The sequence below is a fragment of the Drosophila tropicalis genome, unplaced genomic scaffold (genome assembly GCF_018151085.1).
Source record: "Drosophila tropicalis isolate 14030-0801.00 unplaced genomic scaffold, ASM1815108v1 contig_158, whole genome shotgun sequence".
NCBI classification, from domain to species: Eukaryota; Metazoa; Arthropoda; class Insecta; order Diptera; family Drosophilidae; genus Drosophila; species Drosophila tropicalis.
Window position 1 is genome coordinate 5,480,334 of NW_027172602.1, and position 236,881 is coordinate 5,717,214.

Genomic DNA, 236,881 nt, shown 5'->3' on the forward strand with positions numbered 1-236,881 from the left:
TGTACATTTGCGTACATTTTAATTTGAATTAACCCTTGTGTTTTTATTTTTTATTTTTATTATTTAAACATAAATGTATGTATGTATGTATGTAGGTATATGCAATTTCAAATTGTAAACGTTTCAATACATAGAGAAAAATATACAAACACATTAATTGCCGGGCCAGACATCTACATACATATACATATACGAATATTTTTTGTCTTTTCGATTTAAATTTTGTATATTTTTTATTTTTTGTTTTGTTATTTATTCATTAGGAATCACAGTATTGTGCATACATATAACATTCTTCCTTCATTTGTTTGTTTGGGATTTTTCTTTTTGTTTTTGTTTTCTTCTTGTTTTTGAACTTATAGAAAAATCTTTCATAAATTAGCAAACCCGACAGGCAGTGCAGTTGTTGTATTTGTTGTTTTTTGTTTTAAACAACGAACGAAAAAGAAAACACAACAAAAAGTAGAGGAAATTTTTGAATACATTTTTAATTTTTGTCTGTTGGTTTTTTATTGACTATTTTGAGTGTGTTCTTTTTATTTAGGGAAAATCACAATATCTATGCAAAAATCTTATACATCTCTCTATATATCTATATATCGTTGTATACATGTAAATATATTGCCAATATATATATCCATATATAGCATATTTGTTATTTGTGTATGCGTGTGTTTTGTTGTTGTTGTTGTTGTATGTAAGTAATTTGTATTATGGGCCAACTTTTCTATCTCTTCATTCCTTTGAATAAGCTTATTTCAACTCAATTGGATCTTTTCATACTCCAACTAAACCAATCTGATTTATAAGGATTCACGAGATACTCATTGAACCGATCTTATGTTCAATCAGCTTCAAATCAGATCATTATCATGTTCTAGTTGGACCAATCGAAATCTTTATCCATTTTCAATCGTTGGGATATGCGTGTGCAGGTGTAATTATGGATTTCAATGTGGGTTTTCTTTCTTTTTCCTCTTGGTCTGTTTGTTTCACATATCGTTTAATTTTTGTTTTTTTTTTATTTAAATGAACTTCACAAGCGGGGACTTGGTGTGTATGTAATGCTCAAAAATTTTCCATATTCGTGGTGTATAAGCTAAATTGAAATAACAACAACAAAAAGCTGTGCACGAAAAATATCAATTTCTTTCGGTTAAGTTTTTTGGTTTTGTGTGTTTTAAAATCTAATTGCAAAAATTTTACTAAGCAACCCTGTATGATTAATTATTCAAAGTTTGAAAATATTAATTAAGTAAGCTTTTAGCCAATATAATTTAAATGTTGGTATATAATTGGTTTACATACATACATGATAATTATATTTAGCATAGCGAACCTAGACTCATATTGAATGTACATACATATACATATATAGATAATGACATTCGATCGATATTTAGCTTGTAAATTTGCCAATGAAATTCAACAGATTTATGCGTATAAAAATGGAAAGTTTTGAATTTCTCTTATCTCGATTCTGTTTATATGCCCTTCCCATCTTTGCTAGTTTTTGATTCAATTATTAGATATTAGTTGTAAAAAAGTTGTTTTTTTTTTTTTGTATTCTTCTTCTTGTATTTAGAGAGTCTTGATAACTGAAACTTGGCATTTAGATTTTGTGTTGTTGTTTTCTTTTCAATATTTATTCAATCAAATATACATTAAATTGTGTTTTATTGTGTATAGTCTAATGCCACTTTGTGTGTAATTTTCATTTATTAATATTACATTGAAAAACATAGAACATATTTAATTAGTTGGTACGAGAAGCTTTGACAAACAAAAAAAAAAAAAAAAAGACCATTAAAAAATGAAGTATTATTATAAGTTAGCAATTTTAATATCTTTTGTTAATCATAAATTCTCGAGCATATGGAATTCAGTGTGCTGTGTGTTCCTGAATCAAAATGGCAGTCAGTAAATAGGATTATTCATATATATAGTTATAGCGGTATCTTGATTTGGCATTTTAAATAAGTTTTCTACATTCGAATTCGCAATCAATATATCCTTCGCCATAACGCTATATATGAGCAGATTCTTTATTGTTATTCTTATAATTGTTGTTGCTGCTCTATTTGAATTAACTAATTGTTTTACTTATAACTTAATGGACACATGAATATAAATTAAATCAAAAAATTAAATATTTATACATTGTATAATGTATTTTGCTTTTGGTTTTTTCTTCATTGGGTAAAATTTAATTATACTATGGACGAAAAAGAACTTAGAGTAATAAATAAATATACATATTTATATATTGCATATATATATGTACATATATGTATATATATATATACCTAATAGATTGCCGCTGTGGAAAGTTTTGTATGAATCGAATATTGTTTTCAATTGCGAACAGTGAAAATTGAACACATTATTATGCATTTACATTTAGTTGTTGGCTGGCCTGACATAAATATCGTTTTGCAATTGATCAGATCTATAAATGTTCTTCAGTCATAAAGTATATAAGTATATTCTTTTGTTCTGCTTTGTAGTTTATCATTTTATGTTGTTTTTTTTTTATTAGTCAATATCCACATAGACAGATTTTTAACAAAAAGTAAAAGAAAAATAGGCATTCGTCGTTCGTTATCAATTAGTTACATTTTTGCACAATATTTTTTGTATTTTTTGTTTTTGTCTTATTCGAAATCCGATTAATACCAATCTCTGTGCTTATAAAGTTGCCAGTTATTTGGGAATTCTCTATATATTGATATTCTTAATTCTTAGAATAACAGAAAATGGAACATTAAAGTGAAAAGTGCGTGAAATAATTCAAATACATCAAAGGATACAAAAAGTTTTTATCTCTAAACAATCAATGAAAGTTTTACAGATGTTTTTTGGGTTTTGAAAATGAAGGCAAATCTCTGAGATTATTCACAATTGAGATTGGTATTTCTGATTTCCATTTTGCAACATATTTGTTTTTCTTTTTTTTTTTTCTTCTTTCTTTACATCGAGAAAAAGGCTGCTTTTCACTAAAAATCTATATAAGCAAGAAGAAGCAAATGAAATGCTTTAAATTCATGCGAGTTATCGGTTACACGTTACATTTTTTTTTTTTGGTTTTTTTGTTTTGTTTTGCGACATATAAAGCAATAGTTTCCCTTAACACACACACAGATATGGGCAAAAAATACAAAAAAAAAGGTATGTATATTATAAACCAAAAGGTAAGAGGAGGGGAGCTTTAGACATAAGTGGCTACAGCAGCTGTATTATTGGAACCAGAGGCAGCAGCTCCGGGAGATGAGCCAGATGATGATGCTGCAGCTGCTCCGCTAGTCTGTGGCGCCGCTGACCCCGCCGCCGACGTTGGGCCCTGATGATGGGCTGCTGCTGAATTGTTTAGAGGTTGTGGACTAACCGGAGGTTGTAGCTTTCCCGGTACATATTGCCCAATGAACGAACCATCTTCAGTGAATTGACCTGTGTGTGAATAAGAAAAAAAAACACAATGCCAGTTAATCTTTTGTGATTATTTTTGTTTCCTATAACTAGATATGCATAATTTGTCTGTATGTAGATGAGGAGTTAAAACCATTCCCAGGGATTGTGCAAAAGATTCGGTTAGACGCGTATTTTGATTTGTTTAGTTTAGTTGTTGTTATAGTTGTTAATCTTTGTTTAGTTTAAGTTAGATTTCCTTTTAGTTGCATGTGTTTGGGGTAGTTTATTTGTTGGTTTAGAAGGAATATTTGTTTTGTTTTTAGTTCTACTAAACTACATTTTGGATGGGGTAAGCAAACTCTACTGTATAATTGGTTGGTAAATAAAGAAATAAAAGTATAAACAACTTTACCTTTGATTAATTTGAATCTCTAAAACAATATAGAATTAAAATGATGCTTTCAACTAACATTTTGACTTACCAAAATTATGAGTTAAGACAAACAAATAATAGAATATATAACTAAATTCGATTGCCTATATGAAGATTTTAAAAATTTAGCTAATTTTAAGACTAATAAATGTTAAATCAACTTTGGTTTAAATTCTCGAATTGTTTAAATCAGAAATAATAAAAACAAAAGAATATATGTTTATTTTGTTGTATTTAGTTTATTTTCAGTTTTCATTTTAAAATTAATTAGCTCTACTATACGAGAAAAAACATGATTCCAGTTGAGTTTACCATCATAATTTGATTTTCAAATTATATTTAACTTTTTTTTATATGAATTGCTTTTCACACAATTTACAAGAGAAAACTAATTCAAGACAGAAAAAAAAATAATAATAAAGGTACAAAATTAAAATAAACAAAATGCAATACAAAATTTGTTTTGTTTTTTTCTTCTCTTACTTGTTTATAAAATTAAGAAACAAAAACTAAAAAAAAAAAAATGTGGTCAGGAAAGAAAATATACATATACAAGGTATACAAGAAAATTTGTTTTAAAGATTTTACATTTTACTTGGTAATACAAATTAAAAAAATTATCTTATAACTTATATAGATGAAACAGGGGAACGGCATAGAATTGGATTGCTGATGGGTGGATGGTAGGGTGGATAGCATGGTACAGAGTGAGATAGCATTAGAGAGAGAGAGAGAGAGAAAGAGATTACAATTGCCGATTGGAGAATACATAGAGATAGAGAGAGCATAAATTAAAAAACAAACGAAAAAATTAAACAAATATTTAGCATACAATAGCTGCACAATATCGAACGGGATATCGATAAATTTTTGTTGATAGACGCGATTAAATGGAATTTCGAGAAGATCTCTTCATCCACATCTCCACATCACATCGTAGCTAAATTTTGTGGGTTCTAGTTGTAGTTTTTACATTTTAGTTTTTGTTGTTGTTTGTTTGTTATTCAATTGAATTGTATCGATTTGATTTCTTTGTCGTCTTCTTCTTCGTGTTTCAGATCCTCTCATTTTATATAGCCTTTTTGCTGCTTCGTTGCCATATTGTTGTTGTTATCGTTTTGTTTTTGCTGATGTTGTTGTAGTTTTAGTTATTTTGGCAGTTTTGTTTGTTATTATCAATTTAGGTTTTTTTTTTGTTGTTGTTTTGTATATTTATTATAATGATTATTATTTAAATCCTTATCGTCATTTTAAGCACTAAGCAATTAGTTGATAAAACTTTGATTTCCATCATATATAGTAGGTATATATCTGCATATATATACATATATCTACATATGTATATTTAGAATTTTGGGCGCTGTAGTGTGTGCGTGGGTGTGTGTGTGTGTGTTTGTGTGTGTATGTGTGTGTGGGCTCGGTTCGGTTTCTCGCTGCTTACAAGTTACGCAAAAAAAAATTATATTAAATCAAAGTCCTTTGCGTCCATATTGACCAATAAAGGATCCATCTTCGTTCATGCCTGGTCAACATTGGAATTTCATTTTAACGGTTTATCGATTGGGGTTTTTGTTTTTTAGTCGATTTATTTCAATATTGGCGCGAGTGAGTTTTGTTTTTGTGGGTGGATGAATATCAAAAGTGTGTAGAAAATAAAAGAAAAAAATCATACAGAATATAATTGAATTAAATAATGTTTATAGTCTTGTATAATAGAATAGATAAAGTACAAGTCAAAACACATTCAAAAAGAAAACGAACACAAAATACACAGAGAAATCAACAAAAACAAATGATGAATACATTGTGATGGGGTCATCCTGTATGCTTGTATGTGTCTTTTGCTGATGATCGATAATAATATTAAGGCGGCTCAGCAGCTTAGCCCCGCCCGCATTGTAAGAGTTACATAGTTTAAATTAGCATCGATTGAACTAAATATTTAGTATGAGCAGCTCATGCATGGCTTAACAAATTTTGATAGAGGTTAGTTTGCTTGAAAATTCTACCTATTGAGCGAGCTTCTCTTAGATGGAAGTTATCGATCTGCACTCTAATGGATCGATAGATTTTCTAGTATCGAAAGCAAGTTAAAAAGGATCTCTTTAGCGAAACTATATTTGAAATATTTTAACAGTTTTGAAAGATTAATTGATTTAAAAGCCATCTTGGGTTGCTTAGATGCGTCTTTGGCACCGTTGTGTTAACTAAAGTTAGTCCTTAAATTTGAAATTGTCATGTAAAGAAGAACACGTGCAAAAGACAAGCCAGCTTAAATGCAGCCACGCGTAGAAATAAAAAACAAAAACTATATAAATATGGATAAAAGCCAAGGTTATACCTGGCTGAAGAAGCAGTCCCTCCTGTACGCCCCTCCTTGCCGACACAAACAAAATATAATAAAAAAAAAAAAAAAAAACACAAAACTTTTAATTCAAATCGAGACTTGAGAACACATTTCTATGTATTTCCCTAGCCTTGATGGCTACTGCTAGCGGCTTCTGCCATTGAGATATCGTAGGGTGGCGGCGGTGCTGATGGGGGAGGAGGAGGACTGATGCTGATGCCCCTTAATGCCCACTTTGCGTGCAGCGGCAGCGGCATGGGCGGCAGCGGTAGCCACAGCTGCAACACCACCGGCAACATCATCATCATCATCATCAAGATCAAAAACAAAATCGAAAGAATAAACAAATATGTTTATATTAACTAAAACATTGCGACAAAAAATTCAAAATTTTCGCATAAAGGTTTATAAAGGTCATCAATGAAGCACTAACTAAAGGAACTTTATTGGCTTTTAGTAACACTCTTTAAATGGATGAGACTGTTTTCGAAGGATCCCCAACATTAGACAATTTAATTAGCCATCTCGGGAACAGGGAAGAAGGCACAAGAAAGTGATTTTTAGTCTTGCCTTGGACATGGTGCGTCTAGAGATTAAAATCCAATAATCTTACCTGTATCGCCATCACCATACTCGGCCATTGAGTCGGTGTCGCTTTCCACACCGCCACCGCCGCCTGGTTTATTCGCTGAACTCACGGATTGGCGACCAGCGCTCTTGTTATCCAAACTGAAAATCAAAGAAGGAACACAGGTTACACATGTTTGGGTTTATTTGAATTCAATGGGCTATCTTACGGTTGCGAGTACTCATGGAAACCACCCTCATCGGGATAATCGCGCCTGCCGTTGGCCAGCTCACGATCATGTACATCATATTTGCCGCCGCGATTACGCCGCACAATGCAAATGATGATAAACAGAATGATGATGAAGGCCAAGGCCAACATCATGCCAATAAACCAGCCGGCATTCGCTAGATTCTCATTGGGAACCATTATGGGTCCCTCCACACTGTTCGTATCGATCTCTTGGGCAGCACTTTCCATCTCCTGTTTGCCATCAACGGACACGGCACGTATCTCATAGACTGTATCGGGACTGAGACCTTCAATTATTTGATACTCCTCACCGATTTCATCATTCATGCGCTTCCATTGCGAATCACCCTTGACTCTGTTTTGGTAAGATTATTTATGGTTTGGTCAGAGAATTGCGGGAGATTTTCATTCATTTATTATTTTTACCTGTACTTGGTGAAGAAATGCGTGCCCGGATGTCCCTCTGTATTGGGTTTCCAGTTAATGCGATATTTGGCCAAACCATTATCCGATGGCAATTGCTCCCAGGTAAACGTTGGTGGAGCTGGCAGCAAGTTGGCATCACTCAGTGTTCGCTTCTCAATATAGTTTCTGAAACAAATCTCATTTAGTATTCAATATCTGTATCTCAATTCGATGACACTTACATAGCACCTTCGCCCATTTTTGTGGTGGCCACAATGGTAATGCGATATTTGGTGTTCGGTTTAAAGCCAACGATTTTGGTTTGAGTGGTACGGGGATCATCGATCACTTTGCGATATTCCTGACGTTCGCTAACATAACTGCCCTTGACCTCCTCATGATAGATTTTATAGCCGGTCAGTTTGCCATTGGGCGAGAGAGGTTTCTTCCAGGTTAGGTAAAAGGCTGATGATCCCAAAGGATAGGCATCTAGGGATTGCACCGGTGATGGTACACCTTCGGGTGTATCAAAATCAATGACAGCGCTAGCTGGTCCATTGAAACGTCCATTGTAGGCCAGGACACGTGCAAAGTTCTTGGAATCGGCCTTAAATTGTGTGACTAGAGCTTCATTCGAATCGCCTTTAACATGGATTTCGCGAAGTCCCTCTTCGCCTTCCTTTTCGGTCCAGGTTTGGATCTTATAGCCCTTGAAATGGCCACGCACCGATTCGGGACTTACGGGATTCCAGCGCATATACGCTGTGGTCGCTGTTGTCACCTGGCGCATACTGAAGTTCGTGGGCGCCTCGAGCGGGCGATCTTCTCCAGAATAGCCGACAATTTCCTCGGGGGAGACATTCGATGCACCATTGCCATTAATGGCCGCCACCTTGATGTGATATTTCACAAACGTCGGCTGATCGGTAATCACAATATTGTTCTGACGCCAGTCATCGATTTCCTTCGATTGCCACGGTGCGGCGGCTATGTCACGTTTCCAGTAGACACGATAATGGAATTTCGGTCCATTGTGCTCAATTTCGGGCATCGGGGTCCATGAGATAACCAAATTGGTGGGCTCAGTGCCCTGACCGACAACATTATCGGGATTCTTGAAGGGCACAGCGGGCTGAGTGGTACACGCTTCGCTGTGTCCTGATGGCGGTGATGGACCAATCTTATTGAATGCAATCACACGGAATGTGTAATTGGCCCATGGTGACATTTGGACCACAAATGAGAAATCCGTACTGGGCACTTTCTCGTACGCTGTGTCCCAGGAGGCGGGAGTGAAGCTTGTATTGAATTGTATGGTATAATGGAGAATGGGTGAACGATTATCACCCTGGGGTTCCCAGCGGATTTCCGCCTTATCGGCCTGACACGAAATGCCAAGTAGTCTTGGTGCATTTGGCACATCCTGTACAATCAAATTGGCCTTGGCCGTTGCCTCATCGAGTTTGGTCCGTGCCACACATGTATATTCACCCGAATCCAATTCCATTGTCTTGGCAATGGTCAACGAATTGTCATTGGTCTTGACGAATCTTGCCTCGGCATCGAAATCAATAACCTGACCATCTTTCCACCATTCAATCTCTAACTCTAATGTGTCATCGTGCGCCTCGTTGCAACGGAAGGTGGCCGATTGTCCGGCCGCAACTTCATAGTTCTGTGGCTCCTGTGTGATTCTCGTATGCTCCTTTACCTCCAAAGTTCCTTCGGCTGACTTGTTGCCAAACTTATTGATCGCAAAGCAAGTGTATTTGCCAGCATCTTGGAAGTTCACAGCATCAATTGATAGATCACCATTGGACAGGACATTATAACGTCCACCAGTTAGCCAATTAATTCCATGCAACCATTTCACCTGTGGCTTGGGTGCACCAAAGACACGACAACGCAGCGTAATGTTGCGGCCATCGACAGTGGACTCATCGCGTGGTGCCTCGTGTATCTCTGGCGGCAGAGCCAACACATTCAGATAGACATCCTTGTAGACATATCCGAGCGAATTGGTGGCATTGCAACCATAATTACCCGTATCGGCCTTGGTCAGTTGGACAATTTTAATGAAACTATTGGTCACAGTGCGTCGGGGATTTGGTGGACTCTGGGCAATTGGTTTGCCATTGTGTATCCATTGAATTGTAGGCTCAGGGAAACCAGCTGCCTTGCAATTGAATGTAACCTCCTCATCTTCGGCGGCATTCTGGAAATCAGGCTCCTCGGTGAAATAGGGGATGGCATTGATTTTCAAATTAATCGAATAGGATTGGGCATTGCCCACACCATTGGATACATCGCATGTATAGGTGCCTTCATCGTCACGATTCGCTTGTCGTATGACCAAAGATTTGCCATAATGACCCTGAGTTATGCGATCACTCCATTGTATTGGATGGCCATCCTTACTCCACACTGTCTGCGGCAGCGGTGTGCCACCAAAGATACAGTACAGTTCCACACGTTTGCCCCGCAACGCCACCTCATTCTTGCGGGTCACATATTGCCGCTTGGGCTGATGTTTATTCTGTGATGCACTGACACCCATCTGTTTGACATCCAATAGCACCTTGTTACCAATTTTGTACTCATTACGAAAGACTGAAGTGGCCGAACAGGCATAATAGAAATCATCGCTAGCATCGTCACGTGTCAGATTCGAGAACCATAGTGTGCCCTCAGGATCGAGGGTCATGCGGGAGTTGTTAATCGATTTGATGCCACCATCGATGGACTGTTGGATAAGCCAGTTGACTGTCGGCTTGGGCCAACCATCGGGAGCTTCGCATTGCAATGAGAAGGGTTCACCCTCAACGGCTTCCACTGTCTTGGCTGCCTCATCCTTGAAGGCGTTCAGCTCGGCTTTGCGTACGAAAACGGAATTCGAGGTGGCAATACCAAATTCATTGGATGCAAAGCATTGATATTGACCCAGATCCTCATCCTTGGGTGATGTAATAACCAAAGTACCACGTCCAGGTTGACGTAACATACGATTATCGTATGCCTGCCAATCGAATTTTTTGCCGTTCTTTATCCAGCTATATCTGTAGTAGAAAAATGGGAAACAAAAATATCATCATCAGTAAGGCATAAGGCAAATGTCTAATTACTTGTGGCCCCCAAAGTTAGGCTACAGATACCTTAAAATTTATAATAAAACTTAGTTAACTTAAATAACAGTCACACCCCCTTCCTTCCTCTCTACATAGCTTACTAATTAGATAGTCATAAGTCGGCACTGTCTAATCACTTAATTTGCAAATACATTTAATTTGGTTTAATCAACCATTTCTTAGGCGGAATACAAATTATGACAACTTGCTTAATTTCCAATTGCAAAAAACAAAAAGAAAGCGTTTCAGGAAAGGGGGAACAATGGAGGAAGAGGAAGACTACACATTATTTGTTTCAAGTCTTAAGTAATTGCAATTAAGCCCCAAAAGGAAGTAACAGAGGGAGAGAGAGAAAAAAAATATGACGATGACTTTTTTTCAGTACATTTTTGTCAATTTCTCAAAATGATTTGCTGTCTCTGTTTTTGTGTGTGTGTGTGTGTGTAACGGGAACTATATAGATATATAAAAAGATATGTATATATACTATATATAACACTGAAAAGCCCAAGTCAATTATGTGGACAGCCACAGCCTCAGTCCGCTGCTTGAGCTTGTTAAGCATTGAATTCTTTTTTTTTTTTTTTTTTTTTTTGAGAAAGATAGAGTGAGAGACTTGAGTAGTTGTAATTCCCCTTGCCTCTTAACCTCCCTCCTTTGGGGTCTTGGACTTTCGACTACAGGTCATGCAATAGGTCAATCATTTGAATTGTTTTTAAGTGTTGAAAGTTGAGAAAAGAGCGAGCGAACCCAGACGAGACAGACGGCGGCGGCGTCGACATGGAGATGAGTGGGAGTGGGCAAAACCAAAGTAGAGAAAGGCCAGAGGACTAGTTTATTGAACTCACCTAATGAATAATGACATAACCTGCGAATAGAAAAGTTCTGATTGCAATTCATTTGCTATCCGGAAGCCACTTTCATATTAAAGCTGATTACGTTTTCAATTTTTGGTGTAGCATTGTGAAATGGTCAGTTTTACCTAACCCCTCTTAATTTTCTATAGTTTAGGGATAGGGAGGGTGAGTAGCAGTAGGAGAGCTAGTGCAGTGCAGTCAAGCAAGTCGGTGTTTTGCTATCATCCACAGGGCAACACCATCGCCATGCAGGCAGCCAAGCGGTCAGGTGATTTTGGCCAAAAACTTTATCAGACTGCAGCTGCTCTCCCTCACTTAGCCACCCCGCCGCATACGTACATATATCCCTATTTACCGACATAATAACATTAGCGAAATTGCTTGGAATGTAAAAGTTACACCCTTAATTGTTATAGGGTATTTGCAAAGTTTCAACTCAGCCTTAATGTGTTTTGTACTTTTTTTTTGCTTTTGCCACTTAACCCCATCGCTGATAGTTGAGTTCCTCTTTGGTTTTGTTTTATACCGATAGAAATCTCTATAGAAAAGTGCAAGTCGAAAAGACGTAAAAGGAAGTGTTAGCCACTGGATGGATGGATGGATGGATGACTCATGGCTGCCTGGCAGACAGAGGGCGGCGTTGGCGGTGATGTTAGCCAAGCTGAAGGGGGATTTTCAACAACAAGGGGAACTCATGTACATACTTTGCATTTATATACATATATAAAGGCTGACGATGTTCTTCCTTGTCGTCTACATCTCATTTGTATATGTGTATGTGTGTGTGTGTGTGTGTATTTTTTTGGGGTTGGTTGCAAAATCCAAATACAAAATGCCATAGCATACTTTTTGCGCGCCTTTTATGGGCTGGCGACCACGCCTATTTAGCTGCCGTCTGCCCTAACCCAGTTTATATATGTATGTATACACATACACCCCCCTGCTTGGTGTGCAGTGGCAGTTGCGTTTAGCCAAAAGGCAAAAAATTGTTAGAAGTAAGTAGGAAACAAAATATACAACAAACTTAGGGCTGATGACATTTAATATTTGAATTACACCGAATCGTTAATACACTACAAAGTTTTTTTTTTCCACTTACTAATTGTAAGTGTATCCCAGTCTATATATAGTTTTGGTTTTTGGAAGTAACAAAAAAACGGCCAACTTATGAAATCCCATTTCCAATTCGATTTCATATTTAATATACCCTTATGCACACCCTTACTATGTTCGCGATTATATCAATGTAAAGTGTGGTATGGCCGGTTTTCTTTCTCTTTCTTTAGCACAAGAGCCAGAGCGAGAAAGCAAATTACAACTAATTTTGTGATGTGAATGACGCAAAAACTTTAAATGGCCACCATTTCCCATCTCTCTCTCTCTCTTTCTGCATTCTCTTCAGCGGATTCTCTTACAGCGTCAGTCAACTGACTGCTCTTAGCCATATGGTAAGTGGCCCAAGGGTTGTTAGGGCCGAAACGATTTACATAGGACACCCAAACAGCAAAAGGCTTTCAAATACAGAAGTAGAGCATCAAACAAATGGACGTGAAATGACAAATGATGGTTCAAAAGTTGGCATAAGAGTCACTGTGGTTACACAATGCCATTAGACTGAATGAAATAGAAATAAGAATTCAGTTTGTTAATATGTGACCCACTGTACGGCACTTTGGCCCTTAGCCGGTTGACATTTTGTTCATGTCAAATGCGTGCAATGACACCAAATACGAAACCCAATCCCAATCCCAATACCAAGCCCAATACTAGAGAGGTGTTTTCTTTTTCGGTGGTAGGAGTTGGGGATGAAGTTAGCCTTAACAGGATTGGTGTGCGGCTAGTGAGTGAGTAAGTGCCATGGCGGAAGCGTCTCCAAGGTATCCAACATACTGTATATATACAAAACAACAAACAAAGGCATAAAAATAGGACAACATTCATTAATGGCTGGCAAACATGCAATCGAAACGGCTTTTTCCCAGTTCGCTGAAACATAGGCCAGCAAAGAAACACGCAGCCGATTCAGGGGCAGAGAACTAACGCCGCCTCCTGGCAACAGTTGAAGGAATTAGTTGCGCTTAGTCCATGGTAAACACCACAGCCTAATGACGACTATTCTCCCTTGAAAATCACTGCAATGAGAGATGTGTCACCTGTTCAAATGATTCACCAAAATATCTAGAGTTTTATACTAACCCAAATCACTTTGAGTTAGTCACTCAAAAAATTCTATAACTTAACACAAAGACTCATGCTAATTTTGAGTTAAAGAAAAAAAAGACAATAGCAAATTTTCAACTCTTTTATCGAAGTTTATACTTTCAATCATTCCAGACATCAATTACCTCGTTTAATTGATGACTGTCTGATGGAAGGGCAGCCATGTACCATTATATCAGTCCATGTGACGTAACAATTAAGTAAACACTTGACTTTGCTTTGCCCTCCATCCAGCACAGTCTCTACTAGCTCCTCCCTCCCCTCACATTCAGCCAGCCGTTACATTATAAATCGTCTGCCAAAAAAAAGAGCATACAAATTACTAACACGCACATCGGAACAATCATCTCATATACTATGGATATGTATGTAATTGAAGCTGTAACAAATTCTTGGCATCTTTGTATATTCATATGCCAGATTGCAATCGTAAATGCGGGTTGCTCAGGTTCAAGTGGTCCAAGTTAGAAACGAACCATAAAGAGTGTGACTGAATAGCGATGAGGGGAAAAAAGGGGGGTCGATCATTATGATTCACATAATTTCCATGATGTCAAATGTCATTTGTATGTTAACATGATTTTAATTACAATTATGCATCATTAAAAAGAGTTTTTCATTTCATTGAACTAACTTTAGAGAAATATGTACTTATATTTGTATATACAAAATGTACATGCTATACACTATATGTATATCGATTTACACACAAAAACAGAAACAGAAATATAAACAGAGACAGAGTGGGTGTGGGTGGGTGGGAGAGAGGCAAGGATTAAGCGGCGGCATGCTTTTTGCAAAGAAGCCCACAATGGCCGCCACGTGGCAATGGTTGGGTAGAGAAAGAGGATGATGACTCATCCAACCAAAAGGAGGCAAAAATCCAACTAGAATTGAATGGCGCGAGCCTTCGTGTATAAAGTTGTACTTAACATCTGACATCAGACCCAGCCCCCAAGCTAGCAAACTCCCAATCCCTGAACCCCAACAGAGCAGTCAGTCAACCCATCTCAGACCCCACTTAAACACACTCACAATGGGGTTACAACCAAGTTGGATATGAAACCTGCCTATTTGTATGCTATGGTTTTTGCAGCTTTTGAATTTCCAGTGTTGAAAAGGTTTAATGCAAAGAATCGAAATGTTTGATGACTCACTGAATCCAAAATTGTATACCAAACTCTCTATATGCTATAGATTTTGTCGAGTTTTAATTTCTAGTGTTAATATGGTCTTGGAGTGTTTTAGATCTTGAGAAATGCTTATAGTTGCTGAGTCATGATTACAATACGAGAAATACATTTATATGAGATAGAAACCCTCATTTTCCTTATATTTATTCGAAAATTATTATTATTTTTCCTTGCAAATTAAAAGACTAGTGTTGTTGAGTTGTTTTGACTTATATAATAGATTACACAACTCTTCTTTGTATGCTCTGTGTTTGACACACTGTACAGGCGCTGAGATGAAATGACATAAACTGGGATGGGAGTAGAGTCCTGTGCTTAAAAGGGGTTGCTACTCTCCTCTGCTGCCGCTTCTGCTGTTGTTGTTTCTTGTTGGCATTCCAATGCACACACAAACATAACGTGAATGAACATGAATGAATGAATCGAATGAATAGCCATGGTTCAGCCGAGACGAGACGAGACGATCCAAGTCGAGCTGAGCTGAGCTGAGTTAAGTGAAGTTGAGTTGCTCTGAATTCCATTGAAAGTGCACTGCTGGCTGTGGCATAGGATTCGAGGATAAATGTTGCACGTTGCACCCAAAGATGGAGAGAGAAGAGATGGAGATGAAAAATACATCAGATGAGGGTGTACGTCTAACGACATGCAAATATTGTCGTCTTCTGTGTATGCTTTGTGTGCATATTTAAAAAGCTCGGGTTGTGTTTTTTCTTTTTATTTTTTTTTTTTTTTGTGGATTCTATTCCCTACTTTTTATTCGTTTTCTTTGGTTTCATACAAGAGTATACAGTACTTATGGTCTTACGTTTGCATACATACTACATGTCCCTATAAGAAGTCAGTTAGTAAGGTTGAGAGTCCTTAAATTATCAAGATATTTTAGATTCAATTGGTAAACTAAAAAACCATGCCTAAATCTTCATGAATTTTGCGCATTATAGAAAAGAATCAATTCTCTACTTGATTGTTGACATTATTCGAATATTCTTGGGAGAAATTTGTTTTCCAAACTTTACAAAGAAAATAATGGCATAACTAATGTTGTCACCTTTTAAATCTTATAGTTTTAATAACTATGTATACACAAATGTCTATAATAAATCCTGTACTCTATAAACATAATTTAAAACATACTTTTTTTATAGGTAATAAAGCGTTTGTAAATACTAAATATACATGATAGAGACATAATCAAACAAATTAAGTTTATTGAAAGATTTTGTTCTTCTATTCTCCTTTTGAACTTGAAAAAACAGTTTTATATCTAATTCCATTATGATTGCATTGGTTATCTTTTAGATAAGTCAAAAAAGAACAACTGAAAACTCTTGACCAACGACTTTGCTTAGTTTCTTTCATTTTTTACATAAATCGATGACAACATTTTGTTGCCAAAAACGTAAAATGCTTAGCTCTTGGCTAAGAAGACCCAGACACCTGTAGGCAAAATGCACACAAACACACACATGCAGACACATACATACATGGGGGGCGGAAATTGTAAGCAGAATTTGGTCTGTCTTGGGGTAGGGGGTGTTGATTTTAATGTCGTAGACAAGAAACAAAAAGAAAAACTCGACGTTAGCTTCCAATTTTTTATGGTTGAGGTAAGACACTTGGATACACACACACACACACACACACATACATACATGTATAGTATTCCCACAATGCCGAAAATAAAATAAGAAAAGAAAACGTCATTAAAATGTCTCTCATAAAACAAGAAAGAGAACAAGAAAAGGAAAGAAATGGAGAAAAAAAAAGAAAATTAAAAAAATTACATACATGTAATTGTTGTAATGTTTGTCCCCCTTCAACTGTCCATCTCTTGCCAACATGCATAATGTTTTTTTAAACAGGTCAACACACACACACACACACAGACATATGGTAGAATGTGTAAGGGTTAAAGGGGGAAGCCGTTACTTGGACGTCGGCAAAATGAAACGCACAAAGAAAACTGAGCCACGGGCAGAAGGAAAAAAAGAAAAAAACGGAATAGAACTAAAAACTCTAAAACTACTTAAAATGCAATGCACAACAATGTGGGAAATTTTTGTTTGTGGTTTCAACTAATTTTGATGAAGTTGAATGACAAGACATTTCAACATTTTCGCTTTACGAGTCTCAAAAAGAATTGTCTAACAGCATTTCGTTAGATTTAATCATCCTTATTTAGTCATAGTCTCTAGTAAGTCACAATAGCCCGGCCATCAATAGTTTAATAGTCCATAAGTGACATTTCATAACATTAATAATCGATTTATTTATAATCATAAATGTTAAGAGGTGGGGTGGGGGGTAATTATTAGTCTTTACCCTCAACATTTTTCTTCAATTTGCAATTTCCTGTTTACAAGAAGAAGAAAAAGTAAATGAAGCCATATTATAATTTAATGATTACCTCTTTTGCCTTGTTTGTTTTACAACTTCGCAGTTCATCGATTTTCCTCTTTAATTTCATTGCATTAAATATGCCAAAACGTTAAGTTATCCATACATACAGTTGCCCATATATGTATGTAAACAACGCTGTGGAAAACACCCACCTAAAAGCCGAAAACGAAGCCGAACAAATGACACAAAACGACTTTGTCAGCAATAATGTCTGTACTTATATTCCAAATATATACATCCATACATATATACATACGCATCTATATGTATGCTATATGCCTTAAGTTTGATTGATACGCATGAATCATACAAAATGGTTAGATGCGCGGTGGAATTGATATGGGGGGAATGCGGGGAAACGGAAGTAGTTTGGCTCAGACTTTTTGGGGGTGGCTCCGGTCGTTTATTGGCAAAAATTAGACAGAAAATCGGCCAATAAAATATTATGAATGAAATTCTCTATCCAAAAATTCAACAACTAGCTAATCAGAGTAGCTTACTCTAACCCATACGTATCTGTATAGAGTATAAAAATTGCAATGATAAATTTGTTTTTAATCGTCCTTTTTTTTTGTTGGGGTTGAAATTTCTCTAAAACTTTTTTCTGCCATACTTTTTGGCGCCAAGTTGACGAGACTTGAGTTAACATTTTGTGGGGGTGCCAGCAAATGGAGCAACTTTTTGAGGGAAGGAGAGAGGGATGGTGACTTGGTGTATGTGAAAATAAACACATTCAAGGACATCATCAGCGAAAAGCCAACAACTTTAGCTTTAGCTTCAATCTAGTGTGAAAAATCAATGAAAATGTCCCCCAGCCAAACTGAAACCCAGCAGCCACCAGCTATGTATGTTTCTTGTACATTTGCTGCGTATGCGTAAATAATGCTATATATACATACGATTTTGTGTTTGTGTGTGTATGTGTATATATTATGTATATAGACGACCACAGGCAGTGGCAACACTTTGAGGCCAAAAACAAAGAGATCAAATGTGTAATCATGCTCAAGGGCATGCTAATAGAAACTAGTTTAACTCAATTAATCAACAACAACAGAAACAACCGAAAGAAAATGCAAACAATAAAAGAAGAAAATGAAATGAAATAGACACGAAACGTATATAGACAGATAGTTAGTTACCTGTAGGGCCAATTACACGAATGAGTTATCAAAAGTTGAGGGCTGATTTGTAGAAATCTAAACGATTTCCAAAGGGGACCCTTTCTTTATTTCAATTTATTAACAATTAATTAAAAGAAACAAACATGGAAACAAGTATTTCTAAATGAGTATTAATAATGACATACATGAATGCTAAAACTAGTTGGGAATCACAACAAGATTAAGTGAAAAAAGAATGCTACTAAAGAAACTACTATTCCATTATATGTATTTGTGATAGTTTTAGATTGTATTTTTGTATTGAATCATCAATAATGAAATGCAATTGTATTTGCATTATCAATTTAAATGACTAAGAGACCCAATGCAGATGTTATAACATTATATGTATATATAAGTTTTCATATTTTTCTTTATAATATACCTTGAATAACACCACTAAGATTACTCATGCCATTGCCTTCAATTCAGATCAAAAGAATTGTAATGAGTAAGTCATTGAATCGTCAATATATAGAACACGCTATGCCTATATACATAAGTCATGCAATTGTCTTCTATTCTCAAATTAGAGTTTTAAATCCATTTCCTCATATTGTTTTTTACTATTCAAATCCCTATTCAATATTTCATTGACAAATACAATGTATGTATGTATAGGATCTCCCCCTATGGTTAAAGGAAATGCTAAAAATAAAGTTTCACAACTTATGATTGGAATTAGTATTATTATTTTTAGATTCGATAAAACAATCTGTTTATATGAAAATGTTGCAACAGGTGGCTAAGAATTGAGTGCAAAGTCAATCTCATTCAGCTATTGTCAAATTGGCTACTAATAGACAAATTATGTGATAAGATCGGCCAGCAAGTGCCACCTGCAACAGTGGACTGGATAGAGCCACTTGCCACACAGACTACACATAAATCATCATTAACGGCAATGTGCTAAAAAAGAAGGGAAATACACACAAACATATGAGCAAACATATATACATACAATACTATCATCATCATCATCATCGTCAGTAGAGCGCTTTGGCTTCATCTATAAATAACTGTGCACGCATTACATTATGCAGTTTTTATACCATACACCCATAGGGTGAAATGGTATATTAAAGTCGCCAAAATGTATGTAACAGGCAGAAGGAAGCTTCTCCGACCCTATAAAGTATATATATTCTTGATCAGGATGAATAGCCGAGTCGATCTAGCCATGTCCGTCTGTCCGTCCGTCCGTCCGTCCGTCCGTCCGTCCGTCCGTCCGTCCGTCCGTCCGTCCGTCCGTCCGTCCGTCCGTCCGTCCGTCCGTCCGTATGAACACGCAGATCTCGGAGACTATAAGAGCTAGAGCCACCAAATTTGGTATGTATACTCGTGTAGTATGCACATGTTCAGAGTTAATTGGAATTTCGGCCACGCCCCCTTACGCCCCCAGGAATCACATAAAACTGTTTTTCTTAAAAAGTATAACAGCTAGAGACATCAAATTTGGTTTATATACTCGTTTAGTTGGCGCGCAGAAACTAATTGTTTAAACTTTTTGCCACGCCCCCTTCCGCCCCCGGAATTTACATAAAACTGATTTTCTTAAAAACTATGACAGCTACCGACATCAAATTTGGTGTGCAGACTAGTTTAATAGACGCGCAGAAACTGGCTATTTAAAAATTTTGCCACGCCCACTTCCGCCCCCGCAAATCAAACAAAACTGATTTTATCAAAAACAAACAAAGCTAAAGTCATCAAATTTAGTATGTATACTGGCTTAGTATTCGCGCAGAGTATATATATTTTCATATTTTGCCACGCCCACTTCCGCCTTCATAATTAAGAAAAAACCGATTTTCTCCTGTAGTTTTTTGACTATCGCATTCAAATTCGGCAGACTAATTAATCTTATTTATTTCTACAAAACTACCAAATTTTATTGAAATCGGACTAGAAACATGCAAAATATGCGTATGAACGTATTTTACTACGCGGTCCACAAGGCCAGAATTGGCCGTTGGCTAGTAGCGGCGCTAGAGTGCTCGTGTGTTCGTAGAGTGAGCGAGATAGCACATACTACGAAACATGTAAAAACAATTTAATAGACATACATATGTACATTTGGTTTTCGAAATTTAAAAAAATTTGTTTCACCTGGTGTATGGTATACCCGAGTCGACGAGTCGACTTACTTGCTTCATTTTTCATCTGTATTCTTCTATAGCCAACAACAACAATAAAAGTATGTCAAACTGAATCACAGAGCTACTATATAGTATACCATAAGTATAGAGATGACATAGAGAAGAGGAGAAAAAGAAAAAGAAGAAATGTGGAGGCTGGGATAATATATATATAGAAGAAATGCAAGCGACACAGAAAGAGTGGGAAATTTGGAACAAACGCACGATTAGATTTTACAACAGACAGACACACCCATTGGCTAGAAAATCCCTTAAATTGAATAAAAGTTAGATTGAGTTTTTAGAGGATATATGAAATATGTTTCCAAGCTTGTTAACCAACTGTAGGAAAAGGAAAATTTAGAGGTAACTCCCAACGATTTACAGAGTCTGTTTTGAAAGTAACTTTTCAATTATACGATCAATTTGCATTTGCATACATTTACATTCACTGGAAATTATATCTTTCACGTTTGCTATATAATGGCTTGAATGTTGTAAGAGAAATGGCAACACACATACATACACACAAGCATATGTATGTATATTTAATTTGTATTTGTAAATGATTTTAATCAAATTAAAACAAATTGACTAGCGTCGGCAGCAGCAGCAGCAGATGCCATTGCAATTTTTCTTCATTTATGTGGAAAATTGTGACTCAAAATGTTTCAGACACAGAGAGAAAGAGATAGAATCAGAGTGTATCGAGATCATCAGGCATTACGTAATGCAGAGCTCTGTAGAGAGTTCATAACTTTTTGTTATTGTGTTCTCTAAGCATGTTTGACCAACACACAAAAAGAAAAATAAAAAGCCATCATTATCATCATCATCATCATTATGATCATCATCCGGTCAAACTGGTTATTTTGTCTATGCCAGTATGTGTTAGTTCTATGCCTACCTGTCGAAATGCTAACCACTTGGTAACAAACCGAAAGAGAGATAGAGAGAGAAAAATGAAGAACTTCCACAGTTTTATGGCTCCGAATTTCGTTATACCCTAAAACTCTTTCTATATATCATTAAATATCATCTCAGTGCTATAAATATTACGAATTTTGGGAAGTTTATTCTAAAGTTCTGCAGAAAAACGAACTTTATCGTTCTCTTTATGATGTGATATAACCTTTTTTGGCTGAAAATGTTGCCTGATCTAATAAAGTTTGTAACAGATTAGACTAAGATAGATTTCAACAACTAGTCAAGCTTCAATTACGGCCAATAGAAATGTTTATAAAGTTATATACAATATGTACATATGTACTTATATACCCAACCGGAAGCTTATGGAATGGTATGAGCCAAGTTTAGGGTATGCAAAATTTAAAGAAAACTTCGAAGCGTACACATTTTCCACAATTAACCCATTTTTGATTCGAGAACAAGAAAATCAAATGAAAACAACGATGTGTGGTGTAAAAATATTCTCAACCATCTGGTTGAGTCCAAAAGGAAAACTATTTATAAGCTTTAAATAAAGAAATATATAAAAATACAAGAACTGACTGACGATGTCGGCGACTATTTCATATTTTCTTCAATAAACCTATAGATAGATAGATAGAGAGAGAGAGAGAGACGATGTCGGGGCTGCTGCCGCCCGCCGTCAATGCGTACGTTTTGGAATGTTTTTTTTTTTTTTTTTTTTTTGTTTTTTGGCCAACATATACAATCTAGAGTCTTAGAGTCTCGTAGTTTTCTAGTCTTATAGTCTTTGCTCTCATTTACTTGTTGTTGTTGATTTTGTGCGTATATATGTATGTATTTCAATTCACAATGAGGTCATCCATCCCGTTTACAAAAACCGACAAAAAAGAATAAAATTCAAATTCCGCATTTTGGATTATGAGTCAATGCACAAAATTACAGTCTGTCTGTCAGTCAGCCAGTCAGTCGGTATGCATAGGTATGGCATGGTTTTTGGTTTGCTTCGTTGATTGTTAGGTACCTTCTAATCAGAATTGAAGAGAATAAAATTGAAGTATTGAGGAAATGAAACGTGTTCATCTATAAAAACAGGTTCCAAATCGACCATTGAAAACGAGCTTTTTTTTTTTTTTTGTTTTGTGTTTGAGTTTGTAGTCTTCTTCTATACTCATTACTCATTCGAAATTATTTTGAAAAAGTGTAAGAGACACGACTTTGACCACTTTATCAAATAACTAAACTAAAATATTGTGTGTGTGTGTGTGTTTATTAAAAACCTAAAAAACAATAAGAATGTTTTACATTCCGATTTTTATAATAATATTATTATTTATGGGGTTTTCCCTTTCCATTTGCTGCTGCCGCCTTTTTTAATCACTTGAAATTTATGTTTCAACGACAGTGAAAATATTTCAACATGATCCAAACAGGCGGCAACAAGGCCAAACAACAGAAAAAATATCTAAATTAAATATTTAGTCTGATGCCACACACACACAAACGATAGGTCTAAAAAACGATATTGAGATTTTCCAACTCTAAAGTATTTAGTTTACGCTTTGCTTTTCTTTTGTTCTGTTCAAAAATTGATCAATTTGAAATTATATATACTTATTTATACATAGTACTACTACTTACTCCGGTTCTGGCTGTCCATCAGCTTCACATTCAATAATGAATGGTTTGTCGCTTTCCTTATTCTGTTGCGCCACCTTAAACAGCAGCTCATCGGTGGGCGGCTGTTTGATAATACGAGGCGGTGAATTATCTAAAGAAGGGCCACAAGAAAGAAATATATATAGTATGTGTGTGTGTGTGTGTGTGTGGGTAAATATCTAGGACGAAGAGGGAAGGGGAGGCGATTGACACTCCCACTAATTGGTCACATAAATTTAATTCTAATTCTCTCTATTTCTTGTTTTTGGTTAGTTATTTTTAGTCTCCATCATTGGGGAATATGTTTATGAACATTTCAATTTAAAGAAAATTAGCATTTTAGTATCTACTATCTAAGCATATTAAAGTAATACTGACAACTTGCTTGATTTATATACAAATCATTTGTGTCTATTGTCTATAAAGAATAAGAAGGCTAGTGTTTAAGAATAAACATTGTGTTTGTGTCTGAAGCGACTTCACTAAAGAAAATAAAATACAACTGCACTTTTGTCACAAAGAACTAATCTAACATAGGACTAGAATTACAATCAGCCACACACATTGTGGAAAAACACTTGTAATTCTGAAATATTTCAAAAGATCACAACGGCAGTATGTCAAGTCTCCAAGTAAAATAATAAAACTTCAACCCCCGGGTTTGAGTCTCATTAGAATAAGATATTTTAAGAACAATTGTTTTCTCCCAGAGCCTAAGATTCCCTATCCATACTTTTGTTAGTAAAATCAGTTCATATTTTGAAGTCAACAAATAAAGATTGTGTTATTTTCCCTCTTCCCGGAATCCCTATTCAACTTAGATTACTTTTTTATCTTGTTTACAGGGTTTTTCTTCTTCTCAATCTTTGAATACAAATTTGTTGAATATAATTAACTAATTAGTAAATGTAATTAACTTACTCATTGCCGTTGCACTGCCAAAAATGGCAGCAATTAATATCGCGGCCAGCATTGTTGACTGCCGCCGCATTTTGTTTTTTGTTTTAAATTATTATTATAATTAATATTCTCTTCTTTTTTCAACTTTTTTGTCACTTTTATACTTTCTATTTAACTATGAGAAGAGAAATATATTGTTGTTAATTTCTATGTGTGTGTGTGTGTGGGTGTGTCTGTAATGTTGTTTTTTTTTTTCTTTGGTTTACACAATTTTCTTAGTAATGAAAATTGCATCCAAGTCGAGCTTGCATTTTCTTCACTTTGTGTGTGTCTTGTGCACTGTAAAATTGAGAATATTATGATGATGATGACGACGCTAGGAACTTGGCCCACACAGACAGGTCGGAGGTGTCATAAAAATTTAGCACGTCTAGTCTGATGGTCGACACTCTAGTAGTCTGAAAGAGAATGAAGAGAGAGAGAAAGAGTTGAAAAATTAATTACTTTAATTACTTAATACTTTTTTTTATAAGTATATAGTAAATGTTAAGCAGATGTTTTTAAAAACAAAATGCAGAAATTCCTCTGCTAACAGATGGATAGAATGAATATTTTCCCCACTCCTCTCGTATATATACTATTAATGGTAATTTTGTTAGGTTTATTTGTTTGTTTTTTTTTTTTTGTTTGCTCTCGAAAAAGTGCTAGAAACAATAGAAAATGGACACATGTTGTTGTTGTTGTTGTTATTATTTCCTATAAATAGTTGTTTTGTGCAATATTTAAATGCAGAAATCGAATGTACACATAAACAGTTTTCTTTCATATATTTAGAAGTAAGCAATAATTTCAAGTTTCCTATTCTAAGATATTTGCTCTGGAAATCAACTGTTTCGTTTTAATATATAATAAAGTTGGATCAAGTGATATGCATACATTGAGTACGGATCAAGCCAATATATACATATCTATCTATATACAATTGTGTTCAAATTGTGTTTGATCAATGTATGTTACTTTATATAAGGTAATCAATTGATTTGATTTATGTGCCACCAATTGACTATAGTCACAGTGTGGCTATATATACAATCAACCCAAATTCCTAGATTCTAATCAAAAGGGGCTTGTAATACGACTTCAACAATAACAACAACAACAACAACAACTATGACGACCATCAACCCGAGCTGAAAATCGATTATTGCAATTATTACTATTACAATTTGCCTTGAGAAGGGGAGGGAAAATGACAAAAACAAGACAACAAGAAACAGAGGAAATGGCCAAGAGAATTCATTTGAGAGACAGCGCAGAGACTAAGACAACAACATCAAAAACAACTGAAAAAAGTGTCAATGAATCAATTGTAGAAAAATAGAAGAAAAAAAAACAACTAAAAATAGTTGGGGACGAATGGATGTTTGGATCGTTGGCGTAGGCGTAGACGTCGTCATAGACCTGGTTGGAAAATGTGCCATGTGCAGTTAGCATTGGAATGAAGGGGAAAATACAGACAACAAGAACAACAACAACAAAAGAGGTAGAAAGCACAAAATAGAAGGGTTAAAGCCATCCAGCCGTTGAGCGTTAATTCAATTAGCTAGTTAGACACTTGGTTGTTATGCCAAGTCGCTGCTAGAACCCGAGCTCTGAGATCTGAGGTCTCAGGTAAGGTGACCGCCTGCATGTTGATTCAAATTGTTAAAAATGCTGAACTGCAACGGACGTTGTAAAATTGTTCGCATTTTGGATTACAATAAAACCAACAACGACTAGACCAAGAGTAGAACAATAACAATGAATACAAACTAAATTAAAGTTATAAAAACAAGGATCATGGATTTTCATAATTTATGTCAACGTTTCGATGTGGACAGTTTGAGAGGTAAGAGAAGGAGGAAAAGCGAATAACTTTCAGTACTTTTAATTTCTTTCTCTTCTTCGTTTTCTTTAGCCAAATTACCGGCATTGCCTCAAATAAAATTACCAAAATCATTACCCAAATTACGTGGTCGCAAAATCTTTCGTAGTTCTCGTGATAATGTCAACAACAACAAGGCGGGAACTGGCATGGCTGGTCTTGGTGGTGGGGCAGTGGGTGACACCACACATCATCATACATCATTATCGTCGTCATCCTTGCAACTGCCACAGCAGCAGCAATCGCAGCAGTTTATCAATCGAACACCACAACGCATTTCAACAATCAGCTCACTAATGCATGAACAACAAGAGAGAATGGGTCCAACGAGCACATATTGTAGTGCCGGCAGCTTGGATGATGATTACTATGCACCCGATCAGCATAATAACAATCGGGATGTCCATCGTCCCATAAGTCCCATTAAAATGCCAAGTAATCAAACCGAATCGGGCACAATTGAACGATCATCATTGACACAACGTTTGCAACGTGGCTACAAGAGTCTAAGTGAGCTGAGGCTCAAACATTTGTTTGCCAAACAAACGACAGTTCGACGTGATCAAATCGAAGTCGATCGCTATGTGCAACAATACGAGGCAGAGCTGAGGTCAGAGGCCAAGGCTCAGGCTAGACGAGATCGTGAGATAGCTGATAATTATGATATACGTATCAAGACATTGGCAACGCCGCACACATCCCGGCAGAATACCCTTGATGAGGGCAATGAAGCAGAAGTGGCAACGCCACCGCCCACAATTAAGCAACGTCGCAGTGTGGCTGAACATAGTGGCGATGAGAGTGGCATGGAGGAGGAGGCCACGCCACCAGCTGCTAGAAGGAAACCGATCGGCAGTGGCATAGCAGCCACACGTTTCGCCAAGGTGCGTCAACCGCCATTGCAAATGCCTGTTAATGAAGAGGCCAGCGCATCGACACCACCAGAACCACCACGTGCCCCCAGTGGTGGTGGTGCCTATAAGCAATTGCTTCAAAGACTACCAGCCAGTCTGACGAGCCTACCAACCCTTAGCCGTGGCAAGGATAAACGCGAGAGTACACCAGAGAATGGAGCGGAACCCTCGAAATTATCGACTTTACGTTTTCCAATGAAGAGTAAAACTAGTGTGGAAGATTCACCACCACCGCCAATGCCACCAGCAGATGGCGCTTCTTCGAAGGGTTTGGGTTTGCGTCATAATATCAAAAGATTGCGTAAATCGATTAAACGTCCTCTAAAAGCAACAGCAAGGAACACAACAACATCTCAGGAATCGGGCGATGAAGATCAAACGAATTCTAGACCCAACTCCTCGGTCACTCTAAGGAATCGCCTAAGTCGTTCCACTGATCAGTTGCAACAACGTTGGCGCAAGAGCTTTAAATTTAGCACAGAATCTGATCCATCCGATGCCAATGCAGATGCAGCAGGAGGAGCTTCAGCTGGAGCTGCCTACTTGGAGCGTACTTTTAATAAACTCAATGAAAAGATGCATCAGTTAAAGTTTTTTCAGCGCCAATCGTCAAATGTGGGCGTTGCCTCGCCACCATCACGCAAGGGCTCCAAACCCAATACCGTGGGCCATGAGCCCATCGAGATTGACGACGAGGAATTGGCGGCCACCTATCATCACAGCGACAGCGATGACGATGACAGCGGACAAGATGTCTGCGCTGAGGAGGCATTTGGACAAGTGGACGAGGATGCAGCTGCCGGGGGGAATAAACCAATACCAGCAAATACGTCCACCAACCCTAGGCGAGAGATGGCAAAGTTGGCTGAATTACAAGCGAAACGTTCATCCACCGCCTGGAGCAGTGAATCGCTCGAGGAGATACCCGATGAGGATTATCCGCGAGTCCTAATCCATCAAGAGCACACGGATGCCTTTGAATCGACATTGATTATAGCAGTGGCTACAGCACCACCGCCCATACCACCGCCACCAGTGGCTACGAACTGGTTGCCCAATGAGAAGATAATAGCCAGTTTCCAGGAGCAAGTGTGGCCGGCGCCGGCCTTGTATAAGCCAAAGAGTATTGATATATTTGAGGCATCATCTGTTGGCGGTGCCGCCGGTGCATTTGCCGATTTCGATGAGGTGTTGCGTAATGCTCCGGTCCTGAGAATTAGTGCTGATGTTGAAGAAGAAGACGAGGAAGAGGAGGACGATGATGAAGAGGAAGAAGATGACAGCAGCTCCCGAGTGACCAGAATACGTGTTCATTCTTCATCACCTCAGATTGGCAATAGTCGTGAGAGTCTTATGGAAGCCCAACAAGAGGACGACGAAGAGGAGGAGGAAGAGGAGGAGGACAAAGTCAGCGAAAACGACGACAAAAAGCAAACGGCGGCAAGGGACAAGTCATCACCAGAAGGAGAGCGACCGCCTTCCACGTCGCCACCACCACCACCGCTGCCACAACGTAGACCGAATCAAGTCCCTGTCGTGCCGCCCATACCAATCTATGATGCAGTCCCTCCGCCATTGCCAACTAGTAGGCCACCATTGCCATTGCCGATTGTTGGCCAGGCCATCGTGCCGCCCCAACGCAGCGCCTCCATGTCACGACCTAGCAAACCGCTCGTCAAGACCAGCTCTCTAAGGCTTACCTACAATGAACAAGTCCGTCCTGGGGATGTGGGTAAGGTTAATAAATTAATCTCCCGCTTTGAGGGTGGACGGCCACGGCTTTGTCCCCGTCGACTTCACAGCGAGGAGTACGAAACTAACTACAACAACAATAATGATGTTAATGATAATGATGCTGCAGCAGCTGAGGAGAAGACCCGAGTCGAGATCGAAGCCAAGGCCAAGACTATGGAGATAGATGTGACTAGGACACCCACAAATCGTACACCCATACCAGAAATTGTCACCAGCCAGCCAGTCAATGAGAATCGCCCGGAGGCAAAGGAGAAAATGACAATAACCACCACATCCACAGAGATACAATTGAATTTGGATCGTCAGAATTCCAATTGCAGTCGCTCTGAATATGGTTCACCTTTGGCCTATCCCAGCAGTCGACGTAGTTCAACACCAACGGTATCGAAATTACCGCCACCGCCACTGACATCATCATCATCACTATCAGCAGGTGCTGGTGGTCTTGTGGCTGCTCCATCTGCTCCGCTTGGTCATTCTCAAGCCCATCTAAGACAAGTGAACCGACGTAGCCGACGTTCCATGACCCGGGACGATGATAATTTTTATAGCTTCGATAGCGACGAAGGTGCGTACTACAAATCCAAATCTAATTGCATTCCATTTCTTTATATACTCTAATCGTATAATATTTCTACTTGCAGAGAATAGCTATTATTCCATTAGCCCATCAGGCAGCAGTCGCTATGTGGTGGAGATTTGATCAGTCAATCGATTTTGTCGTTTTATTATTTAAACTTTGTTTTTAAGCATAAAGTACAAGTTATAGATCAATAATCAATGCAATATATAGATACATACACACATAACATTAATACTTTTTAATGGGAGCGATGAATATATTGGCCCTAGTTCTTCGATAACAATGGCACTCATTTAGTTATTTTTTTGTCCTATATAAACTAAATTTTAATTAAGTTGACGATAAATGTTACGAGAGAGTTTGGATGGATTTTTCTAGAGTCTAGACTCAAAATCGAGGATGGCAACGCTGATGTTTCAGAATTCCTCTTAACGATGGCAACTCTATCCTACCGCATGGCAGATCTGCATACATATATTGACGGTGTTACCATCTCTAAAAGGAAACTATAGTTGTATAATGATTAGATCGGTGTTGCCTTGCTTAAGATTCTTATTTATGGTTTTCTTTTTAAGCATGGCAACTCTATTATGGCGGAGAACTATCGCCAAATACCATGATCGATCGTTAAGGGTGAACAAGGGTGGGTGCCAGTAGGGGTGGTTGTCACGTTCGTTACGGAGTGTTCAACACACACACAGAGATACAGACATCAGGAGCTGTGGCATTAGGCTACGCGCCAGCTGATACATTTGCCTTTTATGCGGTGGTTGGTTACACTAACATGACTGCGGGTTGCCTCGCCTCTCCTCTCCCCCTCACTATCTCCCACTCCCTATCTCCGCCTCTCTCTCCATATATCGTATCGTTGACTGGTCGCATTTTAATTGATAATTTATGCTAATTAATTAATCGAAAAATGCATTTTATTATTTTACTTTTTTTCCTAAGGGTGTCGCCATATGCCACACATATATTATGCAATAGGGGTTGGGGTGGGGAGAAGGAGGAGAACTTAAAATGTAGGACTGGTTTTTGGTTGAGATCGGTGAAATTGAATTTAGCATTACAATTTATTTTGCTTTTGCTTTAGTTTTGTTTGCTAGTTTTTTTTATCCCTACCGACTTATTGTTCCTTATTGCTACTTATTGAAATACTTTTTATTGATTACCCCAAAATGGACCTTCCTTTCCCAAACGGCTACCCTTCAATATGACTCATTATGTTTCTTCTTCTTTTCCATATTTCGTTTCGTATTACGATTTCTCTTTTGACTTTAGCATTGACTTTGATTTTGAGTTTTGTCCTTGGCCCTTTGGCCACAGTTACCGCATTGCAGTCATTCGTCATCGTCCTTCTCAACCACTTGATTTGGTTGGCTGGTTGGCTGGCTGTCTGGCTTAGTCATTTGTGGTTCATTAGAGACACAGTCTTATCATCATCGTTACTTTCATTTGTGGGCATTTGTTGTAATGAGAGTTAATTAATTCATTCACTGCATTGACTAATTTCGATCTGTTGGAAAATATTCATTTAGTTTTCTTCATACTTCATTTCATTTCATTTCCTTCCTTCACTCACTTTGGCCCCCATTTTAAGGGCATTAAAAGTCAATAAATTTCTGTAAATTAAATACGATGCCCGTATTTTCAGCACCAATTAAACCAATTCCACCATGATCATCATCATCGTCATCATTATTATGGTCGTCGTCATCAGTAAATAGTGCAAAATTCCCAAAAAACAAAAATGTTCGTTTGGCTCTAGGGTTACACAAAAATGGACAAAACGAAAGGACAGGACACAATGCAAACACACACACAGGATGCGATATGTGATGAATCAGCAGCAGCAGAAGCAGCAGCAACTTTTGTCAGTTTTGCCCATTTTCAACCCTCCACATGAAAAATAAATACGAAACCAGCTGCAAAGTTACTTGACACGCGACCAAACAATACAGTAGGGACAAACAGACATGCTTTATTCCTTTTCCCAGTCTTTCCCCTGTCTCTCAAACATCAAGTATATGTATGTATGTACAGCTGCGAACTTAAAAATAGCACCACTTGCTGAGGTAATGTATTCAAAGGATTCCCTAGGCTTATTTTAAGGTTCTAGGAACATGTGAATACGTTTTTGAACGTAAAATACTTTGTACTAATGGAAGCAGAAAAAAAAATTCTGTCAAAATCCAACGTTTTCAAAGATTTTTACAAAAAAACTTGATATACTCAAAAAATACCCGAAACTAAAAATAGCACCACTTGCAGTATTTCGCGAAATACCGTATTATTTACCAGGGTAGCATTGTAAAAAACACTTGTTCAATCGACCCTGGATCAAAGTCAATTTTAAAAGCACTTTTAGAAAAAAAAAAATCCAAAATATTTAAGAATAATGGGTCGCGGTAAACACTGTTCTGTTGAAAAGCGAAAACTTATCCAAACCCTGATTTTGGAGGGAAAATCTTATCGCGAAGTTGGAAATTTGGTCGGATGTTCCAACAAAATGATCCGTAATGCCATAAAGTTCAAACCCAAGCCCGAAACTCGCGGACGAAAGCCAAAACTGACTCAGCATGAAGTCCGTCGTTTAATCCGAGAGAGTAATAAGGATCCTTTTAAGGCTGCAACTGATTTGAAAAAGGACATCAATGTGTCAACCAGTGTCCAAACAGTTCGAAAATACCTTCGGAAGAACAATCTAAAAGCTTGCAGCCCCAGAAAGGTTCCACTTTTAAACGCCAGACACATTGCTAAACGTCTAAAGTTTGCGAAAGAGCATGAAAATTGGCCTTCCCAAAAGTGGAGAAACGTACTGTGGACTGACGAAAGTAAGGTTGTCATGTATGGTGGAAAAGGCTCTAGAGCATACGTCCGGCGTCCACCAAACTCGGAATTCAACTCCAAATACACCCTAAAGACTGTAAAACATGGCGGATCCAGTGTCATGGTATGGGGCTGTTTCTCCTATTATGGTGTCGGTCCAATATACTGGGTGAGAACGATTATGGATCAGCATGTTTATGTGAATATCTTGGAGACGGTGATGCTACCATACGCTGAGGACAATATGCCGCTAATATGGGTCTTTCAACAGGACAACGACCCTAAGCACACCAGTAAGAAAGCCAAGCAGTGGTTCTCAACGAATTCTGTTAATGTAATGGAGTGGCCGGCACAGTCACCAGACCTAAACCCCATTGAAAATCTGTGGTCTGACATCAAAAAGGCAGTTGCTGTTGCAAAACCAACCAACAATGAGGCGCTTTGGAAAGTAATCCAGGAGTCCTGGAGGAAAATTCCGGTCAAACGCTGTCAAGACCTGGTTGACTCAATGCCAAGACGTTGTGCAGCGGTTATTGCCAATAATGGCAATGCAACAAAGTATTAAGTTTATTATTTAATACTATTTTTAATATCTAATCATAACTTGTTCATGAATTTGGTTTTTTTCTGTTATTTTTTAATTTTGAGTAAATATTTGAAAAGTGGTGCTATTTTTAGTTTCGGGTATTTTTTGAGTATATCAAGGATTTTTGTAAAAATCTTTGAAAACGTTGGATTTTGATAGAATTTTTTTGGCATCTATTAGTAGGAAATATTCTACGTTCAAAAACATATTCACATGTTCCTTGAACCTTAAAATAAGTCTAGGAATCCTTTGAACACATTACCTCAGCAAGTGGTGCTATTATTAAGTTCGCAACTGTATGTATATCCCAAAGCTATGATCCCAGTCCGCCCCAAAAACGTTTCGGTTTTCAATTTACTACGTTGTGTGTGTGTGTGTGGTCAGTCAGACAGCAACATAGCAATAAATGAATGACTGAATAATGGCATGAGTAACCGAAAGAATCTTGCCTCATAATCCATATAAATAATTTAATAGTTTAAATATCTTCATTTTGGTCGATATAAAGGGCTTTGTCTAAACTAGAATTTTATAACAGATCAAACGTTCATTTACTTTTCCTGTCATCTCTGTCTAACCATATACTTGGGGCTGCTCCCCTTTACTGGCATTCTATATTTTGAATATACTACTTGAATACGTTTCAAAATATATTCTCTCTCTAGTAGTTTCACAATAATTTATTGTATACAAAAAAAAAAGATGTCGATTGCTCAAATAGCAAGTTCAAACGCGACTAATCCCTATTTCGTATATCTTGATACGGTTCGATCTCGTTTAAAATCGAGTACGACCGAAACTTTTGAATCTAGCGTTATCTGTAAAGTAGCAGGTGAAACTGGAGAGCGATGGATGATAAAAGGAGAAAAGGAGAACTACATTGTTGTAGCCGGAATGAATCGAGCCTTTAACAAGATCAAAAAGAGCAGCACACTGCTGGAGGCAATAAGGAAAGAAAGTGACAACAAAAAGAGTCACATTAAAGCTATCCAGAGTCCCTAAGACAAAAAGAATCACTAAAAAGACAAAAAATCACTAAGACAAAAAAAAAAAAAAATAAAAAGGCAACAAAAATCACTAAAAACAGTAACCAGCAACAAGAAAATTAGTTAACCGAACGACAAAGAGAAGAATCAGTAAGGGGGCGATCGTTGGAAAAAAATTATCAGTTTAAGTAATCAATATCGAGAAAACATGGAATCGGATCGAATCACATTCGAAAGGAATTAATATGAAGGAACAACAATTTTAGCATCGAGACGAATACATATCAAGAAAAGAGGTCAAAGGTTTACATCATGAACTCAAATGCAATTCAAGCTGACGACTACCAAACACCAAAATGTTGCTCAAACATCTAAATTTTAGTTATTAATGTTACGTTAATTATTTCAGAAATTAAATATTATAAAGTTTGTTTAAATGAATTCAGTAAATTCTGTTTTAATACCATTAGTCTATCTCCAAGGCACTTTATCTGAGTGCACGCACACACACACACACACACACACATTGCTCATTTCCCCAAAGAGCCTGTGAATGAACGTTTTTCCGGCCTAAATGCCACCCCCGTCATGTGTCTATAGGTTGGTCTAGGATGTGCCTAGTGTGTTTACTGTGAGTGTGTGTGTGTGTGTGTGTGTGGTATGGGGTTTGGGGTTTGATTCGGTTGGCAACCAGTTGTAGGTTTCCGTACCGCATTGAAAAAAACAAGTTCAATGCTCTGACTTCTTGTCTCGCTCGTCACTCTCCCTCTCTCTCCTTTCTGCGCCAGCAGCATAATGCAATTTATGAAATGACGCCAACAAACCAACAGTGAAGCAAAAAGCCAAGGCAACAAACTACTATATGAAAGACGCGGCAAAGAAATAAGAAAAAGAAAAAAGGAAAAGAAAACCGCGCAAAACGGAAGTTTGAGGTTTTCAACTAACGGCCAAGTTTGTCAGCGCTCCACTAAAACCGCTGTTCAATGCAAGAAAAATGCGGCAAGGCATAAGGGGGGCAAGTCACCCATCACGTATTCCAATCTTCTTATTTGCAATCAATGTGATACATCTGATCAAATCGATCTAAGTCACGACATATGCACTAATTTCCTTTTGGAAAACTAACTAGGAAAGCATTCAAAACAGCATTCACTCCCAAGTTGAATCAAATGATTGTGGCTAAAAGACTGAAACAAATAAGTTTTCAATGAATACTAGCACATTGAATGACTCAATAAGTGAAAAACGGTGAATACCCTGAATAATTTAATGAGCTCAGACATTCAATGACGCTTGAGTACTTAAAACACTATGAATGTTCAATTTTCGATTCATTCGTTCTTTCATTTATTCGGTTTCACATATTCATTCAATTTCGTACATTTAATGATTCATTCGGAAAAGTAAATATTTTTGTATTCAAATATGTTTATAGTCTGAAAGTTTTGAATGCATTCATGCTGTTCTCTAGTGCATATACATTTCAATTAGAGTCTTTAGCTCTTATTCATTCTTTGGTTGACTCCCTTTTTTAGTCGCAATATTTATAATGGAAAATTGTTAAATGAATGATGTGAAAATTAACCAAATTTTGTGTTGTTTGCCCAATGTATTCACATAGTTTTGAGGAACTTCTATAGCAAAGACTATAATAGTTAGCTTATATCTTCTGATGATCGCTAGATGGCGCCATTGTGCCTTCTTATTTAACCTATGATGAAAAGATCGTGAGATTAAGCCAAAGGTGTGATATTTGAGAGTGACTCAAAGCTAATTTTAAGCTTATTTATTTGTGGAACACACCCAAAATGTATTAACACACACATACGCACACGTACACACCTACACAAACACAACCGCTGAAATCTTCAGCGGCGCAGTAGAATAGGGTGGACCAAGAAAAAGAATAATTATGATTGGAATAATATCCTCTCTCTTGACTGATATTAAAAATTTAATGACAGAGTATGTCAAAATCGTTGCTCTAACTAAACTAAAAAAATGCATTTGTTTTTTTCTTATTTTTGCTTACACTCTTAGCCAAAATGAATGTTTGTGTGTGTGTGTGCGTGTGTGTGAGGTGGCCAAGTGGCCCCATTGGGCATAAAACAAATAAACAGAAGAAGAAGAAGAGGCCAGCCACGACAAGAGGCAAGAGACAGTAGAACAGGGAGGAGAGGAAGTAGAAGAAGAAGATGGAATGCAAATTGCAATAGTCAACTTGGTGTGTTCCCTGCGTTTTGTGTCTGCATTAGTGTGCCACATGGGGTTCTCCCCACTGGGTTGACTCTTAGGTACAAAGTGGTGCGCGCTTCTTGTCTGTGCCACCAAAAAAAAAATGAAAAAAAAAACACTTAAAAGTGCAATGCACTCAACAAACGACTAGCTGCTACAGTATGGCATATCAAAACAGGGTGACGAGGCGGCGGGCGTGGCCTTAAAAGTAGTGTGTTGCGGTGAGCTAAGGCTAACCACATAAAGTGATAATAAAGTATGCAAAAATACCAAACAAACTAATATTTAATAGACAACAACTAGAATCGTTTACCGCAGACCTCAACGCATCCCAACTAAAGCGGTTCGGTCCACTAGGCAAAAGAAGAGAAACAACTGTTTTTGAATAAGAACAATAAAGCCTAATGCAACGACTTGTGCATGCTCTGCTAAAGATAAGATATAGTTGTTATATATCGACTTGATCACTAAGGCGGCTTTATGGGGTCCAAAAATCTTTCTTCTGTCTGCTTCATACATACAAGGCGCTAACTTTAATATTAAACATTTTGATCCACTCTATGCCATTTTTATTTTATTGAACCGGAAATACATATGTACAGGTAATTAATTTGTAACTTATGCCAATCTTAAACTATGTATGTATTTTTGTTTTTTATATCATAACTCAATTGATTAACAGAAAAAAACTATTCTCCCATTTAGCGTAAACTTCAATGAAAACTGAACTCAAGCCGGCACATTAAAATGTTTGATTAGGAGAAAAAAAAAAAAAAAACACACACACACACACATAGTAACAACTTTTATTAAGCTATATATAACAGATTCTTTAACATTTTGCTGAACTGTGGAATATTTTTGTATGAAATACGCTGTTTTTCATTCAGAAAAGGAAGTTTACATAAATGTGTGTATCAGTGTGTGTGCGTGTGGAAGTCGTATTCGTAAATTTGTTTATATTTTTCGCTGAAATTTCGCCGATTGCAACCTAAAACTTAAAATATACATTTTTTTGTTTTAATGTGAGAGACCCCAATGGGGTGAGAGACCCTGGAGTGGCGGAGAGGGGGCTAGCATAAGCAAAGGAAGTAAGCCAACGATTGCACGAAATTATTTCATTGCTTGTCTGCTTAATGATGATGTCATTTTATGTTCAGGTCGCTCTGTTATTTAGTAATACATATGTACATACATATATTTATTTAAAAGAAAGGGGAAGAAGTAGGTGGGGGAGGAGCAGTAAACGTTGTGTGGATTCCTTTCCTTTTATTTGACCTATTGATTTTTCTTGTATGTATGTCTTTCATTCTTGATGGGATAAATGAATTTTTTTTGGCAAATCAATGTGCCAACTGTTTTGACTGTATTTAAATGAAAACATTTCTTTTAAAGAGTATTAAAGTAAAAGTAAAAAAAGGGCTCTCTCTCTTTCTGAAATGACATCATCAGCAACAAAACGAAACGGAAATATTTCAAGGATTCCATTCCTTTTCCAGTTTACGTAAGATACAGATATGAACGATGGAAAAAGCAAATACGAGTGAGCAGAGGAGACTAAAGAAATGAGGCAATCATTAAATCAAATGCCAGCTGTTTGCCAAAGACAACGACGTCGAGAAGAATGTGCCCACAAAAAACGAAAAAAATCGATTCATATGGACACCGCAAATAGCAACGATTTCAGAAATACCCTTAAACTCATGGATTTATTTGTAAGGTTCATAAATCTGTTACCCATAGGGTTACAGTTACCTCAGTAAGCGTATCCATCGGTAAAGAAAATTAGATATTTTAGTCATCCAGTATGAAATGGTTGAATATTTTCTTGTGCTCTACAAACATCAAAGAGTAAGTGACGCTAATATACCCCACATCTCACACCATGCAAAAACAGGGTATATATATATAAAATAACATCCAAATGCTTCTCATTCTAACAATATCAATATCTATGTGTATGTCTGCTCTCATATGTATGTATGTATGTACATACATATAGTTTATATATTTACTCAATTTGAATACAAAAAAATGTTTGTTGCTATTTTTTTTTATGGTTTTTTTTTTTTTTGGGCGTTTTCATTTTAATTATAAGTCAATTGCATGAACAAGAACAGCAACAGCAGCAAAACAAAAAATATCGTCATAAATCTTAAATAAAAAAAAGATATGTACATATAAAAAGAGGGAGCTAAGGAATTAAGAAGAGGAAGGCCAGAGACGTTGATGATGACGATGATGATATCATGGCCAAAAATCATAACGTTTATATTTTGATCTTCAATTGATATTTCAGTTTCAGTTGTGTTTAAATTTTTAATCTTCTTTTGAAGATTGACCTCGAGCCGGCCTAAATGATAGGTTTGACTTAATGCTTATAACTTTATAAACCATGAAAATATTCTTGACAGTTTTCCTTCATAACGTTTTTTATCTGAGGTCACATATCATAGTTCATATATTTCATATCATGTTTTTATTTAAAAAAAGGGTCCGAAAAAAAGGAGTTCCAACCAAGAAGATCAAGAAGAAAGTAAATTAGCTCTATTCTCCTTTTTGAAAAGGTTTTATCTGCAAAATGTGGTAGAAACATTAACTCAAAATTGAAAATAATTTGAAAGCAACCAAAGGAAGATATCAATTTCAATTCCCAGAAATCAAAAATGAAAACAGACTTGTATTTCTTTTTAGTTAGTTTAAACTTATGGAATTACACTATTAATGAACTAATGAATAAAACAATCAAAATGAAGAAAGGAATCTAATATTCCAAGGCTCTTTTGTTGATAAAAAAAATATTACGTTTTACTATCATTTTACAATTTCAAGATCATTAGTTTGATAGAGTGAGAGGGAAATACATGTACATATATCGAAATGAACGAAGCATGACCACAAAAAGTCAAATATATGTACATACATATGTATGTACATAAGTATTTACAGACTTTTTCTCTATGTTGAGAGTGTCATGTTTTATGTTGCTTCGCTTACTTGTTGGTCATGTTATTTGGGTTCAAAAAAAAAAATAATTAACTGTTTTTAATTATGCCTGACATTCTTGTGTGTGAGTGTGAGTTTAATTGTATTCTAGAAGACTTAAGATAGACACATATGAAGTTTAAGATGCTAAGCAATGGCTTTGATATTGATAGACTAAAATAAATTACAAAATGTTTAAGATTTTTTACAGAGTCTGTAAATAATGATTACTTTTTGAGTAATAACTATAAATCTTAATTTGAAAATTGCAAGTTTTTCAATTAATTCACAATCTATGTATGTTTTAAATTTAAACACATGGAGTTCCAATTCATTTTGAAGGTTTTTTTTTGTTTTATGTGTTCTTTAATTGAAAAGTCTGTCATGGTATTGTGAATCAACCAAATATTTTTTGTTTTACTACAAATATGAATATGAAATTCCATTATTCATGATATCATCATCAACAATGGTCATCACATTTCCACATTTTATTATCATTATTATTATGAGACATTTATCATCAAGCTTTACCAACAAATAAAACAAAAAAAGGGTTTTTGAATGTTTCGATGGGTTTTTGGCAAATGTTTTGGATAAGATAAAATATGTAAATGATTTTTGTCCTCTAATTTTCTAATAAGACAAAGGGAGCGAGATAGAGATAGACAGGGTAGCAAAAAGTCGTCTAACCGATTCTGTGTGTTGAGCGGCAACACCAACACCAACAACAACAAGGGCAAGCTAATTTGTTTTTAGGTCGCTTTGGGGCGGAGGCGTCGCTGTCAACGTCAACGTCGACGTCGTCATCGCTGGGGCGTAACGGGCGGCAACAAAGTTACAACTTCCACAATGATGACGTCTCTTTTGGTTTTAATAAACGCACACACACACGAAATAAACAACAACAACAGCAACAACAAAAAAGCGGACAATGAGAGAAATCTATTTTGAATATTTTTAAATTTAGGTTTTCCACAATTTTATTTCGAAAAGTCGAAAAAAATGCATGGATTTCACAACACATGACCGACTATCACATACTCTATGAACGGGAGAGGGGGGTCACTGAAGGATTAAACCACAAACAAGAGCTTCAAAAGTGTTTCATTAGCCGGTTGGCTTTAAAATGACGTCATAGCCCCACAAAGAAACAACGGGAGTAGGTTAAAATGAAGCTTAAAACGTTTCATGGGAACTTCTTACTTGTTTCTTTTTTTTCGATCTGAAATGAACCCTTTTCCCCACTTGGATTTTACAGGGTATGTATTTATGTATGTCTGTACGATATTTAGAAGCAAAAGATGACGGCATAGCCCCACCTTACTTTAATTCGCGCTCAATTGCTTCTCTGCTGGCGCTGCCGCTGTTTCTTTTTCTTCTAGTAAAACCTGTTTTAATTTCTTGCTCTCTCTTTCTCTCACACCTACCATAACTCACACACGTACACTCTCACAAAAACCGAATGCATTTCAGTAGAAAAAAAAAAATAAAATAATTTAAATACATATGTCTAAAACTTGTCTATCAATATGAATATATTTTTGAAATTTTATTAAGTTACTGATTAAACTTACCTTTTGTTATTAGGAGGGAAAAATGCAGCCACTTTAGCAATTTATTGAACACACACACACAAATTCAAACAACAACAAAAGACGCTCAAAGAGTAGAGTCAAACTCATTAGCCATAGCCAGGTGAGAGTAAGAGGGAGACAAGAAGAAACAGAGAGTTGAATAGATAGAAAGAAAGAGAGAGAGAGAGAGAGTGAGAGAGAGACAGCTTAAAACTTGATTACGAAAAAAAGGAAAAGGCTAATACACAAAAAATATTAAGTGAAAAGGATAAAACAATTTATTGAAAATACAACAACAAGAAAATGAAAAGGACAACATTTGGTTTTAGCTTGGCTTATTGAGTGTTGACTGCTTTTTTTTTTCTCTTATACGTTTCTCTTTTTTCCCTCAATTTAATTGTGGGTGCTGCTGCTCTTCTTCTTCTTCGTCTTTTCAGCGTCCTTCCACCTCTTTTTGCTGTTTTTTCTTATTCACTTTTATTTCATTTTGTTTAAACTAAATAGAATTAATTTGTTGTGTATATTTTTTTTTGGGCGCGGCACCAGTAACATCATCATCATCACCAACAACAACTAGCTTTTTTCTCATTTTATTTGTTAGCCAAATTGTTGAATTTATGTACGTTTGTCTCGCGCCAATTTTCGAACACACACAGGCACACACTCGCCACACACACACACAAACGCCACAGGAAAAAAATCATTTGATACATATAAACACATAAATGTATATATATGTATACCGTAAGTAAATAAGATCAACTACAAAAAAAAGCTAAAATTGCACACGGCAACGGCACCGGCACCTACTTTGTTTTTACGAACCAGAAAAACAAAAGGCAAACGCGCGAACACACACCCGCTCAACTCGAAATCAAAAACAACATTGAAAAAAAAAACGGCCTCGACTCAGTGTTGCCGTTTGGTCTGATTTTCGGCCAGATCTGGCTTATTTTCCAGAGCGATAAAATTCGAAATATCGATTTTTCCTGTCGATAGTACAAGAACTGTCGTTATCGATATTGTCGGAGCAAAGTTATCGCCATCGACGTTATCGAACAATGCTATCGTAATCGACATTGTCGGAGCAAAGCTATCGATTTTTTAGCGCATCGTTAATTTAGCGCCATTTCCGGGAGGGGGAGGGTATTTAAAGGAATCACATTCAAAAGAAAATGCCACCGAAACGTGCAAAGAAGCCGGCTGTAAGATGATAATTTCATTAAAATATAAAACAGATTAAATAGACAAGTTATTATTGCAGCCTCGTAGCGGGTCCAAACCATCAAACGCAAATTCAATTCCACCGGCATCTACAAATGAGGGACTCGATCCAGGAAAGCCAGTTCTCTATATTGAACATTGCCGATCCTGTCATGTCTTTGGCAGACGTGCCACGGAGCTACATGCTACATTGCAAGAACGCGGATTGAAGCAACTTCAATTGCAGCTCAATGCCCTTGATCGTCCACCACGACGCGGAGCATTTGAGTTACATTTGGCCTTGCGCCCCACCGCAGAGGCTACCGAGCAGCAGGCGCTTTGGTCAGGTCTAAAGCGTACTCCGCGAGCTCAAAAATGGCCCGATATGGATGTTCTATATGAACAGATTGTGCAGGCCCTGAACAAGGACCAGAATCAGGATCAGAAAGAAGAGTCAAAGAAAAAGAAGGAAGCAAAAGCCACGGCTACGCCAAAGACTCCGAAAAAACGCAAAGCTGATGCCACCGACAACCTGGAACCACGCTCAACACGCTCTTCGTCGGCAAAGCGCTCAAAGAAGTCTTCACCTAAATATAAGTAATTTCAGTTGCAGGAATCCAAATCTTGCATCAGCTGGAGTAAGACTTGCAGTCATACGTAAAATTAAGTATATAGTAATATAATATTTTTTTTTCTTTTTGTTTTTCCTCACAATTTATTAGAATTTCTGTCTTTGATTTTTCAAAAAATTTACACTTTGTTGTTCAATTTTTTTTTTTTTTTTTTTTTTGGTTTTTGTTATTTTCATTTTGCTTCTTAAGAAATAGTACATATATAAATCCTAAAGAAAAATTTTGGTTTTCATTCTTACATGATGTATTTTTTTGTTGTTTTGTTTTTAAGAAGTCTGACTATACGCTAAAAGACCCTACCACTTGCCTAAAAATTTATTACAATTTGCATTTTCATTTTATTTTTGTTTGTTTCTTTTTTTTCTCAAGAATTTCAACTAAAAGTTGCATAAAACCAAATGCACAAAAAAAAAAGAAATGTGAAAAATAAAGAAAGAGTCGAAAATTTTCAAGAGATTGCAAGTTTATATATAGAGAGCCAGATCCTGATATTTGTTTTGTTCAGAATTCAGCCTTAAGTAAAATTGGTGTTTCATAATAATAGAATAGTATATATATATTATATATATACTAATGATATATCAACAATCAAATTGGCTATGGGAAAGTAATCTTTTCAAAAAAAAAAAAAAAAACAGATGTATTTATATAGATAGAGTGAAATTAGTTAAGTTTTCTTTTCCAATTATCTGAACTGAACCTTAAATAAATCGTGTGTATATTAATGTATTTTAAATGTATACAAGGAATATGGAAACCTTTTCTAATGTTTCAATGGACAGATCAAAAACTTATTGCACATCAAGTCAACTGTCTGTTAGGTTTGGCTTAAAAAGTCTTATTAAAAACCAATTTAATTTCATTTCCCCTTGGCTATTTGTAACCAAACTTAGCCAAGCGAGTTGTTTTTCGTGTGATGGTTTCCATTTACAACAATAATTTGTTTGTTCTTTGACTTGTTGCCATTTATAATGGTTGGTTCTGTTCGTTCAAGTTCAGTGAGATATAAAGGTTGATTCAGGTTAAAAGGGGCGTGAAAACAAAAAACTATAATCAGCTGATCTCACAAAAGGAAAAAAAATAAACTATGGACTTAAGGCTAACATTAAACTAAATATGTATATAAATTGGGAGATATTAGCAAGGCAAAAAAAAAAAAATTAAATTAAAAAGAGAAAAAACAAAAAACATGTAAAAATTAGAAAACGAATTGAACCAATTATTTAGAAAAGGGGAGCTTGAAGGAGGAGGAGGAGGAGGTGCATCCGGAGGAGAAACATAATTCCGCCATTAAGAAAGACCAAGGTTTCTAATGGGGGGGGGGATTGGTAGCAGGAGGAAGATTAATTATCAACTGCATCTGTTTCAATCCAACGCCTGGCGTTACAGATACTTTCGATAGTTCCTTAAATGGGCATTGCCATCCTCGACGACGCCGGCTACGCCCACGCCGACAGCTGCTGCGGCACTTTCAAAGGATGGCGGCTCGATCACCATACCAGGACTGGGCGGATCACATGAATTATGGCCGGCATTTGAGCTGCCACCACCACCTCCACTACCGCCGCTGCCTCCACCAGCCCCGCTGCCACCCTTGGCCCGTCTGCGGCCACGTGTACCAGCTCCCCGTGAACGCCTGCCTGCGGCACCGTTGCCCGAACCGGTGCCGCCTCCACCACTTGAGGTTGGTGTACCGAGACCACCAGCTCCGCCAGGGCCTCCTCCTCCAGCGCCACCTCCACTGACGCCCAAGCCAACTCCTGCTCCAGATCCGCTGCTTCCACCACCACCACCGCCAAGACCACTACTGGTCAATTCGCCTGCCTCGATCGCATCTAGGCTGGCATCAAGGGCAGCATCAGTGGTTGAGATGCGGGCACGGGACATGGCACTACGGCGTCGGGAACTGCTGCTGGCTGAATTGCTGTTGCCGCCGCCGCCGCTGCCATCGCCAATACCGCTGCCTGCATGGGATGAGGCACGTTTGCCTGGACGACGCTTGCGCCGCTTCTTATTGCCATAACGCGGATCGTAATCATATTCATCGTCAGCCGGCGATTTGGGATCCTCCAATGAGTCTACATCGTTCATGTCAATGTCATCGTAAAACCATTCCTTGGGCAATTGCTCTTCCTTTGATAAGGGCAGGGACTGTTGCTGCTGTTGTTGTTGCTGCTGCTGCTGTTGGCTATCCTTGCTATCGGAAGTATCGCCGCCAGCAGCGCCCAAAGAGCTGGACTCCTCCAGACTAAAGGCCCCATTGAAGTCATGGTGAGTGCTCTCTAGGATTGTAGGAGTGGGCCCTGGCCCACAACCACCACCGCCGCCACCAGATAGCATATTTAAACTGAGGGATGTGGATGTGGAACCTGAACTAGAGCCGCCTATATTGACATGGCCGCTGGCAACTAAAGCTTCATGCTCTTTGCGCAGAGCCTGGAATGGGCGTTCGGGAAACCTGCTATGTAGTCCAAACCCGTAACAGAGAGAGTGAGTTAGTCATTTGCATTATAATTTGGATTTTTTATTCAATATTTACCTGTACATCTTGGTCAAGTATTGACGCCGGCTTTTACGCCATCGAGCCGCCGGATACGTATAGATCTGACCCTGGCGAAATCCCGGCATCCGCTGTCGCTTATCCATAAATAATTGTGAATGATTCTGGGCTACGCCCGTTTGTGGATCCAGGAACGGGAGTCGCAATCGCCGCTCAATGCACAGGCGCGTATTGAAATTGGCGCTGTATTCGATTGTCTCGCGATAGCTAACATCCTTGAAGAAACTCTCAATCTTGGCCAGATTGGCCATGGACACGATTTGTACGTTAACGGACGCCGATGCCGAGGACATGATGATGTCGGCTTCCGTCTCACGCCTTGCCTTATTGGCGATGGACAACTGGACGAAATGGTACTAGCAACTAGGACTAATCCATGCCCAGATGCTGCTGACGACAACTCGAAACTCTTCTCTCTCTTCCTCTGCCGTGCCGCCTCTGCCTCTTTACCAATCTCGCCCTCACCCTCTCCTGCTCGTTGGGCGCTCGCGCTCTCTTTCTCTCTCTCTTGTATTTTGTTTCTTATCTCTGTTCTGGTTGTTTTTTCTGACACTTTGCTTTCACTGCTGTAGTTTATCTTTTACCCCTCGCCTTGCCAAGGTTTACATTTCATATACACCAAAACTTAATTCAGTTTTCTTCACGTTTATATTTTTGTTACAGATATATATATTTTTAATTTTAATTTGCTTCCAATTTGTTTCTTTTTCACATTGTTCCCCCTTTTCTCAGTTCGTTCCGCGTATGACGGACGTTTCGATTCTGCTGTTGCAAGCCTATCGGTTAATCGACATTCCGGAGCAAAATGTATCGATTAATCGACATTTCGTAGCAAAACCTATCGAAAATCGTCATTTCGGAGCAAAACTTATCGGTTGATCGACATTATCGGAGCAAAACCTATCGACTTGGCTTGGCGGGCAAATTTAAAAAAATGTACTCCTTGGATAAACAAATTTGCTGCCATTGTAATGATTTACTATTTTTTAATATTGCGATACTTGTCTAAAAAATTAAAGAAATGAGTTTTATTTTTTAATTCAAGAATAAAATCCTCAGAGTTATTTTTTTAACAGTAAGTTTTTATCCAATTTAAAGTTTCTTAGGAATTAAATAGTTTCCTCGTACACAAACAATTTATTAAAAAACACTCTATTAAATTTTTCGTTTGTTCAATTTAATTTTTTTGTTTTTCAGTACCAGCTTCTCCTTTTGTGTTACTTCCTTCCGATACGTTCCATGAAGTTTATCCAACCAGCCCATAACACCAAAGTTATAGTTGAATCTGACAAAATAAGGAACAAATATTAAGTTACTTTTATAATTGAATCGCGAAATATTCAGCTCATTACACTTACTTGGCATGATGATAATCATGGAAGCGCACTGAATCTGCTGACCAGGGAAAACTATAGCCTGTATGATCGCTCATTGAATTAAGTATAGCCAAGCCAAAGATAATCCAGGCCAAAGCCACATGAGTGCCCAACAGAGCTATGGATAAGCCAACTGGCATTAAATTGGCCAACACATGTTCCACAGGATGGGCATACAATGTAATTGCAGCTATTGGCGCCGTCCACTCGTGATGTTTCTTATGAACATATTTGTAGAATGCCTTATGATGGAGCAAACGATGGGCATAGTAGAACAAGATCTCCTCCAGCACCACAAACACGGCAATGTCTCGTATCGCTCGACCGAAAGTTGGCAATTCTCGTATGTCCTTGCTATTATGATGCTTATAGATCAACTCAAAGACCGTCCATGTTGTCAGCAAATTAACCAAAGTTAAATTAACAAAAACCACTTTAATGGCATTCCACAGTTTTTTCAAATCGACTGGCTCGTTTTTACCCGGTTGAATTTTGTATTTCCTTAAGAATTGCGGACGATTCGTAATATCCATAATGGTAAAGAGGGCCGAATAGACCCAATAGACGGTGAAAATCACAAGGCAGCTGCCAAAGACCCAAAGCCTCAAGGGATCATCGCCGGTAATGTCGAGTATACTAATCCATAGATCTTGTAAGCGATTTCCCGCATTTCGCCAACGAGTATATACAAGCGTTTTTAAGTCCATGGTGTTTATAGACGGGACCCCCCAATTGGAATGCCCTGACATTGCAAAACGTTGCTTCTTGTGGCTCAACAATGCGCTACATACAAATTGTTAGAGCATTTCAATCACACAGGGCTTTAATAAGTTTGCTCAACTTCATTTGCCCATTTTAACCATAAAAATCCAAAGATAAAGGGTTTTCAATGCACTTAACAAATGTGATCTACGGTAAATTTAATTTGTCACAAAGATCGTAGCAAATAGATGATGATTAGTCCTATATTTATATATATATGGTAAGTAGGTAATACCTGTAGCTAGTCTTATATAGTCTTTTGACGACTATCTCCGACCATAGCGATAGCATTGAATGATTAGCGTTTCAAGTTTAAAACCAGAAGCTTATCTCCGTCCCTCCCTTTATTCGCATTTTATTTATTATACCACGTATCAGATAGATTAATGGGGTATTTTAAATCGGCGTAAAAGTGTATGGTAGAACAAAAATAATCCTCAAGAATAGACATCTCCCCGGTGACTCATACTGAAATTCACCTTAAGGATTTGTGATAAATTAGATATTGACTAAGTGGAGCTAAAAGCTAAAGATGATTATTCCTTAGTTTTCTTTATTAACAACCTTGTCACATACACAAAATATAGATTATTTTCTATGTAGAATTTTCTTTTTGTAGTAAATAACTAAAGTTGAAATCGATTCGGTTATGTTTCGCGTTTTTCAAATGAATATTTCTACCCACATCTGACTTACAAGAGTAAGGCCAATGAAGGATATTGACTATTCGTTGCTTTGATTTGTTCTTTTTGTAGTGGATTATTGTTACTAGTGTCATCAAGATTAGGGAATTTATTTTTGGTATAAGTTAGGGAGCCGCCGCCTGTTGACAATAATAAATCTCAATCCCAACCAAAGTTCAATTAGTTGTTAAATTTTTACTTTTTCTTTTGTTTTCTAACGCTTCTTGTATGTGATTGTGTGTGTGTGTATGTTTATGCCACTGTGTGGATTCTATGTATATAGTATATATGTTTATAGTATTCATGTAGGTACTATATAGCATGCAGTACATACATACATATACATATATGTAAATCTACGTGCACATATTGAATATGTTTGTTTTTACACTTATAATTACCATTTACGTTGCGCCAAAAAAAAAGAACCATTCCATTTAAATGGATGTGGCTAGGAGATGAGATATATGTTTATATATATAAAATCCGCACCCGGTGGTTATATATATATATATATACATATATACATATATCACAATGAATTATTCATGTATGTAGGTATTCATATATGCAGACTTCTGCCTTAGCTCCGTTTGATCTCATTTCATTGTGGAATCTGGAAAAGCATCGCGCGGTGGCACAAAACTAAGCATCATAATATGACGGGCATAGGATTTGGTATTCCGAAACAAGGAATCAGTCCCATGTAAACGATCCAAGACACCCAAGACCCCAAAACAATTGTTGAATCTGTCAAAAAATGCAAATATGTGAATATTAAATTCAAGATCACAAAGGAGAAGTTGGATCAAACTTACTTTAAATGATGAAAATCATGGGCCTCCGGACTGGGAAAGAAGGGCAAATGATAACCGGAATGGGCATTCAATGTTGATAATATTGCCAAAGCAAACCATAGCCAAGCGGTAGCCACATGGCTCCCCATGAGGAAAACACCCAGAAACGGTGGCAACAAATTACTAAATATATGCTCAATTGGATGGCAATAGATAGCCGTCACCGATATCGGTGCTGTCCACTCGTGATGGCGTTTGTGTATAAACTTGTATATATGCTTGTGATGTAGCAATCGATGTGAATAATAGAAACCCAGCTCCTCCATCAATATGCAAACGGTTAGCTCAAAGCAAACCCAATGAAATGTCGGCAATTCGCGTATATCGCTCAGACCACGGATCATCATTAGTTTATAGCTGCCATAGGCCAATGGGATACCGACAAAAATTTGATTGCATATGACACTCCAAATGACCTGCAAGAAACCAAAACACAAACACACGCACACACAATTAAACATCAATTGATATTTGATTTCAAAGCCTATTGACCTTTAATAGACGTCCCGCCTCGACTGGCTCATTGGTGCCCGGTTGAATTTTATATTTACGAAGACAGGCTGGACGATTTGTTAGATCCATAAATGTATAAATTCCGCCCACAGACCAATATACAAACATTGTGAAAATTGTGGTACCAAAAACCCATAGTATCATCGGATCATCACCTGGAACAAACAGGAAGGAAGAATATTGAAGTTGATTTTTTATGAAACATGTAAAGGATCATTAAATCTTTAATCATGATCTTTAATCACTAGTAGAGAGAGCGGCCATTTTTTATTTTTTAATAAAATAAAAACGTCTTTTACTCATTGACATAATATTTCTTGACACCAATTAAAGTTGCATATGCGGAAGAAAAGACTTCAAAAATTACCCTACGAAATATATCTTTCAAGATATCTCTCAATTGAATAATATATATGGATATATACAGATTCATGATCATAGTTAGATATTTGTTATAATAGTGGCAGGTTAATAATTGCTTAACTTGGTTATGAATCTTCAGTTATAGGTAAATATTTACTAAAAGTTAAGTTCAATTAAATATGACCTTATAAAGATATTTTGGGTTCTTAAATGTTTTTGAATGATTTTGAATTTGTCGAGATTTATTTTTACATGTGTGTATGTGTGAGTGTATGTGTAAGTGCTTTGTCAATTAAATTGCTTAACTTTATTTTGCATATATAAACTGTGATAAATTCAATTTGTTGTTGAGCCAATGAGTAATCGGGTAAAGAATCATTTACAGTAGCCTCATATACAGTCAAGCCTAACTATAATAAATAGTAACTTATCCTTCAATTGACTTTTTTGTTTCTACATCATATCAATGTACATATATATCTGAAGATAACTTTGAGAATTCTAATTCTTACAAATGTAATCGGATCGTATGAATTGATAAGGGCAATGTAAAAAGGAAAGAGAGAGGGAGAGAACCAACCGAATAAAAAATTTACCGATATATGTACATATGTATAAGTAACTATATTCTATAGATATACGAATCTGAGCGAACTTTGAGGCTATTTACATGGCTTTTAGGTCTTTATCTTTGTTTGTATCTATGTGCATAGTGTGCGGGTGTCTGTCTGTGTGTGTGTGTATGCGGAAATTAGTAAACAAAATATTTACGATTTGTTATTGTGCAAAAATGCAACTACTCTGGGATCTGTCTCTCTCTTTCTCTGTCTGTCTTTCTCTTGCGCGTCGTTAGACTGTTCTTTTTTAGTTTTACTAAAACTTACCAAATTTGTCAATAAACTTGTCCCATTGTGATTGCCAAAAATCTCCAGAAGCTCCCCAAAAACTTTGCAAATGCCTGGCATAGATATAAGAGAACTCATTAAATTTTTCATCCATGGTTAAACCATTTAATTCTTTGCTCTCTCTCTTGTCCCAGTCTTTCTCTTTCACTTTGTGGGCTTTTTCAGAATGCGACGATCTTCAGCGTCAGTGGACGTGGAGGCTTCAAAAGTAACTGAACAAAAATTGTGGAGACAAGTGGGAATGGGTAAAGCTTGGCTCACAAAGCCCCGCTCACACAGATACAGGCACCCACACACACACACACACATACTTTCGTTCAATAAGATAGGAAGAGAAAGAGAGAGTGCGTGGAAAAGAGAGAGAGAGAGAGAGAGTAGCAATCAGCTGATAAGCCACTGACCAGGTAAGAACATTGCGGAATAGTATAAACACAGCCAAAGCACAGGTGATAATGAATATAACGCTATGAAGAGAGGATAACCATATATCAGCCCTGCGGGTGTCATCATCCGAATGAGTGTAGAAAGTGTTGTTGGAAGTGGAGCTAGATTGATCCTTGCCAATTTGCTAAAAGAAAGAAAAAAGGAAGATAGTGATGCAAAAAGGAAATATTTGTAAATGTATTTACAAAGTACATGAGACAAAACAAAAAACAAAGTCGAAGCCATTTTATAAAAATTGCGTTCTAACGGTTAATTTCGACTTTGTTGGCAAAAGATAAAATAAAGTACAGCCAGCAAAACAAAAGTACAGGAATAAAAAATTATTGTAAATAGGAATTGCGAAAATGATTTTATATACATTTATATGAATGTATCTACACTACTCGATATCCTGATCAAGAATCCGTATGTATGCACAATGCAAACGTGAGATGCAGCCATGAAGGTCAACTTAACTTACATCATTTAGATTGAGGTAAACCGGATGAATACCAATCTTGTCCTTGCCAATGCCACCGATTCCATTTGCGTCCATTGCTGGTCCTGTTGCTATGTTACTTGCTGTGCCACAGCAAGTCGAATTTGTAGCTGGAGGGACTGTCGCGCCGTCATCGTTGCCGAAAGGGACTGCTGTGGGCGATGTTGGACGTGCGGACGATATATTTGGCGGCCTTCCATAACCTGGATGGGACATTGCTGTGCACTTCACCGGCAGATGCAATACGATTGATGCAAATAAAACAACTTAGTTTTCTAATTTGTTGATAAATTTCTTTTTGTTGTGACTGCTTCTATCCGATATTTGTTGTTGCCGTGTCGTTGTCCTTGACATTTAAAGTTTTCCTTCTTCAGCTTAAACGTCTTAGAGAGCGAGACAGATAAAGCTGTGTGCAAGAGAGTCAAGTAAGAGAAAGAAGAGCAACGAAATTGAGTTGACAGACTCACTGTAAGCCTCATGTAAAATAACAGACTCGCGCAAGAGCAAATGTTTACTAACATATTTCAATTTGTGTATTTAGTCTGTCAATTGTTTTCATAATTCTTGCTTTATATGAGAGTGCTATAAAAGTATATTGATTTGGAGAACAATTTAGAACATAAATTTTCACTTAAACTTTTTGCAATGGCTTCATTGTATACTCTAAACGCACGTTTACAAAGAATCCCAAAGTCGAGATTTCAGTTTGCGGACACACATAACAGGGTCTGTTAAATTTGCGGGTGTCTTGCTGTTGTATTTTCCATCGGTAACAGACACACAAAAAATTTTCTTCTGGGGTATTTACTTCTGCCGAGATTTTATTTAAACGAAAAATAGTAAAATATAACAAAAAATAAGAAGCAATAAGCAATCGAACACAATTAAGACAATATTGCATATTGGATCTATAATATTGTACGCGTTTGCATTCACATATTCACATGTATACGCCCGTGTGTGTGTGATGTGCACATGATGATGACAAGTGCAGTTCGAACCTGTGAGTTTGCCTTTTAAATTAAATCAAATAAGAATAAGATAGATTTTTATCTGATACCTTTAGAATTTGGAAGCATATACGAGGGACAGCGATGGATGAGACATCGTCGCCATCCACATCGGCGGCGGTAGCTCCAGTAGCTGGCTCGCCGACAGCTGTTACCGCACGTGGACGAGGAAGACCATTGAAAAATCCGCCAAACACCGCTGCCGCTCCACCCCCCAGTTGAGGCAACCATTGAAGAATCAGATTCGCTCCAGTCCGTTGAAGGAGAAGCAGCATCGCCCACAAATTTAGGTGAATGTCGACGCAGTTCACGCAAAAAGATTATCAAATTCGATGTGCGAGATTTGCTAAACAAGAATCGGAAACAGCATAAAATTCAGATTGAGGCACGTATCGATTCGAATGCACCAATACCCGGCGGCCCATCTCCATTGCCAGATCACCCGGCTGTTGCTGCCGCAGGATTGGATAATCGTCGTGTATTAGTGGATATGCCAACAAAAGATATATTTGCTAAACCTAAGGCCACATCGGCTTTAATTGCGGCTCAGGTTAGTAGCGAACCTACAACTGGAGATGTAGCGAATGTACTTTCACCAGTGCTTCGCAAGCGTGGACGACCTCGCAAAGTTCAACCACCTGCCACAACTCTAGCTACTCAGATTGCACCTGCAATTGACGCGAGCGCAATTTCATCGGCTATATTTAATTACTCTGACTCGGATACCAATTCCACCAGCGGCACCATATCCACAGCATCCTGCAGTAGTGGTAGTAGTGGCGACAATGACACGGGTTCTGATATTCCCAAGAAAGGAAAATCAAAACTTCGTGTATCATTGAAGCGATTAAATATGCCCAAACGTAGGGAATCAATGGATTCTGGTGGCATTAGTGTGGTTGATGTCCTATCCAGTTCTTCAGAGGATACCATGCCGACTCCGCCATTGGAAACACTGCCACCACCAGATTTCATTCTATCGTCATCCCCCGCACAGCCAGTATTGACGCCTGTTTTGACAGAAGGAAATGTTCAAGAATCTGATGAGGATTCCGATTCACAAATTATATTTGTTGAAATTGAAACAGAAACTAAGCCGGAAATGTCAAATGATTCAAATGATCAGCATGATGGACAAAACCAGGAGAATACAGCCGAAAGATTAGGAACCGAACTGTCGGATCGTAAATTTAAAATCTTATTTCCGAAGACGCAGCAGCAGGAACAGCAACAAGAGGAGGCCGATGAGCCAGAGAGCCAGGAATTAATTGTCGAAGTTCTATGTGAACCACCTAGCTTATGGTCGTCAGCTGACGATGAAGCTGATGAAGATGGTGATGTTACGCCACGGCGTAGCAAACGTTCCATACCACGTTCTGGTGGCCATCAATCCAATGGCAAAACATTGGAAGAGACTTTTGCCGAAATTACGGCTGAATGTAGCAAACAGGTAGCTAATAGTAATAATCAAGGGGCCAAAGAGAAACAACAAAGTCGCCAAGAGAAGGAGCTAGAGACTGTAGTAGAAGAGGCTGAGGCAGACGAAGACCTCGATGGTCCGCACACTCTAATGGAAGTTATTGATGAAGTTGAAAGTCTGCCCGAATCCATGCCGCAACCCCCTGCAATATGTGAGGAAATAGTCATAGAGCCATTTACTACAGAACCTCAGCTATCGACAGAAGAGATAACAGATGTGGATGCGGCTACAATTCCAAATGACCAAATAGATCGAACACTGCCCACAGTATCAATAGAGACTGATAAACCGACTGATTTGCCGTCAGTAGATCCAATTCCAGAGGTGGTTGCTGATCCAACTGAAACCAAATTACCAATAACAAATATCGAATCGAATATACTCCGAATCTTTAGCACAGATAACTTACCGGAAGAATCCTCACCCATTTTCTCCGCCTGCTGCTCAGAAATTAAAGCACAATCATCAAATGAAGCTCCTCAAAAGACAATCATCAACAAAAAGGAACTGCCAGTCGAAATAGCTAAAGAGAAAACTGCGGAAAACGAATCGTCTTCCCCCAAGGATTCATCTGTTGACGAATCTTCAAGAACTCTGGCCTTAGTTGAAGAGACCAAAATTGAGGTGGAGAAACCTGCGTCTCCTGCTGCAACTGTAATTGAAAAACATACTGTTACTCCTCCCCCAAAATCTGCAATGATGGAGGTCGAGAAATCACCTCTTCCCCCTCCTCCATCATCTGCTGTCTCACCAGTTGTCGAGGAAAAGAAAATCGAGTCTACCAGCAAATCAAGTAAAGCCTCATCAGCTACGGGAATGGGATTTATTGAATGTGATGCCATGTTCAAGGCCATGGATAAAGCTAATGCTCAAATGCGTAATGAAGAGAAGCACAAAAAGAAACTTAAAGTAGCCAAATTGGGCAAGAAGCAGGATAGAGAGGAGTTGCAGGAACAACAGAGTTCATCTGCTACGGCTTCGCCGAAAAGTGCAACAATTCGTGAGCGTCGGAATACGATATCATCGGCCATAACAGCCATTGCTGAGGTCGAAGGCTTCTCTCCATTGTCCAAGCGACGATTCTCATTGCATCCCAAAGCATCGCCCAGTCCCGATCTCTCAGTTGGCCACACAGCCGCTCAAAGCAAGAAGAAGCAAAAAAAGAAGACTGGCAAAACGGCAGGATCACAATCAAGCACCACCAATCGAAGTCGACAAATTTCGGTAGACTCCAGTGGTTCCAGTGCATCACCATCTGGCACCATTATCGTTTCAACAACAAAACGCAAATCAAAGAAATCCACCGAAGCTCTTCAAGCTGCTCTAACAGAGACCGAATCTTCTGAATCTACATCATCTGGCAGTCGTATGCGTAATTGGAAAGGTGCCCAAACGCCATCGACAACATCATCAGCATCTCCAGAACTAGAGGCACCCGATCCGCTCAAAGACATTGCTAAATTCATTGAGGATGGGGTGAATCTACTTAAACGTGACTACAAACTGGATGACGAAGAGCAGCAGCAGCAACAGCAACAACAACAACAGCAGCCAGAAGCGGATGAGGATGAGTTTGCTGAACGTGTGGCCAATATGGAGACGCCAGCAGCCACACCGTCACCGTCACCTCAGCCAACTAGTCACAATTCGGAGCCGGAACAAAGTGGTGTACGCAGATCGCATCGCATTAAACAAAAGCCACAGGGCATGAGATCCAATCAGGGACGCACTGGACCCTCAACATTGGCAGTGGTGCCATCGATTAATATGGAGGATCAGCTAAGTGAATTGGCCCACATTGAGGCCATCAATGAGCAATTTCTACGTAACGAAGGTCTCAATACTTTTCACGCGCTGAAGGAGAACTACTACAGATGCGCCAGACAGGTAAGCAATAATTTGGCTACTATCCGATGGCCTCCACTTTATCTACCATTCTTTTATCATAGGTAAGCCAGGAGAATGCCGAAATGCAATGCGATTGCTTTCTCACCGGCGATGAGGAGGCCCAGGGACATCTTTGTTGTGGTGCCCGTTGCATTAATCGCATGCTAATGATTGAATGTGGTCCATTGTGCACCAATGGTGATCGTTGCACAAACAAACGCTTCCAACAGCACCAATGCTGGCCATGTCGTGTCTTTCGCACCGAGAAAAAGGGATGCGGCATCACAGCCGAATTACAAATCCCACCGGGTGAATTCATTATGGAATATGTGGGCGAAGTAATCGATGCCGAGGAATTCGAAAGACGTCAGCATCTGTATTCTAAGGATCGTAATCGTCATTACTATTTCATGGCGTTGCGTGGCGAGGCCATTATTGATGCCACTTCCAAGGGGAACATTTCACGTTATATCAATCACAGTTGTGACCCTAATGCCGAAACCCAGAAATGGACCGTCAATGGTGAGCTGCGCATTGGTTTCTTTAGTGTAAAAACCATTCTGCCGGGTGAGGAGATCACCTTTGATTATCAATATCAACGCTATGGTCGCGATGCCCAAAGATGCTATTGTGAGGCAATCAATTGCCGTGGCTGGATTGGTGGCGAACCAGATTCTGATGAGGGTGAACAATTGGATGAGCAATCCGATGCAAGCGACGCTGAAGACGACGAAGAGCAACAGGAGACGCAAGAGGAGCCCAAGACGGCTTCAGCTTTGAAAGCTACTGCGATTAAGGGCAAAAACAAGGCTAAGACAGGCAAATTGGCTCTAACCAAAGGCCAGAAGACCAAATCTAAAGATCAACCAAAGGCAAAAGACAAAGAATACAAAGCTGGACGTTGGCTACGGCCTAGTACTGGAGGTGGAAGCGGTGCTAGTATTGGACTTGCTGCTGCCTCTGGTACTGCAGCTGGAGCTGCTGCAGGCAAATCATCCCGCAAACCAAAGGTCAATAAATTCCACGCCATGCTCGAGGATCCAGATGTCTTGGAAGAGCTTACGCTGCTTAGTCGCAGTGGTCTCAAGAATCAATTGGACACTCTGCGTTTCTCTCGCTGCATGGTGCGAGCCAAACTAATAACCACTCGCTTGCAATTACTAGGCGTGCTGACACGTGGCGAAATGCCATGTCGTCGTCTCTTCCTGGACTATCATGGCCTGCGGCTATTGCATGCCTGGATTAGTGAGAGCGGCAACGATGATCAGTTGCGTTTAGCTTTACTCGATGCTCTCGAAGTCCTGCCCATACCAAATCGTACAATGCTCAATGACAGTCGCGTCTATCAGAGTGTTCAGCTGTGGGCAACTAATCTCGAACAGCATCAACAGCAGCATCCGGAACCAGATCAGGAGCAGAATCAGGAGGAGAAGACAGCACTTCGTGAGAGGATTATGGCTCTATTAAAGAAATGGAATGCATTGCCCGAAATCTTTCGCATACCGAAACGTGAACGCATTGAACAAATGAAGGAGCATGAGCGTGAGGCTGATCGTCATAGTACAGCTCTGGAGGATCGTTCAAGTAATACGGATCGTTTTCGTCAAGATCGCTTTAGGCGAGATACATTGAGTGCACGAAAGCCTTCAAGTAGAATGAGCGGCAATAATACCATATGCACCATAACCAGCAGCAGCAATGGCAACGGAGGGAATGGAGGCGGTGGTTCTGGTGGAAATGGGAACTCTAGTGGCTCCACCTCTGAAACGACACCACTAACTCGTGGTGGTGGCAGCGGCGGTGGTGGTGGGGGTAATGGGAGTGGCAATGGCAATGGAAATGGTAGCAATGATCCCAGGAGACGCTGTACTGATCAGCCGCAAGAGGCATATCATCATCAGTCCAAGCGATTTATGTCCAACATCTCGAAAGAGGCGCGCCGTTTGCTTTTTGAGCGACGTGTCGCCATGGATGAGGCCGAGAAGCGTGTATCTAGCGAGGATTGGCGTGAACATGAGACACGCTGTGAATACTTTGGTTTCGATCTCAATACTGCAACCAAAATGTTGCCCTTCTATCAGAACACCGAAACCGGTGAGTGGTTTAACAGTAAGGATATGAAAGTACCGGCACCACCGCGTGCCTTGGAACTGCTGGTCGATCAAAATGTTGTTGATATCCCAGCACCAGAGAGAGCGGATGTGGAATATAAGCTGCCGCCTAGTGTGGATCCTCTGCCACCAGCTTGGCATTGGCGGCTAACTCCCGACAATGGCGATATCTATTATTATAATTTACGTGATCGCATTTCCCAATGGGAGCCACCAAGCGCCGAACAACGACTGCAACCCCTGGTGCCAGAGGAGTTGCCACCATCTTCAGCGGCTCCGGCGATACCTCTACAAGATCTCGTTGATCCGGAAATTCTTGCCAGCGAACTCATTAATATCGATGTGGACTATGTCGGGGGCTTAAGTGTTAAATCCTTATCCCAGTATGTTGAGGCCAAAATCCGCGAACGTCGCGAATTACGACGCAGCCGCTTAGAGTCCATTTGTCTCATTAGTCCCCGGCGTGATGAGGATCGTTTGTACAATCAAATGGAATCGCGGAAATACAAAGAGAACAAAGAGAAGATACGACGGCGCAAGGAACTTTATCGCAGGAGGCGCCTGGAGTTGTTGCAACAACAGCCAGATGGTGAAACCAATGCTGATTCCATGACCACCAATACCTCTACCGCTGGCACCAGCACTGCCACCAGTGTCGGTGAATCATTACCGATTCAGGGTTATCTTTACTCTTCCGACGAGGATGCCCCCGTCGAGGATGTCGAATTGCCTTTAATCGATGGTATTGTTGCCGGACAGACGCAAGTCGATGAATTGGATGCCATCAATGTTGAGCCGAGTACAAGTAAGTCAGCTTTAGCTGCTCTCATCAAATCCGAATCAATGGAGCAAACAGTTGAACCACTGTCAAGTAGCAAACGAAAGTTACCAATGCCACCCACTTTGGTGGAGCAAAAGAAACATCGTCTAGAGCGGAGCAGCAAGAAGAGTAGCAAAGGGTAAGCAAACGAACTGAAAAGGTATAGCAAAGTAACTGATTTTTTTTTCGTCTCTTGCAGTTTTGTAAGCAGTTCAAGCAGTGGACGTGAGGCAACCGAAAAGTTTCGTTTTGCCATCAGTGGACATGTGGCAGATTTCTTGCGTCCCTATCGCAAAGATAATTGCCAATTCGGACGCATTACATGCGACGAAGATTATAGATTCCTGATCAAGCGGGTAAGATTATGTCCAACTACGTCATCGTTTCTTTGTTTTAAAATTTTGCTTCTACTCCTTTTAGCTGAGCCATCATATAACCACCAAAGAGATGCGTTATTGTGACTTGACTGGCAATCCTTTGGCCTGCACCGAGTCGGTAAAGCACAAATCCTACGATTTTGTCAATCAGTATATGCGAAAAAAAGGGTTGCGTCTACAAAAAGCCAGCAGATGAGCCATGCTTCTAATGATAATTTGACCAAGAGACACATGGTTTTTACACCTTATACCACGATCTACTACCACCAATCAATCAACCAGAGTTAGTTATCTAAGTTAGATATGAAAACAACAATAATATGTATATGTACCTCTATTCATGGGGTATTCATTAAGAGAGGAATATTGAATGTATTAAACAAAATGTGACATTTATTCAATGAATAATTTAATTCTTCTTTAAGCTGTTTCTGTCGTTATTATGGAAAGCATTTCTTTAAAAGAAGCCCTTCTCACTGTTGTTGTTGCTGATCAGTCGTCTCCGCCGCTGCTGTACGATTCTGCTCCTCTGGCTTCATGGCAGGGAAAAGAAGAACTTCCTGAAAATTATCACATGGACACAACAAATATTTAGTAGCTGGTCAACTATTATTAAAAGAATTAACATTACCTTAATATTGTTGGAGTCGGTGAGGAACATGGTCAATCGATCGATGCCCATGCCAAAGCCACCAGTAGGTGGCAGGCCATACTCCAAAGCAGTACAGAAGTTCTCATCGACCATTTGCGCTTCATCGTCCCCGGCTGCCTTATCACTGGCCTGTTGCTCGAAGCGTTCCCGCTGGACAACAGGATCGTTTAACTCGGTATAGGCATTGCAGATTTCTTTCTTTGCCACAAACAGTTCAAAGCGTTCGGTCAGACCTGGTGTACTGCGATGATACTTGGCCAGCGGTGACATAATTTGTGGATGCTCGCAAATAAATGTAGGATTAATGCAGAATTCTTCAATAAATTCACCGACCAGTTTGTCGAGCAGACGTGCCGTTGTCCTAGGTGCTGGACACTCCACCTGATGTTTGATACATTGCTGCGACAGGAACTGATTCGTCTCTGGTGTATTGAAAGTATCCGCTGATGGGAACTTGACCTGCAGTTTCTCCTCAAGCGTTTTGATCATCGAGACACGCTTGAAAGGCGGCGTGAAATCCAATTCCAGTGCTGGACCATCGGGGCCATCCGGATGGTATGTGATCTTATATGATCCACGAATGGCCTTCACCATACCGGATACCATCTGTTCGGTAATATCCATGACATCGGCGTAATCGGCATAGGCCATATAGAATTCACAAGTGGTAAACTCTGGATTGTGGGTTAGATCGATGCCCTCGTTACGGAATTGTCTACCAATTTCGTAAACACGATCTAGGCCACCAACAACCAGCATCTTGTGATATAATTCAGGGGCAATACGCATAAATAGATCCATTTTCAAATCATTGTGGTGGGTAATAAATGGTTTAGCTGTAGCACCGCCGGCAATCATATTCATCATGGGTGTTTCTATTTCTAAGAAGCCCAAACGATCCAGAAACTGACGCACATACGAAATGATCTGTGGAGAAAGGATTCAAACACATTGCAATACCTTTTGGTCCGAGTCGAGGATTTTGAACATACCTTGGCTCTTATCTGGAAGGTCTCGCGTACTTTATTATTGAGAATCAGATCCAAATAACGTTGACGAAAACGTGTCTCCTTGTCCTTGAGACCGAAATGCAAATGTGGCAGCATATGCAGACATGGCGATAGAAGCTTAATCTCCGTTGGCATTATGGACAATTCACCCTTCTTGGTTTTGCCAGGATGTCCCTGAACACCGATAATATCGCCACGTCTCAGTTTATCCGTATCCGAGACAAAGGCTTCTTCACTTTTGTAGGACTTGGCGCTGGCCATTACCTGCAGTTTGACTCCCTCACCGCGCAAATCGTAGAATATCAATTTAGCACCTGACTCTCGAATGGCATGGACACGGCCGGCTACACTGACATTAACATTCTCCAATGTTTCGCCGTCTTTTAGTTCCGAATATTGCGCTATGAAATTCTCCAAGGAAACGCTCACATGGAATTTGTGTGGATAGGGATCGGAGGCGGCAGATTGTTTCAATTCATGCACAGCGGCTGAACGCAACTTGAAATACTCATTGGGCGAGATCTCCTCTTCGGCAGCAGCAGAGGATTGCTTCTTCTTATCTGACCCTGCGGCAGGGGCCTCTGCTGCCTTGGTGGCCTCCTTTTCGGCCTTCTCTTTGGCCTTCTGTTCGGCTTTCAGGCGGCGTTTCAGCTCACTAAAATAGAAATAATATACGAAAGTAATTATTGGACAGTGTTTTAGAAAATATTAAATGCTCAATATCCACCACCCACAGTTTGGTGCGTTTACTCGGTGCCATCATCAGCATGCCGCTGCTCACATGGTAGCCTCGGAAATTGGAACGGGCACAGATGTTGGTGGACAGACTTTGCTGAAGCTGCCTAAGCACACAGCGGGCAAACATTTCCACAATTGTCTTATAAAATATAAACGTATAATATTTTTGTCCAATCTCCTTTTTTCGAGAAACCAATTTCAGCTTCAACTGATTGGAACGCAACGGCTTTTCAACTTAACCTCACTTAATTTCGTTTAGCCTTTAAATATTTGCATTGCTTTCGCATTGGGATAAAGGAAATGGGGTGATGTTAGTTAGTATGAATCATTTAATTACTTACTTCTTGGACAGCTCTCCACTTGCAGCAGCCATATCTGATTCTGTTCTATTTACTTTGCGAGAGAAAGACGATTAAGCGGCTGCGGCCAAAAACAAATCCAAATACAAATGTGCGCCTGCAGATGGACTAGTGTTAAGTAAATGTCCAAAAAAACATTTATGCCAGCTGGCCACCAGGGATGGAGCAAAACTGATCGAAAATCGACATTCCGGAGCAAAACCTATCGAAAATCGACAGGAGCAAAACCTATCGGTTAATCGATAGCATTTTCTAAAATGTTTGGTATTTTCTCGGTATTTAAGTGGTATTTATTTTGCGCACCAAAATATGCAACTGCAATCGCCATTTATCTATCGCCTGAAGGACCATCACTACTAAACTTTACCTCTGCACAAGATCTTCAACGTAAACGTTTTTTGGAATATTTAAATATAAAACAAAGCATATTGGAAATTAGTAAAAGAAATTAGTAGTAATTTTAAATGTTTTAAAAGTGAAAGACTCTGCCGAGAGCATCCGCGGTAGCAGTTATGGATGAAGGTGAAATTTAGTTGTAACAGCCGCATCATTATTCGTTTTCAATGCGAACCCCCACCCCTTATTCTTTATTGCTGGGCCTCTTTTTCTCTTGCAGGAGAGTATACGGCGTCATCTTCAGCCGGCGGTGGCGGCGCCAAAAAATCTGGCGTGGGTAAACAGCATAATACCTTGCCATTTTGGGGAAATGAGACATCAATGAATCTGAATCCCCTCATTTTGGCCAATATACAAAGTTCCAGCTATTTTAAAGGTAAATTATACTAAACGAACTAGTTCGAGTTCTGGGCATTAAAATAAGTATTATTATTATTTATTTTAACAGTGCACTTGTTTAAACTGAAAACCTATCATGAGGTTGTCGATGAGATCTATTATCAAGTCAAGCACATGGAGCCTTGGGAGCGAGGCTCACGCAAAACCTCCGGCCAGACCGGCATGTGCGGCGGTGTGAGTGATTTATGAAATGTAGCGCTAATCGGCCGCCACTTTTACTTGAAGTTGATCAAAAAAGTCATGCATACTTAATATGTATATCTTTTCCATATGTTCCAGGTGCGTGGCGTTGGGGCTGGCGGTATTGTTTCGACAGCTTATTGTCTGCTCTATAAGCTATATACTCTACGCTTGACCCGCAAACAAATAAATGGTTTGCTCAATCATACAGATTCGGCCTATATACGGGCACTAGGTAGGTAAGTTGGTAAGTCGCAAGCTTGCTTTACACAATTGATTTATTCTAGCTCTTAAATATTTTGAGGAGTGATGAAATAAATCAACAGAAATATATTTTAACTTATCACCTATCTCTTTTTTTAAGGCTTTATGTACTTACGCTATACCCAACCCCCGGGCGATCTTTATGAATGGTATAAGGACTATCTTCAGGATGAAGAGGAAATCGATGTCAAGGCAGGCGGCGGCCAGGTGAGTCAACTGTATGAGCACCAATCAATCTGCAATAAATTCACATTTGAATACCTTAAACTAATAATCGTATGACTGCATTGGAATTGAGATTTAAATTTTTGCATATATCTTTTAGGTTCTTACCATGGGTCAAATGGTTTATCAATTTATGACCAAATTGGATTGGTTCTCCACACTTTTTCCACGCATCCCGGTGCCCATTCAAAAGCAGATTGAAAAGAAAATTGAGCAATATTGTCGAGAGGAGGGCATAACGGTGAATCAGCTAAGCACGGGGCGTACTGCAACGGGAGGTACACCAGGAGGGGCTGTTAATGCGGGCGGTGGTGGTAATCCTGATGACAATGATTACCAGGAATGGAATGAGGGTGGCGGTGGTGGTGGTGGTGTTGGTCTAGGAACAGGTGGAGGTGCCACAGGTGGACGATCAGCATCTCGTCCAGCCAACTATCGCAATGATCACGATGATCGCGATCACAGAGGGCCCCCCATTCGTGGCTATGATTATGATGAATATCCACCTCCAATGACAGCCCAGCAGATGCTTCACCCCGGCGATCGGGTTAGGGAGCGGGATCGTGAAAGAGATCGCGATCGCGATCGAGATCGTGAGCGAGAGCGTCACCGTAGCAAACACAAGAAAAAGCATAAACATCGGCAACACTCCAGAAGTCGTAGCCGTAGCCGGAGCAGAAGCAGTAGGCATGAAAAGAAAATGCGAGATGGTAGCGAAAGAAGCAGCCGGCACAATCGCCACAATGATCACTACGATGATAGGGAGAGGAGATATAGGTGAAGAATGTGGACTTCTTCCTCAATTTCTTTACCACCTCCTCCACCTTGAAACAGTTGTTTTATATTATATATATATATATATTTTTGATTTCCTAGCCGATTCTTATACTTTCATGGTCAAAGAACCACACAATCAACATTTTAATTAAACATATGAATGAAGTCGCTTTTTTCGGCTTCCTACTCAGGTTACACGCACATCCACACACACACTCAAACACACACCCCCTCACAAACAAACAACTAGCATAAAGGCTAACAAATATTTTGTAATTTTTGCTGTTTAATTATAGATTTAAAGTTGTGTTTTTTAAAGTGCGCAGATATGAATAAAGTGAAAAGTAAATATTTGTTTTTAAAAAAAAAGAATAAATAAATAATAAAAATGTTATCCCTTTGTCGCCGAAGTTTATTTGAACTGAATACGATTCGCATGAGTCATTGTCTTCTTATCATTATATTGAAGAGATATCGTGTTGCTATGAAAAGATTAGCTTAATCTGAGGTAAAATTACAAAATGGCTTATGAATTTATACAAAATTGATGGGACTTTCAGATTAAAATATACATTTTCAAAAATTAACTTTGTCAGAGCCTTGCAAAGTTCTAAAATATCAAATATGCAATGAAAAATTTCTAAGCGGTCACAAAATTTAAGTTGACTTCAATTTGAGAGGTGCCCCCTAACTGATTCGGGTACGCTGATTCTGAATATAAACTCTGTTTTTTCTTATCACCTCCCGACATTATAAAATCAGGGGATCTGGTCTTGCAAATAGGCACTTAAAAGTATACTATAGAAAGTTAATGATTTTTTTTTTTTTTATAAAATAGAAATCAATCGCAATAATTGTATATTGAATTGAGCATTCTCGACATGTAAACATTTTTGTATCTGTTGCCATGGCAAGGTCCGATTCACCTTAGAGAAATTATTATTATTAAAGTATATTTTGTTTGTTTTGTTTTGAATCAAGGAAAAAGTTAGCTGCCCTGGCAAAGTTTATCAATATTAAGTTTCATCCACATATATATATATGTGTATATATATGCATATATAGTCAAGATGCCACACATTAGCGAAGACGAGTTGCTACTTCGAAGTAAACAATTGAACACTGAACATGAGAACGACCAAGAGAATGAAAACTATGACGATAAGAATGGGCAAATTGATGATGGCACTGGTGATGGATTACAAATAAATCGTGATAGTAATGGCACAATGAAACCAAAATCCTCAAAGATACGCAAACCGCGTCTATTTTTCAAGCAAGTAATGAACAAGGACGGTTCCGGGAGTAGTAGTAAATACGGATATGCTAAGCAACCAGCAAAAATAACAACCGGAGCCTCACTGATACCTGATCTCAATTTGATTATCAATCGGATGAGAGAAATGCCAGATGACTCATTTGTCTATATGAATTATATGCTACCCCATGATAGTGAATACTTTACGCCATATTCGTTGCGTGAGGTGGAGTATGAGAACCTGAATGTCCATGAACCGTTCTATACGGTAACCCGTCACGGGGTCACCTATTGGCATTGTTCGGAGAACTTCTTTACACCGCTAAATCAATGGCAACAGGAATTCCAGCAATTTTTAAGTATCATACAGATCCGTGCATTTTCCATATTTCGTCTCTGGAAGGGTTTCAAGGTGTGGGAGAAGACAGTGAAATGGCGTAAACTGAATGCGGCACGAGATTATTTACAAAACAATCTATTTATTGCGATACCCCAATTGGCCAAAGCCATATTACGTATGCGTTCCGATATTGTGCAAATGGAACGTTTGAATTTTGTTAATATAAGCAACATCGAGAATTGGCATCCATTCTATTTCCTTGAGATGCATATGCGTATCTATGAGGAATTGCATCGTGTGTTTCATGATTTTCGGGAATATGTTGGCAAGATTTTATGTGAGTATCAAACGAATCGACCCACTCTTTAACCCACTTAAACGATTGTATCCTAGATCGTGCTTGTACGGATGCTATACGTGCTCGTGGTTTCTTTCCCGAGGATGAAATCAATTATTATCCATCTTTAAAGAAAATGCGTGAATCTCATAGCTTCATGGATCGAGCACGTAAACGGGCCTTCTGCAAAACTCTTACCAAGTAATACCATTTAAAGACGGAGCCCTATATATGTAATTAAACAGGTTTCATTTCATAGCTTTCTCTCTTATTGTGATATGATGGTCTATCAGATGTTATATCGTGTGACCATCAAAGGTTTTGCCGACCTGGCCTTTGCCTTTGAGGAGCATGATGAATGTGGACCATCGGATCTTGAAATCACACGGCAAAATCGTGTGGATAGGGCCATTGAGCGTACCCGTCCGCCTGAAAAGCCACAAAGTCCATTCTTCTTGGCCATGTTGCGTCTATTGCCCGATCGTATTGATGTGGAGCCATCTGAAGATGTTATACGTCTTATATTTCAACGTATAACTAGCTTAATATTGGAAACAGTATTGGATATACATCCTTTGACCACAGATCCCACATTTTCTCAATATACGCAGTAAGTGCCAATATACTTAAGATTCATTTTTGTGAAAACTTTAGTTTAGTATTCATGAGAGCCCTTGTGAGCCCATAGGCCATCGATAATGGGACGTCAGGAGGAGGTACTCTATGATGGAGCACCGGACTTGCATTATCTATTACGTTCGGATAATCGATTTCAATACAATCGGTGGGTGAGATTAAATAACAAAATTTTAATTACTATAAAGAAATCGGAGTATGATTTATGGACCAATGTTTTGTCGATTTGATATAGGAAAAATTTGTTTTTATTACTGCGTAAGGCCTATGAGAAGGCTCGTCTCTATACATCGCGATTTCAGAATATACGTGAAAACTATGAGATTGATACGGGAACGGATCCTGCTGTCCTAAGCGCTGAACGCGGTAAACTGAAAAGAAATCACAATTTGTTAGTTTTTTGAAGAATTTTGCAACTTTTAATAGATCTGCAAGCCCTGCGAGACTATTGCGATCGTTATTGTAACAATGTACGCGCCCTTGATGGCATATTGGAGTGTATATATTTGGGTCTATTGAAATTAACGCAGACCAATTTCAAAGAGACTGTTACTCCGGTTTGTCAGCGATTGCAGAACGTTTTGGCCACTTATTTGCCCAAATTGGTGGAGGAGGAGACAACACGTCTGTACGAGGAGGCTCAGAACTTTTTCGGCCGCATCTGTTATGAGCCGCACGATACACTGGAATTGGTGGCTCATATACGTTTCTTGGATAATTGCGATGAGGAAATGAATGAGATATTTAGGGGCATTGATTATGTCCATGATTTATTGTTAATTATCAAAGATTTCAATATACCCATCGAAGATGACCGGAAAGAGGACTATATGGACACGGAGGATTATTTGAATCGTACGAAGGAAACGTTAAGAGAGATCCAAGAGAAGCGACAGGATTTCATTAGTCAATTGGATGAGGCCATGCAGGATGATATATTGACACTGAAAGAGGATATACATGAAGTGGCCATTGAGGCCTTGGAGCCATGGTTACTTAATGTGAGGTCTCTCTCTCTCCCAAAAGTATGCAATTCTTAATGGTTTGTTTCTTTAGGCTAAATCGGAACGAAAAGTTGTAACAAATAAATTAGAGTCCCTATTACATCGCCTCAATGCCTGTCGTATACGAGCCGAAGAATTTTTGGGCTATCAAAAGGAATTCCGCATCGATTTGACCATGTACGAGGAAATGGATCAAGGCTTCTATGATCTGCGTATGCGACAGAATCTCTACTCAACTCTCGTGGATTGGGAACAGGCCCTGAGTGAATGGCATGCGGCTGAGTTCAATACCTTAGTTGTGCCCGATTTGATAGAACTTAATGCCAAAACCATTAAGAATTGTCTGCAATTTCAAAAGTATTTACCCGAAAATAATATAGTCCCTGTATTACAAAAATCGGCCGAGGACTTTAGAGAGAAAATTCCTGTAATTGGTTATCTACGTAATCCTAATCTAAGAGCGGTATGTTGCAGGAACACGTTCATATGTACATATGTATATAACTCACGACTTTGTGATTCTTTCAGCGTCATTGGACTGAAATTGAGGATTTGTTGAATCGAAAATTCTTTCAAGAGAAGGACATCACAATTGCCTCGTACGATGAGGTCCATGCCTTCGATGATGAACGTAATGCTGAGGCTCTAATGCAAATCTCTTCACAAGCCACTGGTGAGATGCAATTGGAGAGTATGCTCAAGAATATCGAGGCCATATGGAAAGAGACAGAGTTGGCCATTGTATCGCATCATGATCAGAAGGATGTCTTCATATTGGCGGGAACCGAAGAATTGCAAACGGTATTAGATGATTCCAATGTGAATATAAATACAATAGCTGCCTCAAAATTTGTGGGACCCATAAAATCCAAGGTAGAAGAATGGATTGTGGCCATGGATCAGTTTGGCAAGACATTTGGTGGGTATAGCACTCCTACCTGCTCTTAAGATTGACTCACTTTAAACTCTATCCCATTTTCAGAAGCTTGGATGGATTGCCAAGGTGCCTGGATCTATTTGGAGGCAATTTTCGCCTCGGCTGATATACAACGTCAATTGCCAAATGAGGCGAAAATGTTTTTTCAAGTCGACAAAAGTTTCAAAGAGATTGTTAGACATGCCAAAAAGGTGGCTCTGGCCTTGCCCACCATGTCCAATGTGGAAGTTTATGACACTCTGGTGGAGAATAATCGTCTACTTGATTTGATAACACGCGGCTTAGAAGCCTATTTGGAGGTGAAACGTGTTGTCTTTCCCAGGTAAGTGATGGTAGTTGAATTCCATTTTGAATTCTTTTCTTCACCTGTTGGCAGATTTTATTTCCTGTCGAATGACGAGCTCTTGGAGATTTTGGCTCAAACGCGTATACCTCAGGCGGTTCAACCGCATTTACGTAAATGCTTTGATGCCATCTATCGCCTGGAATTCGGCCAAAAGGAGGGTGGTGATGGTAAAATAATTGCAACCAATGACATTATAGCCTATCTATCGCCAGAGGGTGAGAAACTGCAATTCGGCAAGGGGCTAAAGGCACGCGGAGCTGTCGAGGAATGGCTAAGCAAAGTTGAGGAGGCAATGTTTGTGTCCGTAAAGCGTTATATGCGCTTCGGCTATCAGTGCTATCCGGCCAAAGAGCGTGAGGATTGGTTTCAAGATCATCCAAATCAAGTGGTCTTAACCGTATCCCAAGTGCAATGGGCTGCCGACATCCATCGCATTTTCGAGGCCAAAGATAAAAATACAGCGAACATTATTGAGAAAATGTACAAATTTGAGGCGAAATGTCTTAAAGATTTGGGTGCTCTGGCCGCTTTAACCCGTAAAAGTATATCCGGTTTGTTGCGTAAAGTATTATGTGCCCTAATTACTATAGATGTACATGCCAAAGATTCGGTACGAATGTTGATTGAAAAGGAAGTCTGCAAACCGTAAGTAGCCCCAGAGATTCCCATGGTTGCTACGAGATTTTATCCGTGCTTGTACTTTTTTAGTAACGACTTCAATTGGCTGAAAATGCTGCGTTTCTATTGGGCCAACGAAACGGAAACAGTTTATTCTCGCATGGCAGCCGCCAATATACCCTATTATTATGAGTATCTTGGTGCTGGTGGCGTCTTGGTCTTAACCCCATTGACGGATCGTTGTTATCTCTGTCTAATGGGTGCCTTTCAAATGGATTTGGGTGGCGCTCCAGCTGGTCCCGCGGGCACTGGTAAAACCGAGACAACCAAGGATTTGGCCAAAGCATTGGCCAAACAATGTGTCGTCTTCAATTGTTCGGATGGCCTTGACTATAAAATGATGGGACGCTTCTTCTCGGGTCTGGCTCAGTGTGGTGCCTGGTGTTGTTTTGATGAATTCAATCGTATCGATATCGAAGTGTTGTCTGTTATAGCCCAACAATTGATTACCATAAGGACGGCTAAAGCAGCGAGGTTTAAGCGGTAGGTAATGACAATAATTGATGGGGTGTAAAAAGGTGACCAAAGATTGACCTATTGATCTCAATCTATTATTTTCCTTCTTTTTATCTGATTTCATTCCATTCTCTTACATGATCATGGATTCTATATCTATTTGAATAATCAGTTTTTCTTAATAATCAATCAAAGCTTCAGATCAATAGTGTACTAAATTCCTTAATCCTTTCTGTCCTATGTCCTTACAGTTTCATGTTCGAGGGTCGTGAGATTAAAATAAATCGTTCATGCTGCGTCTTTATTACCATGAATCCTGGATATGCGGGACGTACCGAATTGCCAGATAATCTGAAGGCACTTTTCCGCCCCATTTCGATGATGGTGCCCGATTATGCTCTCATTTCGGAGGTCATATTGTATTCGGAGGGCTTTGAGGATCCTAAGATATTGGCACGCAAAATGGTCCAAATGTACCAGTTGTGCAGTCAGCAATTGAGCCAACAGAACCATTACGATTTCGGTATGCGCGCCGTGAAATCGGTTCTAGTCATGGCCGGGGCATTGAAGAGAGCCTCGCCCGATCAGCGAGAGGATATCACACTGATTGCTGCACTGCGGGACTCGAATATACCGAAATTTTTGGCCGACGATGCGATACTGTTCCGTGGCATATTGAGCGATCTGTTTCCCGGTGTGGAATTGCCCGATTCCCAGCATCCCGATTTGGAGGGAAGTCTACGGCTTGGCTTGAGGCAAAAGAATCTACAACCCGTACCGACGACCATACGAAAATGTTTGCAGTTGTATGAGACGATGTGTGTGCGGTGGGGCGTTATGTTGGTGGGTCCCACAGGGGGTGGCAAATCAGTGGTGCTGCACGCCCTTGAATTTGCCCTGGCCCATCTCTTTGAGAATGAGGTGGTAGATCCGAATTTTCGTCCTGTTGTCATCCAGACAATGAATCCCAAAGCTGTCACAATGAATGAACTCTACGGTTATGTGGATCCCAAGACTCTCGAATGGCAGGATGGCTTACTGGGCATTGCCGTACGCACAGCGGTCAATGTGGAAGATGAAATCCATCAATGGATTATGTGTGATGGCCCAGTGGATGCTGTGTGGATTGAGAATCTGAATACCGTCCTCGATGACAACAAAATGTTATGTTTGGCAAATTCAGAGCGTATCAAACTCACCGCCTGGATACATATGCTGTTTGAGGTACAGGATCTATTACAAGCCTCGCCAGCTACCGTCTCCCGCTGCGGCATGGTCTATGTGGATCCAGCCGATCTCGGTTGGATACCCCTGATCGATACGTGGCGTGAAACTGATATGGGCAAGAGGTTACCCGCATCGTTGGCCGAATTTCTGTATCAACTGTTTGTCACCTACTTCGACAGAGCCCTCAAAATTGAACGGAAACGTGCCGCCTACACTATCCATCAAGTTTTGGGTTCCAAAGTGCGTCTATGCTGTGAACTAACCTCATCTCAGTTGAATGAGTTAAACTGGTCCATGATGGCGGAGGATGTGGCCAAGCCGTTGATAACTAAGATCTTTGCCTGGAGTGTTCTCTGGGCCATTGCCTCGAACCTAAAGGATCCAGAGAAAATCTCATTCGAAGAGCAATGGAGTCGTGCCATGGCTTTGCATCCCAATATGGAGTAAGTTGGCAAGTGATTTTCAAAGAGTAAATTGTAATACGAATCGATTTCAGATTACCGCATCATAGTATGTGGAACTATCGTGTGGACTTGCAGGCCAAGGATTGGGGTAAATGGATTGATATAATGGTGAAATTTACATACAATCCGGAGATATCCTATTATGATATGCAAGTGCCAACAGTGGATACCACAAAATATGGGTAAGTTGCAGGGAACGAGAGAGAGGGAGGGAGTGGGAAATTTGTATAAACTCGTTAATGGTCCTTTCCCTCTCAGCTACGTGGCTGATTTGCTTTTCAAGCGTGATTATCCTGTCATGGTTACCGGTGAGACGGGAGTGGGTAAAACAGTTTTAGCCGTTAGCTGCATGAAACGCCTCTCGGAGGGCAAAGTGCTACCCGTGGTCCTTAATTTCTCCGCCCAGACGAGCAGTGTTCGCACCCAGGAGATGATCGAGGGACCGCTCGAGAAGCGTAAACGCACACAACTGGGTGCTCCCATGGGCAAGACAGTCATCATATTTATTGATGATGTTAATATGCCCAAATTGGATACGTATGGCAGTCAACCGGCCATAGAACTTTTGCGACAATTCCTCGACTTTAAAGGCTTCTACGACCGGGAGAAGCTCTTCTGGAAGGACATACTGGATGTGGTATTGGGTTGTGCTTGTGCACCGCCCGGTGGTGGTCGTAATCCCCTAACACCACGTTTCATACGTCATTTTGCTCTATTCTCGCTGCCCAAACCCAATGAGGAGACCTTAACGCAAATTTTCAATGGCATTCTATTTGGTTTCCTGGAGACCTTCTCATCGGCCATACGATCGCTGTCCGAGAGCATGGTCCATGCCTGTGTCGATGTTTATATGCGAGTGGCAAATGTTATGTTGCCCACGCCGGATCGTTCGCATTATATATTCAACTTGCGTGATCTATCCAAGTGTATACAGGGGATATTGCAGGCAAATAATCTTTATTATAATGCCGAAAGTCAGATATTACGTCTCTTCTATCATGAGACGACACGAGTTTTTCACGATCGACTAATCAATGTGGGCGATAAGGATACATTCAAGAAACTAATGAATGACGTTTGCATGGATCATTTTGGACGCGAAGTGGTCCAGGCCGATGAACCGGCCATACTTTTCGGTGACTTTATGATATTTGGCAAACCCAAGAATGAACGTATCTACGAGGAGATCAAGGATCATGCCAAATTGGAGAGTGTCCTCAATGATTACATTGTCGATTTCAATACCATGTCTGCGGGTAAAAGTATGAAATTGATTTTGTTTCAAGATGCCATGGAGCATACGGTGCGATTGGCTCGCCTCTTGCGTAGTGATCGTGGCAATGGTCTATTGGTGGGTGTGGCTGGCATGGGCAAACAATCGTTAACCCGCTTGGCATCCCATGTCAATGAATACAATTGCTGGCAAATAGAGATGAGAAGGAATTATGATTTGAATGCATTTCATGAGGATTTGCGTGTCCTTTATCGCATAGCAGGCGTGAGTAAATATTTAAGCGACTCGTGGAGAGGAAACTTTGCGCTCTAAAGTATGCAATAAGCAATCGAAAAAACCCCAAACGGCAACTCTTCCAGTCTATTGTATACTTTATGGGGAAAAGTTTCCCCCTATTTACCTTCACGTTTTCAAAACGCACAAACTTTGCTATTACACAGATTGAAAATCGTCCAGTAACATTTTTGCTTATCGATAGCCAAATTGTTGAAGAGGAATTCCTGGAGGATATAAATAATATTTTAAATTCCGGTGAGGTTCCCAATCTCTTTGAAGGCGATGAGTATGAGAAAATTATTCTAGATGCTCGTGATGCATGTAATGAATCGAAAAAGGATCAGGTTAGTTGGCATCCATATAATCATCATCATCATCTGGGTTCTCCCAAATCCATCTTCTATCTAGGGCTGCATACGGGAGGAGATCTACAAATTCTTTATCAATCGTGTGCGCAATAATTTACATGTGGTCATGTCCATGAGTCCGGTGGGTGATGCCTTTCGACGACGTTGCCGCATGTTTCCATCTCTGGTGAATTGTACGACCATTGATTGGTTCACCAGCTGGCCCACTGAGGCTCTCTATTCGGTGGCTTTGGGTCTATTAACCAAAATAGCACCCAATATGGATGATCGTGTATCGCTGGCCAGCACCACAGTCTTCATGCATAAGGTAAATTAGCTAACTCATCGATCTTTTTACCCAGTCTAAGGCTTGGATTGAAATCTCATTGTAGACCGTTGAGGAGGCCTCAGTGCGTTTCTATAAGGAAATGAAACGGCATTATTATACCACACCCAGCAGTTACTTGGAGCTATTGAAACTCTATCAGAATCTCCTAAAAGTGAAGAATCAAGAAATCATTGCCAAACGGAAACGTATTGCCAGTGGCCTGAATAAACTACTGGAAACCAATGATGTGGTAAGTTGCTTTGGATATACTTAACTGGGGATTCTTCCTCATTGATCGGTTGTGTCGTTGCCTGCAGATAGCAGTTATGCAAAAGGAGCTGGAAGTTATGGTCCCACAACTGGATGAGAAATCCGCTCTAATGAAATCTCTACTCGATAATCTAACCAAGGAGACCAAGCAGGCCGATGCTGTTAAACAAGGTGTCATGGAGGATGAGGCCAATGCCAAGGAGAAGGCAGCTGTGGCCCAGGCCATATCGGAGGATGCTAGCAAGGACTTGGAAATCGCTATGCCAGCTCTACGTGAAGCTGAAGATGCCCTCAAGGGTCTAACCAAGGCCGATATTAATGAATTGAAATCGTTTACTACTCCACCAGCTTTGGTGCAGTTTTGCATGGAGGCTGTTTGCATTCTCCTGGGAGCCAAGTAAGTGCCTAAGGCAATGGAAAGATTTTCCGGAGATAAATGTTAACCTATATTTTTCCGTCTAAGACCCACTTGGGCATCCGCCAAGGCAATTATGGCGGATATTAATTTTATAAAACGTCTCTTTGAATACGACAAAGAACACATGAAGGATGATGTGATTAAAAAGATCAAAAAGTATATCGATCACAAGGATTTCGTGCCAGCTGTAAGTGAGTCCTTCTTAGCATTGCAATCAATCAAATTATTTGCTCTCTCTCTCTCTCTCTCGGTCCGTTTAGAAATTCGAAAAAGTCTCAAAGGTGGCCAAATCTGTAAGCATGTGGGTCATTGCTATGGATAAGTTCTCCAAGGTCTACAAAGTGGTAGAGCCAAAAATTAAGCGCAAAGAAGCCGCCGAAGCAGAGCTTAAGGATGTCATGACCATATTGAGGCAAAAGCAAAAGGAATTGGCTGCCGTTGAGGCCAAAATCCAGGGATTACGCGATAGCCTGGAAGAGAAACAACGGGAATTCCAAGTGATACAGGATAATGTAGATCTCACCTATGGACGTATTAATCGTGCTGGTCGTCTTACAGCCGCTCTGGCTGATGAGCAAATCCGTTGGCGTGAGACAGTCAAATCCCTGACTGCCGATCTGGCCTGTGTGCCGGGTGATGTCCTGGTTGCGGCCGCTTGTGTTGCCTATCTGGGTGCCTTCTCCAATGAGTATCGTCGTGATATGAGCACCCTGTGGGTAAGCAAATGCCGTGAATATAAAATCCCATCCAGCCAAGAGTTCAACCTGTTGAAAGTTCTCGGCGATGCGTATGAGATGCGTCAATGGAATGTTGATGGCTTACCCAAGGATAATATATCCGTTGAGAATGGCATCTATGCAACGAGAGCATTGAGATGGGCCCTTATGATTGATCCACAGGAGCAGGCGAATCGCTGGATACGCAACATGGAGAAGGACAATCATTTGCAAGTCATCAAAATGACCGATTCGTCTATGATGCGTGTCCTAGAGAACAGTGTTCGACAGGGTTATCCCGTATTGCTGGAGGAATTGGATGAGACTATAGATCCAGCACTGCGACCCATACTCCAGCGTGAGACATACAAATTTGAGGGACGTATATATCTAAAACTGGGCGATCAGGTTATCGATTATGATGACAATTTCAAGCTATATATGACCACCAAATTGCCCAATCCCCATTATTTGCCCGAAGTGTGCATTAATGTCACTCTCGTGAATTTCCTAGTAACCAAAAGTGGTCTTGAGGATCAACTACTGGCGTATGTAATGAAAATTGCTTTGATTTTCAACAAATTTCAAACATTTTCCATTTCCATTTTTAGAGATATTGTGGCCATTGAATTGCCAGCCATGGAGGTGCAACGGAATGATCTCGTGGTCAAAATCAATGCAGACAAGCAGCAATTGTTGTCTCTTGAGGATAAAGTGTTGAAGCTACTTTTCAATTCCGAGGGAAATATCCTTGACGATGAGGAGCTTGTGGAAACCCTTAACGATGCCAAAGTGAGTAATAATTTGAATTGTAAACGCTTAAAATTGATCAGAGTAGATCTGTCCGTCTGTCTGTTTCTATGCGAAGTATTCACTTAAATTAAAAACTATTTCCATGAAACTTTGTTTTCTAAGCTTGTTATTAATATAAACAAAACATTTGTCAAAATCGTCGGAATCGAGCAACTATAACTTTAGAAATTTGCAAAATTCAAAGGACATGTAACAGAAAACAGAAATCGTTTCTCTTTTTTATTGATTCGTAATCTCATTTTCTAGGAAACATCTCTGATTATTGCTGCCCGTCTTATCGATACAGAAGAAACGGAAAAAATTATAACTGCTTCACGTGAACGTTATCGTATTTTGGCCTCACGTGGTGCTATTCTATATTTTGTCGTTGCTGGCCTAGCCGAAATCGATCCCATGTATCAATATAGTTTGAAATATTTCACTCAAGTTTTCTGCAATGTCCTGCGCCTCGATCATCCACCAATGAACACAGAGCAACGTATTGCTGCCCTTATGACCGATGAACTGAAAGCCATCTATGATAACATATGTCGTGGTCTATTCGAGAATCATAAGATCATATTTAGTTTCCTGCTAGCCCTCTCTGTGGAACGTCAAGAGGGACGCGTTTCGGATGAAGAGTTCAATTTCCTGACCCGGGGCGCTGTGGGTAATATCCGAGTGAAAGCTCAGCCAACGACAACGAAACTAAGTCAGATGGAATGGGATGCTTGCATTTATTTGGAAGATAATTTCCCAGATACATTTGCCGGCTTCACCGATGATATAGCCCATCCATTCTATATCCAATTACAAGACAATAAAGAGATATTCGATTTTGCTCAGAAAAAATCAACGGAACCCAGTGATAAATGGAATAACCGTTTGCGGGTTTTTCACAAACTAATGTTTGTGGCCACATTCCGGAAGCCACGTTTTCTACTCAATGTGGTCAGTTATCTGCATGCCACAGTGGGTAAATATTTCACCGAGGTCTCCGCAGCGGGCACACAATTGAGCACGGTGTAAGTATAAACTGAGAGAAGGAGGAGAAGAAGGAAGAGGATTCAATCTTTTGTTGTTCTCCTCTCTCTAGCTTTCTGGATACTTCATGTGTAACACCTTTGATCTTTGTGCTATCCACTGGATCAGATCCCATGTCGGGTTTCCTTAAATTCACCATTGAAAAGCAATATACGGAGAAATATTATTCCATTTCATTGGGCCAGGGTCAAGGCCCAGTGGCTGAAAATCTAATTGATAAAAGTCTACGTATGGGTCATTGGGTTTTCTTGCAAAATTGTCATTTGGCCACCTCATGGATGCGTACACTGGAGACAATAGTGCGAAATCTAACATTGGGCATCACGAGGGCCCATCCCGATTTTCGTTTATTCCTCTCATCGATGCCAATCAAAGAATTTCCAATAAGTGTCTTGCAAAATTCGGTGAAGATAACCAATGAGCCACCGAAGGGCATCAAGGCAAATGTGATTGGTGCCTTGGCCGATTTGAAAAAGGATTTCTTTGAGCAGCATGTCCAGAATGCCAATTGGCGTGCCATTGTCTTTGGTCTCTGTATGTTTCATGCTGTTCTCCTGGAGCGACGAAAATTCGGTCCACTCGGCTGGAATATCATGTACGAGTTCAATGAGAGCGATCGGGAATGTGGCCTCAAGACTTTGGATTTCTTTATCAATCGTTCCGAACTGGAGGATATCCCATGGGAGGCAATTCTCTATATAAATGGTGAAATCACCTGGGGTGGTCGTGTCACAGACTATTGGGATCTACGTTGCCTGCGCACAATTCTGACAATATTCTCATCGCATCGTATAACACAGCCGGAATATAAATATTGTCGTGGTGACAGCTATTATCGTGATCCGCGTAAAGCCACACTGAAAGAGTATTCAGAATTTGTACAAGGTTTTCCTGTGCTCGAAGATCCAGAGATATTTGGCATGAATCAGAATGCAAACATTGTATTCCAGACCAAAGAGACGGATTTCTTTGTGTCCACTCTGCTGTTGGGACAGCCACGCTCTTCCGCGGATGAGGGTCAGGCTGCTGAGAATGATATCTGTATGCAAATGATTGGTAGAATACGAAAATCATTGGCCACTAAAATCAAACGTGAACCTTTACATGATACTTTATCTGTGGTAAGTAGTAGACAAATCCATTGATTTGCCTTCCCTTTCCTTCCCTTTCTTTTATCTATAACTATGTATATTTTGGTTTTGGTTCTTTTACAGTTGGATAACAAGGGTCAAGTGCCATCATTGACAACTGTTTTGGTACAGGAAATTGATAGATTTAATATAGCCCTAAATATCATACACGAGAGCCTTGGCAATTTGGATAAAGCCATTCGTGGTCTGGTTGTTATGTCCGAGGAATTGGAAAATATATTTAAAGCACTTTTGGCCAATTTAGTGCCAAATGCATGGGCTAAACGTAGTTTTCTATCGATAAAACCCTTACCCAATTATATTGTAGATTTTCAGCGACGCATCGACTTCATACAACATTGGGCCGAGAATGGTGCACCACGTTCATACTGGATAAGTGGTTTCTTCTTTCCCCAATCCTTTCTCACTGGCATCTTGCAGACATATGCCCGGCGACGCACCTTGCCAATTGATTCCTTGAAAATTGATTTCGAGGTGGTCGAAAAGGAGCTGATCCAACAGAATTTCTTTGAACTTCACAATGCTGGTAGTGGCAATGTAAGTTGGTTTTCAATTTCTAGTCTCTTAATATTAATTTTTTTTTACTTTTTGAACAGGATGCCAAACTCTATGGCAATTTGCCAGAATGTACTGATGCCATTATCCATGTCCATGGCATATTTATTGAGGCCGCTCGCTGGGATCTGGAACATGGTGGCCTATGTGATGCGAAATTCGGTGAACTTTATACACGTTTGCCTGTGGTTAAATTTATGCCATGCCTGGAAGTCTCCTCGCTGATACGCTATGAGGCTCCGCTCTATAAGACTCAACAGCGTTCGGGTGTCCTGTCGACCACAGGACATTCGACAAATTTTGTTCTATCTGTACTTCTGCGTAGCAAAAATGAACCAGAATTCTGGATAATGCGTGGCACTGCCTTGGTATCGGGTGTCGTTGAGAATGTGTCGTAAACTAAATCAAACGAAATCTGTCTCTGTATTTCGCTGCCATATATATAAATCTTTATTTCATTTCTCTTGTAGAGAAAAACTCATATATCGTATATTGTAAAAATGATGATAAAGATAAATTGTGTATATAAAGGTAAAACTTTCTATTACAAATCTTATAAATTCTATATATTCATATAACTAGAGTTCTGAAAGCAATTTTCCTCTTTTTGTTATACATTTTATTTTGTTTCCTTCTTTTTTTTTTTGTGCCTACAAAATTTGTTCTTAAGTTTCGATTAGAATATTAGGTCTATATGTATGTATGTATGTATATTTATTTTAAACGTTGCACGTTTCAAGTCTGTTTTTATTTTTAGTAATTCTTGCAAATTGGGAATTAAAACAAAACAAAAAAAAAAGACAAACTCCTACATATACATAAGTATATACGTAAAATATATACTTTCCTTCGTTTTATTACATTTCGCTCACAGTCTAATTCCTATATAGTATTAACAAAAAGAATTTTCAATAAGATAACAATTGGAAAAATTAAAGAAAGTAGGCGAAAAGAAAAAAAACAAATATTGCAATCAAGTGACACAAATGGAAATTCAAAATGATTTTCCATTTACACTTACTAAATCATAAAAGGAATGTTAATTTCTATATATAGCTACAATATAATGTTTTTCGTTACTCATTTTCACGTTTGCTTTTCGATTTGTTCGACTCTCGTGTTGTTGTTGTTGTTGTTGTTGCTGTGGGTTTCTTTTTAAGTACTAATACTGCCTTTCTACTGCTACGGGGCATGGGAATTACGGGATTGGTATCAGGGATTAGTTTCATAAATTGGAATGCTAATTGGATGAACTTAAAAGCCTAATACAAGAGACAAAAAAATTAAGTGGATTATTCAACTCCCCTAGTTAAGTACTTAGTAACTAAATTATAAGAAACAAACAAACAAAAAAAATAATTAGTGTATAAAGTGGAAAGGAAGGCTAATCAACATTGCATAAAGAAAAATCCGTTCATTTTGGGTGGAAGGCGCGTTGCAATTAAAAAATATGTATGTATATATGTATCTCTTGTCGCATTTAGAGCTTTTTACTACCATCAATATCAATGCTCAGATCCGGCAATGAGCCACGTGGCTGCAATAGGCTACGCTTTTCTGGATCCTTTATTTTCTTTGGTTTAGGACGATTCGTTTTTGTATAACGATTGATGACACCATCCGTTTCATCCATCATGCGTAATATAAGCGTCTGATCGGATGAATCCAATGGGGCTATAGATATATCTCGCACGGCACGGAACTTACCGCAATTGTTCAGATGCTCGTTCTCTAGACGGAAAAAGTTCCACACAAAGCGACTGAAAACAAAAAGAGAGATGAATGTAAAAACGAAATTTTTAACAATGGAATACAAAGTCTTACCGAAACACTTCCAATATGCCTGTTATAGAGGTCATAATATCACCCGTAACATATTTCATTTCTGTTAGATAAAATGAAAGAGCCCATATGAAACGCAAAGCCAAATCTTCCACTATGGCAAAGTAATAGAAACCCTAAAAAAAACAATAATTGTTTAAATTAATACCACAATTGGTTATTTTGGACCACTTACAGTTGAGGAGTAAACCACTTCTTCACGCAAAAATGTATTCTCGCCGGCATTCTTATCGAATAGACCCCAATCCATTTTGATGTCCCACGTATAGGCATAGCATGAGGATACAATTGAAGAGATTATCCACAGCCAAGTGTAAGGATTATCAAATGTTTTCTCATAATTACCTAGAGAAAAAGGAAAACGTTCGCATTATAATATTTTTATATGGATTATGGGATTTTCTATATGCAACCACTTACTGCTATTATAACTTTTAAGTGTGGCAAAAATGACGACGAGAAAAGTTGTTGAATATTTGCCAGCATTGACCAAATGTGGAAAGGCTTCGCGTGAGTCCCGATACCGACGCAAACATTGAGCGAAACGAAACCAGGCGGGTAAACAATTCACTATGGGACGTATTATGAAATCTTTTTCCATGCATATAGAAGCATCGCGTGCCTCCGACCAATTGCCATTAGTGAAATAGAAACAAATTAGATATTCGAAATCTAATATGGCTGTGGCCAATGAATTCAATTGATCGCCCAGCCAGAAATCTGCAAAGCCCACATGGAAAAACGGGGCCGATAGACAACGTCCTGTTATCCTTAGTAACCAGAAACGTGCATCATGATGGAGGACATGAAATGGATTTGCCAGAAATAGTACCATAATCAAAGTAAGCGTCAATGGATTGATAAACGCCGGTATAGACAAGCTAGCACTGTACAGGAAACTCAGCATGCTTAGTGTCCAAACGACACCAAAAATGGCCGCCAATTCCATTAGATGTTGCTCGGAAAGATGGTTACGTGGATCCAGTTCGAAAATAAGTACATGATTCACTCCAGATGAACGCCAACCATAGATATTGACACCAATTAAAAATATAAACTCGATTAGCAGGAGGGGACCGCGATATAGACGAAATGTGACTTTTAGATTCTCGCCGCTAATGTCATGGAATATAGCCGATAGGACAACCACAATGCCCAGCACTATGAAGCTTCCAGAGAAGAGACCCACCTTAAAGGTGGTCCATGGACTCTGCTGTTCACCCAACGGTGGGACACGTAACCGTTTCATTGCCCGTTGACGATCGCCACCCTCCAGTTCGCCGGTAACCGTTGTTTCGGTCTCATTGATTATATTATCGATATCCTTATTGGTAAAGAAATGTGAAGCCTCCACATACTCCTGACGCCATTTGGCTCCGCTGTCAACCCGTAGTAACTAAAATCGGGGGAGAATTGATATTAAATAATACCAAAAGAGGGTCAAACAAACAAAAAATAAAAGAATATAGCCGTACCTTATCATGTTTCTTTAGTATTTTCCGAAAACCGGTATGATTTAAATTCTGATAATTTTGCAAGAGTATCAAACTTAAATAGAATTCACTGAATGCTAATTTCAATTCGCGTGCTTTACGATCCGGCAATGCTGCATGCCTCTTCTGACCTTTGGACTTTTTTGCCGTACGCTCGGATTCCTCAATTGATGTCTTTAGCTCGGCATTTAATGTGGCAAACTTTCGCGTTGCCTCAGCCAACTTTTCCGAATAAAACGTATTGATCTTTTTCAATTCTTTGTCACAATAGTGAAAGAAATTCTCATCGAAATTGGCAAAATGTCGCTTTAGGACTTCATCTTCAACACTATCCACTGATGGTGCCTCCTCAACGGCCAAATAAAGCATGGCTTTCATTTCCTTTCAGATTAGATATTGTTTGTTATTTTTCTTTCTTCTTGTATTCAAGTAAACTTACCTCATAGTTAATATATTGTTTACGCCACTCGGGCGTTATATGCGCCGATAAATGTTCAGCAAACTTCATGGCGGCTATCGACCTGTAATGCCGTCAGACTATAGTTCTATGATTTAAGTACATATAATGTGGTAGTCTTGAGGTCCACTGAAGCGTGTCTCCTATTAGAATAAAACATAAAACTAATATTAATAATCAGTCGGGAAAGTCATGGTAGATAGTTTAAAATCCTATTAGTAGTATTTGAATGTTTCTTAAACGGATTTGAATATAATGATTATTTCTTCATAAATCTGAATTTGTTTGGGGATGAAATCTCTTGATTTCTTGAGGTTCTTTGAGGTGGACTTAGAACCTTTAAGGAGCCTAACAACGTACAAAATTATAAATTTAAATGCAGAAGTTTTTGTTAATCCCAACTCAAATAAATGTTGAAAAATAACCTAAAATTTTTAATAGAATTGAAAGCACTTTAAAGTGTGCAAATCGAATGAACATCCAAATCCAAGTAGATCGATCAGGATAAAATTTGTTTAATATACATAGATATTTATGGATGAATATTGTATATATTTTATCAACACTTTCAGTTTAGTTGGATTTTTTTGTTTTATTATACACTTCACTTTGTTGAGTGCTACCAATTTGCAGCTAACGGTAATTGAACAACTGTTGAGAGTTAAATCAATGCACTGACACAATGACTAAAGTGACTCTCACACGAGAGGGATGGGAAGACGGACAGTGGTAGGGCCGCTTCGACTGACAGTGGGAACAGTTATAATCTAATCAGCTGTTGCCTGCTGACTGCCAGACCATAAAACTGCAATCATAAATTTTACAAAAACACCAAACCAAAAAAAATTACTCTAAACACGTTTTAATCGGTGGCCATGTGGGCGTTGGACTGTTGTCTGATGATAATAACAAAAAAAAAAAAAAAAATAAACTGTCTCCAAAAGATATCCCCACCAATAAAAAAAAAAAAAAATCTCATTAGCAAGGCAAGCATAATAAGCTAAGCAAATTGGAAAATTTTTTTGTGTCGTTCGTTGCCGCGGAAAACAAGAAAGCAAACAGAACTGCAAATATAATGAATATTTGTTGTATTCCTCTATATTATTTTATTTCTCTTTTTAATCAATTGCACAAATATTTGCGGTGTCGCCACAAAACGGTAAGAGGGGGGCAGCATTTGGGGGGAGCAAACTAATTGCAAGAGAACTTCCGTTTACAAAGAGCCAGTGAAAGAAAAGGGGTTATAACTTTAAGCCAAACATAGGTAGGTAGGTGCAGGTGCTAATTGGATTGCTTAGGTAAGGTACGAGGAAGCCGGGGGCAAAGGCATTGATAAGCTTAATGCCTAATGTCTGTGTCTAAATATAGTTACACTTGTTGATTGATTAGAGCAATTCAAAACTATATATGTATACCTTTTAAATATAAATATTTGATGGATGGATGCGTTTCTTGTCTGTAACATGTTCATTAATTATGCTCAATTGACATGACAAATTTTAATACCCTACCAAGCAAAATGAGTATCTTAAAATACATATGTACATACATGTATATGTAAAAAAAAAAAAAAAAAAAAAAAAAAAATCCAAACAAACAAAAGAAATCACTGAATTTCTTTATGTTAAGATGATCTCTTTGTCACTTTTACAAGGATGTATGTACATATATTCGATTATTTTATTTGTTTAAGCATTTTGTTCTAATTTAATATGCCTCTTTGCAGTGTGCGTACAGTAAATAAAAATTAGATACATATGTATGTATGTATATTCAACAGTTGTTCTACTTACACAAAAAACAAAAAAGAAATGCACTATGTAGTATCATTTAAGTATAAATATATTGCTCTCTCGCTCTATCTCTCTACTCAGTGACTAACTTAACTCTCTTCATCTGTTCAGTGAGAACTGATAACGGCATGTGCTGTCAGCAGCAGCAACAGAAACAACAACAAAAGCACAAACAAACACAATACCAGACGAAAAGACATCGACGTAAGCAGCACCAGACGAAGAAGTACATATGTATGTAAATGATTATTTGATCAATAAAACAATTTGGGTACTTGAGCAATACAAATTGAGAAAAATAGAGGTTAGCATTTAGCATTTAATAACTACAAATATGTAATGCCACAATGTTGATAAAAAAATAAACACCAACAATAACAACAATAACAAATGAGAAGCAGCAGAGCGCCAGCGCGCAGTCTGTGTGTGTTTCGCGTCTTGTGATTCTGATTTTGTTGATTCTTAATTTGAGGGCCAATTGAAATGAGATGATGAATTGAAGATTAACAACAAGCAAAGAGTAACGTAGAGAGAAAATGGGGGGAAATTGGCCGTCAATTACATAAAATTACAATAACAATCTTGGTTGTTCTTCGTTTCCCTCTCTTTTCGTCGTCATCCTAGCATGCAGCAGTCCCGTTGCAGCTTTTTTTTTTTTGTTTTGTATCCCTTACGCGCCACCTTTCCTTCTCACCTAGTTAACAGTTTTATCCATTGCCACTATAATCTTAAATTAAGTACAAGTACACACTTGGTTTTATCACAGTATTTTTATTATTATTTAGCGCGTACGAATCAAATCAAACAACACAAAGCGGAGAACACAAGAAACAAGGTACGAAACAAAAACTAAAGACACCAACAACAACGTAAATGAAATGTTAATATTAACATTTTGTTCAGTGTTGGTAAGCGTAACACTTGACTAAGGATGAGGGAATATTAATATTAAACTCAATTTATTACACATTAAACAAATATGGATAAAAAAAATGAATATACTTTAATAACAAATAGCAACAATTAATGTGGCTATGTGCAAGTTTTGAATTGTTTAATTTTTAATGGATTCCTAACAGCGATAGTTTTTAGTCGCATCTCTAACTGTTAAGAGTTAAATGTGTCAGTGTTAACAGAGATCTTTGTGCATTGTTTCGACGCTAACAAAAACAATTCGGAGAAGTGTAACAAATTCAAGAAAAACAACAGAAAAAAGAGGACGACGAAGAGAGGACGATGAGTGCCAACATGAAGAATGTGAAACTAAGTCACTTTGCCGGCAACTCTGGCTCTGCAGGAGGATCTTTTAATATGTCTGGAGGTGGAGGTGGTGGGTTGGCTGGATCAGCTGGAGCTGGTGGCGGCAAATCTGGAGCTGCCTCACTGGGAGCAGGAGGCTCTGGCGCAGATAATGACAACTTTACGACACCCAGTGGCGTTACCATACCCTTTATACGCGCACGAGATGTACCAAAACAGTTGCCCACTCTAGCAGCTGCCCTCCAGCGCAGTTTGGATGAGCCTTTGGCTGCCGAAGATTTGGATGCGGTGCAATTAGAATTGGAACTCATGTTGTCCAATGTAGCCTTAAGGAGTCGCGTATTAAAGGCGGAATACGAGAATCTGGATAAGGATGAGAAGCGTAGAAAGTTGGAACGTTTACCGGGTGGTTCACCGCCTGGACTTAATGCTATTGGAGCAAGTGGTGCAAATTTAATCGGTAATGGCAATGTTAGCCATTCCACCGCCTCTTCCATAGGTGCAAAAAGAAAAAGGGAAGAGCCAACTGGAGTACGAAAAAAGCATTCATCAATGACAATTATAAACAAACAACAAGCAGCATCAGCAGCAGCGGTTGGCATCGTGAAGTTGTCGAAGAACAGTCCAATGTATGGACAAACAGATGATAGTTTGGATTATCCGCCACCTGCCACTTCAAGCAACAATTTGCCACCCAAAGTGGCCTTACCCAAAAATGATATGCCCAATAAATTTTGGCTATCAGTGGAACCATATTGTATGCCCTTGACTCATGAAGATTTGCGTTTAATTGATGATCTACTCGAGCAATATCGAGGACCATTAGTGCCTCCAATACCAACTTTGGGACCACACTATTCCACCCTTTGGTCACAGGAGGACATGAAGTCCTTGCAACCAGGTGGCAGTCGAATTAAAGGACAAGGTAACGCCGCAAATATGCTGAAAAAAGGTGAATCCCTTATGGAGGAGAGCATAACAGGACCGTTAACACAACGTCTAGTATCAGCTCTAATGGAAGAATCATTATTAACGCTTCCCAGCGAGCAGGCGGCAGTCGGAGATTACAGCAATGCCAGTTCAAATACAACCAGCACCACAGCAAGCACCACTAGCAACAGCAATGAGAATAATGCAGGAGGTGGTGTTGGTGGTGGTGTTGCTCCTAATGCAGGAAATTTCCGATCTCTAGCAATGCTCAAACATGGCCTGGGCATTGAACAGCGTTTGAAAAAGAGCTTATCAATACCGGTCTCATCGAATCTGCCGAACCAGATGACGTAGATGAGGTACTATTGGAAATCAAGCGTGTCACAGCGGAAATATCAACAATTTCCCATTTCAATAGCGAAGAACTGAAACGTCTACGTCAAGCAGCCAGCGAAGAGATTAAACGTATTGAATTGAAACGTAAATTGGATTTTGTCGATCAAGAAATTCTCGAGTGCTATAAACGTATGCTGCAATATCGTTCTAAACGCAAAGGACATTCGTTGGAGGAGAAACAGGAAATCTTACGCTTAACCAACGAACAGCGTCAATTGGCTGTGCAATTGGAGCAAATGCATCCAATAAATCCTAGCGGTTCCACAGTGGAATCCAAAATGTAGGACAGGAGCCTCGCCTGGTCATGGTTGCAGCTAATAACCATGCATCGGGCAGTGAAAAAACAAACAAAAATTGAATTGAAATGATTTAAATACTTTTGCTCCTTCTTCGTCATCACACACACACACACACTACAAAAAAAACTCAAAAAGTACATACAAATGTAATTAGTATAAAAACAAAAGAAAAAGAAAAAACAACAAATTAAAAAACCAACCTGCTTTTCTTGTCTTCAAACTCAACTTAACACCAAGAACGCTAACAACACTTTGATGTTCTTTGTAGACTACAACTTCTTAGCCGGAAACTCATTATGTATGTATGTATGTATATACCTATGTATACTTATATGTATATACATATTTGCTTTGCTCTACCGATAAGCGTCTCTTGGGCTTTAATTATATCCAAAGAAAACAAAAATTCCACTGACTTTCAATAACATTCTTTCGAATTTGTGAAAGAAAAACGTTGTGATTAAAAGAAAAGAAAGTACATTTAAAATACCTAGTTTCAGCATATAGAAATCCATTATTTACCATAATGAATCATGATTGGAAGAAACGACAAAATAAAACAAACAATTTTTTACTTATACATAGTTTAAAAATGTAGCTTCATTGCTTACAAAAATTAATTCATTGAACATTTCATGGTGATTTTTTTTTCTTTTTATGCTTTTATAGACATAAATGAATGTATAAATTGTAGTTTAATACAATGTTGAAAGACATATTGTACTTCATTTACTTAATATATAACCTATCACAGACATAGTGTAATTTCATTAATTTTTCATAAGCGGCTACGTGTCAAAAATATCGGGATATTCAGACATTAAATCTGATTTGCATGAGACCCGGATGGACGTGGCATTGGCCTTTAAACGCAAATTATTATCATTGGTGAGAAGCATAGAGTTTGGCACCTGCTCTTTAAGCTGAAGACAACAGTTTAAAATGCTATCGTCCGCCGTATCGACATCAATTAAATGATCTGCCTCATCTAAAGCCGATTGAGCTGCAATAGAATATTAAAAATTATCACTCGAATATGTTTTTTTCCCCGTGGGAAGCCAATTTTCTACCTTGTATATCCCGACTCTCATCGAATTTGGCGTTCAAAAAGTGAATGGCACGTATTGCGGCCACACGATTTATCTCGCTATCACTATGTTTGGCCTTGAGCCTATCTAATTCCTTGATGACTATATACGGTATAAAGATCATACTGCCAGCTAATCCATTCAGCACCAGTTTGGGTAAATCTTTGACAAAGGACAAATTATGTATAAGAACATTTGTGTCAAGAATGAAATACATATGATCTAAACGACGTGCGGGTAAATCTTGTTCACCCGGTTCACGTTGCAGTGATTGAAGTATGGCCATCGAAACGTCATCATCCTCCCAATCCATGGGTTCGGGTTCAACTTCAGGTTCAGTTCGGGCGGCATTTTGAGGTGACTTGTTTTTATTGTTGTTGGTCTCCCTGTTGAAGTGTTCTCCTTTCACTTCCTTCTGTTTCTGGTGCCCCTGCTGCTGGTGTTGTTGTTGCTGTTGCAATGCAAGTCTCAACTGACGCAAACGCTCATTGGCTAAAAGGCAAAAAGGAATGTGGCGAAAATGCTACAGAAGAGGAAACAAATTAGGCTCTGTCTTACCACTTGATGAAGAGGATGAAATACTGCTGCTAGATTTCTTTACGCGATTGCTGGCATCGATTAAGGCTTGAGGTTTCTCCCAGGCATTGCGAATGGAGGATCTAAGGTTTCTGGATGGCTTCGTATTGGCTAATCGGCTGGAAATTGAACTTCTTTGATGATGATGGTGACTTCGTGTTGATTTGTTATTTGCTGCTTCACTTTTTCCCCGTTCCTTTTCTTTTAAATGGCTTTGCAAACGTTTTAAACGATCCTGGGCCAAATTCTTGCTGCCGCTCACTGTGGGAAAAAAGACAAACTGGTAGGATTTCGTGCTGAAGATAAAGTAACGGGACTTACCACGGTCGCTAGACCTACACTGCCTTCTATAGTTGTTGCTGCTGCTGCTACTTGCCGTGACTATTGATTCGGACTGTTGTTTTTGTTGTTTCTCATCTTTGAATGCGTTTTTCTTAAATTTAAGCTTTTGTGGTGCAGTTAGTTGTGCGTAAGGGTCCTCATCTGATGACGAATCCATTGGAGCGCAGCATACTCTACAATTGTGACCTTTTGTTTTCCAAAAGTGTATGTAGTTTTAGTCTCGGAATAGCCTCGTATGCGAAGAACTAAAAAATAAACTAATAATTTCCAATGCTAAGGCAAATTCTTAGTTTAGTAGCTCAAACTAAATGGTAAATGTGCAACAATGTTGCAAGTGCTGGTAAACGAACCGCAAAAATGGGCAACCCTCTACCGCCGTTAAGTACTCCCAAGCAACATCTGGCAACTCTGTTCGGGTTAGCCATGGCAACTCTACAAAAAAAAAAATGTGATTATCAAACATGTTCAAATCCATTTCCACACGATGGACATGGACCTGCATCCAATATCACCGGCTGGCCATAGCCAACGCCACTTGCCCTCGAAGATTCCGCCTGCAGTCAAAAGCTGCAGGAGCATGGCCGAATCTGGCAGTTAGATGGGTTCCCGAACCTCGTGGTCTTTACCGGGCCAAGGCTTCTTCTTCTTCCAACTCGGCGGCCACAGAATCCGAGTTGGAGCCAACCAAATCACAGGATACCCTTTTGCGTGAGTTTGCTCAGATACCAGTGGAGCGGATACGCAATTTCAGCATAATCGCTCATGTGGATCATGGCAAGAGCACACTGGCTGACCGCATTCTTGAGCTAACAGGAGCCATAACCAAACAAGAGGGTCAACATCAAGTATTAGACAATTTGCAAGTGGAGCGAGAGCGTGGCATAACTGTAAAGGCACAGACAGCATCGATATTTTACAAATATAAAGATCAGGAGACATATTTACTCAACCTTATTGATACCCCAGGTCATGTGGACTTCTCGAATGAGGTAAATTGAATCTAAGCTCCTACAAAATCTCTTAAAATTAATTAGACGTACATATGTAATTCTTGTCAACTTTTTTTTAGGTTTCCCGCTCTCTGGCCGCCTGTGATGGTGTGATCCTTTTGGTCGATGCCTGTCATGGTGTTCAGGCCCAAACAGTGGCCAACTATCATTTGGCCAAGCAAAGGAATCTAATCGTTGTGCCGGTTCTCAACAAAATCGACATTAAACATGCCCAACCCGAAAAAGTCATTCAAGATCTGCAGTTCCTATTTCAAATAGATCCAAAAACAGTGCTTCAAGTTTCAGCCAAATTGGGTCTTGGCATAAAAGAAGTTCTAAATCGTGTGATTGAATCAATACCACCGCCACAGGTGCAACGTGAACAAGAATTTCGCGCTTTAATCTTTGATAGTTGGTTTGATAAATATCGCGGCGCCTTAAATTTAATATACATTCTTAATGGCCATCTAGAGCAGGGTCAAGAGATACAATCAATGGCCACGAAAAAAATATATCCCCTAAAAACTATATCCATTCTTAGGCCTAAGGAATGTGAGGTAAAAAAGTTTATCAGCGGGTCAAGTTGGTTTAATAGCCTGTAATATGCGTAATAGCAAAGAATCAATAATTGGCGATACTATTTATTTGAAAAATCAAATTGTTCAATCTGCGGGCAATTATACGCCACAAAAACCATTAGTTTTTGCTGGTATATTTCCTGTCGATCAATCAAAACATGTGGCCCTACGCAGTGCCATTGATAAAATGATTCTCAATGATTCGGCAGTAACGCTAATGGTCGACTCTAGCCCAGCACTGGGTCAGGGTTGGCGTCTGGGCTTCCTTGGCTTGCTGCACATGGAAGTATTTTGTCAACGACTCGAACAAGAGCACAATGCTGAGCCCATTATAACTGCTCCATCGGTTACTTATCGCATTGTACTTAATAATCCCCGTATGATTAAACAAATGGGCAAAAACACATTGGATATATCGAATGCTGCCCTGTTTCCAGAGCCCTCCAATATAAAGGAATACTATGAGCCCCTTGTAATTGGCACAATTATAACACCCTCCGAATATGTGGGTCAAATTATAGCCTTGTGTATTGATCGTCGTGGCGTACAGCAAAGTTCCATTAATATTGATGAGACGCGCATTTTAATGACATACGTCCTACCACTGAGTGAAATCATTTTAGATTTTCATGATCGTCTCAAATCGCTAAGCTCAGGATATGCTAGTTTTAGTTATGAAGATCATGGCTATCATTTAACAAATTTGGTACGCTTGGATATTCATCTAAATGGTCGCCCTGTTGAAGAGCTTTGCCGCATTGTTCATGCCACCAAGGCCACGGGCATTGCCCGACAAATGGTTCACAAATTGCAAGATTTAATACCCAGGCAAATGGTACAAATAGCCATTCAGGCCTGTGTGGGTAGTAAAGTACTGGCCCGTGAAACGATCAAGGCATATCGCAAAGATGTTACCGCCAAGCTCTATGGTGGCGATGTAACCCGTCGCATGAAACTTTTGCGTCAACAAGCGGAGGGCAAGAAAAAAATGCGAATGTTTGCCAACATACGAGTACCACATGAGACCTTCATCAATGTCCTAAAGCGTTAAGGAAACGGGAGGAGAGTTTGAGTTTATGTTTTGTAACTTCCAACCACAACCTTTATTAGGTGAGTAACAGTTAAAAAACCCTAAAAAATCAAAATGTATATTAAATTTACCATTTTCCATAATTTTTTCAAGTGCTAAACATAGAACCCCCAGCCATGAGAGTGAGGTTCTTGAAAGCGAAACAAACGCTTATTATAAGACTGAGATCGACTATATATAATTTTGGTAAGTCATGAAAGGCGTTAAAGATAAGGCCTCTATTGAAAGAAAGAAAGAATATTGCCTTATCATATTTCTTTTTTTTTTGGCTTGAAACGTCAATAGAAATTATCATTATAATAGTACATACAAATGTGTTGTGTGGGCGGAAATGGGCGTGTTCAATGGATAGCCCTTTTTATGTGTGTAAATAGAAATATGTATATGTATGTACTCTAAAACAGTTCATTAGCATGAAAAGAAACGAGTACCCGATTAGCTGAATTTGTGATACTCTATAATATAAATAGAGTCAAGGAATAAACCAATTGTGCAACTATAAACAAAGTGCACTATAATACTAGGAAATCGTCCAAGAACTCTGTTTGTGTGAATGATTTTTTGTTATTATCATTAGATATTAGACATAAAGTGGCAAATTATCTGAATAAGTATGTACATACATACATACATACATACATACATAACAAATTCGATTTGGTTTAATGACTTCCAGTATAATTTCTAACTAGTTTTGTTTGTGGTTCCCCGTTTATCACCGTCCTTCCCCCAAATACACAAACAGATGAGCGAGTCAGAAAAATCGAATTTCCCTGACCCTGAAAACTGTGACTGGGTCTCTGAAGAGAGGCGGTGGGTGAAAGAGAGAGAAGAATAGTGCCATAACGGGTATCCTCCCACTTCGAAACGTCTCCTCCACTTATATATATGTACGTATACATATATGTATGTATGTACATGTCTATGTATGTGTGTGTTTTGACGTGATAGCTCTAGTTCTTTTTTGGTTTAGCTTGTGTCTCGCTCCCGGCTAAATTTTTGTTGAGGAAGGGAGAGAATGAGTGAGAGAGTGATTGAGAGGGGAAATAAAGGGGAGTAAACGAACGAACGAACCACACATAACCTGTGCCAGAGTATTTGTGACCTTGAAAAACAATAACATTAAAAACAAAAATGCAAATGCAAACAATTCTTAAATCCGTTCATGCAAAACTGTTAAAAATGTTTTGCGTTATGCAATAATTAAACAAAAGAAGCCAAAATACAAAGAAACTTGTCAACTTGTTGCCCATTTCCCATTGATTCCTTAAAGAAAGGTAAAAACAAATCAGCTGCATTTTCTCCCTAACAACAAAAAACAGCTGAGTACGGGGGAGGGCGACTACCAGAGCGAGAGAGTAAAACAAAAAGTGATAGAAAAAAAGAGACTGAGAGAGTGTGGTTTGGTTGGTCAGGAACATAAAGCATATGAAAAAAAAAACAAATAGACTGCAAAAGCAGCAAAGCAAAATGAAAACGAAAATGCAAAAAAAGCAATAAAATAAAAAACATTTTTTTGTTGTTGCTGCTGCTGTGCGCAATTGAACTCACATACACGTACAGTGTAATCGCAATACAAAGTTTTAAATTTAAATTAAATAGAATCAGGTGCATTATCGTAAAACTGTGAAAGGTAATTCTTTACGTGTTTTTTTATTGGATAATAATCGCTTTTGCACAAATAGTATACAAAAATTATCAACAATTTCATCTTCCAAACTGAAACCCTTTAAATTAATTATATGCAAGCGATATATACATATGTATATTTAAAATACATATGTTATATGTATGTACATACATAGCATGCCTACTTATGTACATACATATGTACATAAGTATGTGGCAGGGTCAATAACCGAATTTTGCGAAAATAGAGCTGTTAACTCGATAACCGATTAAAGCTAATGGATTAGGAATCTGCATTATCCATTTTGTGTATATTTTTGGGATCTCCGGCGCTGTATTTCTTAAGCTTTTGTCCTAGTCCCACTGTGCGATGGCATCTCGTTTCTCGCTCAACGGTCGTTGGTCGTTGGTTCGTTGTCGTCGGTCGTCGTCGTTGCCCGCTGCCGCAGCAGCAGCAGTCAGTTTTCATTCTCATTTGACATCATCAACATTGAAATTAAATTAAAAAGCAAGGAAAGAAGGAAAAAACAGGAGCCACAGCGCCAGCAATTGATATACCTTAAATAATCAAAGTAAATTAATTGATTTAATCAATTTAATCGAAAGCTTTATTAATCAACGAATTAAAATTACAACTTTTCATTTAACAAAAAACGAAAATAATTCAGCGCGCAGAAAACAACAAACGTCATCAGCTGTTCCACTGTACCTACATACATAAATACTTATGTATAGTACGTGTGTTTGTGTGTGTTGCAGATAGAGCGAACGAATGGCAGTTCTCTCTGTTGGTTTTGTTTGTTTGTGTGTGCGTGTATAAAATTAATTAATTTTTTTTTACATTTATTTAAAATAGAAAATTTAACGGACATTGGTGTTATTCTATAGATTGTAATTTTGAAGGTTATGATGAGCCCCCCCCATCTTCCTTGGCACTGTCACCCTCTAATGTCTAATTTGGCCTTGACCGTGTCTGTGTGTAATCGTTTTGAGTGCGTGTGTGCAACGGTAACTAACAGCTGACAGCTGCTGCTAGATTGCAGTTTTCTGTTAAGCATTGTTTTTTTTGCACTAGGTGGCAACCCCATATCATCCCCAACCCGCAGATATATTTAAACAAAAGCAACAAAGTCACAATCAAGTTCAAAGCAATTGCAAAAAACAAGTGAGAAAACGCGTGAGAGAGAGAGAGACAGAGAAGGAGAACGGAGCCGCTCAGCTGTACACGTAGTCAGAGTTAGCAGCAAGTGAAGAAAATTTTCATAAATATTGTTTCTATATTTATTTTATTTCACATTTGTTTTGTTGTTAAATTGTGCAATCTCATAGAAAGGGAGACAAAATCAGTGATAAACAGAAATTATTATTATTATTAATTAACAGGTGAAATAGATAATAAATAACAGTTCTCTCTGATCGCGGTGCAGGGTTGCCAATTATTACAATAATAATTCAAATAAAAACGGGAACAACCACAAAATAACCATTGCAAACAATTTTACTTATTTTTTGCGTTTTATCGTATTCATAAATATATATAGTATATATGTATGTATATATATTGCTACGTATGTATGTATGTATGTGTACATATATCTTATTTACGTATTGTGTGAGAGCAAAAGTGAAGAAAGTGAGAGGCAAGCATAAGGTGTTTCATTTTAAATTGTTTCAGCAACAAAATGTTATAATAAAAAAATACACACAAATTTTTAATTTTCTTCGTGTATGTGTGTAATGTTGTTGACTGAGGGGGGCGACTGCGGGAGAGTTCAGTTGCCACCGCGTCACACACATACACTATATAGACGCACAAACACCCTCAGCTGATATGTGTGCGAATATCACCAGTGTTGCGTCTATCCGTTTATCAAGCTAATCTTAGCTTTTAATGGCCAGTAAAAATGCTTAAACATGATGTTTTATTAAGCTTTTTAATGAAAACTAAACTATAATCAAAAAAAACTAATAAATAAGATCCTTTTACAAATTAATAAAACATCAGTCTAAAAACATGTACGTAACAGTAGCTGCTGTAGATCGATCAGACAATTAATTAGCTTTTTACTTCTTTACGTTGACATCACTGTTGCCAATATCAATTTATTCACTCTCTCGCTCTTAGCTTGTCTCTCTTTCTTCCTTAGTCTCGTCTTGCTTGTCATTTTATTTTGTAAACAACTCTCGCACAAAAAAAAAAAACAAGAAAGAAGCAGTGTTGCCATTTAATTTATTTCACTTGCACTGGCAAGTCCGTATTAACAAAATTTTGTGAAATTCATAATATAGTTTTTTGTTTAATTGTTTCCCCCCCCCTTTTTTTTTTTTTTTGTTTTGCAGCCTACAATGTTTATTATTCTATGAGAGAAAAGGGAAAACGAAAATAACTTTAAAATGATTAACGGTTTTAGTGTAAGTGAGCAGGCAGCATTGCACTTTACCTATAATAACAACAACAATGGCGGCCTTAAAACAGAACACAACAACAATAATAATAACACTAATAATAATAATGGAATGCTGAAAATTCAAGCAGCAACAAATGGAGGTGGACAAGTGGAAATGGAATTGGAAGAGCACAACTTGAAATGGTTTAACTTATCAGCTGATGCCAAAGAGAGAAAGCAACAGCCCGAAGCAATATCTGAAAGTGCCTTTAAAAAAAACCAAATAACATCCAATTTAAAATCCATACAAACAATAGCAACCATTATAAAGTCCACACCAGAAATGCCCCAGCAACGTACTGAGGACCAAGAAAATGCCTTTCGTCGAATTGAGGATGTTCATAATTATGCCAAGCTGCAGGATTTTTGCAGCGACATAGATGATGATGAGGACGATGATGAGGATGTAGATGATGAGGATGTAGACGATGAGGGTGCGGAGACGGAAACTCATTTTAACAATTTAAAAATAACTCGCATTCAAAGGGAAGATACTGAGGATCCAGTTGATGTGGTTACAGTGCAACATCAGGAATGTGAACAGATTGAGGGAGAACAGGAATACACTCGATGCCGGGCACAACAACAAAAACAACAAGATCAATCATTGGCATTATCATCCACGAATGAACATGATAACACTTCCGATATTATTACGCCCGAGCATCATGCTCGTAGGCCAATGAATGCATTTCTTATATTTTGTAAACGGCACCGTGCCATTGTCAAAGAGCGTTACAAAACGCTCGAAAATAGGTAAGCATTTTCTCTTATCCATGACACGAAAGAGAGATTCATTCTTTCCCTTTCTTTTCTCCTTTTTATTTAACTCTTTGTTTTTAAAGAGCTATAACGAAGATACTCGGTGACTGGTGGGCAGCTCTAGATGATCAAGAGAAACAATGTTTTACTGATTTGGCACAACAGGTAAGCTCTACAGCTCTAAAAATAGACCAATTTTTTAATTCATTTTTAATGTTCTGCAGAACAAAGACGCTTTCTTTAATGCCAATCCAAATTTTAAGTGGTACAAACTGCCAGCACCGCCGTTACGAACACTTAACACACGGCCAAGTAATGCAATGTCCGTAAATTTTAAAGAACATGAAGGGGAGGATGTTGCGTCTGGAACTGCCTCATCTAGCAATTACTTTCAACTCGCCGATGAGAACCAAATGGGTGAATTGAGTTCTCTGCTCCAGGGGCAACAGGACAAAGAAGATGCCCTTCAGCAGGCATTGAGTGAAACCAGTCAATTTTTTAGTGCCCATATGCCGCCTAACACCAATCAAAATAGAAGAAAACGTACTTCCTTAAATCCTGAAACCTCACCTAGCAACTCCAGCGAAGAGGATACATTGGCACCTATTAAAAAGATGAAATCTACACGATCTTGCAAAGGTAAAATCTATCAGGAATTGATGAATTCTGGTCAAATCGCAGCCATAACCAAGAAAAATAAGAGAAACACTAGTGGTGGTGCACAAGCACCACATTTGGAAGATCACGAGAAGCCTTCGCAGCACTTGAGAAGTGCCTCGGAATCGAGTAGCAGCGGTTTTGATCTAGAGGAAAAGATCAAAGAGCTGCCAGCTCTCAGTTTGGATATATATTTACAGCGCAAACGTAGCACCAAAAAGAAGAAGAAATTTACTAGCACTAAAAAATCCAGGAATTCGCATAGTAGTAGTGGCAGTGGGGGAAATGAAGGAGGAATCCATCAGGCAAATGATGTAAATGAAAATGCAAGTGGTGGTGGTGCTGCTGGAGGAGTGCGTAGATTGACAGCACCAGCTGCTGCTGCGGCTGCCGCTGCTGTGGGTAGCCAAAAGCGAAAGGCACGTAAGGAGAGCATTACACGCCGAGATGTCAGTGCCATTGAACAGGAGGTGGCCTCAATTTTACCGTTAACCATAAATGGTTGCTATTATTTCAATCATACGGAGGCAGTCAAAACGCCACCGGCACTGGACAATTCATCATCATTTACGTCATCATCGCCGCTGTCTTCAGCCTCATCGTCATCCCAAGTGGGAGCTACTATGGGATCCAATGCCTATGATGTGACATCCTCTACCTCAGATTTACTCATCTTGGCCGAAGTGGCAGCCAATCGCACTGAACATCATCATCAGCAGGAAAGCAGCTTTGCCACAGGTCTCTAACTATGCTGTCCCTCATCCACTGCTGTCACTGTGTGATAGAGAAAGAGCCAATTCAGACATTCGTTGATCTTTAATTAAATTAGTCAATAGAATTATATAAGAAAGAAATGATGTATATTTTTGTTATGATATGAAAGAAGGTTCTATCAGTTTTCCCCCTCTTTATTTTTTATATACATATGAATATGTAGTTTCTTTTTTTTTATTCTTGGTTGTTAAGTTTATTTTGCTGTAGCGTTCGTAAATTATGAATTATCCATCAACCAAAACTGGACGCCTTATTATTAACTGTTAAATATTATTATTTTCTAATGTGTAGCATATAATTACATTACACATCGTATGCAAATGTGTCTAGTTTTTATAAACATATAAATTTTTTTTTTTTTTTTGTTAAAGATCCACAAACGAAACACGTTTTATGAGAGAAAAAAAAAAGGAAAAATACATGATTGAAAATCAACAGATATTTGGTTTGAAATTCATTGAATCCTTTGCCTAGGTTTAAACTGAAATAATATAGACATTCGGCGTATGTATGTATGTAAAACCCCCAATTGACACTCATCTATTAACTAAATGCTGTCAAATTGCATTCGTTGTTTATTTGAAATTAAAGTTACGGGAAATCCATTAATTACGTGAGACTGAGTTTGTTTCCACAACCCCTCCCCATAGGGGATATATAATGAGATGTTTTTGGACCCCTCCTTCCACCCACTCACCACAGACACACACACATTAAAAGTCAGTAGTGAATCTAAGTGTAGATATTGGGGGACGAAATTGTTGATTTAAGGGGGAGACATCGTTCTTGCATATGCAAGAGAGGAGCAGAAATCTCTCATTTCCTCACCTAAAGATCCGCCGCTGTTCAAATGTTCATTTATTTCATTAATGGATGTCCCCCTTTATTAAGGCGAAAATTAATCGATAAGTGGACGATAAGAAATATTGAAGCAACTCTAGAACTAGAATCGTCTTTCCCGGTAATTATGCTGGTCAATAGACGAGGGGAATTACTCGTTGGTAGAGAATGGGGGGAGGGCGAGGGCAAGATTGTGCCTGTGTGTGAGTGTCGGTGCAAGATGATAACGCTTCAATTGCTAACAACCAACCGGTAAATGTCTAGATAAGCCAAAGCATTTCAATTGGGGGGTAAAAAGACCCATTTGAACAAAATGGCGCATGATTAACGAAGTTGTTATTTTTTTTCTGCTCACGTGCAAAGCAAACACGAGCTGTGGAAACCGCTGCTAGAACAGCTGCCAGTCATCAGCGAGAGAACACTCTGTCCTCACCATCCCCCACCACACTCCCTTTGCCATTTTTAAGCATTGTCTGTCATACCTTGGGTTTTGACCATTTCTCACTTACAGTTTGGCAAAAAAGTGCTCAAACAGATTAAATTAAATGTCTTTCAAGTCAATTAAATTTTGGTAGTTTATACAAATAGGAAACGAACGATCGGCGAAGGGATCTCTGGAAGGCTATCTCCTTTGCAAGAAAGCCTTTTGAGGTTGCCCCTGAAAACCCGTTAACAAAACTAGCTAACATGTGCGTGTGTGTAAACACTTAATGGCCAAACTGTAGGTACGTACATAAGCTTTGGTGCTTTTCTTTTAAAGCTTTCGCCGGCATAGCCGCCGTTTCTGTCACGACAAAATTTTTCGTGTTGGCCTTAATTTCAGTTTGTTCGCGCATTCAGACCCTTACGGTTCGCTCTCGCACTTTCTCCGTTAGTCGACGCTCTCCTTGGTGTGCCTCTGTGTATTTCGTCGCATTTCTGTGTGTGTGTGTGTTGTCGCGTGTGTCTGTGTGTGCAACAAGAAGCAGAGCCCCCAGAGATACCGAAACCCCTCGGCAGCAGCAGCTACCCCCCTCCCAAACGAAAGTTATAACAAAATTTAACAGCGACCACAGTAAAAGAACAGAAAATCTAATAAATAAAATAATACTGCTTTTGAGGTATGGAAATATTTGTTACTCATTGTCATACTTGACAAAGCAGAGTATAATGAAAAAATTAATCAATTAGTTTAGCACAAAACGTATTTTTTATTCGTTAGTCGATTTGTTGTGATGTCTTAAGTCAAAAAATACGACTTTTTTTAAAAAAAGTTCAAAAAAAAAAAAAACAACGGTTAGTCAAGGAAACCAAATTGGAGTAGAAGAATCAGACGGAACAAAACGGAAAATAAAACGCCTAGTTATTTCAATTCCGAATCGTTTCCACGAAGAGTAGTGAAAAGGACCGTTTTTGTACAAGGAGCTTAGAGAGGGGATAGAAGTTATATAATACATAAAACGGCGTTGGCCCCCGCACCGCCGCCGCCCGTTCTTGCCGAAATAAAGAAAAGAAACGTGTGAGCTAGCAACAAAAAAAATGTTCTGATGAATTTGCATTTTTTTTAAGTAATTTTTTTTTTGAAATTTTTGCTCTACCGCTTTACACATACAAAGATATACAGTATACTATGTGTGTATGTGTGTGTATGCGCAATTGAAACCCGCCAAGTTTTTTTTTTCTTGATTTCATTTGATTTAATTGCGATTTGCTGTGGCTGCGGCTGCTGCTATTGCCGCTCCTGTGCGTGAGTTCGCCGTCTTCGTCTGGCTTTCATTTAGCATCCCGCTAATTAATTAACAAAAAAGGCAATCACATTTCCATTTGCATTTGCAATGATTGTACTTTCTATGCTATCTTTTTTTTTGTTGTCCCGTAATTAACACCAATTAAGTGTGTTTTTTTCTGCGCTTTTAATTATTTTTGCTCGGTGGCGCATTTTAATTAAGCGCGGGCATAGAATTGGAGAATAAATCAAATCAAGTGACTATATCTCTTAGTTTTTCCTTCTTGCCCCATGCTGTGTGTGTGCGTGCTTGCAATGCGTGGGGGCTCGACGTTACTTGTGACGTCACAAGCGAAAACTGTATTTGCGCAATTATTATGTAAGAAACGCAGACCCGACGACGCAAGCATTAGAGATGTGCATAAACTTTCGTACTAGCAAGCTCTTAGAAATCGTTCAAATTAAACGCATTAAACGTTAAACTATTATATGTACATGTATGTACATTAATACAAATAGAATGCAATAGCGCTAAATTTATTATTTCGCCTCGCTGGGATTCTTTATATGATTCATGAATTTTTTTAATAGCTTTTCAAAGCACAGCAAAAATCACATTTGCGTCGTGTCACAACTTTGCAGTCATATTTGCTCCTCACTAATCACGAAGGATTTGCTTGGTATTTTTTTTTTTTGGTCCGTACCGTCCGTGTGCGTCGTCACAGTTTGAATTAAACTTTTGCGGCAGCGAAACCTACACCAAAATAAGCGGAAGGAACAACAACAACGGCAACGCAACGCTAGACGAAGCAAAATAAAAGAAAACATAAATTAATTGTAAATGAAATTGTTCAATTATTTTAGTCTAATAAATGTACATATGTATATTTTTTTGTAAGGTGTGTGATTCAGTCAGTATGTGTGCGCGAAAGAAAGAGAGGGATCTAACGAGAGCGTAACAAAAACTTAGCACATGTGGACTCTCTGTCTTTCTCTCTTTATTTTTTTTAAGCGAATGTTGTATAACAGTAACTAGACAGCTTGTTTAAATGGGAGGAAAGAAGAAAAAAAGCTCTATAAATCATCAAAATCAGCTGTTAGAGAAAAAAAGAACACCAAAGTTGAGAAATCAAAAATAATAGTAGAACAGAATCAAAAAGAACAATGTTAATTTGTTGTTTCTTTTTTCTTTATTTGTTTTTTGCAGCTTCTCTTGGACCTTGTAATGGCTCTACTTCGTTCATTGAGCGCCCAACGTACAACAATTAATCTGGTCAAGAGCGGTAGTTGTTCCAGTCCAACGGCCGCTGCCGCCGTCGCCGCTCAGAGAACTCATCATCATCATCATCAGCGTAGAAATCTTCATGTGGCACCACCATCATCACTAAGCCCAAATTTGAAACATCATCTTCATCATCATTTACATTTAAATCGTCATCATCAGCTGATATGGAGCCTTCTCATTCAGCAACGCAGTTTGCACTCGCCATCTGGTCCCAATCAGCAAGTGGCTGATGTCTCCACCTTGGGCAGAAAGCAGTACCAGGCATCGTCGTCACCATCATCATCATCATCGTCGTCTAGTTCACCGCAACGCGATCCACTCGATGTTAGTTTCAATGATCCGATTGCCGCTTTTAAAAGTAAAACTACCTGGGAATTGGTACGGGCCTACTTGGTCTATATGATCTGTTCCAGCGAGAAACTGGTTGAGCATAATATGACGGTAAGATCGCAATACAAAAGAAAATAAAACCCCTTATACTATAATCTAAAGATCTGATCTGATTTCCTTCTATAATGCTAAAACGAATGTTAATGATGATTTATTCAACGATTCTGCTGTTTGTTTTGAGCTTTTCCCCCAAACTAAAATGTTATTCTTGGAAGGCAGTCGACCGGTATTATTATTATTCTTTAATAGTTTTCTGTTGTTATTATTTCAACTTTGTGTGTCAGTCTCAGTCTCAGTCCACACGATCTTTGTTTACTTGCGGTGTATGTTTCAATGAAATCGGTAAAAGATTCTGATTTCTGTGTATATGAAATTGAATCGTGCCCCAATAGGAAGTAAACAGGGTCAACATCCTATGCAATTCGTTATTAAAACGTTGCACAGTGGGCTTATACTTTATTTCCATGTTGAGTTTAGTATTTTGCCAATTGGAATGCATTTTGTGAACTAACGAATGTTGATATCGCTTTTATACACTGGCAATTTTGCACCACTGTGCATTATGACGGAATTGTTAAGCTTTAATGTATGTCAAGTGTGTGGTTGCATTTCTTTTGCTTACTTTTGTTCCGGTTTTCTTTTGCGCCGGCTCATGAATGGACACGACTGATTGACTACTTGATAGACTGACTGATTGTTGTGGCCCCGTGTCGTCTGTAAGATTTTGAAATAAAAAGCAATAAAAGTCCATGCAATTGCATATGCTGTTGGTCGGGTAGGAGGTGGAGGGAAAACTGATGACCTTGCCAGTCATCGTTGTTGTTGTTTGTGTGGCGTCACTCACACTGAGCGGCAAATGTGTGTGAGTAGTGTGTTTGTACATACATATGTACATACATATATGCAGATAATGCCAGGCCCCCAAAATTGAGCCAATCAAAACTTGGCTATAGTTTTTCTTCCCTTCTCCCTCTATCTGTCTCTCTTGTTTACTCATTTGGTGTAGTGTTTGCCTTTCTCTCCCTTTCTCTCTTTTGGTAAGGATTTATTGATTATATTTTTGCCAAGTTTGATCCATTTTTCCATTTTTTTTCTATTAAATATTGACAACGCCCTCTTAAAACATTTAATTTCAATCAACAAACCACGGCTACGCCCCCACACCATCCCCTCTTCCCTTACGTACCGTTACTTTTGCCTGTTTGTTCTATTTACAGTAGTTTTTTTTTTATTGTTGTTGCTTTTGCTTAGTCTCGTGATGGTGCGCCGAGTCCAAAGCTCAAAATTAAACACCTGTCCCAAAAAGTTGCAAAAAAAAAAAAAACAAAAAAGAAGAAAAAAAACTTAAAGTAAAAATAAATAAAATGAAAGAGTCGTCGCCGCAATGCATCAGGTTGGGTGGGGGTGGGAACCGACTTTCAGATACCCTGTGCAAAGCGATAAAGAGGAGGAGAGGCAAGAGAAAAGAAAGAGAACTACCTAATGTCTCCTATGACATTTTAGAATGAAAATTAATAGATAATAATGACGATAATGATAGTAGATTGCCAAGTGGACCCTGTAGATAATTCAATAACAATTAAGAGAGGTGTTAATTAATATTTATATTTAGCTCTACAGGGCGTGGCATTATCTAGTGTATTAACTAAATACACTTTTAGCACAGGGTACAAGATCACAAAAAATGAGACACACGAAATGGTTTGTTCTTTTTGTGTTTTATGTAGCCAGTTTTTTTGTGTTTTTGGTTTGCCAAAAAATTCATTACATTTCTTTGTATTTCTTTTTTTCATTTAATTTGTCGTCTCGACGACTGTGAAATAAGAGTTTTTTTTTTTGTTGTTGTTGGAATTTAGGAACCGGTTCGCATTTTCATGAGCATTATTATTAATCGAAAACAATTCTTAACTCGTGTATGTCTCCCCAGGAGGAGATTAATGACTTCTCATTCACTTGCTCTTTCTCTCCTCCTTCAACAAAAACGGAAATAAGGCAAAATTTATGTAACTTATTAAAATACATTTCCTTAATGTTGTTCAATGATTTTTGAGAGGTTTTTAAAGTCTTGTTTAAAAATATCCTTTCTCTAACCTTTCATCAAGATGACATCTGTTCAACTTAAAGCTTAGATCACTTTTTATAGCCTAATTAACTTTTCATTGGCTAATACTATCTAATTAATCTCATTTAGGAATTGTCGGGTTACTCCTAAGGCTAAAAAATTGTTGATATTTATTGTCGATATATATTTGGATCCATTTGGCATTGAAAGATATCGCTCGAGCTTATCTAATAGCCAAGAGTTGTATTTGGTAGGCGATTAGAGGGGGAGAGGATAACAGGAAAGAGGAGGAGTGTTCTTATCCATCTTTTGTTACCTCTTACCCTATTTGGACTTGGCCTGGGCTCCGCACTTTACTCTGTCTGACTGTGTGTGTGTGATTGCAAATTGTATTTAATGTTTGGTTTTCCTTCTTTTGCTTTTTGTCAATTTGTTGAAATTTGAAAAGATATTTTCTTTTCCCAAAGTAAATAATTGTGGACTTTGCTTTTTTTTTTTTTTTTTTTAATTTTTTCTTCTTTTTTGTCTTCTGTTCTCTCATGGCCATGACATGATGGGGCAAAAGCAAGACACATCACGGTTGGCTCTTCTCTAGTCTTCTTTGTTGGTCTTCATTTTTGTTTTTGGCTCAAATCCAAAATGATTTATTGCGGGGAACAACATGATGAACAGCAGCAGATCGGGAAATAAATGCTTATATAGCGAGAAAATGAGAAAATGTGCAAATATTGAAAAAAAAAAAATATGCGAGAGAGGAAAAAATTGCAAAATATATCGCAAAATTTGATTTTGAATATTATCTATTCCTATTCCTCCTCCACGCTCTTTTCTCTCTCTCTGTGTCTTTCTCTCTTTTCTCTTCTCTCTCTGTATTTGTTAAACAATTAAAAAAAAAAACCCATTTATAATCAAATGTATTCAATTGAATTTTAAAATACAAAATTGCAAAAATTTAAAAAAACGAAACACAAAAAAACCGCACACACAATTTCGCAGCTTATGAAATGGTCAAAGCAAATATTGGGTCAACGGTTATTTACAGCATTGATGAAGGCGACTTTCTATGGCCATTTTGTCGCTGGCGAGGATCAGATCAAGATTATACCCACTTTGGAAAGGTAATTTTCAAGACTTGTTTCAACAAAATTTACTTATATCATTTGTTTTTTCTTTCTTTTTTTCTCTCTTTATTTATTTTGATTATTCGTTTGGTTTTTAAATCTCCTATTTCAAAACGCTTTATGCCTTAAACAACCTGCCAACCAACCAAACATCTTCACACTCTATATATATATTCTACCGAAATTATTCGAACGTTCATCGAATCGGTAATAGCTTTTAAAATTAGCCCGCTCCTTATTGGGTGGCCGTCTCTTTGTGATGCTGATGAAATCAACTTTCTATGGACATTTTGTGGCCGGCGAGAATCGTCATACAATTGTGCCCACTTTAGAGAGGTGCTGCCAGCCAAAAATACAGAAACACCACACACACACATACACGTTATACTATATTAAGCTTTCTAACTAAATCACTTTAATACTAATTTAATTGAAAATGTGGCATGTGGCATGTGAATGGATCATTGAACGAATATCTGAAAACACATATCTGAAGTTATGTTTCCTTCTACCCCCTTCTACCACCACTACAAATACAAAGTAACGTCGCACCACCCACCCTCCCCCCTTCACCAGACAAAAATCAAAATTCCAGTACCAAAATTTTTGCATTTCTTTAATTTCATTTTCATATGTGTAAATATTTCTATGAGTAGAGAGATTTTTGATCGTAATTAACTTCTTGCCGATCTTCTTATCTATAGACTCCGTTCGTTTGGTGTCAAACCCATCTTGGATTATTCCGTTGAAGAGGATATCACCCAGGAAGAGGCCGAGAAACGTGAAGTTGAGTAAGTTGCACAGAATCCATTATTTATGATGGAAATTATTGAATCCTTGCATTCGATTTCTGCAGATCCTCCGTTTCGAGTGCTGGCGATAACAAAGAGGAGGGTGCCATGCCTCAATATCATGTGGATAAATCTTTTGCCGATCGTCGCTATAAGGTGAGCAGTGCTCGTACCTATTTCTACTTGAATGAGGCAACATGTGAGAGGAATATGGAGACATTCATTAAATGTTTGGAGGCTGTTTCGGGTAAGTCTAGCTCCGAATATCAAAAAAAAAAAAAAAAGATAACACTTTAAACCTATAAATACATATATAATTGTTTTGGCATGATACTGTGCTCATTCTAGTCTTTTAATTTACAATTAATAACAATTAATTAAAACAAAACAAGTTCAATTCGAATATACTATTTTTAAAATCAGTTATTAAGCACTTTAAAACAAATATTTAACCTTTAAATGCATCAAGTCAACGATTTTATAATAAGTATTAAATCTTTTTTAAAGTTTTCACTAAAAACCTTATCACGGAAAGTAAATAATTATTATATTTACTTTTTTTTGTATTGTATTTATAGAAAAATCAAGCAAAGTACAATAAAATATATGAAACATTTAAGGGTTAAAGATAACAAAAGGAAATACTCACACTTAAACACTTTAATTAATTAGTCACTCTCTTTACATAACAAAACTAAATTTGATTAAACAAAAATATTTAAAATCATTTTCTAACTTGTGATTGTTTTGCATTTTTTTCCTTTTTTCCGTTTTCGGTTTTTTTTTCCTTTTTATGTAAATTTTGTAAATTTTTTTGTGTGTGCATTCTGCTCTCTGGTCGATCGGTCAAAACTAACTGAACAAAAAAAAAACCCCCATTCAAAATCATAATATATTAAATGCAACAAAAATCCTATTCATGTAACTAATTATTGACATCAAATTAACAAAAACCAAAAGATGATGATGCCAAAGTGCCCCGTGCTGTGGCCACGGGTAAGCTAACAACTAAAAACTAAATTGAGAGAGAGAGAGGGAGATAAAAAATAAATTGCATTAGTTAATAAACATTGGCTTCCAAACAGAGAGTAAGAGAGTGTTAAAAAGAAATTAGCAAAAAGTTGGTGTCGCCTTTTAGTTTGTTGTCGCTTTTTGTGCAAGTCAATTAATCTATGTGTGTGTGTGTAGGTTAGTGTAGTTTTACAATAAATAATGCTCTTGAAGATTGTATATACAGTTTATCATAAATAGAATGATGATTTGATATAAAAAGTTAATACAAATCGATTAAAAATTAAATTAAACCAAGTCCTTAATCTGCAAGAGTATTTTTTATTGAAACTTCGGCTCGCCGGGGTTAAATTTTGTGGTAGATTGCGTGTTCATGTAGATAAATGTTTGTATACAGTATATATATTTCTATATACTCTATATAGACAATGTGTTGTACCCTCCGCCATCTCTTCATATTCACCATATTCATTGAATTCGTTTCTTTGCTTTTCTTTCAATGTGCATTTCCATTTCCAACAACAACGAAACCGAATCAAACCAATATAGGAGCCACCTTTGGTACTGGCATTACGGCCATCAAATTGACTGCCCTGGGCCGTCCACAGTTGCTGGTAAGTTGTATTAACAAAAATCATTGTGTTTGTGCGGGAAGTAGACGAAATTACATCTGATTATCCCTCATTCTTAGTCGAAATTCATGCAATGACAACAAATTGATATATCGTGTTTCGTTTTTGTAGTTGCAACTTTCCGAGGTAATCATGCGCACACGTAAATATATGGAAGACCTTGTGGGCGGGCAGGGTAATGTGTTGACCCATCACAAGACCATCAAGGATCTCGAGAAGTATTATGCCAGTGTTGGCGATAACAAGGATGTGCAAGAGTTCTTAAAGAATGTGACATCAGATAAAGAGGGGTAAGCAAATGCTGGCGCAATCACATGGATTTTTGAATTTATGGATCTCTGCTTTTTGTAGTATATTGCATCTCTTCCCCTGGTCGGGCATTGTTGATGAGAATTCGCAATTGAGTGACACATTTCGTGTGCCCGATCCACAGACTGGTCAAATGCGTCGACTGATCTCACAAATACCGCCCAAAGAAGAGGAAATGTTTAGAAACATGATTCGTCGTCTAAACACAATCGTAAAGGTAAACAAAAAATACTAAAAAAAATAATTGGAAAATATATAGAAAACAAGTGAAACGATTTTGCTCTTATTCTAGACTGCCGCTGAGCTGGATGTACGCATTATGATTGATGCCGAGCAAACATATTTCCAGCCAGCCATTTCGCGCATCACTTTGGAAATGATGCGCAAATACAATAAAGACAAGGCCATTGTATTCAATACCTATCAATGCTATTTGCGCGAATCTTTCCGAGAGGCAAGTCTCCAAATTGTGTTGTAAATCTATGACATTTGAAATAATCTTTGTAAAAATTCTTTTAGGTTGGCACTGACTTGGAGCAGGCAAAGCGTCAAAACTTTTATTTTGGTGCCAAACTGGTGCGAGGTGCCTATATGGAACAGGAGCGTGCTAGAGCTCAGGCACTGGGTTATCCGGATCCAGTTAATCCCGACTATGAGGCCACCACAGATATGTATCACAGGACCCTATCTGAATGTTTGCGACGCATTAAGGTTAATAATATTTGAATTTAAAATTAAAATTATCTCTAATGTGAGTGAGTGTGTGTGCGATTTTAGCTGATGAAAGATTGCGGAGATGATGCACGTAAAATTGGCATTATGGTGGCCTCTCACAATGAGGATACAGTCCGATTTGCCATACAACAGATGAAAGAGATTGGCATCTCTCCGGAGGATAAGGTCATATGTTTTGGTCAATTGTTGGGAATGTGTGATTATATCACATTTCCTTTGGGTAAGTCAAGCAAATTGCTACAAACTGCTGATTATATGTATCTACATATACTTTGGTTTCCTACTTTTAGGTCAAGCTGGTTACTCGGCCTATAAGTATATACCATATGGCCCAGTCGAAGAGGTCTTACCCTATTTGTCACGTCGTGCCCAAGAGAATAAGGGTGTTTTGAAGAAAATCCAAAAGGAGAAGCGTCTGCTAATGGCCGAAATAAGACGTCGTTTGATTCGCGGACAATTGTTCTATAAGCCCAAGGGCAACTATGTGCCGATTTAAAGTGGCTTATATACATTATTATTATTATATGATGTGTGTATGTGTGTGTGTACGTGTGTGGAAGAGAAGACTAGCATTGACAACGGAGGACGTATGGAGAAATCGGCAACATTAGCGGAGGGGAAACTACTGGACACTAATTGCGATTTGGAATATTCAGTTTTTGTTTACTTTTTAAGTGTTTATAATGGAGCAAGCTAACAATAATACCCAACCAACTTTACAATTTCTATGTGTCTTTAGTATATACATATATACATACATATATATATATATATACCTATTATGTATATATATAAGTATATGTAATTAAAAATTATTGTATATACTCTATATATACATATTTGTATGTATGGATCAAACATAATTCGGCGCTATTGTTGTCCGCGATTTACTATTCAAAAAAATGTGTAAACACTTAACAAAGTTTTGAATCTATTTAATTTTTGAATTAGAGAAATGATAATTCCGATTGATATGTGTCTATAATTTCAATGCTTGCAATTTAAGAACGAATCGAGAAATTGAAAAACGTTCTTAATAGTCAACAAAAAAAACTTGTCAGTAAAAATATATTTTCTATATATATGCATATATATTTGATTTGCATTTTTACAATTTACAATTTGTATTAAAAATTGTCAAACGAATCGAAATTTTAAAAAATTTCTGTATTTTATTTCAATTTTTAGTCTTTTGAAAACATCGAAGTCCGTTACATATATAGAAATCTATAGAAAATCCAATCCCTAAGCTCCCCCGCATGTTGTGAAACATTTTAAGCATTATTCAAATATATATATATATATGTAAATGTATATATAAAACTGGATTTGTTTTCAATTATTGTGTTATGTAATTCCGATAAATTTTTCAAGTTTCTCTCACATTTTGTAATTGTTAAAGACTTTCGTAAAAACAAAAACAAAAACTTGTTAGTAAAAATTTATATAATATATATACATGCATATATATAATCACTAAAATGTCTGTGTATGTTGTGTCTGTATGTCACCAAATTTAAACGGAATTGCAAATCGAAATTATTGAACAAAGCCCCGAAAAAATCATGTTTAGTCCTAGGCTGTTTTCCATTTCCATTTGATTGTGATTGAAATGATTGATTTATCCGAGATATTTTTTTTTTTTTTTAATTGATTTATTTGTCGTTGTATAACTTACGCCTAGTCGCGGCATTTTGTTCCTGTCATTCAAACTCGAATATGTAGAACCAATCCCAACCCAAACACCGCTCGAAACCTCCTTCCTATAACTATAATTATGTAAAACATTATGCAACAGATTTTTCTATATCCGAAAAGAATGAAAACACAAAAAAAAAAAAAAAAAAACGCAACGCCAAAAGAAAGTCAAGAAAAAAATATATATATATACATAGATTGAGTAAAGATTTCCTTTTTTTTTTTAAATATATATACATATAGATATATATAGCTTGTCCGGATGTCGAGAAAATTGTTGCATTATGTAATTTATCCAGGTTTAGTACCAAAACGTATAAAAGTTTTATTAGAATATAATATGTTTATTTATGTCAGGGACTGGATCCGAAATGAATTCTGTTTATATCGGTTCTATATGAAACTATATATCTACATATATTTTATTTCTTTAGTTTTTTTTTTCTTATTGTTTTCTCGATTCCTAAAACAAAATTGTAATGCAAGTAACGTAAAGTGTTATGATAACGAAAAATATAACAAAAAAAAAAAAAAAACAAAAAATATTACAAATAGTTTCACATGATTATGAGATGAATTATATAATGCCTCTCTTTTTCTTCACTCTTCCTTCCGCCCTTACCAAATGTGGGAGAGTTGGAACAGAGCAGGCAGGGTCAAGTATAATTAGAACTAATGCTAAAAGATTTCATCAACAACTTAACGTTTGCGTGTTGTTTTTGTTATTATTTTGTTTTCTTTTTAGTGTAATTGGTAATCGATCGATATATTTATTATGCAAAATGCTCTTCAAGCACATCACCCCTTTCCTAATCCCCACCCGACCCAAAAGAAAAAAAAAAAACAAAAGAAAATTTTAAATAAATGAAAAGCGAATCGAAAAGTAAAGAAACGTTTTAATTGCTATATTATTATGATTATTATTGAGATATTATTATTGATATTGATATTGTATTTGCATAAACGAAAAAACCCATTGCTATAAAAACAAAAAACATAACATAATAATATGATAATTGTATGAATGTTAACTATTTCAATGACAATAATAAAATGTTAAAAACAATTGAATTTCGAAATTTCAATGTCAAAAACAAAAAACAAAAAAACTGTTGCTCACATTACGTGATCATACAACAAAAATAACTTGAGAAAAATTGCTTCAACTGATTGCTTATTAACCTGAATGAGCTATTAGCCCCATCATTCTCGGATAGTTAATTCATTTTACTAGCAATTTTGTATAAAGTTTACAGCAATTGAATAAAATTGTGTGATTATTGAAACAAATGGCATTTTCAGGCTATTAATAGTTTGTATTTTGTGCTGAATGTGGTTTGGAAGTCAATTTATAATCAGGTCATATTTACATATAGTTTTTCTATAAATCTTAGCTATGCTGATCTGGTTTATAACAAAATTATCAACTCTCAATTATGTTAAGGAGCCAAATATTTGGATTATATAGCACAATTAAGGATTATGTTTCTAAGAGTACATTTTTTTTTAAATGTGCCCGCCCAGTAAAAATGACTCAACCTTAGGACTTCCGGCTCAGACCTTAGCACCTTACTCAGACTTAAGTCGTTGCACCAGTTCCAAAAAACATCAACTAATTTCAAACATGTTCAAGCCGTGAGTACAAATTGAACCTGGTTCGAAGTGATTCGTGGTTTGAAGCGAAGTCGTGAGGCGGTTTGAAGCGAATTTTCATGATGGCTGGGCGAATATTCAGTATGGATGAGCGAATTGGCGGCTGGCTGAGCGAATTAAACAAATTGAAATTAAAACTCGAAACTTGCGTGTGTGTGTTATTTACATATAATTTGTGAATGAATTGAAAGTAACATTAACATTCACAGCAAAATTGTTTGCGTAGTGTTAAGTGTAGTGTGTTGTGTTTAATAAGTTGGTGTTATTAGTTTGCAGTGCGTTTTGTTTTTGCTGTTGTTTGCTGGGGGTAAAAGTGGCAGTAGGTAAAGGCAAACAAAACTGCATTAACTGCATTTGTTTGCCATTGAAAACGGAAATTAAGTGAAATAATTGCAATCATTATGGTTCACATTTGAAGCAGAAAGTGTGTAAAAACTGGATGAATTAGAAGAGGAAGATAGAAATTGCGCCAATAAGCAAGAAGCGAAACAACAACAAGAACTAGCAACGTTTGTTTTATTGCATTCCTCGCACGCACACACACAAACCCACACACATACACTTACTATATATACGAGCGCGCGCTCGTTCACCTACATATGTGTGTGCGTGTGTGTGTGTATGGATGTACATGTACATACAGCAGCAGAGATTTATACAAAACGACAAACAACTGGAACAAAGGATTAGAAAATGCGTCCTGTTCGATTTAATGGTTAAATACAGGTGAGGATTATTCAAATGAAATATGTGAAACGCAACAAATCGCTTATCCCATAAAAGAGAAATTATTATCATTCAATTTTGCGAGTGTTTTGTGTGTGTGTTTGTGTATGTGTATCAGTGTTGCCAAATTCATGGTTTAAAAAAGAAAATACAGCTAACAAAATGTGCCGGAAAATGTTGTTGTGAAGTGAATCGAATTTGAAGTAAATTCTTATTCGGAATGCATTTAAATTGTGAAATAAACAAAAAGAAAACAAGATAACAAAAAAATCGTATACCACAATATTATCTATAAAAATAACTGACCGAATCAAAAAAATCAATCTGAGTTAGAAGCTAGTTTCAGCTGTAAATGGCTAGTAATGACAACTCTGGTAAATGGTGTTGTGTGTTTTCGTGCCATTGTGTGTATTCGCTCGCACTTGCGACTTACTTATGGGAAAAGCATTTGTTGTTGTGTTTTCATGTGAATTTCTATTAATTATGTTTTTATTTTTCATTTTATAGTAAAATCAAATTGCCCATAGAGTGCAACTAAACAAAAGCAATAACAGCAACAACAACAACAACATTGACGACGGCATCAACAACTGGAGATTCGCGTCAAGATGTCGCGCTGGGGCAAAAATATAGTTGTCCCCTTGGACTCGCTGTGCAAGGAAAAGGAGAACACAAATCGGCCGACTGTGGCCCGTTCAGTGGGCACGGTGGGCAAATGGGGAAAAATGGGTTTTACCTCAACCCGTACATATACACTATCCGCCCTGCATCCCATGGCTGCTGCTGCAGCAGCTGCCGCAGCTGCTGCCAGTCCTGCCCAGAGTCCAGCCTCTACTGGGGGCAGTGGACATGACCATCATGATCCAAATGATTTATCGATTTCGGTGCCAGAGCCACCGAAACCCAAAAAATTCTTCAAGTCGCGTAATGCTGCACCGGAGGTGATTGCCCAGATCATACAACAATTGCCACATTGTGGCACGGGAGCGGGCTCCTCGCCTATGCGAGGTGAACAAATGGCCACAACACCAACAAGGTCATCAGGGGCAGCAGCGACAAGGATATCTGGTGGCCAGGATCAGACGCCAAAATCGAAAGCGGCTAAAGGTGGTGCAGCAGCCCATTCCGCAGAGCGGAAACGCAAGTCGCCCAAAAGAAGATGAACCAAGGAGGACAAGCGACGACAAATGCCTCGACTACATTGCCAGGAGCATTGGGAGAAACAGACCAAGAGTCGGGTCGTCTGGATGAGCAGCAAGAGGTGGTTACCAGCTCCTCATCGAAGAAAACAAAAAAACCGAAAGAGGAGAAGAAACTCAAACCGGAGGCACCACCTTCACGTATATTGGGGCGTGCCCGCAAAGCGGTTAATTATTGTGAAGTGGAGGAGGATGAGCGTTATCCCACGCCCACTAAAGATCTGATCATTCCCAAGGCAGATGCAGGTCCTCACGAAGGATTGCCGCCACCTCCACCGCCGACCACATCATCGGTAGGCAGTTCCAGTGGCAATGGTGCAGCAGCAGCAGGTGGTGCCAGTGGTGGTGGTGCCTCGACACCAACTGGCATTGCCGGCTCATCGCGTACACCAGAACATCCGCCAATTGTTTTACGTATTTCCAAGGTGAGTTATAGTCTATCTTCTTGATCCGAGAGCATGGTTCTGTTTTATTTGTCAGCCAGCAATTGAGGCAATCGACTAAATATTTATTTGTATGTAATTTCTATTAATGTAAACGATCGATAACTAATCAAGAAAGGAAAATGATTAGAGAACTAGTTCTAGTAGTTTGCTCTTGCATTTTCTTCTATTCCATTTTTCCCTCTCACTCACACTCAAAACATGGTTAAAGCGAGAGGCAGGAAGAGAAGCGAGAGAGAGCGAGCCAAGATCTAAAATGTGCCACTGTATCGTATCTGTGTGTCAGTGTGAGTGTGAGTGAGCGTAAGAGAAAGCCGCTAACAGAAACAACAACAAACGCAGTGTTAAATTACGCGCGCTTTTACATGAAATGGAGTTGAGTGTTTTTTTTTCTTTCGTCTTTCTCTCTTCTTCTTCTGTCGTTCTTGTTCTTTTTCGTTATTTTTTTTCTTTTAAACAATAATTTTTGCTTTATTTGCTGTTAGTTGTGGATAGCTTCCAGTCTTGACTGGCTGAAACGCCAAGTGAGTTAAACGGTAATTTTTTTTTGTTTTTTAGAGCAGAGTAGAGTGGGGAATGGAAGAAAAGAGAGTGATGGAAGGGGAAGGCGGCGACAACTACTTTTGCAGCTGCTGGCAAAGAAATAAACAATAGTTTACAAAGAAAATTTATACATAGTATGATTGTATTTCATACATATTTTTTTCCACTTGTGAAAACGAAAACTGATTGTGATTTCCTCCAAACCCACAGGGAACATCGCGCTTAGTCAGTAGTGACAGTGACGAGGAGGAGGACGAGGAAGAGCACCATCAACACCATCAGGAAGAGGACGACGAGCAGCATCATCACCAGCAGCAACAGCAGCAAAGGAAAGCCTTGGAGGATAATGGTGATAGTGTTGTCAAAGCAGACGGAAAAGTTCCTTTAAATACGCCAAAAATCATAGTAAAACCTCTGAGACCGCCCACTGAAGCTGGAGAAGAAGCAACAGAGGCAAGCGAAGCAACATCAGCAGCTGCTTCTGGAGATTCACTAGACCATCAGTCGACGGCGGCGGCGGCAGCGACAGCAGCATCTGCAGCGGAAGCAATCGAAGATCAAAAGAAAAAGAACGACGAGGTAGCTGACGACGAGGAGGAAGACGAAGAGGAGGAGGAGGATGAAGAAGAACCACCAGAGATTAATTATTGTACAGTGAAAATCTCACCCGATAAACCGCCCAAAGAGCGATTAAAACTAATCATTAAAACGGATGTCATCCGCAATGCCATAGCCAAGGCTGCAGCAGCCAAAGCCAAAGCAGCAGGCGAGGATACGCCGCGCAGTGAAAAGAAATCCAAAAGTAAAAAGCACAAACATCTAAAGCACAATCTAGTAGTAGGCGGAGCAGGAGCTGTAGCTGCTGCTGTTTCAACAACAACAACAATTACAACCGAATCTTCACAAGCGGAATTTAAGACACCTTCACCGCACTTGGCATTAAGTGAACCAGCAGCTCCTCCACCACCACCAACTTCTTTATTGCCCTTACGTGGCTCAGTCATCTCACCGACAACACGTTCCGATCACGATTTTGATTCGCAATCTTCGGTCTTGGGTAGCATATCGTCCAAAGGGAATAGTACACCCCAGCCCTTGGCTCAGACTGTCCAGGAGGATAGGTGTGTGATTCGAAGTCGTGGTTCTAGTGTTATAACAAGTGATTTAGAGACTAGCCAGCATTCATCATTGGTGGCACCACCATCAGATATTGAATCGCGTCTGGAATCAATGATGGATGGCGCTGGTGGTATTGCCACGGGCACAGGAATGATGGCCGATGAGGCAGCAGTTCCATTGCAAGGCGATATATTGGCTGTGCTTAGAGGAGAAATAATGCCTCCAAAACTGAATGGTATAACTAACAAAGATATTGACAGGAAGACGGTGCAAGGGGAGGAGGGCGGTTCAACGGCGGTGCAAGAGGAGGAAGAGCAGCAGCCACCGAAAAGGTCCTTAAGAGGAAGGGGCAAAAAGGCAACCACAAATGCCGCGACGGCGCCTCCTGTAGCAGCTCCAGAAAGTCGTACACGGGGTAGAACCAAAGCAGCTGCTGCAGCTGCTACAACTACTACAGCAACCCCAACGCCGACATCTTCCTTACCTCCAGCACCAGCACCAGTAACCAATAAACGTTCCACACGTGGCCGAGTGGCCAAGAAACAACAGCAACAACAACAACAACAGCATCAAACTACGGAAATGGAAATTGATGAAATTCCCCCGATACCCACAGCAACAGAAATTGAAGAGCCTCCTCCCATTATTCGTGGACGTGGTCGACGAGCGAATAACAACAATTCGGCCAGCATTAATAATAATATCAACAAAATAGCAGCCAATTTATCGGCCAAGGCCGAGGCTAGTCGATTAACCGAAACGGAAACGAAAGGAAATGGCGACACAGTCGGCGGTGGAGCGGTCAATGCGAATAATTGTCCACAAACTAATCTGCGTAGCTATGGTGGAAGGAAACGTAAAAATCAGCAAGTAACTCAAGTGCTGCAACCTGAAGATGAACAACAGGACCAACAGCTGGAAGAGGAGGAGGCGCCGCCTCCAAGTAAAATATTGCATACGGATAATGATGTGGGCGGTGGTAAAGGACAAGAGATAACTACAGAAGCAGATGACGACGATGAAGAGGATGACGATCTATTGTCAAACAATTCCTCAATGCTGCAACATGATGAGGGCTCATCATCGTTACCAGCTACAAGGGATTATAAATTTAAGGATAAATTTAAGCGTACCTTAACCCTAGACACCCAAGTGGCTGGCGGCAATAAGCCACTAGACCAGCAGCAGCAACAACAACAACAAGATGATCAGCAGACTATAGCAACAGAGAATGAGCAGGAAGTCGAAACAACACCAACAATATCGGTGGCAGCGTCGGCGTCAGCTGCGGCGGTAGCACCTGATTCAACCGCCGAAACACGAGGATCTGTCAAACTGGTCATATCGAAGAAGAAGGGCAGCATCTTCAAGAGTCGAGCCCTGGGACCATCCGATCAAGAAGCTTCGGCTGCCTCAAAGCGTCACCTCTACAAGCATAGTTGGGATGCCGCTCTGGAGGCAAATGGTAGCGGTGGAACTGGCAGTGATGTCAGCAATACCTCGGCCTCCATTCATCATGTCAAGGGCGATAATCTACTGCACTTGGGCGGCGGCAGTAAATCCCTGGGTGAAGCCGATGATAGCTGCTCCTCTTCCATAAACAACAATAGCTCTACCAGTTCGGCGTTACGTGGTGGCGCTGATAGTCCAGCCTTAGCCTTAAGTAAACACAATTCACCTGCTGGCACAGCATCGGGTGTCGGTGGTACCGGGACCGGTGCAGCCAGTGCCACCAATGCCAGCTCTTCCTCATTGGCCAGGCAAATGAAACAGCAGTTAGCACCAAATGCCAATGCCAATGTTAACTCCATGGGTCAAACATTGGGCCAAAATCCATTTGATTTAGAACTTGAGTCCGGTGGCGGCGGCGGCACAAACTCCTCATCAATGGCCAATGAGGACTCCTCTAGTCGTGTCGATCGCAGCAAGTCGAAGGAATATTACACTGTGGTCCGCAATGTGAAGACTGCCCATCAGATTCAAGAGATTGGTGAATACCAAGAAATGGATGATGATGTGGAGTATATATTGGATGCCCTGCAACCACATAATCCTCCGCCCACACGTTGCCTTTCCGCATTGCAATTGGCCACCAAATGCATGACTCCCGCCTTTCGTATGCATGTCCGGGCCCATGGTGTGGTCACGAAATTCTTCAAGGCCTTGTCCGATGCCAATAAGGACTTAAGTCTAGGCCTCTGCACATCGGCCATTATGTATATATTATCGCAAGAGGGACTCAATATGGACTTAGATCGTGATTCATTGGAGTTAATGATCAATCTCCTCGAAGCCGAAGGTATTGGCGCTCCCTCAGAGCGTGCGAATTACGAACGCAATAAACAGAAAGTCCGTGAATTGTGCGAAGAGATTAAAGCCCAAGGCAAGGGCACGCATTTAAATGTTGAATCCATAACAGTGGGCACATTGGCAATGGAAACATTACTATCACTGACCTCCAAACGCGCCGGTGAATGGTTCAAAGAGGATCTACGCAAATTGGGTGGCCTCGAGCATATAATTAAGACAATCTCACATTTCTGCCAGCCCATCATTGGTGGTGATGTGATCGGTGAGGATATCACATGGAATTCCTCGCTGTTGGACAATATGCAAACGGTGGCCCGTTGTTTGCGTGTCCTGGAGAATGTTACCCAGCATAATGAGGCCAATCAACGTTATATGCTGACCTTTGACAAGGGTAAAGCCGTCAATACACTGTGTCAACTGTATAAACTCTGTGATGGTCAACTTATCTGTCATCCCTCGAATGGTAGCAATAGCAAAGATCATCCGGGTGTGGCCATGCGAGAGTTGCTTATACCAGTTATGAAGGTACTAATCAATTTGACGCACACCTTCAATGAGTCGCAACCATCGCTGGGCGCTGAATTGTTGGGACAACGTAGCGATGTGATTGAAACTAGCTTCCATTTGCTTCTACTGGCCTCCAATTATATACCCGATCGTTGCATTTTTGAGCTGAGCATTTTGGTAAGGACTATTTTGATTGTTAATTTAAGATAGAACTTGCTAACGCCTTTCGTCCTTTTTAGGTTTTAACTCTTCTGATCAATTTGTGCATGCACACACTGCCAAATCGGAGCATATTGATGCAGGCTCAGGCTCCTGTGGACTATGTAGCCGACAATCCTCCGGCAAGCAACAAGCCAGCGACTGCTCTACAGGCTCTTCTCGAGTATTTCTACAAATGCGAAGAGTTGGCCAGGTAAGTGCCTCGTTGTGAATGTGAATCAGAGCCATTTGGTATTCTAATCATGGGGGTTTCTTCTCTCTTTTAGGTTGGTGGAGAAAAATACAGATGCATTTCTGGAGAACAATGAGAAGAGCAAAAAGAAGCAAGAGGAGGTCGAAGAGACAGTTAACAATTGTAAGTTAAAACATAAGTTAAAACACAGACAAAGATTAATTACTATTACTTTATTTTTATTGTCCTTGCTTAGTACTCCAACGCGCTGGTCACCATATGGAGCACACACTAAAGGGCAGCTATGCGGCCATATTGATTGGCAATCTAATAGCTGACAATGAGCAGCACGAGGCAATAGTTCGGAGACAATTGCGGGGTAATAGTTTCAAGGAGATTGTCAATGTGCTCGAAAAATATCATACCTTTATGAATCTAACATCGAGTGTAAGTAGACAAAGCCAATAACCTAATGTACGGAAAGAGAAAATACTAAATATTGATTTCAATTTAAACAGTTGGAGGCTGCCTTTGTGGCTCACATGAAATCGACGAAAAGGATTATTGATAATTTCAAAAAGCGTGACTATATATTCGAGCATTCCTCTGATGAGCATGCCTTGCCACTCAACCTGGAGACGACGACGACAACAACGACATCATCATCAATAACTTCAGCAACAGGATCAGCAGGCGGATCTGTTGGAGGAGTCAGTGTTGGATCGGAAAAGGATGGACATATCTCACCCACAGCCGCCTCAACAAAGCCACGTGTCTATAAGACCTACAGCAGTCATAGATAATTTCCAGAAAAAACAGGACAACAAGTCCTCTAACTAGGAGAGAGAGAGAGAGAGGAGCAAGTACAATGTACTAAATGTAGTTAGAATGAGGGAGACTAAGTGTAAGAAAGCGGATGAGAAAACAAAGAAGAAGAAAAAAATGAAAGAAGCCTGCCACCAAAATATTTGAATTCTGTTTTGTTGTTTTGTGATTATTATATAATTATAGAATTAGAATTTTGTTTATTTGTATAAATTGTATAATTAGTTCACACACTCACACACATACATATATGTAATATATGGCATATATGGAAACGAACCCAATATATTTTTGTGGTTTATTTTAACGCTGATTGGGCATTATCCAGCTTACGCTTCAGAGTCTTCAACAAAAACCAACAAAAAGTGATAGCAAATTTTTTTCTTGAGCATGGTCAGCGTTTTAACTACAAACACACACTCATATATAGCCTCACGGAAACACACACACACACACATGAACATGAATCCAAAATTACTACTGATATATATAGATATATGTATATTTATGTGTACGTTATATAGTCATAAGCAATATTAGCAATTATTCAAGCAACATTTAAGCAAAATGATTACTAACTTAACTGTATATATTGTTTATTGAAGCGATTTTATCGATTAGACATTATTTTTCCAACTTTTTTTCGTAATTTCTTTTTTTTCATCTTGATAATCCTTAGAAATGCTCTTCTATGTATATATATATATATATATAAATATATGTATATATTTGCCTGTATATGTCTGCGCATTGTTTTGAAAATTTAAAACAAATCTATAAAATATAAATTATATTTAGGCTTAAAATTGAAGAAAGAAACAAATTGAAACAAAATTAAGAAAGAGAGAGAAAAAAAAACACAATTTCGGGAACAAAATAAAATATAATATCTATATATTTATTTTGTGTTTACAAATTGTCGAGAAAAAAACAAAAACAAAAAATTATATATATATATATATATATATACATATATATATATATCTTAATTAAGATAACAAAGTGCATAATATATTGTTCTTGAAATAAAACAAATGGAAAATTTAAAGTTGCTCCCATTTAATTTCTATGGGGAAAACATTTCTACTCTGCCCTTGGAAGTATGCAATGCAATATTATTTAATAATATGCTAAAAAGCTGGTTATGATTATAATTGGATGCGGAAAATCATTAACTTTGCGAATCTGCAATTTTGATACATTTTAGCCGATTTTCGAAAGTGATATCTTGTTTTAATGCTTTTAATTTGAAATTTATATTAAAAAAATAATAGACTAAATGAAATCAAGTTGTCTTTTCAGCGAGAATAACAAATTCCAAAGCATTCTAATAAATCTTAATTTCATAAAGCTCTACTTTAGTCAATTTTTTGGAGTATTTAAAATCTTCCTGTCTTTATTCTCAAGTTAATGTCTTTTAATCTGCATCAAAGTCTCAAGAATTAAATTTTTGACAATTTTCTTCAAATTTTTACAAATTTTCAAATGTTTGATGTTATTTTAATATATGTATACTAAATTTCCATTTAATTGGAATACAAAAGGTTAAAATACAGTCGGAGGCAAATAGGTAGAATCACCCGAATTGCACCTTTCTTTAGTGCATACATTAGGGGGCAAATATTAGGTGAATTTCACTATTCAGCAAAGGAAACACAAATGGATGTCCAAACCCCATATAAAAAATATTAAAATTTGCAGAATTTTTAGTTAATTTTTTTAAATGAGTTAATAAAATAGAGAGAAATGAGTGAGAGTCAATTCAAAATGTTTTATTATTTTGGCCAGAGTTGCCACAGTTTTGGGTTGTATATAAAAATATAATACAAAAGGTGTAGACTTTTGATATACAGATTATATATATATGTATATATATATAGTGAGAACCAATATACACACACATTGGGATATAAATATGGTTAATGTTTTGTTTTGTTTTTACAATTTTGAGCATAAAAAGACAAAAAAGAAATGCTGATTATTTACAATATTTACAAGAGGATGAAGTAGCCTCTGTGTGTGGTTGGGGGGGGAGGGATATTTAGGCCCAGCCTCCAGATGGTTGCCAGCCACCGCCGCCACCATGACCACCGCCGCCGCCGCCGCCATGGCCACCACCTCCTCCGCCGCCGCCCAATTTGATAATTTTAATGATCTTGGTGCCACCGCCGCCGCCTCCACCATGTCCGCCGCCACCACCACCAGAACTCCAACCGCCGCCGCCTCCACCGCCCGAACTCCAACCGCCGCCGCCGCCTCCATGACCTCCTCCACCGCCGCCGCCAAGGCTAATGATTTTGACAAGTTTAACATCACCACCGCCTCCTCCTCCTCCACCGCCGGAGGACCAGCCTCCACCGCCGCCTCCGCCAGAAGACCAGCCTCCACCACCTCCACCGCCGCCCGACGACCAACCACCGCCTCCACCACCGCCGCCGCTCTCTGTGATTACTTTGATGATCTGAACATCACCACCTCCTCCGCCTCCGCCGCCACCAGACCAGCCACCACCCCCGCCTCCGCCGCCGCCACCAGACCAACCACCACCTCCACCGCCGCCGGATGACCAACCACCGCCTCCAGGCTTGGGCTTAGCTGTCACACTGGCTGCTCCAATCAGCAAGAGACATACAAAGGCCTGCAATTGAAATTATCAAATTATATACAAATCTCGGATAGCTTCTCCTTTCATCCAAAACGATCCTCACTCTCCAAAAGCGAAATAGAGAAAACTATGCTCCTCAAAGTATGCAATAGACATCAATTTTGATATTTTTGTTGAGATCATTTCAAAATCCCGTACAAAGCATAATTTTTCAGGTACAGGACATTCTGAAAAGTGAATTCTTCACATGGGCTATTGCATACTTTGCGGGGCCAAATTTAACCCATTTCACATTCACAGATCCGCCAAGAGCTTATAGTATATCCCAAATGATGATTTTGTTTTCTTGACACACCAAACAGTCAAAGGATGTCATTGACATTTTTTATTTTGCACTTTTCTTTTTGAATGAATGAAAACAAAACAAAAATTTGCACTAATTTGTCATTGTTTTTCTTTCAGCTTTCTGATGAAGATATTCCATGATAGAAAAAAAAAGATAACACGTACTTTCATGATTCTCAAATTCTTGTTTTCCTTCTGTGCTTTTTGATTTCTACCCGCGGCTTTGACTGCGACTTCACAACTGACTTGGCCAAAGACAATATCGGTGGCTTTTATACCGCCGAAGACAAAGTAAATTTTTGCCAGGCGGCACATTAACCGGAAAAATGGAAAAGCGAAATGCGAAAAAAGCAAAAACAACAACAAGCGTTTTTCCTTGTGGTGTGTGTGTGTGTGTGCGGTTGGAGATGCAGATGATTCGGAGAGGTTCACTTTGGTTTGGTCTTTTTCCCCGTTTTACACAATGTGGGCCAAATGCTGCTGCATCATCAGCATCATCATCATTATTATCATCAACACGATCCTCCTCACTCCCATTAGGCGAAAGTGATGGCAGACATACAACTCATAATTGTGACAAGACTCCTCTATGGTCTGTCCGTCTGTCCGCCTGTCCGCAAGTTACCCGCTTACTCTTCTCGGTGTCCCATCTGTTTGTTTGTTGGCGACCCATTCGTTCGTTCGTTCGTTCGTTGCACCTTTTCCCAATGTTGCATAATCTGCAACATACAAAATGAAGACGATGAAGCCCAACCAAGTTGCAGCTTGTAACCGTTTTTTGCCCTCCTCCCTCCCCAACCTCAAGGCACCCACCCTATCTGTCCCCTCGCCTAATCGATGACTCTCCGATCATTTTCAACAATTTGCAAAAACCATGATCTGGCCATTCACTATTTACAAAAGGAAAATCTGCAAATTGCATATATGCAAAAAGCTAAAAAACAAAAACCAAAAAAAGTAGCAAATTATATTAGTTTTTGGTTTTTCTTCTTTTTTTTCTGTTTTTACGATGCCATTTACTAATTCCTTTGACATTTCACTCCCACAGTTCAAAATATACATGGGATTATCCATGTTTATTCCAAATAAAAGTCTCAAAATTTCATGAAATTTTAAATCTGTAATCTTTTGTATTCCCAAGTTAATTATCTATTGTCCTTTTTTTAAAAGATTTCTTCATTAATCCCTTCAAGACTTAGGATAATCTTTTTAAAGACCATTTTCTAGGGGTTTTCCTAGAGTAATACACACTAAAGTTAAAAGAACTTACTAAACTTACTTAAAGAAAATATAAATTTAACATATTCACAACTTAATACAAAAAATTCTTAAGGAATGTCTAAAACAACAACAGCGAAATGGGTTACCCCGGTTCTCCTACTGATCCTGTCGGAAAAGTTTCGATCCCTAGCTAGATCCATCCCCGAAAAACCTTCTTTCAAACAATTGTTTTCCTTGAAACAGAAGCTTCATGACTTAGTGGTAAAAGTATTGAACTGAAAGTTGTATAAATTAAAATCATTAATCTTTGTTTTAAAATAAATATGTTAGCATTCTAATCCTACGAAAGACATTCATACAAATAGATATTCTTGGCCAAGAGAGTCCTTCAAGACATGTCGATCTCTGTCTAATAAAAAAGATCGTCAATATGTGTTAGTGTTGTAAAACGATATAACAGTGAGAAGTAGAATCATACGCCCTGTTGAACCGTTTAGCTATTCTAAAGACATTGAAATTGAAATCTCCATTGGCTTTCGTTTCCAAATAACTTTCTTTCAAATCATAAATCATCTTAAAATTAATTTAAATTCAGTTTCAAATTCAAAAACAAATCAAGAATCAAACTAGTTTATGCTCTGACTACTTAAAATTGCATATAATTTGAGGTGTCTAACAATAAGAAGAAGTCCTTAAACTACACTGAATTTGGTTCAATCATTCAATCCTTTTGTTAGGGTATATTTCCATCAATATATTTGGAGTTAAAGTGATAAAAAGGATATAATATTTATCTTTAGTTAACAACATCACAGAGTTTAAAGAATTTTTAAAAGATTTTGTAGTTCTCATATCAATCGAATATGGATCATCAGATATAATGAACAGCTTGAAATATAAAACACACAAATTTAAAGCTTAAATGTTGTTTTTTAAATACTTTAAATTATATTTGAAAATGTATTCCAGTAATCTGTGATACCATTGCTCTTGTTGCAAGCTTTCGCTATCATTCATTGTAATTCTCAATTGGTTTTAGCTATAGACTCTGGAATCCTGAGAAACGTTTGAAATGACTTTTGATCTAAATATTAACCCATTATGATTGGACTTCTTGGGAAAAAGACTATTGATGGCATATAGTGTAAAGCCTCAGTGATTGATGCATGGAAATTTGTTTCTTTTTGATGGATCATCAAATATATGTAATTATATATATGCCCATTAAATTACATGTCAGAGTTATGGCCTTTGGTATTGGCCATGGTTATTGAAATTTAGAAATTATATAGACATTAATTAAAGAGTGGGAAAACTCCTAGCCAGTTTAACTAACTGAGTAGTACTCCTCCCCCTCCACCCATCTCACCCTCTTTGGCTGTTCACTTTTTCATTGTGCCCCTTTCGTTTTTGGCTCTCACAACGTTTATTTCTTTTGGTGTAGTGGAGCAGGTGAAGAGGTCATTGGATTTTGTTTCTTTTCGAATTGGGTTTTCATTTTCGTTTTTCTCGCCTCTTTCGCTCTCTCTCTCTCTCTCTTTCTCTCTTTGTCTCTGTGTGTAAACTAGTTTTTTCAGTTTTTATTATTGTTGCCGCTTTGTTTTACATACATCCATCCATTTCGTTGCCCCTCACCATCTCATCAACTGACTGCCACCTTCCTTTTGGCGTTCCAAATCAAATCGAATTTATAATTTTGGGTCTCAGCATACTTGATCAAAACTTATGAGTTTTACACTCAATGTGTGTGTGTGTGTGTGAGTGTGTGTTTATGTTGGCATTTTCCCAGCATTTCCGCCTATTTCGTAATATTGCAATACTTCCTGCAAATAGAGATAGGCCCATCCTTAGGGGCATCAAGACGTTCACCTGGCGTCGACATCGGCATCGGCTTTGGCGGCAGCTCATCTTTAAAACTGAACCGACAAGTTTTTGTTTTTTTCTGTCTAGACTTTGGCCAAATGACCAATAAAGGTAGTTAACTAGCAACAACCAATTTTATGCACTCGAGGTGGGAAATTCAATCACAACTTTTCACATTTTCAGTTTCTTCTTTTCTTTTATTTTCATTTCAACTTTAAGAAAACAAACAAAATAATGACTGAAATTATTTATACAAATTTTTAAAAAAAACTTCAGGACTAAATTAAAATTAATCAACATTTGTTAACTTTGTTTCTACATATACCCCTGCGATTGATTTGTGTTAATTATTTGACTCAACAAAGTTTAAATCTTAAAAATTCATCAGACTGCCTTAAGATTTTGAAGATCGTTCATCAAGATTGTAGATTTCTTTCACATATTTGTTGTGCAGTGTAATTTCCATGACTTTGGCACATTGTTAGAGCAAAGGGTATAGAGAAAAACTTCGTCTGGGCCAAAGTTCTCTTTATAAATAAATTTATTGTTTTTCATTGTCTTTAAAATTTGTTTTACCTTTCAGGTACTTAAAAAGAAAACCAGAAATAACTTATTGCATTAACCAGGCCAATACTTCCCTTTATACATACACATACATACACACATAGTGGTGATATATATGACAACTAAATGGCTACTAATTGTAAGTGATAATGATTTAAATTTGTTTTTGTTGCGTTGCTTTGCTTATTGTTCCATTATGATCGTCTCATCGTCCTCCTGGTCTTTCAGTTGATGGCCTAAAAGTGTGCCATCCTTAAAACTTAATACTTGTACCAATTGCGGCTCCTGTCCGGGTTCACTTTGTATCATCATTTGATGCATTTGATCGGATGTGAGGGTTATTGTTTCCATTTGATCACCATTTTCAATCTACACAATGAAAGAAAGTAAAAGAAAGTAAATACAAAAATTAAATTCTATATGTATATATCTTCTTGTTCTGCATCCATACTCATTACAAACTTTTTCAACAACAAGTCCAACTAAATAAAAATTTACAAAAATAATCAAATAAAACAAAAATTATAAAATCACAACAACAAAAGATGTTTTTTTTTATTATTATTAAATAATATTTGTTAATTCGTTTGTTTTGTTTTGTTTGGTTTGCCTTTTTGGTTTTCTTTTCCACATGTCACATTCAATTCAATTCTCTATAAAACGAAACAACTAAATGATAAAACATTTAAACACAATAATCATAATAGTAATAGTAATAATAATAATAATAATAGATAATAATGATAATCAACATAAAAATAGTTCTTTAATTTGTTGGGGTCATACATAGATGGGCGGTTGATAATTCACTTAATTAAACTACATTTTCAATGCAAGAATTGGCTACTACTTGAGGAGGTTGACGATTGCAATGAGGGGGGATGGGGTGGAGGTGGAGATTGTGTGTGTTATGATGGTATTCAAATTGAAATTACATTTCCTTAGCAAATTAGATATATGTAGATATTGCGTAACATTTTCATTTGATTGCACATTCAAATAATAATAATAATAATAATAGAAGAAAAAAAAAACACATTTCAACTTAAAAATTATTGAATATTGCATAATTTTTGGTTTAAATTATATATATATATATATGTATATAGAAATTCCATTATATACATCATATTGTATTGTAGGAACTTGTAAGCTGATTTGCTGTTTGTTTTTGGTTTTTTTTGGTCTCCAATTTAAATTCAATTTGCCTGACTAACTTATAGCTAAAACTTTTCTAAAAATTGTTATTGTATGATTTTCTTTTGGTTGTAAAATGGCAAGTGTGTGTGCGTGTGTGTAAGGGGGGTGGGGGTGGGGAAGTGTAGGGTTTTGTATGTGTGTGTGCAAAGCCGCGTCTTGACTAGATTCGAGAAGTGCTTTTGTTTTTATAATGAAACTATTCCAAATGCTCTAATTTAATGGTTTTTGCTGTTTGCAAATTGGCACTATCCACACAGCGTATGGCAGTGGAGGAGGATGATCCTCCGCTAGAACTAGGACCAGCAGAAGTTCCAGCTTCAACTTCAGAAGCAGCACCAACAGCAGCACTCGTTCCCCTGCCCAATGCGGTAGCCGTTGACGTCTTTTGTCTACGTCGTTTCGTTCCAGTTGTGCGACGACGTAAATTTGCAGTTGCTCCCGTTGAATTGGCCAATACAATGGGCATTGGCATGGGCATCTTAATGGTGGCACTAGTTGCATTATTATTATTATTATTATTATTATTATTGGTGTTATGATTATTATTATTATTATTGTTGAGATTAAATGTGCCTGATCCCTGTCCCTGGCCATAATTCAAGCAATAAAATCGAGGAGTTGCCGCCACCGTGTTAGCAGCGGTTGTTGTTGGTGCTGGTGTTGTTGCCTGCAATGTAATAGCCGCCTGCTGTTGATGTGGTCGCCTGTTGATGGCTCCACTAGTAGCAGTTATCAATTGATAGCATTGCAAGGCTGGGGGAGCGTTTATAGTTCCTGTGCTGCTATTGCTGCCGCTGCTGGTGATAGTTGCTGCTGCTGCTGCTGTTGTATGGCTATTATTATTGATGTTGTTGCCGCTTGCGACTTGTACCTGCATGGGTGCTAGGCACACAGTTCCATCGCTGTTTGTTTGTAATTGCTGCATATTGGCCATAACGGTTTGATACATAGAAACCGGCACTGAGATCACATTGCTAACAGAAACGGGATAGTCTGCAATGAAAAATAAAGTAAATACAGTTAATAAAATTGTTTATCAAGTAATCAAATATGTATGTTTATAACACGGCTCTGATATTTACTTTTATCAGCCACCTACATATATGAGCCCAGGCTTCTCATGTGACCCTAGTCTTCTCTCTCAACGAGTCTTCTTCCCTAAGTACTAGCAAATTCTTCAATATTTAACAATGCAGAATAATTTTGATACAATTTTTGTCATATACATAGACATTCCTATGGACAAATCCAGGGGGTAGTCTGGGCGGGCCTGAACATTCACCAAAATGTCACTAAATGGAAGAATTTTGGCCCACTTTGATAAACGCTTAATCTAGTTTTGTAAGTGAAAATGTTTTCTAGTTCCTAAAAGAAATCCTTTATTGCTTACAGGGCCAATGCTTGAAGGAGAAAAACTGGCTAAATGATTGAAACTTCAACAATAATCGATTACCAATTGGTGGCATAGTAAACTAATACTATATACATATTCCAAAATTGATTCTTCTCTCGTTAAATCCTAATAAATACCTTGCCCATCTTCGGTGGTAAAATATATTTGTCCATCCTGAGCCTCGGTTAAGTCGACAGTCATATTCTCATGCCCATTGACATCGCTGAGACTTTGAACAGTTTGTATTGTTGTGGTGCCGCCTTCGCCTTGATGCAGCTAAAGGAGAAAAGGAAATCAAGAATTTGGTAAATTAACATAAACATATACATAATATTATCAACACTTACCGTTGCCACGCCCTGAACTTGTGCGGTGGTGCCATCGGGTAAAGTTATAATTGGATTATTTGGATCCACTTGTATTATGGAGACGGTACCATCTGGATTCTGTGATAATACAGTCTGTGTGGTTGTATACTGTTTAAAATTAAAGGAATATTTCAATTATAAGATCAGCCAAAAAAGAGAATAATCCACTAAAACTGAGATAGATATAGGGATTGAGAAGCGTATGTGTGTGTGCGTGTGTGTGTGTGTGCGAGAGAGAAATTAAAGCATTCCAGCAAAAATCAAATGAAATAAACTTATCAAGCAAATAAATCAAAAATTTCAAAGTATAATCAAATAAATTTAAATGAGATTAGATTGTTTTAAATGTGAAATTAGATGATGTTGAAATGATAAGCTGCAAAAAAGAAATTAAGGGAGAAAAAACAAATCATAATGAAAAAAAAAGTAGAAAGAAATCATAAAAAATTAAGTAAAAATATTACACAAGTTTTCATTATCAAGACAACGAGTAAAAACAACAGTTATATTGTATATGTATATATATATATGTAGGTATATATAAATAGGCACACGTATATTAGTTTGTATAAGTTTTAAACAAGGCAATTAACAATAAATTTGTAACAACAATCACAATAACACGACTTAAAGCCAATTTTCAATTAAGCAAGAAACAAAAATAAAAAATAAATTATAAATAACTAGAATAGTTGAATTGGTGATAAGACCTGGAGGCAAAACCTTTAGCCACTCAGTTTAGAGTAGAATTCTTAAGATTTTTAGCCAAGTTTATAATTAGTTGCTTGGCTTAAACAAGAATGAAGATAAAGCTTTCTTTTTTGTTTAAGAGAGGTTTAAGTTTGATTTACAAATTGAATGTATGCCAAGTCCAAGCCTAATTCCCAAATCTTATAACCATTTTGAGTAGGATTATATATATGTATATATAGTTTTACAACAACAACAACATGAACAATAACAATAATATTTGTCACTTGGATGCAGCTTCAGAGTGAGAGTGAGAGTGAGTTTAGTACGAACATCAACATCATCCACATCATCATCGACTTGATCAACAATATCATCTACAGCATCAACATCATCATGACAAGGATGTCGCAGCGTTAGGGGTTCAAGGCAAACGTGGGTATTGTGGGTAAGCTGTTGCTGTGGCTGTTGCTGCAACTGCTGCTGCTGGTGGTGGTGGTGGAGTTGCTGGTGGTTGTTGAGTGTTGCTGCTGTTGTTGTCGGTGTTTGGGTGCCAGCACTTACAGAGCCCGCCGTAATGGCCGCTGCTGTTGCTGTTGCCGTACCACTCGCTGTTGTCAATTGTATCGTCTGCGGTTGTCCTTGACCAATCCCTGTTGGCTGTATATGTATTGTAGTGGCTCCCGCTGACTGCTGATGGTGTTGATGTTGCTGCTGTGTTCCAGGAGCAGGAGCCTGACATATTTCTATTTTCGTTGATGCCGGCAAAGTGGCTGTGGTTGTGATATGCTGATTATTTGTGCTTTGAATTATTGTCGGAGCCGGAGCATTCGTCTGGGCATGATGGGTGGTGATTACAGTGCCAGCGCTATTAATTTTCACCACATTCACTTGTTGTTGTTGCTGCTGCTGCTGCTGCTATTTTGAGGATTTTGTTATGTGAATGTGGCGTGGTATGCGTAATATATTAGTAGATGATGATTATATGTGGATGGGATATATGAAATTTATATTTAGAAAAGTAAATTCAATGATTAGTTGCAATAAAGACAAAGAATCCATTACTCACAGTGTGCGATGATCCGCCGGTTGGCAATCTCGTTGAGACAATCTGCTGTTGCTGCTGTTCTGGGAGATCGTCCAGATCATTCTCATCGGCATCGTCATTGTCATCGTCGTCATCATCATCATGGTCACGATGGTTGTTTTGATTCACATTCGATGCAACAGCACCAACACCATCATTGATCTGTGCTATCAAAGCGGTTACCTTCTCATCCTCATCCGCAAAGGTGGGCAATAGATCATCACGTCCATGATATTTATAGCAGTTGATCACAATTTTACGCAGCGCATGTGTCCAGCTGATCTGTAAGATTGGCATTTCTATGAAATACTTATTCAAATGGGCATTGGGGACACTAAGTGAATTGAAAAACCTTCTGTTTGTCGTCCTCAGATCTGGCATCCATGCGTACATTGGCCCAGGGCAGTTCCTTGGGCCACCAGGGCGGACGTGTCGACTCTCTGCCCCAACCAGGTTTACCACGACCAGTCGAATATTTCAACATCAACGGGATGAAGGCCCTCAACTGGGCCTGGGTCATCTTCTCCACTGGCGTTGGTATACCATCGATAACCAGGCCAGGCAATTCGAAAAGCGTTGGATCCTCCTGCTGCGGTGGCGGTGCCTGCTGGGCCAATGCATTGTCCAATTCATCCATAACAATATTCTTCAAATTCCTTAGCACATCCTCCAGAGGTTTGGCACCAAAAACTTTGTAACTAGTGTTGGGTTTGCCTGGTGTGGCCACCAGGACCACAGCCTGTTTGCCCACTCGTCCCGTAAATTCGTATATAATGCCACGTAATTTGCGCAACAAACGATTCTGTTGACGCTTGCGGACCGAGGGATTCGTTTCGAACATGTGAGAGCGTTTACGTTTCTTTGAACTGGCAATGGCAGCTGCCGCCGCCACGCCCACTGGTCCGGCGGCAGCCAATTGCTGGGCCACTGCATCATCGTGGCCAGGTTGCAGGCCATCGGCAACTGTGGCAGCAGCTGCCTCATCCTCACCATAGAATGAACCATCGCTGCTCATTAAATCCTGATCATCATCCTCATCGTCATCATCATCATCGGTGGCAATACTTTGGATATCATTATCATTCTCCTCGAGCACTTCAACTTTATAGGTGGTTCCTCCAGTTGCACCACCACCATTCCCCTCCCCCACTGCAACGTTCTCTAATCCCTTGTGGTTGTTGGAGTTTGTTGTTGTGGTCGTGTTGGTGCTATTGGTGGTAGTAACTAACACCTGACCCACCGAACTGTGAGCTGTGCCAGTGGTTCTTTGGCTGCTGGCCGGGGCCACAACCAGACGATAACTTGTCGTGGCCAGCTTGCTGGCTAACAATCGCCACTCAGCTAAATTCTACGTCCTTCTTCCTACTTCTTCTGCTTCTTTTGGCTCTGGCAGCAGCCTTCCTATTCGCATGCGCAGTGTGATAATGTTCTACGAAAATTCAAAGGTAAAATAAGTTACAAATAAAACATATAAAGGTGATGTCATTTCAAATTTAGCGATAACCTAAGTTCGTAAAAGCCACGCAGACGCAACACTAATGAGTAAATAACTTTACATAAGTATATATAAATGTATGCATACATATATCATTCTATATACCTAACACCTATCAATGTTAAACTTGAAACTATTTATGCAGTGACATTACCTATTAGGATGAGGAGCTTCTACTTGATATCGTGTCTTAGTATTCAAGTGACATGAGACCCTCGAATAAGCTTATACTCAAGCAAATGAATAGATCAGGGCTTAATTTGAAGAGGGAATTTATTCTAGAAACAAAGGGTATAAAAGATGGTTTTATAAAGAAAGACTAATCCTAGCTAAAGTTTAGAATACAAGTCCTCAAATGTTAAAAATCTATGAGACATGGTAGGCTTACGAGATCACATCCTTGAAAAAAGAGTTCAAACGATAACTAAAGTGAAATAAAGTCTCATTTAGGCAACTTTTCCACCACAATGGTCACTCACTTCCTTCTTTAAAACGCCAGTTCTATTATTTTGTTCCTTTTGGTTGGACCTTTTTAGAATATGGCTCAAGGTTCAGATATACTTAGTAGAAAATAATTTGCACTCTTACATTGTTATCTCCCCTTTGCACTCACTCACTCTCTCTCTCTCTGTCTTTTTGTACTTGACTTGATTAGAGGTTGACATTAATTTTCCTACTCGAGTTATCTTCTTTAAAATTAGGTTGAGCACTAGTTTACGTTTAAAATTTTCATTTTCCTATATTTTTTTTCAACCTATTCATTTGTTGATTTCTGAGTGCCTCTGTGCATATCATTTAACTAAGTGGCCTCCCTCTCCTTATGACCCCCGCTGCGACGACAACTGCTGCACATGCGCACAAACAACAAAAAATAATAAGAAAAAAAAAACGTACAAAGTACATTTCCAATTCCCATTTCAATTTTGTACTATGTAAATTTCCATTTCAATTTGTAGCAAGCACTGCAGTATTTGTTCATATTTTTGCTTAACTCGACGATTTTTCGTTTTTGTTTATTGTATTTGTTGTAATTGTTGTTGTTGTTGGTTTTTGATACACATGTATGTAGTTACACTTTTGTTTGTTTTTTTTTTTTGTTTTCCGTTCGATTAAACGACACAACGACGCAAACGCAAACGCGTGGGGAAAATGTGGGAAATATGATGATGATGATAATGATCATCATCATCGAGACTAATTGTTGTTGTGGCTCCCGGGTCTGGTTGCCTCTGCTTTGTTGCTTTGCCCTACTCAAGTTCTATTTGCGTTTGCCTCTCAGTTGGAAAAACTGAGACAGAGATAGAGATAGTGAGAGTGAAACATTTCTTATATGAACCTGGCTAGACAGAGTGAGAGAAAAGGGGAGAATATACTTGTATGTACATATGCACACGACGATCGATTGACGACGACGACGGCTGCGGCGGAACAACGACCATTCGACCACACTGCCAAATCACCCCACGGATTGACTACGACGACGCAACAGTCTAGTCTATATATCTATATATATATATGGATATATGTAAAGCAAGAACAACAACAGTGCGCCGTTGCGCCGTCAGATTGTTGGCAAAAGTTCTAAAAGTCAAATATTCCATGTAACGACTTCTAGATACCTAGGAAACAAGTGCATTGCTAGGTTAAACTAAACTAGGCATCGATTTAGTTCATGAGGTAAAATAGACAAAAAACTTAGGCTAACAAATGTTCTCCGTTATTCTTATCCGGCTAAGTGGGATGATATGAGAATCTGTCTATTAAATTTTTATTAATTTGTAAGCCGCTTTAACATTTAGCCTTGAACTCTTTCAATTTCTAGCTAAAATCTCCGCCAACGTTTAGTATAGTTAATACCTACTATTAATGCCTTAATAATCATCATCATTTTTGTTATCTAATTGATGGATTCAATGTCAGTGAGTGTGAGAGAGGAAGAGATGTCACGCATAACTTAACCGCCCACTAGATTAGATTCAAACTGATTTCAGAGAGAGTCAAAATTATATTAGATGCCCTTTCTCTCATTGTTCACTGTTGGGGAACCTTCGTTTCGTTTGCGCTAAATAGCATGCTACAGAAATCGATTCTCATATCCAGCTGCTTTTGGCTTAAACGAATGACAAATGGAATGGCGTCAAAAGTTTATTAAATTTTAACTATCCCACTTATCTCTAAGATAAGACACAGAGACACTTGCTTATTGGAAATACGAAAAGGCCAATTGGAATATTATTTAAATAGAAGCTGTTCTAATTTGTATTGCAATTGTTTACAATTTCGATTTCTAATTCATTTTAGACCTGTTGGAAAGCGCAAAACTAGATTCCTTAACCAAATTCTAATTAGACACATCGTCACAGCTGTTAAAGCTCTTTGTTTTGATTAGACCGTTTGGATTGGATTTACATATGTATAATACATTTAATATTTTAGTATTAATTATAAATGTTTTCTTATTTAAACTAAGTTACTTATGGTTTAGCTTTTCTGATTTCAATTGGAATTTACATCTGTTTCTGATTCAAATTAGAGCTCAGTTAACTCAAATTTAAACATTTCTGTGAATTGAGATATTTGTGTGTCTGTACATTTGTATGTACATATATGTATACAAAAATAAAAATATGTTTATACACTTCGGTTTTTATCTCTAATGCTCTAACCATGCCCCTATTTTGCTTTGTTATTCTCTGTCTCTCTCTCTCTCTGTCTGCTCCACACTGTTTCGGTCTCTGCTCGCCCCCTCTGTTCTGTTCAAAAGGGAAATGGAACTACTGATAAGATGCTGACGTTACGCATGCGACGGAGGTGGAGGTGGTGCGGCGGCGCACACATCTAACAGAAAAACAACAGATCCGGCGCATGCCCCTCTCGATAATATATGTATATATTGTGTGTATATATATACAAAAATGTTTATAAACATGCATGTACCTCCTACAGACAGACATACACACACACATACATATATGTACTTGTATATATGTACATATAACAATAGCACAAAAAAATATTGAAAGAATGAGTCAAACAGAAACAAAAAAAAAAAAAAATAAAATAAAACAAGCAAAGAACTTTGAGACGTTGCCAAGTGCCGTTGTTCCAATTGGAACTGTACTTGCTGTTAAATATTTTTCAAATAGGAATTTATATTCGAACTGTTGAATTAACAGTTTCGTTCGTTAACTTGGCAGATGTAGTGGGTGGCATGGTGTCAACCCCCCATTTTGATATACAATCAAAACACACACACACTCACACGCACACCTACACAGGCTTGAGGGCAAACAATAAATAATATTATCTAATAGCTCCTAGGCAAAAGAAAAGCTTCTACATTTTCATTATTCTGTATTTGGATTTTGCGTGAAAAACGAAATGTTTACTGCGGCTGTCTACAGACTGTAAACTTTTTACAAACAGTCGACAGGTAGGAAATGAGAAACAGGGCGGTGGGAGGGTAGGGAGCATGAGAGAGAAGAGCAATATGGTGACTTTTGTAGATGCTGAGCACAGTGACTGGCGGCCAAGTCACTGCCTTGCTCATCTCTAATATGTAACTTGGTACTCACCTGCATATAAAAAATGTACCCGAGTCCTTGTACGCTCCTTTGCTCTGGGCAAACAAATTACTTGATGCTTTTAAATAATTCTATATACATATCTCAATATTTCTGAACTTTTCCCCCGCAGGGAGAAAACTCTCACACACACCCGCCCAATAACAAAACTCACACACATAGACACACAGATTCACTTTCAGCTAGATAGATGGACTTCACCACCCACTCAGTAGTTACATATATTAAAGATAGATAGAAACAGTAGAGATACACGCGCGCCGCCGCGTCGCTGCTGTTGCTTCTTTGGTTTGATTTGCTCGCTTTTTTTGTTTTTGGTTTTGTATATGTATGTTATTAATGTGTTTGTGTGTGTGTATGTGAGTATGTGTGTGTGTGTATTTTTATCACACTGCACATGCGAATATTTCAAAACATATTTTTACATTTGCGCACCCAAAATATAATACACGCCCACGCTCTTATATTAGCCCCGTTACAGTTGCGCATGAACTAACAAATAACAAAAACAAAAAAAAAGTTTTTGACTAAATTTCAACAACAAAACAGGCAACTCAGCGTTGCCACTATTAAAATGTCAAACTCTCTGGCAGCACTCAGTCATTGATAATATGGCCACTAATAATCGATAATTGATAAACAGCAATACATTTTACATGCCGACCATGTAGATGCGCATGTAGATAATATTCAAAACAATTAACCGTTTTATGTTCATTTTGAAATTAATAAAACTAAGCTTTTCTATATTTTATTTTTTTTGTTGTTCAACAATTACACGTAAGCACTTCACAAGGCAGCTAGCAATATGGTAAATAAATTTCTAGCTAAGCAAGCCCAGTGAAAGACTCACACACAATTTTTGTTCAAAAATATCGAAGCACATGTCCTTTTTTTTTGTGTTTGTTTTTAACTTTTCACTTAAGATTCATTGGTATTTTTATCGTTATTATTATATGACTTTAGTTTTATTTTAAGGAGTAGAAAAAAAAAACAGGACAAGCCTTCCCAGCGACTTTTAATATGCGACTAAAGTTGAATCGAATGAACCGTGGCTTTTAAGACCTTTTTCGAGTAACTCACCCATCACACTTATGTACATACACATATGTATATAATGTATAAATTTATGCATATGCATCATATTTGTAAGTATGTATGTATATACCAGATTAGGATATGGCTTGATAAAAAAGTAAAGTGGAATTAAATGAGAAATGAATGTAGCTGGACCATAAACCGCAAAAGAAAACAGTCAGACATAGTCGAGAAACAGCTCTGAATGCTTATCAAACAAATTGTGAATATATGTACATACATATATGGAATCCCATTCCCACTCCTCCACATGGATATGGATATGGGTATGTGGAAGAAGGAAATCATTGGTTTGTATTCTTTAGATTTGCTTATCACTTAAATTGTTCTAATGTATTTACAGTTTTCGACAGTTGTTTTGTTGTTGTTGGCTACTTACCCCTATCGAAAACCTCTATGAACCATCATCTATGCTACATTTGGACCCCAGTTACTCTGCTTTATATATCTCAGCTCAAACAGATCCTTTACATTTTTCAATTCGTCCAACTAAATACAAATATCCTTGTTTTTACTTTAATCTAGTTTAGTTTTAACTTTTCTTTAAAACTTTTTGTTTCCTTTGGTTTATGCTGAATGAAAACAAATACCCATTTGATGAATATATTCGTTAATGGCAAAGAAGAGTATTTACGAGTCGTTAAAACAAAAATTGACCTACAAAATTCCAAATAACCGCAATGACTCTTCAATTAAATGAAAACATGACAAATGGTTGGTTTTTTTTTAACTTTTATCAACAGATTTCGCATCTTGAATTTAAGAAAATAGAGGTCCTTAGAGAATGTTTTTGTGATAATTCTTCTAAAGATTCAATTTTTAATTCAAAAATATATGTACAAATGTATGATGGCAATTTATTTAAATTTTTAAACTTAAATTCATCATAATTGAGTCACTTAAATTTTGAATTTTCACAACTTGGAAACATGAGGCACAAAAAAATACAAAAAATACAAGAAATAATTTATCAGCAACTTCCTCTTTGTGTTGTTTTTTTACGATAGACTCTCTTAGCTCTACACGAGCCACAACCGGCATGTCTACGCACATACATATATATGATATATGTATATGTATGTATATATCAAGTTGGAAAACAAAAATGATTTACAATATGCTTGCAATAAATCAAAAGATTTTCAATTCTCTAGGGAGCACATCCAGCTTAAAGCATTTGGCACTTCATCAATTAAACAATTGTAGTGGATAAATAGTCGAAGGAGGCAACCAACCAACCACCCACCCACCCACTGCATGGCACAAGGTCACAAGCAAGTTGTACACAAAAGCACACACTCACACACACACAGAGAAGCTTTGCCGCTGCACCGCCAAAAATAATAAAGAAAAAAAAAAAACATCCACAAAAACAAACAAATAAATATTCATCTTGAGTGGACAATCCTGTAAATGTTTCTCACTAAAAATTTAGTTGTCATTTATTTCTATATATTTTACTTTGTTTATATTTTGTTTATTCTGACCACCAACGACCACAATGAAACGTTTGGATGACACTGACTCTGTCAGTGACTGGGGCATTGAGGCACACACACACACACAACGTAGTACTACGAAGCAACATATCTACCCGATATATATATACATACATATGTACTATATAGTATCTATAAGTGTATGCACTTATGTATACACTACACAATGTTGCGGGTCCTTATCTCTTGCAGTTGCATTTGTACTAGTTATAGTACTTCAGATTGCTAAACATTTAGTTACTTACAGAAATTATATACAAAAATATATTTTGAGTTTAAAGTCATTAATTGACAATGTTATTATTATATTATTTATAAGGAGTCGAAACTGATTAAAAAAACAACTTATTAAGCTTGGGCAAAATTTCGTTCTTGAGATTTGAATTCTTCTTCTAATAAGAAACAAAATTTGGGTTATTTATATCATCTTTCGTGATTCCACTTACTTTCCTCAGGCCAAAATAAACTGACAATTTGAAATGCTATTCTCATGAAATTTGATAGATCGAAAGCTATTGATGGCAAATATTAGTATAACAAATTTGATAAGGATACTTTAAATATTACAGGAGATAAACTGATTAAAAGAAGATGCAGAAGATTATATATAGTCCATGTTTTTGTTAGAGTATTACGGTAGTCGACTGCCAAAAAAGATTTCGTATCCTGTATCCTTTGCTTTACTTTACGCATATTTTTGTTGACCTTGTTTTTTGTCATAGATAGATACACACACATAGACACACAAAAATACTCATACACGTACATCGATTGCCGCCATTTGTGTGAGTGTGAACAATATTGATTATTTCCCCCCATTTTTGGTGGATGTGTGGGTGAGGTTGGGTGGCTGATTGAGGTGACACAGTGAGAGAGAGAGCGAGAGAGGGATTTCGTTTTCAATTTGCAGTTTCACTTGCATTCAGATCTATGTGAACATTTCTCTTATAGTTCTGAAATTCTAACGGTTTTTGGCTTAGTTAGCTTAAAGCTATAATTCCAAAGCTTTCAAGCTTAAACTAGGATTCATGTCAAGCTTTCATAACCGATATCGAAACCATAATTAGTTTCAAACGATTCCTCGATATCTGAAACGATCCAGAAATAATTCACTGAAAGTTTACAATGCTAGCCACTTGAATAAGACCACTTATTATTTGTCTTACTTAGCGAGGACTACAGTTTCAGATTTCTACTAGGGACCAAAAATCCAGCCCTGTATTAGAGATAAAACCATTTACCTCAATCGAAAATTTTCAATTGATTTCATTTTTGGTTTGATATTGCATTTATTTAAGTTTTTGAGAATGCTGTCATGTGGTTATCCTGTAAAATGTTATGTAGACATAAACACAAAGAGACGCACACACACACACACAAACATACATACACGCACATATATGTATGTTATATATTTATATATATTTTTTTTGGTTTGATTTTTTGTTTATTTTTAATACATAAATTCATGTTTCCTTTGTTTTTGGCTTTATTATTTTCTCAAATATATATTTTTCAATATATATATATTTTTTTTAAAATTTTTTTTTTTTTGTTCATACATTTACATATACACATACAATATAATAATTTTCAACACACATCGAGAGATATCGATAAATTTTTGTTTGGTATTCCTTATGATTTTGGATAGTATATATATTTGTATATATTTTTCTGTGTGTGAGTGTATACATATATATGTATATATAGTATAAATATAACACGATCTGTTCTATTGCTTGACTTGCTTCTTGGCTTTAATTCCTACATCCATAAGTATTTTGTCCTCAAAGGATCTTCATATTTTATTTTAATCATCATATCAAATATATTTATCATCATTTTTCCCTTTTTGGCTTGAATACTGCTTGAACTAACTGTATTATAGAAATAGAATTAGCATAATTATATATCAACTTTACCCATACAATATTTATATATAGATATATGTATATATTTTTCCAACGCTTTCCTTCTTTATCGTTTTTGGTTTGGTGTTTTCAAATTGCATTTCATTCGTTCAATTTAGATAAAAAAAAACAGAAAAATTTTTGGAAAAACTAAATGGAAAATTCGTCTAACATCAATTAGTTAATTTATCGTTTTATCCTAAGCATTTGCTCTCTTGTATTTTCATTGCTAAATTTTTTTTAATCTACCATACATATACATACTTATACACACACACACACACACACACACACACACACACACACACACGCACACACGTTAAACATTACTTTTAAAATCAAAATTGTAATTTCTAGATATTCAAAAAAAAAAAAAAAATAATACATGTTCCTCACTCTCTCTTTCTCTTTGTGTAACATTTTTGTTTTATCCTTTCACTTTATCCTTTACACTTTCAACAGAAATCATGTTAACTTGAATGGTTAAATTTTGCTTTTGGTCTTCTCTTTATAGGAATTCTTTTGGAAGGGATTCACATAAACAAAATATATATAGATGTCATGCGAGCTATATAGGCAATTTTGTTTTCAATTTGATCTTAACACAAATCACCTATATAAATGTATATACTATATGTATATATTTATATATACATTGTACATACATATAGAAGGAATGCAACCCCAAACTGAATATTTAAAAGAATTCAATACTCTGATTATTATTCCTAGTTGTCTAGTTGTCCTAGATTTAGTGGACAGGGTTTTAGATTAAAAGGTTGCCAAAAAATTACAGTCTTAAGACGGGAAGTCAGTATCAAAGAAAGAAATCCTGGTGTATGAATATCATATTAGGAAAAAGGAACCTTTTCAAGCTGTTTCCTTTTTTATGCTTCATACATTTGTAATTCCCAACTAGTTTTAGACTTCTGACAACTTTAGAGTAAATGTAAATGACTTGGATTATATAGAAAAGTTTAAGCAAATTTCAATCAAATGATAGCCAGGGTCCTTGCAAAGCCTTGAGGTGAAAAAGAAAAGAAATGTCCACAAAATTCTGAATTGTATCCTTCAATACGTTTTGGTTGCATTCGATCTAGAAATTATAAATGCATACACTCACACCCACACCCACACACACACACACACAGTAGTCTACTCTACTCTATTAGTTTCAGAATATTAGTATATTGAGTTTGGTTTCATCATATGTATGTATATGTACTCGTAGATATAGATATAGGAATTATTTGTATATTTTATATTTTGTATATATGTATATATATATTCTTTTGTTTGTTGTTTTTTTTTTTTGTGTTTTTGGTACCCCCTTTTTCTTTCTCCAAACTGCCTGAAGATATAAGTAGTAATCTATTATTGGATTAGTCACTTACAACTAGTTGTATATTGAGTTTTATCAGAAACCAGTGAGTTAAACAAATAAATAGATTGACAGATAGAGAGAGCGAGCGAGGGAGCAAGAGTTTTGAGATAGAAGTTGAGATTTATGTTACTTTTGTTATTTATTTTTTTTTTGGTTTTATCTTTTCTTTGTGAGTAGAGGTACTTTCTTAGCAAAAAGGTACAATAATACATTTGTTGAAAACCATTGTCGCTTTTGGTTCGGTTAAAGGTTTTACATAAGTCAAAAACAATAGTATGTATGTATGTAAGTAGTACCAGTAGTAGTAGTATTAGTATTAGTTTTAGTATTTGCATTTGTAGTAGTAGTTAGAGCCTTAAGATATAGTGCAAGAATTGCGTTTGGCACCCAAACTGCGTTCCTGTATACGTTGCAAATGCTGCAATTGGGCGGGTGTTGGGGCATGTGATGAGCCTGCGGGTCCACCGCCAATTCCAGATCCTATAGCTGCAGCCGAAGTGGAAGCAGCTCCGCCATGCTGTGGATGATGAGGATGATGCTGCTGCTGCTGCTGCGACTGCTGATGATGATGATGATGATGATGGTGATGCAAAGGTGTACCAGGTCCATTGCTACCAATCTGTTGGGGCAGCGACTGTCTTCGACGACGTAGAGCTGGACTTAGATTATAGGTGATTTTTGCCTGGGTAAGCAGCTCCTTGAAAACCTATAAGACCCAACAAAATGTCACATCAAGAGACATCAAGAGATTAAGAGATTTACTTACCTGTGTGATATTTTCATTGGTTGCCGCTGAGGCCTCAACAAAACCATTTTCCCAATCAACTGTCACCACCGATTCGGTTGTGGCATATTCCACCTGTAATTAGATAAATTTGTAATATATATATATATATTTTTTAGGAATATTTCAAGAAAATTGATATTAGAAAACACATAAGCAATCCATTTCTCTCTCTTACTTAAAGACTTCTAGCTAGCTGTCTATCTTTCTCTCTCTATTACGTATGGCTCTCTTTTGGCTTTTTGACTGACTTCTTTATAAGTTACACAGTAGATTCTGGTTATAACGACTCTGCTTATAACGTCCGTCCGGTTATTGGTTGGTCCCAATACAAACTTATATGAAAGGACCTCCGGTTAGCACGTCTTTCGGATAAGCGTCGCGACGTTATAACCGGATTCTACTGTCGTTTCGATTCTGATATATAAACTATCTATCACAACTAAAATCAGTCTTCTAATAGAAACAGAAGGATAATACCTTTTGCAAGGATATATAGAGTAAATATGTGTATATAAAAGGATAATAGTTTTTTTTTTTTTTTTGGTTTCTGCAACTTGGAACTCTTTGCGTATTAGGTTTATTTGTTATTAGCAGTTGTTAATTAGAGTAAATTTGTTGCAAATTTTAAAATATTTTTGTTGTTACATATTCATATAGACATATATATATATATATATCTAGGGATGTATGTAAAATGGAAACACTTCATTCAAAAATCCATTTCCAACGAATGAAGGCGTAAAATTCCCCTTATATTTTCGGGTACCTCTGTGCCATTATTCGAATTATTACACATTATCTGATTCTCATTGATTGTTTGATTTAAATTAGAATTTTGATTCGAACTATGTCCACTTGAGGTCGGTTCTATATAATTTGATTCCAGATTTGATTGAAAGTCACTATGATGGTTGTTGTTGTTGTTGTAGTTGTACATGTCACGATAATGCTGCTCCTGCTGTTGTTGTTGTTGGTATAGCTGCTGCTGCTGCTGCTGCTGGTGTCGATACTGTTGCATTTGAAGATAATGCCGATGTTGTATTTGTTGTTGTATCAGCTGCTGCTGTTGCTGCTGAAACATTTGTTGCTGCTGCAGATAATACTGATACTGCTGCTGCTGCTGTTGACCTTCCAACGGCGATCTATTGTAATTCCAATCGTTCAGACCCACACCGTAACCCTGATTCAGACCCGCACCCGGTACATCATAGTTGGCCATGCTTTTAAACAGTGCATTGCGCATGAACAGCAGGCCATTGCCGACTGACAAAGTGTTTGGCTTAACCGTGTTAATACCTGTACAAGTTGGAGGCTGTGCTCTGACCCCAGGTTGGGGTCTGGCCTCTGGCTGGTAATGCGGCAATGGAACATTCCAGATTTGATTTGTGTGACGATTTTTGGCCGCCACCGGAGCGACACGAATGCTGGGCCAATCTGTGGTGAAATGTCCGCTAGTCTGCTCCTCCAGATTGGTCTGCTCCAGATTGGACTGCCAAATTGGCTGCGGCTGCTGCTGCTGCTGATGATAATGATAGGGTATGTGATGTGATGAGTCTACGGTCGATGGAGTTGCTTGCTCCTGCATCACTGGGCTCGGCTGTGAGAAATATGATGACCATTGCCGTTGCTGCAGCGATATCTTCTGGAACTTAGTCTCCAAATACATTTGTAAAGTCTTCTCCGACTGCAGCTGCTCGGTTAGCATTTGTTGAGCGAATTCCTGACGTTGCCTCTTTGTGGGCAAGAGTTTATCAATTTTTGCGCCATTTTGCGTGTGTTTTCCTGGGCATTCATCAGTTGAACGAATACCGTTTGAACATCCCCACTTAGACTCAAGTTAGCGTCCTGACCACCTCTGGCGGCATTCAGATCATTCCCAGCCGTGGAGTGGGCAAAATTAGTATTCTATATTGAACATGAAGTTCGAGGAGATCAAGGATATTGCTCTGAAAAGGAAAACAATAACATCTCACCATTCTTAAACTGCCATGGATAAGACCAAAAGTCCTTTCATGTTCGGTTAAATTCAAATTCAAACTGTTTCGTGCAGCCAAACGTGCTGCACGCTCCGATCCAATTGGCGGCAATAGGCAAGGACGTGGTTCCGGGCCCAAAAGCGAACTCATTGCGAAGGACCTATGATCCTGTCTGTGATTGGAAAACTTACGCGACGGTACACTCGAAACGATGTGAATTTCAATTTAAACTTTTGAAGATTTTTGCTGTTTTATTTTTGTACTTTTTTCCTTTTAGTTTTTTTTTTTTTTTTTTTTTTTTTTTTTTTTTTATTTTGTGCGAGAGTATAAATTTAATCCAGAAATAAAATGAGAATAAATGTTGACTACACTGCCGGTTACTAGTATACGTTTCAGGGCCTACTTCACTATAACTATGATTTGTATTTGCCCCTCATGAGCCTCATGATTTTAGAGATTGACACTAAAGGCCCGAATTCCTTGATTCGTTCGAATTGAAACTACAAAATTTCGATGATATTTTTATACCCTTTCAAATAGGGTATATTCATTTTGGTCAGAAGTATGCAACGCATAGAAGGAAGCATTTCCGACCATATAAAGTATATATATTCGAGTTCATATAGCAATGTCCGTCCGTCCGTCTGTTTCAACGCAAACTCATCGTGGACCATAACAGCTACAGAGCTGAAATTTTGCATGTAGGCTTGTATATACTGCAGAGGTTGTATATCTCGGATTCAGCCGGATCGAATCACTATATCATATAGCTCCCATACAAACCCCAAAGTCACGAACAGTGACTTTTTTCAATAACTTCGTTATTTTCAGAGCTATTTTTGTGAAATTTAATAATAGTAAGCTTATTACACCTTTAAACGACTCTGCCGAATTCGATCAAGATCGGGTGACTATATAATATAGCTCCCATAGGAACGAAACAGTGACTTTTATCAATGACTTCGTTACTTCTGACGCGATTGCTTTCAAATTACAGATTTGTTAGTTTAATATATCTCTTAATGACTGTTCTGAATTTGATAAAGATCGGTTGACTATATCTTATAGCTCCCATAGGAACAATCGGTGGAAAACAGTGACTTTGTTCAATATCTTCGTTATTTCCTATGCTAACAAAGATTGTTCACAAACATAATCCTTTTTAGATACAACGTTCTTCCACATTGATGTCTAAAGGTAAGGAATGAGTTGGCAAAAAAATGAAATCTTTAACGCGGTCAAAGTTAGCCCTGGCCCTCTGGTTTTTGATTATTATCGACCTAATAAACCAAATTGATCAGCATCAACAGTCGAGTCCATCTAAATATGTTTATTTTATCAAATCAAATTCTTTGGCAGCAATATTTAAACTAAAGATTGTCAAGTTCTTAAAATCACAAAAAATTTTCATGAAAATCGCTTAGCCAAGTTAGAGGTGTTAAGTAAGAGTGAGCGAGATAGCCTTCGATCAAATGTACTTTATCTTTCTTATATACCTATATAAATTATTTATATTAAAAATCATTAGAGCAAACAAATTTTGTGAAACCTTCTATAATTAAACTTTATTTTTGGAAAATCAAAGAGGGAAAATATAATGACTAAATAAGTATAATCGATAAGCGTTTCTTCATTTGAATTTCAATTTTCTTCGACAATTTTCAAACAGTTTCCAAACTGTCATATTAGCATGCAAATCAGGGTTCATCAGGGGGTATAAAGGAAAGGAAAACGAAATTGGAAAAGAATTTCACTTTGTCATCGCAAATGCATATCCGGCGGCCTTGTCTGTGGGTGTGTGTGTGTGTGTGTGGGGAGTGTGTCAAATGTGATACTGCTCTTGACCCTCAAAGACAAGGGCTAATAATAGATCAATTGTCTCACGGACTTCCTGGTGACTTTTCTTGCAAAACAAACAAACTGCATAAAGTTCTATATGGCTAAAAATAGCTCAAATGTGGCTAAGACCACCTGGCGAAATCTCTGCTTACTGACAAAAGAGAAAACTTATGACACTTTAACATTCATTTCAGGATATGCAAGGAAAGTACTTTTAAAGTATATTTTGTAAATGAATATAATCCTTATTCCAATTCGCTGAAATCTCTCATTATGAAATCAGATTATGTTCGCTCTGGGAATGCAGCCTTCTGGGATAATTATGGGAATGCGTTCTTTTCTAATTTTTGGGTTTTTTTTCGCATGAGCGAACATTTCAATGGACACACACACACGTGTGTTAAGGTAAGTGGAAAGCCATTCATGTAATTAACACACAAACTTGGCAGCAGTGGCTAATTCACGCCTACACGAAAACCAAATGTCCACACAACTGCATTGGAAATTTGTAATTAGCTGAAAATAATATTTATTTCTGGCTGATAATTCGAATGAATGAATAGCAAAATGAATGCGTGAAACAAATGGCAAGGAGTATGGGATAAAAGCATTCAATAGAAATTTAAAGCAGATTTTTGTTAATATCAATTTGCAACATTTTCCCCTTTCTTTGTCCTGATCCGGGTATACAATTTGAGCCAATTTGTCAACATTTTTGTGAGCAACAGATTTGTAGTGACAACCAAGCAAAGTAAGTACTTAAGTACTCACAATACCTTGAGACTTAAATGGCTTGAATAGAAAATGTACACAAATCAAGTATTTAGACGTTCAAAACCTGTAACTGTAACGGACATAAAACACATAAACCCCCTCCCCCCCAAAAAAAAAAAAAGGAAAAAAAACTTGAAACCTCAATTCAATTCAACTCATATCACAGTGAATTGAATTCACTTCCAAATGAATGAACTTAGAGACAGTAGGCGATAACAAAAGCAGTTAAACTTAAGGTCTATAGAGTGAAATACACAGATACAGTGATAGAGACAGAAAGAGATGGAAAGAGATAGAAATTTTGTATATGAGTAGGTTTGCTGTTTGTCCCTTTTCCCTTTTTGATTTGCCATTGAACATTTGTCCAAGTTTTACATTTGACTTTAAAGCGCCATTGTCCTGTATATCCATTTTCTGTACTCTGTCTCTCCTTTCACTTTTATGTGAAATTTTTTTTTTTTGTGTTGTGTTGTGTGTTTCTGGTCTCGTGTCTCTTGTCTTGGTGTCTGTCCTTACCTAAATACATGGTAAATAACCAAAGGGCGTAAGCCAAGGCGAAAAGTTGGTTTCACATCGCTGAGCAACAACAACAACAAAGACAAGACATCAGCAAGAAGAAAAGTGAATGGAAAGCAAGAAAAAAAAAGTGAGGGAACCGTCTGGCAATTTACATTTTTTGATTATATGTATAAGATTTCGGTTCAAGTAAATATAAAACCGAAAGAAAAAACACAGCACCAGAAGCAGCAGCAGCAGCATCATCTTTGCCTTGCCAGCAGCCAGGAATTGATTATAAGAAAGACAAAACAAAAATAAAAAAGGGAAAAGGGACAACAGCAAAAGGACACAGCAGCGAATGAAATATCAAGTATGCGCTAAGTAAGCCAAAATAGCGGAAAAAAAAACACACACACACTCACACAGAGAGAAATAACCTAAATGAGTGTACATACAAATGAAAGGGATAAAAATCAAATGAAGAACCAATTTTCGTTGACTTCTTCTCTATATATGTGTGTGTGTGTGTGTGTGTGTGGAAATTTGTGACCTCACATGACCTCCGCACAATAATCGAGTGACCTTCGTTTGAAAGGGAAAGACGTTTTAATGGCAATTTCAAGGACTAACGATCTAGAGTTTCATATTTCGATCTTTTCGCAATAATACAAGAATTTTCCAGAAATCCAGACCAAAAATCATTCGGCAACACTTTCGTTTCGTAATGCATGTAAATTTGACCACTCGATTGGCCTTTAAGTCCTTTTAACCAGCATTCAACCAGTTTGAGTAGAAATTTAAAAGAACTTTGGACTCAAGCACAAAGATGGAAGCTCAGTTCTAGAAGGTTCAGATGTTTTTAAGCCAGAGAAGGAGATGTTTATTACAGTGAACCCTCGGTAATCTAACACACAATGTGTTCCAGCATCACACACCAGGTCCAGGTCACACTGGACAGCAACATAATGAGTATTCGGGTTTTCCCCTGTTTCGCTGCTAAACACAGACAGGAGTAAATGGCTCTCACTACAAGGGTATATGAAGTTCGTTGCAGCCAAAGTTGGTTTTTTTAATTTGTTTTTTTTTTTTCGTTTTCTATGCAAATGAAAAACTTTTCTTGAAAACTTGAAATGCTGTTGAAACAATTAAGCACAGATTTGGGATCTGTAATGGAAAGTAATTAATGTTTGAAAACGATTTGAAAATGAGAGCAGGTGTAACTAATTAACCAATTCTCTTAAAGTGTGTTCGCCTTGGCAAAGGATTGCCCAGATATTAAACTTAAAGGATATTTCGAGACAAACATTGAACAAAGTTAATAACTTTTACCTGCTATCAATTGGGATTAAACATTGTGATGTTACTCACCTCCCTTTCGCTTTCGCCATCGACAAGTAAATCAATTTTGTTACCCACAACAACAATGGGAACCGCTGTGGTGGCTTTCGTTTCATGGATCTGATCGCGTATGGCTCGAACTTCCTCGAATGTGGTGGCATCGGTGACATCATAGACCAAAATGAAAGCATCGGCCGATGAAATGGATAGAGCTCGCATGGCTGGAAACTACAATGAGATTGGGGAAGGAGTAACAAATAAAATTGATTAACGGGAGGTAGTCAGAAAGTGCAGGTAAGGTCTCGGTCTCGCTCTCGCCCCCGCCCTCTTTCGGTGTGTGTGTGTGTTGTATCTAGGTTTCCTTTTCTGTTTTGCGCTTCCTTTTTTCCATTTTCGTTATCCTCAACAGCAGCAACAGCAGCAGGTGAAACCACAGAAACCGCAACAGCAACCGCAACATTTTGGGGCAAGCAGCTCTCATCTCATCGGATGCTGGTGTCAGGTTTCGCGTTCATGGGGTTACCTAAGCCGCCGCCCATATTAAGTCCTTAACCACTCTCTAGTCTCCTATTTTTTGTTGTTGTTTTTGGGATTTTTTAAATCATGTACACACACACACACGCACTCTCAGAAGCATCGTGTAGTAGAGAAGCTTTTCCAGCGGAAACTTTTCTAAAACTGCAGTTTTAATCCTCATTTCTGTGCTGCCACTTGGAGCCATGTTAATAAAATCGCATCATTCGCAGCAGCAGCAGCAGGGACAGCAGCTGCAGCAGCCATTGAAATGTGCTTAAGGCTAGCTCGGGGATAGAGCAAGGCATTACCTCCATTCATGTGGCTACTAAAGTTCTCAAGCATAGTCATGGTGATTGCCAAAAGAAAATGCGAAGACCTTCTGTTATTCGAGAGAGGAAACTTTATTAGCAACCCATGCCAATGGGGGGTGATGCATGCAAATGGAATAAGACACCATCTGCAGCTCTTTATATATTCAACTCACTCTCTGGAGCTCTCTCTACCTAAATGGATTTGTGACCATTTTACTTAGTTTCTTTCAATTTGATGCAACTAACTTTTGAATGGACTCGAGAATACCCTTAACCTTACACTAATTGCAATCCTGTTGCTCTGGCAAGCTAAGCAATCTAAGCTTTTTATATATTAAAGTCACCAAACAAAAGGCAAAGAAGAACAGTTAAAGTGGTGACCCCGACGCGCTGCGTCAACGTCGCCCAAGAAAGAAAAACGAGAGAAAAGGAGCGGCGAGGACAATGACAAATAATGGCAACAGCTCATCACATCACATGCTCTCAGGCTCATCTCAGCTGAGCTTCCCCTACTCACACAGTTGTCATGAGGAGGCACTGACCTATTTTTTCTCCTGCCCTCCATCTCCGCATTTAATGTGTGTGTGTGTGTGTGTGTGTCTCTGTGTGTATCTTTGTCCTCCATCCATTGATGTGTGTTTGTGTGTGTCTGTGTGTGAATGGGCTGCGTATGTTTTTATGCTGCTCTTGGGCCTTTTGATTTCTCAATGGAATTCAAAAATCATTATCACCGGGAGATATTCTCCGGCCTCCTGATACTCCTTGCTTATCCTTTTCCTCTTCATACATACAAACATACACATATCCTTACAGGAGACTCGATATTTTCAAAGATCTGATATTTACTATTTTACCACTCTGGATATTTCGTCTTGCATCAAGGACTCACATATTTCTCGATTCACTTCACTTGCATTTGCACTTGGCACTTGGATGACTGACTCCATTTCAATCTTGATTCATTCATTCCGCATTTTTCCTATTCATTTGCCCGCCTGCTGTTGTATTGATGTACTCTTGATGTATTTATGTATGTGTGTGTGTGTGTGTGCCAAGAGTTTGTAAGCTGCAGCACAATTCAATTCGCGTTTGACGGAAGTGCCAGCAAAATTGAATCGCTGGCTGTAATTTCCGTTAAACACAAAAGCTAGCACACAGCTGGTAGCCATTTAAAAAAAAAAACTCATACATATAATACAGAAAAGTTTTCTTAAAAATGAGGTACAGTCACGCCCCCCCCCCCACACACACACACACACACATAAGAACAGGAATGAGGTTGAGATTCAGAGATGTGAGACAGAGAGAGACTGATATTCTTCTTACCTCATAAGAACCAGCCGTATCGAGTATATCCAGAGTTAAACTTACACCCGCAATTGAAAAATTTCCCTGATGCATTTCCTCAATGGTTCGTTTATATTTGGTTGTAAATGTATTATATAGAAATTGTGTTATAATCGAGGTTTTGCCCACTTTCGCCGAGCCCATAACAACAATTTTGTGTCGAGCATTGGCTGGTCCAATGGCATCATCCACCGCATTATTGCGACCCACTCTGAAAGAGGAAAAGAAAAAACCATTAAATTATTGTTAATGTTAAAACTCAGTACTGACAAATGGCTTAAAGACCCAAATTTAGTGTTGGAAAAGGCCGTTTTTTGTTGTAGTATTCTTAAAGTTTAAGTTTTAAATGCATACTTCAGTTATATAAGTAGAATTTAGTGTTGGAAAAGGACGTTTTTTGTTGTGGTATTCTTTAAATTTTAGTCTTAGATGCATACTTCAGTTAAAGAAGTAGAATTTAGTGTTGGAAAAGGCTGCTTTTCGTCGTAGTATTCTTCAAATTTTAGTTTTAGATGCATACTTCAGTTATAGAAGTAGAATTTAGTGTTGGAAAAGGCCGTTTTTTGTCGTAGTACTCTTAAAACGTTTGATTTTTTAATTCATATTGTTCCTCTAAGACTGCCTACATAATCAAATGTAGATAATAGAGACAAGGACTTAGCCAGGTCCCCATCCCAAGAGTTCTCAAATTTAATACCCTTTATTTTAGGGCTTTCTTTAATTTAAATTCATTTCACCATAAAGCTATATTTGACTTTCTCTCTATTAAAATTGAAATCAAAATGTATTACAATAAATAACTTAATGAATTTCCTGTCTCCCCCAACTTAAGATTTAAGTTATGCCCTTTAAAAGAGAGCTGATCGAATCTAGTACTAAATGAGTACTCATATTGTTAGTATTTCAACAAAAAGTACCTCATACATAAAAACAAGAAGAAGCACCAACGTTGTATCGAAACTATATGATCTAGAGATATTAGATGCAATACAGATGCATTCAAAATTTCAGCACTGAGTTTGCATTGTTCAAGACGAATGGAGTTGGTTAGGCTGATCAAGAATATATTCATATACTCTATGTGGACAAAGATGCTTGCTTTGAATACTATTCGAATAAGCGTCGTTTCGAAGATGTGAGTTCTTATTTAGAGATTTATATACAGTCATTTGACTATTTCAGTTCAGTTCAGTTTCAATCCCTACTCACTTATTCCATTCACTGTGTAGCTGAAGTTGATATATCAAAAATATCCGTTTGTGATTAAGTATAGACGGAAATAAGGAGTTCTAAAAGCATTTAAAAAGCTATTGGTATTAACTATTAAACCATTTACTAACTAATACTCCATTGAATCGGTTACTATGTATGACCACATCATGTCTATGTTTGGCCACTTGTCTGAGGTCTGCCGCCAAACCGCAGCTTACATTTGTGAATGTTTTGTCAATTAATTAATTAATTAATGATACAACATTGAAGTTTGTATGTACAATTTGGTTTACAAGGGTTTCTCTATAATATATTTCCAATTTAAATGTTGAATGAAAGTTTTAATTTTAAAAGGAACTTTCTGATTTTAATGTAAAAATAGCCTAAAAAAGAAAATTCTTTTAAAGTCTTAATTATATATAGAGTCTTTTGTCTGTCTATTTAAGAGTCATAGTTCCTCATTAAATTGGCCCTAAAGGGAAAAAGAAGGCCGAAAGCGTTTTCAGCTGTGACACACACACACACACACACACACACAGAGACAAAGTAATCCAATTTATTATGTATATGAAAAAGCCTTGACTTTATTGTTTAACCTAATTGGTTATCAGGGGAATTTTGCCCTTTGACACAGTTATTGGATTCAATATACATATACACATACATATAAAGGAGCAACTTTGTTTAAGTACACACACACACACACACACACACCCATTCACAGCCACAGCCACAACCAAAATCAATTTGTATACGAAATTAGTTTAAAACTTTTGCAATTTTTCTACACTTCGCGCTGGCCGCACGAACAGACCGAAACCGAAATCCTTTAGCTCTTTTAATAAATTAGTCGAATGCAAATCGGATTAATAAAGGACTAGAAAATGGTATTAGCAAAACTAAATGAAATGCCGGTCCGGCAAAGGGTCAAATTAAAGATCGATTTGATTTTGCATAAAATGGATCGGTAAAGTTTTCTGATTTGATTAAATGAAAAACGTTTAAACTCCCCCATTCCCCCTCCACCCCCATTCTTTGGAGCAGTTTTTGGCCAGCTGTATTTATCTTTGGCTTCATTTTTTTTTGGTTGTGTTTTGTTTTGAGCAAGTTATTTTCTTTTTCTTTTTCTCAGATTCGTGTGTTTTTGCTTTTTGTTTTGTTTTTGGTACTTTATGGGCTAAGATAAAAAGTAAAAAGTTTTTTTGAAACAACTATTTTGCAGAAAATTCTTTTGAATTTGAGTTGTGTGTGTGTGTGTGTGTGTTTGTGTGTGTGTCTCACTCATCCAATCGCCCAGTAAAATCCAAATCTGTCAGTGGCAGATGTGGGTCGAACAGAGATATATATTTGTCGGCTTTTCGGTTTGTTGATGTCAAATGATTTCGATTTGGATTTGGAACAGTTTATGTGTCCAATGGATACATATCCTTGAAACTTACTTGTCACGTTTGGGTTTCTCATCGGCACTGTCATCCTTCATGAACGACGGCTGCAAGCTGAAACGTCGACGTAAATGACGGCCACGCATTTTTCTATCTTAGTTTGAAGATCTTTGAGTTCTTGGTTTTGTTCTCTTTTGTTTGGTATTTTGAAATGAAAAGCTCGAAAATTATTTCACAATAGTCGCATTGGAGCTGGACGCGGTCTGAACCTGCAAGAAAATCGGAATGAAAATGGAAAAGTTTTTAAAGGGTGAAAAAGTGTTCTAGGCTAGGAAATATTTATTTTGGTTAAAGACAAACGTTTATGGCTAATCGAGCCATGTCCTTTGCTTCGTTCCAACTGAATTCTGCTATGAATCCTCTGGCAAAATGCTGGAAAGGACAACAGGAACAGGCATACACGAGAAGAAGAAAGTGAAGGGTAGCAACGCTATAAATTTCCCCAAGCTACATTTAATTTTCATTTAAATTTTTAAGTAGCTGCCAGCATCATTTAAATGCCAGTTTCACTACTCCCCCCCCTTGCCAGGTGTTTCCCCTCAGGTGTATACTCTACTCCTTCGCCTCCATCTCTCTCTCTTTCTCTCTCTTTCTCTGTGAGCTAAACTTTTGCCAGGTAATTAAAGGTAAAATTTATGTGTAAGCTGGCTTGCTTCATTTTCGTTTATGTTTGCACAAAAAAAAACACAACACAAAAAACTGATGATGAAAAAACAGGAAACCAAGTTGAATTATGCAAAGAGTGAGTGAGAGAGAGAGAGGCTAAGAAATAAAGACAGAGATGGATAGTTAGAGAGTAAAAGTGTACCAAATTGACTAACTGAAACTAAACTTAATTTTCGCCTTTTCACCTTTTTCGCTCAGCCTTTGTAAGTGTTCTCCGTGTGTGTGTGTGTGTGTGTGTTGTACATTACATTCCTCGGCTCAGTTTTTGTGAATTTTAGTTATTTGATGGTGTGACCCAATTAAAAGTCACTTAAAATGCAAATTGATTGTCGACACCTTCAACAATAAACAACATAAAACGGCAAAAAGACAACATTAAGTAGGCAAATGCCCCACCAAACCACCCACATTGAATAATAACAAATGAAAACGATGTCAAGGCATGCATCAATTCGCAAGCAAAGTAAAAACAGAAACTTTATCTACTTTTTGGACCGCAAAAAAAGTTCTGCCAAGTCTCTCAAGCACAAGTAGTTAATATTAGTGTTAATTCCAATGATGATATGTATGTATCTATGTCTGGGGCACATATTTTTTGCTTCTTCTTGGCGTGTCTGCTCTTAAGGTCAGAGCAAAGATAATGGCAAGAGGAATGAATCCTGAAAGCTATTCATTTTTCACTCTACTACGCGAACAATGGCCACACGGATTTAAGCTTCTGCAAAAGGCAAACTACGTCAACGGCTTCCAGCTATAAATTTAAGCTTTTTTTTTTCTTGCTCTTGTATTTTTTTGGTTTGGTTTTGTTTTGTTTGAGAATATGCGGGTAAACGCAGAAGTTGACAATACGACTTTTATAATTCATAGAATCGTTACCATTTCGGCTTTATGATATCAGGGATCAAGAAGTGAGTTTGGGGAGATGTTGTAGATAGGAACGTAACTTTAGAGAACTATCATGAACATAATATAAAATGAAGCAAGTAAGTCGACTCGTCGACTTGGGTATACCATACACCAGGCGAAACAAATATTTCAAATTTCGAAAACCAAATGTATGTCTATTAAATTGTTTTTACATGTTTCATAGTATGTGCTATCTCGCTCACTTTACGAACATACGAGCACTCTAGCGCCGCCACTAGCCAACGGCCAATTCTGGCCTTGTGGACTGCTTTGTAAAATACGTTCATACGCATATTTTGCATGTTTCTAGTCCGATTTCAATAAACTTCGGTAGTTTTGTAGAAATAGATAAGAATAATTAGTCTGCCGAATTTGAATGCGATAGTCAAAAATCTACAGGAGAAAATCGGTTTTTTCTTAAATATGGAGGCGGAAGTGGGCGTGGCAAAATATGAAAATAGATGTACCCTGCGCGCATACTAAGCCAGTGTACATACTAAATTTGGTGACTTTAGCTTTGTTAGTTTTTGAGAAAATCAGTTTTGTTTAATTTGCGGGGGCGGAAGTGGGCGTGGCAAAATTTTTAAATAGCTAATATCTGCGCGTCTATCAAGCTAATCTGCATACCAAATTTGATGTCTCTAGCTGTTATACTTTTTAAGAAAAACAGTTTTATGTGATTCCTGGGGGCGTAAGGGGGCGTGGCAAAAAGTTTGAACAATCAGTTTTTGCGCGCTAACTAAACGGGTATACAAAATAAATTTGATGTCTCTAGCTGTTATACTTTTTAAGAAAAATAGTTTTATGTGATTCCTGGGGGCGTAAGGGGGCGTGGCCGAAATTCCAATTAACTCTGTACGCGTGCATAATACACGAGTATACATACCAAATTTGGTGGCTCTAGCTCTTATAGTCTCCGAGATCTGCGTGTTCATACGGACGGACGGACGGACGGACGGACGGACGGACGGACGGACGGACGGACGGACGGACAGACGGACATGGCTAGATCGACTCGGCTGTTCATCCTGATCAAGAATATATATACTTTATAGGGTCGGAGAAGCTTCCTTCTGCCTGTTACATACATTTTGGCGACTTTAATATACCATTTCACCCTATGGGTGTATGGTATAAAAATAAAGAAACATTTCATTCACCATTTGAAATTTCTTTGGGTAGAAACTCTGACAATTACCCTCGCAGATTTATGTACCTTCACCTTCACCTGAGTTGGACATCTTAAATTAATTATAAATTACCATGAATTTCAAATACATAAACATCAAATGAAAATTAAAAGCAAATACTAATTACGAAAATTGCCTTGGCTATTTGGTTAAACCCCTTAAGATATAGTTTGATATTATGAAACATATTAGTCTAATACCATTGGCAGACTTGGCTCAATTTCGACCAATTTATGGCCATGGTTAAGGCCTTTAAATTTGCCAACGGGGCTTTGGACGACAGGACGCAACAGTTGGACAAGCCAAACAATAGAAATAAAAATAATCATTGGAATGGAAATGAAACACAAGAAAAAAACAGAGAACAACAGAAATCAACAGCAAGCGATGTCAAAAAACCGAGATGAAACGGCGATTGTTCTCCAACCCAAAAACAAAAGGAGACTCCAACTTACTTCCCCTCATCCTTGCCATTCCATCAAAAAGTTTGTGATGCGTCAAAAATGCTAATGAAACTTTTGCTTGGTCTGCAACATCTTAATAAGACTTACAAGAATCCAAATGTGGGCATTAAAATGGAAACGATGAGTTAGTTGAGACTCATTAACTATCATATTCGGAAAGGAAAAGGAATTGTAACGCTTTGAGTAGTATTTGTCGAAAGCGTTAGCTGTCTCTCTCGCACTCATAGCACTCAAATGCATTTGAACGATTTCTGTTTGGCTCAATTCAAGAGACTCAGGAGACTCTTTTGCAGAGAACAGACTGATCAAAATCGGCCATGATCCATAATAACAAAAACCTGAAAATTATTTCTTGCGAAAAGTCTCAATTTTGAAAACTTGGGGGAGGTTGGACCCACTGGACTTTAGCCTGGAACAGACAGACACGTCTAAGGTATAATGTATGAAATTCAAAGACGAAAGAAAAATCCTTTATGCTTGATTTGTTGTTGAGCTAATATAAAAATTTATAAATGAATAAATTGTTTTGTCCATGTTGAAGATTACAAATCAAGATTTAGCTTAGCACAAGTAAAGTTAGTTTGATTTGTTCGATTTGTTGATTATTGTTGTGCCAACTGTAGGCTAAACTGTTGCGCAATCAAAAACAAATTGATAACACTGAGAAATTTAGGGATTGAAGGGGGGAACCCACTTCAGTTTGTATTTATCATTTTCGTTTCCTTTCATTCTTTGCATAAATTTGCTTTAAAAGCAAGCAAACAGGCCCGGCCAAAAAGAAAAGGAAAACAACAACAAAAAGGACATTTTGAGAGAGAGAGAGAGAGAGAGAGAGAGAGTGGGTGAGGACTAAACGAACAAACGACAATGAACGCCCGTCCGCCCGCAGGCAAAAGGCATAACAAAAATTTTACACATACTCACATAAGTGTCAGCCTTGCCCTGCCACTCCCCTGCCCCCCGCGCTAAGCCACCCATTGAAATTGGTAACGCTTATCAGTGGGTAACAACAATCAGCCCCAGACCCAGAGAAGCAGTCAAGCTCAGGGCCCAGAGTCGCAGAGTTGGAGCCAGCGTCAAAGCCAACGAACCAAACCGAGTCGGCCAAACCAAATGACATACCAAAGCAAGCACACGCACACCACACACACATACACACGGACGGACAGAGAGACAGACACACAGAGACAAGTTGTTATCACTTATGGCCATGTGTAGGAGAAACTTTATGTTGGGTTCTTCGCCTGTTGCCTTTTAGGGGCACAGTGGGTCAACAATCATTTGCTACGAAATGAATGAACGAAAAGATGAAATTTGTAATAATTAATTAATCATTTATCATCATTTTGTATGTTTCATTAATGAGAGAGAATGAGTTGTCCTAGTCAGTGTGGATGATAAAGGAAAGTTTTGGCTATGAAGAGATGAGGTAAGAAAGAGAGAGTGAGAGAGAGACAGATAGGGAGAGAGAGAGAACTCAATGGACATTTCCATGATGTAAGGTGATCTGTATAAACTTTAATGTAAGAGATCCTTAACTCTTTAAAGTTAACTATCAAGTATTAGATATAGAACGATTACAGTAACTAAAATGTTGAATCTATCTATCTATAAAACAAAAAACAAAAACATTTCTTTAAGACAAGCTAACATAATGTTTGATTACATTGGGATACTCTTGGGTACAATTTGAGCGCATTTTGCCAAGGGCAACCACGGTAAATGCTTTTTCTTTCTTTGCTTGCACAGTTGTTTCCTCTCTTGGTTACAACTCGCTGGTTGGCTCTTAAATTCATTTTTTTTATGTTCAACAACATTTGTAAGAATTTCACTTTTATTGGCTCTATGAGTGTGGCAGTCATTGGGTAGTTGAAGGCGTGTGCCTGTGTCTTTGTGTATGTCTGCGTGTGTGCGTATTCCGTGTAGGGACTAATGAGACAATTTTCGCTAGTTTGATGTGTACGTGATGTGATGTGACTTACATCTCGGTTGTTATTCCCTAATGAACTGGCCGTCACCGTCACCGCTGCCACCGCCGCCACCGCCACCGCTAAGCTAACTTGACTTGTTGCTTTTCTAGGCAAAATCTACTTAAACTGCTAGCCCCTGATACCTCTCATATACTTCATCCATGTCATGTCCCTAAGGCACACTCCTCTTTTTCCACCCACCATCACATTATTCACATTGTGTGTGTGTGTGTTTGTGTGTGTCATTTCAATTAGTGTTTCAGGCTGGGATTTAACATTCTGACATTTTGAAATATATTTATTTACATATGTATACACAAAATAATGCATCCATTGACTTGATTCCTTTCCCATAATAATGACATTGATGAGTAATCATTATCAAATAGTTGAACTAAAAAACCAATTCGTCCATGACAATGACAAGGCAACTGGGTGAGGGAAGGGAGACACTGACCTCTCTCTCTCTCTCTCTATATATATCATTATCTATATCTTTATTATCGAAAATGAAATCGAATATATGAGTATTTTATCATATTATACCTAGATTGCGATTAACCTTACTCATTTCTCTTGGGCTTCAGTTCAGTTCAACTATATCAGTTAATAAATTAAAACTAATAGATAAGTTCCATCATGTACAACAACAACAACATAATCAACAATCAAATATAATATGCAAGTGGAAAATATCTCTATAAAAAATAGAAGCGGATAGATCTAAAAACTAGGACTTTAGTCGAGACTAGAGCTAAAGGGACATTAGCCTAATCTATCTAAACGCATTCTTGTCTGTCAGAATTGATGGCTAAAAGAATGCAGCAATATCTTTTAAATACCTTTTCCTGTTTTCATTTCAATTATTTATTGCCTCTTGATCTTTATCAATCCTTTGATTAGGATATTCTTCCAAAAATGTCAAATTTGAAATGAAATATAGACAATGATATTTGTAACTTTCAACATCTTAAGATGACTCTTTAAGCTTAGTAATAATCAAAATCTAAAAGTTTTCATAGAATAATAGAAGTAATGGCTTTTATTTTGAATTATTTTGTAATGAAATTTCGCATTTAGAAGTTGTTAAAAATTTTTCACAAATTTGTTCACTTTATAAGTAGAAAATATAAAAATACTTTGCATAGTACTGAAACAAAAATAATTAAAATTATTACAATTAAAATAAGTCGAAATATATATATTTTAATTTCGATTATTTTTCGTTCATAAATTTATATTTTATTTAATTGAGTGAAATTTAATTTTGTTAAGTTAAAAAGTTCATAAAGTTATGATGTTTTTTACCTGTTTTTAATTTCAGTTTTTAACAATTTAATTGTAAATTTTTGTTTTGATTTTTGGCTTTTGTTTATAGCTCGAGAGATATTTATGTATTTGCTCTCTAAAATATTGCCATTTTAATTGGCATAATTTACGCACGCACACACATACACTAACACACACTAACACACACTCAAGACACTGGCAAAAAAAAAGAAAATGAAATGTGAAAATGTGAAAATATTTTGAAAATTTGTCTGTGGTGGCACTTGCCGCGTTAACGGTTCTTAGTCTCTGTTAACAGGTTAACTGATTTCTTTGATTTGTTTGAATTTTCCCTTTCGTTCGTTGCGAAGCCGGCTCTGCTGTGTGCTGCTGCTACGAGTTCCCGGGAAAAACTGAAACTGAAAATGAAAACTGAACCAAATGTTACACTTGATGCATGCGAAGCGCAAAAAACAACAGCAACGACAACAAAAAGAAAGAAGGAAAAACACCAAAAAAAAAAAAAATAAATGTGACGAAGTATCATCGTTACGCATCCGCCACACGAGAGCCTAGTATACCGAATTGTGCCAAGGTGCGAGCGTGTATGTGTCTGTGTGTGTGTGTGTAGAGAGGGGCGAGAATCAGGCGCCACAAGTGCATGCCATTTTCGTCGTCGTCGTCGTCGTCGTAATCTTCGTCTTTTTAGTCGTCGTGGTGGTTCGAGTTGTCGTCGTGGAAGTACCGAAATTCAAATTATTTCGTCGGCTGCTTGCTGTCAGCCTCCAGCTGTGTGAGATACTTTCAAACAGGGGAAAGTACTTGCTTGCTCTTCGTTACTTTGTGTGTGTGTGTGTCTGTGTGTGTGTGCTGAATTACGTTACGCATCAAGTCAGCGCCTAACGGTATGCAAAGCTTTTTCGGCACAAGCTTTTCCAATCTGTGTGTACGTGTACGTATACGTATTCTGTGCAGATGTGCAACAGCTTCAAATTTCTTTATATTGTTTGTATAGAAATATATATATACACATACACACATATTCATACACATACATATATACAGTAGAATCTCGTTGCTTGTCTGGATATGCTTGAAAAAATATTTATTTTGAGCCAACTTTAACCAACAATTACAATTAGTCTGGATCTATTTCTAAAAACCAAAATTTCTATTCTTTTATGTGTATTTCTTTATAAAAGTTATAGATTGAAATGTTCATTTTATTCAATGAGCAATTGAGTAATTGATTTTCTTATTTTAAACAGCTAATCTGAAGAAGAGAAATGCAAGTTCAACTAAATATACTAAAGTAAATATAAGGACTTTGGCCATTTTCTATATCTTATGTGATTCAAATAAATAAGTCTAAATTTAGTTCCAATCAAATAATTTTAAGATGGACCTCCAACCAGGTCGATGTTTATTGACATTTGCCCCAAAATATTCATGTCACGTTCATTGAGATCTCACTGTACACAGTATATATACGTACTATATATGCATGTATGTGTGTGTGTATTTATGCTGTTCACATGTCCCATGTTTTCTCCAAATTGGCGTACGCCAAAAAACTAACGTGTGTACTACGTTCGCGAACAAACGCAAACGTTACATGGGTCGTTCATATATCTTCTCTACCACTATGATGCTGAAGAATATTTTGAGCGGTTTTTCCTCTACTTGGAACCTTTCGCTCTCTCTATCTCTCTCTCTTTCTCTCTCATGCTTTTAATGTCGAAAGAAGACACAGTTAATGTCATTCGTAAGACTACAGTTGGGTTTTTTTCCTTGCTGCTGGTCTTATTCTTTTCCCTTTCATCGAGCAATTAGTGGTTAGAGTAGATGATGCTTTTGCTACTGCTGCTGTTGCCATTGTTCTCTCAGTATCATTTTGCATAATTGCAGTACCATAAATCATTTTAATTATCTGATAAACAGGTTGTACACGCCTGCACGATATTAAATTACCCATTTGTTTTTACATCTTGACGTTTAAAGAACCGGATATACTTGTGATGTTCATCTTAAATGCAACTCTTTCACTTTCTCCGTTTATTTTCAATTCAAATTTAAAGTAAAATACAATTGGTCAACTGTTTCGCATTACGTCAAATCAAGTGCAACTGTTTAAGCCATAAAAGTTTCTAGCCTTAAAATGTCAACGATTTCAAATGTTATCATCAATAACATTGATAAAATTGATAAAATTAGAAACCAAAGAATATCCCAAAAGTTAAAAACTAAAGCAAAACTTTTGGAAAACTAGTAACTTTCATAAAATAAGTTAAATAAGTTAAAAATCTAATGATGAATTGGTTAAAACTGTCAAATTTGTCTAATTTATAAGACTTTTTTTTCATAAATCTCTGATATAGTCAGTTTCTATATAAGAATTTTGAATATGCTCTTGAAATATTTATAGTTTTCTTTCTAGGATTGTACTCGATTCATTATATACCTACAACGTTTTCGTTTGAATATGTCCTAGATTTACGCTTCAAAAAACTAAAGTTTAAGGTGTAAAATGAGACAATTTGAACTCTTTTTATGAAAATGCAATGCATATATATACGAATATGCCAACTGATTCGCTGTGAAAAGAAAAACATGTAAAATATTGAGCTTGTAACATCCAGGACACACTTAAAGTGTGCAATTCGATCGCAAACATAGCATACTTTGCGGCGTGGTAAACAAAAAAATCGTAAAAACTGACAAAATTTACCCTTAAAATGCATATAAAAAATTTTATTAAATGCCAAAAAAACAAAACCAACAAAACAAAAAAAAGGACAAAAAGATAGTGTCTCCGTTTTGCTCCGTTTTTATGGTACATGGTCGTGCACAGTTTATACGCTGCTCCTTCTCTAAGATTAATGTATTTTGCAACAATTCGTTGATATGGAAAACTTAAAGGAACATTCCATTTTAGCCATAATTATAGTCAGCCAGCATGTGTAGTAAGTACTTGAACGTAGGGGCTAAATTCATTGTGTCACATTCTAGAGTACGTACCCTTTTAGTTTTTTTTTGCACTTTCGAGGGTTTTCTCTCTATGTGTGTGTGTGTGTGTGCCACATATTAATTGAAATTTTAGTGGCAGGCCAAGATAAACAAACCAACGAGCACACTTACAAGCCACCCACACCAACACCAACACCAAGCTGGGCTGGGCTGGGCTAGGTTGTGCGTGTATAAGTTCATTTGCGGCTCTTTGCAGCAGCAACTTGTTGTACACTTTGTTTGGCTGGCGGCTTTTCGGTTTGTCGTGTATGTGTGACAATAACAAAAACAGCAACAACAACTCGATACCGAGAGTTGAAAACATTGTTGAAAACGTTGTTTTTGTGGTCGCACCTAAAATCGATACTTCATTTACCTATTTTGTTGGTTATTTGACAGCCTACCACGAAGCTTTTGTCTGCCATCGAGTCCCTTTACGTCTGTCTGTGTGTGTGTGTGTTTTTGTATGTATATTGGTGTGTGTGTGTGTGTTTTTTTTCTTGCAACAATGAGTGGCCATAGAGCCGTAGTCCAATGGTGCTCACACACACTCCTTTCGTCTTCCATCTTCCATTTTGCCATTCTGGGTCTTGGTCCCTTTTTATTACATATATGTAAGTATGAAAACCCGTTCTTTAATTCAATTGTGTTACCAAGTTGTTCTTGTTGTTGTTTTTGCTTTTTTATAGAGGTTTTTTTTTGAAGTGAAGTGATAACAAACGTTAACGCTTTATAATTGAAGTTAAAAGTTCACCTCAAGGTTGACTTTTAAATGAAATGAAAATGCAATATTAAAGTGAGTCTTCTGTAAATCCGTTCTTAAATACTTTATTGATGTAAAATCATTATTATTTAATAGTAAATTCAACGAAAATTTAATTTAAAGATGATTTGGCTGTAGTTTGATCCACTCAATCAATTATATGCTTATTCTGAGTAGTCCTCGGTAGATGATCGGGATTTGAATCCCAGGCTATGAAGGCAAGCCGAGGGTCTTAGTTCCCTGTGCTTGTAAAATATAGTTAGGTTGATAGTTTACAACTATATTCTATACTTATAATAATAATAATAATGCCTACTCTGAAATGATATTCAAAATTCAATTAGTTTAGCTGGCAGACCTTGCGTATACGCAACTTTCTTCTTTAATCATCTTCAGGGATCAACGTCTGCACTTTAAACTAAGTAAACTCTGATACATTTTAGCTTTAAACTTAATTATTTTCTTTTAGTACATATATTAACTAACTAATTAAGATTATCGAACTTCAATTGCAGTTCAAAGTTTATCCTAGAATGACAGATGAAGTCCTTTCATTTAGTTTAAAACTCAAGCAATTAACCAAGAAAACAAAAAATGATAAACCAAAGGAATATTAAATATCGGTTTATGGAATATTAAATGGAACATGCATACTACATATGTATGTAGGTAAATGGCAATGGGGCTTGATGTTTGATTTGGGTTTACATTTAACACAAATGAAGATGATCATCCTGAGGTGCCACTCCCATTTTATTTGTTTTACTCTCATCGCTTTAATGTTCACTTTGTGTAGAAAGGCAGCAACAGCAACAGCAACAGGAAAAAAATGACCAACGAGTGTTTGTTTTTTCATGTTTTGTTTTTTATTTTAACATTTTCTGTTGCTTTTTTTTCTTCCCTTCTCTTTTTTTGTTGTTGTGTGTAAGAATGCCTTAAGCATCCTTAAATGAAAATAACAAGAGCAACAACACAAACAGTGGAGAAGGAGTAGGAGCAACCCTTTTCGTCCTAGGTTACTGAAAAGCCGCAAAAAGGAAATGTTAACATGTTAGAGTTCAGCCAAGTATCCTTTCTATATATATATATAAATATATACTTACACACTTGTATAAACTTCATTCTTAGTCTGCGATTCTCTCTCATTCTGTGAGCATGAAATCAAATGGAAAATTTGAATTCTTTGGCAAAAAATTTTCTTGAAAAATTCATGGACTTTGGTTGTTTTTGTTGTTAGTTATTTTCTATCTGAACGTTAAAACAAAAGCCATTTTGCGCTTCATTGCCTTAGCTCAGTTTGCCTCATGCCTCATGCCTTCATGCCTCCTGCCTCTTTTGCCATCTCCTTTGTCTCTGGCATTTTGTGTGTTTTGTGTGTCTCATTTGAATTTTCATTTTCATCTTGGCCAAGTCAAGGCAAGGCAAGGCAAGACAAGGCTCTCTCCGCTCACTAATTAACTGCCTCAAGGAGATTTTATGGTAGAGAAGACACAAGACAAACACCAAAAACACATCAATCAATCATCGTCATTGTTATTATCATTAACATTAACATAGAGCAAAAGCGAGAGCAGAATAGAAAGAGACGACGACTACCACTAAGAAAGACGAAAGGACGAAAGGAGACCAAGAGGACGAGTGTACCAGTGTGAGTTTCTAGTGTGGGTCCTACTGTCAATAAGTCGACAATGTCCTTGTCTGGAACCCGCCATCATCAAATGTTCATTACCCAACAATAATAATATATTTACGCAAGTGAGACAGAGAGAGGGAGAGAGAGAGCGAGAGCAATAGGTCCAACAGAGCAACAGCATTTGACTCCTTCTCCTACGAATTGCTTTGCAAATTCAATTTGATCTGGGTTATAGCCGTATTCGTGGGTCGTAGGTACAGTCAGGCCCTTTTTGCTTTATTATTATTGATGTGACTGACGTGCATGTTTGTGCATGTCTGCCGCCTGCCGTCTACATCACATATGTATATGGACTTGATCCTTATATTGACTTGCTTTTCCCTCACACAAAATAAGAAACAAGACGGCATTAGAAGCTTATAAAAGTCATTACAGTTAGCTTCAAATTGATCGAATTTATGTATACCAAAGTCAATAAAGATTATACGATATTTTCATACTCTAATGCAAAGAACAGTAAATGCCCGAGCAAGAATTGTACAACTTAAGGACACATACTTTTGTGCAGAACTATCAACCATCGAATTTGGAGCATTAATGCTTAAACTAATTGTGAATTAGAACGAAGCATGAGGAAGGAGCAATTTGTAAGATAAATGGATCGCGGTTCTAACTTTGGGGTATCTAAATGCGTTTGCATTTCCTAAATTATATGGCAAAAAGATAAGCTGACAATTATCGATTGCAATTCCCAGAATATGGCGTTTAAATCACATATGTATACGAATGCGTTATCTAGCTAAAGCAAATTCTGGACACAGCAACGACATATACATAGATGAATTTATGTATGTGTAGTTGTGTAGAGATACATATACAGAGATACATACATGTATATAGATGGATAGCCCTGTGCGAATTATGATGGGTTACAGTCCACACATGTGTGAATAAATGTGTTTTGGGGCATGCAATACGAATTGAAGCATACAGAGTGAAGGTCTTATACAAGTGCAAGTTATATACCTTTTGCCCAGTTTATAACAAGATTTATGTTTGTCCATACATATATATATGTGTGTGTGTGTGTATGCTGTACATGTACATACATGAGAGAACCACAACAGAAATTTTGTTTCAAAGTTTATAACACAATTATCAAGAAACAGAAACTACAGTAAGTTGTCGATAGATAACCATAAGGCACTTCCCTTCCCTTCCCTTCCCTAAACCTCGACCATATACATATATCCACTATGTAATTTGTTAGGCGGCTAGCTCTTAATTAAACTTTAACAAAACTTTTCACCAAGTCTCTAGTATCTACTACAAATACAAATGTTTCCATTTACACATACATATATGTATTTTTATGTATGTATGTGTACATAAACTTACATATAGTCTACTGTATTATCCGCAAAACTGCAAATCAACTTTACTTTGTACATATTTTTTTTTACTTTTAATATGCAATTAGTAAGCCACTGACCAACCTTTTGCCATCCCTTTGCATTTGGTTTAGCTTTCACTCTCTGTTTCTCTCTCTCTCTCTCTCTCTCTCTGTCTCTGTCCTTTGCATGTTTCTGCATTTTTGCTTTTTCAGCTCGGCCTTGTCCTGTTTAGCGCTAGCAAAACTATTTTTGCTGCCTGGGAAATCTTTTACGCTATATGCGAGGTGAGTTCCATAAATTGATGGCATATACATTGGCATATTCTTAGAAGGGACAAAGTATGAGAAATTTTAAGGCATTTTGCAACACTATCTTACATTAGACTGGCATATTTTTTATTATTTTCAACGATTTTCTTTCATGCTCCAACTTTTTTTACTTGGAGAAGCGATCTTCTAACTTGGTTTATGACAAAGGAAACCTGCTACAGACACCGCGCTGGCTCAAAGACAGTGTCGTATCAGCTCGTATATAGTTTTACAACACTTTTTTTTTGTATTTAAGATCGAATAATGTTTACGACTACTTCAATTCATTAAAGGTCAACACTTTGGTATAACAAATTCGAGAACGAGAAACATTGCACGCCCACCCTTGGCTAATGTTTGGATGTAGTTCATTTTCTATGTACACTACTTAGTCGGGAATCGAGCTAAAGCTTTTAATAACTGGCTGCCGTTGCAATTTGTAATTTATTTATTTACATGCAGCTGTTGAGATCCTCTGCCAATAAGTTTATGGCGAATGGCAAATATTGTGTATGCCCGAATTTTTATCCATGCCAAGGATAATGATTGGGCTATTGCCCACCACAAGGAAGCTTCAATTTTCCCCACCTATCGGTTAGTCAGTCACTCAGTCTGTCAATATGTATGTATGTATCTGTGTATTCTGTTTGTGTATCTGTTCTGGTATCTGTAACTGTTTGCCAGCTAATAATTGAAATTTTAATTGAACGTTTGTCTGTGTGCATAAATAAACAAGCAACCTGACAAAAACGTTTCATATGTATATTAATGGGGGGCAAAAAGTAACTTGATTGGTTTCTCCATAAATCAACAATATTGTATGACAATATACATATATATATATTACATATATATAGGCATGGCCATGTGTTTGAAAATGATTTAAATAACAACAAAATTAAGAATTCTCATAGAGGCAGCTAAAAATGCTTTTGCAGTTATTTATGTTTAAGGAATTTAGATTGTTCAATTAGTTAGATTGCTTCAATCACTGATCGAATCTCCCCCCCCCCCATCCTTCCCACAGAGATACATACCGTCCACCCATGCACACAAAATGGATAAATTTCAAGCTGTAAAAGTTCATTAAAAAAAGAGAGAAAGAATGAAACAAATAATAATAATAATAATCATCGAAATCGAAATCAATTGAGTATAAAGTTTTTTTTCATACATTTTATACATTTTTTTTATTTGCATAAACACATAAAATGTATTCCTCTTTGTGCGAAAGTGCAAAATTTATAAGGAGGAGGCGGGCCAACGCCCACCAAAGGACCAGGACTCAAACACGGTCCCAACATCATCACCTCATCTCCCCACGGTCTTTGCTCCAATTAAATATTTATGGCGTCGTGGCCACACATAAAATTATTATTGTAAAACGTGAATAAATGCTGAATGTTATTATTAATAATTCAGCGTAAAATCCAATTTTTTTCCCTCTTCGTTTACTTTTTTTTTTTTTTTTTTTGGGGGAAATCAAAGTCAAAATTAATCATACGCAACGAAATGAAATTCACACAGTTAGGCGGTGAAGTGAGTGGAAATGACAAAGACAGAAAGGACAATTTAAGGAGACGGCATGAAAGCAAAAGCAACAGTCTTCTATCGATATGTAAGCCAAGTCACGTGGCCCAAGAATGTCCTGCCTAACATCCTTGAAAATCCAAATAAAATCGCTTAACAGTCTATTTAAATGTTTATAAAACAATTAATGTTTGAAATGGAAATTAGAATCAAATTCACAAGGCTTAAGTATTTATTTTTATCTAAAATTGCTTTAATTTCCTTTTTCTCTAAGATTTGTCATCAATTTTTATATAGTTTTTGTGGGTTTTTAAAGTATATTTTATTTTATGGATTAAATGAAATGTTATTTGATCGAAAGAGAGGGAGAGAGAGAGAGAGCGACATAATGTTGTTTCAATTTAAAAACTGAATTGAAAAATATTGATTAAACTGTTTTCGTTTGTCATGTGGCACACCAGCACGGCATTAAAATAATCCCGTCACACATGCTTACATACACCCAACATAAACACAGTACGGGGGCATCAGATATGTACACACACACAGAGAGAGAGATATACATACACACACATAAAGCTCAGAGGCAAAATGGAAGAGAGTTTTAAACAAAAATTTGCTTAAATTAAGCTGAAATATTTAAATCATTTAATGTTTATTAAGCACATTTCTTGATTATTTTAATGTTTATTAATTGAAACTATCACTTTATGTGATTTAATTGATATTAATTAATGCATGTATTTTAAGATATGTTGCCATTAAATTAAGCCAATCAAAGGAAAATGCCAATGAAAAGTCTGCCATTTAAGTCGGTGAGTTTTTCTATCACTAAAATCAAAATTGATTTACTTTTCTATTTTACTTTCCCATTTCCCATGGCGGCCAGTCTCACTTGCACACACACACTCTCTCTCTTTCTCTCTCTCTCTCACACTCTCTCTGAGGATCAATTTAGCGAATGGTTAGTTAAATTGGCACCTGGTGCTTTTCTATTTAGACCAGAAGACCCCCAGGAGGCCATGGGCCAGTTTACCAATGTGGAGCAAAGTTGTGAAGTGAATTGTAAAGTTGTTGTTGAGATGGGATAAGATTTTGTGGGATTTACTCAGAGATTGAAAGTCTGCCTCTAAAATGAAAAATTTTACATTAGCATTAACAAAATTCATTCTAATAAAATCTGTTGTAAGTAACGCAATTTCACTATTATTATAATTAAACAAATTTAAGTCAGGAAATATTACAAGTAGGAAGAATTCAGAAAAAAATACAAAAAATTAACGAAAAATTAAGAAATTTCTTTATTATCATATTTATTGTTATTTTTTTGTTAATTTTTTCCTAATTTTTGTTAAGTTTTTGTTAATTTTTTGTTAATATTTTCTAATTTTTGTTAATTTTTTCTATTATTTTAGTTATTTTTTTGTTAATTATTATAATTTTTTTTTAATTTATCATAATTTTGTTTTAATTTTTCATAATTTTTCTTAATTTTTTCAAATTTTGTTTTAATTTTCAAAATTTTTCTTAATTTTTTAAATTTTTCCAAAGTTTTACTAATTTTTGTGAATATTTTCTCCAATTTTGTATTAATTTTTCGTTAATTTTTTAATTATTCTTAATTTGTTCCTATTTATTCCAAAAATATTAATTTTCATTTTTGTTGATTAGGAAATTCTTAATTATAATTCTAATGAAATAGTGTAACGAATGCATTTTAAAAGTAATGCATTATGGGAAAATAAAAACATTAAATTACATATTGGAAAATGTTAATTAATATTATAAAGAAAATATATGCAATCACTTGAAAATTATAATTTACTCACCTGATGACCTCCAACAGTTCGCCCTCACTGAGCAATGCAACTCCAACTACTAATGCGTCCCCCCCTCAGCTGCAGCCTCTTTTATAGGCCCAGCGATGGTAAAGAGCGAGAGAAGTGCTCTCCCACTGAACTGCACTGTCACTGCACTCTCACTCGCACACTCAGTTGCTGATCTCGCTCAATTACGTATGGAGTGCATATGAGCGGGCGGTATGAATTGGTGTATATGTGTGTGTGTGAGTTCAGCTTCTTTCATACTCCCAACGAAAGCCAAGCTTTGAGAGAATCGATCACTTGCTGAGCACCTCTCGCGCTTTGTCACCACCCACACAATGCACTCACACATATACACCAACGCCGCTCACGCTTTGCCCGCTCAAATGCACGCACACTTAGCTAACGCCAGCGAGAGGGCGAGTGAGTGAGCGAGAAATGTTCTCCCGATCAGCAACTAAGTGTGGGAGTGACAGTGCAGTTTAGTGGGAGAGCACTTCTCTCGCGTTTGGCATCGCTGAGCCTATAAAAGAGGCTGCAACTGAGGGGGGACGCATCAGTAGTTGGAGTTGCATTGCTCAGTGAGGTCGAATTGTTGGAGGTCATCAGGTGAGTAAATTATAATTTTCAAGTGATTGCATATTCGAGAAAATATTCAAGAAATTAGTAAAAATTTGGACAAATTTTAAAAATTAAGAAAAATTTTGAAAAATGAACACAAAATTTGAAAAAATAAGAAAAATTTTGAAAAATTAAAGCAAAATTGGGAAAAATTAAGAAAAATTATGAAAAATTTAAACAAAATTAGGAAAAAATTAAAAAATTATAAAAATTAACAAAAATTATGAAAAAATTAGAAAAAATTAACAAAAATTTGTAAAATATTAAAAAAAATTGGCAAAAACTAGGAAAAAATTAGAAAAATTTGACAAAAAATTAACAAAAATTAGTAAAAATTAAATTAGTTTTACAAAAACTTTAAAAAATTAACAGAAAATTAAAAAAAATTAAGAAAAATTAAAACAATTAGAAAAAATTAACGAAGAACTAAGAATAATTTAAAAAAATTAAGAAAAATGGGTATAATTTAAAATAAATTCTAATTTTTAAAAAATTTTTATTAATATTTTGCTAATTTTTCTCATTTTTTTTATATTTTCCTACTTTTTTAAATTTTTTTGTTATTTTTTGTTATTTTTTTCTGAATTTTTTCTATGTAATGTAAATGCCTAACGGTACAACTCTGGTATATTCTTACATACATACATACATACAAATATATGTACATACATATATAGATATCACGTAGAAAGTCACGTTCTATATACACTTTTTCACTCAAATGCCGATGCCTAATGCCTGCTTCCGTTCAGAGATATTGTTGACATAGTCCAAAGCCACAGATGGTTTGGCCCTAACCCTTGTTGCGACACACACACACACACACACACACACACAGTGAGAGACAGAAAAAGAAAAGGAATAAGAGGAATAGATCCTGTTCGTGTTGGCATGTGCCAACTGAAAATTCCCAATGAGTGGCAAAGATTAAGATTATGCAAATCGAAGTACAAGCCAATGCAAAATGCAACCAAAGACACAGAAAGAGAGGGAGAGGGAGATACAAGTTATAGACCAAAAGAAGGACAAGGAAAATCGGTATAATGGCAAGTGTGAATATATAGTTGGCTCCTAATCCTAGTCTCTCTCCAACTACTACTGCCACTTCCACTGCTCTCCATCAGACTTAGATGCCAAGCAGACGTTAATAATGTCAGGACCCCCAGAACGTTGACGTGACGTTGACTAGGATGGCAAATAGCAGACAAAAAGAGACAAAAACCTGAAAACTGAATCTGAAATCCAAAAATATGTCAACATAATCAACATGCAAAGCATGCAATATCTAAGCATTGGATGTCTTCTTTAAAATTTGAGTTCCAAACTCTTCATTTCTCCCCAAAAATACTTCGAAATGACTTCAATGAGCAACGTTTCAAGGATTAAAAATTGGTAAACAAATTGACAACATGCCAGAAACAAACAAACAAACAAACAAAAAAAGGGCAACAATTTCTAGAATAAGCAAAACCAAAGACAACTAAAAACAAAACAAAAACAAAATCCTGAAATAAATTAAGGGATATTGCTTTATTTGATTCGATTTTATTAGCACGTAACCGCAAAAAAAAAAAAAAAAAAAAAGAACAAGAACCTATCAAACAACAACAGCTGCATGGCCAACCCAAAAATCGCTGTGAGAGTAAACTTTAAGACCCACAAAATGTTAAAGGCAGCATGAAACCCAATGAAACAGTGAAGCCAAAACCCTCCACCCATTCCCCCCCGTTCCCCAAAAAAAAGAAACCCAAGCCAGGCGAAGGCTGACAGATTGAGGAGAAGGTGGCAGAAGCGCCAGCTAGGAAGAAAGAATGCGAAAGCAAAAGCAAAATACAAATAATAATAAAAGAAGTTAATGAGATTGGAATACAATAAAACTTAAGCACAATTTGTATGTGTGTGTGTGTTTTCGTTGCTTTCTCTTCTTTTCTTTTCTTTACTTTTTTTTATTCTTTCTTTCTTTTTTTTAGGAACTTCAGTCTTACTTTGGAGAGACTTAAGCCCCAAAAGTAAAATCGATTGATGCGCTGTTACAGAGCCAAATAGACAGGAACAAATCACAAAAACACGACAATAAGTATATTGTTTAAGGGATTGATTGATAGCGGAACTAAATTGAAACCAATTGAACAACCGTTTGTACCTAAATACCAAATATTTTTATAGATAATTCAAAAACCTTTCACTTAAAGTATGTATCTCCAAACCAATACGTTATAATCATATGTTTATTAATAAATAACCTATATTAGTCTTAGCTGCTTATGTTGGCATTCCAACTTATTGAATTGCCTACATAACTGCAGAAAGGGAAAGTTTTTCGATTATTTATGAAGATTGTAAATCACTATACCATATTGCATCTGCTGATTTAAGGCATTACATTTCTTTTTTTTACTGAATTCAATTTCTTTCCTAAGATGGCCACCAACAACACTTGCAGTTGGCTTAGTTCAGCCTCTGTAGCTCTCAAAGTTTGTTTATATTAGAATATTGGTATAGACAGGGCGAAGCGGAGAGAAACGGAGATAGGAGCAGGAGTTAGAGGGCGTAAGTACATAACGCAGAATGTGGTCACAGCTTCGGAAGAGCAATAGCAACAGCAACAGGAAAAGGAAAAGGAAGCATCTCTCTCTCTCTTTCTCAGTCTCTCTTTCAGTTCATCGCCGACAAAGCAACAAAATGATGAATCATTGAGATGAAATTTTATTGGCAGCTATGCCTTCTCTTTCTCATCTTTCGCTTCCTTCGCTTACTCCTCCACTTGGTTGGCCTACAAATGCTTTGTCCGATATAGCATTCAAATCACATTGATTCCTTCTTTGCTTTCACTTCGTCCCGCCCCAGTCAATCTTAAACAATTTGCTTACTCATTCAAGTTTGGTCAAACAACCAAAGCGTTTGGCCAAGGAGCAAATGAGATTAGAATAAAGAAGAAAAATCATCATGAAAGTTACTTATGTAGTCGACCTATTGAGCACTCTTTTCCCAAGCGCTTTCTAAAAAAAGCCCTGAGAAGTAGGCAATAGTTTTAGTAACACGTCATTGTCTCTTGTCCATTGCCCGGATTTCGTGTTTCTTTTGACTGTTGATGGGTACCCCTCCCTGCCTCTCAACGGCCATCCTTCTCTGCTTCTGAATCAATATACCCCTTAGCCAATTACACAGTACACAAAGAAATACAGTGAAGAAAATGCATGGCATTGGGAATGGGTAGTTAAGAAAGAGGGTAAACGAAAGAATGCGATGGTGATGATGGTGATGGCGATGGCGATGGTAAAACCAAATTCATTGCAGATGCTGGAAATGCCTTAACATACACAAACTTGGTTATTGAGATTGACTCTGCTGTTTTTGAGGGCCAGTCTCTGGCAGTGGGCATGAAGTGATGGCATATCATGGCATAAATGAAATGTCAAAAGTATTGTAAAGAATTTCACTAGCTTCCTTCCTGATTTGTGTCTCTGGCTCTGCCTGCTTGAATGTCTCTGACTGGTTTCCCTTATCTGGTGACACTGTGTGTACACTGAATCACTATTACACCCCACACCATTTTATTTTTATCTTTCCTCTTTTCTTGTTCTCTAGTCTCTTCTTTGGCTTCGGGGTAATATTGGAATGGTATGTGTCATATGAGTGTCCCCTTAACTTCAATTCTTGGCATGCCGTTGATTGCCTCATCCATGTGGAGTATTTAATAATGGCCTAACATAAGATGCATACACTTTTCCACACAAAAGGAATGTGGTCTGTGATTTAAACATAAACAATTCAGCACACAAGATTGTTTCATGTAACTAAATACAAAAGATTCCCCCTTGGAGAAGGAGAATAGAATCTATATAAACAGCGTGAAGTTGCGGTTTAATGGTAATTAACTTACAGATAGAAAGGGATTGTTATGTTACTTAAGCCATAGATTTGTGTCTTATCCATTTCAGACATGTTCGATTGGCATGGTTTCATGATACGCCTAGTCAAATAATGTTCCGTTTTTGTATGAATATTTAAAACAATTTCATGGATATTAACCACAAAAATGTTGCTAATGTTTGTTTGTGTTGTTTGGTTAACCTGTTGACAAGCTTGTGGTAACGTTTAACGTTTAGTTGGTCACAGCTTTTAAAATTTTTGTCTAACATCATTTGTGGGATCTTTTGCTCTAATCATTTGCGGTTGTATTGGCCTCATAATTAGAGCTAAATAGAGCGTGGGCATAAACGTGGAAGAGTGGGCGAAACAGTGTGTGGAAGCGTGGAAGTGGGCGTGGATGGTTTTATGCCTGCGGTGTTTGGTTAAGCTGACAAAGCGGCTTAGTTGTGATTTGTTTTGTCTCTGTTTTTTGCTCTGAATGTCCTTCTGGCGAACTGTCTACCTGTCTCATTCCATCTCTCTCTCTCTCACTCTCTCTCTCTTGGTATGTCTTAGTTGCATTGTTTTCTATTCTCTTGTTAGTTTTCGTACCATTCCCCGCACTCATGATGAGAGGGGTTCTCTCGCCCTCCGCCAATCTCCTCATACCACCCCTTCAATTCACTCTCTTGGGTGCATTTTGTGCAATTTACTGAGCCATGACGTTTGCTTTGTTAGTTTTCAATCAAGAGTTTTGTTTATTATCAATGTTTTGCTGTTCTGCGCTCTATGTATCTCCCTCATTTTGCTTTCACCTCTCGCAGCCTCACCATGCAGCCACGCCTAGTTTTGGTAAAGCAAAAGCAAATGACTAATAACAAGCAAGCAAGGGGAATCTTCTCAATTCCCAATTTCTCCCTCCCTCCCCCCACCACTCTTGAACCCTATGAAAATGAAAAATACCAAAAGAATAGATACAATACTAATGCCGTGCCATGATGCTGAGCTGGATCTTTTCCTCCATTGTAAATCCACGCCATAGAAATGGATTGCAGGCAATGAACTTAGTTGGTCTTGTCCTTCAACAGTTCCTTCGTCCAGTTACAGTTGCATTTTGTGGCGACTTCAAGTCTCAACTCGAAATGTTGTTATTTTGGCATAGTTTTCCAACCTACTTGGCACTGATTCAATGAAATGTGTGTATGCCGAAGATGTTTCCCCCTACCGAGTACCTTAAACCAGTTGCGAATCACAACCAAATACAGCAACAAATGCATTTCTACTTGTCATAGAAGAATTAATTATAGTCAAATTATGTATAAAATGTGTGCCATACGCTCCATTTATAATTCATGACAATAATTTCATTAAAACAAATCGTCAGTGGAAAATTGCGGGGAATGGTAAATGACGTTATATATACATATACAAATGTATATGGTTATGACTGGGGGACTGGATATGAGGTATGGGTATGGGCAGACACGTGCCTGTCTACATACCTTGCAGCACCTGATGGTGGTGGTGAAATGAGTAGGAAACGGAAGCAGGTATGGAAATCGTAGACGTGTCGTCAGTTACAAGTCACAAGTTAAACACCAACACACACACACACACACATAAAGAGAGAGAGCGACACACGCACATAAGTATAGAGAGGAAATGGGCGCAACAAAAAACACAACGCACACCAACAACATTGTGGATGATGTTAAGGCGTCACATTCATCATCACTTGGAAAAAGCGACGACACCTATGGCTAGAATGCGGCCAAAATGGATGGTGAATGGCGGATGGAGGGGCTTGCGGCACTTTGGATAGAACGGCGGCTGTCAACGTCAAAAGCGCCTGTCGTTGTCTTTTCCCTCACCGTTCCCTGTGGCATTCGCTCCTTCTTGTTCTCCTTCGTGTTGGAGCCTGTCATAAGCAGTAAGTGGAGAGAACGAATGGCTAGATAGACACAGAGACAGAGAGAGTGAGAGAGAGAGAAAGTGTGACTGGCTGGCATCAGGTAACAATGTTTCTCTTACTGTTGCTTTTGGTGTTGTTCCGGTTTGATTGCTTGCCTTTACCAGTCGACGGCGGCATATGAGAGATGAGTGAGCCATAGGCAATGGGTTCTTGGTTAAGTGTGTCAGTCCGTGTTCGTGTGGGTTTTGGGGCGCTGCGGCTTTAAGTCATAAAATTTACCTAATTCCTCACTTAGGCACAATTAGCGCTAATAACGTCATGTAGTTTGACACGTGTCTCTCCCTCTTGTGTGCACAAATTGAAACGCATTTTGTAAACTAGTTTTTAAATCGGTTTTCAAATCCTTCATTGTTTTCTTTTTTTTTTTTTTGGTTAACCCTACGCTCTCATTGAAATAGTTCACCTTGTGGCGGAGAAGGCCAAAAAGTGTGTCACACACCATTCTAAATGGCCTCCATCAATCACAGCATACATAGAGCATCACTTTGGCTGCGATTGCCGTGCCATGCCTTGCCGTATACAATGCCCTGGTCTCTGGTCCCTGTTCCGTGTTCCCTGTTCTCTTATTTCATTTGCTAGGTAAGCTGACGGCACTCACACAGTGAGTTCTGTGCCCAAGATGCGTGATGATGTTGATGATGATGATAATAATGGCGTGCAATAAATAATTCAAGGTGTAACACAAAAGCAATGAAAATGCTTCCTTCATTGGCCTCATTGATTTCTCATCATTAAGCGTCAGGCGAAGGCGGAACAAAAGCAGAAACAGGATTTTCGCACAGGTTGTTAGAATCTGTTCCTCTGTTGTCTTCTATACCCACATATATTTTCGGTGTATGTATGTATGTATATAGTATATTTATTTCGTTACCTAATTATGCTATTAGGTATTATCATCATCAATCGAAGGCATCGACGATGGCATTGCTGAACATGAGTTTTTTCTTCTTCCTGTGATGACAATTTTGTTGTTTGGTTTAGGTTTCCTCTCACCTCTTACCTACTCTTAGCACCAGCCTCCACTTAATTCTCATGCCTCTACATTTACTTACACCATCATCATCATTACCAAGGTTTGTTCTTGTTACGCCTGTTTGTGTTTTCGGTGTATGCAGAGCACTATATGTATATGTATGTGTATGTATGTACATACACTTTCTTTGTGCCCCAATATCCTGCCTTTGCTATGTCCAGTCTCCTTTGTGCTGAGCCAAGCACTTTGTGTTGTTGTTTCTGTTATTCTATTCGCCAAATCGCTTTATCATCACAACACCTTTAAAAGCTGCTATTGATGTTGGCACAGTCATCATCATGCCACGTCGGGGTCACCACTATTCGTTTTCGTTACATTTTCGTTTCCATTCGTTGCGTTTCTCTTGTTCGTATACCCTAACGATAACATACTCTTTCATTACCATAAATCTTTCAACTTTCAACTTTTCCAATTTCAGTTAGAGTCATGGTTTTCGGAATGCTCTAACTGCTGTTCGTAAAAGTTATGAAATGCAGCTTAGAAGAGACCATCCAAAGGGGTTTTTAACCTGCTCTGGCAAAGGAACTCTTCGTCGCAAGTGTATATAGCATTCGTATTTTGGCTTAAATAATGACATGAACATATTGGTTTTCTTGCAGGATTTTCTCTGTTTCACGTTTTTTTTTACATTGATATGTTTACACACGGCGGCAACGGCTGTCGACATGCTCCAGTTGATGGTGGGCCTGGTGTCGGTGCCCGGCGTCGTCGATTTGTCCGCGGTTTTCTCTCTCTCCCCCAGCCTTCCCTTTGAAGTGTTTTCTGTGTGTTTGCTTATGCGATACGAATTGTTTGCATATTTCTTAAGCTTAAGCGCATTTCTATGCAGCCAGCTACCTTCTGGTTTGGCTTTCTTTAGCCTTAGAAAAAGAATATCAAAATAAACGTGCGAATTTTCAATCATCATCATCATCAGCAACATCAACATCAAGCATGAGCATCTTTGAAGGGTTTCTTCGTTTTTGTCTTGAAACATATTTAAAGGATTGACTTTTAGTGTGGAGCGTGCGTGTGCCTTGTGTTGATTTAGCTAGTTGAGGATTATTTCGTTTATTTCATATGCAAATTTCATGCATACAAAAGTCAAGTGCAAGCACATTAATCCGTTGTCTCTTTAAAAGTCACTTTAATCCACCATTCCATTTGCCTAACCCTGCCATGCCTGGCCACATCATACACACGCACACACGCATACATACATATATTTTCCCATTAGCAAAAGCTTAGGTATATTAAAGCTACTTTGACTTTGGTTCCAGTTTTCAGGGTTCAGGTTAGGTCAGGACAGCCAACCAAACCCAAACCCAAACCAAACCAAGCCAAGCCAAGTCAGGCCAAGCCAAGCCAAGCCAAGCATTTGGATCATTAAGGTAGGGAGAGAAACGATAACAAACAATTCGTTTGCCTACGTGCAAAAACCGAAACTCCATTGAACAGGAAACTCGTAAAATTTCTCTTTTTTTTTTTTTTTTTATTTTGTTTTTTTTTTTGGGGCAAACTTAAAGCTACAATGGGTTTGGTTTCGAGGGTTGTGGTTTGAGGGTCGCGGCTCTGGGTCGATGGTGATGGGGTGTCGGGTCCAGGTGGGCAAGAGGCGTGGGCGGAATTAGGATTAAGTATGCTTAAGGCAAGGTTCAATTGAAAGTCCTGGCCCCGATGCTTGAAAGTTTTTTAATATGCCCATCCGATGTAGAGAATAATGTACGTGCAACACGGCGGCGAGCAGTTCAATTTTTCCTTCTTTATTTTGTTTTCTCTTTTATTGTTTATTTTTGCATATTTTTTCTTTTTCACATTTATGATTATTAATATGATTTCTCTTTCCTTTTCTACAGTTATTCTCTTGCAGTTTGCAATTGACCCTATTTATGCATGTTTTCTTTTACACACACACACACACAGTTTTTAGTATGTGTTTTTTCTATTCTCTTTTTTTGGTGTAACATGACCCAGACTTGTTGGCGTCGCTTGGAAGGCTCAGGCAAAAGGTTCGTTGCACTGTTCTACATATTTTTTTTTGTGTTCGCACTTTGGTTCGAATTTTTTGTTGTTTTCCTTTTTAAAGAAAATCGTATGGGAATGGGCAATGTAATTCAGAATTGCAAATGTTTGCCAACTTTAAGTACTCGAACACTTGAGCCACGGCCAGCAGGCAGCCAGCAGCAGCCAGAAGCAGCCAGAAGCAGCAGGGACAGCGAGAGTCAGAGTCAGAGCCTTAGTCGGAATCGCAACAGTCACAAATGGCAGAGAAAAGCAATGCGGGATGTGGGTGAGAAAGGTATGGGTAGAGGAGGGCCCAGAGATTGTAGCAAATGGTTTATGCGGGCATTGGCTAGGTTTGGAAGGGGCCAACAGACCGCACCTCATATACATACGTTACACACACCCTACACCTACCCACACACAAACACACACAGAGAAGTAATCCCAAAAAAAAAAACTGAAATTCGTGTCTTTTGTCTATTTCCCCTTAAAATGCAGAAAAAGTTTCGCAAAACTTATTCAGCCCAAGCTCTATGAGCTTTTGCATGGTTCATGCATTAAGTATACGCCATGTGGATACATAGCAAAAGCCAACAGCTTGGTATTGAAATCTGCTTAATCGAGTAGCTTAAAAGCTATTTGCCTGTGAGCAACATATTGCAGAAAATTCGTAAATTTTCATTCTCTTCGATAGAAGTTTTTGCTAGCATCAATAACGGTGCAATCAACATCAACATTTTCCAACAAAAAAACTTAATGAAACGAACTTAAATTTTGGTTAGATAGGAATTTTCCTGATAATCTAATTATCTTTGCCATACCCAAAACTGTCCACGAGGACATCTGAAATTGTCACCGATAACTTTTCTTAAGATTGCCAGCGATGAGACTTCTGGACTTCTTTATTGATGACATTTCTGAAATTTGTCATCGATGACGAGGGTCAAATTGTCATTTGATGACAAATGTCATTGATGACATTTTTGAAATTTGTCATCTGGATTTTCTTATCGATGATATTTGATTATATTTTTCAAATTGTGACCGATTATATATCTGGAAGGGTTATCGATGACTCTTTTGCTAATGTCTGAAAACTTTTCTGAAGATTGCCAGCGATGACACTTCTGAAATTCGTTATTGATAACGTTGGTTTTCTATAAATGGTCATCGCTGACAATTTCATCTATCTTAACCTAAATAGTTGGCTTTAGTCTTGTCAGTTTTTGTACTTCAACTCTATGATTATTGGTTTTAATACCCGCCCCCTAAAGAGAGGCGATCAGATGTGTTTCATTATTGTCGATATCATCTAAACTTGGCGTTTGTAATATGACCCATTCTAAACTTTAGACCCTCAATGTTGCAAGTTTTAGTTATGTATGTTGTTTGCCAATTATTCCTTACTCAATCACAGGTGTTTTAAAAATGGCGTCAAAACCATTGAAAAATTGTATAGATGTATCGGATGATGCACAATTGAACCGGTTGAAAGGTAGCCACAAAATGTGTAAAAAAGATGAAGAAAAAAATGCAAATAATTGAATAAAGAAATCAAAGTTTTGCTATTTACAATCAGTTTGTATTATATAACAAGTTAAGTGAGAGATGCTGCAACTAAAGATGGCACGATCAAAAACGAACGACCACAGAAACTGCAAATTCACTTTTAGCCCGTACACCAATAGACAAAGAGCCACTGAGCTTGTCTATTAGCCAAGCATTTACATGGGATGTTGTGGCATTTATTATTCGCTTGGATGAGGCAACACTTCACCCGCTATAGCCACAAAAGCTAAATGCGAGGAGGAGCCAAACGGGAATGACATCCATAAGGCCTTAGTCAACACTTATGGTTAGCCAACACATCAATTGTGTGTCGGTGTGTGTGTCTGTGTGTGTGCTTTACTAGGGACTCGAAAATTTTGTTTAATCAAGTTAGCCTGGCTTTTCGAATTTTTGGGTTAGGAGTTTAGGCCTTACAGAGAGCCACATCAGAATTTATATCAGAACTAAATTTGCTTGTGTACACACAGCACACACTCTCGGATAAAAATTAAATAAAAATTATTACAAACAAAAAAAAAAAAAACTGTGTAAAAAAAATTTAAAAAAAAAAAAAACCTTTTAGAAAATCCTTTTTGGTAATCAAAATTCTAAACAAAAAAAAAAAAACCAAAACACATAAAAAACCAAAACACAAAAAAAAATCAATTGCAGTGCAAAAAAGTAAACTACAGGTAAGACTAGAAAACACAAGGAAATATCCTGAACAGGACATCTGGATCTTGAGAGAAGAGGACTACTTACAGGTACACCATCCACCCAAATATGCTGGCAACCATCATCAATAACCATTAAGAAGGAGTGAGAGTAGCAAAGCGGCCTTTACATGGGGAAGAAAGGCAAAGGCAAGAAGGGAAAGGGAAAGAAGGGTAAGAAGGGTAAGAAGGCAGCAGCAGTAGCACCAGCTGTGGTAGTACCCGAATGTCCGCCATGTCCCGAAAAGCCAAAGGAAATGCAACCATTGGATCCATGTCCAGAAGCCACCGGACCCCATGATGTGATGCGTGCCCAACCGAACCATTATCCAGCCCTATTGCGTATACCGGAAACTATGGCTGTTGTCGGCTCGGAGAATGGATGCTATGATAGCATCTGTAAGCTATTACGCGCCGGTTTTCGGTGTGCCGAACGTGTCTTTGTTATGGCACCATGGGGCAACTATGTTGTCTTTCGCTATCATAATAATAGCGATTTTATCTACTTCCTATTCGATGGCTGTACATGCGATGTCAATCGGTTCCGTTATCTGGATCTAAGCTGCGGCACAGCTGGCTTCTTATTCTTTGATAACATGCACGATGTCATCAGCTACATTATACAATCGCGCAAAACACGATTGTATCTGGAGAATCTCAACAAGATAGCCATAGACCAGATTGTGGAGGAATATGGCGCGGTCACATATACCCAGAAGGCCAAATGTATGCGATTTGCCTAGAGAGAGAGAGCCAGTCGAGATGCGTAACCAAACTAGCTAACCATAGGTACGCATTCCCCCGTCACCAACCATCATCACCATCACTACCGCCAGAACTCCTATGGGTCCGCTTCTGTATCCCACTGCTTTTGAATCAAACATTACACAAGAACAATTAACATAAAATATAACTACAACAAGGTATCACGTAATACAGATGCTCGTTTCTATTTCAAGGTTTGTATTCCAGCCATTATCGATAATCGATAAATGGCACTCATCACATTCCAAATTTTATCGATATTCTTGCATCACTTTGACAAGTTTTAATAAGCACCAACATTCGGCAATTTTCTTGCCATCTCCTGGCATCCAGTTTAGCTTTTGTATTCAATCGCCGATGAGATTCGTTCTCTGTGCAATTGCAAATTCACATTTGCATTCAAACATCTAGATCAAATTAGTTAATGGTAAATGATCATAAAGCAGGCTTTGAGTTGGAACATGTTGCCCCCTTGATTGAGAGATGAAATATGTTTGTGTATGTATATTAATGTTCTATGATGATGAGATATTCATAGAGGAGAATCAAAAGCTTTGTGAGCTCCATATGAACTTGATGGCAATTGAGCTCGTTAATTAAAACAACAATCTCTGGCTCAGTTGGCTGGTTGGCTGGCTGGCTGGTTGGTTGTGTGGTTGACTTACATAGCTTGCACTAAAACCCATGGGGACAGAGAGAAACCTCAAACTCCAAACACAAAACTCGAATTCGAGCCAGTTAATCGTGTTGTTGTCGTTGTCAAGTGCTGTGTGGCGGCTGCTGCACTTGAGATTGGAGCACTTCATGCTCGTTCCATGCGAGATCTACCAAATGGAGATGGCAATGTAATTGAGAAGAATTTGGATTTTGATTTTGTTATGACAAGAGCAAGACCAAGGCGCAACAACTCACTTAAGTCTACTTACTAAAAAAAACAGAAAAAAGGCAGAAGTAAATATGAATCTTAAATGTAATCATGGCCGCTGCCGTTCAAACATATTAAAAGATTCAAGTGACACTTTGATGAAGACTTATGTTTATGATGACGATGGGTTTCCTCAAGAACGTTTCTATATAGTCGAAAGATGCATCTACCCCATTTTCCTTAAGATCTTTAAATTGGCCATTCTAATGTTTCTTTTTTGTATGTGAAAAACACGGTTTGCTTGCCAATTTAAGTCGAATGCGAAAACAATTTCGATGGGGGGGGAGGAGAAAGTTTTGGCTTTTCTGTTTTTTGTCGGGCATGCAAAACATTTTGGAAAAATGTTGACAATCTTTGGTGAAACGAAGCTACAGCACGAAGCAGGAAACATTTGCCAGGCCATGAAAGAGGAAATCAACTTTGTTATTGCTGCCTGCTGCTGCTGCTCTGGAAAAGCCAAACCACAGTAACACACTTTTATCCCCATGTCTTGGGGTCTCTTGTGAAAACATCAATTTGGTCTCTTGGTCTTTTGGTTTGAACACCATAAAAGACAAAGGTTTTGTTTTTGGTAGGAAGAAAAGTACCAAACAATTTTGTTGTCTAAAAAAACCAAGTTCAACCAAAAGAACTAGCCTTTCTTTTTGTTATCACGGGTAGAGATAACTATATTGGACTATATCTGCCAGAGGAACGATCAAAGCTTCTATATATTCTATTGACTCTTTGTTGGCAATGGTCAAATTTAAGAGTTGACTGATTTAGATTACTTTAAGCTAAAGTACTCTAAATATTCTCTGATTATTCCTCAAATAAATATAGTTTTTGTTCGTTTTTGTGTTGAAACAAAAGAAGATTCATTTGAATGGTAAGCTAATGCCTTTAAATTACGTTTGCTCTAATTAATGGCGTTTATTATGTAGTTTGTTGCTGTAGTTTTGATGTTGCCAATTTCATATTCAATTAATGTTACACCGAGTGTGTGGCAAATCGATGGAAATCGTCAGTGTGAGTGTGTGTGTGCTTGCAACAAAGTAGCAAAAAGGAGAAGAAGACGAAGCGAAATACAAAGTTGCCGTTGCTGTTGCCACAAAACATTGCTGCTGCAGCAATTGCATTGAGTTAAAACTAACAAACGAGTTTCCTGTTTCAAAATGCTAGGGAAAAATACAAAACGCATAAGGAGGTTGGACTGGCGTCCATCTCCTTCACTCTGTTACCTGCAACGTGATTACCTCTTGCCACTTGCCACTTGCCACCATTCATCTAGTCATCAAACTATTTACTATTTCAATCTGTATATGTTGTTGTAGCAATTTTCTCTCTTTCTCTCTCTCTCTTTCTCTATGTGCAATTATTGAATTTCTTTGATGACATCACCAAAATGCGGCAATTGATGTTGTAGTCTGTGGTTGACGTTTTCGTTTCGTTGTATTCGCAGTCGATAGTCGAAGACTTCCTGTCATTAATTTCCATTTGCAATTTGCAATACACAATTTGCATTATGTTTCTTAACTAATTAGCTATGCAATATGCATTTTCCAATCATTTCTGTTCACCTGTTCGCCTGGTCTGGATTAGATTCTTATGACATTTTCTTATGCCCCTTTGAAACTTGAAATCTGCATTTATTGTAATATGTTGCATAAGTCAACGAAAAATAACAAAAACAACAACAAAATATAATCATTTTCAAATGCAAGATGATGTTGCAAGCAACAAGCAACAGCTACAACTGCCGCGAATGTCATTGACTAATGTTGCATGAAGCTCAACATCAACGCAAAAGGCAGAGGCAACCACAAAATCAAAATCAAAAAAAAAAAAAAGGCAAGAAAAATCCAATCATGGCGAAAACAATAGAACCGAATTTCAAAGTTTTTTTTTTTCCAGTTGCATTTGGCTTCTGCGGTTATTTTGGTTTTTTACTTCTCTTTGATCAGTTCAGATGATGATGATGATGATGATGATGATGAGGGAGAGGCATCTCTTTGGCTGATTCCACTCCCATATATATGTATAACTTATTATTTATTTTTAGACAGCAAAAATCATCTGCCATTCCACGAAATGTGAAAAGGTTAGGACGGGGGGTCAGGTCTTTAATATTTCAACTCTGGCAATTAAGTTAAAAGGAGGCTGGAAAAGAGTCTGACATTTTATGCGGCAAACGTGAAAGGGCGCAACTTTATCTTTGTCTATACTTATATCTGTCTTCATCTGTATCTTCTGTTTTTGAGACCTTTTGAGCTCTACAGAGATCAATTTGCTTCTGGAATCCAATTTGGATCTAATGTTATGTCTAAGTTCATTTCAAAACTATAAAAAGAAAGATGATGGCTTTATTCCTTAAAGGAGTTTGATTATAATCAAGTTCATTGACTCTCTTATTCTCTTGGGATCAGATGTAGTTCTTATCATTCGATTGAATAACTTTGGTTTTGATTTAATTAGAATCAATTTGGAATGCTTGGAAAGAGAACGACAGATGTGTGTGTGTGTGTCCTACAATTGTCAATTGGCTTTGTTTGACAAATGTCAGTTAACATTTGCCAAATGGCATCAATTTCAAATTCTAACAGATTGCCTGCCATCTGATGATCAGCGATCTGACTCACTCACGCTGACCAAAACTGATCTAAGCCGATTGGAGCGATCTAAATTGACAATCTCATTGCATTTGATCGCTTACATAATAATAATTGACCTTGACTTTCAAGTGAAATGTCAGAGACACAGCTAGTTGAATGACTTGGAAACATATAGACATACACGTACATACATATACATATATGAAATGTTTTAAACATTCAAAGCACGAAAAATGCAAACAAAATGGTCAATAAATAAATAGACACAACAAACATAAAAAGACAAAAGAAGCCAGAAAAACATTCGAGTCAATCAATTGGACACATGGTAAGTGTATTGTAAGTAAATTTCATTTAAACGGATTTCAGAAAGCCAAAAGCCCAATGGCCAAAAGGGTACCAGAAGTGTAGCGGCTGGGAATGGAAGTCGGACTCGGAATCGGAATGGGAATGGGAATCGTGTGAGTAAAAATTTTAAGCACGCATGCTAGCTCACTCCATCGATGATCTCAAGGCCCTCAGAGAACAGCAGCAAAAAAAAGACGTTATTTATTTTTCGGATTAGAATAAACAAACAAATTTATTTATTTTTAACAATTGCGTTGAAAATATCGAAAAAAATATCTTTCCAAATAGTTTAATTGAGTCCAAAAGCCATATGTATGTGGAGTGGAAGGCACAGTGGAACCAGATGAGATAAAAATAAATCAAACTACTTGATAAACAGTTTCTATATGACTTTGATTCTCTGTCCCAGGGTAGACTCCATCGATTGACTGATTGATTGATTGATGTATTGTGTACCTCTACTCAGATAGAGATAGATACAAGACACAAGACACAAGTTACAAACAATTTAAGTTCGCAATGGGCGCACCTATAAAATTCAAACTCAAGTTCTAAGACCCAACCTCAGCGGAGAGATCAATTTGTGGCGATAAGATTAGAGGGCGGCCAAAAAAATATGTATGACTTTTTGGGCTAATTGAACGCCCCCGCACACACACACACACACACACACACAAGTATGTAGTAGAAGTCGTTGTACTTTACTTCAGTATCAAAAGCATCAAGCACCACCTGGGTCTTGGGTCTTGACTAAATGTGGCGCACAGTGGTTGTTGCTCGCCTCCCCCCAACCCCCCAAACCATTCATTCTGAATGTGAGTGGATCATTGGCTACCGGCTCCCTCCCCCTTCCCACTCCTCCACAGACATATGCTCATATAAAGATTTAGCTCAAGTACTTGGTCTATTGTGTTGCTATCGTCTATTCGCTCGTTTTAATGTACATACAAATAAGGAAGCAGATTTTTTGGTTTTTTTTCTTTCTCTCTTAGCTGGTGTTTGAGTTTGGCTTTCAGTTTTGAGTGTAGGAAACAAAATTCGCCAAATTATGCAGTAGAAACGCCAACGCCAACGCTAAAACGCAAAATGTTTAAACAACAAAGAAACCAAAGAAACTCTATTTCGACTCAGGGGCATCAACTGTCAGGAAGGAGAACATCTAATAGATCTTAGAGACTTGTGGACTTTAAGGATAACCAAAACAGTTCTTTTTTACACAAATCATAGGAACAAACTGTCATTTAGCTGGGACAAGTAGAGACATTAAAATTTAATCATATTTTGTAGTTTTAAGACTAGATATAGTTTTAAACTCTATTCTAACTTCTCTCGTCTCTCAGAGGCAAAGTTTTCCAAAATTTGATTCGAAATTTTTTATATTCTTCTATCAATTATTAATATCTATTAATATTCTTCCATAATTTTATGTAAAATATAATAATAAAGTAAATGTGTCAACAGATCAAGATTTTCCAAAAAGTGATTATAAAAATTTAAATGTTCTTTTAAATATGCTTAAATTTTTGTTGAGTCAACGAGCCAGCAGAATTATTGATTAATATAAAAGAGGATTGTCTATCATAAAATGGCAATCAACCTAATGCCAAGGACAGTTTAATCAAAGAGCACACACATCATGCGAGATGATGATGGTTCCTGACGAGGTGTGCCCCGAAATCCAATGACTTGGATGGATGGAAAATATCTAAGCCCAGACAACATTTTGGCTTAAACGATTGCTACATGTATTCATTTCCCTTTTGTTTTTTCTTTTCATCGTATTGATGGGAAATTACAACAGAAAACTTAAGTTTTGAATTGTGTCTCTGTGAGTTTTGCGTTTCGTTGCGTCTCGTTGCGTTCGTGCCTAATGAACTTCCGTTTTTGCAAAAGATTTTTTGTTTCTTTGTCCATCCAATTTGCATAAAACAAAACAAAATTAGTGTAAAAACAAAGCATTCATTTAAATGGAAGAAAAACAAAAAGCAAATGTAAACAAAATCTATCAAATTCGAACTTTGAAATGGCAAAAATAATAAACAAATCAAATTGATTGACTTAAGTGAATAACTTTGACTCCAAGTGATCGATTGATCGAACTTTGGGCCTAGATCCATTGTCAACAATATTCTGAGCGGCAGCAGCAGCAGCTGCGGCATCTCTTGCAAGTCAGAAAAACCAAACAGAACAACAGAAATAACAAAAGAATGTTTGTGCAATTGCAAATAATTGTTCATCATTACAAAACCCATGGAACGTACCCAAGGAGCCTACCAACAAAACGACCCAGCGAGGCAGTCAGCCAGCCAGCCAGTCAGTCAGCCAGTCAGCGAGCAAACAACAATGGAATGGCGCGTTTCGATTTAAGTTTTCCAGCATTTAACATTGACAGTTTTGCACAAAAGAGGAAACATGGAAAAGTTTAATGTGAACCAAGCAACAGGCAACAGTAATAAATAATGAATGCCGGCGGCTTTGGCACTTACAATAGAAACATATTTGAATTCGACAATTACATTACCTCTTACTAAAATATTCTCAGCAATCGATTCAAAGGATCATTGAACATTCATTGATGAATATCAAACCCTAGAAGCAGTCGGTTTTTCTATTCTTGAGATGAACAAGAGTGTTGGGAACAACTATTTCATCGGTTCATCCATACTTTGGTGACCATTTTTAATAGGAGTTGAGCCAGGTCACTGTAAACAACACAACTGTCCTTGCAAAGAGAGACTTTCTCAAATGATGAATCCTTGTTTCTAAATCCAAACCCATTCATTCATTTCTTAGAGTCGAAATCGAGAAGAAGGAACAAGTACTTAAGGCTGAAGGTAGAAATATCTTAGTGGCCAATTCCACATGCCTTAGAAAAGTATCTCTATGGGGTATCAAATCTTTATACACTTATGTGTGTATGTATATAGGGTATATGCCATATTTGGGTAAATTTCATTTGTCGGTATTGCCTAAAAATTAATCACGCCACAACAATCACTTGTTAAGCACAAGTCAAATGCCTAGCATGGATGATAACGAGAATGATGACGGGAGTGATGATGATGATGATGATGATGATGATGACTCCTCTGTCTCGGTCTCCTACTTCAAATGATGAGCAAAGCAAGCAAGCAAAACCGTTGACAAGTTAGTGTCTAAAAATTTATTTGCATTAGTTGTGGCAACTGTGTTGTGAAAGGCTTGAAAATATATATATACATATATACAAATACATAAAACAACAAAAAAAAAAAATGTTCAAACCTAAAAACCAGAAACGTGCTTCAAAATGTGCTTAGACAAACAGAAGCAGAAGCCGCCATCATCAGTGCGACGAGAGACAAGAAGTGGAAAAATGCCATTTGACTTGTTCAGTATTTTTTGTTTTTCGTTTTCAAAGTTGATGATGATGAAGCATTCGAATGGAGAAGGGTGAAGGTACGTACGATTGGCAAGAAGAAGGAGCAAAAAAACCAAAACAAAACTGAACTCAACCATAGCAATATATCCAAAGGGTTGCGTTCTCTTCATTTCTTCATTCATTGCTAAAAAAAAGTCCATTTCAGTTGAGCGATTTGTCCACCCACCTGATATTTACATTTCTCACCTCACCTGTGACAGTCTAATGAGATTTACCAAATGTTAAACCTTCTAAATGGCCCAAAAATATATATGCAAATGTAAATGGCGTCCAACGTGGGGGACAGTTTTGGTTGAAATCTGATACTTCTGTTGCAACTGCAACTGCAACTGCATCGATGACTCTTTTGATCTCTCTTGAGTCTTTTGAGCTCTGTTTTTGGCAAGTTCTTTTCGTGTTTGGCCATACTTTTTGGTTTTTTTTTCTCTTTTTTGGTATTTTTCATTAACAATAAATTTGCATAAAGCTCACGATTTCGATATTAACACAGTTTAATGAAAAATGTTGCAAAAATCAAAAAAATAAAAATAAAAAGAACCCAAAGCAGAAAAAAATCATTAAATTAAGGTGAACCCACGATATATGTTTGCCATGTTGACGTTACATTAAGTACGTACGTTTATCTAGAAGTAACAAATGCTAATGAGTTTGAGTCGATTTCCATTGATAGGCATAATATGATGAAGGCAAGAGAACGCATTCGATATACAGACCTTTGCAGACCTTTTTAAAACCCAAATCGACAGCAATTCCAATGAATATTACAGTAAACTCGAGAGAATCATAGGTGGATCTAGAGCTGCCCCTTAAAGTATGCCATATGCAATATGATAGTCATTGTTCTTAACAAATTTATAACTTTTTGTATGCCTTGAAATTAAAAACGACTCTATCAACAAGCACATTCCAAAAGTTCTTTGAATGCTTTAAAAGACGCATTTCTAGACTGCTTATTGCATACTTTAAGGGGCAACTGTCACCCATTTTACAGCCCTAGATCCGCTTATGGAGAGAATATAATAATTTTCAATATTCTGATCGTATAAAGACATCATTGCAAGTTACTGGAATCCTTTTCCGGAGAGAACATCTCAAAAGAGCTAGCTAAAACACGTTACTAACTGTATTGCCTTCAATCTAAATTAATGAAATCGTGCGTAACTTGTGAATGGACTTTAATTATCTAGAAAATGCATTCAGAATGTTCTGTACAGACTTAAAGGGGAGGCCTTAATTAAGCTCTTGAAATTAATTTTTTGTAGGTGGGTCTCATTTACTTTGCATTGTTTCCAATTTGTTTTAAATTTCTCTATTATTAGTTTTGCTTGGCCACTAATCAAGTTTGTTTTGCTCGCCCCTCGCTCCCCCCTTTTCGTTCCCCGGTTTTTTTATATTTTTCCCACGATAAATAGGGGCGGTCGACATTTGTTTTAATTGAATTTTAGTTCTGTTCAAGCAAAGCGAAGCTTTTAATTATATTTCGAATGGCTTTTTAATTGAAATCCGCCAAACCTGGCCACCGGTTAAACGCATGTTCTCTAGACACTTTATGCGAGGGAAGAAATCTGTGGGATATGTAGATGATGGCGAAAAACTGTAAGTCCAAGGTTAGGTCTAAGACAAAAAGCAATGACCATGAGACATGACCAGCACCGTTAGGCTGTTGGAGTTCTCCTTTTGCCAAGACACACCTGATGGATGTGGAACCACTGTGCCTAGAAACAGGTGTCGCATTTGCCTCCAGCCTATAATTAAATTAAATTTGTCGAGCAGTTTTAATTCTCAAGTAGCATAGCTTTTTGGATAGCTCTGGGGCGTTAATAAAGACTTTCAAATTTAGTGTGGAACTTGCCCAATTAGCCTGTTGGATGAGAGCTGTGAAGTCAATCAAGTCGGTCAGTTTGGGTCAGTTGTCAACGAAATGTCTAAGCTTTTGGCAGTATGTTTAAGCAATTTGTGGACCCAACGTTTCACCTTTGGCCGTATGGGCTTGGAGTTACGTCCACGCAACAGAATGGGCCGTATACTCTACTCTCCGTTCATTTATATCATCATGGTGGTGGCTACGAGCTTTGAATTCTGCACCGTTTGTGCTTTCATAGTGGAACATCGTAGCGATATTGTAATCTGTTCCGAGGCCTTAATGCATGGAGTTCAGATGATTTCATCAATTTTGAAAATGACAATATTCGTTTATAAGTCCCAGGAGCTTGTACAACTCATTGAACTGATAGAGCAGCCATTTGTCAAAGAAACTGAAGTGGAGCAGAACTTATGGCACTTGCAAAATCGTCGAGGACAATTGTTGGCCTTCATCTATTTCATGATGTGTGCCGGCACCAGTGTGTCGTTCCTTCTGATGCCAGTCACCATGACCATGTGGCATTATTATAGCCATGGTTTATTTGAGCCCAGTAGTTCGTTTCGGGTTAGTCTGCCGTATGATGTATCCCAACCATATATCTATGTATTGGACTGTTTCCTGATGATGTTCGTGTTGACATTCTTTTGCTGTTCCACAACCGCCGTGGACACATTGTATGGATGGTTCGTCTTTGGCCTGACAGCCCATTATCGTCGTCTGGGTGTGCATTTGGAGCGCATTGAGGACTTTCGTGGTGAGCTGTTGAAACCGATTTTCCATGAGCATGCCCATTTACTTGGCCTGGTGCAACGCTTCGATGTGGCCTTCCGTGACATTGCCTTTGTCGAGGTTCTTCTAATCTGTGTGCTCTACTGTTCGGTTATCTGTCAGTATATAATGCCGCATGTGAATCAAAATTTCGCCTTCTTGGGTTTCTTCTCCATGGTGGTAACCACTCAATTGTGTATCTATGGTTTCGGTGCCGAGCAAGTGCGTCATGAGGCCGATCAGTTTGCCCTGAAGTTGTATCAACAGTTACCTTGGCATAGCCTCAAGGCCAAAGAGCGTCGCTTGCTATTGCTGCCCATGCAAAGGGCCCAAAAGGAAACTATTCTAGGTGCCTACTTCTTTCTTTTGGGTAGGCCACTTCTTGTCTGGGTGAGATTCATCAACGTCCCGCCGACTCTCTCTTTTAATTCCAAACTCTATTCCTTGTAGATCTTTCGTACCGCCGGCTCGTTTACCACTCTGCTGAATGCCCTAAGAGCTCAATATGAAAAGGCATAAAGTTCAAAATTGGTTTTTTATGTGGATTTTTATTTTTATATATTTATTATTTTAAAATTACATTTAACAGCTGTACACAGAAATATTATGAAAAAATCATATTATTCACTCGTATAAAATATATATACATAAGTATATATATATATTTTTTTTAAATCCTTTAAAGATAAACTAAAATCTAGAATTACAAAAAAAAAAAAAGAAACATACACACATTATTATTAATATTATTATTTAGTATATAGAAAAACTAAAAAGGAAGCTATTGCAATTGAACGCTGAAGAAGAAGGAGAAGAGTGGCGAAAGGTGGTGAGTAAAGGTGAATAGTGGTGGAGTCGGGTGAGAATGGTCAAATGGGCTATGCAATGAAAGTCTCAAGACTCAAGAGTTCGATTGGTGTTTGTTTTTCTTTTCTTTTCTTTTTCTCACAAAATAAAATAAATAAAACTAAATCAGCAAAGAGGGAAGGGTGGTAGGGAAATGTTGTTTATCATTTTTTAAAAGGGGTGTGTGGGTGGGGGGTGATGAGGGCAAGGTGTTGAATATAGATGAAGTATTTTGTATTTTGCGAATTTGCTTAGCTTAGCTGAGGGCTAACAACGGTTCCTGTTCCATTTCCAAATCCGTGTCTCCTCGTGAATCCTTTGGATTTACTTTCTTCTTATAGTTCTTATGCAGCTTTGTGCGATTCAATTTCGTTTTGATCTTACTAGGCTGCTGCGGTTGCTTCTTCATGGCCGCCTCTTCCAATGCCTTCTCACGATCCAACAGCTCCAGCTGTTCGAATATATTCTTTGGATGCGGATGACTGCGTTGGTCATTTAACGATGGCGGCTTGGTGGCATTTTTGGGGGCATAGACCACAACGAATTGCGAGAAAGCCGAATCGGCGGGCGTATTGATATCAGCGAAATCACGGAAATTGGCAAATTGCTCCTCCGGATATGTATACTTCTGGATGAATCCCTCAGTTGGACGACCATGACCATTATTCGCCGCATCCCCGTATATGTAATCGCTATTATCCTCTGGATGGTAGGGCATTTCCTCTTCGGGATAGAAAGTACCACCGCGCAGGACACCAAAGTCACCGCTACCCAGAATACTTGTATCGAAGGCACGTTGCTGTTGATGAGGATGTAGATGCTGCTGCTGCTGCTGTTGGTGCTGCTGCTGTTGTGACTGTTGACCAGGCAACAGGCCAGGCAGTGGCAATGCCAACGATAGTGGTGAATTCTCTGGTCCAGGTAGGTAGGGACGTGAATGGCCCAATGGTGGTGCCTCATGATAAAATGGTGGATAGAAATTCTGTGCTGCCTGGCTATGTGAATCTCCGGTATCGGCACGGGATATCGCCAATTGCGGATGTTGCTGCGGATGCACAAGTTGTTGGTGTTGGAGTTGGTGTTGCTGCTGCTGCTGTGGATTCACAATCGGTCGAAATTGCTCTTGCTCGGGATCACCTCGGTCTGGCAATCGGCCATGTAATTGCGTTGTTGGCGGCATATGGAAATGCTGTTCATGTGAACGCAAAACTGTGATTGGTGTAAAGTCATTCGGTTCCATCAACATATCGCTATCCTCCTCAGGGAATTCCGCTGAAATGAAATAAGTGAAAAACAAAAAATGAACAACAGAAACAAAAACATATTCATCTTGCCACTTGAGAGCGAGTTTCGAGTGGCCCCTCAGCAACTGCCACATAAAGATACGTCCACAGCATTTGTGATTTCATTTGTATGATGTATGGCATCATCGAGAGTGCCTCTGTGATGATGATGATGATGATGATGACAATGCGCAGTCAGAGAAAGTTTTTGTCTGTTTTCAGGATCGTAACACTTGAGAATATACATACATATACTTATTCGCATATGAATCGATTAATCATTTTTGGACACTCTACTTTTTTTTTCTTTTTGCAAAGTGGCAAAAGTGATTGTTTAGTTTTTTGTCGTTTTCTTTTATCTTTACGAGTCTTTTAATTTATTCATTTGAGAGGTTTTAAAGACTTTTAATGCTCTCTTAACTGTTTTTATATCTTTTGCTTACTTTGTAGCAAATGTCTAATACAGATATTTGCGATAGTGTCAACAGCATAGAGATTACTCTATATATTTTGGATGAGTCTGAAGTTTGGACAAACCAAATGATTGATAGAAGATTCCTTTTTGCTACTTACTCGAGAGGTGAGAAAGTTTTGCATATTATACTAACTTTAAAGTGCATTTCAAAAGAAAAGGCCAAAAATATATGTAAAAAAAAAGAGAAAAAGAAAACCTGTTGTGAAAGTGCCGCTGCTTTAAGCATTTGTTTTTGATTTTGAAACTGATCAAACACACTTAAACTGATCCCTCTCTCTCTCTATCTCTGTCTTTCTCTATTGCTCTTGCTGTCTTGGTTTATACGCATGAGTTTGAGCTGCAAGTGGCAGAAAATGCCGGAAAATGTTCATAGGACATAGCCCCCCTTGTTCAAGCATCTTGAAACTCTTGAAAACTCAAAGAGAGAAACTTTGTATTGCTTTAAGTTTGGAAGGGAAAGTCTGGTTGGGAAAGCTCACAGCAGTTGCATATACATATCTATATACATATGTATGTATGTATGCATTCTCGAACTGTCACTTCGATTTGCCATTATTTGTTGTTGCCGACAAATTACAAAATCGTCAAAAACCAAAGTCGTAATACAAATGTGTTAATTACATGGCTGACACAATATATGTATGTATACAGATAAATAAAGGGTATACTTAATAAGCGAATTGAAATTGAAGAAGTGTCATACACAATTGTTGAGGCAACAAACAAAAACATTTCAACGCCAAACAATTGCAATCAAAAATGATTAAATACCATGTCATGGCGGTGGTAATGTTGCGGCTGCTGCTGTTGGTGTTGCTCTTGGTGTTGGTGGAAACTGTGTGGCTGCTGCTGTTGGCTCACATCTCACCCACACCCCTTTATTCCCATCATCATCATCATCATCGTCATCACGGTCGTCATGTCATCATGTTACGTGGTACTTAACCAATGTATGTAGTTGTGCGTTTTTTTTTTTCACAACTTTTGTTTATGACATATCTACTATATATATATGTATATATAATTATTGCTCTCCCTGTCTAAATTGTTCAGTCAGTTTAGTTTACTTAACTTTATTTTTATAATTTGATTATTGCACATACAATTTTTGTCTTTTGGGGAGTCGTTGATCATCACCATCATCAGCACGCAAAGAAAAATGGTTTTGGACTTTCAATGATTGATGAAATTTTTCAAAAATAAAGATATTTAAATTCAAATTAAAGTAAAGAAAACGTTTTGGCACATTTTGAAAGATTTGATTTTGATGTGATCTTTTATTGCACGGCCGTTGGGCTTGAGAAAAGGAAAAGAAAAGAAAGGATAATTGAGCTATTTGGCTAGATAATTTTTGCTTGCCCATGGGCTAGACAAATAAATAATCCAAAAATATATTTTATACACACATACATACATACATAAGGTATAAGTGTTTGACCCATTTTTGTTGTAGTCTAGTCGTCGAGTCAACCAACCAAGCAACGAAACGGCCAACTAACTAACTAACTAACTAACTAACTGACTAACTCTCTATAGCTTTTAGCCAATTAACTCTTGGCAAACTCATTATAGGTATGTGCATATACTCTTGTATAGCCAGCAGCAGCAGCGGGTGTGGGATATAACAACGAGTACCCCCACCCACCCATATTGAATACCCCACATGCATTGCATGCAACAGAAAACAACACCAACTGAGCAACCAACCAAACAACCAACCAACAACAAAAATGTACAAAATTTTTAACGAAATATAACCCACAATTGAGTAGCATATGGAAAGGTTTCCTTATACTGGTGGGTTGAGGGCAGGAACTGGTAATGACGCTAAATCTGGTGGCAGGGCAAACAGTGGACATGGCACAGGGGCAGGTGCAGGGGGCAGGAGGCAGGGAGCAGGGGCATAGGAAAGTTGACATGCCACATGCCTAGAACAAAATGTTATGCCAGCTGCTACTTTACTATAGGCACACAAGAGTCTCATGATCGCATTTGATGTTGTTGTTGTTGTCATTTTGTCGTAGGCTGTGATTGTAATTTGATTGAGCATACATACATATGTATGTGTGTGTGTGTGTGTGTGTGAGAGTGTGTTGAGATTGAAACTGAAGCTGTAGACAAGAAACAGGCAACATTTCCATATGAAAAATGAAAACCAATTTACAATAATTATTAATTGGTGTCTACGAATTACCGTTATGCGTTTTGAGATAAGATTTCACTTGTAAAGTTTCGGTATCTGCCAATAACCGATATAAAAACAATAAGAAATCATTTACTATTATAATTTATAAAACACTTCAAAAAAAAATTGCAATACTTTTTGAACCGGACCTCTTTATGGATACTTAGTATATAGATTTTTGTGATCTGCTAATTTCTTTTGCACAATTGTCATTTGTCCCTTCCTATGTATATGACCATTAGCTGGCATTTATTGTAAATTCTAATTAAACTTGTCAACGTTTTCAACATTTTATTTCTATTATTTATGAGTCTGATTCAAGGCTAGGCATTTCGCGTAGCAATTTAATGATAGTCTTTGTTCTGATTTTCAATTTCATTTCGATATCGTTTTGTCGTGCCATGTGCCGTGTCGTTTCTTGCCGTTTTCCGCATACTCCATTTGAATTTATATGCAAGTCGAGTGCACTTGACTTAAAACTGGCCGAAACAGAATCTTAAGAATCTTGCTTGACATGCCATAATGATCATCAATGCGATGATGTCGACGACGATGATGATGATGATGATGATGATGATGATGATGATGATGACTCAGCTTTAAGCATAACCGGCCGGCGATGCGGTCAATGTCAGAGAACATTTGTATGTAGAATTAAAGTCATTCGCGCTGCAACAACATGAACAAAAGATGCTGATAGTCGTCGCCTCTACTTATAGCAAATGTTTAGACTCAATCAATATTTATGGTTACAAGAGAGAAGTTGAATTATATTTAGAATAGATTCGTTTCTATGCCAGGGTCTGGGACAGTCAACTGACCCCAAAAAACAAACACAAAAAAAAAAAACATTCAAAAACAAACGAGTAAACAAATCCGTACGAACGAAAACTACAGCAAATTAATGAGAAACTAAGAAAGAAGAAGAAGAAGAAAATGGAAAAAAAAATCAGTAAGTAAACGCAAATAAACTGAAATTTGCATATTTCTCATCGTCTTACATAGTTATCTTATCTTAGTTAGGGTCGAGGTTAAGACCAAACAAAATAAACTACAAAACCCAACCCAAGTCAAGCCTCAACTCATCTACATGCGAGTACACATACATACATACATATGTATTTACATATATATATTTAGTCATGCTGCTTTATACTATATATCATTCATATAGATCCATAAATAAGTACATATATCAATTGGAATATCTAAAGATCGATCTTATGGCTTATGATCATAAATTAAACCCAACCCAAAAAAAGAAATAACTCACACACACACACACGAAATTATTGAACAATGTTGTTATCGCAAAACACGTGCAACATCTTCATTCATAATGTATTTTTTTTTTTTTTGTAAAATTTTCAACTTGAACTTTAAAGTTCAAAGCAAATAAAGTGACATTTAACTTGACCAACAATGGCAACAGCAACAAGAACATCCAATAACAAAGAACACCAATCGTAACAATTATCAAGCAAATGTCAAGTGGGCAACAAAAACACAAGCAAAACAAAAGACTTAAGACACGAACATGCCACAAGGACAATTTAATTGGGGGGAGTGGAGCCAATGGAGTACAGGGAGTGGATGCATAATTCGATTAACACTAGTTATTCATAAATATTAAAGTGGGATCTGATCTTTGATCTTCTTTACCCAGACACAAATTCTCCCAGCTTTGTAATTCGTGTCTATGGTCACATTTTATTTCCCCCCAAAACATTTCCGTAATGATGAGTACATAGCAGATGCTTTGGGGCACAGTTTTGACATTGCCAGATCACCTAATCGCCGCCATATCTAAACTAGTGTATAATATATTTAATTATTGTTCGTTTTGTCTATACGTATGTATCTGTATGTGTGTGTGTGTGTGTGTGTGCGCATGATAAATGATAAATGAGTTTTTGCTCCGATTTCAATAACATGCCTAAGCTTTTAGCATTGGCTGGAGTTAATTTCTAAAAGGCACTTGCCGTCATAGTCATCGCCATCGTCGCCGTCGTAGCAATTAGCCATTTTTAACCATGAGGCTTGGTCCGTTGTCTGGTCGTCGTTGTGTTCCGTGCTTGGCATGCCAAAGCGTAACTCAATCTCAATACCTTTTCTCATACTAAAGCAACTAACATAGAGTACATGCCCTCTCCACACACACACACACACACACACATACAAGCACACATTATTGTCAGCTTATTCGATTTTATGCACCCCCAACAGACTCTGTTCGCCAGTCGCCTCTGCCATAAATCTTTACCTTGCAGTCAGTCACTTCAGCATAGCTTAACAATTTCATCGCCCATTTGATTTATGGTATCGGCCATGCGAGGGCGGCCTGTGGGATGTGTGGAAGGCGGAGGAAAGTGTCTTTGGAGGTGGGAGTGCGACTATAAACTCCCCAACCGTCTCTCACAGTCATCATTTTTCCTTTATTTACGATGAACTTTAATCAAGTTGTTTGTAAATGCACATTACTAATGTTGAATCATTGTTAAGATTGATTCTGCTGACCTCCAACTTAAGTTGCTAGAAATTCTTGGCAGGGTTGCCAGGTATGTTCCTGACTCAAGTGTTAGGGTGGCCATTCGTTTAAATGTTTTGTTTGTATGTTTTTCACACATATTGTTAAGTTCTTCTTAAGTTTTGTTTAGTTTTTTTCTTTCAATTCGAAATGATCTTCATTTATCATTAGCCCCCAAAAGCACCTCAGACACACACAGACACACTATTTGAACGCGTTTTTAATGTGTTTACTGGGCACTGTGTCATTGAAAATGTGAGCATTAAGCTGCAGTTTTTAATGCCATCACCGTGAGTGAGTGAGTTTAGTTTGTAATTAGATTAGCCCAAGGGTCAAGCATCATAATCGTTTGAGCTGCGTCTAAAAGATTTCCGGCTATAAACTTCATGTAATTTACTAGATGGCTGCTAGGCAAGGGAATGCTGACCCTGACCACAAATCCATCCAATGATATTGAGATGCCGCACCTGAGCTCAGTTCAGCATCAATTCGTTACTCAATTACAGATGACGCGTTGTATGCCATGTTCTTTTAATCGTATCATTGTGCCACACGTTGTAGACGCTGCCGTTGCCGCTGCCGCTGCCATTTTTGACGACTAATTGAACATGACATTTTCCAATAAACGACAATTATGTATTTAATGTGCAAAAATAATAATCAACTCACCTAAGCCAAAAGCCATTGGAGTAACGGAATGGGCCAAACCAAGTGCCATGAAAACGGACACAAAAAAAAAAAACATGGCCAAAACGTGCTTTGTGACTTTGGTTGGTTGGAAGTTCTATGAATTAGTAGAGCATACAACAAAAACAACAACAACCACAAACATATCGAGTCGCAATCGATGAGCTTCAATGTCAAAACCAAAAGAACAACCGCAATGATCATGTTTTTCTTTTTCTATTCTTATTTTTTTTTGTTTTGTTTTTCTTCTTCAAAATGTCAAAGACAAGTCGGTTTGGGATTGAACTCATTGTTGCATCTGTTTTCGGCTTGCCAGAATCTATGAACATCAACACAAATGCCACTGAATGAACACACACAGATCCATAGATTTGGATCAATAAAAAATCAATTGGCTTATCAAGTCATTTTCCAAAAGTAAAACTCATTTTTCATAAGGTTTTCAAATTATGACAATATTCATTTCAATATATAGTAAATTAATCTTTATATGCATTTGGTTAAGATATAGAGAATGAAGTGATGTACTTTTGGTTGATGATTTATAATTTCTCTTAGGGCCTATGGATCGAAACATATATATATTTTGGTGTTTTGAATCGTTTGTTATAACTTTTTCATTGCTTTAAAAGTAATATCAAAGAATCATTCATTTCCGAAATTTCACAAAAATCAAGTTTAGTTTAGTTTCACTTACAAGTAGAAATGCCATATACTTATGGACTACTCAGATAAAACTTTCTTTTAACCTTTATTTTAAGCTTTTAAGGTTTAATTTGAATTCAAATCGAATGGCTAATTGTTTTTTGAGAAATTTTTGAAGTAGAACCTGATTTTGGTTGGGATTTTAGGTTTTGGAAGAACCAAATAACTTTTTCATTGCGCTTTGAGAAAGAACAAAGCATACAGTTATTTAGATAAGTATGTGGTTAGCTTTTTATAATGTTACTGAATTGTGTGTGAACTTGTTAATGTGTTGGAGTTCTGGTGGGTTAGTTGGTGGTTCGGTTTGTCTATGGAACCACAAGTACACAATCATGAACATGACACACTTGATGTTAGACAATTGCCTCAATTTTGTTGTTGTTGGGTTTTTTGCCACATCAAGTTTATGTTTAAGTTGAAGTTCTTTGTTTCGTCTAATAATTATATTATTGTATGTTATATTATAAATGATTATATCGCATCGTAACTCATATACGATGTGTGTATATATAAATAACCACAGACAAATTTGTTCTCATCGTTATGTCTAATTAAAGTTGCACCACCAACACCCGCACCACTCGCACCCACTCAGCTCACTAGCTCATTCACTTCTTGAGTCAATTCAATTCTATTCTATCTTCATCTTCATCATGATAATCATGAGAATGAAAAAAAAAATTAAAAGAAATAATTATATATAATGTTCAGATGATGGAGGGGCCTCCCAAGGACAGGTTAGACTTTAGTTGGTTGGTTAGTTAGTTAGTCAGTCAATTTTGGTCTCAGTTTCAGTTAGTTAGTGCCGCTTTTGTCTCTTCTCTGAGACTGACTAGCTGACTAACTAACCGACCAACTATATGGCCAACTGATCATTGTGTAGTCATGATTTTTAGCTAGTGTGAAGTAACCGGCATTTTAGTTACACCAACTATCTATATCGATTTAAAGTGCTAACGGAAATGCATAAAACTAATTTTTCATGGCCATTAACTGGTCTGATTTTCCATGGAAACTATTGTTTCCTTTAACAAAACATGTTTAACACTTTGGTAAACAAAAAAAAACATTAACCACTAATTGTTTAGGCAACTAAAAACTTCAAATTGTTAACAATTTTCTACATGTTTAAGGCCTAAACTCATAATTCAAAACAATTTATTAAACTTTTCTTTCAAAAGTTTCTTCTTGTAACCAAATTAACGCTCCAAAGAATCATAATTCTTTGCTATGAACTTTTGTTTTTTCAATTTACATCAAATGGCCGAAGGCTAAGCCCAAAGAAGTTGGAAGGGAAAAAAAAGTCAAACCTCTCCCTAAACCCCCAAAAAAAAAAAGGAAAAAACAAAAGTAATAATGATTTATGATTGGTTTTGTTTTATTTTCAAGTCAGTTTTGAGCTTTATTTGTGGGGCGACCCTTTCAAAACATTTACAAACAAGGCGAAACAATTGCAAGAAATATGAAATGGCCAATATATAATGGACCATTACTAGATGAATTTCAATTTTCGATTTTCAATGCTTAATTAAACAGAAATAGAAAGAGAGACAACTCCAAAGAGAGTGAGAGAGAGAAAGAGAGGGGCTTTAATGCACTATTCCTTGGACTCTATCGATCGATGTCACTTTGATTTTGTATTGACCATGTAAAGCTAACTGAGCTGAGTCAGCACTTGGCACTTGGCACTTAACACCAAAAAGACAAAAACAAAATAGAAATAAATGCAACATAAAAACACCGAAAAGAAAAAAAAAAAAACACGTTTCCAGGCCAAGGGGTCTAAGTCTCAAATTGGCAACGGGGTCTGGGCCTGGTCTGGAACCAAAACCAAAAACCAAAACCAAAAACTGAACACTGAAAAGTGTAACAGAAATTGAAACCGAAACTTGAGGCCATGGCACGTATCCACATTAAAAACGTTTTTCACGTAATTCGTATTTGTGTATGTACATTTTGTGTTTTTGTATTTGTATTTTGGTCGATTTCTTAACCCACAAGGTGAAGGTTAAAGCCAAATTCGGTTATAACCAAATGTAGAGGGAAAACTCTCTTCGCCATTGGCCACCAATGGAAATGGGAAACGTTTATCAACCGAAATGAAGTGTATATCGGAATTTCTATAACTTCAATCATTAGATATATAAAATGAAGCACATAAATATCGGTTATGAAACGGTATTTCGACATAAATGCTGACGGGTTAACCCAAACATTGACAGCTGTCAGTTTTGAATTATTTGGCAATTAGCAAACTTGTCAGTTGGCTAAAACTCATCTGCATTAACCGCGCCGAATTCCACACCGAATGGAATTCCCCCCCATCCTTCCATCCTCATCCAGAGCCCCTTCCTTTTGCTCCATCTCTAAGGGGAGCCTAAATATTACAACATTCTCTAATTGATCATTTTTTTCATTTGTGTTTTTTTTTTTTTTTCTGTGAGTCTTTAAAGCAATTTGTGTATTTGGAAATGGAACTTGGAACTTTGTTTTGATTGATTGGCAATAGCTTGGGTCAGTGTTGCGTGTCCGAAATGTGTTCAAATGACCGACCGAATGGGCAAATGGGCAAATGTTCATGTTGGCCCGGTCAATTGGTCAATATAGAGCCCCTACCCCTGTACCCGTATCTGTACCACAATTTGAGCAAACCTTTACCTATGCCTGGCAATTATCATATTTTCACTGCGAAAGCGAAATGAAGACATCATTAAGTTCAAATTAACCGGATTGCCACACGATTGGCCCCTCGCCATTTGTATAATCGAATTGCGCGAAAATACAAAAACAAAAAACCAAAAACCAAAAAAAAAAAAAATTAAATAGAGGAAGACAAGCGAAACCGTTAACGAAATCATTGACGAATGAGCAGCACACGCAAAATGCAATTAATCAATTTAATCAAAAACTTTGCGCCTCTTGCAATTTTTGTTTTACATTTTTTTGTTTTTCATGTTTCTCAAATTATTTCTCGTTTATTTCTGCCAAAAGTTTATTTGTTCCCAGAAAATGTTTCGTATCTTTTAAGAAAGGTTTCTTTCCATTCCACTTGGAAGATTGTTTTACCACAAATCGCATTGCTGATTCTCTTTTGAGCCATTTTGTTGATTGAACACAATTTGACCTGCATTAAGAAGGATTTCCCTTAATCAAACATTGATCTCTTTTATTTCGATTCAGTTAGTCGGTTAGTTTTACACCCATAGGGTGAAATGGTATATTAAAGTCGCCAAAATGTATGTAACATAATGTATATATATTCTTTATCAACATAAACAGCCGAGTCGATCTAGCCATGTCCGTCCGTCTGTATCAACACGCAGATCTCGGAAGCTATAAGAGCTAGAGCTCCCAAATTTGGTATATAGACTCGTGTAGTATGTAAAGTGATCAAGTTTATTTAAAATGTTTACCACGCCCTTATCCGCCCCCGTAATTTGAAAAAACTCGATTATCTTCCGTCATTTTTCACCTTGTCCAATCAAATTTATCACACTTAAATTTGATTCTAATATCCAGCAAAATACCAAATTTGATCAAAATCGGACAAAAAACAGCCAAGTTATGCATATAAACGTTTTTCCATAAGCCCGGAGTTGGCCGTTGGCGGCGCTAGTGTGCTCATTTAAATCAAAAAGAGCGATCAAAAAGTATTTGTATATACAAAAAATACTGAGTGGATTTCAATTTTGCTCTTATTTAAAGTTAATTATTATAAATCAAACTCTTCACCCTTTTTTTTAACTTAAAGATCTTTGTTAAAGATAATTTTTGCGAATTTTGCGAATCAAATCCTGTTCGGATTTGTAATGATTTTGCTATAAATAACCAGTTTGTTTTACGATATTTTCCCAATATATATAATTTCCTTAAGTAATTAACTAAACTCAATTTAAATTATGTCTTGTTGTTTGTAACTTCCACAAGTTAAACCGAAATCAAAGTTAATCCATTTAAATTTTCCAACAAATTTGCACCAATTCATTAATTAACTGACTGATATAGTTGCATATCTATCATATGTAAATAATGTACATACATACATGTATATATGTTTTTTATTTCTGATTTTATGCTTTCGGTTTATTTATTTTTGTTCGCTTTGTTCGAAAATTTCAAATGGGCCGCCCAGCCTGATTTTGATTAATTTGCTGCTTTACTTTCGCTTGATAATTTGGAGCGAAAATTTTTGATATGTCTGTGGGATAATTAATGAGCTTTATTAAGGCATCCCTCCAGTTACGGTTACGGTATTCAAGTTATGTAAACTTGAGGTACAAATGCGAATATGAATCAATCTATATCTATGTATATCTACTCTAAATGATATAGTATACCATAAGCCTGTTTCTATTTCTGTCTCTGTGCGCAATGATGCGTTTAATGAATCATTTAATTTGCATATCGAGCGGTTTTTAATTTTGTTAGATCGATGGTGATGGCGATGGCGATGGCGATTTTGTTTTGATTACGATTTTGGCATCATTTTTCTTCGTTTTCGACAATGATCAATGATCAGTGATTACATTTCTTCATACAATTTCAAAGCCAATTAAAAATTTCCCAATAACGAAACTGCAAACACGCCGAGCGAGCGAGTAGGATAGAGTGTGTGTGTGAGAGAGAGAAAGAGGGCGACAGAGATGGAAAATGGAAGTGAAGGAGAAGTGTATAGTATAATTACACAGTTGGCTAAATTTAAAGGTTAAGCTCTTAACATTTACATTTTTGTGTAAGAGCCGAAAACGACAATCAAAGGTAAAACTGCGACGTCGCTTTGTTCCAATTTTTATGTACTTAGTTTATTTCTTTTAGTCTCTTTTACCCTACATGGCCATAAAATGCAAAAAAAAGAAGGGTATATTCAATTGACTCATGTTTAAGATCGGCTAAAACTGATGGCAAAAGTCAAAGACTCTAGACTAAAGACTTGAAATGAAATATTATTTATATACCATTTTAATGGGTATTTATTGGGTCTATATAGGATTTTTGGGCTATTTTGACTCGTCTTTTTTTATAGTTTGTAATTTTGTGATTTTGGGCAAAGTTCAAAATGTTAATTGCTGAACCAAAAACAAAATAAACCACACAATGAGAGAGGCCTCAATGTCTTCATGGTAAATGAACACCAGCAGTAACAATTGTTTGTCTCTCTCCCGCCTCCCCCTCCACGCCCCCTCCCCCTTCTTTTTTTTTTTTTGCAAAATCCCTCTCACTCTTAACTATCTTTTTGATAATTAGAAATTGTATTATAAAATCATACAAAACCAATTGCATGAACAGCTCCACTAATTATACGAAAATTTGGCAAAAGTTTGACCATTTCACTATCTCATTATATGTTGGTTTTGTTGTTGTAGTTGTTGGACACGTTGTTATATACATATGTATCATTAAATTTCATTCACTGGCAAAATGAATGAGGATCGGGTAATAATTGTGTTACACATATTTTATGGTTAGTTTTAATGACGTGAAGCGGGAATGAGAGTGAGAGAGAGAGAGAGTGAGAGGGGGGGCACTATCATTATTTGGTTCATTATATGGATTATACATAATAATTCACACTTTAGTCTCTATTTGCCCTTCTCTCTGAAACGGTTTTTGAAATGGTTAAAATAAAAATATACGAATCGAAAGGGATTTGGCAGTGATAAAACCCTTCAACCTCTTTAAGACCCCAAAGTAATTGGCAGTAGATAGTGCAAGAAGTATATTTTAATATCAAATACTATATACAAAGAAGGATTGTCGATTTGTCATGCTCAAGGGGTTAAAGGGGTGGAAATGCAAATGTCTTAAGTGGAAGATTTACATCAGCTTAGACATTTTGAAGATCTACTATTAACATAGTGCTAAAAGGACCTATGTGTAGGTCCATGGATATGGAGGTGATCTAAGATCATTGAATCTTTTAAGAAATTGCTTAATAGTTTTTCTTTGCTATGAAAAACCCTGAGAAGAAATTGTTACATCAAAATGGGTATGAAAACTTGAATGGATGACATAATAACACATAAAAAACTAGAGACAAATTCAAGAAGACTGTGTCAGAAAGGGAGAAAGACAGAGAGAGTGAAAGAGAAGATACAGTGTCTGGGAGCCATTGTCGAGATAAACATCACAAAACAAAAACAAAAACCACGAAAAAAAAGAAGCTACACAACACGGAAGAAGCTGTGAGTGGTAAAATGCGAGAGAGGTAAATGCGGTCTCTGGGTGCCACATTTCCCGAGTCCACTGCCCATTCCCACACATCCCCTTGCCCCCTTGCCAACCATATCCCCAACCCCCTTTACAGCCCTGTAATTGCTTGCTAAAAATAAGAAAACAAAACAAAAAGTTTATGCAAGCTCTGCGAAAAATGTCTGGGAAAACTGTTTCTCTCTCACTTTATCTCTTGATGTCTCTAGCGCCCTGTTGAGAAACCCCAAACCGCATTTGAAGACAGTTCATTTCATGTTCATTAATTAGCTGCTTGGTTGGTCTCTCAGCGTACTTTTTTGCGCCTTCTTTCACTGGTTAGATAGTATATACATATATATATATATATGTATGTATGTCTTGTGTCTTTTTTGTTATTGTTTTTGTCTCTACTGTCTCTTGGCTGCTTTGTGTCTTTATTGTCTTCTATGGCTTACTTAATACACACACACACAAACACACACACACACACAATGCAATGAAATTAGCAAGTCAGTCAGTCAGATGATGGTGATGATGATCACCGACACAATGTTTTGGCTTGAGAAATTGCCCATCCTCCTTTTTTATATGTTTTCCATTATGGGTTAGTAGTAGCAAAAGTTGATGGTTTTCCTTTCTTTTTAGAAATATGATACGACAACATGACACATCAATCTCATACATATATCTAAATGTGATCTCTAATGATTTGATATTGCATTTAGCCATAAGTCACAGCGGTGTCAAAGAACTAGAACTATATATTTCATTCCAGCTAAAGATTGTTGTTTAAAACCTTTTGGTAAATGGTCGGAAATGAAACTCGTTACAGAATTACTTTCAATTTCCTTCGACAAAAGATTTGAATTGTTCTTAAGTATAGACAGTGGCGTAGGAAGAGGGTCTAGGTATCAGAGTTCTCTCAAAGGGGGTCCAGACTGGAAATCTGGAGACTGGAGGAGTTAGCAATTGGGTTCCTTACAATAAATACTTTAAAATTTCTCAAATATCATCAAATTTGGATAAAGTCATTTCAATATATAAGATTTCAAATGGACAGTTTGGCCAATTTGTCTAAATAAGTATACATTTTAATTCTTAGTAAATGTATTTGTAAATTTAAAGTGTAATTTTATGCAATTAAATTCAATGAATAACAATGAATTTAAATTTTAATGCCAAATAAAATTAGTTACAACTTTTATTTCAGTTCGAATCGAATTTCATTTATGAAATATTTGAAAAGATTAACAATTTTGATAACAATTTCTTATGCCAATCGAAAATTTGTGGTAACTTTTTTAAGCCATAGATTGATGGAGGGAGATTGTCAATGTATCAAATTTCTGCTAATTGCTTTTGATGTGAAAGATTTTGTTTTGAAAATTTGTAAACTAATTTAAGTTATATAGATATCAAATGGTTTGGGTTAACGCCCACCCAAAAATGGTAATAACACTTAGCCAAGCAAAGTGAAAGCGATGCTGCCACAAATCACAGTTAACCCGAACCCGAACCCGTCAGCTAGCAGCATTATCTTTATCATCATCAAGCTGAAGACTTGAGCCATTGTCCGACACCATCATCATCATCATGATCATCATCATTGTATTTGCCATGATAATCATCGTTGTCTCTGTCTGTTCGGTTGTGTGTGTGTGTGTTTGTGTGTGTGTTGTATATGCTGTTCGGTTGGCCAGTTCCAGTTATGATGGGCAAGTGTTTTCACTTTCACAGCTGCTAATTATCTAGTGGACTTACCATTTTTATTATATTTGGCTTCCTGTTTGGCTATATCCGCTGTCGCCGTTGCCTTTGCCGTTGCCGTTGCTGCTGCTCCCGACGATGAGGTTACCATTGTGGAGAGTAAAAGCATTAGAAACACAAAACTCCCATAAATTAGCCATGGTTGATGAACTCTTTGGCCAATTTTCATTGTTCTACACTTAGAATATCTTAAAGTGTTTGATTTCGTCATCATTGCAAAAGATATATTTATATATATTTTTCTATAGTTTTCTATGTGCCAAATAAGTTATATGGAAAAAGATTGTAAAAAAAAATTTCCATTGATTGAACAAATTTTAAATAAAAAGAAATCAATAAATAAAAATCAACAGCTACAACAACAACAACAACAACAACACCAGCAGCAACAGCATAAACCAAAAACAAAACAGCTGCAAAGTGAAATTTCACTTTCGTGCATTCAAGTGGAGTATCCACCTGGCCCCTCCGTCCCTCCACTTGGCTTTCCCAGCTCCCAACTCTCCAAGAGCAAGAGTCTACGTTATATCTGAGCTGGGGTCACGCACTCCAACCTGTTGTTATACCCTTACCAAAATACGAGACCAAACCAAAGCATATACACTATGGCTAAACGCTTTCAAAATTGAAATCTGATTGATATTACAGAATTTTTAAATAGTTTGTTGTTCTAGCTAGTTCTGTCTTTAAATTGAGCCACTTCTTCCAACATTTTCTTGATAAAAAGCCAAGTCTCTTAACTTGTATACTTAAATATTTCGTTAAGTGATTTGTATAAAGAAATCAGTAAAAAGGAATAAAAGTGTATTTAGAGCTACGATGTTTGAAGAGAACTTTGTCTTTGGCTCCTTTCATACTTAGTTATAACATGGAGTTAGAGCTGCTATTGTTGCCTGTGTTGTCTGTCAAGAGCTTTATCATAAAAATACAATTTATATATGTATGTATATATATTTTTTTTTCTTGTGGCAAGGAGCAGGAGCAGGAGCTGAGAAGCTGTGAGTGGCGGTTACTTCAACTATATCCAAAAAAAAAAAAAACACTTGTGTTGCAGCAGCTTCTAGTGTGGTTGTTGTTGTTGTTGTTGCTTGGAACATGCAATGCAATGCAATGCAAGTAGAAGAAGAAGAAAAAACAACTTATATAGAAACAACAACAACAATAAAAACAACACTTTCGCAATATTTTTTTGTATTTTTTGTTTTTTTTTTTTTGCCAGTTTTCTAGTTGGTGTTGTTATTGTTGTTGTTTATTATTATTTGATTTGCAGCAGGAAACTATTAGTGCGGAACCACAAACGATTTTGTTATGTATTATTTATATTAACACGATTTTTTTTTTTTTGGTTTATCTTTGTTTCTTTTGCTTTTTTTTTTTTTTTTGAAATTTTAAGTATATTGTTTTTTTTTGGTTTGGTTTTGTTTTCGTTCAATTGAATATTGTAATTAATTTGCATTTGATGTTATAATTTTTGAAGTAGATAATTATCAATGTATTTGATCACCCAAAAAACACGGAAATAACCGTAATAACACTTCAGATACAAGACAAAAAAGAAACAAAAAAAAAAAAAAAAAAAGAAAAACAAACTGAACACAAAAAAAAAACCGCGTTAAATTGTTTAATAGGATATGGTGGATATGGTCAAGTCAAGTCGGTCCACTTCCGCGCCTAACTTACTAATATTACGAGAGACAGAGAGACCGAGAGAGAGAGGGCCAACGAAGGCGATACACAGAGCGTGAGTTGGAGAGAAAGAGAATTCGGTTTCGGTTTCGTTTACGGTTACGGTTACGGTTACGGCTTCAAATTCGATTCAATATAAAATAACGCGTCGGCAGCGACGTCGTGTCAAGCGTTCACTGCGAACGCCATCAACTGTCTGAGCTGCGCGCAGGCGCAAACGTATACTTTTAAAGAGTTGCCGTTACACCGTCGCGCAGACGCAGACGCAAAGCGCCAATGAAAGAGAGTCAGCAAGAGAGAACGCCTACCACAGCATGAGAGACTTGGGCAGAGCCGGCCTGTGTGTGTGAGAGAGAGAGAGAGAGAGACTTGGCAGGCGAGAGACAATTACAGTGGATACCATTTACCAACACCTCCCCCCACCCCATCACCCCAACGATCAGCTGTGGCAATAGTCAAACCGGTACAACGGTAAATTTAGTTTGGCGTTTTTTTTTGTTTATTTGTTGGTCGTTCTTTGCGGTCGGTCAGCACGTGACGCATATGCAACCCCCTCACAGACCCCCCCAAAACCTCTCCCACCCCACCCAACCCCACCACACACCTCCCATGCCTTTCGAACAACACTAAACGATTCGCCCACACCTTCTTTTCGGGACGGCGAAAATGTCAAAGAAACCACCAACAAAAGCAACAACAAAATAAAGTAGTTTGGTATTTTTCAAAAATACCCGAGGGAACATTTTATTGCAAATTTAGCATTTGTTCATAGATATTTGCTTAGTTATGTTTAATACATATGAAAATATGATATTCAAGTGATTGTAAGCTAAAGTTTTTCGTCTAAATTAATATCATTCAATACAAAAGGTTTCTGGATCCGCCTCTGAGCTTACAAATTGTGCGACTAACATCAACGATTTTTAGTTTTCAATTGTCTTTTCACACCATGTTTTTTTGGGGTTTATTTCATCTACTCAATTCGACATGAGCTTAAATAAATCAAATTAAATTTTAAATTTGTTGTAGCTAAAGTAAACCCTACCGAATTGAAGTCGGAGGTAAATCAACAAACAACAACAAAGAAACACAAGCGCAGAGATGAGTTTTTACACACATTTGAGTCTCTCTGTGTGTGTGTGTGTAAGCATTATCATAAATTTAAGTGGGTTCATTGATGGATTTACCTACATTAAAGTTAGTTTATATGTCATAATATCCTAATGGGGTCTGTGAATTGATAATAGACAACGATTATCAGATAACAACCTTTCGATTTGAAACTAAAATCATTATAGCCAACTTTTGAAACCATCTGCAATGTCTTCTTATGGCCTTATATCTAATAAAGCTCTGATAAATGCAACGATCTTTATGACTATATCTTTAGGAAATAATTTCTGAAGTAAAATGTTTTTGTGTTTCTTCAAAACTTTCTCTTTATTATTATCTATAGAAAACCTTCAAACTAATAAAAAATTTTAAAATTATAACTAAATTTACTTAACATACCTCTAAAATCAGCAAATTGTTAATATCTATTAATGTGGAGTTTGTAATTTCACACAAAATGACAAGAAAATAGTTTATAAACTCACGAAATTCTCCAGTTTTATTCATTGCATATAAGAAATTGATTTTAAAGACTTATTATGCCCCTTAAAGTATGCAATAGGCTGGGCAAAGTATTGATCAACAAATCATAGATAGAGATAGATCTCTACAAGCAATGACAGATTAAAGGACATTCTAAAATTCATTGCATACTTTAGTGGGACTTGCCTCGACTGTGATAGAATTAGGCATTATTGTTCATACAACCCTCGTAACAATTTGTGCATATGCTGTTGTTGTTGTAGCTGTTGCTGTCTCTGTGACTTTGCACTTTAACAATGTCAAATTGCACAATTGCAGTAGCAACAACAACCACTTTAGCAAGGACAGTAATGACAATTTGTGAAGAGTGGATAGATGTAGGAGAGGGTTGGAGGTTGAGCCCGGTGTGCAGTTGGATTACAAAAGAGGTAGAGAAGACAGAGCAGGAGGAGGATGGAACCGATGATGGCATGAAATGAACATAACAAGCAAAAGCATAGACAGAGATGCCAGGCATGAGATGTGCGGCGCCAAAAAAACGAAAAAAATACAAAAATAAATAAAATGGAAATAGAAATAAAATAAAACAACGATGCAAAAGGAAGATACGAGTGTACAAAACATAAGTGAAACGGTTGCCAGGGTGTTGGGTTTGGTTATTTGATTGTCGGGGCTGATGGGTTGGTCAATGACACAAAACCAAAACCAAAACTGAAAACTAGGCTAACATTTAACTATATTTAATATTTTTGTATGCACTCTGCACTCTGCACTCGGCCATCAATTTGCACTCTAATATATATAAATAAAACATTTAAAAACAACAACAAAAATGGATTCTATTTTGAAAACTGTAACACATAGACAACAATTTGAATCCAATTCAATTATCCATTAAAGAGAAACTCAAGTTAATCGTAACGAAATCAATGTATATTATGTTTGCAGTTTGAACAAGAGTTAGCCCTCTTGGCTCATATTTGCTGACCGTATCTAATGCGATATTGACCAAGTGACTTGGTTTCGGTTTCAGCTACATAGTATTACCCACATATTTCAAGCTTGCTTTTCTCTTTTTGTTAACCAAGTTTAGTTTCCAGTTAAAGTACACGTGCAGACTCGAGGTGACACTATTCACGCATATGGTTTTTCCGCTCCCCGATCCCAACCACCCATCCCCCTCAATTGGCATGGCGTTTTGTCAGTTTGTCATATTGTACCTACAATTTGTTTACCACTTTCTTTGGCAAATTGCCTGTAACGGTGCAAGGGAAAGAAGAAAGGTCTTAGCCTTGTTTTGTTGTTCATCCAATAACATTCAGACGTGTGTCAGGGCATTGAATTTGACTTATAAACAAAATTGTCGACACTCTTAACAAGATTTCAATCAAATCATTGCATACTTTTGGGATAGAAATGTGCCTGTTTTGCCTAAATGAAGAAAAGGGTATTAAATCTGCTTCGTGAACATGAAATATGCAAAACAGGATCGTTTTCAATATACATTTATATGACTTTCTTCGATTATTGAGATCATTGAACTGTTTGCCAAAAAAGATCTTTCAAGTGTGTGTGTGTGTGTGTGGGCGATAGATACATGTTTCTATATGTCTATATATGACTTCGGTGTGGTATCTCTTCCGCCAAGGTAGTTGGCTTTTAGCGCTAATGGCCAAGCATTTTCCCAAGATGAAGAGAGACTGAGCAAACAAGGTGGCGGAGGAGGAGGGGGAGGGGAGATGTCTGGGCGTGCCTAGCTAAAAGCAATTACGCATTTTTCGTAGTTGTCGCCAATGTTTGTGGATGCTGCTCGACTGCATTTGCCACGATTCGGCAACGAAGACTTCCTGCTCCACGCATCGCTTTGCCGTAGCAAATGTCGATTTTGGCCTGTCATTAAAAGAAAAAAAACACATACACTCGCACACAGACACACATAGCTGGAAAATGAAAAACTCAAAGATAGTTTTGATTCGAATTGAAATACAAATACAAATAAACCAAGACAACAAAAAGAAACAACTAAAAATGAAAACTAACAACCTGAACAAGTTTTTCATTTGGTCTTCAGTCTCAGTCTCAGTCTCTTCCCCAACACGGGGAAAGTGTATGTGTGTGTGTGTGTGTATGTGTGTGTGCTATATTGGCTTGTCTTTTGCATATTGTTATTGCAAAAAAAAAAACGAAAAATTAACAAAAACAAAACCCATTAGGTTCCACAAACTGTGCCACAGACAGAGTCATGAATTATCCCATCGATGACAGTTTCGGGGTGGAGTTAAAGGTGTTGCTACTGCATTTTGAATTCATTAGGAGTTGCTACTGCTTTTGACATCTCAATCATTATGGTTTCATAATTAAAAATACCCACACATGCCATGATGCTATGCCATACCCAAAAACTCAAGGGGGTGAAAAGCCAGGAAAAACTCACTTAAATTGCAAATTGCAATTTAACGTACAGAAAGTTCCCCTCACACAAAAAGAAAAGTCCCTCTGTAAAAATACAGTAGATTGATTCAATTACTTAACATTTGGTTATCATTTCAGTTTCAATGCCATAAATGTTGCCATAAAAGGTCTTTGCCATAAAACATATTTCCCTTAAAAAACTGCTTCAAAAAACAAAGAATAAAGAAAACCTTTTTATGGTTACGGATAAACTAAAGTACACTGCTTGCTTAAAGGAGAGATTAATATAAGAGAATGGTCAAAATAAACACTGCTTGATTGGCATTAAATGTCCTTAAGGATGAACTAAAATTTCAACGCTTGTCTAGAGAAAAACTCTTGATTGATATTAATATATACTTAGTTTAATTATGCCCAAAACCCGAGAGCAAGCAATTCGCATCTAAATTTAAGTCTGTAACTTCTAAATCTAATCTCTCTGTTAAAAGCGGCTAGGATATGTCCGCAAGATGGTCAAAAGAGGAATAGCAAATTGTTCGAAAATGAAGGTTTAAAATATTTCATTTGATTAGACGTCAGTCTGAATGAAAAGCGTCCTTAGAGGCTCCTTTGAACTCAACATTGAGATATTGACAATAAACTTTGCCAGTGCCTCGCTTAAAGTTCAGTAAAAGTCATTAAATAGTAAGTCTAAGCTCAGTGATTAGGTCTATGAAATGGATTAAAGCGATCTTGTTGAAACATATTGACCAAGTTTTCATTTGGTAAAAGCTTTTCCAAAACAAAGTTGCACCAAATAAACTAAACTTGAGCTTTCTATTTGGACAAACACACACGGCACTTTAAGTCCAGCTTTAAGCTTGAGCTTTCAGTCGGATTTTCAGATTTTACAGATCCAATATTAATAATGGCGCTCATCAATTATACATTTAAGGGAATCCAAATAGCCAAAAACACAAAAGAGAAACCCAAGAGGCAAAAATAAAACCGATTTTTGTGTGTGACAAAAATATAAATTGCCAACAAAAAGTTGAGCAATTAATTTTTCTCTCACAAATTAGCTAACAGATTGGTGACAATTAAATCGACTTGAAAGATTAAATGACTAAATCTCTCTACACTGAGAGAGAGAGAGAGAGAGAGAAACGAACCTCTTTAGTCAAAAGGACATACAAACTAAATGGAATAATGTTTCGGAATTTACTTTCTTTCTACTAAAATTTAACACAAGCAACTCCAAGTCCAAGACGCATCCTTTATGGTGTCCATTGTCTTTCCTTTGAGTGTATTTGGGAAAATACAAGAAATATTGTTGATACGGGAAATATAGTGGGCAATGTGATGAATTTCGACACAACAGGAAGAAAGGCAGGACGATAGGGATGGCAGGCAGGAAAAGCTAGACAAATTGCTTAGACCTCAGACTTGCGACCTCTGACCGCAGACCACACAGACTGTCAGATTGTCAGACTGTCCGACTGTCAGGTCAGGCCAATTTCGTTATTGGTTGAGGGTGACTTTTGATTAAATGCCCGTTTGATTTACAAAATGATTTCATTAATTACTTTTTGTTTTGTTTTTTTCTGTTTTGTTTAAGAGTGACAGAGAATCTACGGGTCTAGGGAAGGGATGAAGAGTGATGTGACGGGGGGGACGAATGAGGGGTGTCAGAGACATGGCATTTGTGGCAACGATTTCCGCATTTCAATTGCCATTTTGACACATTTAATTACAATTTTTATACGGCAAATGTTGGTAAATGTGTTACCCGGTCTGGTGCTCTCTCTCTCTCCTTCTCTCTCTCTCTCTGTGCTTCTCTCTCTATTCATGACCTAGGGCAAATATTCGCAGTTTGGTTTTTTTCCATTTTTTAACTTAAAAAAAATTGCATTCATGTGCAGATGACAAATTGCTATTGCCATTTGAATGAAGATACATTCTTTATATATTCTTTTTTATACGAATTTCACAAATTTCACAAATTTCATTCTGTTTCATTTCGAAATATTTACCCCAGGTCTGGCAAGGACAGACAGTCCTGGTGTGACTGAAGATAGGAGCAGGGGTGGAGTATTCAATTCAAGAGGATGAGGATGGGAAAACTGCCAAACTGGCAACAATACTAATTAATTTCATTTTGCGTGACTTGCATGAGCATGAGCATGTGTTTTTTTGGTTAAAAGGTTAACTATTCAAACCGATATGCAATCCACCCGCCTTGAAAATACCCTGCATGCATTAAGTCATAACGATTTGGATGAGTTAATGCCTAATCGCATTGTATGCAAGTGTGTTTAAGGTGGTTAAACTAACTAGTCGAAAGATTGCCAAGCATTTGCAGGGCATTTCGATGTTGGCCAAAAGCCAAAACCAAAGTTTTTCCATCACTTTTCTCGCTCTCACTCGATTCAGAACGTGCGTGTGTGGATGGCATTTTTCCAGTTGCCTCTTGTCTTGGGTGGTTTCTGAAATTGTGTGCCACATAATATGTTAGAAGTGCTAAAGCTGGCAATATTAAGAAATAATTAAATGGCCATTTAGTAAATAAATGTTGGCCCACCATCTCCTTGACACCCATCGATATAATGTTGGCCAGTTGGTCATTTACTGATATGCAGTTTGACCTACCTACAAAACGACGGACACGAATTCATATATTGAGTGTTGGTTTTTTTTTTAGAATTTAATAGCCACATGTTAATAATTGTGCTTTGCTACTCTAATGAAATGTGGTAACTAACATACATTTGTTTTTATTTTTCTCAGAGGAAAATATTAAACAAATTTCCAAGTTTTTGTAATTACTTGCTAATCATGACTGACATTTACCCAAACGAATGTGGGTGGAGGGGATATAAAACTGGTAACCAAAAAACCATAACTAATTATGGCTTACACTTAGTAAAGACAAGTATAGAATAGCCGTAGCATTCTACTTGAAGTGAAAGAAAAGTTCTAAACTAATTACACGGTCTATCCCCATTTGTAAACAGAGCATATCGACAATAAGACAATGAATTACTTCCCCTTAAGACTCAATTTACCCCCAAAAACTATTGCTCAATGTTTTCAGTCGAATAGTTTTTGAAATAATGCTTCAAGCTGTAACTTGTTAACATTAAACTTTACATGTACTCAAAATATTTAACAACTGAGAGCTAAATTGGACATTCATTTCTATATTATTCTACTAGTCGTGCCTAAATCAATATAACCATTTATCCATTGATCAGCCAAGGTTACTTAGGCGTCAAATTGATATTGTGATTTCATTCTAAGCCAGAATTCGCCTTTGTGTAGATTTATTACCAACTTGGTGTGACTCATATGACAGGTACACTTGAAAATCTTACGTTCACTTAAAAAAAATATAAACTAATAATAGAAAAATGATACTTTTTGCTGTTTTAAACGTTATAAGCTTCTCAAAACATATCGAGACATATAAACTTATCCTTCTGCACAGATATGAACTATAATCTCTAAACAATTTCAGTTTAAATATCATTTTGAGGGAGGAAAGTCTAAGAAAATCTCACCAAATCTCTTTTAAAGGGAGAGGCTGAGGTCTAAAGTGTATGAAAAACAGCTCAAGTCCCATGATAAGGAATATCTCCTGACCTGAAAACAAAGCTCTTAGTACTCCAGAATACGTGGTGAATTCTCGGGGAAGAAATGAGGGAAATTATCCCATCCAAAAGTGAGATTTGACTACTGAAACTGGTCAGTTTCCCCTCCAAAATGCCGCAAATATATATTTAAATGAAAAGTCATTACAACGACTTGACTTATTGACATTATCTGACATCCTTGACTTACATAATCGTGCAGAATGAGATTAATTTGTAGTAGTTCTTTCACATTAGGCTTAAGATTTTATTTAAAAGCTCATTTACATATCTTTGACTTGTTGCTTTGTTTCTTAGAACTTTGGTTTTCTTTTCTCACTTTCTTAGTTTTCTTTAAATATAAAAAGTATTTATATATATATATAAACTTATCGTGTTTTCATATAGTAGATAACATATACAAATAGAAAAAAAATACACACACTCTCTTATAACTTAACTTTAAGCAGACTTTAAATAGTTATTTTCATATTTTGCTTTAATACACAGGGAGATGTTTTCGGGGTAATCAACTAGCTGCATTAGGCCATGGTCTGAGTGGCCATATCCCTTTGTCGACTACGTTTCCAATTGGCATAGGCCTCTACGGCATTGATGCTGAATGCTATTAGACCAAAAAACTGTAAAATCCAAAATGCATTGTTATTGTTATTGTAAGAAGTTTAGATTTGGTTTGACACTTACCGCTGCCGCTGTATAGCTGGCTATATCCAATGATAGAACCATACCGGAGGCTAAAAAATATGATATGGCTAGGGCTAAATGTACGCCCAGTGACCAGAGAGTTGAGTCACAGCGGCAACATAGACGTTGCCACAAATGTAGCAAACGGGCCAACAATAGTGTGAGTGTGGCCAGAAACCCAATTATTGCCACGGCCAAGTAGAAGCTACCACGAAAATTACTCACACGCACCGGAGCGCACAATATACACAGAAAGCCAATAAAACTGCTTAGCTACTCAGTGAGCGAGCGAGCGGGAGAGACACAGAGAGAGAGAGAATATTGATGACGTATGTATGTAGTTGGTTAGCGTTAACTGCAAATGACTGTATGCTTATATACATACCAAACATGCTAATTTGCATATTCCCTCAATGCTGCGCACATATTTGCGATCATAGTCTTGTGTGCCCGACATCATGGCTCATTAATGGGTGTGCAGGTGGGATCAGGATCAGTTTATAATAGCAACACCAAAAACAAAACACACGACGAAAAAAAAAAAACAGAAACAAATGCAACTCGGGGCCAGCCAAAAATTCTGTTCACATTGTTGCGCTCACGAGCGAGCACAGAACGCCACTGGCTGGAGGCAAACGCGATTGCTTAGAGCGAACGTCGCGAACCACAAGCAAAGCAGAAACCAAAAACAAAGCTGAAATGTGTAGACGAGAGAGGCAGAGCGAGAGACAGACAAACAAACACACACGCTCTGGAGGGGCCAAAAGAGAGCAAGCGAGCAAGCAAGAGAACCTTGGTGAGCAAGTGTATCTACATAAACACACACACACACACACACACAAAAACGTTTGTGTACGATATGGGGCGGCACTTCCAAGCACTTGGTCCGCTTGGCACATGGGGCGTATGACGGGGAGGGCGGTGAGGTCGCACACTGATACGCACTGTTGGTAAATACTGTATAAATAATATCATTGAACCATATTCGCAACGACAGTGTGACGCTCTCTAGTTAGTTGTTTACATTATTGGCATGCTCAAGTAACTATGAGACAAACCGATATAAAATCTTTAAAAATCAAACAAATATTCTACTAGTTTTATATATATTGTTATATAAATATCCAAAATAAGAACGACAAAAAAGGAATGAAGGAAGGTTTACAAATTGTTAATCTCTCTCTAAGGCAGTTTATTGTAAGAAGAGAAGAATTTATTACATTTTATATCAGATTACACTAGATGTGGCTAAAGGAAAATCTAATTAGATTAGCTCAGAAATTCTAGTGAACTAAAATTTGTGAGAGTGTAAGTTAGTTTTCATGCTGACAATGGATGGACCTTAGGAAGATTTCTCTCCATATCTAATAACGAAAGGCGAAACTTTAGTTTAGTTTTCATGAGACCTTTGACCACTGTTGTGGGAGATGATCATGGCCTGTTCGGTCTGTTTGTTTGACTATTGCTTTTCGATAAATCTGCTCAACTGTATGCTAATGCGGGTCATTGAGATGCTTCTTCTCTCTGTCATTCTCTCTCTCTCTCTCATCGGGTGTGCTCTCGCGACTGCTTCACCCCACCCAAAAACAAAAAAAAAAACAAATGCAAACTTATCAGATTTGACCTCATTAAGAGCATAGAAACATACACACACACATGGAGAGCCTCAGCTTATCGTTTGGTTACTCTCCCCAAGTGTTTGTAAATCGAATCATTAATTAAATAAGCATAAATATGCTCGCTCATGCTCTCATGGGTAATACACACACACACACACAGACAGCATAAATACATAAATACTCACTTAACTACCAAGTAATGCTCAATGGAATGGATTCTGGATGGGAATGATTATGCGATGAAATCGTAATGTCATTTGCATGTGCACTTACAACGCGATGATGATTCAAAACAATGTGAGAAATTATTTATAGAAGTCTAAATCATTGATTGCTAAATTGAATCGGATACGTTAATTGAGCCAACACTCATTTCCGATACGCAATTCCGTTTCCTCTCTTTAAGCAATTAAAACGTTTATATTATTCAGCTATCAAATCCTTTTTCCAAAGCTAATCACTTACATGCATTCGAGCTCGAGCCAAATGATGATGATGATGATGATGATGATGGATGATTTCATTTTTCTCAAGGTCAACTGTAACAAGAACAACAATCTGTATTCTGTATTCGCCTCAAGTGCTATTAAATTGGAAACGGAAACATTTGAAGCAATCATCCACAGAAAAATGCATTTTAGCTATCAGACACGTAGAGCAGTGGTGCGGGATGGGTGGATGGCTGGGTGAGTGGGTGGCTGTGTGTGCACAAGAAATAGAGAATGATCGTTTAGAATAAACAGAACCAGCATTGAGAAGAGAAACATTCTGATAGAGCAACAACAAACAGGAAATGATTGCCCACAAAATCAAATGAAATGAAGGGTTAACCCTGAATGCTAGAATAGTTTTTACATTTTACCATTAATATGAGCTAAAAAAGTCTAATGCATTACCTGATTATATATATATACAGTTGTATAGATGATGGCGCCACCTATCGCATAATGGCTCATTAATTGTCTGTCTTTTTGTCGTTTTTACTTCACAATTTAAAGCTAAAACTAGTTGTGAATTACAAATAGTTGACGCTAAAAGAGGAACAATATGTACTCCTAGAAGAGAAAAGTAACTCAAAATTCAGCATATGAATATACTAATAGTAAAGAGAGAAGTACATGAATACAAAGGACAGTGACTTTGTGACTTATCTACGGAGGTTGAAATAATTTTACTATATTGAAGAAGATGACTTTTTGTAGAACGGAAGGAAGTCTCTCTTGCATTGTATTTCAGGTAAATATTTGATCTTCGGTTAAAAAGTTTTCTTTTGAATGACAAATTACAAGCTTATTGAGGTAAAGTTGTTTTGTATTAATTAAAACCTCATGTAATTTAAGTCAAATCATTGACAACTGCTAATTAAAGATTTTGCATACAAATACAAAAGTCGATTTCAGTGGTTTTGAATGCATTACCTGTTAATTACTTTGCTATTCATTTTGTGCATCAGTTAATGCGTCCATTGCCATGGGAAATTCAATTCGACTGCCTACCATCCCCTTTTAGCAACTCGACACTATACAAGTTATCAGGCATTATTATGGTAATTGCCAAAATCTAGTGGTCCATAAAAGCTTTCAAATTGAAATTCGACAAACCAAACAAAATCAAACAAAACAAAACATTTTCTGTTTTGTTTGCCATTTCGAAATGTTTTTTGTTTCCTTGTTGCCTGTTTGCAGTTTCCTTTAGTTTCTATTTTGTTTGTTTGTTTTTGCTGTGTGTTTTGTTTGAAGTGTTGAGTGCTCACTTCACAAATCCTTTGCATTTTGTTGCATGACGCTGGTACACACACACACACACACACACACACTCACACACACACACACAAACATTTTTTTGTGTGTTATTACTCTAGTTGACTTACACCTTAAAATGAAATGTTGATGGCTTTTTTTGCAAAATTCATGGACACATGAGAGCTGAATTGAGCCAAGTTTGGCTAAGCTCAGTTTGTCCGCTTCACTTGTGTGTGTGAGTGTGTGTGTGAGGCCAAGTGTGCTGGTGTGTTTGAATGAGTAGGGTTTTTTGGGTTATTCATGGCGGAGAGTGTGTGTTTTATGGGCAGCTAATTAAAAATGCAAAACGCTGGCAACTGGCCAAGTGAAAAACGAAGAGGAACAATCCAACTCAAGTGCAGAAGCTCCAAAATAACGATGCTGATACGTCGTTTACATTGTAAAATGGATTATTTTAGTGAAAACATTCGAGGACGAGCCAAAGCTGTTTAATACCCTTACTCCCATCGGCCACTATTTTGACCATTAATCTCTTTCTACCAAATATTGTAATTTGTAGTTTGGTGCTAACTTCTGCTAATATACTTCCATTCTGTTAGGGTATGAGCAAACTACATAATTGTAATCTGTGTGGTAAAGTCTTTTGTGCAATCAGCGTGAAATTTTCAAATCAAATGCTGGTAAGCAGAAAATAAATAAGTATATAATTACAATAATTGAAGTCATGGCGACTTTGAACTTAAAATGGAGACTTATTAAGCATAAATTGCTTTCATCCTGATATCTGAAAGAAGTAAGTGCAGACTTTAGATTCACAATGGGCATTTGAATAATTAAAACTGCCAAACAAAGATCATGGACTTGTTAAAGGATCTTCACAATTAAGGCCTTATCATCAGGACTTGTTTTTCTTTCATGAATTTCTAAATATATTATGCCAATAAATTTCTAGTAAAGACCTTAACAAAGTCATCAGAAAAGGAAGAAAACACAAACTACAAATTACAAACAAAGACTTTGACGATTTTATGTCAAAGCAAGTGGGAGAGATTGAGTGAGATTGAGAGATTTAATACTTTTGCTATGCTCATAATAAAAATAAAGTCTAGACTATCAAACAAAGTTAGTATATGCATAGAGTCAGTTCTGACATTTGTATGTGTGTTTGTATGTATGTGTCATGTGTATGTATATGTAAAACGGCATACATCTCCAAGGACCAGGATACTTCATTTTACTGCCATCCCCTCAAGCAGGATGCAGCAGCATTTCCTTAATTCAGAACATGTTGCCTGAATCTTAGTCTCTCGGTTTCTCTTTCCCTCAAGCTATCTTGCTGTCCCAATTGTCTTTGTTTCAGTTGACGTAACAACATCATCAATCAAAAAACACGAAAAGGGTCCAAATGCATCTTCAACTGCTGCCATTGCTGCTGGTGAATTAAAGTTTTCTTTTTGTGTGCAATTTAATTTGCTTTTCCCTACTCAAAATAGATAATTTATGTTAATGAATCACTTTAGGTAACCGTAGGACTAAAGCTCTTTTTATTTCCTTCCTACACATTTTACTTCCTTCCTTGTTAAATTTTTTTCTCAATCAGTCCATCCATCAATCAATCAAAAAAAAAAAAAGAAAAAAGAAGAAAAAAAAACTCATTAAGGGCTCATGAATGTTTTTGGCGGTATCTAAGAATTTTGTTTGACCCTCTGGTCTGGTCATTTGATATTATATTTAACAGAGAATTTCAAATCAATTTAATTGGCATTTTTGTTGGTTGCCTCTTGGCAGGAAGGTCCTTTCCACTTCCTGCCAATTTCTTATAATCTTTTCTGCTTCTTCTCCACCAAATCAATTGAAACTCGTCGAACTTGACGCTGCGTTTGCACATTTTTTTTTCTTCAAGCAATTTTTGTGATTTTTTGAACAATTTATTGCTAGCGTTGCCCGTCCGGGCAACCCTCGCGCGATTTACGACTTGCTGTTGCTTTTAGTGATATTCTTTTCAAACACTCATGCATCTAAGTGCCCTAGCCAACTTACGCCGGCTACCAAGGTATTCCGTCTCCCTGCACTGCACTGCTGTTGCTTTTCCCGCTCTTTCTCTCTCTCTCTCTCAAACTTAGTGTTTGTTGCTGGCAATTGTTTTGCAGTGAAAATGCGAGGCAAAGATATATTTTTCAATCTACTTGAATCATGTGTGGCACGTAGACCACTGATTCAAATCGATGGGTAATACTCTAAACGGAAACGACCACAGGAAACGCCCCAAAAGGGACAAAGTTGAAGAAATGTTGGTCGAATCAAATCTATTTCATGCACAGCTGCCCAGTAAGATAATCGTTTCGATCAAGCAATCTAATTAAATTAGCATCTAGTCCCTAGTTTAGAATGCATTTTGTATCACTGGAAACATGCTTGACATTCTCATAGTCCTTGAACTATGAAGATGTAGGTACATACATCTTATGGCGATGGCGAAGATAGTGATAAAATTTTCTTTTTTGCGACAGCATAAGCAGTTTGCAGTTTTATGATTATGCCAAAAAGGTTTCCTCTTAAACGGCAGAGTGCTAAAAATGAAGTTACTTCTCATCATGATGACTGCAATGAAAATTAAAAGCGCTGAAAAGTATGCTATGATTCGAGACAGATATTCAAGCAATTTGGCTACAATGTTTCTCTACCGCTCTGCTACTTACCTCAGCCACACCTCTTTGCAGCAACACATACCCAAACACACACACACACACATACACACAGTACTGAGGGCAACATTGATGCAGTTGTTGCTGCTGCATTTTATGATCATACCATCCACGTCCATAGAATTATATTTATGTACAAAAGATGCCATGGAAATGCCAGCAGATTGTGTATGTAGAAGTAGAGCAACAAAGTTTCCTCTCGGAATCGGCTAATAAAATTCTTGTTTGGTTTGCTTGCTGATCATTTATTTTACCAATCAGAATATTAAAGTTCCCCTAACAATCAATCAAATTTCCCATAACTACAAAAGAAACAACAACAAAATCTCTTTTTGTTCGCTTGGTTTACATTTTTCATTTTGTTTAGTTGGTTTAATTCCCATAAAATATTAAATGCCAAACAAATTAAAGGACTCCTTGCGCTTCGAAAGGCTTTTTTTAAAGTCTTTTGCTTGGAAAATCTAGTATTTTTATTGTTACTTTAGTCAAATGCGAAATAACTTTCTTTTAAAGTCATGATTTCCAAGCATTTTTCTTGCACTTGCTAAATAACTACTTACATATAATTTTTGTCTTTCTTTATGCCTTGCAATTTATCTCGAATCAGTTGACTCTTACAAATATATATATATATATATATATGGGCAAATAGAAATGTGATCTCAGTCACACATTCACACACAAACACACGCACACACACACACACACAGGGAAAATTCTCCAATCATGATGGGAGAAAGTGGTGGAAAGAGAAATTGTTAGTTTGTGTAACTGATAATTTGATTGGGAGGGGGTCTTCTGAAAGGATGTCTCACTGAATGGCTATAGAGTATTTTCCATCATCATCACAGTTTTGGCTCCCCTTCCGCCTTATCAATGTATGTGTGTGTGTGTGTTTGTGTGTGTCTGCTGTAATTTCATAAATTGCATAATTGCATTGCTCTGCACAAGAGGGAGTTTGAGTTTACAACTGGCAACTGAATCCAAAAGGATGAAAACGTTGTGCTAACAAGGCATCAAATATCCTAGCCCACCCGCCACTCATTCATATCCTTGGTCCGCTTCCTGCTTTCGAGCTTCCTTCAATATTTATACAAATTGCAGTTCATTTAGTAACAAAAAGCGAAAAAGAAAATCTGAAATGGAAAAAAATAATAATAAAAAATTGTTGCCAACGACTTCTTGGCATGAAATGATGATGCCGATGAAGCATATCAAACTGCATTAGAAATGCTGATGCCATTCAATAGTGCCAAACACCTGCACAATCAACCTCATCATCAGCATCATGGTCATCATTATCATCATCGGGCATCATGCCAATTGCGAAATTGAAGTAAAATCACGTAAAACCTTATTACAATTGTTATTTTAAATGGCAAAAGCAACCACAAATCAGAGAGAGAGAGAGGGAGAGAATGAAAGAGAGAGAAAAACCCCTACATGAACAGAATATCGAATATTTGTCATGGATAAAAAATGGAAATTTTTATACTGTTTCTATATGGCAAATGCGCCGTGTTCTCATCTCATTAACCAACACTGGCAACGGCAGACCAGTCTGACCCATAAAATGCACTCATTATGGCCAGCATTCTACACCAAACTCAGACAATGAGTGAATAATATGATCCATAAATGTTGAGGGTCGAAATTAAAGCATGTGATTTGCTGAATGCTCTGGAGACTTGGTGACTGTGAGGAAGGCGGTGGGCAGAAGTAAGTCGTTTGATTGTATGTTAATAGCTAACGTTGTTGAAAAGTACGCATCTTAGGCACCAGCTGGTCAATACACTGCACGAAATTTGCCTATTTGCCTAGGAGAATGTGAGATTGAATTCGGTTTTCCTTTTTTTGCAGTGCAATGTGATAGCTAATATCGGCAGAGATTCAGAGCCTCAGCTTATGGGCTTGACCTTGACATTGTTGTCAGTGGAAAAACGCTACTGATAAACTAAGCCTTAATCCACATGCCACATTAGGTGCTGGGAAAAGCAGTTGTTCTGAAGGAAGGAATGAGTGGGGGGAAAGGGAAAGGGAAGGTTAGCATTATGTACATACATTCGGCACTTTGGTCGACAATGACGATGACGATGACGATGACGATGAGGATGAGTATGATGATGACAACAAACAATAGCAAAAATGCCCAGACAGCTGAGTCTTTCATAAAAAATTCAACAGCGACAGCAGCAGTTGTGAAAGAGTCTCTCTCTCCCGGGAGAATAGTCTGTAGTCAGTGGTTCTAGGCATTAGGATGCTTAGCGTTTGGTGGAGAAGAGGAGAAGGTAAACGGACGGCCGGAAAATGTGGGAGGTTGACACTAGACTAAGCCAAACCAAAACAATTGCCCTAAAAATGCTTGTGCCGAGGCGAAAATAAAATCAATTTTCATTGTAATTGCCAACTTAAAGGCTTAAGACCTCTTGTTTTTTTTTTTTTCTCCCTCTCTCTCTTTCTCTCCCTTTTGCCCTTTCTACCTATATTCTATTTATCCAAGTCTCTGGGTATTTCTATTATTGCTCTGACCATGTTGAAATCAAAGTTACTAAATTCAAATTGCTTTCGATTTGCATAAAACTTATATTTTCTTCAAGGGAAAAAAACAAACAAAATATAAATTCTAATAGCTTAAGCCTTGGAAAACGGCTTAGTTAGAGAAAAACTTTTGTTTAGAATTTTACATTTTGAAAGCTTAAGCATTTTATATTAATTTGAATTAAAGGTAAATATCTAAATATATATGTATCTAGAAACTACTTCGCTCAGAGCGCTTGTAAACCATAAATGATCCCTTGACTTTGTTTAGGAATCAAACCGAGTCTGGCTTGTGGCTCGTGGTTCGTGGTTCATTAATTTATGGCCATGAGTGGTGGCATTTCTACATTGTTCCTGCTGCTGTGTGATGTCTGATGCCTGCTGCCTTTTGCCGGCTTCATCCACGCATTATCCTTACACTTATTGTCGTATATCAAATTTAATGGCTCCACTCGCCGGCAACTTCCCATTGTCTTGGCTTATGTGTCAGTTCATACGACTTTAATGGCTGCTGCTTGCTTTCAAAATTGTTACATTTAAAGCTCGTTCCGCTTCATATGTTACATAAGACCGAGTCAAGGTCACAAGGCTCTGACCGAAAAGTTGCCTTTAAAGTATTTGTATATAATATTAAGCCTTAAAGCTTAAAGTTCTAAGAATTCTAATAATTATTGCAAATTAAATTGATTATAATACTGATTGGTAATCATATTTCAAGCCATCCTCAAACTAACATCAAAACACACACACACATACACACACACACATATAATTTGTGTGCAGACAAAGAGCCTCAGAGTGGATGGTAATCGATGCGAAAGGTTTGTGTCTGTAATGCAAGTGGCATGTGGCATGTGGCAAGTTGCAAGTTGCAAGTTACGAGCCACTACCAACGGGTATTGCATATCATTGAAGAAGAGAGAGAGAGGGAGAGAATTGTAAATGAAATTCGTAATCGAAATGGAAATGAATGATTGAATAATTGAGCTAGTTAACCATGGAAATAAATATGTAATTTAAATGTAAATCGCTGGAAAAATATTAAAAATAATAAGAAATCAAAAGACCAAGTTAAGCTGAAGTTTCAATACTCTTTGATCCTTGCTCTCTTGCTTTTTGTAGCATACTTTATAGGGCTTATATCATATCTCGTGAAGCTTCATCTGATATTAGGTGATTAAGGATATTAAAACTGTGGTTAGCCAAATTCCTAGTTAGTTACTTAAATCTTAACCTAATAACTATCTGTTTTAAATAAATAATTAGGTAATTTCATTGGAAAATCAATTTGTTCTGATTAATATACTTAATTAGATTTAGTTATTCACATTTTAACGTTTAGAATGTTTTCTATTTGAATGATTTTTTTCATTTTTTGTTTTGTTATGGTTTTTTGTTCACTCTTAATGACATTTTCTCATTACATTTGTTGATTTAAAGTATATGGCTGACTGAACAATTATTGTCAAATTGTCAAATGTCTAGATAATATTTTTTTATTTCTGTTTTTTTTTTTTTATATTTATATTTTCAATGCATCAATAGTTGTTTAACTTTGTGCACACTAATTGGATTGGAAGGGAAACTTTAATAATATAAATAAATATGGGGTTAAAAAACAAAATGAAAACAAAATTGGGAAAAGAATAAACCCAAATGGGGGAGAGCAACCAAAAAAAAAAAAAAAGGAAACTCATTTTGCATATGCAAAGAGTCCTGGCGATTCGTCCTGCTTGTCACCTCTTCGCATCTTTCTCGTTCGCTTTAACGTACGTGTTTTGGCATATATTTAACAAATTTTTTGTTGTTGTTTAACGTATTTATTTATTTTATTTTTTTTCCTTTATGTTTAGTGTAGTTGTTGGGAACAAAAAATGTGGAAAAGAATTTTGCATAATTTTTTAATTTACTGTTTTTGTTACGCCTAAAAATAGACTTTAACAAGGACATTGAATGATGAACAAGGCTTGGGCAAGGAAGGAGGTGTATGTGAGTAATGGGGAAGGGGGAGAGCAAAATAAGACAAATGGTTAACACACCCAACACTTAAGACGAAACAAAAAAGGGACTGGGAGAGAGAGTGGGAGAGAGAGAGAGAAAGGGAGAAGTTCCCTTTTAGTTCAGGGGCTAAGTTATAAATGTCAGAGTTATGCCTATGGGCTTAGTGTGTGAGTGTATACCCTGTAATTTATGGCACATAGAACAGGGGCATAATAATCATCTGCAATTCATAAACTTCAGACTGAAATCTCTGGTCTACAGGGTAGCAGGTGATTTGATCACATTGAAGTTAATCTAAAGCATATGAAGTGCCTTTGCCTTAAACTAGAGGAGTTTACTCCGAACTCCATTCCTGTCAGAGATTTAGTAACCCAAAAATTCAACTGACAAATAACTCAAAATGTGATTGATGTCTGGCCCTGACATGGTGACACATATAAATGCCTGCAAATGGAGCAAGAGACTCCTTCCCACTTGTAGTCCCACTCCTTGACTCTTCTTCTGTCTCCCTCTCTCTCACTCTCTCCCGCTGTCCTGCTGGAATATGTCGTTGACGTGTCACATACTCGTCGTACCTCTTATTCATTCCCCTCAGCCCACCAGCCATCAGTCAGTCACATCATTCTCATCATCATTCTACTCCCATATGTCTGCGTGATTTTTGTTTTTTTTTTCTGTTCTTTGTTTTGTTTTTTTTTTTTTTTGTGCTCGACTGGCATCATTACTCAATCTCATTTAAAATTTTGAGAAGATTTCTCCTTACGAATATGTCAACAAAGTTTTCCTTCATTTCGTGTCCTTTTTTTCGTGTTTTGTTTGCCGCAGTTTTACCATCTGCAAAACAAGGAAATTAAAATGTTTTTTCAACTATAAAACAACTTTGTCTCAGCGAAACTGAATGCAATCTCTGTAGTCCAAGTGAACATAATGCTGGAGGGTTTTTAAATGGCGTACTGAGGCGAAGGAGTCTCTGGAGAGAGCGAAATACGAGTGGTCTGGGGGGTGGCCGGAGGAGGGTTCCGTTTACATTAAGTAATTACCTGGCCAGAGAGCTAAAGTTGCTGCCTGATGGAGATGGGGCAAGGGAGGCCGAGACAGGTTGCCAGGGGCTAAGCACCTTTTTTTTCTTTTGCTCTTGGATTTCGTATTTTTGTCCTTCTATCGTTGCTTCAGGCTGGAAATGAGACAGAGAAATGTCTTAGTTTAGTTCAAGTCAGCTAAGTAACAGTGATTATATCTAAATTGCAAAAAGTTGACCAAAGTGCTACTAATATAAAACCAAGTGATTATCTCAGCACTCACACACACACTCACTCACTCACACTACATCAAATTCGTAGACGCCTTAAAGACTTTATTGTAGATGCTTACTTGAAGATATCATCAACATGGATAAGTGTTTGGTTTATTTGCTTTTAAAACTTACTTTCATGTGATTGTTTAATTTATGACAAATTTATCCAAATTTATATAAAGTTTTAACATAATAAGTACTTATTCGATTATGTTTAAGTTTCATTATCTAAATCGAAATTCGGGAAATATCCCAAGAGAGAATTCAGGTTTTTGGCTAACAAAGAAAAAGTATTAGAAATCGATCAAATATGATCGAGCACTTTGAGGACTCACTAGTTTTAAGTATAACGATATGACAAAAGTTAAAAATTATTCCAAATATTGATACCCCCTAGATCCTAGATCCCCCTAGATACATATATGTAGATGCTTATTCCTAGCATTGAGCAGATATTTTAGATAAAAGCTGAAGTTGACTGTCAGTCATATATTTATTTCGCAAATGTCAAATTTTTGTTGAGATTTTGGCCCTAGAGCTTAATATGAAGTCGTGTAATCAACTAAAGCTACATTTATAATTTAGCGACTTCTTGGTTCTAGTCTTGCCTCAGATAGGGCATGACTAGCACAAATTGCTAATAATTTTTTGATACAACATACTTGACAGACACACACACACACACCAACACATGTTGCCTCATTTTGGGATGGTCTCTCTGTCAGTCTCTGGTTTCTTTTTAGCCCAGCACTTTTCCAGTTATCAGTCGATGACAAGTGGAGAGCAACACTTCAAACCTGATGACACTGTCAATTTAGATGCTCTCCTCCATGCTGGCAGACAAAGCGTCACCACATTGAGTTTTTGGTTTCATTCATTGTGTATAGTAGATAGAGCCACGCCCCCATTTTGCCACACCTACCATCATCATCAGCCAGCAGCCAGCCGCCCTGCCTCCCTGTCTCTATCCCATACTCTCTTCTGCCCAGAAACTGCTCAGTGATGCATTGCAATGCCATTTTCATGCTTTATCTGCGGCTGGCCTCGCATAAATTGATGTTGTGTTTTTTTTCTTTGCTCGTTTTCTGCTGTTTCGTTTTGCTATTTGCCGTGTGAGTGTGTGTCTGTTTGTGTGTCTGTGTGTGTGTGTATGTTATTCATCGTTGTTCTTGTACAATATAAAAATGCAGTCAATTCTCTTGACAAATTTTACTTTTATTACACATACTTTGTTTATGTGTTGTTCGGCATTTGCACATCATCGATGTGACAAGCTCCTACTCAGGATATAAAAACGAGACACAAGAACAGAATGAAATGAAACGAGATACAACCAACAACAGACAAACACAACACAACACAACAAAAAACAGAGGAGGACATGGTACATGAGAATTTTGTACAATCACATGATGACAAAGTAATGGAGAGAAAGAGAAAACGAGAGAAAAACGTCAAAAGGTGGGGAACAAAAATTGATTAGATGAAACATGGAAATGTTTTCGAAATGCTTTCAAAATTTGATTGAAATAAAGTCTGCGAAAAAGTTTCTTGCCTTACGTATCAAGATTTTTATGTAGCCTACTTTAAGGCTTTACATTTAGTCAGAAGGATGAGCTAGGGGGACATGCTATATAAATTCAATCGTGCCATTCATGTATTCATTCTCAGTGTTGCCAGTAATCGATTACGCGAAATTGTTAAAGCCTCACATCTCCATCTCCATCTCCGTTTCCACCTTCTTCAATACCAAGTTGCTCCAAGTTGCCGTGTCTCCGTCCTGATTAGCATAATTTGACTTTGACGTGTGAGCGAGTATTGCGTGTGTCTCACACACACACAACCAGATAGAGAGCGAGGGCCAAGGACATGAGCCAAAACAAGCCCAGACAAACGACAAGAAAAAAAAACAAAAACTGATGAAAAGAATAAACTGAAATAAATTTAAGATAGTTAAGCTTAAAAGGTCGAAATCGATATACCCTTTTAGGTAAATGAATATTTAAGCTAGCTAACAAAATACGACACTTTTCACACACAGCCACGACAATTTTTCAACTTACAACTTGAAAATTGAAATAAACAAACAGGATGAACGAAGTCGATCAGAAGGCAGCAACAACTCAGGCTATTTAGGGTACAACAGTTCAATATATTGTCAAAGAAAATTGTTCGATTTCAACTAAATTTTAAAAATCAGCGATGCCGTTGGCCCCCATCACAGCAATGGCAATTCACCCCTCGCAACATGTCATCATCATCATCATCATCATCATCATCAGCAATGACAACAACTTCATTTTGATTTAGAATTTCCTTCGGAGGGGGGTGAGGAGCTCAAAGAGGGTTCGGTCGGTCCATCACCTTGACATCTTGATAACTTTGATTTTAAATTGCCAACTTCTTTTCAAATTTTTTCACTTTTCAAGTAGTTGTCTAGTCTTTCTATTTCCCTCTAGTTATTAGCCTAATGATCTTTATGTCTCTGTGTGTGTGTGTGTGTTTGTGTGTGTGTCAGCTCAACTCATTTTCTCTCAAACTCATTTGCAAGTAATTAAGAATTTTTTAACAACAATTTGTCAGGCAAACTGCAGGCCAAAAATGAAAATTCCCGCCAAAGAGTGTGAAGGATGGTGAGAGAGCGAGAGAGAGAGTGGTAGGGGAGAAGTAGAGGCAGACAGATAGAATGAAAAGTCAAGCAAAGTGAAATTTTTCAGTCAAGTCACATACAGGCGAAACTTTTCATTACCAACTCTCATTTTTCGGTGACTTTTTGCTCGCCTCTCCTCTCGAGCGCCAACAATTCTAATTTCATTTCCTTAGCGGCAATCAAGTGCGCCGCAGTTTGTTTGTAGTTTTCCCTGGGTGTGCGAGTGTGTGTGCGATTGTGTGTGTGGCTCTAGGAAATTAAATTGTAAACACTATCCGGGTGAAAGTTTACGTTTACGTTTACGTTTATTTTTCTTCTATTTACTTTTTTTGGGTCTCTTTTCCGTTTTTCTGCGTCTCTCTTATTTTTTTTTTTGCCTCAATTTCCGTTCTAAGCTTTAGAATTTCGATAATTATGTGAACTAAGTCTAGACTAGACTAGACTAGAAAACTGTTCATACAACTTGTCATTTCCTTTGGGCATTCTGATTGAACAATTTACACTGAAACGTGGCTAGGCTTAAAACTGTTTATTCTATTTTTTTTCGTATCAATTTGTTGGCATCATTTCATTTAAATTTTCAATCAGTTAAGCCACGGACAAGGGTCTCCCTCAGTAATGGACTTTAAAGAGGAGGAGAGTGAGAGGAAACTAGAGCGATTGAACTTGTGCCTATGATGTATGGATTTGCATGGGAAAATCAGGGAAATCTTTCACCATTTTTGTGTATATTTTTGGAGGTAAAACGCTTTTGTGTGTGCGTGTGTGTGTGTGTGTGTGTACTTTGCCGCCATTTAACCAGCTGCAACAGACTGCATCATTTCTAATATGTAGAGTTAACTTTATAACAGTCGGCAGTTTGGTAGTTGCAGTCCTTGTCGTTGGTTTACCTTAAAAAACCCCGAAGCTCTTTACTCAATGTTTTTGCATCGCTCTCTTTGCCGTGGCTGAGCTCGACAATGACGGCCAACCCGAATACAAACACAAAATGCACACCATAAATGCAGCTGTGTTGACTCTCACACACACACACACACACACACAGAAAGTAGTTTTCCCTGCTCTACTATTATCATGTTAACCAGCCTTTTACTGCTTCCCATTACCCTCTCACCTTACCCGACGTTTTGCAAATGTGAAATCTACACTTGCCACTTGCCACTTTGTCCTCGAATGCAAATTTTTGTTGTTGACTCAACCAGACCGCCGCTGCTGGTCGTTTGCCCCCACAGTTTTTAGCCAGTATGATGTTGATGATCAGAGATGGGGATGGAGATGACGATGGGAATGGGAATGGGGTTGGGGTTTGGGAGTGAAGCCCTTTACACTCTATGACTGTAATTAAATTAGAAAACATTAGCAAGTAGCCTTCAGCTGAATAGCAAATATGGCGCAAAAAGAAAACAAAATTTGGAAAAAGGTTATGAATCTAGCCCTAGCCATCTAGAAAGAACCGAAATACCGAAAGCAACTTAAATAAATAGACAGTAATCTCTATACCCATGTTGCCTGATGGAATTATTAATTGTAGACCAAACCCAGTAACGGAATCGAAACTAACTAAAATATAGATTTACGAAGATCTTTGTCCAATGTGAAAGCTATGAACCGTAGGACCCGTAGCATTTGCTGACCAAGCCAC

At 37.6% G+C, this 236,881-nt stretch overlaps 25 protein-coding genes and 1 long non-coding RNA gene across 44 annotated transcripts; 13 read left to right on the forward strand and 13 right to left on the reverse strand.

Annotated features, from left to right (window-relative positions):
• Nucleotides 1-2,301: 2,301 nt before the first annotated feature.
• Nrg (Neuroglian) lies at nt 2,302-41,293 on the reverse strand. 4 transcript variants are annotated; one of them, XM_068302854.1, is made up of 8 exons: nt 41,198-41,293; nt 24,020-24,173; nt 23,081-23,210; nt 7,656-10,469; nt 7,435-7,599; nt 6,986-7,363; nt 6,802-6,917; nt 2,302-3,447 (listed from the first exon to the last, which is right to left on the reverse strand). In XM_068302854.1, the coding sequence occupies exons 2-8, from the start codon at nt 24,087-24,089 to the stop codon at nt 3,209-3,211; spliced, it is 3,912 nt and encodes a 1,303-aa protein (XP_068158955.1). In that variant the 5' UTR covers nt 24,090-24,173; nt 41,198-41,293; the 3' UTR covers nt 2,302-3,208. The 4 variants fall into 4 exon arrangements, with proteins under 4 accessions (XP_068158955.1, XP_068158953.1, XP_068158956.1 ...); XM_068302852.1 differs by having other exon boundaries at nt 41,183-41,293; XM_068302855.1 differs by lacking the exon at nt 41,198-41,293 and adding an exon at nt 41,116-41,131.
• PIP82 lies at nt 25,692-29,400 on the forward strand. 3 transcript variants are annotated; one of them, XM_068302858.1, is made up of 4 exons: nt 25,692-25,886; nt 25,956-28,568; nt 28,698-29,159; nt 29,236-29,400. In XM_068302858.1, exons 1-4 carry the CDS (start codon nt 25,838-25,840, stop codon nt 29,292-29,294), a joined length of 3,183 nt encoding a protein of 1,060 aa, XP_068158959.1. In that variant the 5' UTR covers nt 25,692-25,837; the 3' UTR covers nt 29,295-29,400. The 3 variants fall into 3 exon arrangements, with proteins under 3 accessions (XP_068158959.1, XP_068158960.1, XP_068158958.1); XM_068302859.1 differs by having other exon boundaries at nt 28,701-29,159; XM_068302857.1 differs by having other exon boundaries at nt 25,956-29,159.
• A 140-nt stretch (nt 41,294-41,433) lies between the features above and the next one.
• BthD (BthD selenoprotein) lies at nt 41,434-42,445 on the forward strand. Its single transcript, XM_068302861.1, has 2 exons — nt 41,434-41,577; nt 41,637-42,445. The coding sequence occupies exons 1-2, from the start codon at nt 41,548-41,550 to the stop codon at nt 42,174-42,176; spliced, it is 570 nt and encodes a 189-aa protein (XP_068158962.1). The 5' UTR covers nt 41,434-41,547; the 3' UTR covers nt 42,177-42,445.
• Nucleotides 42,428-45,514, reverse strand: tth (toothrin). The gene is made up of 2 exons (XM_068302860.1): nt 44,747-45,514; nt 42,428-44,668 (listed from the first exon to the last, which is right to left on the reverse strand). The coding sequence occupies exons 1-2, from the start codon at nt 45,058-45,060 to the stop codon at nt 43,591-43,593; spliced, it is 1,392 nt and encodes a 463-aa protein (XP_068158961.1). The 5' UTR covers nt 45,061-45,514; the 3' UTR covers nt 42,428-43,590.
• Nucleotides 45,515-45,780: 266 nt separating this feature from the next.
• LOC137587046 (fatty acid hydroxylase domain-containing protein 2) lies at nt 45,781-47,188 on the reverse strand. The gene is made up of 3 exons (XM_068303283.1): nt 47,141-47,188; nt 46,126-47,052; nt 45,781-46,052 (listed from the first exon to the last, which is right to left on the reverse strand). Exons 2-3 carry the CDS (start codon nt 46,890-46,892, stop codon nt 45,923-45,925), a joined length of 897 nt encoding a protein of 298 aa, XP_068159384.1. The 5' UTR covers nt 46,893-47,052; nt 47,141-47,188; the 3' UTR covers nt 45,781-45,922.
• Nucleotides 47,189-47,419: 231 nt separating this feature from the next.
• Nucleotides 47,420-51,543, reverse strand: LOC137587340 (fatty acid hydroxylase domain-containing protein 2). 2 transcript variants are annotated; one of them, XM_068303697.1, is made up of 6 exons: nt 51,131-51,543; nt 50,628-50,794; nt 50,206-50,279; nt 48,938-49,113; nt 48,407-48,861; nt 47,420-48,338 (listed from the first exon to the last, which is right to left on the reverse strand). In XM_068303697.1, exons 1-6 carry the CDS (start codon nt 51,362-51,364, stop codon nt 48,188-48,190), a joined length of 1,257 nt encoding a protein of 418 aa, XP_068159798.1. In that variant the 5' UTR covers nt 51,365-51,543; the 3' UTR covers nt 47,420-48,187. The 2 variants fall into 2 exon arrangements, with proteins under 2 accessions (XP_068159798.1, XP_068159799.1); XM_068303698.1 differs by lacking the exons at nt 50,628-50,794; nt 51,131-51,543 and having other exon boundaries at nt 50,206-50,421.
• Nucleotides 50,522-51,427, forward strand: LOC137587342 (uncharacterized). Its single transcript, XR_011033918.1, has 2 exons — nt 50,522-51,079; nt 51,140-51,427. It is a non-coding gene; the product is annotated as an uncharacterized lncRNA (long non-coding RNA).
• An 808-nt stretch (nt 51,544-52,351) lies between the features above and the next one.
• Set2 (SET domain containing 2) lies at nt 52,352-59,229 on the forward strand (the record flags this gene model as incomplete). Its single annotated transcript, XM_068299275.1, is given in 5 exon segments — nt 52,352-55,525; nt 55,588-58,595; nt 58,656-58,812; nt 58,877-58,993; nt 58,995-59,229. Coding segments are annotated over 5 exon segments (6,504 nt in total), but the record flags the coding sequence as incomplete, so codon positions are not given.
• Nucleotides 59,200-61,734, reverse strand: LysRS (Lysyl-tRNA synthetase). Of its 2 annotated transcripts, none has more exons than XM_068303696.1 (4): nt 61,575-61,734; nt 60,478-61,150; nt 59,465-60,412; nt 59,200-59,393 (listed from the first exon to the last, which is right to left on the reverse strand). In XM_068303696.1, exons 1-4 carry the CDS (start codon nt 61,604-61,606, stop codon nt 59,307-59,309), a joined length of 1,740 nt encoding a protein of 579 aa, XP_068159797.1. In that variant the 5' UTR covers nt 61,607-61,734; the 3' UTR covers nt 59,200-59,306. The 2 variants fall into 2 exon arrangements, with proteins under 2 accessions (XP_068159797.1, XP_068159796.1); XM_068303695.1 differs by lacking the exon at nt 61,575-61,734 and adding an exon at nt 61,230-61,422.
• Nucleotides 61,735-61,942: 208 nt separating this feature from the next.
• Nucleotides 61,943-64,243, forward strand: LOC137586502 (pre-mRNA-splicing factor 38B). Its single transcript, XM_068302568.1, has 6 exons — nt 61,943-62,114; nt 62,209-62,364; nt 62,437-62,561; nt 62,667-62,802; nt 62,932-63,038; nt 63,157-64,243. Exons 1-6 carry the CDS (start codon nt 62,105-62,107, stop codon nt 63,835-63,837), a joined length of 1,215 nt encoding a protein of 404 aa, XP_068158669.1. The 5' UTR covers nt 61,943-62,104; the 3' UTR covers nt 63,838-64,243.
• Nucleotides 64,244-64,903: 660 nt separating this feature from the next.
• Dhc16F (Dynein heavy chain at 16F) lies at nt 64,904-79,075 on the forward strand. Its single transcript, XM_068299286.1, has 25 exons — nt 64,904-65,768; nt 65,825-65,969; nt 66,028-66,378; nt 66,457-66,552; nt 66,640-66,770; nt 66,831-67,405; nt 67,461-67,871; nt 67,937-68,327; nt 68,391-68,667; nt 68,722-69,336; nt 69,400-69,852; nt 70,077-71,495; nt 71,549-71,698; nt 71,775-73,014; nt 73,191-73,370; nt 73,435-73,701; nt 73,766-73,951; nt 74,019-74,368; nt 74,435-74,576; nt 74,650-75,653; nt 75,717-75,897; nt 76,165-76,922; nt 76,994-78,062; nt 78,156-78,629; nt 78,689-79,075. Exons 1-25 carry the CDS (start codon nt 64,904-64,906, stop codon nt 79,043-79,045), a joined length of 12,087 nt encoding a protein of 4,028 aa, XP_068155387.1. The 3' UTR covers nt 79,046-79,075.
• LOC137587008 (solute carrier family 53 member 1) lies at nt 79,074-85,086 on the reverse strand. 3 transcript variants are annotated; one of them, XM_068303233.1, is made up of 7 exons: nt 84,927-85,086; nt 82,422-82,582; nt 81,965-82,363; nt 80,910-81,885; nt 80,665-80,834; nt 80,472-80,605; nt 79,074-80,407 (listed from the first exon to the last, which is right to left on the reverse strand). In XM_068303233.1, exons 2-7 carry the CDS (start codon nt 82,488-82,490, stop codon nt 80,128-80,130), a joined length of 2,028 nt encoding a protein of 675 aa, XP_068159334.1. In that variant the 5' UTR covers nt 82,491-82,582; nt 84,927-85,086; the 3' UTR covers nt 79,074-80,127. The 3 variants fall into 3 exon arrangements, with proteins under 3 accessions (XP_068159334.1, XP_068159336.1, XP_068159335.1); XM_068303235.1 differs by lacking the exon at nt 84,927-85,086 and adding an exon at nt 83,048-83,071; XM_068303234.1 differs by lacking the exon at nt 84,927-85,086 and adding an exon at nt 82,865-82,988.
• Nucleotides 85,087-85,342: 256 nt separating this feature from the next.
• On the forward strand, nt 85,343-87,697 carry Ada3 (transcriptional adaptor 3). Its single transcript, XM_068303236.1, is given in 2 exon segments — nt 85,343-86,726; nt 86,729-87,697. Coding segments are annotated over 2 exon segments (1,632 nt in total). The 5' UTR covers nt 85,343-85,468; the 3' UTR covers nt 87,103-87,697.
• A 60-nt stretch (nt 87,698-87,757) lies between these two features.
• On the reverse strand, nt 87,758-89,472 carry Swt1 (Swt1 RNA endoribonuclease). The gene is made up of 4 exons (XM_068303237.1): nt 89,103-89,472; nt 88,764-89,042; nt 88,188-88,697; nt 87,758-88,120 (listed from the first exon to the last, which is right to left on the reverse strand). The coding sequence occupies exons 1-4, from the start codon at nt 89,278-89,280 to the stop codon at nt 87,906-87,908; spliced, it is 1,182 nt and encodes a 393-aa protein (XP_068159338.1). The 5' UTR covers nt 89,281-89,472; the 3' UTR covers nt 87,758-87,905.
• Nucleotides 89,473-89,527: 55 nt separating this feature from the next.
• On the forward strand, nt 89,528-95,977 carry waw (Translation factor waclaw). The gene is given in 5 exon segments (XM_068303231.1): nt 89,528-90,112; nt 90,193-90,672; nt 90,674-91,800; nt 91,874-91,966; nt 95,750-95,977. Coding segments are annotated over 3 exon segments (2,076 nt in total). The 5' UTR covers nt 89,528-89,584; the 3' UTR covers nt 91,742-91,800; nt 91,874-91,966; nt 95,750-95,977.
• bbx (bobby sox) lies at nt 95,804-98,658 on the forward strand. Its single transcript, XM_068303232.1, has 3 exons — nt 95,804-96,612; nt 96,702-96,783; nt 96,843-98,658. Exons 1-3 carry the CDS (start codon nt 95,804-95,806, stop codon nt 98,019-98,021), a joined length of 2,070 nt encoding a protein of 689 aa, XP_068159333.1. The 3' UTR covers nt 98,022-98,658.
• Nucleotides 98,659-99,709: 1,051 nt separating this feature from the next.
• Nucleotides 99,710-109,652, forward strand: slgA (proline dehydrogenase slgA). 6 transcript variants are annotated; one of them, XM_068301240.1, is made up of 13 exons: nt 99,710-99,989; nt 101,802-102,320; nt 105,328-105,449; nt 106,157-106,243; nt 106,309-106,490; nt 107,204-107,239; nt 107,804-107,868; nt 107,998-108,176; nt 108,238-108,412; nt 108,488-108,649; nt 108,715-108,906; nt 108,973-109,150; nt 109,221-109,652. In XM_068301240.1, the coding sequence occupies exons 2-13, from the start codon at nt 101,820-101,822 to the stop codon at nt 109,424-109,426; spliced, it is 2,085 nt and encodes a 694-aa protein (XP_068157341.1). In that variant the 5' UTR covers nt 99,710-99,989; nt 101,802-101,819; the 3' UTR covers nt 109,427-109,652. The 6 variants fall into 6 exon arrangements, with proteins under 6 accessions (XP_068157341.1, XP_068157332.1, XP_068157310.1 ...); XM_068301231.1 differs by lacking the exon at nt 99,710-99,989 and adding an exon at nt 101,275-101,431; XM_068301209.1 differs by lacking the exons at nt 99,710-99,989; nt 105,328-105,449 and adding exons at nt 101,335-101,493; nt 105,667-105,788.
• Nucleotides 109,653-112,417: 2,765 nt separating this feature from the next.
• On the forward strand, nt 112,418-120,980 carry wapl (wings apart-like). The gene is given in 8 exon segments (XM_068283694.1): nt 112,418-113,007; nt 113,515-114,167; nt 114,170-114,631; nt 115,403-119,305; nt 119,368-119,540; nt 119,614-119,702; nt 119,776-119,966; nt 120,038-120,980. Coding segments are annotated over 7 exon segments (5,655 nt in total). The 5' UTR covers nt 112,418-113,007; nt 113,515-113,615; the 3' UTR covers nt 120,323-120,980.
• A 1,405-nt stretch (nt 120,981-122,385) lies between these two features.
• LOC137587311 (uncharacterized) lies at nt 122,386-123,516 on the reverse strand. Its single transcript, XM_068303653.1, has 2 exons — nt 123,460-123,516; nt 122,386-122,982 (listed from the first exon to the last, which is right to left on the reverse strand). Exons 1-2 carry the CDS (start codon nt 123,463-123,465, stop codon nt 122,386-122,388), a joined length of 603 nt encoding a protein of 200 aa, XP_068159754.1. The 5' UTR covers nt 123,466-123,516.
• Nucleotides 123,517-126,985: 3,469 nt separating this feature from the next.
• On the reverse strand, nt 126,986-132,827 carry ewg (DNA-binding protein Ewg). 4 transcript variants are annotated; one of them, XM_068302497.1, is made up of 7 exons: nt 132,033-132,827; nt 131,663-131,962; nt 130,927-131,511; nt 129,883-130,011; nt 129,673-129,811; nt 129,014-129,135; nt 126,986-127,311 (listed from the first exon to the last, which is right to left on the reverse strand). In XM_068302497.1, the coding sequence occupies exons 1-7, from the start codon at nt 132,693-132,695 to the stop codon at nt 127,126-127,128; spliced, it is 2,124 nt and encodes a 707-aa protein (XP_068158598.1). In that variant the 5' UTR covers nt 132,696-132,827; the 3' UTR covers nt 126,986-127,125. The 4 variants fall into 4 exon arrangements, with proteins under 4 accessions (XP_068158598.1, XP_068158597.1, XP_068158596.1 ...); XM_068302496.1 differs by lacking the exon at nt 126,986-127,311 and having other exon boundaries at nt 127,465-129,135; nt 130,927-131,508; XM_068302495.1 differs by lacking the exon at nt 126,986-127,311 and having other exon boundaries at nt 127,465-129,135.
• An 8,076-nt stretch (nt 132,828-140,903) lies between these two features.
• LOC137586791 (ras-related protein Rap-2b) lies at nt 140,904-161,556 on the reverse strand. The gene is made up of 6 exons (XM_068302949.1): nt 161,198-161,556; nt 154,691-154,902; nt 152,019-152,250; nt 149,896-150,093; nt 143,420-143,512; nt 140,904-143,359 (listed from the first exon to the last, which is right to left on the reverse strand). The coding sequence occupies exons 2-6, from the start codon at nt 154,777-154,779 to the stop codon at nt 143,009-143,011; spliced, it is 963 nt and encodes a 320-aa protein (XP_068159050.1). The 5' UTR covers nt 154,780-154,902; nt 161,198-161,556; the 3' UTR covers nt 140,904-143,008.
• LOC137586822 (regulator of nonsense transcripts 1-like) lies at nt 144,073-145,718 on the reverse strand. Its single transcript, XM_068302989.1, has 2 exons — nt 145,414-145,718; nt 144,073-145,345 (listed from the first exon to the last, which is right to left on the reverse strand). Exon 2 carries the CDS (start codon nt 145,143-145,145, stop codon nt 144,150-144,152), a length of 996 nt encoding a protein of 331 aa, XP_068159090.1. The 5' UTR covers nt 145,146-145,345; nt 145,414-145,718; the 3' UTR covers nt 144,073-144,149.
• Nucleotides 161,557-183,099: 21,543 nt separating the features above from the next.
• Nucleotides 183,100-184,271, forward strand: LOC137586666 (uncharacterized). 2 transcript variants are annotated; one of them, XM_068302784.1, is made up of 2 exons: nt 183,100-183,316; nt 183,375-184,271. In XM_068302784.1, exon 2 carries the CDS (start codon nt 183,469-183,471, stop codon nt 184,078-184,080), a length of 612 nt encoding a protein of 203 aa, XP_068158885.1. In that variant the 5' UTR covers nt 183,100-183,316; nt 183,375-183,468; the 3' UTR covers nt 184,081-184,271. The 2 variants fall into 2 exon arrangements, with proteins under 2 accessions (XP_068158885.1, XP_068158884.1); XM_068302783.1 differs by having other exon boundaries at nt 183,101-183,316; nt 183,389-184,271.
• A 9,037-nt stretch (nt 184,272-193,308) lies between these two features.
• On the forward strand, nt 193,309-194,538 carry Or1a (Odorant receptor 1a). Its single transcript, XM_068299297.1, has 2 exons — nt 193,309-194,409; nt 194,470-194,538. Exons 1-2 carry the CDS (start codon nt 193,309-193,311, stop codon nt 194,536-194,538), a joined length of 1,170 nt encoding a protein of 389 aa, XP_068155398.1.
• Nucleotides 194,539-194,805: 267 nt separating this feature from the next.
• LOC137586861 (uncharacterized) lies at nt 194,806-210,879 on the reverse strand. Its single transcript, XM_068303043.1, has 2 exons — nt 210,678-210,879; nt 194,806-196,137 (listed from the first exon to the last, which is right to left on the reverse strand). The coding sequence occupies exons 1-2, from the start codon at nt 210,850-210,852 to the stop codon at nt 195,122-195,124; spliced, it is 1,191 nt and encodes a 396-aa protein (XP_068159144.1). The 5' UTR covers nt 210,853-210,879; the 3' UTR covers nt 194,806-195,121.
• Nucleotides 210,880-220,229: 9,350 nt separating this feature from the next.
• LOC137587076 (uncharacterized) lies at nt 220,230-221,298 on the reverse strand. Its single transcript, XM_068303330.1, has 3 exons — nt 221,076-221,298; nt 220,691-220,963; nt 220,230-220,626 (listed from the first exon to the last, which is right to left on the reverse strand). The coding sequence occupies exons 1-3, from the start codon at nt 221,148-221,150 to the stop codon at nt 220,528-220,530; spliced, it is 447 nt and encodes a 148-aa protein (XP_068159431.1). The 5' UTR covers nt 221,151-221,298; the 3' UTR covers nt 220,230-220,527.
• Nucleotides 221,299-236,881: the final 15,583 nt, after the last annotated feature.

Excerpts from the sequence above, each read along its gene's own strand:
- LOC137586791 (XM_068302949.1), bottom strand. The coding sequence starts at position 154,779 with ATGCGTGGCCGTCATTTACGTCGACGTTTCAGCTTGCAGCCGTCGTTC. Across the intron at positions 143,513-149,895 it reads ATGGCGAAAGCGAAAGGGAG|GTGGAATATGCCACAACCGA; the intron begins GTGAGTAACATC and ends ATCTAATTACAG. Across the intron at positions 143,360-143,419 it reads CCAATGAAAATATCACACAG|GTTTTCAAGGAGCTGCTTAC; the intron begins GTAAGTAAATCT and ends TGGGTCTTATAG.
- LOC137586502 (XM_068302568.1), top strand. Across the intron at positions 62,365-62,436 it reads AAGTTCCAGCTATTTTAAAG|TGCACTTGTTTAAACTGAAA; the intron begins GTAAATTATACT and ends TTATTTTAACAG. Across the intron at positions 62,803-62,931 it reads GGCCTATATACGGGCACTAG|GCTTTATGTACTTACGCTAT; the intron begins GTAGGTAAGTTG and ends TCTTTTTTTAAG.
- LOC137586861 (XM_068303043.1), bottom strand. The coding sequence starts at position 210,852 with ATGAAAATTGGCCAAAGAGTTCATCAACCATGGCTAATTTATGGGAGT. Across the intron at positions 196,138-210,677 it reads AGCCAAATATAATAAAAATG|CGGAATTCCCTGAGGAGGAT; the intron begins GTAAGTCCACTA and ends ATTTCATTTCAG.
- Dhc16F (XM_068299286.1), top strand. The coding sequence starts at position 64,904 with ATGCCACACATTAGCGAAGACGAGTTGCTACTTCGAAGTAAACAATTG. Across the intron at positions 73,702-73,765 it reads CCACAGTCTTCATGCATAAG|ACCGTTGAGGAGGCCTCAGT; the intron begins GTAAATTAGCTA and ends ATCTCATTGTAG. Across the intron at positions 73,952-74,018 it reads TACTGGAAACCAATGATGTG|ATAGCAGTTATGCAAAAGGA; the intron begins GTAAGTTGCTTT and ends CGTTGCCTGCAG.
- tth (XM_068302860.1), bottom strand. The coding sequence starts at position 45,060 with ATGTCCTCGGCATCGGCGTCCGTTAACGTACAAATCGTGTCCATGGCC. Across the intron at positions 44,669-44,746 it reads TACTTGACCAAGATGTACAG|CAGGTTTCCCGAACGCCCAT; the intron begins GTAAATATTGAA and ends TGGACTACATAG.
- PIP82 (XM_068302857.1), top strand. The coding sequence starts at position 25,838 with ATGGATTTTCATAATTTATGTCAACGTTTCGATGTGGACAGTTTGAGA. Across the intron at positions 25,887-25,955 it reads CGATGTGGACAGTTTGAGAG|CCAAATTACCGGCATTGCCT; the intron begins GTAAGAGAAGGA and ends CGTTTTCTTTAG. Across the intron at positions 29,160-29,235 it reads TAGCTTCGATAGCGACGAAG|AGAATAGCTATTATTCCATT; the intron begins GTGCGTACTACA and ends TTCTACTTGCAG.
- LOC137586822 (XM_068302989.1), bottom strand. The coding sequence starts at position 145,145 with ATGCTAACCGAGCAGCTGCAGTCGGAGAAGACTTTACAAATGTATTTG.
- LOC137587046 (XM_068303283.1), bottom strand. The coding sequence starts at position 46,892 with ATGTCAGGGCATTCCAATTGGGGGGTCCCGTCTATAAACACCATGGAC. Across the intron at positions 46,053-46,125 it reads CATGATTATCATCATGCCAA|ATTCAACTATAACTTTGGTG; the intron begins GTAAGTGTAATG and ends TTATTTTGTCAG.
- Nrg (XM_068302854.1), bottom strand. The coding sequence starts at position 24,089 with ATGCGGCGGCAGTCAACAATGCTGGCCGCGATATTAATTGCTGCCATT. Across the intron at positions 10,470-23,080 it reads GATGGACAGCCAGAACCGGA|ATATAGCTGGATAAAGAACG; the intron begins GTAAGTAGTAGT and ends TTTCTACTACAG. Across the intron at positions 7,600-7,655 it reads AAAATGGGCGAAGGTGCTAT|AAACTATATTGAGAAGCGAA; the intron begins GTAAGTGTCATC and ends GATTTGTTTCAG.
- slgA (XM_068301209.1), top strand. The coding sequence starts at position 101,467 with ATGTACATATGTATATTTTTTTGTAAG. Across the intron at positions 107,869-107,997 it reads TGGGCCGTCCACAGTTGCTG|TTGCAACTTTCCGAGGTAAT; the intron begins GTAAGTTGTATT and ends TCGTTTTTGTAG. Across the intron at positions 108,650-108,714 it reads TGCGCGAATCTTTCCGAGAG|GTTGGCACTGACTTGGAGCA; the intron begins GCAAGTCTCCAA and ends AAATTCTTTTAG.
- LOC137587340 (XM_068303697.1), bottom strand. The coding sequence starts at position 51,364 with ATGTCCCATCCAGGTTATGGAAGGCCGCCAAATATATCGTCCGCACGT. Across the intron at positions 49,114-50,205 it reads CAAGTTTATTGACAAATTTG|GTGATGATCCGATGATACTA; the intron begins GTAAGTTTTAGT and ends TGTTTGTTCCAG. Across the intron at positions 48,339-48,406 it reads CATGATTTTCATCATTTAAA|ATTCAACAATTGTTTTGGGG; the intron begins GTAAGTTTGATC and ends ATTTTTTGACAG.
- LOC137587008 (XM_068303233.1), bottom strand. The coding sequence starts at position 82,490 with ATGAAGTTTGCTGAACATTTATCGGCGCATATAACGCCCGAGTGGCGT. Across the intron at positions 82,364-82,421 it reads AACAATATATTAACTATGAG|GAAATGAAAGCCATGCTTTA; the intron begins GTAAGTTTACTT and ends CTAATCTGAAAG. Across the intron at positions 80,606-80,664 it reads AAGTGGTTTACTCCTCAACT|GGTTTCTATTACTTTGCCAT; the intron begins GTAAGTGGTCCA and ends TGTTTTTTTTAG.
- LOC137587076 (XM_068303330.1), bottom strand. The coding sequence starts at position 221,150 with ATGATGTCGGGCACACAAGACTATGATCGCAAATATGTGCGCAGCATT. Across the intron at positions 220,964-221,075 it reads TATGCAAATTAGCATGTTTG|CTAAGCAGTTTTATTGGCTT; the intron begins GTATGTATATAA and ends CTCACTGAGTAG. Across the intron at positions 220,627-220,690 it reads CCAGCTATACAGCGGCAGCG|TTTTTTGGTCTAATAGCATT; the intron begins GTAAGTGTCAAA and ends TGGATTTTACAG.
- LOC137586666 (XM_068302784.1), top strand. The coding sequence starts at position 183,469 with ATGGGGAAGAAAGGCAAAGGCAAGAAGGGAAAGGGAAAGAAGGGTAAG.
- bbx (XM_068303232.1), top strand. The coding sequence starts at position 95,804 with ATGATTAACGGTTTTAGTGTAAGTGAGCAGGCAGCATTGCACTTTACC. Across the intron at positions 96,613-96,701 it reads TACAAAACGCTCGAAAATAG|AGCTATAACGAAGATACTCG; the intron begins GTAAGCATTTTC and ends TTGTTTTTAAAG. Across the intron at positions 96,784-96,842 it reads TTACTGATTTGGCACAACAG|AACAAAGACGCTTTCTTTAA; the intron begins GTAAGCTCTACA and ends AATGTTCTGCAG.
- BthD (XM_068302861.1), top strand. The coding sequence starts at position 41,548 with ATGCCACCGAAACGTGCAAAGAAGCCGGCT. Across the intron at positions 41,578-41,636 it reads AACGTGCAAAGAAGCCGGCT|CCTCGTAGCGGGTCCAAACC; the intron begins GTAAGATGATAA and ends TTATTATTGCAG.
- Or1a (XM_068299297.1), top strand. The coding sequence starts at position 193,309 with ATGTCTAAGCTTTTGGCAGTATGTTTAAGCAATTTGTGGACCCAACGT. Across the intron at positions 194,410-194,469 it reads GTAGGCCACTTCTTGTCTGG|ATCTTTCGTACCGCCGGCTC; the intron begins GTGAGATTCATC and ends TATTCCTTGTAG.
- ewg (XM_068302495.1), bottom strand. The coding sequence starts at position 132,695 with ATGAGCAGCGATGGTTCATTCTATGGTGAGGATGAGGCAGCTGCTGCC. Across the intron at positions 131,963-132,032 it reads CTGAGGACGACAAACAGAAG|ATCAGCTGGACACATGCGCT; the intron begins GTTTTTCAATTC and ends CCAATCTTACAG. Across the intron at positions 130,012-130,926 it reads ATGATGTGGATGATGTTGAT|TATACAACCACACAGACTGT; the intron begins GTTCGTACTAAA and ends AATTTTAAACAG.
- Swt1 (XM_068303237.1), bottom strand. The coding sequence starts at position 89,280 with ATGGATTCGTCATCAGATGAGGACCCTTACGCACAACTAACTGCACCA. Across the intron at positions 88,698-88,763 it reads TTCATCCTCTTCATCAAGTG|CCAATGAGCGTTTGCGTCAG; the intron begins GTAAGACAGAGC and ends TTTGCCTTTTAG. Across the intron at positions 88,121-88,187 it reads TGAGAGTCGGGATATACAAG|CTCAATCGGCTTTAGATGAG; the intron begins GTAGAAAATTGG and ends ATTCTATTGCAG.
- LysRS (XM_068303695.1), bottom strand. The coding sequence starts at position 61,360 with ATGTTTGCCCGCTGTGTGCTTAGGCAGCTTCAGCAAAGTCTGTCCACC. Across the intron at positions 61,151-61,229 it reads CCGAGTAAACGCACCAAACT|TGAGCTGAAACGCCGCCTGA; the intron begins GTGGGTGGTGGA and ends TTTCTATTTTAG. Across the intron at positions 60,413-60,477 it reads CCTTCCAGATAAGAGCCAAG|ATCATTTCGTATGTGCGTCA; the intron begins GTATGTTCAAAA and ends CTTTCTCCACAG.